The 276509-nt window shown below is 55.0% G+C and overlaps 10 protein-coding genes across 24 annotated transcripts; 5 read left to right on the top strand and 5 right to left on the bottom strand.

The window, feature by feature from the left end:
• The first annotated feature begins 42909 nt into the window (after positions 1-42909).
• On the top strand, positions 42910-79567 carry ADGRB2 (adhesion G protein-coupled receptor B2). 7 transcript variants are annotated; one of them, XM_054292508.1, is made up of 32 exons: positions 47577-47728; positions 49903-50701; positions 57190-57273; positions 58730-58894; positions 60182-60346; positions 62424-62591; positions 64690-64854; positions 64930-65031; positions 65419-65525; positions 66262-66456; positions 66563-66631; positions 66743-66851; positions 67869-68015; positions 68789-68864; positions 68935-69037; positions 70222-70265; positions 71897-72023; positions 72639-72742; positions 73221-73323; positions 73533-73683; positions 74731-74800; positions 74936-75002; positions 75103-75188; positions 75771-75869; positions 76686-76857; positions 76930-77025; positions 77163-77202; positions 77330-77988; positions 78246-78281; positions 78550-78654; positions 78794-78847; positions 78938-79567. In XM_054292508.1, the coding sequence occupies exons 2-32, from the start codon at positions 49918-49920 to the stop codon at positions 79130-79132; spliced, it is 4647 nt and encodes a 1548-aa protein (XP_054148483.1). In that variant the 5' UTR covers positions 47577-47728; positions 49903-49917; the 3' UTR covers positions 79133-79567. The 7 variants fall into 7 exon arrangements, with proteins under 7 accessions (XP_054148478.1, XP_054148476.1, XP_054148482.1 ...); XM_054292503.1 differs by lacking the exons at positions 47577-47728; positions 60182-60346 and adding an exon at positions 42910-42989 and having other exon boundaries at positions 64693-64854; positions 78938-79566; XM_054292501.1 differs by lacking the exons at positions 47577-47728; positions 60182-60346 and adding an exon at positions 42910-42989 and having other exon boundaries at positions 78938-79566.
• Positions 79568-83930: 4363 nt separating this feature from the next.
• On the top strand, positions 83931-113181 carry COL16A1 (collagen type XVI alpha 1 chain). Its single transcript, XM_054292509.1, has 71 exons — positions 83931-83979; positions 84754-84866; positions 86685-86747; positions 86863-86980; positions 89335-89458; positions 89546-89821; positions 90511-90591; positions 90790-90921; positions 91601-91654; positions 93053-93088; positions 93430-93456; positions 94054-94116; positions 94245-94286; positions 94380-94424; positions 94798-94833; positions 94952-95014; positions 95103-95147; positions 95227-95322; positions 95442-95480; positions 96190-96234; positions 96993-97028; positions 97344-97454; positions 97535-97570; positions 97654-97689; positions 97766-97840; positions 97930-97977; positions 98132-98167; positions 98270-98323; positions 98602-98718; positions 98795-98830; positions 98916-99023; positions 99104-99238; positions 99317-99370; positions 100138-100179; positions 100269-100304; positions 100451-100504; positions 100572-100649; positions 100743-100787; positions 101840-101866; positions 101946-102011; positions 102097-102150; positions 102224-102277; positions 102353-102406; positions 102506-102550; positions 102635-102733; positions 103356-103391; positions 103543-103608; positions 105089-105133; positions 105417-105461; positions 106725-106778; positions 106883-106936; positions 107550-107603; positions 107730-107774; positions 107864-107917; positions 108009-108044; positions 108655-108717; positions 108859-108930; positions 109129-109182; positions 109276-109320; positions 109504-109548; positions 109627-109680; positions 109764-109817; positions 109925-109975; positions 110142-110231; positions 110326-110361; positions 110465-110509; positions 110590-110778; positions 111226-111292; positions 111403-111579; positions 112788-112865; positions 112966-113181. The coding sequence occupies exons 2-71, from the start codon at positions 84791-84793 to the stop codon at positions 113166-113168; spliced, it is 4809 nt and encodes a 1602-aa protein (XP_054148484.1). The 5' UTR covers positions 83931-83979; positions 84754-84790; the 3' UTR covers positions 113169-113181.
• Positions 113182-114194: 1013 nt separating this feature from the next.
• Positions 114195-117544, top strand: PEF1 (penta-EF-hand domain containing 1). Its single transcript, XM_054292533.1, has 5 exons — positions 114195-114251; positions 114779-114998; positions 115548-115703; positions 116157-116300; positions 116755-117544. The coding sequence occupies exons 1-5, from the start codon at positions 114234-114236 to the stop codon at positions 116982-116984; spliced, it is 768 nt and encodes a 255-aa protein (XP_054148508.1). The 5' UTR covers positions 114195-114233; the 3' UTR covers positions 116985-117544.
• Positions 117545-120764: 3220 nt separating this feature from the next.
• On the bottom strand, positions 120765-128361 carry TINAGL1 (tubulointerstitial nephritis antigen like 1). The gene is made up of 11 exons (XM_054292516.1): positions 128061-128361; positions 127427-127490; positions 125497-125589; positions 125300-125414; positions 123796-123919; positions 123497-123647; positions 122493-122676; positions 122202-122247; positions 121663-121786; positions 121035-121080; positions 120765-120914 (listed from the first exon to the last, which is right to left on the bottom strand). Exons 1-11 carry the CDS (start codon positions 128359-128361, stop codon positions 120774-120776), a joined length of 1389 nt encoding a protein of 462 aa, XP_054148491.1. The 3' UTR covers positions 120765-120773.
• Positions 128362-133502: 5141 nt separating this feature from the next.
• KCNQ4 (potassium voltage-gated channel subfamily Q member 4) lies at positions 133503-156686 on the bottom strand. The gene is made up of 13 exons (XM_054292480.1): positions 156154-156686; positions 144980-145070; positions 144224-144350; positions 143147-143322; positions 142025-142150; positions 141818-141955; positions 141613-141708; positions 140625-140713; positions 136026-136255; positions 135032-135134; positions 134809-134940; positions 134571-134709; positions 133503-133734 (listed from the first exon to the last, which is right to left on the bottom strand). Exons 1-13 carry the CDS (start codon positions 156684-156686, stop codon positions 133516-133518), a joined length of 2199 nt encoding a protein of 732 aa, XP_054148455.1. The 3' UTR covers positions 133503-133515.
• A 6624-nt stretch (positions 156687-163310) lies between these two features.
• On the bottom strand, positions 163311-195884 carry NFYC (nuclear transcription factor Y subunit gamma). Of its 3 annotated transcripts, none has more exons than XM_054292525.1 (10): positions 195806-195884; positions 184634-184743; positions 182692-182763; positions 180746-180859; positions 179098-179193; positions 171747-171920; positions 169754-169912; positions 165466-165573; positions 164703-164762; positions 163311-164128 (listed from the first exon to the last, which is right to left on the bottom strand). In XM_054292525.1, exons 2-10 carry the CDS (start codon positions 184733-184735, stop codon positions 164009-164011), a joined length of 1005 nt encoding a protein of 334 aa, XP_054148500.1. In that variant the 5' UTR covers positions 184736-184743; positions 195806-195884; the 3' UTR covers positions 163311-164008. The 3 variants fall into 3 exon arrangements, with proteins under 3 accessions (XP_054148500.1, XP_054148499.1, XP_054148501.1); XM_054292524.1 differs by lacking the exon at positions 195806-195884 and adding an exon at positions 191159-191273; XM_054292526.1 differs by lacking the exons at positions 165466-165573; positions 195806-195884 and adding an exon at positions 191159-191274.
• A 5248-nt stretch (positions 195885-201132) lies between these two features.
• Positions 201133-221879, top strand: RIMS3 (regulating synaptic membrane exocytosis 3). Of its 4 annotated transcripts, none has more exons than XM_054292527.1 (7): positions 201133-202430; positions 215076-215350; positions 218119-218260; positions 218345-218457; positions 220017-220118; positions 220212-220351; positions 221384-221879. In XM_054292527.1, the coding sequence occupies exons 2-7, from the start codon at positions 215125-215127 to the stop codon at positions 221594-221596; spliced, it is 936 nt and encodes a 311-aa protein (XP_054148502.1). In that variant the 5' UTR covers positions 201133-202430; positions 215076-215124; the 3' UTR covers positions 221597-221879. The 4 variants fall into 4 exon arrangements, with proteins under 4 accessions (XP_054148502.1, XP_054148505.1, XP_054148503.1 ...); XM_054292530.1 differs by lacking the exon at positions 201133-202430 and adding an exon at positions 203972-203991; XM_054292528.1 differs by lacking the exon at positions 201133-202430 and adding an exon at positions 211083-211189.
• A 5148-nt stretch (positions 221880-227027) lies between these two features.
• LOC128947976 (uncharacterized) lies at positions 227028-229650 on the bottom strand. Of its 4 annotated transcripts, none has more exons than XM_054292520.1 (3): positions 229468-229650; positions 229312-229424; positions 227028-229182 (listed from the first exon to the last, which is right to left on the bottom strand). In XM_054292520.1, the coding sequence occupies exons 1-3, from the start codon at positions 229591-229593 to the stop codon at positions 228435-228437; spliced, it is 987 nt and encodes a 328-aa protein (XP_054148495.1). In that variant the 5' UTR covers positions 229594-229650; the 3' UTR covers positions 227028-228434. The 4 variants fall into 4 exon arrangements, with proteins under 4 accessions (XP_054148495.1, XP_054148496.1, XP_054148493.1 ...); XM_054292521.1 differs by having other exon boundaries at positions 227028-229113; XM_054292518.1 differs by having other exon boundaries at positions 227028-229268; positions 229312-229650.
• Positions 229651-229915: 265 nt separating this feature from the next.
• On the bottom strand, positions 229916-254222 carry SMAP2 (small ArfGAP2). Its single transcript, XM_054292517.1, has 11 exons — positions 254080-254222; positions 240537-240670; positions 239985-240070; positions 238743-238821; positions 237847-237927; positions 237313-237391; positions 236551-236654; positions 235325-235490; positions 233983-234293; positions 232418-233008; positions 229916-230936 (listed from the first exon to the last, which is right to left on the bottom strand). The coding sequence occupies exons 1-10, from the start codon at positions 254180-254182 to the stop codon at positions 232865-232867; spliced, it is 1287 nt and encodes a 428-aa protein (XP_054148492.1). The 5' UTR covers positions 254183-254222; the 3' UTR covers positions 229916-230936; positions 232418-232864.
• Positions 254223-256756: 2534 nt separating this feature from the next.
• On the top strand, positions 256757-275759 carry COL9A2 (collagen type IX alpha 2 chain). The gene is made up of 32 exons (XM_054292513.1): positions 256757-256865; positions 259531-259605; positions 261128-261163; positions 261258-261320; positions 262819-262872; positions 263854-263889; positions 264036-264059; positions 264184-264237; positions 264651-264704; positions 264857-264904; positions 265001-265057; positions 266143-266196; positions 266928-266981; positions 267539-267592; positions 267744-267797; positions 267878-267931; positions 268070-268123; positions 268303-268356; positions 268457-268510; positions 269064-269108; positions 269228-269281; positions 269519-269572; positions 269643-269696; positions 270918-270989; positions 271071-271106; positions 271625-271669; positions 271802-271834; positions 272657-272803; positions 273210-273264; positions 273958-274146; positions 274271-274348; positions 275011-275759. Exons 1-32 carry the CDS (start codon positions 256791-256793, stop codon positions 275214-275216), a joined length of 2076 nt encoding a protein of 691 aa, XP_054148488.1. The 5' UTR covers positions 256757-256790; the 3' UTR covers positions 275217-275759.
• Positions 275760-276509: the final 750 nt, after the last annotated feature.

The following is a 276509-nucleotide window of genomic DNA, read 5'->3' as shown; positions in this document are numbered from 1 at the left end:
TTCAGATCCTACATTCCCCACATTAACAGTGGGGAAATAGCCAAAAAAAAAGCTGAATTTAGGATTAAATTTTCTCCCCCAGCCGCCTGAGGACTCAAGGGGTAGGACTGGAGGGAGTTTTGGGGTCTGAGGGAGAGGATCAGGTTTGAAATGTTTGAAATCCTGAATTCAATTGGAAACGTTTGAAATCCTGAATTCAATTTGCAATGTTTGAAATCCTGATTTCAATTTGAAGTGTTTGAAATCCTGATTTCAATTGGAAATGTTTGAAATCCTGATTTCAATTCACAATGTTTGAAATCCTGATTTCAATTGGAAATGTTTGAAATCCTGATTTCAATTGGAAATGTCTGAAATCCTGATTTCAATTCCAAACGTTTGAAATCCTGATTTCAATTGCAAATGTTTGAAATCCTGATTTCAATTCGCAATATTTGAAATCCTGATTTCAATTTGAAATGTTTGAAATCCTGATTTCAATTGGAAATGTTCGAAATCCTGATTTCAATTGGAAATGTTTGAAATCCTGATTTCAATGTGAAATGTTTGAAATCCTGATTAAGCACACACATCCGTGAAACCTTCTTGCCAAGCTTCCATCCTTCCCAACAGTTTGAATGGACAATTTCGCTTTTCCTCTCACCGGGAACTTGGGAAACTCCTGAAAACTCAGAATTAGGGCAGGACCGGCTCTGTTCCAGGCGTTTTCCCCGCAATTCCTCCTCTCCCCGCAGGAATTTCGCAGGGGAGAGCACTCAGTGCATTAGCAGCGCTGTAATTAATCATTTATCCAGCTCTGGGACCCCCGGCAGCCAGCGCAGGCTGTAATTAAACCTCTCTGCTCCTCTTCCTCGCCGCCTCGGCCCCGCAGAAGTTTGGACAAGGTGATCAATGAGGGGAGGGAATTGGAGCAGAAAAAGGGGCCTGGAGGAGGCGGCTCGGCCTAATGGAGCAAAAAAGGGAAGAAAAAAGGGAATATAAAAGGATAAAAAATTGAATAAAAGCCCAAACGCGGCCGCTGACCCCTGGCTGAGTGCACCAGAGGGGAGACTGGGACCAGTTCCACCCGTGCTGGGTTTGCTGCTGGCTCCAAAGATGCTCCAGGAATGCACTTCCCTCCTAAATGCAGTTTAGAGCTGGAAATAATGGTGAAACAGCAAAAGAAAAAAAAAAAAAAAAAAAAGCAGAATTTAGGATTAAATTCTCTCCCCCTGCTGCCTGAGGACTGATGGGATGGGGCTGGAGGGAGTTTTGGGGTCTGAGGGAGAGGAGCCACGCAGGTGATCACGTTTGAAATGTTTGAAATCCTCATTTCCAACCCAAAACATCATTAGCTAAAATCCCGTGGAGAGGGATGGAAAGAAAAAAAAAAAAAAATCAATCCTCGGTCCTTAAAAATGCAAATAACATGGGCTGCTGAATGTCCTTGTTTGCGGGTAATTGCAAAATTCTCCGACTCAATCAGCCAAAGATAAACTGTGTTATTTAGGAGCAATTTGAAGGCAGACGGATGGAAAACAATGGGCCGGATTGGGCTCGGGAATGCCGCCAGGATCCCGGCGGGATCAGCTGGGCCCCGCGGGATTCCCGAGCCGCCGATGGAGAGCCTGGAATTGCCAAAGGGGATGCCCCGGTCCATGGGGAGGAGCATCCCGGTGGATATTCCCATTTGGAAGGGACCCACAAGGATCCCGACCCCAAAAATCCCACCCTGAGCTTGTTCCAGTGGATGTTTCTCACAGAATTCCCAAATTTCTTCTTTCCTTCTGCATCCTCTTGGATGGGCCCATCCTGCTGCTGCATCCCTGGAGTTGATTTGATTTTTAGGGAAGAGAAAGCAGAGGGACTCACCTGGCATATCCTGCTCCCACATGCCTGGAGTTTATTTTTTGGGAAAGAGGGAGCAATGAGCAGGAGAAGCATCCAGGGATTTATAAAGGATGATTTTCCTGGTTTCCATAAAAAACTGAGCTGCTGCCAAATGGGATTGGGGGCTCACGTTTCCCTGGATTCTCGTCCTTCCATCACTTCTCATCTTTCCCTGGGTGCTGTCCCTCCTCTCGGTGCTCTATTTCCTGGGAGTTCGCCTTTCCTGGGTGCTCATTTTCCCTGATTTCTCATATTTTCCCTGATTTCTCATCCTTCTCTGGGTGATCTCCTTCCTGGGATTTCACCTTTCCTGGCTATTGTCCCTTTCCTGACCCTCACCTTTCCCTGACCGCTTCCCTTTCCCTGGGTGTTCACATTCCCTGGATTCTCTCTTTTCCCTGGATGTTCCTCCTTCCATGAATGCTTCTCTTCTCCTGGCTGCTGATCTTTTCCAGTCTACTTTCCCTCCCCTGGATGTTCTGTCTTTCCTGGATGTTCTCTTTCCCCTGGATGTTCTCTTTCCCCTGGATGTTCTCACCTTTTCCAGGCCACCTTCCCTTCCTAGGGTGCTCTCCCTTCTCTGGATTTTCTCCCTTCCTTGGATGTTCTTCCTTCCCTGGATTCTCCCTTCCCTTGGTGCCCTCTCTGCCCTGCGTTCTCACTTTCCCTGGATCCCGATCCCTCCATGGATCCCCTCCCTCTCCTGGATTTCCATCCCTCCCTTGATTCTCTCCCTTTCCTGGATCCTCATGCTCCCTGGACCCCCATCTTCTCCTGGATCCCCATCCCTCCCCTGGATCCTCACCTTTCCCTGGATCTTCTCCTCCCCTGCATCCTCTCTCTTCTCTGGACCCTCTCCCTTTTCTGGATCTTCTCCCTCCCCTGGATCCTCTCCATCCCTTGGATCCCCATCCTCCCCTGGATCTCCATCCCTCCCTGGATCCTCACATTTCCCTGGATCTTCTCCATCCCTGGATCCTCTCCCTTCCTGATCCTCATCCTCCCTGGACCCCCATCTTCTCCTGGATCTTCTCTCTCCCCTGGATCCTCTTCTCCCTTGAATCCTCTCCCTTCCCTGGATCCTCACCTTTCCCTGGATCCCCATCCCTCCCTGGATCCTCACATTTCCCTGGATCTTCTCCATCCCTGGATTCTCTCCCTTCCTGATCCTCATCCTCCCTGGACCCCCATCTTCTCCTGGATCCTCATCCCTGGCTTGGATCCTCATCCCTGGATCCTCTCCCTTCCCTGGATCTTCGCCCTCCCCTGGATTCCCATCCTCCCCTGGATCCTCTCCCTCCTTGGATCCTCTCTCTTCTCTGGACCCTCTCCCTTTTCTGTATCTTCTCCCTCCCCTAGATCCTCTCCTTTCCCTGGATCCCCATCCCTCCCTGGATCCTCACATTTCCCTGGATCCTCTCCCTCCCCTGGATCCTCTCCCTTCCCTGGATCCCCATCCTCCCTTGGATCCTCACCCCTGGATCTTCTCCCTCCCTGGACCTTCTCCCCCACACCCCCAAACCCCCGCAATTCCATCCCCAAGCCCTCTCCCACCTCTCCCAGGTGCTCTCCAGGGAAGAGAGCACCAGCAGGAGCCCACAATAAAACACGGTGGTTTGGTTTTTCTTAATTAAAAAAAAACCCTCTGTAATTATTTCCCAGCCATCCCATTCCCTTTTCCGCGCAGACCTACAAGGATGTAAACACGACTCCCTTTAAACACATGCTTCCCAACCATCCATCACCTCATCCAGACTTTATTATGCTCCGCTCTCGACGTTGTAAATTACATTTTAATGATAAATTACGCACTCCCGATGCCAACCGCGGCCTCCCGCAGCCGGCAAAAACAATAATAGATTTGTAGGAAGTGAAAATGGGAAAATGCATATTTATGAGGTCGGACGGTTTGGGGGGGAAAAAAGGCAATTGTGTTCTGAAATATTTGGATTTATGGGTTATTTCCTGTCTTAAAAAGGCCTCTGTGGCTCGAAGTGCCGAGTCATTCCAGGGAAAAAGGGTGGGAATTGCTCCCGGGAGGTGCTTTGGGACATTAATGGGGCTGGGACAAAGCCTTGATGGGCCGAGAAAATTCCAGGGGAGGTTTTGGGATTCCAGGATGGTGGGGCTGGGATGGAGCCCGCAAATTCCTGGGGTGCAGAAAATGTCCAGAATTCAGGGAATGGCAGGGATGGGGTGGGGGAATAATGTGTGGGAATGGGATGAGGGGGATAAAAAGGGAAGATGGGATGGGATGGGATGGGATGGGATGGGATAAAATAGGAGGTAAAAAGGGGGAATGTTATGGGATGGGGATAGGATGGAGGGATCCAAAGGGAGAATACGATGGGGAAATGAGTGTGGGAATGTTATGGGATGGGATGGGATGGGATCCAAGGGATGGGAAGGGATAAAAAAGGGAGATAAAAAGAGGAAATGTTATAGAATGGGGATAGTATGGGGGGATGCAAAGGGGGAATATGATGGGGGGACGAGTGTAGGAATGTTATAGGATGTGATGGGATGGGATCCATGGGATGGGATCCATGGGATGAGATGGGATGGGATCGATGGGATGAGATGGGATCGATGGGATGGGATGGGATCCATGGGACGGGATAAAAAAGGGATGAAAAGGGAGAATGTTATGGGATGGGGATAGGATGGGGGGATGAGTGTGGGAATGTTATGGGATTTGTGGGATGTTATGGGGGAATATTGGGGGATGCCATGAGAGGGATGAGGTGGAGAGTGCAGAGAGGGGATTGGATGAGGGATAGGATGGAGGGATGAGATGGGAGGATGGGGATGTGATGGGGAGGATGTGATGGGGGGGATAAGGTGTGTGAGGATATTGTGGGATGCAATGTAGCATACCCCAGGATTTCACGATTTAGAGCAGAGTGAGCAGCAGGATGCACCCATGGGACACCTGGCCGGGGAGGGGACATTGCTGCCACCTCGGTGCCAGGGAGGGGACACTGCTGCCACCTCGATGCCGCAGGGACAGGGAGGGCTCGGGGCCCCTCCGCCCCCGTGCTGCCGCTTTTGTGTGCACACCATCCATTACCGGAGCAGCTTTTGAGCGGAGCGGGGATCGCCTCCCTGGCCTTCAGCAAATGGCTTTTTCAAGGTGAACATCAGCTTTCTGCCAGAGCCAGGGCTTTTGGGAGCTTTTCAAAGAGCTGCCTTTATTCCGCAGCTGTGCTCCCTCAGCGGGATCGGGGAGAGAAAATCCCCGGCAGGAGGAGGAGAAGGAGGATAAGGGGAAAAAAACAGGCAGGGAATGAGAGGAGATGGAAAAGGGGAAAATTCCAGCCAGGGGAATGAGGGGAGAGGGGCGGGAAGAGGAGGAAAAGGGGGAAAACCCAGGCAGGAGAATGAGAGGGGCAGGAGGACGGGGAAAACAGGAAAAACCCAGGTAGGGGAATGAAAGGAGAGGGAAAAGGGGAAATAATCCAGCCAAGGGAGTGAGAGGAGAGGGGCAGGAGGAGCAGGGGGAAAAGGGGAAAAACCCAGGCAGGGGAATGAGAGGAAGAGGAAGAGGGGAAAATCCCAGCCAGGGAATGAGAGGAGAGGGGAGGAGCAGGGAAGGCCCTGGTGGTGCATCCCTGGGGATGTCCCGTGCTGGGCAGGGAGGTCGCACACGATGCAGGGAAGAGAATTTTGGAGAGAGAGAGGGAAGGAGAGAGTGGAATCACTGCTGGGTAGGGACAAGGACAGAGCCAGTCGGTGGCCCAGAGGCCGCTCCCATTGGGAGCTTTCGGGGTGAGCGAGAGGTGAGAACAAAACGCGGAGATCAAAAGGGCAGCGAGCGCAGGAGGGAGGAAAAAACAGCAGGGAGGAAGAGCTGGGAAAGGAGGAAGAGCTGGGAAGCGAGAAAGGGCTGGGAGGGAGGAAGAGCTGGTAGGGATGAAGGGCTGGCAGGGAGGAAGAGTCAGCAGGGAGGAAGAGTGGGCAGGGAGGAACAGCTGGGAGGGAGGAAGAGCAGCCAGGGATGAAGGGCTGGCTGGGAGAAAGAGCTGGGAAGGGAGGAAGACCCGGCAGGGAGGAAGAGGTGCCAGTGAGGAAAAGCTGGGAAGGGAGGAAGAGCAGCCAGAGAGGAAGAGCTGGGAAGGGAGGAAGAGGTGGCAGGGAGGAAGAGCCGGGAGGGAAGAAGGACTGGTAGGGAGGAAGGACTGGCAGGGAGGAAGAGTGGGCAGGGAGGAACAGCTGGGAGGGAGGAAGAGCTGCCAGGGAGGAAGAGCGGGCAGAGGGGAAAAGCTGGCAGGGATGAAGGGCTCGGAAGGGAGGAAGAGCAGGCAGGGAGGAAGAGGTGGCAGGGATGAAGAGCTGCCCAGGAGGATGAGCAGACAGGGAGGAAGAGCAGATAGGGATGAAGGGCTGGAAGGGAGGAAGAGCTGCCAGGGAGGAAGGGCTGACGCTGGCCGTGCCATCGGTGCCGCCTCCCCGGTGCCCCGCGGGCCGTGCCCATCCCGTGCCCGCTCCCAGCGGAGCCGCCGCCCGCGGGCAGGGGCAGGAGCAGCCCGAGCGTTTCTGCACTTTCTGCATGAGCGGCGCCTCGGCTCACGCACCAGCGCCCGATTATCGCCCGCATGGGCGGCCAAGCGAGCCCAGCCTGCCCCCAGGGTGCCCCACACCCACCCCAGCCCCTGCCGTGCCCCCTGGGGGTGTCGGTGCCAGGGTGGGGCTCGGATCCTGCCCTGGCAGCTTCCGTAGAGGTTTCGCTTCAGGATTTCAGGCCAGAATGAGGAATTTCTGGGTGTTTGGGATGCTGGGGAAGGGAAGGGTTGGTGGGGAGATGGGATTTCTGCAGGAGGTGCAAAACTGGGGTGAGGGAGGTGCCTGGCTGTGACCCCAGGGTGCCACCAGCCCCTCGGCCCTGCTGTCACAGGCAGGGTGGGAGAGGTGACACAGGGACGGGGGTGGGAATGGTGGGGTCAGCATTCCAGCATCACCCCAGTGTGACCCCAGTATGGTCCCAGTATCACCCCAGTATCACCCCAGTATGATCCCAGTATCAAACCACATCAATATGACCCCAGTATCACTCCAGTACGATCTCAGTATCATTCCAGCATCACCCCAGTATCAACCCCGTATGATCCCAGTATCACCCCAGTATCATCCCAGCACCATCCCAACATCATCCCAGTATGATTCCAGCATCACCCCAGCATCACTTCAACATTACCCAGCATCACCCAGCACCAACCAGCATTATCCCAGTATGATTCCAGCACTATCCCAGCCCTACCCCAGCATCCCAGTGCCATCCCAGTATCACCCAGCATCATCCCAGTACGATCCCAGTATCACCCATCATCAGCCCAGTATGATCCCAGCATCCCAGCACCATCCCAGCCCTACCCCAGCATCCCAGTGCCATCCCAGTATCATCCCAGCATCGTCCCAGTATGATTCCAGCATCCCAGCATCATCCCAGCACCATACCAGCATCCCAGTGCCATCCCAGTGCCATCCCAGTGCCATCCCAGTGCCATCCCAGTATCACCCATCCCCATCCCAGCATCCCAGGCCGGACCCCCGTTCCCTGCCGAGCCGGGAGCAGCGGCAGCACCTGGCTGCTCCATTTCGGGCTATATTTAGGAGGAATGTAGGGCAGGCTGGAGCATCCCAGGCCATGCACGGAGCGCGGCATGTGAGGGCTGGGCCGGGCGCAGGGGGGCCCGAGGGGGCCGCTGCCCATCCGTGTGTGCCGGCACGCTCCACTCCCGCTCCAGCTCCGGCCAGCTGGCCCAGGGGTCGGGAGGTTCCTTCCCAAAGATTTCTATCGTGGATGAGCGGTAACAAAGCTGTGAAGCACCCAGAATGAGCCCCAAATCTCCGGGGGTGCGCGGTGCCCCCATCCCTGCTGCTCCTCCTTCCTGCTGCCGCTCCAGGGTTTGTTATTCCAGCTCGGTCACGCTGATCTCCTCTCAGCAGAGGCCTTTGTTCTGCTGCTCCCCAGAGGTTTAATTCCCATTGTTGTCATTAGCATAGGAGGACAATGAAAGGTGAAGGGAGAAAATCGCTCCTGCCCCCCAATTCCCTGGATCTCTGCAGTGGAGAGCAGGAGGGAGGTGCCAGCCCCGGGTCAGGAAGGATTTGGCACTGAGAGGGTGCTGGAAATCCCAGCCGAGCCAGGGGAACAGGAGGTGCCACCCTGACAGCTCCAATCCTGAGTGCTCCACATGGGCACGCTGCCCTCGGCTGGGCATGGTGGGAGCCCTTGGCTGGGCATGGTGGGAGCCCTTGGCTGCATCCCAGCAGCTCCCGGGGCTCTGGGAAGCTGCTCCGGCCTTGTCTGCATCCCTGTGCTCATCCCATTCTTTGTGCTGGTTCTCATCTCTGTGCCCATCCCATCCCCATTACCCATCCCCATTGCCTGTCCTCACCCCATTCCCCGTGCCCATCCCCATCCCTGTGCCCATCCCTGTTTCCTGTGTTCATCCCATTCTTTGTGCTCATTCATCTTATTCTTGTGTCCACCCCATTCCCTGTGTTCATCCGGTTCCTTGTGCTCATTCTTATTCTTGTGCTCATCCCATTCCCTGTGCCCATCCCATTCCCTGTGTCCATCCCATTCTTTGTGCTCATTCTTGTGCTCATCCCATTCCCTCTGCTCATCCCATTCCTGCCCTCACCCCATTCCCTGTGCTCATTCTCATCCCTGTGCCCATGCCATCCCCATTACCCATTACCCATTCCCTGTCCTCACCCCATTCCTTGTGCCCATCCCGATTCCCTGTGTTCATCCCGTTCTTTGTGCTCATTTTTAGCCTTGTGCCCATCCTATTCCCTGTCCTATTCCCTGTGCCCATCCCATTCCGTGTGCCCATCCCATTCCTTGTGCTCATCCCATTCCCTGTCCTCATCCCTGTTCCCTGTGTCCATCCCCATCCCTGCTCTCACCCCATTCCTCATGCCCATTCCCATCCCTGCGCCCATCCCATTCTCTGTCCTCATCCCTGTTCCGTGCCAATCCCCATTCTCTGTGCCCATCCCATTCCTTCTGCCCATCCCATTCCCTGTGCCCATCCCCTGTGCCCATTCCCTGTGCCCATCCCCATTCCCTGTGCCTGTTTCCAGTGCCCATCCCATTCCCTGTGGCCATCCCATTCCCCGTACCCATCCCTGTGCAATCCCCATCCCTGTGCCCATCCCCATCCCTGTGCTCATCCCGATTCCCTGTGCCCATTCCATTCCCTGTGTTCATCCCCATTCCTTGTGCTCATCCCATTCCTTGTGCTCATCCCATTCCTTGCATTCCCTGTGCTCATCCCATTTTTGTGCTCATTCTTATCCCTGTCCTCACCCCATTCCCTGTGTCCATCCCCATCCATGTGTCCATCCCCATTCCCCCTGCCCATCCCTGCCCTCATCCTGTTCCCTGTGCCCATCCCATTCCCTGTGCCCATCCCTGTGCCCATCCCATTCCTTATGCCCATCCCTGTGCCCATCCCTGTTCCCATTCCCATCCCTGTGCCCACACCAGCACCTCCCTCTTTTTCTTTTTTTTTTTTTTTCTTTTTTTTTTTTTTTTTTTTAGCTTCTGGCTGCTTCAACGAGCCCCAGCCTTGAAATCCTGAAATTCCAGCCAGGGATTTCCCCCCTCCCGCCACCCTCCAGCCCCGCGGGCCCGGCCAGGGCAGAGTGGCCGCCGCAGATGGAGCCGATCGGGGCATTAAATTTAAAGAGCTGATTAAGTGCAATGAAAACCGTGTCAGCTCCTTGTCAGGCAGGAGAATGCGCCAGGGCTGCGGATTAGAGGCTGAGTGACGGCCGGGGATTGCAGGGAGACAGGAGATCCACCAGCTGGGAAGATCAGAGGGAAACATTCCCGATCCCGGCATTCCCCATCCTGGCATTGCCATTCCTGGAATTCCCATTCCTCGCATTCCCGATCCTGTCATTCCCATTCCTGGAATTCCCATTCCTGGCATTGCCCATCCTGGCATTCCTCATCCTGGCATTCCCCATCCTGGCATTCCCAATCCTGACATTCCCGATCCTGTCATTCCCATTCCTGGAATTCCCATTCCTGGCATTCCCGATCCTGTCATTCCCATTCCTGGAATTCCCATTCCTGGCATTCCCCATCCTGGCATTCCCAATCCTGGCTTTCCCATTCCTGGCACTCCCCGGTCTCTGTCCCTGCCCTTTGTCACAGGTGTGGTGGCACCAGGCTGAGCTGGCAGCATGGATGGAAAGAGGGAAGAGCCAGAGGTTCTCCAAAGAGTCATTCCTGCTCCTTGCCAAACCCCTGAGCCCAAAAATGCCCCGAAAATGCCCCAAAAATCCCTTTATGGCATTCACTCGCCCATGTTCCCCCAGTCCCTGACCCACAGAGATGAGGGGACAATGTGACAATGGGGACACGTGGGGGTGGTGACAGAGGAAGCCCAGGTGAGGCGGATTCACAACATTTCCACCTCTCCACTTTTCCATCTTTCTCCCCATTTCCATCTCTCCCCATTTCCATCTCTCCACTTTTCCATCTCTCTCCGCATTTCCATCTCTCCACATTTTCACCTCTCCCATTTCCATGTCTACATTTCCATCTCCACTTTTCCACATCTCCACTTTTCCATCTCTCCACATTTCTATCTCTCCCCATTTCCATCTCTCAACATTTCCATCTCCTCATTTCTACCTCTCCACTTTTCCATCTCTCCCCATTTCCTTCCCTCCCCACTTCCACCTCTTCCCGTTTTCACCTCTCCACTTTTCCATTTTCCCTCCTGGCTGCTCCTTCCCCTACCGAATTCATCCCCAAATCCTTCCCCTACCGAATTCACCCCCAAATCTGTCCCAGATTCCCAGGGAAGGCTCCAAGGATGCCCAGCTCGTGCTGCCAACACTCCCCACACCCAAACAGCCGAGCTGGGCTTGGATTTGGTGACAAACCCGTGGGGATCGGCCCACGCCGAGCTCTCCCTCCAATCCAGGGGCTCCTCCAGAGCCTGGCAGCGCTCCTGGATCGTCACCACTTCACACCTCCCTGGAATTCTCAGCTGGGAAAACGGGGATGGGCGCGGGGGCCCTCCCACCCATCCCGTGGAAATGCAGATCCCGGGAAATGCAGCACTTTCCCTGCTCTATTCCACATCTGGAACATCTGGAGAAGCAGAGGTTGGGGTGATGGCTTGGCCCTGGCAGCCTCTGGAGCTGACCTGCTCTGAATCCGGGTATTATTTATATCAGGAATAATAAATAATAAGAAACCAACCTCTCTGTTCTTCTCGGGGGCTCCAGCCCTTTCCCTCTCTTTCCCTCGGTTAATTAATTTAATGGCTTTTTGATTGCAGAGGGATTTAGCTGGGAGCTATAGAATCTATATATAGAGAGATAAAGGGGGCTATAGATAGCACAGCAAAGTGAGAGCAGGCCCCACTCCCCTGGAATTGGGGAGTTTGTGTCAGGAGAATTCACCCACAAACACCAGAGGTTTATGGCCAAAAAGGAGACAGAGGAGTCCTGGAACTTTATTCCAATCAAGGGAGAGGCCATGGGGCATTCCACTGGGATTTCTCACATTTTTGGAGGACGCAGCCTCCTTTATGTCCCAATTTCCCAGCTGCATTTCCCTTCTCTCTTTCCCCATTTCTGAGGTATTTGAGGGGTTCAGACTTCCCAGAACACCTGATCCCAAAGATTCCCCTCTAATGTACAACCCTCCCTTATAATTTTTAATTCCTGAGGATTTTAGGGTTTTTCCCCCTAAAATTTCCCCATTTCTGAGGTACTTGAGGGGTTCAGACTCCCTGATATACACCTGATACCAAAGATTTCCCTCTAATGTATAACCTTCATTTTCAGTTGTTGATTCTTAGGGAATTTAGGGTTTTTTCCCCCATTTCTGAAGTACTTGAGAGGTTCAGACTCCCCAATATGCCTGATCCCAAAGATTCCCCTCTAATGTACAACCATCCCTTTTAATTTCTAAATTCTTACAGAATTTAGAGTTTTTTTCCCCATTTCTGAGGTACTTGAGAGGTTCAGACACCCGATCCCAAAGATTCCCCTCTAATGTATAACCTTCATTTTGAATTTTTAATTCCTATGGAATTTAGGGATTTTTTCCCCATTGGCCGAGGTACAGACTTCCCAATACACCTGATCCCAAAGATTCCCCTGTAATGTATAACCATCATTTTTAATTATTAATTCTTACGGAATTTAGGGATTTCTCTTCCCAACAATTTGCACCCCTGGGGCGGGCGGGAGGTGCGGGGGCCATCCCGGAGCGCTGCCCCTGGATCTCGCTGGGATGCCGCGGTCCCTCCCGGATCTCCGCAGGCAGCGAGGCGCAGATTGGCTTTGACAATCCCGGCCCGGGAGCCGCGTCCTGGCGGATGCAAATTATCCAGCAGCTCCCGGGAAAAACGCGCTGTGACAGCCCGTGCTGGGGGTGGGGAGAGGGGCTGTGACACCCTGTCACATCCCTGTCACATCCCTGTCACAGCCCCTGTCACAGCCCCTGTCACAGCCCCTGTCACAGCCCCTGCCAGCCGCAGCTGTGCTGTCGCCACGTCCCCGGCACAAAGAGAGGGGGGACACGGGCGTGGGGGACCCCAAAGGAGAGGCCGGGAGGTGACAAAAGGGGGTTTGGCCAGAGGATGGAGGTGGCAGCGGATCCAGGGACAGTGAGGGCGGTGAGGAGATTGTGTGCATGGCCGGGCAGGCTGGGAGAGACACAAAGCATTCCAGTGCATCCCAGTGCATCCCAGTCCATCCCAGAGCATCCCAGTGCACCCCAGAGCATCCCAGAACATCCCAGTTCAGCCCAGTTAATTCCAGTACATCCCAGTTCATCCCAGTGCATGCCAGTGCATCCCAGAGCATCCCAGTTCATCGCAGTGCTTCCCAGTGCATCCCAGAGCATCCCAGTTAATTCCAGTACATCCCAGAGCATCCCAGTGCATCCCAGTGCATCCTAGAGCATCCCAGATCTTCCCAGTGCATCCCAGTACATCCCAGTGCGTCCCAGAGCATCCCAGTTCATCCCAGAGCATCCCAGAGCACCCCAGTTCATCCCAGAACATCCCAGTTCATCCTAGTGCATTCCAGTTAATCCCAGTGCATTCCAGTTCATCCCCATCCATCCCAGTGCACCCCATTTCATTCCAGTTCATCCCAGTACACCTCAGAGCATCCCAGAGCATCCAAGTTCATCCCAGTTCATCCCAGAGCATCCCAAAGCATCCCAGAGCATCCAAGTTCATCCCAGTTCATCCCAGTACACCCCAGAGCATCCCAGTTCATCCCAGATCATCCCAGAGCATCCCAGTTCATGCCAGGATTGTGTTTTGCCCCATGAGGCTGGGCTGAGTACAGGAATTAAGCTCAGGGTTGGTTGGGAATTGGCCAGGAGCTGATAACAGAGATAAGGATCTGGAAGGCGTCTCCCGGGATCACTTTCCTGATCTGATTCCCAGGATCACTTGCCTGATCTGATTCCCAGGATCACATTCCTGATCTGATTCCCAGGATCACTTTCCCCATCTGATTCACCAGGTGCCAGGCAGGTGGATCTGGCAGGAAAAAATCTGTTCCCAGCTGAGATTCAATTCACACTCAGAAAATAAATAAATCACTCCTGGCCTCGATCCTCCCCAGGGATGTCCCCGAGGGGTGACAATGGGATCAGACACCTCAGCCTTCCCCAGGCTGTTCTGGACCCAAAAATCTGCTGCTCCCATGAAGAAATTCAGGTTTTGAGGCCACCCCCTGCGCCCTGCCCCATCCCCAGGCTGACACATTTTTCCTGGCCCCACAAATCTGAAGGTTCGGTGAATTCCCAGGCTCAAGGATGCAAATCCTGAGGAGGAGAGCGAGGAGGGGGAGAAGCTGTTCCGAGCCAATCCCTCTCGGAGGTGGCATTTAAGCAGATGGAGGAGTGGAGTGGAGTGGAGTGGAGCTGTCTGAGGAGGATGTGATGGAAATGTGAATATGGAGAGGAGGCTCTGGCTGCCTGCTGGGAGCTGGGATCTCCCTGGAACAACATCCCTCCCCCAGCCAGCTCCTCCTGCCCGCCCTTTGGAAAGGCAGGAGATGATTTTAGGGACTTTAAAGGGGTTTTTTGTGGGGTTCTCTGAGGTATTTTTTGGGGAGGTGAATGGGGCTGGAGCAGCCTTTGGAGAGCAGACAGGGAAGGTGGCACAGGGGTGATGCCAATTCCATGCCAGGGCAGCAGAACCACTCTGATGGCTGCACCACGCTCAGGAGCTGATTTTAGTGAACATTAAAGGGTTTTTGTGGGGTTCTCTTCACTTTTTGGGGGGTGGATGGGGCTGGAGCAGCCTTTGGAATGGCTGCAAGCTGGGATCTCCCTGGAACAACATCCCCCTCCCAGCCAGCTCCTCGTGCCACCTTTTGGAAGGGCAGGAGCTGATTTTAGGAACGATTAAATGTTTTTCGTGGGGTTCTCTTCATTTTTTTGAGAGGTGGAAAGGCTGGTGATCCCTGGGAGCAGACAGGGAGGGTGGCACAGAGGTGATGCCAACTCCATGCCAGGAATTGCCAGGACAACAGAACCACTCTGGTGGCTGCACCATGCTCAGGAGCTGATTTTAGGGAACATTAAAGGGTTTTTGTGGGGTTCTCTTCATTTTTTGGGAGGTGGAAGGGCTGCCCTGGTGATCCCTGGGAGCAGACAGGGAAGGTGGCACAGGGGTGATGCCAATTCCATGCCAGGAATTGCCAGGGCAGCAGAACCACCCTGGTGGCTGCTGCACCACGCTCGGGACGGGCTCCCGTGCCAAACCCTCCACTCTCCAAGCCGGATCCTCATTCCTGAGGGTTTGTAATTAATATTTATCCATCAGCAGCGCTAATTAGGCCTCTCAAGGATGCTCCTGGCCTGCGTTGGAGCCGATGAAATGCGGGTGATGAGCGAGAGGAGCCACGGGCTGGCTCGGGGATGTGCTTCGCCTCCAGATCAATCCCTGGGCTGGGTGAAAATTTTCCATCACGTTTTCCTCACGTTCTGCTTCTCCTGCTGCCCATCTCAGGGAGGGGGACACATAGTGGGAGCTGTGATTTTCCCCTCCAGGTGTTCCCCAATGTTTCTGTGTCCTGGGGATGTGGCAGGGCTGGGGATGAGGCAGGATTCCTCCCGGATCCCTCTCCATGCTGCTTCCCATCTGCTGGATTATTTCAGCATTTAATTATTTACTGCAGGCTGTGTGGGCAGCTGTACAGAGGCAGTTATTGCTTAATTGAGCTACTTGACTCCAGTGCTGCCAAAATAGGAACGGGAACGGCAAAAAGGATCCCCCCTCCTTGTAGGGCAGCAGGGACAGCACAGTGCCCTTGGAAAATCCGGGTTTGTAGGGGAAATTTGGGGTCATGACACCTTCATCCCATTGCACCCCTCACTCCTGACTCCAAACCCGGCCCTGAGGGAGAGGGAGGCCTGGGATGAACTGGGATGCTCTGGGATGAACTGGGATGAACTGGGATGCTCTAGGATGCTCTGGGATGCACTGGGATGCACTGGGATGCTCTAGGATGAACTGGGATGCACTGGAATACTCTGGGATGCTCTGGGATGAAATGGGATGAGATGGGATGCACTGGGAAGCTCTGGGATGCTCTGGGAAGCTCTGGCATGAACTGGGATGCACTGGGATGCTCTGGGACGCACTGGGATGAACTGGGGAGCTCTGGGAATCTCTGGGATACTCTGGGATGCACTGGCATGAACTGGGATGCACTGGGATGCACTGGCATGCACTGGGATGCTCTGGGATGCACTGGGAAGCTCTAGGATGCTCTGGGAAGCTCTGGGGTGCACTGGGATGCACTGGGATGCTCTGGGATGCACTGGGATGTTCTGTGTCCCTCCCCAGCCCGCCTGGCCATGCACGGAGCTCCTCAGCCCCCGGCTGTCCCCGCCCCTCCCAGCTCCGTGCCCTCCCCATCTGTCCCCGAGCCCGGTGTCCCCAGGTCCGCCCCGGCTCCATCCATCTCCATTTCCCCGGGAACGCCGAGCTCCGTGGATGAAAGCTCGGGATAATTGATGTCATTATGGGATGCAGCAGGATGCAGACTGGCACCGAGCAAACATCTGCCTGCTGCTCCTCGGGGAGCCCGGCGGGGCAGGAGGGAGAGGGGATTATCCCGTTTCCCTCTGGAGTGCTGTGGGAACGGGGATGGAGTGGGGAAAACCCCCAGGATAATTTTGGGATGTGATGGGTGCAGCCCCTGGGGTGCGGGATTTGGGGTGGGGTCTGGGGGGTCCTCACACCCCCCTGAGGATGCACAAGGGGTGAGGGACACTGAGCTGCCACCCCCCCTGGGAATTTGGGGTGTCACACAGCCCCATGGTTTGTGTCCCAACCCATCGCCAGGCTCAAATCCACCTCTGGAAAAGGGAATGTCACCGAGCCCGGCTGGCCCTGTCCCCTCCCGCCGGGATGGCATCCAGGGAAGGACAAGGAGGATTTATTGGGATATTGTAGCTTAATTACTCGTTAATTGGGATTTTAGGGATTGGGAGTGGGAAATCAAAGCAGGGAAGGGAAGGGAAGGGAAGGGAAGGGAAGGGAAGGGAAGGGAAGGGAAGGGAAGGGAAGGGAAGGGAAGGGAAGGGAAGGGAAAGGAAGGGAAGGGAAGGGAAGGGAAGGGAAGGGAAGGAAAGGAAAGGAAAGGAAAGGAAAGGAAAGGAAAGGAAAGGAAAGGAAAGGAAAGGAAAGGAAAGGAAAGGAAAGGAAAGGAAAGGAAAGGAGTGAAAGAGAATGGAAGGAATGTGGAAAAAAAAGGAAGGGAAGGAGAAAACAGGAAGGAAAGGGAAAGGGAATGGGTAAGGAATGGGGAAAATGGGAAGGGGTGGGAAATAAAGGAAGGGAAGAGAAAGGGGGAAAAAATAAGGAAAGGGAAAGGAAATGGGCAAGGAATAGGGAAAACAGAAAGGGATGGAAAATAAAGGAAGGAAAGGGAAAAGGGAAAAAAAAAGAAGGGAAAGGAAAAAAAGGAAGAAGGGAAGGGTGTGGTGGAGCAGCTCCAGCGCTGTTCTGGCCCCGGGAGCGCAGCCGGAGTTTCCCAGCCCCGGGATCTCCAAATCCCCATCGGGAGCAGCCATCCCGCCGGGAAGGGACGGCGGGTTTGTGTCGCTGCCAGCTCCTGCTCGGCGCTCCCGAGCGGCAGCTTGTGCTGCTAATTGTCTGTTAATTGTAATGGAGCTGTAGTCGGGGGTGCTTTAATTAGCGCTGTGCCTCATCCGGGGAGCGGCTCAGCGGAGCTCCTGCGGCACTCGGGGATGGAGATGGGGAGGAACTGGCCTGGAAAGTGCAAGGAATTCTCAAGGAAAAGCGTTGGGATGGGCAAGGGCGTTGGATTTTTATGACCTAGAGATGGGGCAACAGGGAGGTGTTTTAAAAACTTTGATTTTTGAAATAAAAAAGGAGCTGGAATGGCTGGATCCATGCGGGAGATTCTCTCCCAGCATCCCCAAAAACAGTTGTCAGGGAAAAATATTGGGATGAGTAAGGGTGGCAGATCAGGCTTTTTTCTGACCTAGGGATGGGACAACCAAGAGGCGTTTTGAAAACTTTGATTTTTGAAATGAAAAAGGAGCTGGGATGGCTGAATCCATGCGGGAGAGTCTCTTCCAACATCCCCAAAAACAGTTACAGGGAAAAGCGTTGGGATGAGCAAGGGTGGTGGATTAGGCCTTTTTCTGACCTAGAGATGGGACAACAGAAAGGCATTTTAAAAACTTTGATTTTTGGAATAAAAAATGACCTGGGATGGCTGAACCTGTGCAGGAGAGCCTCTCCCAGCATCCCCAAAAACAGTTATCAGGGAAAAGCGTTGGGATGAGCAAGGGTGGCGGATTAAGCCTTTCTCTTACCCAGAGATGGGTAAACAGAGAGGCCTTTTAAAAACTTTGATTTTTGAAATGAAAAAGGAGCTAGGATGGCTGAATCCATGCAGGAGAGTCTCTTCCAACATCCCCAAAAACAGTTACAGGGAAAAGTGTTGGGATGAGCAAGGGTGGTGGATCAGGCCTTCTTATGACCTAGGGATGGGGCAACAGAGAGATGTTTTAAAAACTTTGATTTTTGAAATAAAAAAATGACCTGGGATGGCTGGATCTGCACAGGAAAGTCTCTCCCAGCATCCCCAAAAACAACTGTCAGGGAAAAGGTTTGGGATTAACAAGGGTGGCAGATCAGGTGTTTTTATGACCCAGAGATGGGACAACAGAGAGATGTTTTAAAAACTTTGATTTTTGAAATAAAAAATGAGCTGGGATGGCAGGAGAGCCTCTCCCAGCATCCCCAAAACCAGTTGTCAGTGCTGCCTTGTGCTTCCCCTGTATTTTCCCACCCATAAAACTCCCGATAACTGCAATTATCCCGTTTTTTATCTTTACGGCCCTGGGGATATTGGATCCATATCGGAACGCCAGAGGACATGAAAAAAGCTCCTAAAGCTGAGAGGAGATCACTCACGGCGCTTTGATTAAGCATCCTCAGCTAAACCAGGTGGAATTTATGGCCCTTAAAACGTGTTTCACCCAGAGCCAGCAGCGGGATCCTTTGGAGAACGCGGAATTGGAGTAATGGGGAACTGGGACACCCCCAGAGACCCCTCAAAAATCCCCTCAGGATTCGGTTTGGGGAGGGTGGGAAGAGATTTGGTTGTGCTGGGGTGGAGGGAAGTGACAATGAGTGACAGAGGAGGATTGCAGGAGCTGGGATTTAATTCCTGCTGGGGGCAGGATCCGTGAGTGTCCCTTTTCCATTTATCCCAGGGACATTTTATGCTCCTCATCCACTCCCTGTGCTGATCCAGGTGTTTGATTTTTAAAATAAAAAAGGAATTTTTTGGGGCGTTTTTAGGGCTGATGTCCAACCCTTTTCTTTCTGGATTGCTCAGTGTCTCTTTCCCATTTATCCCAGGTATGTTTTATGCGCCTCAACCATTCCCTGTGCTGATCCAAGTGTTTGATTTTTAAAATAAAAAAAGCAATTTTTGGGGTGGTTTTAAGGCTGATGTCCAACCCTTTTCTTGCTGGAACCCTCAGTGTCCCTTTTCCATTTATCCAGGTATGTTCTATGCTCCTCATCCCTTCCCCATGCTAATCCAAGTGTTTGATTTTTAAAATAAAAAAGTCGGTTTTGGGGTGCTTTTAGGGCTGATGGCCAATCCTTTTCTTGCTGTTCCTCCATTTCTGGAACCATCAAAGTCCCTTTTCCATTTATCCTGGGATATTTTATGCTCCTCATCCATTCCCTATGCTGATCCACGTTTTGATTTTTAAAATATAAAAGGTGGTTTTGGGGTGGTTTTGGGGCTGATGTCCAACCCTTTTCTTGCTGGAACCCTCAGTGTCCCTTTTCCATTTATCCAGGGATATTTTATGCTCCTCATCCCTTCCCCGTGCTGATCCAGGTGTTTGTGATCCCTCCAGGGTTATGATGTGTATTAAAATAAAAAAAAAAAAGTCAATAGGAAAGGGCCAGCGGGGATGGCAGCTCCATCCATCACCGTCACCAGGGCCCAGGATTATCCTGGGAAAAGGAGCCTGGAGCTGCTCAGCTCCTCCTGGGAAGGGGGGTTTGGTCACCCCCTGGTCATCCGTCACCTGGAGGGATGGATTTGGGATTTGGGGTTTGTGGGGAGGATGGGACGAGGCCTTGGGAGGGATTTGGGGTTTGTGGGGAGGACAGGATGAGGCCTTGGGAGGGATTTGGGATTTGTGGGGAGGATGGGACGAGGCCTTGGGAGGGATTTGGGATTTGTGATTTGTGGGGAGGATGGGACAAGGCCTTGGGAAGGATTTGGGATTTGTGGGTAGGATGGGATGAGGCCTTGGGAGGGATTTGGGATTTGTGATTTGTGGGGAGGATGGGACAAGACCTTGGGAAGGATTTGGGATTTTTGGGTAGGATGGGACGAGGCCTTGGGAGGGATTTGGGATTTGGGATTTGTGGGGAGGATGGGACAAGGCCTTGGGAAGGATTTGGGATTTTTGGGGAGGATGGGACGAGGCCTTGGGAGGGATTTGGGATTTGTGGGGAGGATGGGACGAGGCCTTGGGAGGGATTTGGGATTTGGGATTTGTGGGGAGGATGGGACGAGGCCTTGGGAGGGATTTGGGATTTGTGATTTTTGGGGAGGATGGGACGAGGCCTTGGGAGGGATTTGGGATTTGTGATTTTTGGGGAGGATGGGACGAGGCCTTGGGAGGGATTTGGGATTTGTGGGGAGGATGGGACGAGGCCTTGGGAGGGATTTGGGATTTGTGAGGATGATGGGATGAGGCCTTGGGAGGGATTTGGGATTTGTGATTTGTGGGGAGGATGGGACAAGACCTTGGGAAGGATTTGGGATTTTTGGGTAGGATGGGACGAGGCCTTGGGAGGGATTTGGGATTTGTGGGGAGGATGGGATGAGGCCTTGGGAGGGATTTGGGATTTGGGATTTGTGGGGAGGATGGGACGAGGCCTTGGGAGGGATTTGGGATTTGGGATTTTTGGGGAGGATGGGACGAGGCCTTGGGAGGGATTTGTGATTTTTGGGGAGGATGGGACGAGGCCTTGGGAGGGATTTGGGATTTGTGAGGATGATGGGATGAGGCCTTGGGGGGGATTTGGGATTTGTGATTTTTGGGGAGGACGGGACGAGGCCTTGGGAGGGATTTGGGATTTGTGGGGAGGATGGGACGAGGCCTTGGGAGGGATTTGGGATTTGGGATTTGTGGGGAGGATGGGACAAGGCCTTGGGAAGGATTTGGGATTTTTGGTGAGGATGGGACGAGGCCTTGGGAGGGATGAGGGGGATTTGGGATCGGGGACAGCTTGGGAGGGGCTCCCACCCCGCTGTGACCCCAATGGTGCTGGCCTGGGAGGGGCTGGGGGACAGTGGGGAGAGTGGGAGTGTGGGGTATTGATGGGTATTGATGGATATTGATGGGTATTGATGGATATTGGTAGGTGTTGGTGGATGTTGATGGGTATTGGTGGGTATTGATGGGTATTGGTGGGTATTGGTGGGTATTGATGGATATTGGTGGGTATTGATGGGTATTGGTGGGTGTTGGTGGATATTGATGAGTATTGGTGGGTACTGGTGGGTATTTATGGGTATTGATGGGTATTGGTGGGTATTGGTGGATATTGATGGATATTGGTAGGTATTGGTGGTTATTGGTAGGTATTGGTGGATGTTGGTGGGTATTGATGGGTACTGATGGATATTGGTGGGTATTGGCGGGTATCGGTGGGTATTGATGGGCATTGATGGGCATTGGTGGGTATTGATGGGTATTGATGGGTATTGGTGGGTATTGGTGGGTATTGGAGGAAGTTGGTGGATATTGGCGGTTATTGATGGATATTGATGGTTATTGATGGATTTCAATGGCTATTGATGGATATCAATGGATATCCAAGGGTATTGATGGTTATTGATGGATATTGGTGAATATCAATGGATATCAATGAATATGGATGGATATCTATATATATTGATGATTATTGATGGATACCCATGGATGCTGATAAATATCAATGGATATCGATGGATATTGATTAATATCAATTTATATCAATGGATACTGATGGATGGAGGCCGCTGGGACTCAGGCCCAGGCCCAGATGAGCCCCCCAGCCCCCGGGTGCTGAGGGTGGGGGGCTGCTGCCTCCATTCCTGCGTGCCCAGGGAGGAGAATTCAGGAATTTTCCTGTTTTATCCAGCAGAAAGGCGGCATTGCCAAAGCTCTGATGCCACTTTTGATATCCCCTAGAGCTTGGTGGCTCTGACTTTGCCACTCCCCGCCCGGTTTTGGGGAATTTTGGGGCTCTTTGCTTTGGTTGCTGCCTCCTTTTAGGATGAGAAGGGAGGGAGGATGAGGAAAATCAGAAAAGGTGATGCCTGGCACCTCTGGTTATCCCAAATCTCACCCCGGAGAGGCTGGAATGAGCTTTCCTGGTGGGGAAAGAGCCACCCCTGCTGCACTCCGGGAGTGGGGACTGTCACTTAACAGCGCTTAATGAGCACTTCCAGCATTATGGAAATTCGCTCTTCACCCCGAGGCATCCGAACAAGAGCGGGCACCTTCCTTTTTTCTTTTTTTTTATATTTCTTTTTTTTTTTTTTTTTTTGTACTTTTTCCCTTTAATCTCACCACTGATCTCTCTTTTCTTTTCTCCTCTCCGCTCCCTTTCATTTAGCAGCAGAGCAGGCGGGAGATCACGATTCCAGTGGGGACCTGCTCATTCCAAAGTCAGGCACCACCCGGATACCTGAGACCTCACACGAGGCCTTTCCCTCTGTCCTGATCCTTCAAATCCCACCCCAACCCCATCAACATCTGGGCACGAACATCAGGAAAGGCTGGAGAAGCTTCTGGACCCTCAGCATCCTCAGCTCCAGGAAAAATCCTGCACGTCCCATCCCTGGAAATGCCCAAGATCTGCTTGGATTGGGCTTGGAGCAACCTGGGATGGTGGAAGGTGAAACCAGACGGGTTTTAAGGCCTCTCCCAACCTAAAATTATCCCTGAAGAGCCCCAAAATCCCATCCATCAGCCCTAAAACCACCCCATTTTGGAGAAATCAGTGGCAATTATTTTTTTTTTTTTCGTAACGAGCCATTTTGGGGTGGTTTTAGGGCTGATGTCCAACCCTTTTCTTGCCAGAACCCTCAGCGTCCCTTTTCCATTTATCCCAAGGATGTTTAATGCTCCTCATCATGCTGGATCAACCCCTTGGAAAAACACTTGGATTTTTGCACATCCTCCTCCTGGAAGTACTTTTAGCTCCTTCCCTTTGTAATTATTGGGATGAGCAGGCAGCTCCAAGACCTGCGAGGAAATGTGTCAGTCACTGAATGATTTCCTTGAGGTTTTTTTAATCTTTTTTTCCCCCCCTTTTCCCCTCCTCCCCTTCAAATGAAAGTTGGCTAATGGCTCGTTATGAAAAAAATAATTGCCACTGATTTCTCCAAATTGCATAAAATGTATTAATGACGCTTTTTTTTTTCTTTCTTTTTTTTTTTTTTTTTTTCCCGAGACAGAAATAACGCAATTTGCATTTAAATGCGGCCGATCTTTGGGTGTTTTCTTACAGCCACACAAAAATAGGGAGCGATTTCAGCGCAGGTGCCGGGGGTGGGGACAGAGGGTGGCATCAGCTCGGGGTGGTGACACTGCCAGCCCCGGTGACACCGGGATTTTGGGATTGCGGCAGGAATTCACCTGGGAATCTCCAAATCTATCTCTGTGCTGCCCGAAGGGAGCTGCTTATCTTCATTAATAACTTCACCCATAATTTTATTGCTGCTTTATTAGCCAGACCCCCCCAGGGAAGGGTAAAACCGCGGATTTATGGAGTGGGACACGAATCCTTTGGGATGGGGAAGCTCCAGGAGCAGCCCCCATAATACAGGGTGAAGATTTTGGGGTTTCTTGGTATCTGTGGGTGAGCAGGTGAGGGGGTTTGGGGTCACCAGGCCCCTTTCCTGCCTTTGTGCCCCACTGGAGGGGTGATGTGGGAGCGTTGCAGGGATTTGGGACCATTCCCTGCATCCCCGTCCGTTCCTCCGCGATTTAATTCCCGATCAGGCAGAAAATCGCTCGGTTTTAGGAGATCAGGACAGGCTCAGAACTGTGGAAATTGGGCTTTTCCCTGGATTTGGCAGGGCTGAGGAGCTGAGGGTGGAATCCCCTCCCCTGGCAGTTCCAGTGGGAAATGAGGAGCCGAGTGATGAGGATGAATCCTCGCCCTAATCTTCCTCTTGTGCCCAGCTGGGCGGGGAAACTGAGGCACGGGCCCTTGGGGAGGATTTGGGGGTTTAAGAGGAGATTTCCCTGCTGTTCAGGCTCTCCCTGTTCCCTGGAATTCCTCCCTCCCACCCCTTCTCGTGGGATAAACGCTTTTATCTGGAAAAGGGAAATATTTGCTTTATCCATGGAAAAAGAATTTGCTTTTCCCCATCGCTGCTTGTGCCCTTTCCTGGGGAATGATTTCCTGAGAATTCCCAGCTCTGCCTTGACAGGAAAAGCAGAAAGGAGAAATTCCAGGAGGGGTTTTCCTGGCTGGGAGTTGGTGACCCCCTTCCCCTTCCATCCAGGGGGGTTCCCATGGATCTGCTCCATCCCAGAGGGAGCAGATTTGGGGTGCAGGATGCTGGGAAGTGCTGGGAATTCTGAGGTGGGGGAGAATTGATTCACCCTGTGGTGTTTGATGTGCAGCTCCATAAAAAGCAAACTGCTGCCCTAAAAGCTGAAAGGAGGAGGAAAAACATTCCCTGCTTCATTCCCTGCCCCTCTCCTGCCTGCATCTTCCCAACAGCTTTTTCTCTTCTCCCTCCTCCTCCTCTTCCTGGGGTTGCAAAATCCATGGAGATTCAAAAAAAAAAAAAAAAAAAGAGACCAAAAATCCCTCTTGGAGTTGGTTTTGGGATCGTCCCTGAGCTTTCCAAGGGGTCAGGGCTCATCCTGGGTGTTCCTGTTTATGGAGAGGAGGATCAGGAGGCTCCAACCCACGAAGTGTTTCCATGGTGTGCACGATATTCCCTGGAAAGAGGACCAAGATGTAATTCCAAAGGTTTTTTTTGGATGTAATTCCAAAGGGTTTTTTTGGATGCAATTCCAAGGGGTTTTTTAATGCAATTCCAAGGTTTTTTTGGAGCCTCCGTGCCCTCGGTGTGTCCCCGTGGCAGGGGGGGACCTCTCCAGCCTCTCTCTGCTTCCGAAGTTCTCCCTCCCTTCTCTCCCCTTGTGTTTTCCTTGCAAACAGCCTCGCCTTTGAAATTCAAATGCTGCCGTGGCCCTTTCCTCACCCTCGGCAGGAATATCTCCCTTTTCATCTGAAAATAATTAACAAATGAACAAAACTCCTGTGTGAAATTAAAATTCATGCCCAGAGGTGACCTTTGAAGCCCAGCACTGCTGCTGGCTTGGGTTGGGTTTTTGTATTTTCCCTTCTCTCTTTTTTTAAATTTTTTTTATTTCTCACGCTCTCTGCAGCTCCAGAGGGCTCCTTTCCACCTCCTTTTTTAAAAATTGCCATCAATTGCATTTCTCCAGGGATTCTCCAGCCATGGATGTCCCCATCAGCTCCAAGATCTGCTCCAGGATGGGGAGCTGCTCCCACAGGGCTCGTGTGGGATTTTTTTGGGATCAATCAATCCTTAAATCCCACACCACGGGGTCGGGGTCAGCTGCCACGGGAGGTTAATTGCTTGTAATTAATTACAGAGAGATTTGCGCTGGAGCCCTGCCCTGAGCAGGGAATGTCCCATGAGGATGGAGATGTCTCATCCCTGTCCTTGGATCCTCAAGGATTTGCTGGGATTCACTTTGGGATCTTCTTGACTGCTGGTATGGAGTTTTCCAGTGTTCCCCATGGAGAATCCAGCCCCAAACTGGTTTCCTCATGGAAAAGGGGGGAATGTTGAGCTGGGAATGGTTCCAGGTGCAGGGGATGGATGGATGGATGGATGGATGGATGGATGGATGGATGGGTGGATGGATGGATGATGGATGGATGGATGGATGGATGGATGGATGGATGATGGATGGGTGGATGATGGATGATGGATGGATGATGGATGGATGGATGGATGGATGGATGGATGGATGGATGATGGATGGATGGATGGATGGATGGATGGATGATGGATGGATGGATGATGGATGGATGGATGGATGGATGGATGGATGGATGATGGATGGATGGATGGATGGATGGATGGATGATGGATGGATGGATGGATGGATGGATGATGGATGGATGGTGGATGGATGGATAAATGGTGGATGGATGGATGGATGGATGGATGGATGGATGGATGGATGGATGGCTCTGGGGAGCAGGGATGGAGCAGGGATGGAGCAGGGAAGGATCAGGGATGGAACAGGAGCAGGGATGGAGCAGGGATGGAGCAGACAAAGAGCAGAGATGGAGCAGACAAGGAGCAGGGATGGAGCAGGGATGGAGCAGGGATGGAGCAGAGAAGGAGCAGGGATGGAGCAGGAATGGAGCAGGAATGGAGCAGGGATGGAGCAGGGATGGAGCAGGAATGGAGCAGACCCCGGCCCCCCCGCGGAGGCACAGCCGCTCTGTAATTAAGCCAAGTGGGAAAGGTTGCCATGGCACCAAGAGCACAGAACCGGAGCTGCACCTTTGTGGCTGCTCGGGAGCCTCGGGGCGTTTCCAGCCCCTCTTCCCGGCGCTCCGGGAGCCCGCGGGGCACAGGGCACCCTGTGCCAGCCCCGGGGCCCTGCCCTGCGCGGGCGGAGGGGCAGAGGCGCTGCCGTGTGCCAGCGGGGCCGTGCTTGGCTGATCCTGCGGGATCTGAGCTTGTCCCGGCGGGTTCCATCCCGCTGTGCCCCGTGCCCGCCTCCCTGCCCGTGCCCGCTGGGTGCAGGTGGCACTTTGGGGGGGTTCTCTGAGACTTGTGGGACTCCCCCAGCACCCCAAACGAGCCGCCTGCTGCGCCCCCCACATCCCAACAGAGCCGGCCCTGCTGGAGGAGGAGGAGGAGGAGGAGGCTCCATCACATCCCGTTGTCCTGGCAACAGGCGAGGATGCTGCGGAGCCGGGCCTGGCCTGTCCCCTCCGGCTCCGGGAATGTCCCCCCAGCTCTGCTTTTCCCAGCCAGGGAAAGCCGGGATGTGCTGATTGTCACCCCCCAAACCGCACACAGGACAGGGGTGTTTGGGGACATTCGTGTCCCCTTGTCCCGCCCAGCTGAGGAGCAAAGCAAAGCCTGTGACAAAGCAGGACAGAGCCATTCCCGTGCCCGGGGTTTATTTTCCTCCCCCTGTCCCACATTCCGAGCCCGTTCCTTGCCCTTTCTCTGGCCTTGCACTCCTGTTGTGTTTCTGCCGCGCCAGAAATAGCCCGGGAGGTGCTAAAATAGAATTAAGGATATGTAAATGCTGTTTGTGCTCGCCCTGTTGCCTCCTTCCCTTCAGCAGCAATGATGATTTTCCTGCCAGCCTCAGCCCGGGGAGGCGTTTGGGATCGAGGAATGCCGGGACACGGAGCTTTGCCCGGGGGTGGGATGGGTTTGTGAACTCCCCTTGGCACCATTGACCCTTTTCCCTGAAGCTGCTCTAAATCTTGGGGTTTTTTTACCCAAATTTGGCCAAGAACCGTCACCAGCTCCCTTTGGTTACCCCGAGGCTGGGGGAGGTTCTGAATTCAGGATCTTCCCAGCAGGAATTTGGGGGGGAATTGGGTTCTGAACTCAGAATCTTCCCGGCAGGAATTTGGGGGGAATCAGGCTCTGAACTCTGGATCTTCCCAGCAGGAATTTGGGGGAATCAGGTTCTGTGCTCAGGATATTCCCAGAAGGAATTTGGGGGGACGTCAGGTTCTGTACTCAGCATCTTCTTAGCAGGAATTTGGGGGGATCAGGCTCTGCACTCGGCATCCTTCCAGCAGGAATTTGGGGCGATCTTCCTGGCAGGAATTTGGGGGGATCAGGCTCTGAACCCACAATCTTCCTGGCAGGAATTTGGGGGAGATCAAGGTCTGCACTCAGGATATTCCCAATAGGAATTTGGGGGTGAATTGGGTTCTGCACTCAGCATCTTTCCAGAAGGAATTTGGAGGGATCTTCCTAGCAGGAATTTGGGGAGAACTTCCCAGCAGGAATTTGAGGGGCAATTGGGTTCTGCACTCAGCATCTTCCCAGCAGGAATTTGGGGGGATCCTCCCAACAGGAATTTGGGAGGGATCAGGCTCTGCACTCAGCATTTTCCTGGCAGGAATTTGGGGGGTTCAGGCTCAGAACTCAGGATCTTCCTGGCAGGAATTTGGGGAAGGATCAAGCTCTTCACTCAGCATCTTCCCAGCAGGAATTTAGAGGTATCTTCCCAGCAGGAATCTGGGGGGATCAGGCTCTGCACTCAGCATCTTCCCAGCAGGAATCTGGGGGGATATTCCCGGCAGGAATTTGTAGGGTTCAGGCTCTGCACTCAGCATTTTCCTGGCAGGAATTTGAGGGGATCAGGCAGGAATTTGGGGAGATCAGGCTCTTAACCCAGAATCTTCCTGGCAGGAATTTGGGGAGGAATCAGGTTCTGCACTCAGGATCTTCCTGGCAGAAATTTGGGGGGCAATTGGGTTCTGCACTCAGCATCTTCCCAGCAGGAATTTGTGGGGGTTCAGGCTCTGCACTCAGCATCTTCCCAGCAGGAATTTGGGGGGATCTTTCCAGCAGGAATTTGGGGGGATCTTCCTGGAAGGAATTTGGGGGGGGGGATCAGGCTCTGAACTCAGCATCTTCCTGGCAGAAATTTGGGAGGGATCAGACTCTGCACTCAGAGTCTTCCCCCCTGACAGGAATTTGTGGGGTTCCGGCTCTGCACACAGCATCTTCTTGGCAGGAATTTGGGGTGGATCAGGCCCTGCCCCGAGGCACGGGCTGGATTTTGGCCGAGGCAGAAGCTCCGCATCTCCCTCGCTGCCTCCTCACGCGGCGAGGCAGGGATAACTCGGGAGCGCTGCCATGAATCTCCGCTGCTCCCGCGGCTGCCGAGGGGAAGGAATTAAGGGGAAGGAATTAAAGCACTTTGAGGAGCTGGCAGAGATCCCTCCGGGAGCCCTGCGGCGGCTTCTTCAAACCCATCCTCCCCTCAGAAGTTACGACGCGCGGCCCCGCTCCTCTCCCATCCCAGGCTCCATGGGGGCGTTATCCCATCCCTGAGACCCTACAGAACCCTAAATTCCTGTCAGAACCTCCTGTCCCCCTCCTCCCGGCCTGCTGGGGAGGCTGGCAGGGCTGGGGGCCGTGGGAGTGAGCTCTGCCAGCCGGAGCAGATGCCGGGTTCGCTCACACGACAGCTCCGCTTTTCCCCTCTCCAGATTTTTGCCCTGGAAAAGTAGGGCACAGGCACGGCTGCCCACGTCCTCCTCGTCCTTCCCCCCCATCCCTGGCATCTGCTGCTCCTCATGCTGGGGATGGGATGGGATTGGTGGGGTTGGATTTGGGATGAGACCCAAAAGTGGCTTCTCCTCATCCTCCCCTGGATCCCTGGCATCTTGTGCTGGGGATGGGATGGGATTTGTGGCATTGGATTTGGGATGAGAACTCAAAGCAACTCCTCCTCATCCCCCTCCCCATCCCTGGCATCTGCTGCTCCTCATGCTGAGGATGGGATTTGGGGCGTTGGATTTGGGATAAGACCCCAAAAGTGGCTTCTCCTCATCCTCCCTCCATCCCTGGCATCTGCTTCTCCTCGTCCTGGGGATGGGATTTGGGGCATTGGATTTGGGGTGAGACCACAAAAGCGGCTCCTCCTCATCCCCCCCTGGATCCCTGACATCTTGTGCTGGGGATGGGATGGGATTTGTGGCGTTGGATTTGGGATGAGACCCCAAAAGTGGCTCCTCCTCATCCTCCCCTGGATCCCTGGCATCTTGTGCTGAGGATGGGATTTGGGGCATTGGATTTGGGATGGGATTTGGGGCGTTGGATTTGGGATGAGACCCCAAAAGTGGCTCCTCCTCATCCTCCCTCCATCCCTGGCATCTGCTGCTCCTCATGCTGGGGATGGGATTTGGGGCGTTGGATTTGGGATGAGATTTGTGGGGTTAGATTTGGGATCAGACCCCAGCAGCAGCTCCCTTGGCGGGCAGGGTGGCGCTCCCTGGCACTGCCACCGCTCCGTGTCACCTCCGAGCTCGGGAAGGAGCATCGGGCACCTCCGGGTGCTCTGTGGGGATAGGACGAGGTCCCAGCACGGCCCCTGCAGCCACCCCCGGGCTCGGCAGCGGGCTGGTGCAGGGAGGCAGCACCATCTGCATGGAAATGGGGATATTTAAAGCCGGAGCCGGGTGGGAAGCGAAGGAATCAATTTCCCAAGTGGGAGGGCGGGCTGTTATTTTTACATCGCGCTGGATCCGCAGCTTAAATCTGGCTCTGGAAGATGATGGAGGGGAAGCGGGGCGGGTGGGGAAGGGAGAATCGTGTCCCTTCAGCAGCGCTGCCATGGCTGCCAGCCCCTCTGGGAGGTGGCAGGAGGGGACAGGGAGCTCTTTTCGCTGTCCCCATTGGGTCTCCGGCTCTTTTCGTGTCACCGCTGGGCACGGCCCGGATCCGTGGGCGTCCTCACGGAGCCGTGGCTGCTCCTCCAGCAGCGCCGCCGGCTTTGGAGGTGGGCAGGGGCTCCTTTTGTGCTCGTGGTTAATTAAGAGGATCATTCAGAGCCACTCGTAGTGTAGTGAGTGTTGTCTTCTAATAGTTGCGATTCTGTCCCTGTGCCAGCTTCCATTAGCAACAAAACCCACTTATCTTGTTCTTCCCTATCTCTTCCCTTTATATTTTTATCCTCCCCTCTCCCTGCAAGTCTCTCCCTCTCTCCCTTTCTCCTCTTTTTTCCCCAGCCCCGGCACCGCAGCAATAATTCCACCAGTCGTCATCTCGCTTGGCAAAACACGGGTGATGTGACAGCTCCGAGCTACGAAATCCCCCTCGCCGCTCGATAATTAATTAATTTGCTAATTGCGTGCTCTGCATGGCCCCGGGGCAGCTGCGAGGGCAGCGGTGCCACCCTGACCCCGCCGTGTCCCCCTGGGGTGTCCCCGTGGGAGGATATGGCTGTCATGGGAATGGGGGATTGGGGTGGAGGGATGGGGTGGGATGCAGGGAAGTGGCACCAGTGCCACCAGTGCCACCCAGTGTCACCCAAAATGGGGAACTGGGATGCAGGGAAGTGTCACCAGTGCCACCAGAGCCACCAAGAATGGAGAATTAGGATGCAGAGAAGTGCCTCCAGTGCCATCAGTGCCACCCGGAGTGGTGAACTGGGGTGGAGGGAAGTGTTCCCAGTGCCACCAGTGCCACCAGTGCCACCAGTGCCATCAAGAAAGGGGAATTGAGGTGGAGCGAAGTATTCCCAGTGCCACCAGTTCCACCAGTACCACCCAGAATGGGGGAATTAGGATGGAGGGACAAGGGTGGGATGCAGGGAAGTGACATCAGTGCCACCAGTGCCACCCAGGGTGGAGAATTGGGACAGAGGGAAGTGTCCCCAGTGCCACCCAGAATGAGGAACTGGGATGGAGGGACAGGGGTGGGATGCAAGGAAGTGGCACCAGTGTCACCAGTGCCACCAGTGCCACATGGAATGGGGAACTGGGATGGAGGAAAGTGTCAGCACCACCCAGAATGGGGGAATTGGGATGGAGGGAAAGGGATGGGATGCAGGGAAGTGGCACCAGTCCCACCAGTGCCATTAAGAATGGAGAACTGGGATGCAGGGAAGTGTCACCAGTGCCACCAGAGACACCCAGAATGGAGGAATCAGGATGGAGGGAAGGGGGTGAGATGAAGGGAAGTGTTCCCAGTACCACCAGTGCCACTAAGAATGGGGAATTGGCATGCAGGGAAGTGTCACCAGTGCCACCAGAGACACTCAGAATGGGGAACTGTGGTGGAGGGATGGCCATGGGATGCAGGGAAGTGCCTCCGGTACCACCCAGAATGGGGGAATTGGGATGGAGGGAAGGGGATGGGATGCAGGGAAGTGACACCAGTGTCCCCAGTGCCACCAGTGCCACGCAGAATGGGGAATTGGGGTGGAGATTTGCATCTAGGGAGACCCCACGAGCCGGGAAGGAAAGGAAAGGAGCTGTAAGGAAAGGGAAACTGAGGCACGGCCAGTGGAAATCGATGTCCCGGCCCCGCTGTGCCAAGTGTCACCGTCACGGCCACTCGATGGGGGTTAAGCGCCCTGTCCCCGGTGCCAGCAGCACTCCAGGGCCGCCAGCTCGGTGAATGAATAAATAACAGCGTCGCCTCCACCGCCGCGGGGCCGCAGGAGCCGTAATTGCTTTTCGGGAGCCGCAATTACCGGGCAATGTTGCGGAACGTGTCAGAGCCCGCGGGACCGGAGCGCGCTCCCGCCGGGATCTGAGCCTGGCACAGCCCTGGTGGCAGCTGTGACACCCCCGAGGGCACAGAGGGCACCGGGATCTGAGCCTGGCCCAGCCATGGTGACAGCCCAGAGGGCACCAAGGGCACGGCTGAGCTGTGGGTGCTGCTTGGTGGCATTGCCCTGCTCTGAGCTGGGCATCACAATCCTCACTCCAGGTAGATTTTCCCCCCAGAAGAAGAGGGAAGGCACCTGGGAGGAAATGGGGACTGTGCTTGTGGGCATCCCAATCCTCTCCTTGTGGGCTTTGACCTCCTGAAGATATGGGAAGGGATCTGGGAGAAGATGGGCACAGGGATTCTGAGCATCCTGATCATCCCAATCCTCTCCTTGTAGGCCTTGACCCACTGCAGATGTGGGAAGAGATTTGGGAGAAGATGGGGACCGTGATCCTGAGCATCCCAATCCTCTCCTGACCTCAGCCTGGATGGGCTTTGCCCCACTCAAAATGGGAAGGGAGATGGGGACCATGGTGTTGAGGGTTCTGAGCATCCCAATCCTCTCCTGACCCCATTCCAGATGGGCTTTGCGCCATAAGAGGAGGGAAGGGAGCTGGGAGGAGATGGGGACTCTGATCCTGAACATCCCAATCCTCTCCTTATGGGCCTTGACCCCCTTCAGGTGTGGGAAGGGATTTGGGAGAGGATGGGGACTGTGATCCTGAGCATCCCAATCCTCTCCTGACCTCACTGCAGGTGGATTTTCCCCCATTAGAGAAGGGAAGGGACCCAGGAGAAGATGGGCACCGTGATCCTGAGCACCCCAATCCCCTCCTGGTCTCACCTCAGACGGGCTTTGCCCCTCTCAGAAATGAGCAGGGAGCTGGGAGCAGATGAGGACCCTGATGTTGAGAGCTCAGATCATCCCAATCCTCTCCTGCTTTCCCAAAAACCGCTTCCTCCACGGCCCGAGTGGGATCTGGGAGAGCTCAGGCAAAAACCAGAATCCCAAAACCCAGAATCCCAAAACTCAGAATCCCATTACCGACGATAAACTCGGAGCGGAGGGGAAGTGAGTGACAAACGACAACCGGGCCGTTTTTGATGTCCTGACAAAAGCCCCGGCTGTGAGCGGGGCTGTGCATGAGCAATTCCATCCATTTTTAATGGCAGGCCCTGGGGGAAAATCCATCACAACATCGAGTTTCCCTCATGCCAGGGAGCACAAAGGGATTGGGGTAGAGCAGGCAGCGCTCCAGAGGCGCCTCTTCCCCCGTTTCCCTGAGGGGGAAGGAATTTGGGAAAGGATGGGGACTCTGATTCTGAGCACCCCAATCATCTCCTTGTGGGCTTTGACCCCCTGAAGATATGGGAAGGGGTTTGGGAGAAGATGGGGACCGTGATCCTGAGCACCCTGAGCATCCCAATCCTCTCCTTGTAGGCCTTGACCCACTGCAGATGTGGGAAGAGATTTGGGAGAAGATGGGGGCCGTGATCCTGAGCATCCCAATCCTCTCCTGACCTCAGCCTGGATGCGCTTTGCCCCACACAAAATGGGAAGGGAGGAGATGGGGACCATGGTGTTGAAGGTTCTGAGCATCCCAATCCTCTCCTGACCCCATTCCAGATGGGCTTTGCCCCATAAGAGGAGGGAAGGGAGCTGGGAGGAGATGGGGACTCTGATCCTGCGCATCCCAATCTTCTGCTTGTGGGATTTGACCTCCTGAGGATGTGGGAAGGGATCTGGGAGAAGATGGGCACCGTGATCCTGAGCATCCTGAGCACCCCAATCCTCTCCTGACCTCGCTCCTGGTGGATTTTCCCTCTCCCAAATCCCTTCCCACATCTTCAGGGGGTCAAAGCCCACAAGGAGAAGATTGGGATGCCCAGGAGCAGAATCCCCATTTCCTCCCAGGTCCCTTCCCTCTTCTTCTGGGGGGAAAATCTGCCAGGAGTGAGGAGGGGTTTTTTTTTGGGTAAAAATGGCCCTATTTTTATTCCTGATCACCCTAGTTTTTGGAAGCATCCAGTGCGACTCTCCTCAAGATTCCAAAAGAATCCAGCCCAGCCGGGGAGAGGGAGAGTGACAGATCCTGCAGGGAATGTTGGTTTTTTTTTTTTTTTTGAGGGGGAAAATATTCCTCAAATATTTTTAAAATTTTTAATATTTTTAATTTTTAAATTTTTTATATTTTAATATTTTTATATTTTAATATTTTAATAGTTTTAATATTTTCCATTATTTTAATTGTAATTAAAATATTGAAATAAATAATTAAATTAAAATAATATAAATATTCTACTATTTTGAATATTTTTCAATATTTTTATTTTTAATATTTATTATTTATTTTTAATGTTAATAGTATTAATTATTTAATGTATTATTATTATTATTATTATTATTATTATTATTATTATTATTATTATTATTATATTAATATTATTTTTATTTATTTTTAATGAAAATAGTGAAATAAACAATAAAACTAAAATAATAATTTTATTTTGGGATGGAGCTGTGTCCCAGGGGCTCTGGGGAGCAGCTCCAACCTGTTCCAGGGACACGGAACACCTCATTTACCGGGATATTTCTTCTGCTGGAACGGGAGGAAGCAGCTGCTATCTGTACAAACAAAATTAGGCCAAAGGAGATGCAGGGGGAGATGGAGAGGAGACAGATGAATAAACACAATCTACATAGGAACTGATAAAAATTCAATTTCTGCTCACACACGTCCCGGTCTCACTCACACCCTTCCTCTCCTCCTCTCCACGCGCTCCCCGGCGTTGTCTGCATCCATCTGGGATGTGGGAGGCAAACACAATGATCCTCTTCTGGCTTCAGCGTGCTGGAAAATTTTTTCCCTTTAATTATGGTGCTTCAATTCCCCATCCAGCTCCAGCTTTTATCCCGCTTTATTTGCCCTGCTGAGCAGGGACAGCCTGGGAGAGGGGATGGACCTGGGATGGGGGGTCCTGTGGGGGTGACCCCATTCCCACTGGGATCCCAGTATGGGGGTAGCCCTGGTGCTGTGGGGGTGACCCCATTCCCATTGGGATCCCAGGATGGGTATTGGGATTGGGGATGAGAGAATTGGAAGAAATTGGAGATTACTGGGAGTTTTCTCGCTGTGGATTCCTGGAGCTGCAGGAGCACAAAGGTGAGGTCAGGAGAGGATTGGGATGCTCAGGATGCTCAGGATCACGGTCCCCATCTTCTCCCAGATCCCTTTCCACATCTCCCAGATCCCAGGATGGGGATAGTTCTGGTCCTGTGAGTGTGACCCCATTCCCACTGGGATCCCAGTATGGATCCTGTGGATCCCAGTATGTATCCCAGCCCTGGTGCTGTGGGGGTGACCCCATTCCCACTGGGATCCCAGTATGGGGGTAGCCCTGGTGCTGTGGGGGTGACCCCATTCCCATTGGGATCCCAGGATGGGGATCTGGGACTGGGGATGGGAGGGTTGAAAGGAATTGGGGTTTCCTGGGAGTTTTCTCGCTGTGGATTCCTGGAGCTGCAGGAGCACAAAGGTGAGGTCAGGAGAGGATTGGGATGCTCAGGGTGCTCAGGATCACGGTCCCCATCTTCTCCCAGATCCCTTTCCACATCTTCAGGGGGTCAAAGCCCACAAGGAGAAGATTGGGATGCTCAGGAGCAGAATCCCCATTTCCTCCCAGCTCCCTTCCCTCTTCTTCGGGGGGGGGGGGGGGGAAACCCACCAGGAGTGAGGTCAGGAGAGGATGGGTTTTTAGGACATTTTGATGTGGTTTGTACAAAAAACAACACTTCCAAAACCTTCATGGGGTCAGTTGTGCCCCATGGCTTGTATGGAAGGTGGGATGGTGTGCTCAGAGAAGGAATGATGTTCTTTTGGCCAGGCTGATGGTTGGTGGCACCTTTTGGCCAGGCTGGTGGTGGTGACACCTCTGCCCATCCCAAACCCAGGGCTGGAAGAGCAGGAGGCTCTTCCAAAAGGGTTTGGAGCTGTCCCAGGGCTGTGCAGGGCTGACCCTTCTCCCTTTTCTCCTCACCCCTCTCCCACCTTCCTCTCTTCCCTTTTCCCACCATCCTGGCACCCCAAGGTGTTGCAGAGCCGCTCCTGGCACCGGGCATGTGCCCACGGGGGTGTCCTGTGCCAGCTGGCGACAATGGGCAGCGCAGTGCCTGTGCCCAGGGAGCAGTGCTGGCTCTGTCCTCAGGGGATGATCGATGGCAACAAAGAGGAGGCACTTCCCGATCTGTTCCAGGACAATGGAGCGTGAAAAGGGCCCTGCCCGAGGGTCCAGCCCAGCCCCAGCCCCCTCCTGCCTCTCTCCCACCCCAGGAAGGGCGGGACAGGCTCTGAGAGGCACCGGAGCATCCTCAGGGATGCATTGGCCGCAGGGATCCCTGCTCAGGGGACACCCGGGAGTGGGGACGCTGCTCCAATCCCTTCCCGGGGGGTTTGGGAGGCTCCAGAGAGAGCTGGGAGAGGACACAGAGGGAGCAGGGCACCCACATCCCTCCCTGTGCACACCCATGGCCCCTCCCTGCACACCCACATTTCCTTTGCACACCAGAGCATCCTCAGGGATGCAGGACCTGCATCGTCCCCAACGATTCCTGCTCAGGGGACACACAGGAGTGGGGACTCTGCTCCAATCCCTTCTTGAGGGGTTCAGGAGGCTCCAAGGAGAGCTGGGAGAGGAGACAGAGGGTGCAGGGCACCCACATCCCCCCCTGCTCGCCCACATTTCCTTTGCACACCGGAGCATCCTCAGGGATGCAGGACCTGCATCGTCCCCAAGGATTCCTGCTCAAGGGACACCCAGGAGTGGGGACTCTGCTGCAGTCACTTTCTGGGGCGGTTGGGAGGATCCAGAGAGAGCTGGGAGGGGGTGCAGGGCACCCACATCCCCCCCTGCACACCCACATTTCCTTTGCACACCCACATTTCCCCTTCACACCCCCGTGCGCGGGGGCTGAGCCGAGCTGCAGCCCCGTTTCCCTAGGAAACCGAGCAGAGCCCAAAATCCCTCAGGGAAGCGCTGGAGGGGCTCCAGGAGGAGGCTGGGAGAGCTCTGCCCCTCGCTGTCCCAGCGCTGCTGCGGGGACACCGCGACAGTGACAGCGCGGTGGCACTCGGGGGGGGGGTGTGGGAATCCTGTGGTGCCACTCGGGGATGTGCCAGTGGCACATTGTGGGAGTTGGAAAGGGGCATTTGGGTGGTTGGAAAGGGGCATTAGGGGCCGTCCCCACCCTCGATCACCCAGAGGATCCCCTCCTGAGGCACAAGGATTTTGGGGGCTGTCCCTGTGACCCCCAAGCCTGAATTCCTGCTCCCATTTTCCTGGGAATGCCCTTGGATGAGAAGGAGGACGGAGAGCCTTGTTCTGGGATTGAACCCTGGGAAACAGAGAGGGAAGAGCCTCTCGAGGGTGGCAGGGTCACACCTTCACCCTCTGTGCTGCCTCCTCCTCTTCCTCCTCCTCCTCCCTCCTCCTCCTCCTCCCCGGGCCATTCGCACGCTGCCAAGCGAGGATGCATTTACCGGGGCTTGCACGCTCCGAAAGTTGCTCCTCTCCCCCTCCAGGCAATTAAAGGCAAGCTATTTCTCCTCAATCAGGGCGTATTTGAATATGGAAATGATTTTTAATTACTCAGAGTCAATATCATTTTATCACCCAAATGTGTTTGAACGAGGCCCGCCCGTATTTGCAGGGTGTCTAATAAGCGGAATGCAAATTCCCCTTTGCTCCTCGTGTTCTCTCTGAGCCTCACCGAGGTGCCGCCCTTTGGAAATTCATCCCCAGGCTCCTGACGGGCCAGGCAATCCCGGTTAACCCCTGCCCCGATGGGAAAATCCAAGGGAAGGGACACGGGGACATCAAATCGTGGCCATCGCCCCGAACATGGCCGGGGTCAGCTCCGTGCGGAGCCGGTGACAGCTCGGCAGCCTCAGATCCCCGGCCATTGTCTGCTGATTAATTTGCTAATTATGTTCTGCTTTAATCCCAGGGCCTGGCGGCGGTGTGGAAATGTCAGGCACTTGTTTGTGCCCCGGGTTGCTGGCGGAGTGACAAAGGCGGCGTGCCGCAGGTGTCGCCGCGCGTCACCTGGCTCCGAGCGCTGCCTCTGCCATCTCCCGCTGCTCCTCTGCCTCAGTTTCCTCCACAGGAACTGGGAATACCTGGGTCCATCCCCCTGGAGTAAGGAGTGCTGGCACCACAGCCTCAGTGCCAGCTGTCACCAGCACTGTCACCGGTGCTGGGCACATCCCTGTCCCCACTGCCATGGCTTTGTGCAGGATTGTCACCGCTCAAAGCTGGCCCTGAATGTCCTCCCTGGTGCCATGGGCGGTTTGGGGCTATTCCAGATCCACATCCAAAGGGGATTTGGCCTGCCTGTTGTCCCTGTGCCACTGTGGGGTTGTCACCAGCACTGTGGGCCTGTCACCAGTGCTGTCCCTGTCCCCATTGCCATGGCTTTGTGCAGGATTGGCCCTGCTCAAAGCTGGCCCTGAATGTTCCCTCTGGGGCTATTCCAGACCCACACCCAAAGGGGATTTGGCCTGGCTGCTGTCTCTGTGGGGTTGTCACAAAGGTGACCAGGACACCTTCCCTTGCCTCCCAGTGTCCCCATTTAGGTTCTACCCATCTCCAGCCCCCTCGGGAGATGCCACCTCCTCGCTAACAAGGTGACAAAGGACATGGCTGAGCGCCTTCCCAACATCCAACCTCTGGGTTTCTCCCTGCTGTGCAAAAACCCATCAGGTGTCGGGGGTTGAGCTCCTTGCTGGCAGGCTGAGCAGCCGCTGCAGCCGGGCTTTCTGCAGCCCTCATGTTTATTAATCGCCATGAATATTTATGCAAAGTTCCTCCAGCTTCTGCTGCTCGAATGCAGGCGTGATCGGGCTGGGCAGTGAGATGGCTCCGCTGCAAAAGGGGCTGAGGGTGGCATTGCTCCTTGCCAGGCTGCTCTGGACCAGGAAGCAGCTGGAGGTGAAAATCCCACTGGTGTTGTGCTCATCTCTCAGTCCTACAGGCCCAGCAGGGAGGTCAGCGCCTTATCCGGCAGAAATTCCTCCAATTTTCCCCCAAAATTCTCCCCAACGTGCCCAGCCTGGCACCTCAGGCTTTCCTGGTGCCCATCTGTGCCACGGCATCACCTGGCACAGATGGGCAAGGACCAGCCCTGATCCATCCCTGACTACAAAAAGAGCCTGGAATACCAAGATGGGGATGCTGAGCTGAAATCCATCAAACTGGGCACAACAACTCATCCAGAGGCCCAGGAGCCACTTGGGAAAGGATTTTTGGCTGTGCCCACAGTCTGGAACAGCCACAAAGTGAAATTTACTCCGCGGCTTGTCCTTTGTTTCCCATCACCTCGCTCGTATTTCCTGGGCTTTTCTCCCTCGACACCAGCTGGAGAAAACTCCTCGTGAAGGTCCCTGGGCAGGGCAGGTCCCTCCATCGCCGTCAGGGCTCCCATCAGAGCAGATTAAATTATCCTGCAGCCCCAAACTCGCCTGTTTACGGCTGGTTTTGTTTTCCCGCTGGAGCAATTCGCCCGCCGAGTTTACGGGAAGCGATTCCGACAAGCGCCTGTCGTTACCGGCTGCTCGGGGGCCGCATCCCCTCCCTCCTCACCCCCGTTTTGGAGACGAGGTGTTCCTGATGAACCTTTCTGAACATCCACAAGCTCAGGGGAGACAATCCCTGGGGATGGAGCCCGGAGAGAGCGGGATGAGCATCCCCAGGAGCGCTCAACTCTTCCCCGAATCCTCACCGGGCACAGAGCAGCTGCCACCTCGGTGGCTCTGCCTGGCCCTGATTTCTGTGCCAAATGAAGGGGAAACGAGAGCTCTGCGCTGGAAGCAGCAGCAGCTCCGGGTGCCTGGGGAGGCCCTGCCCTGCTCGGCTGTCCCGGTGTGCCCGGTCCCCGCTAATGACAGCGGTGGCACCGGGGCACCTCGTGTCACAGCCTGGCGGGGTTGTTGTGGCCTTAATGGACGGCTGTGATTGCCAGCCAGCCGGAAAGGCCCGGTGTCACCACCTCAGTGCTGCTCTAATTGCACCCTGCGAGGAGCTCTGCTCAGCCCAGCCCCTCAATCCCAATCCTTCAGGCCCCAGTCGCTGTTTTCCCACATCCCAGCAGCTCAGTGATGAGGAGGAGGATGAAGGCTCGCACCCCTCACCCTGGGGGTGCTTTTCCAAGCTGTTCCTGGGGGCTGGGAGGGATGAGCACCACCCTGATGGGGATTTGGTGGCAGCGGCGGTGCCGGGGGAGGTTTGCAGGGATGCAGCAGCAGCAGCAGCACAAGCAGCTCCCGAGAGCAGCACCCAGTTGTCCTGGTAACAGTGGGTGCCTCCCGCTCCCACAGCTCGGCCCCCCCAGAGATGGAGCCCCCCAAGCTCCTCTTTGCCCTGCTGGGGCTGAGAGGGCTTGGCAGGGAGGGGATGGGAGGATGGGAGTGATGCCCGGGCTGGACAGGGGATGGTGGCCTTGTGGGACAGGGTGACAACAGCCAGGATGTGCCACAGCTTTGGGGGAGTCCCCATGGGCATCGCATCCATCCTGCACCACAACCTGCGTTGCACCCACTGTTGCATCCATTATTGCATCCTGCATCCCGTATTGCATCCTGTGGTGCATTCTGCAGCGCATTCCATGCTGCATCCTGCACCCCATATCAATCTCACATTGCATCCTGCATCCCACAGCAATCCCACATTAAATCCTGCATCCTCATCAATCCCACAGCAATCCCACATTGCATCCTGCATCCTCATCAATCCCACACCAATCCCACATTGCATCCTTCATCCCACACCAATCCCACACAAATCCCACATTGCATCCTTCATCCCACACTAATCCCACCTTGCATCCTGCATTCCCCATCAATCCCACATTAAATACTGCATTCCCCGTCAATCCCACATTGCATCCTTCATCCCACACCAATCCCACACTCATCCCACAATGCATCCTGCATTGCATCCCACACAAATCCCACATTGCATCCTGCATTCCCCATCAATCCCACATTAAATCCTGCATCCCACACTGCATTTCATGTTGCATCCTGCAGTGCATTCCATGTTGCATCCTGCATTCCCCATCAATCCCACATTAAATCCTGCATCCCCCATCAATCCCACCTTGCATCCTGCACCCCACACCAATCCCACACCGTGTTCTGCACTCCTCACAGGGCAGTGGCAGCCAGTCCAGGAGACCCCTTTGGACATCCCCAATTCCCTCAGCCATGCTGGGCTGCTTGGCTGAGGCAGCAAACACCTCATGGGAAGCTGGGAATGGCCCGGGGAGCTGTGGGTTTTGGGGTTGTTCATCCACAGAGCTGTGCTGAGCTGTATTTACAGATCCAGGGCTGGGAATATCCTGCAGCTCCAGCAAAGCTAATGCTGCTTTTCTCCTCGGGATAAAGACCAGCCTGAAAAGCTGGTTTGCTTTCCCCCAGCCTTGACCTGCAGGGCACGAGTGTCTTTCTGGGGACGTTGGGTCAGGCACCCAGGGACTGCAGGGAAGCGCTGGGAATAGGGAAAGCCAGGAAGGGAAGGAGCTGAGCTGTGTGGAGCTCTGGGGTGGATGAGATCCTGCACTTCCAGCAGCATTGGGCTGGATTAGAGCTGGTGCTGAGCAGTTGTCCTAGAGCTGCATCCTGGCCTGTCCATCCATGGTGTCCAGCCTGGATAGAGGGGACAGGGGACAGCTGTGAGCTGAGACAGCTGAGAGCAGCACTGGCACAGAAATGCCAGGAAGGGAAGGAGCTGAGCTGCGTGAAGCTCTAGGGTGGATCCTGCACTTCCAACAGCACTGAGCTGGATCAGAGCTGGTGCTGATCCCCAGGGTGCTGCATGATTGTCCTAGAGCTGCATCCTGAACTTTCTACCCATGGTGTCCAGCGTGGATGGAGGGGGGACAGGGGACAGCTGTGAGCTGAGACAGCTGAGAGCAGCGCTGGGCTGAGAGCAGCGCTGGCAGCAGCAGCGCCGGGCAGGATGTGTCCGGCAGAGGTGGACAGGCAGCAGAGGGAATGTGCTGCATTTCCAGCTGCGCTGCTCCCGCAGCAGCGTGGCAGCCAGGCCCTGCTGCGTCCTGCTGAGCTCCTCCTGCACGTCCAGGGCTCCGGGGCCCTGACACCCCATTCTCTGCCAGCCAGAGCAGGATCCCAGCTGCAGTGGAGTGGCTCAGTCGCCCATGGATCACCAAATCCTCAAGTTTATCCTGCCTGTGCTTCCTCTCTGGGTGTGAAACCGCAGCTCTGCAGCCCCCCGAGGTCCTGGGGGTCCGGCAGGCTGCGTGTCACCCCCACACGAGCCACATTTGTGGTTGTGACAGCGCCGTTTGTCAGCATCCCTGTGCTCCACACACTCCTGCAGAACTCGCCGAGGCCTGCACAAGTGTGGGGACACACATGGGACACACACACACACACACACACACACACTCACACAGAGCCCTGTGTGCTTTGCACACGCGTGTGCAAGGCAGAGCGTTCACACCCCCCCAGCTGTGCACACTCAGCCACAACCCCCCCGTGCCCGTGTGCCACTCCACGCGTGTGACACGGCTGGGGTGGGGGGCTTGGGGACACGCCACCCGCTCCCCACCCCGTGTGCGTGTGCACCGCTCACCCCCGCCCCCCCAGCGCTGCACCAGCAACAGCGGCAGAACCCGGGGGTCACCTCCCCCTGCACACGCACGGCGGGGGCGGCGGAGCGGGGACGGTGAGGGAGCAGAGGGGGTCCCCGCCGTGCCCGCTGCTGTCACACACCCGGTGCCAGCTGCTGTCACACCCGGTGCCCGCTGCTGTCACACACACAGTGCCCGGTGCTGTCACAGGCCGTGCCCGCTGCTGGCACACACCCGGTGCCCGGTGTGTCACACACACGGTGCTGTCACACACCCGGTGCCCGGTGTGTCACACACCGCCCCGCTCCCGGCGCATGCAGCAAGTGCCCGAGCGGCGCGCGCCGCCGCCGCCCCCGCGCCCCCCGCTCCCCCAGCCCCCCCCTCTCCCTTCCCCTCCCCACCGCATCCGCCGCCGCCGCCGCCGCCGCCACCGGGGCCCGGCGCGCTGCGCGCCCGCTCCCGGCCCCGCTCCCGGCCCCGCGCGCTGCCGCCGCCGCCGCCGCCGCGCTCCCCCGGGCGCGCCCGGGCACCGGCTGCCACCGCCACCGCCACCGCCGCTCGGGGATGGCCAGCCCGCTGCTCGCCGCGCCGCGCCGGGGCTACACGCGCTGCTAACGGAGCGCAGGTAAGGCGGCCACAATCTGATATCTCCCCCCTCTCCGGTGCACCGGCACCCCCCCGTTATCGGTGAACCCCCCCCCGCTCCTCCATCTCTTCCCCGGTGCGGCGGCTCCGCTCCCCCCCGGCGCGGCGCAGCGGGGGCGGCAGCTCGCCGGCGATGCGGGCTGCGGCGGCCGGTGCTGCCGCTTGGCAGAGCCCCGGTTGCACCGGGGGGACCCCCGCGGCTCCCACCCCAACTTTGCTGCCCCGGCGGCCGCGGGGCTGCGGGAACGGGAGTTGCGGCCGCGCGGGTGCCCCGTGCCCGGTGCTCGGCGCGGGCAGCGGCGTCCCCGAGGCGGCCCCGGCCCTGCCGGGAAGTTGCGCGGGGATGCGGCGGCGCGGAGGGCTCGGCAGCGGGGCTGGCGGAGAGTTGCGGCGTGCCCGGGGCTGCCGCTCCTTCCCCCGGTACTGCCGGTCCTTCCCCGGGGCTGCCGCTCCCCCGGTTCTCCCGGGCTGCCGGTGCTTCCCCCGGGGCTGCCGCTCCTTCCCTCGGTACTGCCGCTCCCCCGTTCTCCCGGGGCTCCCGATCTCCTCCTCCCGCTCTGCCGCTCCCCCCTCCCCGCTGGTTGCCGCTTCTCCGGTTCTCCCCTCGGCTTTGCCTTTTCCCCGGTGCCCCTCAGGACCCCCGTGCCCCCCTCGAGGCGCCGTTCCCTCCCTCCCGTTAAACCGTGCCCGGCTCCGGCCGCCCCACGGCGGAGGGGCTGCACGCGTGTCCGCGGGCACATGTGTGTTCGCTGGCACACGTGTGGCACGGCGGCGCGTGTCGCACAGCAAGGCCACGCGTGGGTGCGGGGCTCCCTGCTGGCATTCCCGCTGCGGGCACACGCGTGGATTGTGCCAGCCTGGCCAGCGTGGGTGCCCGGCGGCGTTTGTCACCCCTCGGTCAGGGCCCCGGGGGCTGCGTGGGTGAAGCCTCGGTCGTGGGTGGGTTCGTGGGTGGGTGGGTTCGTGGGTGGGTTCTCAGCCCTCCCCTGCGCGCCGGGGCTTTGTTCGGTGCCAGCGTGGGGTGCCACGGGGCCCGTGGGTGTGCGGGAGGGCACACGTGGGCACCGCGGGCACGTGCGGCGCGCAGGTGGCAGCTTGGGGGGACCCGCAGCTCTTTCCGGGGGGACCTGCGAGCCCTGGCAGCGGTGGCACGGAGCGGTGCCAGGTGCGCCTCCCGCGCGTGTCACTTGTTGAGGACGGGGGCGGTTTTTGCGCAGCCGGCGCTGGGGGGGCACTGGCGGCAGCGCGGCGTGTGAACAACCCTTCCCTTTTCTAGGTCATGGCACCGCTGGCTGTGCCGGCCGCCGCCTGGCAGCCGGGGCCGCCGGTGGCGCGGGGAGGTGGCCCCGGGGTGGCCGGGCCGGGGGTTCAGTGCGGGGCGCACGTGGAGCGGGTGGCACGGGGCTGGCTCTGAGCTGTGCCACCGGCGTTGTCCCCAGGGCTTGGGGACAGCGTTGTCCCTGCTTTGAAGGCCGTGCTGAGCTGAGGGGGGTCGTGGGGAGGCTCCGTGGGCTCGCATGGGGAGGAGCGGGGTGGCGCAGCTGTTGTCACTGTCACCGTCACTGTCACCTGGCAGGGAGGGTCCACTCCCTGCTCCCAGCAGGGCTCCTTGGTGATGGCACGGTGGCACTGGATGTGGGGCTGGCCGTGTGGCAGTGCCAGCCCTGCTGTGCCAGAGCACGGAGCCTGGCAGCCGCTCCTCTGCCAGGCCTGTCAAGCCTTGTCACCGGCCCCAGCTCTGATCCAAGGAGCCATGATCCTACAAATTCGGGCTGTGCTGGAGAGAAAGCGGGCACGGAGCGGGCACAGCGGGATCTCACCATCCAGCTGGGAGCCGAGTGGCAGAGGGGCTCCAGAGCCGTCTGGGACACGCTGCCAGCTCTTCCCAGCTCCTTCTGCTTCTTCTCAACACCTCCAAGGACCTTTGGCCGTGGAATTTTCAGCCTGGAGTTGCTCCCTGCCATGCTGGAGATGGCACTGGGGATGCTCGGCTCTCCCCGCTGGTGCAGAGCTCTGCCCTGGCACCCATCTCACCGCTGCGGGATCAGATGGGATTTCCACCAGCCAGCGTGTCCCCATTGTTGCCACATCCCCTCATCCCAAGGGGATTTTCAGATGGGATGGGAGCTGCAGGATGGATTCCCCATTCCCTGGAGGAAGATGATGCTCCAGCCCTGCGCTGCTGTGGTGCCTCCACATGGATGCTTCTCCATGGGATTGAGGAACTTGGATTGAGGCCCTGCAAACTCATTTCCTACCACGGGTCCATCCTCTAATGGGGACAAGGCTGGCTTGGGGCCACCTGGCTCAGTTGCTAAATGTCAGAAGCTCTTCAGCTCCTCGCTGCTCACGAGGGCCACCGTGTCCCCCCTGTGCTGCTCCTGTCTGTTCCTTCTTGATGTCCTCCAAGAGCAGGATGGAGCCAGGCCCCTTCTCTCCCTGGAGCACCTCAGAAGATCATGGTGGGGCTGGATCTGGATGAGATAATGGGTACAAAAAAAATCCCTTTTTGGGGTGAGAACAGAACCCCTCTTTGGAGCCTTCCTGGGTCTCCCAGCCTTCCAGAATGGAGCTGATGGAAAAGAGCGACTCACATCCCAAAGATGTGGAAGAAACTCCTTGGAAGAGGCTGTGGGAGCACCGTGGCTGCTGCAGCCCCTGAAGCTGAGGGGGTTTTGCCTCCAGGGAACCCTCCCAGCTGTGCACGTCCAAGGGGGAGGCAGCACCCACCATTCCCTGGCACAGCAAATCCCCAATCCCGGCGGAGATTTCTCTGTGCTGTCTCCCGGCCTTGCTTTTTGGAGTGGAGTTTCACCAACAGCAGTTAAGGAAAATAAATAAAGAGGCCTGTGCCTGCCAGTGCTCGCGAGGCCGCGCCAGGGATTGGCAGAGCGGCACCATTAATTACAGCCCGGCACCGCTGCCAGCCTGCCGGCTCCAGGAGGGGCCGTGGCATCACGCCGGGGAGCCAGAGGGACAAGGGAGATGTGGAATTGTGGAAGGGAGGGGAAACGTGCTCCTGGATGCTGAGGGAATTGTGCCAGGGTGGGTGGAAGCAGCTGGGAGAGCGCTGTGCCTGCTGTGTGTGCACATGCTTGCACACGCGTGTGCTGAGCAGCGATACGTGTTTTCGGGGGGATTGCAGAGGGGTTTTACCCAGGAGTGGTGCTGATGTGTTGGTGGAAGGGCTGGGAACGCTCAGGAGGTGCTTTGGGGCAGCTTTGGATTCCCTGGATGCCTTTGAATCCCGGGGGTTGGAGGGCAGTGGGAATTTGTGGCGCTGCCTTTGTCACTGTCACCTCTGGGAGGGCACAGATGGCATCCCATGGGATGGACCCCACTGCCAGAGCGGGTGGAAGCAGCTGGGAGATCGCTGTGCCCGCTGGGTGTCTGTGTGTGCACACGCGTGTGCAAGCGTGTGCCGAGCAGGGATCCGTTTTTTTGGGGGGATTGCAGAAGATTTTTTCCCATAAGTGGTGCTGATGTGTTGGTGGAGGGGCTGGGAAGGCTCAGGACACCCCATGGAGGAGCTTTGGGGCAGCTTTGGAGTTCTCAAATGCCTTTGAATGGACAGGGAAGATCCCAAGGTTTGGAGGGTGGTGGGAATTGCTCGTTGTGGCGCTGTCTTTGTCACTGTCGCCTCTGGGTGGGCAGGGATGGCATCCCATGGGATGGAGCCCCATGGCTTTGCCGTTCCTGTTCCTTTTGGCAAGGAAATGAGGCTGTTCCATGCCGGATCAACCACCCAGGATGCCCCAGCCCTTCCTCACTTTTTATTCCTTTATCCTAAGCCATGCTCATGTCAGGAATTTTCCTGGATCGGATATTTCCCCCCCCCCCCATGGATTTTGTATTTTTTACAGCCAAAATCCAGGCAAAACATCCTCGGGGAAACAACCTGTTTGTGCACGGGGAGCAGTGCCGTGCCGTGGCCGGGTAAAGCCGTGCCACGCTCTGATCCTGCTTTTCCAGCAGCGAAATTCCAGCAGGGATGCGAGGCAGGGATGGAGAGAGAGCGGCGAGCCCGAGCTGTCGCTTCCGCCCGCCCGGCCGCTTTGCCAGAGCTCTGTGATGGCTCTTTAAAAGCTTTAATTAAAGCTCTAAACCCACCCCCTTCCCTGCGCCCGGGCGGCAACAAAGGCAGATGGAAGGGGCTGCAGCGTGCCAGGCTGTGCCCGCCGCGCTCCGGGTGGCACGGCTGTGCCCGCCGTGCTCCGGGTGGCATCGCTGTGCCCGCCGTGCTCCGGGTGGCATCGCTGCCCCCAGGGAGCACCGGCGGGGCGCCGGGGGGGTCCCTGGGTGGTTCAGGGGGTTCATCCCGCATGGACCGAGGAGATTTGGGGGGCAGCGGGGGTGATGCCGGCGCGGCCGTGCCCTGGCACCGCGGCCGGGCCGGGCTGCCCCGAGCCGGGCAGCGCAGACGGTGACGCCGCAGGGCTCCGTGTCCCCGCCGCGCTGATGGCTGGGGGTGATGGTGACCCCTGGGCAGCTCCAGCCGGGTGACTCGGTGGCACAGATGTTAAAAATCTCCTCGGCCCCTTCGCAGATCGGTGAAATATTTTCACTGCAGCAGCTGCAGGGAGCGGGGCTGGTGCCGAGCGAGCTCCGGTGCAGCCCCGGCCGTGGCTCCGCTCGGGCAGCCGCAACCAGGAGGAGGTTTTGGGGCTGGGACGAAGCTCCGCATATCCCAGAACAGCTGGATCATGCGTGCCTGGAGAGGTGAGGAGCGGGCTGTGCGCATCCCCGAGGATGGATGGATGGATGGATGGATGGATGGATGGATGGATGGATGGATGGAGGGAGGGATGGTGCTGCCGGAGCGTCCTCCCTGCTCGCTGCTGCTGCTGGGCGAGGGAAGCAAGCACCATCTTGTGTCCCTGCCAGGCTGCGGGAGCCCCGGGAGCTCGCTGCAGAGCGGCAGCGTGTCCCTGCCTGACCTCCTCCTCCTCTCCCTCCTCCTCCTCCTCTCCCTCCTCCTCCTCCTCCTCTCCCGGCTCTCCGAGGGGGCTGCGACTCTCGGGGGGGACCCCAGGTTCTCCAGCAGCACCGGTGGGGGATGCCCCGCTCCGGCTGCACTTGGAATTCGCCGCTTTTGGGTCTCTCCTGTTGCATTTCTCTGGCTGGAGACCGGATGAACCGGAGGGTTTTAATCCGGGAAAATGGAGTTTTCTTTCAGCCCTGCTTGCATCGGGGAGATCCAGCCGGCTCTGCTCCATCCCAGCCCCTCTCCCCGTGCCGTGGAGGGGGGAACGCCAGCGCCGAGCCCTCCCCTCCGTGCTGCCGGAGCCAGCGCCAGCCTGTTGCATGAGAATCGGGATATTTTTAGCTCTTTAATGTCCCCGGAGTGGCTCCAGCTGCAGGCTCGGCCAAGTGTCCCTCCCGATGAGCCGGGGATGCCCCAGCACCAGCACCTCGGGCAGGGATGGCTCGGGAGCAGGATTTGGTGTTTAAGGGCGATTTGGGAGCAGGATCTGGTGTTTGAGGGTGGTTTGGGAGCAGGATTTGCTGTTTGAAGGTGTTTAAGGAGCAGAATTTGGTGTTTGAGGGCAGTTTGGGAGCAGGATTTGGTGTTTGAGGATGTTTGGGGAGCAGAATTTGGTGTTTGAGGGCAGTTTTGGGAGGAGGATTTGGTGTTTGAGGGCGGTTTTAGAGCAGGATTTGGTGTTTGAGGGTGTTTAGGGAGCAGATTGGTGTTTGAGGGCATTTTGGAGCAGGATTTGGTGTTTGAGGGTGGTTTTGGAGCAGGATTTGCTGTTTAAGGGAGCAGGATTTGGTGTTCGAGGGCAGTTTTGGAGCAGGATTTGCTGTTTGAGTATATTTTGGAACAGGATTTGGTGTTTGAGAGTGGTTTTGGAGCAGCATTTGCTGTTTGAGAGCAGGATTTGGTGTTTGAGGGCAGTTTTGAAGCAGGATTGGTGTTTGAGGGTGGTTTTGGAGCAGAATTCGCTGTTTCAGGGTGAGCAAGAGCATCCCTCGTGCCGTGCCAAGCGCTCGGCATCCCCAGCACACGGCTGGGCGGAGACCTCAGCGATTTTGGAATCAACCTCAGCCATGGCATCTGGCCCTGTGGCCACCTCCCGGATGTCCCCTGATGTCCCCAGGGCTGTCCCTTTGCCCCGGGCACGGGCTGAGTGATGCTGCCACGTGCGCGGCGGCCTCGGCCTCTGTAGAGCCGCGCTCCGGGCTCGCTTAATAAGGCCGCGGCGTGCATTATTTTATTAATGAGGTATTAAAAAGCTGTTCATGGCCATGCTCTGCGCTCCCAGAGAGGCATCCAAGAAATCTGCGCTGAGCAGTGACTGCTCACCCAGTGCTTGGTTCTTAGGATAGCTATGGGGACACCACGCTGCTGCGGCGTCACCGTGCACCCCCAGAACGTCACCCCGCGCTGCCAGCCTGTCCCCACCCTGCTCCAGGGCACCAGGATGAACTCCAAGGGTTTTTCTAGCTCTGTCTGAAGTTGTTTGGTGGCTCCATGTCCAGGCTGTGCTTGGCCAGGGGTGGGCCAAGGGTGGGGGTGTCATTGCAGTGGGGACCTGTGGGGCTGGCACGCTGCTGTGGTGGTTTTGGGGTGAATTGCTCGCTCTGTGCTGCACTGTCCCCAACCTGGGCACTCATTGGCACTGCAAGGAGTCCCCTGTAACGCTGCAAGGTGTCAGATGGGGACAAGGACCATGTGGGGACAGGGACCAGATGGGGACATGGACCAGGAGGGGACATGGGGTGACTGGTATGCTCCTCGCACACAGCATCCCAGTTACCCCATGTCACCTCCCGGTTCATGTCCCCACTTGTCCCCAGGCTCAGGGCAGGGTGCTGACCCCCAGCCCAGCTCCCCAGCGCCCAAACCTCCAGGTAAGCCTCTGTCCATATGTCCATCTGTCTGTCCGCAGGGCAAATGCCATAGGATGACCGCTGCTGGTCCCCTCTTACTGGCTGTGATTTCGTCTGTCCTGTGGCTCACGCGGGGCTTCGACCCGGCTCCCAGCGCCTGCTCCGCCCTGGCCTCCGGCGTCCTCTACGGCTCCTTCTCCCTCAAGGACCTGTTCCCCACCATCTCCTCGGGCTGCTCCTGGACCCTGGAGAACCCCGACCCCACCAAGTACTCGCTCTACCTCCGCTTCAACCGGGAGGAGCAGGTGTGCACCCACTTCTCGCCCATGGTGCTGCCGCTCGACCACTACCTGGCCAACTACACCTGCGACCCCCGGGGCGAGGCCAGCCCTGCGCCCACCTCCCAGCACCCAGAGCAGCAGCAGGAGGAGGAGGAGGACGAGGAAGCCGAGCTGGAGCTGTGTGAGGGCACAGGACCCTTCACCTTCCTGCACTTTGACAAGAACTTCGTGCAGCTGTGCCTGGCGGCCGAGCCCGAGGCGGCCCCGCGGCTGCTGGAGCCGCAGGCGCTGGAGTTCCGCTTCGTGGAGGTGCTGCTCATCAACAACAACAACTCCAGCCAGTTCACCTGCAGCGTGCTGTGCCGCTGGCTCGAGGAGTGCCTGCAGGCTCCCGGTGCCCGCCGCTGCGGCTTCACCCACGCCGGCTGCAGCTGCCAGGCTGAGAGCGCCCCGGCGCCCCGGCGCAACGGCACCCGGCCCCCCACGCCCACCCCGGTGCCCGCCGCGCCCGACTGCTGCCCCACGGAGCTGCATCCCGCCAATGCCAACGAGCTCGAGCTGCCCGAGGTGCCACACGGTGAGTGGGGAGCGGGGATGGGCGCCCTGTGTGGTGGTGGGGGTCTCTGGGTGATGCCAGTGCTGGTGGAATGGGTGGGTTGTGCCTGTGTGGGGTACACGGGGAGTGGGGAGGGTGGGAATGGGGCAGGGGGTGGGTCCTGATTGTGTGAGATCTGTGGGGCTGGAATGTGCCAGGTGGGCAGTGGGTATGGGGCAGGGAATGGTGAAATTGATGGATCCTGGGGCTGGAAGTGCCAGTGGGGCAGGGAATGGGGAAATGGATGGATCCTGGGGCTGGAGGTGCCAGTGGGACACTGGGAATGGGGTAGGGCATGGTGGAATGATGGATCCTGGGGGCACTGGGAATAGGGTAGGGAATGGTGGAATGGATGGATCCTGGGGCTGGAGGTGCCAGTGGGGCACTGGGCATGGAGCAGGGAATCCATGGGGTGGATGAATCTTCTTCGAGCCCACTCCCAGGGCAGGATGGTGCCAACTGGGCACTGGGTATGGAGCAGGGAATCCATGGAATGGATCAATCCTGCCTAAGCACACTCCTTAGGGCAGGAGGGACCTGTGTATGGAGCAAGAAATCCATGGGATGGACGAATCTTCTCCGAGCCTACTCCCAGGGCAGGGTGGTGCCAATTGCAGGGAATCCATGCGATGGATGAATCCTGCCTGATCACACTCCTCAGGGCAGAAGGGAGCTGTGCATGGAACAAGAAGTCCATGGGATGGATGAGTCCTGCCTGAGCATGCTTCCTTAGGGCTGGAACTTTCCAGTGGGATATTGAACATGGAGCAGGGAATCCATATGAGTTCAAATCCATGGAGCTGCATCTTGCTCTGCCCTTGCCACGGCCCAGCCATCCCTGGGAACACCACGGTGGCCCCACCATGCCAGGGCTGATGCCAGGGCTCCTCTGGCACATCCCTCATGGCTCCCTGGCATCACTCACCGCCTCCCTGGCGCGGGGCAGGAGCAGGAGCCAACTCGCTCTGCCCCGCTGGAGACGCGGAAAACAATTTGCAGGTAAAATGACCCTTTGCCGTGGCAAATTACCCTTGACTGCTGCAGCCCGGGCGCTTGTTATTCCAGGCAGGATGTCACGGCCGGGCTATTAACCAGGCGGAATGAGGCCGTTTGCTCGTTCCGGGATTGTGGGAACGGCTGAGGATAAAGGAGCTCCGGCCCCAGGATCCGCCTTGCCCTGGGGTGTGACGGTGTTCACAGGGGTCTCAGGTTGAGGGAAGAAATGAGGATTTGATTCCATATTTCACAAGGCTTGATTTATTTATTATTTTATAATATATATTACATTGAAACTATACTAAAAGAATAGAAGAAAAGATTTCTTCAGAAACCGGCTAAGAATAGAATAAGAAAGAATGATAGCAAAAATTCTGTCTTGGACTCTCGGTCTGAGCCAGCTGGGCTGTGATTGGCCATTAATTAGAAACATCTAACATGGTGTTAGTGTTCAGAAGCACATAATCATGAGAATGATTATATGCAGGTGCTTTTATTGAAGAGCTCTGGGTGTCAGGGGTACAAACCCAAATCTGACCTCGACATTTTATATTCTATCATTATATAACTTTCATGTTAATTATTTAACTTATATTGTTCTATTGTATACATAGATTTCATCCAAGCATGGGCTCCTCGTGGTCCCCCTCAAACTTCTAACAGAGTTTCTCATGATTCTTCTTACCATTAAACAATAATTATATTTAATTATTAAACAATAATAACATCTAACAATTATATCATTTATCATATGCTGCTTACGCAGGTGCAATTTCACACGATCTGGCAAACACAAAGCCTTACATTTTCAGAGTCTATTTTTAACATTTTTCCGGGGTCCCACTAAGTCTAGTTTCTCCCGATTTTTGTAATTTTAAAACCTTTTACTATCAATGGGCCAATCACAGATGCACCTGTTGCATTCCACAGCAGCAGATAATCAATATTTACACTTTGTTCCTGAGGCCTCTCAGCTTCTCAGGAGGAAAAATCCTAAAAAAAAAAAAAAAGATTTTTCATAAAAGATGTCTGCGACACCGCGGTGCTGCCCATGCCTGCGGTGCCAAGCCCAGCGAGGTGACGAGGGGATTTTGGGTCACATCTGGCCAGATGTTTTCCCTTCGGCAGCCTCAGGGTGATGTGTGGGCAGGAGAAATCCCCGACAGGGCTGTGTGGGGTTTTTATCCGGCAGATTAGGTGGCGGGGCCTGGACGGGGGTGGGTGTAGAGATAATTTCATTGGGCTTTAGCATTTATTTCAGGAGCTAAATGTCATTACGGGCAGATCCCCCAGTAAATCCCCAGTCCCTTACAGCTGCAGGGCTCTAAATCGCCTCATCCCGAGGGGAGCTGCTTGAGCTGATTGCATTTTATGGGTTTTTTCCCATTTTGGTTTATTTTCCCCCCCATAAAAGCCACTCCCCGTGGGTGATTAAGAGCTCAGGGCCAGGGTCAGGTGCCAGCCCCAAGGTCAGCCTGGCTGACCCTGTGCCCCAGGGGTGACACCTGTGGTGGCTGGGGCTGGCTGGGGAGGAGGGAGATCCATGGTTGGATGGAGAAGGAGATCCAGGATGGAATTGGGAATTGGGATCCATGATGGAGAATGGGGATCCAGGATGAGATTGGGAATTGGGATCCACAATGGGATTGGGAACTGGGATCCAGGATGGAGAAGGGGGATCCACGATGCGATGGAGAATTGGGATCCAGGATGGAGAAGGCAGATCCATGATGGGATTGGGAACTGGGATCCACTATGGAGAAGGGGGATCCAGGATGGGATGGAGAATTGGGATCCATCACATAGAAGGGAGATCCAGGATGGGATTGGGAATTGGGATCGACCATGGAGACTGAGAATTGGGATCCATGATGGAGAAGGGAGAATCCGTGATGGGATTGAGATTTGGGATCCATGATGGGATTGAGAATTAGGATCCAGGATGGTGGGATCCAGGATGGGATTGGGAACTGGGATCCAGGATGGAGAAGGGGGATCCAGGATGGGATGGAAAATTGGGATTCAGGATGGTGGGATCCAGGATGGGATTGGGAATTGGGGTGCAGGATGGGATGGAGAAGGGGGATCCAGGATGAGATTGGGAATTGGGATCCGCGATGGAGAAGGGGCAATCCATGATGGGATTGAGAATTGGGATTCAGGATGGGATTGAGAATTAGGATGCAGGATGGGATGGAGAATTGGGATCCACGATGGAGAATTGGGATGCAGGATGGGATTGAGAATTGTGATCCAGGATGGGATGGAGAATTGGGATGCAGGATGGGATGGAGATGGGGGATGCAGAACAGGATGGAAAAGTTGGATTCAGGATGGGATTGAGAATTGTGATCCAGTATAGGATGGAGAAAGGGGATCCAGGATGGGATGGAGAATTGTGATTTAGGATAGGATGGAGAAGCGGGATCCTCCTCCAGGGGCCCCAGCACATCCCCAGGGGTGGCTCAGCGGGGTTACTCCCCCCGAGCCGGGCACAGGGCGCTGGCCTGGGGTGTCCCTGCAGAGCTGGCAGGGCTCAGTGCCACATTCCGCCTCTCGGGCTGCCACGGCCGCAAACTCCGGCTCCTTCTCCAAATTACATTTGACATTCAATTAAAGGCTGGAGCGCCCGGGGGCTCAGTGTTATTGCAGTGCCAGAGCCACGGGGGTGACGCGCTGCCACGGCCACCCCTGGTGCCACACCGCTGATGGTGTCACCGCACCGAGCCGCGGGCCAGCATCACAGAGCGCCCTTCATGCAGCTGGGGGGAGGTCCCAGCTCCCACCTGGCCTCCCCTCAGCCCCCCGGGGTGGAGAATGGTCCCCTTTGAGGGGGATGGATGGTGGCACGCAGGGCCGGGGGCTGAATGGCGCCTGTGAGCCGAGGCTTGGCGGGCGCCCAGCGCTGATCTCAGCGGCTCCTGCGCCGCAGCGACGCGGGGCTGGCGCCCGCCCAGAGCCTGCCCACAGCCCTGACCCCGGGGTGCCCGGTGCCCACGTCATACCCGCTCTGCCAGGGGGGGTTCAGGGATGAGGTAGGAGCCACATGGGTGGGTCATCCCCACTGCCAGGGGGAGTCAGGAATGAGGTTGGAACCACGTGGGAGTTTTGTGGGGTGACTTTGGGTGTGTTCAACACCCTGACCCCAGTGCCTGGTGCCCACGTCATGCCCGCTCCCCCAGGGGGAGTCAGGGATGAGGTTGGAACCACGTGGGAGTTTTGTGGGTGAATTTGGGTGTGTTTCATGCCCTGACTCCGGGGTCCCCGGTGCCCACATCATCCCTGTTTTGTCAGGGCATTCAGAGATGAGGTTGGAGTTTTGTGGGGTGACTTTTGGGTGTGTTTCATGCCCTGACCCTGGGGTGCCCGGCGCCCACGTCCTCCCCGCTCTGCCCGGGGAGTCAGGGATGAGGTTGGAGTCATTGTGGGTGGGTTGGAGGTTTGTGGGGTGACTTTGAACACCTGACCCTGGGGTCCCCAGTGCCCGCGTCATCCTCGCTCCCCCAGGGGGTTCAGGGATGAGGTTGGAACCACGTGGGAGTTTTGTGGGGTGACTTTGGATGTGTTTCATGCTCTGTCCCCAGTGCCCACGTCATCCCCGCTCCCCCAGGGGGGTTCAGGGATGAGGTTGGAGCCGTGTGGGTGAGCTGGAGGTTTGTGGGGTGACTTTGGGTGTGTTCGATGCCCTGAACCCAGTGCCCGTGTCATCCCCGCTCCCCAGGGGGATTTGGGGATGAAATTGGAGCCATTTGGGTGGGCTGGAGGTTTGGGGGTGACTTTGGGTGTGTTCAATGCCCTGTCCCCAGTGCCTGGTGCCCCATATCATCCTTGCTCTGCCAGGGGATTCAGGGATGAGGTTGGAGCCACGTGGGTGGGCTGGAGGTTTGAGGGTGACTTTGGGTGCATTCAACACCCTGACCCCGGGGTCCCCAGTGCCAATGTCATCCCCGCTCTGCCAGGGGGATTCAGGGATGAGGTTGGAGGTTTGTGGGGTGACTTTGGGTGTGTTCGACCCTGCTGCTCCACAATCCAGGTGGTGTGACCCCTCTAAAGACCCCCAAAGCTCTAACCCCCTCTTTTTGCTGTCTCGAGGTCAAGCAGCTCCAATTTTGGGTTTTCCTCACCCCAAATCCATCCCTACTCAGAAACCAACCCCCAGAGAGGTGCTGCTGGGACAAGGACACAACCAGCCTTGGGGTTCACCTTGATGTCCCCAAAAAACACCCCTGGATGTCCCCAAAATCTCCTCCCATGCTTGTCCCCACCAAGGGAACCTGGGGGACCCCTGGGCAGGCTGGAGTGCTGTGCTGGGGTTGGCTGCAGCCTCCTGGTGGTGACAGGCGAGGATTTAGTGCTCTCCGAAGGAAATTGAATTTGGTGTCTCTGTCGAACACAGCCAGGGAGAACGCCCTCGTATATCCTCGGGATTTATGGCTTTCCCCGGGCTCTTGCCGCGCTGTGTGTAATTCTGCTGCTCCCAGAAGTGGTCAGCCCTATGGGGAATTCAGGCCCACAGATCCCCCTGGGCATCCCCTCAGTGTCCCTGTGTGTCTCCCATTCCCCTGGGAATTCTGGAGTGGGATGTCCAAGGATCTGAGGGTGCCAGCGGGGAGCCCTGAAGGGTTACCCCAATTTAAGGCAAAACATGATAAATTTGGGGCTTTTTGCCAGCACAAGCAGTGCCAGAGCAGGGTGTGCTCCTTGCCTGGTGTCCCTGCTCTGTGTCCCAGTGGGTGCCACCGTGTGCCCAAAGCGCGCTGGCAGTGCCAGGTGTCCCCATGCCACCTCCCCTCCATCCCTTGGGGACATGGCTGTGTTTGGCTGGCAGTGTTTGTGCCATCCCTGCCTACTCTCCTGGCTTTCACAGCAGCGCAGTAACCACAGCATTTTTGGGGGTGACATCCCTGGGGCGGCACCGATGGCGCTGTCCCTCTGTCCCCATGGCATATCCAGCTGGGATGAATCCGTGTGAGCTCAGATTTGGGGACAGGAGTCCCTCTGGAGGACAGGGAGGTGTCCCAGGGGTGTGGGGGAGGCCGAGGGAGGTGTCCCCCTGTGCCTGCAGCCGCGTCCCCCGCCCGGCCCCGCACACGCCAGTTAATTTCACGCCAAGTGCCCTTGATGGATCACTTGTTATTTTTGGTGAGCCGAGTCATAAATTTGTGCCACCTCACTGCAGCGAGCTGATAAGTGGGGACAGGAGAGCACCTCTGCCTGGCACTGTGGGGACATGGGCACCCTGCCTGCACCAGGGACGTGGCATCCTGGGCTGGGGTCCAGCTGGGACATTTTGGGGTGGCTGTGACACATTTGGGGTGCTGGGGGTGTGATCAGTGATGCTCCACCAGGTTTTGCTCTCAGGCGTGTCAGCATAGGGCCAGGCACCCCTGAAATGTCCTGCACTGGCCTGTCCTCATCCCTGTCCCCATCCCTGTCCCCTGCCCACTCTCATTTTGGCCATTTCTCTCTCCTAGGCAATGCAGTCGAGGAGAACCAGAAGGTGAAGACCCAGTGGCCACGCTCAGCGGATGAACCCGGGGTCTACATGGCCCAGACAGGTACCAGGGACAGGCAGGGGGACACTGATGACACCAGGATCGCGCACCTGGCCAGGGGTGACAGAGACGGAGCAACTCCCTTTGGCTGCCTGCCCACGGACTGCCTTAATTCGCTCCATTTATATATTTTTTCCTCTGCACTTTCCTCCGAGGGTTGTAAAGCAAAAGCAGGGGGAAAAAAAAAAATCTATTAATTGTTTCGTTCAAATGTATTTATTTGGCAAATCCATCTGGGTAATTTGAACGTGCTGCTCCCCCCTCTCCCCAGCCTCCCTGATTTATGGTCGGAGGGCTCGGAGGCGAGCGGGGAGATGGATGAGCCCCAGCTCTGCTCCACATGCAGAATTCCCACCACACTCGGCTGCTCACGGGGTTCCTGCCCCTCTGGGAGCTCCTGGGTGACCCCAGTGGTGGCCCTGTCCTGCTCCTGTGACACGGAGCAGCCCCAGCATGTTGTCACCACCACGGGTGACGCGGAGCCCACGTTGTGCTTGTCTGCAGGACAAACGGTCCCCTCTGGAGCCCTCCCCCATCCATCCCTGTTTAATTTAAACGGATGGGCTCTGCTGCTGGGCTGTCCAAGAGCCTCAGAGACATCATCAACCTTAATAAGAGCCGGTTGTTGTAAATGTCAGCGTGTGACAGGGTGGGGAGAGGGGGCGGTGGAGGGCTGCCCGTGCTGCCCAGGCTGTCCACTTTGTTTGTGCTGCCCACTGCCCACCCTGCCCAGCCTGTCTGTGCTGCCCGTGCTGCCCACTGCCCACCCTGTCCATGCTGTCCATGCTGCCCAACCTGCCCACCCTGTCTGCGCTGCCTGTGCTGCCCACCCTGTACACCCTGCCCACCCTGCCCGTGCTGCCCACCCTGCTCACCCTGTCCATGCTGCCCATTGACCACCCTGCCCACCCTGCCCACCCTGTCCGTGCTGCCCACCGTGGCTGTCCACTGACCACCCTGCCCTGTCCATGCTGCCCACTGCTCACCCTGTCTGTGCTGCCCACCCTGCCCATCCTATGCTACCCATATTGCCCACTGACCACCCTACTCACCCTATCTGTTCTGTCCGTGATGCCCACTGCCCACCCTGCCCACCTCACTCACTCTGCCCATTCTGCCCTTGCTGCCCACCCTGCCCACCCCACTCACCTTGCCCACTCAGCTCACCCTGTTTGTGCTGGCCCTGATGCCCACTGCCCACCCTGCCCACCCTACCTGTGCTGCCATCCCCTCCCAGCTCAGACCCTGTCCCTCACACCAGCTGCCATCCGTGCCCCAATCCCTTCCCCACCTCCATCTGCAGCCTCACCTCAGTGCCACCCTCAATGTCACCCCTGTCACCCGCACCCCCTCATCCTCCCTGCTGCTCTCACTGGTGCCACCTCCCTGTCCGTGTCCCTGCTGGCGTGTCCCCTGTCCCCTGTCCCCCGCGGGCTCTCAGGCTCGCTGTCTCCCGCAGGGGACCCGGCGGCGGAGGAGTGGTCGCAGTGGAGCGTGTGCTCGCTGACGTGCGGCCAGGGCTCCCAGGTGCGGACGCGCTCCTGCGTCTCCTCTCCCTACGGGACGCTGTGCAGCGGGCTGCTCCGGGAGACGCGCACCTGCAACAACACCGCCACCTGCCCAGGTACGGGGGACACCGGGGACAGCGGGGACAGGGCGGGGACATCGCGGGGACAGAGAGAACGCGTTTCTGAGACGTCCTCTGGGGTCTCCTCGGGGTGCCGTGGATGTTGCTGGGATGTTTCTGGGGTGTCCTCGGGGTGCTGTGGTGGATGAGAAGGGTGGCCTGGCGTGGTTGTGGATGCTCTCAGTGCTGTTGGCATCCCTCCATCCTCTCTTGGAATGGGTACCCTGCACCCCTGTGCCCTGTCAGGGATGTTGCTGCCAGGGATTGCTTCGGGAATTCCTTTCCATCCTCTCTCCTGGTGATGTGTGGGCTCCTCTTGGGTGTCCCTGAGGTTTTGTGCTGGAGCCTGGGGGATTTGGAGCCTGGGGGATTTGGAGCCTGGCATTCCAAGGGGTTCCCCCTGATGTGGGGCAGGAGGGGGCTGAGCTGCTCGGTGACTCGAGGCGGGTGACAGCAGGATGTCCTTTCCATCCTCTCTCCTGGTGGGCTCCTCCTGGATGTCCCCGAGGTTTTGTGATGGAGCCTGGGGGATTTGGAGCCTGGCATTCCCAGGGGCTCCCCCTGAGCTGCTTGATGACTCCAGCAGGATGCTGAGGATCTCCTGTCTGTCCATGGTGGTGTCCGTGTGTCTCATGTGGGACACAGGAGGGATCTCAGGGTGCCACAGTGGCAGCCACACTGCCCTGTCCTAATCTGGGGTGTTTTGAGTGATTTTCACCCCCAGGACATCAGTGTCTTTACCAGGGAGTGCTACCCTGTCCTGGCATTCTGAGGACATCAGAGCTTGAGGAGGAGCATCCTTTAGGATGGTCCCTGATCCTTTCCTGTGGATGTGAGGGGCAGATTGTGCTGGGTGTGCTGACAGGGATCAGGGTGACCTGTGTGTTGCTTTGAGGGGACGTGCGCCGCCAGTGCCAGCACCCCAAAAGGGAGGCTGCAGCAGCGCTGCCAGCTCAGGGATTTGGGATAAGAAATTCGGAAACTGTGCCCGGCTGAGCCCTGGGCAGGGTACAAGGGGTCTGCCGTGCCAGGACCCCTCAGAGGCTGGAGGGGCTGTGGTGGCAAAGGGACAGCCCTGGGGACATCAGGGACATTCAGGAGGTGGCCACAGGGCCAGATGCCATGGCTGAGGTTGATTCCATAATCGCTGAGGTCTCCACTCAAATCCTGCTCCCGAGCTACCCTCAAACATCAAATCCTGCTCCCTAGACACCCTCAAACACCAAATCCTGCTCCCTAGACACCCTCAAACAGCAAACCCCCCCGGGCTGTGCTGTGTTGCAGCTGCTGGCGCGTGGGAGCCGTGGTCCCCGTGGAGCCTGTGCTCGGTGACGTGCGGGCGAGGCGCCAGGACCAGGACGCGGCACTGCGCGGCCCCGCGGCGCCCGGGGAAGGGCTGCGAGGGCCCCCAGCTGCAGGCCAAGCCCTGCAATATCCAGACCTGCCCCGGTCAGTACCTCCCTCCTCTCCCCATGATCCTTTTTCCCGCTGGGAATGCCAGGAGATGGTGCCAGCTGAGTGCCAGTGTGCTGGCATGGATGGGTGGCACCGCCACCGGTGCTGTGACACTCGGTGCACTGTCCTGTCCCTGCTGGAGATCCAAGAGGAAATTTGGTGCTGTTGGCTGTGCCAGGGTCTCACGACCCTATCATGGGCAGAGGAACAGAGAGGAGGTGGCTCCTTCCCTGCCCCTTTCCTGTGCCTGGCACTGGGGTGGCACAGGGACGTTGTGGGGTACAGGGAGGTGACAAAGGGGGTTGGCTGCAGGGTCTGAGTGCACACAGGTGGCAGTGGCACAGGTGGCTGAGCTCCCGTGTCCATGAGGTCCATGCCAGGAGTGGCTGTGGTGGTGGCTGTGGGGTTTCTGTGGTGACAGGCACTGGGGTGGCACAGGGACGTTGTGGGGTACAAAGAGGTGACAAAGGGGGTTGGCTGCAGGGTCTGAGTGCATACAGGTGGCAGTGGCACAGCTGTCCCTTCATCCTGTGTGCCAGGAATGGCTGTGGTGGTGGCTGTGGGGTTTGTGTGGTGACGGGCAGGGATGCCATGTCTCAGATGTTGTCCCTGTGGGGACACCATGTGTGACAGCTGGAGCAGGAGGGAGCGCAGGAGCTGCTCCTGCAGCGGCTCTGACAGGGACGTGGCACCCATGGCACACAGCTTTGGCCATGGATGTCCTGTGGAGATGCTGCTGGAGTCTTGAGCTTGGCAGGGAACAATGCCAGGGCTGCTGGGTTTGGCGGGACTGATGATAAGTATGCTGGATTTGGTAAAAAGCAATGCCAGGGCTGCTGGATTTGGTCAGAAGTGATGCCAGGGACTCTGGGTGTGGTTAGAAGTGATGCCAAGGATGCTGAATTTGGAAGGACTGATGACAAGGATGCTGAATTTGGTTGGAAGCAACGCCAGGGATGCTGCATTTGGTAAAACGTAATGCCAAGGATGCTGGATTTGGCCAGAAGCAATGCCAGGGACTCTGGGTGTGGTTGGAAGTGATGCCAGGGCTGCTGGATTTGGTGGAAAGCAATGCCAAGGATGCTGGATTTGGCAGGACTGATGCCAGAGACGTTGGGTTTGGTTGGAAGCAATACCAAGGCTGCCAGAAATGCTACGTTCAGTGTGAGCAACACCAAGGTCCCCAGCCTGAGCGTGTCCCTTGCGTCCCAGCCAGTGGAAGGGTCAGTCCCAGTGACAATCCCCGCTGCCAGTACTGCCTGTCCAGGTTGAGCTGGCACATCCATGGGTTGGACCCGTTGCCTGGTGAGCCCAAGTGTGCAGTGGGAGCTGACACCTATCAGAAATTAGGGCAGGAAATGATGGATCTGACTCCACTGATATCAGAAGGCTAATTAATTGCTTTATTATGCTATGTTATTCTATTATATAATACATTGTATTACACTGAATCTGCCAAGCATTCAGCTCCACTCGACTGCCCAAAATCTCGTGATTGTCTGTGACCGTGTTCACAGGGGTCTGAGGATGAGGGAAGAGGTGAGGATCTGACTCCATGTTTCAGAAGGCTGATTTATTATTTTATGATATGTATTACATTAAAACTATACTAAAAGAATAGAAGAAAGGATTTTTTCAGAAGGCTGGCTAAGAATGGAATAGAAAGGGATGATAACAAAGGTTAGTGGCTTGGACAGAGAGTCCGAGACAGTTGGGCTGTGATTGATCATTAATTATAAACATCTAACATGGGCCAATCACAGATGCGCCTGTTGCATTCCACAGCAGCAGATACCCATTGTTTACATTTTGTTCCTGAGGCCTCTCAGCTTCTCAGGAGCAAAAATCCTAAGGAAAGGATTTTTCATGAAAAGATGTATGCGACAAATGTGAATCCCTTGCTTTTCTCTGTGAGGGGAAAGTGAACCCCAAAAACCATCTCGGGGAAGTTGTGCCTTGCTTTTCTCTGTGAGGGGAAAGTGAACCCCAAAATCATCCCGGGGAAGTTGTGCGCTGCTTTTCTCTGCGAAGAGAACTGCGGCTACAGACGCCGCTCTCCTTGTCCCCGCAGTGGAAGGGCAGTGGCTGCCGTGGGGCGCCTGGAGCCGCTGCTCCGTCACCTGCGCCAACGGCACCCAGCAGCGGACGCGCAGGTGCAGCGTGGCGGCCCCCCAGGGCTGGGCCGAGTGCCGGGGGGCCCACGCCGACGCCCGGGAGTGCTCCAACCCCACCTGTCCCAGTAAGGCCCCGCGCGCCGGGGGGGAACGGGGGGACGGCACCGCGCACCCGGCACGGGACACGGACAGGGGACAGGGACACGGACGGGGACAGGGATATGGACGGGGACAGGGACACGGAGAGGAGGACACGGACAGGGGAACAGGGACACAGACAGGGCAACAGGGCTATGGACAGGGACAGGGACACGGAGAGGAGCACACGGACAGGGGAACAGGGACACGGACAGGGGAACAGGGACACGGACAGGGGAACAGGGCTATGGATGGGGACAGGGACACAGAGAGGAGGACACGGACAGGGGAACAGGGACACGGACAGGGGAACAGGGCTATGGATGGGGACAGGGACACGGAGAGGAGCACACGGACAGGGGAACAGGGACACGGACAGGGGAACAGGGACACGGACAGGGGAACAGGGCTATGGATGAGGACAGGGACATGGAGAGGAGCACACGGACAGGGGAACAGGGACACGGACGGGGACAGGGACACGGAGAGGAGGATAGGGGGACAGCAATGCCACCACCTCCAGGACCGTGATGGGGACAGGGACAGGGGGACAGCAATGCCACCTCCAGGATGCAATGTCACCACGGGACATGGAGAGGAGGACAGGAACAGGGGAACAGGGACACGGATGGGGACAGGAACAGGGGAACAGGGACACGGACAGGGACAGGGGACGGCAACACGGACAGGGACAGGAGGACAGCAATGCCACCTCTGGGACCGTGATGGGGATAGGAACAGGGGGATAGCAGTGTCACCTCCAGGATCGTGATGGGGACAGGGACAGGGGGACAGGTGCCACGTCCAGGACAGGGACAGCGACACAGGGACAGAGACAAGGGGACAGCAGTGCCACCTCCAGGACCGGGACAGCGACAAGGGGACAGGGACAGAGGGACACCCTCAGGAGTGAGGACGGGAGGATGGCAGTGCCATCCCCAGGAGGGGGACATGGGAACAAGGACAGGAACTGGGACAGGAGGGTCCCAGTGCCACCCCCAGGACGGGGACAGGGACCCCACCGCGGTGTCCTCGTCCCTCCCAGCACTACCAGCTCGAGGCCGGTCCCCACCCCCGGGAATTCCTTGGGAATTTTTTGGGAATTGGGGGTGTCCCGGCTGGGCCTTGGGGTGTCCCGCGGTGTCCCCGTGGTGTCCCCACAGTGTCCTCATGGTGTCGCGGCTCAATAAAGGTCCCTGTGCCTCCTGAACTGGGAATACTGGGAATTCCGGGAATGCTGGGAATGTCGGTGATGCCAGGGATCACTGGGCACATCCAGCTGGAGGAGGTTGGCACTGTCCTCGCCATGGGTCGCGTTGGGGACCCGTCGGTGCCAGGTGGTGGTGGCGGGTCCCGCCGTGCTTTGGGCGTACAAGCACGAGGGAGATCTCACTGCGCACGTGGGGCTGGGGACGGCTCTGGGCGTGGGGACACCGGGCACAGGATGGACCACGAGGTCCCCATCCTGTCCTTCGAGCAGCTCCTTGTTTGTGGGAGAAGCGGTGGCACCGGTGGCAGCCACAGAGGGAGGTGGTGGCTGTGTGAGGTGGCTTTTTCTACACTTCCCACAAATTTCTCCCGAAGAAGTCCACAATGTTCAATTTGGGGACAAAGCAGGGCATGAATTGATAACTTTGGGAAAGTCTGGGAATGAGTCTTCAGCTAAATTCTGGAGTTTATAAGTTTGAGTGGCCTTGCTCAAACAAAGGGAAATGGAGAAAAAGCCAAATAACAAGGAAGGTACCTCTAATCTTCCCGTGGATGGTGGCAGGGAATGAGGGGCATCTGCAGCAGGATGGGCATCATCTGCAGCAGGATGGGCATCATCTGCAGCAGGATGGCATCTGCAGCAGGATGGGCACCATCTGCAGCAGGATGGGCATCATCTGCAGCAGGATGGGCATCTGCAGCAGGATGCCAGCCTGCTCTAAAAGAGATTTCAATCACTGACCCACGCATTTCACACTCCGCGGGTTTTCGACTCACAGCACGTGGGGCATCACCGATGGTGTCCCATCCCCGTCCCCGCGGGTGTCACTCTCCGTGAGCTGAACCAGGTGTCCCACAGTGTCCCCATCCCCACAGCAGACAGCAAGTGGGGTCCCTGGAACCACTGGAGCCTCTGCTCCAAGACCTGCGACACCGGCTGGCAGCGGCGCTTCCGCATGTGCGAGGGCACGGGCATGCAGGGCTACCCCTGCGAGGGCACCGGCGAGGAGGTGAAGACCTGCAACGAGAAGAAATGCCCAGGTACGGGGTACCCCCCACCCCACAGTGCCCCTCACCCCACATCTGGGCCGTGCTGATCCCCCCTTTCCCCCCCAGCCTACCACGAGATGTGCAAGGACGAGTACGTGATGCTGATGACCTGGAAGAAGACGGCTGCCGGGGAGATCATCTACAACAAATGTCCCCCCAACGCCACAGGTGAGCCCAGATGTCCCCAGGGCTGGCACAGGGCAGGATATGGTGGGGGGTTGAGCACCCCAAACCCCAAGAGAAGTGGGTGGCATGAGGGACAAGTGGCCCAAACCCCTCTGAGTTGGAGCAGAGGGTGTGGGTGGCATTTGGGTTGAGCAACTCCAAACCCATGGGCAGGGGGTGGCATTTGGGTCAGGCCCCTGGAGCCGGGCAGGGGGTGGTGGGTGACAATGGGGTCAAGTGCCCCTAAATCCCCTGGAATTTCACAGGGAGCTGTGGGTGACACTGGGGTCAAGCACCCCTAAATCCCCTGGCCCTGGAGCTGCACAGGGTGGCATGGGGGTGCCAGGAAGGGATGACAGTGCCAGCCCCAACCCCAAATCTCCGTCACAGGGACTGCCAGCCGCCGGTGCCTGCTGAGCCCCCATGGGGTCGCCTATTGGGGCGTGCCCAGCTTCGCCCGCTGCGTGTCCCACGAGTACAGATACTTGCATCTCTCAGTAGGTGCCCGCTCTGGCACGGCCCCTTCTGTCCCCTGGCCCTGTCCCTGGGGCTCTGTCCCATCCCTGGTGCTCCAAGAGCTTCTGTAGCATGGGGAAACTGAGGCACGGCTCTGTGGGTGGGCTGGGAAAGGGAGAAATGTTCTTGGGATGGGAAGGCTCCCCCAGATTCCCATGGAATCCCCTGTGGGGTGGGAAGAGGGATCCCATCCCAGAGCTGGAGGAGGGTTCTGGTTGGGGTTGTGTTCCTGTGTGTTTGGGAAAAGGCTTTTGGGATGGACAGGATGCCCCCTGCCCCCCATGGATGTCCCCAGACCTCCCTGGATGTCCCCAAACCCCTTTGAATGTCCCCAAACCCCTTTGAATGTCCCCAGACCAACCTGGATGTCCCCAAACCTTGGTGAATGTCCCCAGACCATCTGCACGTCCCCAAACCACTGTGAATGTCTCCAGACCAACCTGGATGTCCCCAGACCACCATGGATGTCCCCAAACCCCTCTGAATGTCCCCAGACCACCCTAGATGTCCCCAGACCAACCTGGATGTCCCCAAACCCCTGTGAATATCCCCAGACCACCCTGGATGTCCCCAAACCCCTGCGGACTCCCTCAACCTGCTCATCCTGCCCTAATTAACTCCGCAGTGTCCCTGGGGCGCTGGGGACACTAAGGCACACTCAGCACCGCTGTGGGGTGGTGCCAGCTAGGTGACACGGCTGTCCCCTCCCCGTGGCAGCTGCGGGAGCACCTGGCCAAGGGCCAGCGGGTGCTGGCAGGGGAGGGCATGTCGCAGGTGGTGCGGAGCCTGCTGGAGCTCATGGCCCGCAAGAGCTACTACAGCGGGGACCTGCTCTTCTCCGTGGACATCCTGCGCAACGTCACCGACACCTTCAAGAGGGCCACCTACATCCCGTCCTCCGAGGACGTGCAGGTAGCGGCTGGGGGGACGGAGAGGGTCCCCCGATCCCTGGGGAGGTGGCGGGCGGTCGGTCTGTCCGTCGGTCTGTCCCCAGCCCCGCTGAGCCCCGTCCCTGCAGCGCTTCTTCCAGGTGGTGAGCTACATGGTGGACGCGGAGAACCGGGAGAAGTGGGAGGATGCCCAGCAGGTGAGTGGCACAGGGGTGGTGGTGGTGGCGGCTGGGATGTCCCCACCACGGGAGTGTCCCTATCGTGGTGACAAATCCCAGTGGTTCTGGAGCTTTTCTCGTCTCCTGCAGGTCTCTCCTGGCTCCGTGCACCTGATGAAGGTGGTGGAGGACTTCATCCACCTGGTGGGGAACGCGCTGAAGGCTTTCCAGAGCTCCCTCATTGTCACTGACAACCTGGGTGAGCGGCAGGGTGGGACGGTGGTCACAGGGGTCTGAGGATGAGGGAAGAGATGAGGATCTGACTCCCAGTTTCAGAAGGCTTGATTTATTATTTTATGATATATATTATATTAAAACTATACTTCTCAGAAAATATCGCTGTTCCACACTCCCTCTGCTGCCACAGACATCTTTTATGAAAAATCCTTCCCTTAGGATTTTTCCTCCTGAGAAGCTGAGAGGCCTCAGGAACAAAATGTAAACAATGATTATCTGCTGCTGTGAAATGCAACCAGTGCATCTGGGATTGGCCCATGTTGGTTGTTTCTAATTAATGGCCAATCACAGTCCAGCTGTCCGGACTGTCTGGTCAGTCACAAGACTTCATTATCATTCTTTTCTGTTCTTAGCCAGCCTTCTGAAGAAATCCTTTCTTCTATTTTTTTAGTATAGTTTTAATGTAATATATATAATAAAATAATAAACATATATTTATATAATATTTATCATATATTTATATAAAATTATATATATTTATATATTATATATAATATATATTTGATTAATAGATATTAAAATCCAATATATATAATGTAATATAATATATAATATGTTATATATAAATATATAAAATATATATAAATATATAAATACATATAATAAGATAATGAATATATATTGATATAATATTGATATAATTTTATATATTGATATATGTTTATGTAATAAATATATATAATATATATTATATATTATATAGATTTGATTTATAGATATTCAAATCCAATATATATAATATAATATATATTATATATAGAATATATAAATATATAAAAATATAAATAAATAAATACATACATACATACATACATACATACATATATAATATAAACCATAAAATAATAAATCAAGTTCAACCTGAAACATGGAGCCACCATTCTCATCTCTTCCTTCATCCTGTGAACACCACCACACGAGTGTGGGGGGACCTGAGGGGACCCAGGCGCGGGGAGGTGACATCGCTGTCCCCTGACAGTGACCAGCATCCAGCGGGAGCCCGTGTCCGCTGTGTCCAGCGACATCAACTTCCCCATGAGGGGCCGGCGGGGGATGAAGGACTGGGCGCGCAGCTCCGAGGACAAGCTCTTCATCCCCAGGGAGGTGCTGAGCCTCGCCTCGGCAGGTGAGCGGGGAGGGCCCAGCTGTGGGCACATCTGGCGGGGTGGGCACAGCTGGAGGTGGGCGTGCGTCGGCCTGAGTGTCCCTGCATGTCTGGGACAGCACAGGTGTGTGCTTGCACATCTGAAGATCATTGAGTGTGCATATCTGGGAGTGTGCAGGTGTGCGCACAGGTGTGAAGGTGAGCATCTGGATGTGCACAGGTTTGTGAGCCTGCACATCTGGAATTGTGAATGCTGGGAGTGTGCACATGTGGGAGCATGCAGGTGGGCACAGAGGTGTGAATGTGGACATCTGGATGTGCCCATGTGTGTGAGCGTGCACATCTGGAGGCGTGCATGTTGGGAGTGTTCAGGTGTGCACACAGGTGTGAACACGGACATGTGAGTGCACATGTGGACGTGCGCACATGTGTGAGCCTGCACATCTGGAGGTGTGCATGCTGGGAGTGTGCACATCTGGGACCGCGCAGGTGTGCACAGGTGTGAACGTGAACATCCGGATGCGCACACGTGTGTGAGCCTGCACATCTGGGCGTGTGTAGGTGTGCACACACATGAGCCTGCACATCTGGAGGTGCCCATGAGTGCACACCTGCTGCAGATGTGGGCTCACATCTGGCTCCCATTCACACACACCTGAGCTGCACCCCCGGGCATGTGCAGGTGACCATGTGTGCCCTCGAGCCATGTGCCCCACACATCTGGGCGCACATCTGGCATGCCCTGAGTGTCCCCTCTCCCGTGTCACCCACCCTGTGCCTCTCTCTCTCTGCAGAAGCCGAGGAATCGTCGCACTTTGTCATCGGGGCGGTGCTGTACCGCACACTGGGGCTCATCCTGCCCCCGCCCAGGTGAGTGGCGCCGCCCCGCCGTGTCCCCCGCTGTCCCCCGGCCTGTCACAGCCCGTGTCCCTTCCCGCAGGAGCCCCCTGGCCGTCACCTCCAAGGTGCTGACGGTGACGGTGCGCCCGCCCACCCGGCCCGCGGAGCCGCTCGTGCTGGTGGAGCTGTCCCACATCATCAACGTGAGTGACCCCTCCCCTGGCACCTGGAATGTCCCGTCCCATGGTCATCAACATGAGTGTCCCTTCCCATGTCACCAGGATTGTCCCTTCCCATGTAATCAATCTGAGTGTCCCCTCCTGTCCCACATCATCAACGTGAGTGTCCCCTCCTCTGGCATCAATGTGAATGTCCCCTCCCATGTCACCATGAATGTCCCTTCCCATGAAATCAACGTGAGTGTCCCCTCCCCTGGCACTGGGGATGTCCCTTCCCACATCATCAATGTGAATGTCCCCTCTCATGTCACCATGAACGTCCCTTCCCACATTATCAATGTGAGTGTCCCCTCCCCTGAATGTCCCCTCCCTTGAGTTTCCCCTCCCATGTCTCCATGAATGTCCCTTCCCATGTCACCATGTCCCTCTTCCCACGTCACCAGTGTGTGTCCCTCTCCCACGCCACCATGAATGTCCCTCCCCACGTCACCAATGTGTCTCCTCCCACGACATCAACCTAAGTGTCCCCCTCCAATGTCATCAACGTGTCCCCTCCCCGTGTCATCAGCCTGTGTCCTCCCTGCCATGTCTATGTGACTGTTCGTGTCCCTCATCATCACTGAGTGTCCCCTCCCACGTCATTGTGAGCGTCCCCCTCTGTGTCATCCCCACAAGTGTCCCTTGTCCCATATTGCCATCGTGGCTGTCCCCTCCCGTGGTGTTGCCCTTCCTCATCAATGCTCCTGTGTCACCGATGAGCTCCTTCATCACCACCATGAGTGTCCCCTTCTGTGCCATCCCCACATCCACCACCCCGGCCCTGTGCCAGCCCTGGGGACATCCACACATGTCCCCCTCTGTGACATCCTTGTCCCATATTGCCATCGCGACTGTCCCCTCCTGTGGCATTGCCCTTCCTCATCATCAACCCCCCTGTGTCATCAATGAGTTCCTTCATCACCACCATGAGTGTCCCCTCCCACGCCATCCATGTGTCACCCTGCTGTCCCATCACCGTGTCCCCTCCCAGTCCCATGTGTGTCCCTGTCACCTGCAGGGACTGAACAGCAGTTCCCAATTTGTGTCATGGTCCCTGTTCCCACCATGGGGACGTGCCACCCCTGGGACACCCGGGGAATGTCCCCAAGGGGTGGCATGTCCCTGGTGGGGTGGGGACAGGCAGCTCTGACCTGTCCCTGTGTCCGCAGGGCACGTCCCACCCGCAGTGTGTCACCTGGGACTACTCGAGGACGTGAGTGAGGGACACGGGGACACTCTGGGGACAGGGCGGGGCTGGCAGTGCCAGGGGGCTGCTGGGAGGGAGGGGAGCAGGGATGGGAACAGGGATGGGGACAGGGATGGGGACAGGGATGGGGTCAGGGACAAGGAACATGGATGTGGGAACAGGGATGGGGGAACAGGGATGGGGGAATGGGGATGGGGACAGGGACAGGGACAGGGAACAGGGATGGGGGAACTGGAATGGAAACAGGGACAGGGAAGAAGGATGGGGAGCAGGGATAGGAATAGGGATAGGGAACAGGGATGGGGACAGGGACAAGGAACAGGGATGGGGGAACAGGGATGGGGACAGAGAACAGGGATGGAAACAGGGACGGGGAACAGGGACAGAAAGGAGGGATGGGAACAGGGACGGGAGAGCTGGGATGGGAAGAGGGATGTGGAACAGGGATGAGAACAGGGACAGGGTAACAGGGATATGGGAACAGGGATGGGAGGGCAGGGATGGGAGCAGGAATGGAAACAGGGTCAAGGAACCAGGACCATCGCTTCCCTCACCCCAGCCCCACTGGCACGGGTGAATTGAGCTCCCACGGGATCGATGTGGCCCCGGAGCCGCTGCCAGGCTGCCAGATGTGATTTGTTAGCGCTGGCAGGAATGAGGGAAAGTAGGGCAGGAAGGGGGGTGGGCAGCGCAGCGGGCTGGGGGAGGGCACTGCCAGCCCCCCTGCCCAGGTAGCCACGGGAACCCCACGGTTTGGGGTCACTGGTTCCATTCATCCCCCAAACCAGTGGGGAGGTGTTGGCTGTGATGAGCGTGGCAGGTCCCAGCCCTGCCCCAGGGACATCCCCACCAGCTGTCCCACAGACCCAGTTCCTGCTTTTCCTGACCTGCTGGGAGCTGTGGTTGCTCTTCCTGGGTGTGGGAGTGCCACCCCACTCTCTGCCCCCTCACTGGGGGCATCCCATGGCAGGAGGGGTCCCTGTGGCAGGAAGGGTCCTCAGGGTGGAGAAATCCCTTTAATATGAAGGGTCCCCATGGCAGGAGGGTCCCCAAAGGGTTGGGTCCCCATAAAAAGAGGGGTCCCCATAAAAGGGGCGTCCCCATGGGGGAGAGATCCTTCTAATAGGACAGCCCCCATGACAGAAGGGTCCTCAAGGGTGGGAGGGGTCCCCAAGGCCAGGAGGGATCCCAAAGACAGAGGGGTCCCCATAATGAGGGGTCCCAAAGACAGAGGGGTCCCCATAATTAGGGACAGAGGGGTCCCCATAATGAGGACCCCATGGAGGGAGGGGTCCCCATGGAGAGAGGGAATCATTGCACCCCCCTGGGAGGGGACACAGGTGCCAGGGGGGCTCTTGGGGCTGTTCCTGCCTGTCCTGGCACTGCCCTGCCCCTCTCTGAGATGTTTCTTCCCTCTCAAATCTCTGTGGGACGATTAAACCCAAAGCCTTCCAGGGCAGGGATGGTTTCACCCCCTCCCCAAGCTTGGGGGGTCCCTGGCAGCGCCCCCTCTGTGCCTCCCCCTGGGAGGGGAGGGCAAGGCCAGGAAGGGGTTAACCCCGGAGAGGCGTGAGGGGCTGCCGCGTGTTTGATCATTTCAAATTGCTCTCCCTCTGCTCTCTCCTGCCATTAATCAGCGATGCTGGCCTGGGAAACTGGGACACGGAGAGCTGCCAAACCCTGGAGACCCTCCCGGCGCACACCAAGTGCCAGTGCCGCCAGCTCGCCACCTTCGCCGTGCTCGCCCAGCTGCCCAGGGACCTGGTAGGGGACAGGGACAGGCTGGGGACAGGCTGGGGACACGGGATGTGGCTGGGGAGTGACCCCTGGGCTGGGCAGGGGCGGTCCTGAGGGAGGGTGGGGATGAGCACGGAGCATTTCTAGGATGAGGTGGGCACTGGAAGGTGGGGATGGGCACAGAACATTTCTAGGATGAGGTGGGCACTGGAAGGTGGGGATGGGCACAGAACATTTCTAGGATGAGGTGGGCACTGGAGGGTGGGAATGGGTAACGGGCATTTCTAGGATGAGGTGGGCACTGGAGGGTGGGGATGGGCATGGAGCATTTCTAGGACGAGGTGGGTGTTGGAGGATTGGGGTGTCCCCAGCAGCCGGGGACCCCCAGCACCCCCAGCACCCCCAGCACCTCCAGCACCCCCAGCAGGGTGGGATTGTGTGGGCAGGGGCTGCCATGGTCCCCAGAGCTCCATACCGGGCCCTGCAGTGTGCCAGGAGGGGAGGGGGCACCCCATTGCTATTCCCTGTTGGCACAGAGTCCCCTTTGGCAGTGCCACCACTGCCACCAACCCCTTCTGGCACCAGAGGGGCTGGCAGGGAGCAGTGGGGAGGGGGCTGGGCTCAGCCTATGTGTCCCCCCAGGCCATGGACCCCTCGGGGACGCCGTCGGTGCCGCTGATGATCGGCTGCGCCGTGTCCTGCATGGCCCTGCTGACCCTGCTGGTGATCTACGCCGCCTTCTGGAGGTGACCCGAGGGGACATGGGGACATGGGGGGCTCCTGGGGCGTGGGGCTGTGTGGGGAGGGGGTGACAAATGGGGACAGGGCACTGGGGAAGGGTCAGCATCAATGGGATTAATGGGAATGGAAAACTTGGGTGGGAGAAGATGCCTGGGACTGTCCCCATCACAGGAGAGTGCCCACCCTGTGACAGCATGGGACAAGGGATGGGGACAGGGACAAGGACAAGGAACAGGGACAGGGGACAGGGACAGGGACAAGAGACAGGGACAGGGGACAGGGGACAGGGGACAGGGACAAGGACAGGGACAAGGACAAGGGACAGGGACATGAGACAGGGACATGGGACAGGGACAGGGACAGGGACATGGGACGACGGACAAGTGACAGGGGACAAGGGACAAGGAACAGGGACAAGGGACAGAGACATGGGACAAGGGGCAAGGCCAGGGACAGGCTGGCCCCACGCCGCTCCTGCCGCAGGTTCATCAAGTCGGAGCGCTCCATCATCCTGCTCAACTTCTGCGTCTCCATCCTGGCTTCCAACATCCTCATCCTCGTGGGCCAGTCCCAGATGCTCAGCAAGGTGGGTGCCACCACCTTGCCACCACCCTGCCACCCTCGGCCACTCGCCTGGTCCCCTGCTGGCTCCCAGCTGCAGATTGGATTTGGATTAACTCGATCCCGGGATTAAATCCCCCGTGCTTTGACACAAACCTCGCCGGGGCATGGGCGTTTAACCACCGCGGTGCCAGACACTGATGTCCCCGTGATGTCCCCGTGTCCCCCCTGCAGGGCGTGTGCACCATGACCGCCGCCTTCCTCCACTTCTTCTTCCTCTCGTCCTTCTGCTGGGTGCTGACCGAGGCCTGGCAGTCCTACCTGGCGGTGATCGGCCGGATCCGGACACGCCTGGTCAGGAAACGCTTCCTGTGCTTGGGATGGGGTAAGAGCCCGGCCTGGCTGTGCAAATCTTTATTTCTGAATAAAGAATCTTCATTATTTACAAATCTCCCAGCCTGGCTGGGAGGGGGGCACCCCTTGCCCGTCCCTGGCACACCCCAGGCTCAGTGTGATGGCGCTCACAGGGGTCTGAGGATGAGGGAAGAGATGAGGATCTGACTCTATGTTTCAGAAGACTTGTTCTATATTAATATTATTAATTATTAATATATATTTATTATTATCTGCATATTTTAATATATAATAAAATATTAACATTAAATTATTAAATTATTAAATTATTAAAATAGGATATTATAAATATTATATTAAATAAAAAGGATATATAAATAAAGATATAAAAATATAAAAATATATAAAGATATAAATATATAAATACATAATAAAATATTATATTAAAATATTATAAAATATTCTATTAAAATATTATAAATATTATACATATTAAAAATAAAATATTATAAGGAAACATTAATTAAATACCATGATTTTATGACATTTATATATTATTATTTATTATATATATTATTATTTTTCATTTTATATTCATATTATTTTATTGTATATATTACATTTAAACTATACTAAAAGAATAGAAGAAAGGATTTCATCAGAAGGCTGGTTAAGAGTAGAATAGGAAAGACTGATAGCAAAGGCTTGTGGCTCAGGCTCTCTCCGAGCCAGCTGACTGTGATTGGCCATTAATTAGAAACAACCACATCAGCCCGATCCCAGATGCGCCTGTTGCATCCCACAGCAGCAGATAACCATTGTTTACATTTTGTTCCTGAGGCCTCCCAGCTTCTCAGGAGGAAAAATCCTAAGGAAAGGATTTTCCATAAAAGATGTCTGCGACACATCAGAGGGGAAACTGAGGCACAGCAGAGGAAAGCAGACCTGGGTGTCTCAGTGGTGGCACCCTCAGGAGCTGTCAGAGGAGCTCCATCGCTGTCCCCACCCCTGGAGCTGGCATGGGGTGGGGACAGTGCCACCTTTCTCCATCTCCTCCATCCCCGTGTCCCCTCTCCAGGGTTGCCAGCCCTCGTGGTCGCCGTCTCTGTTGGATTCACGCGGACCAAAGGCTACGGGACAGCGAGCTAGTATGTGGGGACAGGGGACACGGGGTGGTGGAGACAGGGGACAATGGGGCAGGGCATGGTGGCTGCTGAGGGTTCGCTGGGAGCAGGGCACAACCACAGGGCTGTCCCTGACCCGCCACCCTGTGTCCCCTGCAGCTGCTGGCTCTCGCTGGAGGGCGGTTTGCTCTACGCCTTTGTAGGACCCGCTGCTGTCATCGTGCTGGTGAGCCCTGGGCCCCCCAAACCCCACCCTGGGGAGGCTGGTGGCAGCTGCTGGCGCGGGCAGGGGTCTCCATGCCAGCCCTGAGCCCCCCCTCCCGCAGGTGAACATGCTGGTGGGCATCATCGTCTTCAACAAGCTCATGTCCCGCGACGGCATTTCAGATAAGTCCAAAAAGCAGCGAGCTGGGTAAGTGTGTGCCCTGTGCCCCACGAGAGGGGGTCCCAGGGGTGCCCCCAGACCCCCACACCCTGCCGGGGGCTGGGCATGGGGTGCCCAAGCAGCGGGCACGGGATGGGGCAGAATTCATTACATCAACAGGCGGTGGGGGCCAAGCCCAGGGTGAGCACAGCCCCTCCTCGTTGGGGGCTGCTGGAGGGGCAGAATTTGGGGGGCAGCCCCCCGGGGAAGGGGGGGGGTCCGCAGGCTGCAGCCCCCCCTCCGTGCCCGCCCCCTCCCCTGCCGCTTGGCCACCCCCCTTCGCCATTAACAGCTGCCACCCTCGACTAACCCGACGCTCTCTCTCTTTCTCTCTCTCTCTTTCTTCTCCTCCTCCCATTTGCTTCTTGCCTGTGTGTCCGTCCATCCATCCATCCATCCCTCCATCCATCTGTCCGTCCATCTGTCCATCCTTCCCGCCCTCTCCCTGCCGTCCTGCCTTGCTCCCTCCCCTCTCCCCATGCCTGCATCCCTCCTCCTCCTCCTCCTCCTCCTCGTCCCCGCGTGGCCCGGTCCTGGCCGCGGGGCGCCGGGGGGGCGCTGGGCCCGTAGCTCCAAGCCCCCCCCGTGCGGCAGCCTGCTGCTGAAATGCACCAAGTGCGGCGTGGTGTCCAGCGCGGCCATGACCTCCGCCACCGCCAGCAGTGCCATGTTAGTGCCCGTCCCGCGCCCCCCGCCCCGAGCACAGCGCGGGGAGGGGGCTCTGGGCATCTCTGGGGGCGGGTTGGGGGTCCCCGAGGGGATGGAAGGAAGGAAGGAAGGAAGCAAGGAAGGGTGACGCTGTGTGCTCGGGGCGGGGTGTCCCATCACGTCTGCATGGCATGGCTTCCCATGGCAGGTCACCTCATTGCTGGGGTTGGGGGGGCTCATCTGGCCTGGGGTGGGGGACCCTCGGGATGTCCCTCCTCATGGAGTGTGGCTGCCAAAGTACCCACTCATGGGGGTTTGGTCACAATAGAGGCAGCCCCAAAATTCGCTGCTAAAAAAGAGAAAAAATCCCCCAAATCCTCTCTCTGCTGTTCTGTTGGCCGTGGGAGGGTGGAGGTGGCCCCGTGTCCCCCCAGCATGCTGTGGCTGTGTGGGGACAGGGACACACAGGGGTTTGGTCACAACAGAGACAGCCCCAAAATTTGCTGCTAAAAAAAGATAAAAAACCCAAAAAATCCCCTCTCTGCTGTTCTGGTGGCCGTGGGAGGGTGGCAGTGTCTCCGTGTCCCCCCAGTACGCTGTGGCTGTGTGGGGACAGGTACACACCTGAGGGGTTGAAGCCCACAGGTCCCCTCAACCCTCAGTCCCCAGCCAGCGCTGGCTTGGGGACACTGAGGACGAGGGGACAGCTGTGTCACACAGCCCCGGCCATGCTTGTGGAGTTTGGGGGCTGCTGTGGGGAGGGGGTGATGCTCGGGGGGCTCTCCCAGGGCATCCCCACCCTTCAGGCTCACCCCGGCCCCTCTCTCCCTGCGCCAGGGCATCGCTGTGGAGCTCCTGCGTGGTCCTGCCTCTGCTGGCGCTGACCTGGATGTCGGCCGTGCTCGCCATGACCGACCGGCGCTCCATCCTCTTCCAGGTCCTCTTCGCCGTCTTCAACTCCGTCCAGGGCTTCGTCATCATCACCGTGCACGGCTTCCTGCGCCGAGAGGTGGGGGCGGCGCCGGAGGGGCGCCGGGGGACAGCCCTGGCCGCGGGGCCGTGACCGGCTCTGTCCCCGCAGGTCCAGGACGTGGTCAAGTGTCAGATGGGGGGGTGCAGGAGCGAGGAGAATGAGAACTCGCCCGACTCCTGCAAGAACGGGCAGGTGCAGATCCTGGTGAGTGGGTCCCCCCCTGGAGACCCCCGCCGCCGCTGCTGCCCGTGCCTGGCCATGCTGCTTCATTTCCCCGTGTCTCTCCCTTCTCTTTCTCTCCTCTCTGTCTCGCTCTCTCCCTTCTTTCTGGATTTTTATAGACAGATTTTGAAAAGGACGTTGACCTGGCGTGTCAGACAGGTGAGCTCACCTCTGTTGGCCACACCTGGGAGGGACAGGCAGCACAAGCCAGGGGAGGGTCTCTCCTGTGCCCCCTACCCTCCGTGGCACCCTCCGGGCCGGCTCTGACCCCATTCCCTTCTCACAGTGCTGTTCAAAGAGGTGAACACCTGCAACCCCGCCACCATCACGGGCACCTTGTCGCGCATCTCCCTGGATGGAGACGAAGACCCCAAGCTCAACACCACCTCGGAGGGCGGCCTGGGCTTCTCCAGCCTGCCCGGCAACATCCCCCCCGCCAGCATCCTGGTGCAGGTGCCCAAGATGACGCCCAACGTGGTGGCGGGTCTGACCGAGCTGGGCGAGCCGCCAGCACAGCAGCTCAGCCTGGAGGCGCCGGGTCCCGTTTACCTGTGCACCGAGAGCAGCCTGAGGCCCCTGGAATACGGCTGGATCCGGGCTCCTGAGCCGCCACGGGAGAGCGATTACATGATGCTGCCCCGGCGCACCAGCAGCCTCAAGCGCTTCCCGCGGGAGGAAGGAACGCTCGGTGCCGGAGCGGAGGAAGCGGTGCCCGGAGGGACGGGACGCCCAGCGGCAGAAGGGGACGCCTATCCCGGCTTTGTGGCCGTGGATCACGTCAACGTGAACCTCAACCAGCCCTACGCCACGGTGAAGGCGCCCTACGGCCTGCAGTTCAAGCAGCACCCCACGGTGAGGCAGATCCTGGCCTCGGAGCTGTCAGAGCGCAGCCGCACCATGCCCCGCACCGTGCCCGGCTCTGCCATGAAAGTGGGGTCCCTGGAGGTGAGCGGGGGGCTGGTACCCATGTGCACACTTGTGGGGAGGGATCTGTGTGCCCAGGACACAAATGCACGTGTAGGGTTGCATGAATTCCCCCCGTGCCATCCCAGCCTTGGCGGGATGAGCTCCGTGTCCCCAGCTGGGCATGGATAGGGGCTGGCATGAGCCCCTAAACCCTGTTCCCCCTCATCCTGGCCCTGCAAAGACCTTTCCCTTTTCTTCTCCATCTCCTCCCCTGCTCCTGCCTGTCCCCCTGCCAGAGGAAGAGGTTGCGGTACTCTGACCTGGACTTTGAGGTAAGTCCTGCCATGGAGGTGGCACCGGTGCCATCGTGGGGGACTGATCCAGGCTGTCCCCACTCCTTTTGCCCCACCAGCAGCTCCTGAGCTCTGAGGGGTTTAGACCAGGCAGTACCAAGCGTTGGCTCTGGATTAAAACACCGATGATGAGCGTGGAGTGCTGGTCTGGGATGCCAGGGATTGGGACAGGGATGGGGACAGTGCCAAGGGACAGGGGACACAGCCGGCAGAGTCGATGGCCACAGGCCCTGCTCTGCCCCCGCAGAAGGTGATGCACACACGGAAACGCCATTCGGAGCTCTACCACGAGCTCAACCAGAAATTCCACACGCTGGACCGGTACCGGGCTCCGTCCACCGGCTCCTCCAAGGTGAGGACCTGGAGGCCCTGTCCTGCCCTGGCGTGTGCCCTGCCAGCCTTTCCCTCCTCCCGCATGGACTGTGGCACCCCGGGGACACTCAGGGCACCCAGGGGCGCCGCCGGGGCTGAGCGCTGGCGTTTTTCCACAGCGAGAAAAGCGGTGGAGCGTCTCTTCGGGCGGCGGGGACAAGAGCACGGCCAACGTAAGTCCTGACTCCTCCTGGGGGTGTTGTGGAGAGGGCAGGAGGTGGCTGCCGCACAGAGCTTGCCCACAGCTGCCCCTCACCCTGCAGGATGTGACCAGCCCCGAGGAGCAGCGGCCGAAGGCTCCGGCAGCGCCGCCCAAGCCATGGAGCACGTTCAAGGCCATGACACTGGGCTCGCTGCCCAGCGCCCAGCGGGACCGGCTGGAGCTGTGCAGGGCAGACTGGGACAGCCACTGCGCTGGCCTGGATGCAGCCGACGGCGATTTCCAGACGGAGGTGTGAGCCCCGGAGGTGCTGCCGCCGCCGCCGCCGCCCCGCGCGCGGCCCCACTGGGTTTGCTCCGAACCCCGGGGCAGCCGGGGGGTCCCTGCCCCTCGGGAGGGCCGCCTCCCACCCGTCCTCATGCGGTTCCTCCTCCTCCCGCCACCCCCAGGACGCGGGTGTGGAGGGGACCCGCGCCCTCTCCCCCCACCCATCCCCAAAATGCTCCCCCACGCTCACGCCTGCACCCCAACCCCCGGGGCAGGACCGGCCCGTGGAGGCCCTCAGACCTTTGTTCTTTTCTACCGGGATGTTTCTTCTTCTTCTTCTTCTTCTTCACGCCGTGCACCGTGTGCACGCCAGCGGCCGCCCCCCGGGACCCCCCCCAAAAAGCGCCGGGAGCCCCACGGCCGCCCCCTCCCAGCCCTCCCCACCGTCCCCCACCCCACGGGGCAGGTGCTGTTGTTGTTGGAAATAAAATTCACTCTCTGTGGTGCCGTGGGGCCGTGGGCGCTGCCTCGTGCTTGGCCTGGGGGTGGCTGTCACCCAGTGTCACCCAGTGTCACCCAATGTCACAGCCTGCACCCCCCTGCCCAAAAATCCCACCCTGAGCAAGGCTGATCCTGCACCCACGTGCTGCAAATGAGCGTCTGATCATGGGAGCTGGGAAAGTAATTATAGAGAAATTAATCTGGGAGTAAATTAGGAATCTTGGAGGTCATCACCACGTGGAGTCGCTCCAGGTGGGCTGCCCAGCGCTGCGGGAGCATCCCAGCATCCAGAGATGGGGATGTGGCCTCTGGAGATGGAGGTGGGAGCTCCAGCAGGAGCAGCAGGTGTGGGTGGGAATGCTCAGAGCAGGACACTGGTGCTGGAGGAGAGGACATCTCTGCTGGTGCCTCCTGGCACATCTGGGATGAGAGATTTGGATCCATGGTGGGATCACGGCGCCAAAACCCTTCCAGCTCCTCCATGGCTGTGCCATGGTGGGAGTAGATCCTGGTCCCAGCCCTTTTCCCTCTGGGAAAAGCCTCCTGAGCTTCCTGAGGGCTTCCCTTGGACAGGACAGGCTTGGGAAGACCAAAGGACACTGCCCAGTTTGGGCTGGTGGCCACGGACCATGGGACAGCACAGGGCAGCTCCCATCCCCAGCACTGGGACACTGGGACAGGATGTGACCCTTGGAGTGGGGTTGAAAGTCCCAATTTCATAACCCAGTTCATCCCAGCAGTTCCCAGTTCAGGTTTTTGGCTCTGGGAGAAGCCATTTGTGTCCCAACGTGGTGATGGGAGTGACGAGGAGGGCATGGAAGGAGCCAAATTATCCCATGCCACCTCCTAAGGGGGATCCAGCTGCATGGGGAGGGGGCTGAGATGAACACAAGGGTTTTGGCTGCCCGTGCCAGGGGTCAGAATCGTGGGTGACAGATCCTGGGGCTGCCGTGGGGCTCCCAGCCCCATGGAGGGGGTGGGTCAGGAGCAACATCTCCTCCTTGGAGCGTCCCTCTGCTGGTCCATAATTCTGCTGGAAAATTCTGCTGGAAAATTCTGCTGGAGAATTCTGCTGGAAATTCTGCCGGAAAATTCTGCTGGAAATTCTGCTGGAAATTCTGCTGGAAAATTCTGCTGGAAATCCTGCTGGAATTCTGCAGCCACATCCTCCAGCTCCGCTTTCTCAGAGCTGCCACGCACTGGAATCCCCCTCCCTGCTTCGGGGGGATCCGGGGCCTGCTCCAGCTCCCCTCCTCTCCTTCCCCAGCCAAACACAGCCGCGAGAGGCAGCGTCAGGGTTTCCTGGGGCATCTGTTGGCAATTAGCGGCTTTTATTACTCATGGAGACGCCAGATGGGGCGAGGGAACGGAGCCCGGGCCAGAGGCACAGGCTCGTGGTGTGTCCCAGCATAAGGGGACAAGGGACAGCCAGACAGGGGGTACAGGGTGGGTCAGAGCAAATCCCAGAGCTCTGGAGCTGTTTTCCATTTTCAGCTCCCATCGGAGCCGGGCTGAGTCCCCCCAGTGCCAAAAATGTGAATTTTGGGGGGCGGAAATGATGGAGAAGCGGCTCTGAGGCTGCTCGGGTGACGAGGAGCTGGCGGAGCTTTACCCTCCGCTCCCCAGGAAAGAAACTTCACCAAAAAGAGGCAAAAAGTGCTGTTCTAGCACCGCGGCTACAAACGGCCCTGGGAAGCTGGAAAGAATTCCTGCAGCGCTTTCCTTCCTGGCTGGAATTGTGCCTGGATCGGAGCAGAAATTAATGCTGAGCCTCTGAAGCCCTCAGTCCTGCCAGACAGGGGGTACGGGGTGGGTCAGAGCAGATCTCAGAGCTCTGGAGCTGTTTTCCATTTTCAGCTCCCATCGGAGCCGGGCTGAGTCCCCCCAGTGCCAAAAATGTGAATTTTGAGGGGCGGAAATGATGGAGAAGCGGCTCTGAGACTTCTCCCTCCGCTCCCCGCGAAAGCAACTTCACCAAAAAAGAGGCAAAAAGTGCTGTTCTAGCACCGCGGCTACAAACGGCCCTGGGAAGCTGGAGAGAATTCCTGGCTGGAATTAGGCAGGGAGGAGGGGGAATTGTGCCTGGATCGGAGCAGAAATTAATGCTGAGCTTCTGAAGCCCTCAGTCCTGCCAGACAGGGGGTACGGGGTGGATCAGAGCAGATCCCAGAGCTCGGGAGCCGTTTTCCATCAGTCGGACTGAGTCCCCCCAGTGCCAAAAATGTGAATTTTGAGGGGCGGAAATGATGGAGAAGCGGCTCTGAGGCTTCTCCCTCCGCTCCCCGCGAAAGAAACTTCACCAAAAAGAGGCAAAAAGTGCTGTTCTAGCACCGCGGCTACAAACGGCCCTGGGAAGCTGGAAAGAATTCCTGCAGCGCTTTCCTTCCTGGCTGGAATTAGGCGGGGAGAGGAGGGGGGGAATTGTGCCTGGATCGGAGCAGAAATTAATGCTGAGCCTCTGAAATCCTCACCGCAGGAATTCCCTCCTGCGCCTTGTCCAGCTGCCTCTGAGCCAGCGTGGTCCGGCCGGCGTCATCCCAACCCTCATTCCTTGGATTTGGGGAGCTTTTTGGGGGGGGTGGATGAGACGTGGGGAGCCCCAGGGTAACAAAATCTCCGCGTTGCTCGGAGGTAAAATTGTCTCCAGCCCCAAAATTATCGGGCTCTGCTCCGGCTCGCGTTTCTTGGCAGGCGGCGCGGCAGTTTCTTGGAAGCACAGCGTGCCTCTGCTTTTTTCCATGATGGGATGGATGGAGGGTGGGCTGCAGGATCCTGCTTTCCATCCCCCCGCTGGGCGCCGCTCCAAGGCAGAGCTCTGGGCAGGCGGGATCCGGCTTCTTCCTCCCTCTGGAAATGCCGATCCCGTGCTCTGGAGCAGCAAAGGAGCGGGGTTTTCCACGCCGCTGCCACATTTGTGGATGTCGGGGTCGCTTTGTGTCGCTGGGCTGGGGACAACGAACCCAAGGGAGCACCCTGGGAAGTGAGGGAAACTCAACTGTAAACCCTCTGAAGTGTTTTGCAGATTAATTGAGGATCCTGGGAATTGCAGAGGATGGGATGAGGCTGCTCTGCTCTGGGGTTGGGATGGGATGTGGGGCCGGTTTTGGGGCCCACTGGACGCACAAACCCACGTTCATCGCTGCTGCGTGGCCCCAAACAAAGAACAATCATCCCAAACGAGAGAACAGAGGAAAATTCGCTGTGTTTTCGTTCCCACTTGCTTTAATTACCCTTAATTACCTCAGCAGGCACCTCGCGGGAGCGTTGTCGCCGGGACTGGCTGGGGTTGCCCACGACAGCTCATTTACTGCCTCTGCACGAGCAGCCGTTCTTAATTAGCCACTTTATTGAGATCCACGCGTCCCTCACGCGTCTCTAAAGCTGCAGCCTGAACAGATCCATCACAATTTGGGAGAAAACGCAGCTGGGCCATCCTGAGGGTCCCTGTGCCACGGTGACACAGCCATGGCGATGCCAGAGGATGCTTTGCACCCTCCAGACCTAAAATTACATGAGCTGGGCTCGTTCTCTGCCTGGTTTTGGGGGGTCAGGGTGGCCTGGCACGCATGGGAATGGGACGATGGGGCAGCCAGGCCGCGGGGCAGCATTGCAGGGTGGCACATCCCGGGGCAGCATTGCAGGCTGGCACATCCCGAGATCCCAGGGCTTGGCAGGGCTCTGGGAAATCAGCAGGACGCGGTGCCAGCAGCAGGGATGGTGGCAACAGCCATCCCGTCTCATCGCTCTGACCCCGGGGCACCTGGCCCTGAGCCAGAGTGTCCCCAAGGCACCCCCGAGGCGCAGGGAGGGGACAGCAGCTCCGTGTCACACAGCGGGCTGGCAGCCCTCGGGGTTTGCCCGGAGCTGCTCCTGGGGCTGTGCCCGCGGAGGAGCATCCTTGAGGGACACCCTCCTTCCTTGGGGACACATTCTGGCCAGCGGTGCCACCAGCGGCGCCACCAGTGTGTGCCCTCAGCTCCGTGTGGGGAGGAAGAGCCGCTCCACAAGGATGGCAGACAGGGAATGGGATACACCCCATCCCAATTCCCGGGATTGGGGTTCCCCTCGTCTGGGCCGGAGAGGGGAAGGAGGGTGGGGAGGGAGCGGAGGCGCTGCCGGGGGAGGCGCCCGGAGGAGGAGGAGGAGGAGGAGGAGGAGGAGGAGGAGGAGGGCGGGGATGCCAAGGCGGCTCCCCCGGGTTGGGGAAGGGGGGGTTGGGGGGCGTCTCGGGCTCCCCCCGGAGGGAGGCGGGGAAGGCGGCGGGGGCGGCTCCCGGTGTCCGGTGTCCCGCTCTCCAGCGGAGTTCCCGGTGTCCCGCGGTGGAATTCCCGGTGTCCCGGTGTCCCGCGGCCCCTGTCCCCGCCGAGCCCCGCGCAGGTGAGCCCCGGGAGCGCGGAGCAGCCCGGCCCTGCGGCGGGACGGGACGAGGGGGATTCCCCGTTAATCCCCGGCGTTAATCCCGCCCCGGGGCCGCGGGGACCCGCCGGTGCGGAGGGTGCGGCGCGGGGAAGGCGAGGAACGGAGCGGAGGTGGCACAAGGGGTGGCACGGGCCAGAGGAGCCGGGTGGCAGCACAGGGGACAAGCGGTGAAGGGGCTGTGGGGGGACAGGGGGGCTGGGAAGATCTGGGGGTGCCAGAGAGCCCCGAGCAGGCGGGGCAGGGGGGGAAGGACGGGGATGTCCCGCTCTGGCAGCAGCCCCGGAGCCGGCGGTGTCCGTCTGTCCGTCTGTCCCGGCTCCGGGCCCTGCCGGCAGCCCCGGCTTGCCTCGTGGCAGGAAGCAGGAGAGGGGCCAGGTCGGGGTGACCTGCAGGGATACCCCGACCTGATTTCATCTCCGTGGATCCACGCGGGGCCGGGAGATGGAACGGGAGGTGCTGAGACCTTCCCGGGTGGGTGCACCCGGTTCCACTCCGGGAAAAACTTCAATCATTGCATTTCTGAATGTTTGGAGTAAATTTGAGTGCTGGCCTTTGACACCCAGGGGTGTTGGGATGCTGTGGCTTGGGCTGGGTGTAGAGCAGATGGATAGGTGCCACTCTGACCCCCCAAAACATCACCGAGCGATGGGCAGGAGGGTCAGTGCCACTCCATGCTGGTGGCTTTACTGGTGTGGGCAACCAGGTGCCCATCTCAGGGTCTGTCCCTTGCAGGTGGCCCTGAGGGCCCTGAGCCTCTGCCAGGGGCACCATGAGGGGTCTCTGGGCCCTGGTGCTCGCCGGGCTCATCAGCGCCTGCCAGGGGAAGGAGCCGCTGCCAGCGGAAGGTAAGGAACACCGGGAGAAGGTCTTGGGAGCCACATCCCTCCTCCTCTGTCCCTGTCCCAGCTGGGTCAGCCCAGGGGTGCCAGAGCAGAGGTGACCACAGACACTGTGACCTGTGCCAGGTCCCCACATGCCAGGACCAGAATGGTGGCTCCAGAGTGAGCTCTGGGGCTTTGCTCAGCATCCCCTGTGGGTAGGGGGCCAGGGAGGGAGGACCTGAGCCAGCCCGACTGTGGAGAGCCAGCCTGGGACACCCCAACACTGCCCCCAGTGCCCTGGCATGGGGACAGATGGGGTTTGGTGACACTCGGTGACAGCCAGGGCAGGTGAACCAGGACAGGGCAGGTGAGCCAGGACAGGGCAGGGTGAGGATGCACGGAGCTCCCGAGGGAGGTTTGGCCTCCAACTGCGAGTCCTGAAGAGGTTTGGCCATGATCCACACGGTGGTGCAGGGCTGGGGGTGTCCAGGTGCAGCTGGGGACAGGGGGACAATGCCTGAGGATGGGGAACAGGGATGGGAGCAGGGATAGGGAACAGGGATGGGGGGAACAGGGATGGGGGAATGAGGATGGGAAAAGGGATGGGTGAACAGGGATGGAAACAGGCATGGTGAGCAGGGATGGGAACAGGGAACAGGAAAGGGATGGGGGAACAGAGATAGAAATAGGGATAGGGAACAGGGATGGGGACAGGGACAAGGAACAGGGATGGAAAAAGGGACAGGGATGGGTCCCGGTGTGGGATGAGCCCCGGGCTCCGGAGGAGGAGCTGCTGGAAGCGACACCGGGGTTGCATCAGGCGGGAGGGGACATTGCCACTGTCACTGTCACTGTCATCCGCTCCTGCTGCCTGGCACGGCCTTTCCTGAGAGACAGAGGCAAGATTTTCCCTTCCCAGAGCTCCAGAGGGGTGGCACTGGGGTGATTTACGCTCCTTGGTGTCCCCTGCCCTGCTGAGGTTGAGAGAGGGGGACTCTACCCTGGCTGTGACATTCACTGCTGTGACATTGGCCCAGGCATGTCCCCACACCACTGCTGGCCCCTGGTCAGCCTGGGCCACAAACACGGTGCTGCCAAACTCTTGACAGAGGTGGGGAGGGTCTGGGGGGGGCTCAGAGACCCTCAGGAACATCCTAGGAAGGGGTGGGAGAGTCTTTGGTGCCCATCCTGCTCCAGGGCCGCTTTGCACGGAGACAAAACAAATCCTTCCCTTCTCCCCTTGTTTACTCCTTTATCTCGCACCTCCCAACATCTGGCGCATCTGGAGGTGGCTCGGCGCTGCCGGGGCCGTGATTTATCCCTGCAAGCAGCAGCAGCACCCCCGTGACCGCCCCTGACACGGCATTTCCTGCTCCTCGGCCTCGGGCTGGACCCTCGCGCCTGTCCCCGAGGGCCACCGGCTCTGAGCTGTCACCAGGAAGGGACAGCTGTCGATGGCGCTGTGGGTGTCCCTGGCAGCCGGCCCAGCCTCCTGATGCTGATCGCAGCCGCGGGGCTGTCTGCGGGCAAAACAGAGCTGGGAAAGCGCTTCACCTGTGGGAGGCAGCAGCGCCAGCTCTGTCCCCTCCCAAGCTCTGTCCCCTCTCAATCTCTGTCTCTCCCAATCTCTGTCCCCTCCCAATTCTGTCCCTTCCCAATCTCTGTCCCCTCCCAATCTCTGTCCCCTCTGAAGCAGGGTTTATTTGCTCTGCACTGCCTCAGGGGGCTGGGGCCGGCTCCTGGCAGCACCCCCAGACCCTCCTGGCCTTGTGGAGCTCTGTGTGGTGCCACCCTGCTTGCCTGGGGACACACAGTGACAGTGACAGCTGGTTTGCCCCACAGGGGAGCTGTGCCCGCAGCTCTGGGACGAGGATCTGCTTGGGGACAAGTACGAGAATGTCACCGGTAAGGAAAGACCCTCTCAGGGATCCCCTGGCACCCCAGGATGGGCTCTGTGACCTGCCTGGGGACTGTCACCTGCCCCAGGGCCGGGTTTCATGTCCCCTGCTCTGTCCTGCAGGGTTTAACCTGGTTAAAAGGTTCGACCTGCTCAAGATCTCATCCATCAAGAAGATCCGCAGCGCCCGGGGGCCGGCGGTGCTGCGCCTGGGCACCGTGCCCCTGGTCCAGCCCACGCAGTGAGTGGCACTGGGTGACATATAAAATGGCCTTGGGTGACCTCTGAGGTGGCCCTGAGTGACCCTCAGGTGGCCCAAAGCTCCTCCAGGTGTACATTTGGGGTCTGGATGCGCCTGGGTGGGCTTTGCCCTTAGCTCATGCCAGGGATGCCAGGCAGCTCCGTGTCCAGCCCACGCAGTGAGTGGCTTTGCATGACCCTTGAAGTGGCCTTGGGTGACCTCTGGGGTGGCCCTGAGTGACCCTCAGGTGACCCAGAGCTCCTCCAGGTGTAAATTTGGGGTCTGGGTGCAGCTGGGTTGTGACGGTGTTCACGGGGGGCTGAGGATGAGGGAAGAGACGAGGATCTGACTCCATGTTTCAGAAGGCTGATTTATTATTTTATGATATATATTATAATATAATATATTAATATATAATATTACATATTATACAATACATTATATAATATATAATATATTACATATAATATATATAGTATATAATATATAATATATAATATATAATATATAATATATAATATAGTATATAGTATATAGTATATAGTATATACTATATACTATATACTATATACTATATACTATATATAATATAGTATATACTATATACTATATATAATATATGTAATATATAATATATAATATAGTATATAGTATATAGTATATTAATATATGATAATATATTATATTAAAACTGTACTAAAAGAATAGAAGAAAGGATTTCATCAGAAGGCTGGCTAAGAATAGCAAAAGAAGGAATGATAACAAAAGCTTCTGTGTCAGAGAGTCGGAGCCAGCTGACTGTGATTGGCCATTAATTAGAAACAATTAACATGAGACCAATCCCAGATGCCCCTGTTGCATTCCACAGCAGCAGATAATCATTGTTTACATTTTGTTCCTGAGGCTTCTCAGCTTCTCAGGAGGAAAAATCCTAAGGAAAGGATTTTTCATAAAATGTGTCTGTGACACTGGGTGGGCCTTGCCCCTAGCTGGTGCCAGGGTTGCCAGGCAGCTCTGTGTCACCTGTGGGGACACTGGGGACCCCGAGGCTGCCCCAACACTTTTCTCCTCGAAAGTAAACCCCAGGCTGCCACTGCTCTGCTGGCTGCTGGCCAAACCTTGCGCAAGCAGGGTTCTGTGACTGCTCTGTGGCTGCTCCTGGCAGAGCCTGCGGGGTCCAGACGAGCTCCAGAGGCTCTGAGCAGGCACTGCTGGGTGTGTGTGGGGCTGTTGGGAGGCACAGGGTGACTGGCCTTTGTCCCCTCAGTGCCCACGGTGCCAGGGCTGGCAGGGACGCTGCAGCGTGGCAAGGTGGGAGCAGATCCACGTCCTGCAGGAAATGGCTGTGGCGTGTCCCCACATTGCCCCGGGGCTGGCTCGGAGCTGTGCTGGGCATGGGGCTCTCCAGAGGGCCAGCAGATCCAGCCTGGGCAGCCAAACCCTTGGATGGATGGTGGAGAATCCAGGCTGGTGTTGTTCTTGGCTTGGGGCACAGCAAATTCAGCTTTGGGGAGTCTGGAGATGGGCACAGAGATCCTGTGAGATCCTACGGGTGCCCACCCACCTCAGCGCCCTGTCAGGGTGTCCCTGTGCCCCATGGAGAGCAGAGGGCACTGCTGGCCTGGTCCCAGTGCCCATCCCTTGGTCCAGATCCAGAGCAGTGGCTTGGAAAGCTGAGGGTGTGCAGCCAAATCTGGGAGCGGAGCAGAGCCCGGAGCAAATATTTCCAGTGGCTGAATGGGCTGGGAAAGGCTGCCAGGGCCTCCCTGGGGATGATGGATGCATTTCCTGCCTGGCCTGGGACAAAATTTTGGGATAAGAGCTGCAGCCATGCCAGCAGGGGTGGCAGTGTGGGGCAGAACCCACTGTGATGCCATCTGGGGTGCCACCAATGGAGACAGACCACGGCAGGACCCACTGGGGGTTGTTGGGTGGTGTTGGCACCTTGAAAGTGTCATATGGGTGCCACCAGTGGGGACAGCTCATGGCAGGACACACAGGGGGTTGTTGGGGTGCTGCTGCCACCTGAAATTGCCCTAAAATGGGTGCCACAAGTGGGGACACCTCATGGCAGGACCCACTGGTGTTTATTGGGTGATGCTGCCACCTGAAAGTGCCCGAAAATGGGTGCCACCAGTGGGGACAGCTCATGGCAGGACCCACAAGTGGTTGTTGGGGTGATGCTGCCACCTGAAATTGTCCTATGGATGGGTGCCACCAGTGGGGACAGATCAGGGCAGGACCCACTGGGGGTTGTTGGGGTGGTGCTGCCACCTGAAAATGCCCTGTGGATGGGTGCCACCCTCCTTGGTGCCATCTCCAGCCCCAGAGCACCCCAAGAGCTGTCCCCACAGGCAGGTGTTCCCCCGGGGGCTGCCCCCCACCTTCACCCTGGTCCTCACCTTGCTGCTGAAGAAGAACAGCACCGGGGAGCACTGGTACCTCTTCCAGGTCACCGACCGCCAGGGATACCCCCAGGTACACCCCGGGGGGACGTGGTGGGGACACCCCAGGAATGACCAGGAGCTGTTTCTGAGCGTGCCACTGTCCCCTCTGTGTGCCCAGCTCTCCCTGTCCGTGCACGGCCCTGAGAGGAGCCTGGAGTTCCAGGCGCGGGCACCGGGTGCCACCTTTGTGAGCGCCACATTCGCGGGCAAGGCGGTGGCGTCACTGTTCGACGGGCGTTGGCACAAGGTGGTGCTGGCCGTGCAGAGCCAGGCCGTGTCCGTGCACCTGGACTGCGCCTCCATCTCCTCCAAGCCACTGGCGCCAAGGAGAGCGCTGGCACCCGAGGGCAACGCCTTCCTGGGGCTGGACGCCGTGCGTGGCACCCCGGTCAGGGTGAGTCACAGGGGTCGGTGCCAATGAGAGCCAATGGGTGGCAATGAATGCCACTGAGTGCCAATGAGTGCCCTGGGGTCAGTGCCCCAGAGTGCCACTGAGTGTCAGTGAGTGCCAATGAGTGCCCCTGAGTGCCAGTGAGTGCCCTGGGTCAGTGCCCCTGAGTGCCAATGAGTGCCCCAGGGTCAGTGCCCCTGAGTGCCAATGAGTGTCAATGAGTGCCAGTGAGTACCCCGGGGTTGGTGCCCCTGAGTGCCACTGAGTGCCCTGGGGTCAGTGCCCCTGAGTGCCAATGAGTGTCAATGAGTGCCAATGAGTGCCAATGAGTGCCACTGAGTGCCCTGGGGTCAGTGCCCCTGAGTGCCAATGAGTGTCAATGAGTGCCAATGAGTGCCAATGAGTGCCAATGAGTGCTCCAGGGTCAGTGCCCCTGAGTGCCAATGAGTGTCAATGAGTGCCAATGAGTGCCAATGAGTGCCAATGAGTGCTCCAGCGTCAGTGCCCCTGAGTGCCAATGAGTGCCCCTGAGTGCCAATGAATGCCCTGGCGTCAGTGCTCCGAGTGCCAATGAGTGCCCCTGTGTGCCAATGAGTGCCCCAGGGTTGGTGCTCCTGAGTGCCAATGGGTGCCCCTGGCACTGTCTGTGGTGTCAGGGCTACCCCTGACCTGTCACCCATGTCCTGCTGCAGTTTGACCTCCAGCAAGCTCAGATCTACTGCGACGCCGAGCTGGCCAGGCAGGAAGGGTGCTGCGAGATCTCGGCCAGCGGGGTGAGTGACCCTGGTGCCCCTGAGTGCCACTGAGTGCCCCTGAGTGCCCCCACCCCAACCCTGGACCCTGGAGCTGCCCTGTGCAGGCTCAGGGTTTAACCCACAGGGGAAACTGAGGCGCAGTGTCTGTCCCCTTTGTGTCACCGCCTCATGCTGCCCGTCCCCACGCCTCTCTCTGACCCTGCTGTGTCCCTGCAGTGCCAGACGGAAACGCCCAAGACCCGCCGGCAAGCGGAGCTGATGCAGAGCAGCAACCTGATCGAGATGGTGCCGCAGCCCGAGGGCAGGGTGTTCACCCGCTGCTTCTGCCTGGAGGAGCCGCTGGGCACTGTGAGCTCTGGCAGTGCCACCCCGTGCCCATCCTGGTCCCATCCCAGTCCCCATTCCAGTCCCTGTTCCCATCTCCATCCCCATCCTGGGTCCCCATCCTGTCTCTGTCCCTGGGGATGGAGATGATAAGCCCATCTTCATCTCCATCCCCATTCTCATCCCAGTCCCCATCCCCGTTCCCATCCCCATCCCAGTCCCATCCCAGTCCCTATTTCTGTCCCCATCCCTGTCCCCGTTCCATTCCATCCCATTCCCATCCCAGTCCCCATCCCCATCCTGGGTCCCCTGTCCCCGTTCCCATCCCCGTTCCCATCCCTGTTCCCATCCCCCTCCCAGTCCCATCCCAGTCCCTATTTCTGTCCCCATCCCTGTCCCCATCCCATCCCATCCCATCCCATCCCAGCCCATCCCATCCCATCCCCATCCCCATCCCCGTTCCCATCCTGTTGCTCCAGCCCCTGGAAAATCCCTTCCTCACTTTTTCCACCCAGTATGAGGTTCAGGAGGGAGGGAGGGAGGTGTCTGTGACCCGAGGGGATGATGAGGGACAGGAAGGTCCCACCGCTGCCTCCTCCTCCTCCCTGGATGCCCAAGCAGGACAAACCCAGGATTCATGGACAGGGAGCACCCAGGGCTGGGATGCTCCAGGTTCTTCCCACCAGCTCTTCCCTCCCTGCAGGAGCCAGGCAGAGCCTCGGGAAGGACCAACCTGAGGGACAATCCCAAGGACAAGGTGAGCGTGTGCCAGCCCTGCTCCCCTCCCAGTGCCACCCACGGTGCCACCACTGTCCCACAGCCCGGCTGGCTCTGTCCCTGCCAATTTGGGCTCTCCCAGCGCTGCAGGGACGCCGTGAGGAGCGGCTGCTCTGCTCCCCCGAGCAGGGACTGAGGCCCCACTGGCTCCGTGCTGCTGCTGGAGCCAGCCCAGCTCTGGCCAAGGGCCTCTTTGTTCCCTCCGAGCGTCTGCCAGAGCTGGGAAACGTCTCCAGAGCTCCTGTTCCTCATCCCTGAATGTCTCTGGGATCTGTTCCTCATCCTTGAATGTCTCTGGGATCTGTTCCTCATCCATGAACATCTCTGGGATCTGTTTCTCATCCCTGAACATCTCTGGGATGCCTGATCCCACCACAGGGATGTCCCAGGGTGCAGATTGGGGTGGGTGCAGATCTCCAGTGCTCCTGTTCCTCATCCCTGAATGTCTCTGGGATCTGTTCCTCATCCCTGAACATCTCTGGGATCCCTCATGCCATCACGGGGATGTCCCAGCGTGCAGATCAGGGTGGAGGGTGATAAATGGTCTCATAAGCTCTTGGAGATCTATTTCACACCCAACATAGCTCAGCTAAATTAGAAGGTATAAAATCAGCAGGATGGCTTCTGTGGGAGTGGTGGAAACAAAAAAGTTTTAGTAAAAGGCAAAATAACAAAATTCTTTACAGAGAAAAACCGAGCCAGGTGCAAAAGGTTCTTGGGTGCTCTGGGGTTTTAAGTGCTCTGGGGTCTGTGGGTGTTGTGAGGTTTAGGGGTGCTGTGGGGTTTGGGGTTCTGTGGGGATTTGGGAGTGCTATGGGGTTCTGGGGTGCTGTGGGGTTTGGGAGTGCTGTGGGGTTTGGGGTGATCTGGCATTTGGGGTGTTCTGGGGTTTGGGAGTACTCTGGGGTTTGGGGGTGCTGTGGGGTTTGGGGTTGCTGTGGAGTTTGAGGGTGCTGTGGGGTTTTGGGGTCCTGTAAGGTTTTGAGGGTGCTGTGGGTTTGGAATGCTGTGGCATTTTGGGGGTGCTCTGGGATTTGGGAGTGTTGTGGGGTTTGGGATACTCTGGCATTTGGGGTGCTCTGGGTTTTGGGTGCTCTGGTGTTTGAGGTGCTCTGGGTTTGGGGTGCTCTGTGTTTGGGGTTCTGTGGGTTTTTGGGTGCTCTGGTGTTTGGGGTGCTCTGGGTTTGGGGTTCTGTGGGTTTTTGGGTGCTCTGGTGTTTGGGGTGCTCTGGGTTTGGGGTTCTGTGGGTTTTTGGGTGCTCTGGTGTTTGGGGTGCTCTGGGTTTGGGGTGCTCTGGGTTTTTGGGTGCCCTGGTGTTTGGGGTGCCACGGGCAGTGCGTGCAGCCGCTCCAATCTCCCACCCCCCGTCTCTTGCAGTGCCCTCCCTGCTCGCCCCAGATGGCACCAGGAAATGTGAGTGTGGCACCGGGCATGGGGACCCCGGGCTGGCCGGGCTGGGCTGTGACCTGGGGGTGACAAAAGCCATTGAGCCACTGTCCCCAGCCCCCCACGATGCTACAGCTCCTCCTGCCCCTGGAACATCTGAAAGGGCCCTGATCCTTTCCAGATGTGGCCCCATTCCTACAACAACAGCTGGCTGGGGTGTGGGGGGGATGGCGGGGGGGTGGCAGCCATTGGGACACCTCGTGCCCCATGGTGGCACTTGGGGACAGAATGCTGGGACACTGGGGACTGTGCTGGGCTCAGGGCTCTGCTGCTGCCACCTTGGAGACACCTTTGTCCTGTGTCCACAGGTCACCCTCGGTCCGCCAGGTCCCAAGGTTGGTTTGTCACCTGCCCAGGACACCCAGAGCTGCAGCAGGAATGTGGGGATGCTGTGCCAGGAGCTGTGGGCACACATGGGGACGTGGGGACACCCTGTGTCTGTCACCCTCCCTGTGCCCATTTGTCACCCACTCTGTGCCCATTTTACACCCACTTTGTGCCAGTTTTTCATCAATCCTGTACCTGTTTGTCCCCCATCCTTTGCCCATTTGTCACCCATCCTGTGCCCATTTTTAACCCACCCCGTGCCCGTTTTTCACCACCCTGTGTCTGTCACCCACCCTGTGCCCATTTGTCCCCTTCCCTGTGCCCACTTGTCCCCCATCCTGTGCCCATTTGTCCCCTTCCCTGTGCCCACTTGTCCCTTTCCCTGTGCCCATTTGTCACCCATTCTGTGTCTGTTTGTCCCCTTCCCTGTGCCCATTTTTCACTCACCCTGTGCCCATTTTTCACCCACCCTGTGCCCATTTCTCCCCTTCCCTGTGCCCACTTGTCACCCACCCTGTGCCCCTTTATCCCCCTCCCTGTGTCCCCTTCCCTGTGCCCACTTGTCCCCCTCCCTGTGCCCATTTTTCACCCTCCGTCTCTTGCAGGGCACCAAGGGCGAGCGGGGCCTCCCTGGCACGGCGGGTGGCAAAGGGGAGAAGGGTGACCGTGTGAGTGTCCCTGGTGTCCCTGTCCCTTGTGTCCCCTCCTGCTGCCTCCCTGGCACACGGGGATGCCCTGGGGGTGCCCCTGTGCCCCCAAATCCACCCCGTCCCTGAGCCACCTCCCCTCTCCGCAGGGCATGGACTGTGTGCGCACCCACCCCGACGGCCCCGTGCAGGTGAGACCCCCCAGACCCTCCCCAAATCCCCCTCCCCAAATCCCTGCCTCCCCTCTCACCTCCTCCTCCTCCTCCTCCTCTTCCTCCTCCCAGTGTGCCGAGGGGCCGCGGGGTGAGAAGGGGCAGCGTGGGCAGGTGGTAAGTGACACTGCGGGGACAAATTTGGGACACTTTGGGGACAAATTTGGGACACTGGGGGGGTCTCCCTGCCCTGGGATGGGGTGGGGGGTCCAGCTCTGCGGGTCCAGCTCTCTGTGGGCATGAAAGGAGCAGGAGGTGACCCTGAACAAGCCCACCTGGGCACCTTCCCAAGCTCATCTGCTCACCCACCTGGGCACCCTGCACGAGCCCACCTGGGCACCCACCCACGCCCACCTGGGCACCCTGCATGAGCCCACCTGGGCAGCCTCACGAACCCACCTGGGCACCCACCCAAGCCCTCTTTGTCCCCTTTTTGTCCCCCTCTTTGTCCCCTTTTTGTCCCCCTCTTTGCCCCCTTTTTCCCATGCAGGGACTCCCGGGCCCAGCTGGCGCTGAGGGGCAGAAGGTGAGTCCAGCCCACCTGGCATGGCAGCAGGGACACCTGGCATGGTGGCAGAGGTGCCAGCACCAACCTTGGGTGACACCACGGGTGACACCACAGGTGACATCTGTCTGTCCTGCAGGGCCAGAAGGGTGAGAAGGGCGATGGGGGACTGCAGGGCAAGCCGGGGCGCCCTGGCCGTGATGTGAGTAGTGCTGGGCACCCTCTGGGCACCCCTGGGCACCCCTGGGCACCCCCACAGGAGCCCTCACACCCCCCTCCCCTCCTGGCAGGGCCGGCCTGGAGAGATCTGCGTGGTGGGACCCAAGGGACAGAAGGTACCAGGGGGGTTTGGGGGTGACAGATGGCACCTGGTGGCACTGCCAGCACTGCCACCCTCCCCTCATTGTCCCCCAGGGTGACCCCGGCCTCGTGGGACCGGAGGGCTTGGCCGGTGAACCAGGACCCCCGGGCGTGCCAGGCTCCCCAGGGGTTGGCATGCCAGGGAAGCCGGTGAGGAGCCCTGTGCCACGGCGGTGTCCCCACGGTGGGCATGGCCATGGCAGGGGCAAGGTGCCACCCCACAGCCAGGGCACCCCGGCAGGGCTAACAGCGCCCTTTGTCCCTTTCAGGGTGACCCTGGTGGCCCCCCAGGTGCGAAGGGAGAGAAGGTGAGTGCGGGGAAGGGGTCCCAGGTGCCCCCCAGGGATGGGAACCCCATCCAGAGCTGGATCCACCAGGGCTGAGCAGCCTCAACCGCTCTGGGTGGCCCAAGGAGATGGCTTGGGGGGCAGGACACCCCTGGGGGGACAGGAGTGTCACCCAGGGCAGTGGTGTCACCCTTGGGGGGACAGGGGTGTCACCCAGGGCTGTGGTGTCACCCCCAGAGGGACAGGGATGTCACCCAGGGCTGTGGTGTCACCCTTGGGGGGACAGGGGTGTCACCCCCAGGGTTGTGATGTCAGCCTGAGGGGACAGGGGTGTCACACCCAGGGGGACAGGAGTGCCACACCCAGGCCTGTGGTGACAGTGACACCCTCGGGGGGACAAGGGCGTCACACTCAGGGGGACAGGGGTGTCACACCCAGGGCTGTGGTGACAATGACATCCCCAGGGATACGGGGGTGTCACACAGAGCTGTGGTGTCACTCTGGGGGGACAGGGGTGTCACCCAGGGCTGTGATGTCACCCTGAGGGCACAGGGGTGTCACACCCAGGGCTGTGGTGACAGTGACACCCTCGGGGGGACAGGGGTGTCAGACCCAGGGGGACAGGGGTGTCACACCCAGGGCTGTGGTGCCACTCTGGGGGCACAGGGCTGTCACCCAGGGCTGTGCTGTCCCCCTGGCCGAGCTCAGCCTTTCCCATCTCTGGCTCCAGGGCAGCCCGGGAGCTCCTGGCCCCGGAGGATCGCCTGGGACAGCCGTGAGTAGCAGAGCCAGGAGCCAAGGCCGGGGTCAGGGCCGGGTCTTTGGCTCGGGGTCGGGGCTGCTTGGCCGGAGAGGGGCCGGGATCTGAGCCCGGGAGCTGAGAGGGATTTGGGAAAAGCAGGAGATGAGAGAGATTTGGGAAAAGGGGGAGCCAAGAGGGCTTTGGGAAAAGCACGAGCTGAGAGGGCTTTGGGAAACTGGGAGCTGAGAGAGATTTGGGCAATGAGGGAGCCAAGAGGGCTTTGGGAAAAGCGGGAACTGAAAGGGATTTGGAAAGCCAGGAGCTGGGAGGGATTTGGGAAAAGCAGGAACTGAGGCAGATTTGGGAAAAGCAGATGAGAGGGCTTTGGGAAACTGGGAGACAAGAGGGCTTAGGGAAAACTGGGAGCTGAGAGGGGTTTGGGGAAAACAGGAGCTGAGAGGGCTTTGGGAAATGAGGGAGATGAGAGAGTTTTGGGAAAAGCAGGAGCTGGGAGAGATTTGGGAAGCTGGGAGCTGAGAGGACTTTGGGAAAAGCGGGAGCCAAGATGGAACTGAGAGGGCTTTGAAAAACTGGGAGCCAAGAGGGTTTTGGGAAAAGCAGGAGATGAGAGGGCTTTGGGAAAACCAGGAGCTTTGGGAGAAGCGGGAGCATCGCTCCAGGCCAGGATCACCCTGTGATGGGGCTGGTGGCCAGCTGAGGGTGCTGGGTGGCACTGCTGGGGCACAGCGTGGCCTCCCTGAAGCAGCCCCGTCCCCAATTTGCTCCTGCAGGGTCCCCCTGGAGCGCTGGGGCCGAAAGGAGACAAGGTGGGTATGGTGACATGGTGGGTGAGGTGACACGGTGTGTGCAGTGACACGGTGGGTATGGTGACACTGGTGGGGTGACACGGTGGGTGCAGTGACACGGTGGGTGCAGTGACAGGGGTGACACTGTGGGTGCAGTGACACACAGTGACACAGTGGGTACGGTGACACTGGTGGGGTGACACGGTGGGTGCAGTGACACAGTGGATGAGGTGACACGGTGGCCACGGTCACATCCCCCGGTCCTGCGGCTGCCCTGGACATCCCGGGGGCCACCGCACCGACCCCAGGCTCTGTGTCACTGCTGTCACCGTGCAGGGCGAGCCGTGCCAGCCGTGTCCCACCGCGGGGACGCTCGGTGCCATCGGAATTCCCGGCCAGCCGGGGCCGCGGGGGGAGCCCGGAGCGCCCGGCAGGGACGGGATCTCGGTGAGTCTGAGCCCGGGGATGGGGGACAGAGCGGTGTCACCTCAGCATCCCTGATGTTCCCTCTGTTTCCCCCTCCCCAGGACATCCCCGGCCCCGCAGGACCCAAAGGGGACAGGGTAGGTGACACGGGCAGGGCTGGGTGTCCCCATCTCCACCTGGGGGACACCGAGCAGCGCCCACCTCCTGCTTTCCCTCCCAGGGCGATCCCGGCATCCAGGGCATGAAAGGCGACAAGGTGAGTGTGTGACCCTCCATGCCACCCCTTGCTCGGTCCCTGCAGCCCCTGAGCTGTCCCCTGCTGTCCCCACCAGGGGGACTCGTGCCAGCCCTGCGATCACCTCCGTGTCCTCGCTGCGCTGCGCCTCGAGGGGCAGCCGGGGCTGCCGGTGAGTAACGGGACGGGACCCCCAGTCCCGGGCTGGGACCCCCTTGTCCCAGGGCTGGGTGACACCCTGGGGTCCACACGTGTGTCCAGCAGGGCCAGGAGGGGCTGTCCGAGCTGGCCGGGATCAAGGGTGACAAGGTGAGTGACCCCTCTGTCCCCTCTGGACATCCCTGGAATGGCTGGATGGTCCCATGGGTGTGGGACAGGCTTGGCTAATGCCGAGCCTAATTCTGATCCCGAGCCTAATTCTGATCCCGACCCTAATTCTGTTCCTGGCTCTGCTCCGTTTCAGGGGGACATTGGCCATGTGGGACCCACGGGCAGACCGGTGAGTGGGGACATTTTTGGGGGGGCGGTCTGGGGGCTCAGGGGGGTCAGAGATGAGTTTTGGGGACCGTGGTGTCCCCTGTGCTGTGGATTCTCCGTGCAGGGAGCGCCGGGAGAGAAGGGAGACCCAGGTGTGAGGGGGCTCAAGGGAGACAAGGTGGGTGCACCACTGCGGACACTCCTGTCCCTGCTGTGTCCCCGCTGTGTCCCTGTCCCTGCTCTGTCCCTGTCCTGTCCCTGCCCTGTCCCTGCTGAGATCTGGGGTGGGGAGGTCAGGGGACCCCCCCAAATCCTCCCCAGGACCCCCCAACCCCCCCCAAACCCCCTCAGGGACCCCCAAATTCCCTCTGGAACTCCCCAAACCCCCCCCCCCCCAAATACCCCCAGCACCCCCAAATCCCACCCAGGATCCCCCAACCCCCTCTAATCCCACAGGGTGACCAATGCGGGCAGTGCCCTCCCACCCCTCAAGCCCTGCAAGGGACAGCGACAGTGGTGGCAGTGCCAGGGCCACCGGGTGAGAGGGGCCCTGCTGGCCCCCCGGGCAGAGCGGTGAGTGCCCCCCGTGCCCCCCGTGCCCGTTTTTGGGGGGCATGCCCCACCCTGACCCATTGCTGCGTTTCCCCAGGGCAGACCGGGCGAGGCTGGTGACAAGGGACAGAAGGTGAGCAGAGGGGCTCGGGGTGGCTCAGCGGTGACAGAGGGCTCTGTGACCTCTGTGTGCCACCTTTGTCCCCTCTCTTTGCCAGGGCGACGCTGGCAGCCTGGGTGACCCGGGCACGCCGGGCATGGCCGGTGTGCCAGGGCTGGCGGGTGAGCCTGGCATCAGGGGACCAGCTGGCCCTAAAGGTGACAAGGTGAGGACGCAGCTCCAATTCTGGCCAGCTGTGCCCTGTCCCTGCAGTGTCACCATCCCTGTCCTGTCCCCTCCCTGCAGGGAGAGCCGTGTGAACTTCCCCCTGCCATGCTCGGGCACCTCCCGGACACCGAGGGCATCCCGGGAAAAGCCGTGGGCATCCCGGGGCCCAAAGGGGAGCAGGGCCCGCCGGGCATCGGGCAGCCTGGCAGAGCTGTGAGTGTCCCCTCCCTCCCTCCCCATGGGACAGAGCCCCTGGCACCGTGCCCTCGGGGTGACCCTGCTGTGTTTTAGGGCAAGCCAGGACTGCCAGGTGTGAGGGGTCCTGCGGGGCCCAAGGGGCTGCAGGTGAGTGGGGTGCAGGGGGTGGGGTGTTGGGGACAGGTCAGTGCCCCTCTGTGTCCTCAGTGGGGCCCTGGTGTGCCCCTTTGTGTCCCCAGAGGGGTCCTGGGGACACCTCTGGGCCCCCAGTGGGGTTGTGGGGGCACCTCAATGCTCCCTCTGTGTCCCCAGTGGGATTCTGGGGATACCTCAGTGCCCCTCTGTGTCCCCAGTGGGGTTTTTGGGACACCTCAGTGCCACTCTGTGTCCTCAGTGGGGTCCTGGGGTGCCCCTCTGTGTCCCCTATGGGATCCTGGGGACACCTCAGTGCCCCCTCTGTGTCCCCAGTGGGGTGCAGGGGCTGGGTGTGGGGTCCTTGGGACACCTCAGTGCCCCTCTGTGTTCCCAGTTGGGTCCTTGGGACACCTCAGTGTCCCCTCTGTGCCCCCAATGGGGTCCTGGGGTGCCCCTCTGTGTCCCCAGTGGGGTCCTGGGACATTTCAGTGCCCCTCTGTGTCCTCAGTGGAGTCCTGGGGTGCCCCTCTGTGTCCCCAGTGGGGTTCTGGGGACACTTCCCTGCCCCTTTGTGTCCCCAGTGGGGTCCTTGGGACACCTCAGTGCCCCTCTCTGTATCCCCAGTGGGGTTCTAGAGACACCTCGGTGTCCCTTTGTGTCCCCAGTGGGGTTCTGGGACACCTCAGTGCCCCTCAGTGCCCCCAGTGGGGTCCTGGAGTGTCCCTTCTGTGCCCCCAGAGGGGTTCTGGGGACACCTCCCTGCCCCTCTCTGTCCATAGGGTGAACCAGGACCGCGGGGGATCGGCCAGCCAGGACCACAGGTGGGTTTTGGCTTGTCCCCTGCTGTGTTGTCCCCTGCTGTCCCCTGCCGGGTGGCTCTGGTGCCTTTCACACCCTCTGCTTTCTGCAGGGAGACCCCGGGAGCCCCGGACCCCCCGGACCCCCCGTGAGTAGGGTTTGGGGTGTTGGGGTGGGCTTTTGGGGTGCCCAGCCTTGGCTGATGGGGTCACACCCCTGCCAGCCCTCTGTGGTGGCTCTGGGGACGGCATTGTCCCCTCCATGGGGGGAACCAACAGCCTGTCCTGTCCCCAGGGCCCCCCAGGACCGCAGGGACCCCCGGGGATGGCAGCAGAGAAAGGTGCCAAGGTAAGGGAGCGTCCCCCAGCCCTCGGGGTGCCCCGTGCTCCCCATTCCTGCTGTCCTTCCTCTGCAGGGCTCTGCGGGCCCCAAAGGTGCCACAGGACCCCCCGGGCCACCAGGGCCACCAGGGAGCAGCGTCACAGGGCCACCGGTAGGTCCTGCCCTGGGGGAGGGCAGTGCCACCCTGCTGGCACCGTGATCCTGGTGCAGCCAGGCGCTTCCCTCACCCTCCTCTTCCTCACAGGGCCCCGAGGGGCAGCGGGGGCTCCCTGGCTCCAGCGGGCAGCCGGTAGGTGAGGGGCCGCCAGGGGGGGTGCCAGGGGGGTGGGGGGCACTCAGTGGGTGGGGGGTGTGATGGAGTTCACAGGGGTCTGAGGATGAGGGAAGAGACGAGGATCTGACTCCATGTTTCAGAAGGCTTGATTTATTATTTTATGATATATATTACATGAAATATATACATATATTAAAATATAATTTATTCTATATATTATATAAATATATATAATATATATGTATATTTATAGATATAATACATAATATATTCTATTATATATACTATATTATATATATACAATATATTAAAGATATATTATAATATAATATAATATAATATAATATAATATAATATAATATAATATATTTATATTATGTTATTAATATAAATATATTATATATGATGATATAATAAATATTATATAGTACACAATATATACTATAATATATTGTATTAAATGTATAATATATAATATATATTATATATTATATATTATAATATGTACAATATCTAATTATTATATAATTATATATAATTATATAATAATTATATATAATATATAATATATAATATATAATATATAATATATAATATATAATTTATATTTATAATATATATTTAATATAATGTATTAAATATATATTGTATTATAAGTAATATATTATGATATATAAAAATTATATATATAATATATAAGATATTATATTAAAGCTATACTAAAAGAAGCGAAAAGCTATACTAAAAGAATAGAAGAAAGGATTTCATCAGAAGGCTGGCTAAGAATAGAAAAGGAATGGAATGATAACAAAAGCTGTTGTCTTGGACAGAGAGTCCAAGAACAGTTGGGCTGTGATTGGCCTTTAATTAGAAACAACCACATGAGCCAAATCACAGATGCACCTGTTGCATTCCACAGCAGCAGATAATCATTGTTTACATTTTGTTCCTGAGGCTTCTCAGCTTCTCAGGAGGAAAAATCCTAAGGAAAGGGTTTTCCATAAAAGATGTCTGTGACAGGGGGTACCAGGGCTGCCCTAACCCCCATCTCTGTTTTCCTCCGGCAGGGCGAGAAGGGTGTCCAGGGAGAGAAGGTGAGTGGGGGTCTCTGGGTGGAGCCGTGCCCCCCGTGCCACCCCAAACCCGCCCTGCCCTCACCCCCTGTGCCCACAGGGAGACCCTGGCGAGTGCTCCTGCCCCTCCAGCCCCCGCCAGGACCCCAGCTACAATGGGATGCCGGTGAGTGTCACCGCCCTGGCACTGTGCCACCCTCAGGGGGCACATCCCAGCCCCGTTTCACCCTCTGGGATTCTATCACCCCCAGGGAGCGCCGGGATTATGGACTGGGATGTCCTGGCAGCCCCAGCCTGGCCCCCAGGTCAGTTCCACCCCTGTCACCCCCTCATCCCTCACCCCTCACTCCTCTCTGATTGTTTCTTGGGGTCTTTCAGGGTCCCCCTGGAGCTCCTGGTCCCCCTGGGCCGCCCGGTGCCCCCGGTCGCCAGGTGAGCGATGGGAGAGGGGAGTGGGGCCCATCCTGAGCTTTCAGGGCAAGGTTTGAACATTCCCCTGGGATTTAGGGAATGCCAGGACACAACGGCCTGCCTGGACTGCCTGGACCAGCTGGAGACCTGGTAAGTGGTGACAATTCCCATGGCAATGTCCCCTGTCCCCATGGAGGGGACAATCCCTCCCTCCATCCATCCATCCCTCCATCCCTCCCTCTCTTCCAGGGACCCCTGGCCGTCGTGGCTGAGAGGAACATCGAGGTGCTGAAGGTGAGAGGGTGGGGATGGGGTCACCCTCCTGCCCTGGGAACCCCTCGGGGCACCCCTGACTCCCCTTTTCCCCCCCTTTTCCAGACTCTCTGCGGGGACTGTGCCCAGCTGCAGGCAGCCCTGGAGGGGGAGAAGGCAGATGGGGGCATGCCAGGTGCCCCTGGCACGGAGGACTGTGCCAGGGTGAGTTTCTGAGTGGGGATGTGGGTGCCTGACACCTCCTGGACATGCAGGGATGGGGCTGGAGAGATGCTCCTGAGCAGAGAATTGGATTTGGTGGAAGCTGGGATGCAGGGGGAGAAGGGAGATGGGGATGAGGGAAGAGACCAGGATCTGACTCCATGTTTCAGAAGGCTGATTTATTATTTTATGATATATATTATATTGAAACTGTACTGAAAGAATAGAAGAAAGGATTTCATCAGGAGGCTCAAAAGGAAAAGAATAGAATGATAATAAAATCTTGTGACTGACCAGAGTCTGAGACAGCTGACTGTGATTGGCCATTAATTAAAAACAACTACATGACACTAATCAAAGATGCACCTGTTGCATTCCACAGCAGCAGATAATCATTTTGTTCCTGAAGCCTCTCAGCTTCTCAGGAGGAAAAATCCCGGCAAAAAGATTTTTCATAAAACATGTGCGACACCGGGGAATTGGATTTGGTGGGATTTGGGGGAAGTGCCACCCTCTGGGGACACTGGCCCGTCTGGGAATGCGGGCACAGCCCCAGTGAGGATCCCTGGGATGAGGGACAGGCTGCTCCTTTGTCACACTGGGTGACTCCAGGGTTCTTTTCCAGTGCCTTGCGCAGCTCCCGCGAGCGGAGGAGGCTCGGGTGAGTGACAGAGTGACACACTGTCCTGGTGCCACCCCAGGGATGGCTCCTGCTGGGCACCAGCACTGCGGGGGCTTTGGGGAGGCTTGGCATGGCTCAGCATGGCTGGCAGTGCCACCTCGGTGTCCTGATGTGTCCCCATCCCCTGCAGGGTGACAGCCCTGACTGCGCCGGTCACCCTGGGCTGCCGGGAGCGCCAGGGATGCCAGGAGAGCAGGTGGGTGACCCCAACCCACCCACCCAACCCACCCAGCCAATCCACCCAACCCACCCAACCCATCCAACCCACCCAAGCCACCCAACCCATCCAAGCCATCCAAGCCACCCAACCCACCCAACCCACCCAACCCATCCAACCCATCCAACCCACCCAACCCATCCAACCCATCCAACCCACCCATCCAACCCACCCAACCCACCCAACCCATCCAACCCACCCAACCCATCCAACCCATCCAACCCACCCATCCAAGCCACCCAACCCATCCAAGCCATCCAACCCATCCAAGCCATCCAACCCACCCAACCCACCCAACCCATCCAACCCATCCAACCCACCCATCCAACCCACCCAACCCACCCAACCCATCCAACCCATCCAACCCACCCATCCAAGCCACCCAACCCATCCAAGCCATCCAACCCATCCAAGCCATCCAACCCACCCAACCCACCCAACCCATCCAACCCATCCAACCCACCCATCCAAGCCACCCAACCCACCCAACCCATCCAACCCACCCAAGCCACCCAACCCATCCAAGCCACCCACCCAAGCCACCCAACCCATCCAAGCCACCCAACCCATCCAAGCCATCCAAGCCATCCAAGCCATCCAACCCACCCAACCCACCCAACCCATCCAACCCATCCAACCCATCCATCCAACCCACCCAACCCATCCAACCCATCCAACCCATCCAACCCACCCATCCAACCCATCCAACCCACCCAACCCACCCAACCCATCCAACCCATCCAACCCACCCATCCAACCCATCCAACCCACCCAACCCATCCAACCCATCCAACCCATCCAACGCATCCAATCCACCCAAGCCACCCAACCCACCCAACCCATCCAACCCCCCCAACCCACCCAACCCACCCACCCAACCCATCCAACCCACCCATCCAACCCACCCAACCCACCCAACCCATCCAACCCTGCCCATCCTGGACACTGTGCCATGTCCCGTGGTGCTGTCCCCACCTCTGTGGTCACACCTGGTGATAGTAAAAGGTTTTAAAATCCTAAAATTGGGGGGGAAGCTAGACTTAGTGGGGCCCTGGAAAAATGTTAAAAATACTCTGAAAATGTTAGGCTTTGTGTTTGCCAGATCGTGTGAAATTGCACCTGCATAAGCAGTATATGATAAATGATATAATTGTTAGATGTGACGATTGTTTAGTAATTAAATACAATTATTGTTTAATCGTAAGAAGAATCATGAGAAACTATGTTAGAAGTGTGAGGGGGGACCACAAGGAGCCCATGCTTGGATGAAATCTATGTATGCAATGGAACAACATAAGTTTAATAATTAACATGAAAGTTATATAACGATAAAATATAAAATGTCGGGGTCAGATTTGGGTTTGACACCCAGAGCTCTTCAATAAAACCACGTGAATAGAATAATTCTCATGATTATGTGGTTCTGAACGCTAACACTGGCACCTCCATCGCCCTCCAGGGCTCCCCAGGACTGCGAGGACCCCCAGGACCACCCGGACCCATCGTGAGTACCCCTGCCCGGGCTGGGGGGTCTGGGGGCTCTCAGCACCTCAAAGCAGGTTGGCAAAGGGGCTTGGCACCCTGCCCTGAGGCAGAGGGCCATGGCACGGTGAGGTGTGACATGGCACGGCACGGATGTCCCCACGGATGTCCCCATGGAGGCTGGACATGGAGGTGACGCTGCTGCCAGCCCGGAGGTGGAGCAGGAGCTCTGTGGCACCCCCAGGGCTCAGGCCAGGCTCCCCAGTGCCTTTTCCAAGCTGTGACCTCCCTGTTTCTCCCCTCAGGGCCCCCCGGGCTTCCCTGGAACGCCGGGCGCCCCCGGACTGCCCGTAAGAACGCAGCACGGCTCCGCTCTGTGCCCCTTGTGTCGCTGCCGCTTGGTTTGGCTGTGTCCCCTGTCCCTGTCCCTGCTGGGGACAGCCCAGCACAGCTGCCCAACCCTTCCATTCCATCTCCATCACACCATTCTCGCTCCTCCATCCCAAAGCAGGGGGTCTCAGCGGACCCAGATTTGGTGATTTGGGGATGATCTTCCTCAGCTCAGGGACCTGGTGGCGGCACTCGCCACCTGCTGGGTCCCCTCGGCACCACGGGAGCTGGCACAGGTCCAGGGAGGTGCCACCTGGGCCAGGTGACCGTCACAGCTCCTCTGAGGGCCACCAGGGACACCAGGAGGATCCTGTTTGTGGCCTGGGCTCATCCTCCTCCTCACTCCTGTGTGGTCACTCAGGCTCCATCTTCATCTCCTTCTTCATCGTCACCTCCACCTCCATCTTCATCTCTATCCTCATCCTCACCTCCACCAACACCTCCATCTTCATCTCCGTCTTCATCCTCACCAGAACTTCCATCTCCACCTTCATCTCCATCTTCATCCTCACCTCCACCTCCATCTCCATCTTCATCCTCACCTCCATCTCCATCTCCATCCTCATCCTCACCTCCAGCACCATCTCCATCTCCATCTCCATCTCCACCTCCACCTCCATCTCCATCTCCACCTCCACCTCCACCTCCATCTCCATCCTCATCCTCACCTTCATCTCCATCTTCATCCTCACCCTCACCTCCATCCCCACTCTCCTGCTGCCCCTGCTCGCTCCCCACAGGAGCTGGTGGTGGGGCTGTGCCCGCGGCTCCTGGAGGATCTCGCACTCCTGCTCGTGTCCCCTCATCCACTAATGTCACCGTCACCCCAGGGCCTCCCTGGGGCTCTCTGTGGGCCGTGCTCTGCGGTGTGCCAGCGTGTCCTGTCCTTCTGTGTCACCTCGGTGCCACGTCACCCCACTAACCCACCCCGGAGGTCCCCGTGTCACCCTGGGAGGACGGGGGGCACCAGGCTGGAGCTGAGGGCTGCACCCAGACCTGGGCACCCCATGAGCCCCCCAGGGCTGGCATTTCTGTGGCACCAGGGATTGAGCATCCCCACCACACCTGGGCACTGCCCCGGTGCCTGCAGGGGTGAAGGGAGCCCAGGCAGGTGCCAGCAGGCTGGCAGAGGGCACAGAGCCCAGGGGCTGTGCCCAGCTCCTGCTGCCAGGCGGGCACAGCCCCAGAGACCCCCCTGCATCTCCTCTCTTCTCCCCACCAAGGGTCTGCAAGGGGAGCGTGGCCCTGCAGGGCTGGCCGGAGCCAAGGGGGAGCCGGTGAGTGCTGTGGGACCAGGGGACAGGGGGACACTGGTGGCCTGAGGGGGTGGCACCTGGCTGGGGTGCTGCAGGTGGTTCAATGTCATCATCGTCACTCACAGGGACCTCCAGGACAACCTGGATACCCCGGGGCCACGGGGCCACCCGGCCTTCCTGTGAGTACTGGGGGGAACAGGCAAGCCCGGGCAGCCCTTGTGCCCCAAACCTGTCTCAAATCCCATTCCTGCCCCACATTCCAGCCCTGTGCCATGTCTTATCCATGCCCCAAATCCCACCCCTGTGCCAAGTCCTATCCATGCTCCATGTCCCATCCATGCCCCAAATCCCATCCGTACCCCAAATCCTATCTGTGTCCCATATCCAACTTTTACCCCATATCCCACCTGTACTTTGTATCCCACTTGCACCCCAAATCCCATCCCTGTGCCCCAAATCTCAGTCATACCCCAAATTTCATCCAACGCCCCAAATTCCATCCAATGCCCCATATCCCATCCAATGCCCCATATCCCATCCATGCCCCAAATCCCACCTATCCCCCAAATCCCATACCTGCTCCAAATCCCATTCCTGTGCCATGTCCTATCCATGCCCCATGTCCCACCCATGCCCTATATCTCATCCATACCCCAAATCCCACCTGTGCCCCATATCCTACCCACACCATAAATCCCACCTGTACCCCAAATCCCACCTATGCCCCAAATCCCACCTGTGCCCCAAATCCCACCCGTGCCCCACATCCCCACCCTGTCCCTCCCTTCCCAGGGCATCAAAGGCGAGCGAGGCTACGTGGGTCCCCCCGGCGAGAAAGGCGAGCTGGTGAGTCCCTCAGGGCCCCTCTCCGTGGGCACTGGGGCCGGGGGGTCCCCCAGGTGCCCCCTTTCCATGGGCACCAGGGCTGGCACCTCCCACTCACCTCCACTGATCCTGTTCCATCCTTCCCAGGGTCCCCCCGGCGTGGACGGGCTGCCCGGCCCCGTGGGGCCAGCGGTAGGTGCCCACCTTGGGGGCAATGGGGAGGGATGGGGTGGCTGGGGGGGTTTGGGGTGCTCCCACCACCCCATCCCATCTCTCCGCAGGGTCCCAGGGGTGAGCGTGGGCTGCCGGGAAGCGCCGGAGAGAAGGGGGACCAGGTGAGTGTCCCCAAAGGGGACAGGACCCCCAGGTTCCCCCCCCCCCCCACCATGGGTTGCGGGGTCCAGCTCAGCTCCTGTCTCTCCTCAGGGCTTCCAGGGCCAGCCTGGCTTCCCGGGACCACCGGTGAGTAAATCCCGCTGGGAATTCTGAGTCAATCCCACCAGGAATAGTGAGTAAATGCCACCAGGAATTCTGAGTAAATCCCACCGGGAATTCTGAGTAAATCCCATTGGGAATTCTGAGTAAATTCCACCAGGAATTCTGAGTAAAACTCACCGGGAATTCCAAGTAAATTCCACTGGGAATTCCAAGTAAATCCCATCAGGAATTCTGAGTGAACCCCACTGGGAATTCTGAGTAAATCCCACCAGGAATTCTGAATAAATCCCACTGGGAATTGTAAGTAAATCCCAACAGGAATTCTGAATAAATCCCACTGGGAATTCTGAGTACAACTCACCAGGAATTCTGAGTAAATCCTGCTGGGAATTCTGAGTACATCCCACTGGGAATTCCAGCACCCCGGCAGATGGGCAGCGTGTCCATCCCTGGCTGCGTGTCCATCCCTGGCTCTGTGTCCCCGTGTCCCCACAGGACAGGGGTTCCACAATGGGGACACGAGTGGGGTGAGGAGCAGGGAGCACCCCCAGGTCAATCCCATTAAATCAAGCCGGGAAAGAGTGGGATTTATGGGCTGGGATCCCCCCTCACTCAGCACCCCTCTCCTCTTTAGGGCCCTCCAGGTTTCCCAGGAAAGGTTGGTCCAGCCGGGCCACCAGGGCCAGTGGCAGAGAAGGTGAGTGCCACCCTCAGAGAAGGTGAGTGCCACAGGTGCCAGCGGGCAGTGGCTCCGTGCTGTCCCCGCCTGTCCCTGGGCTGTGGCCGGGTCTGGTGGCCCTGCCTGTGACCTGCCTGTCACCTCCTGTGGCTCTTGCAGGGCAGCGAGGGCATGCGGGGCCCCACGGGGATGCCGGGGCCCCCCGGGCCCCCTGGACCCCCCGGAATCCAGGTATGACCCCCCATGTGTCACCCTCGGGTGCTCCTGGGAGCAACACTGGCTGTTCCCAACCCCAGGGACCTGTTCCCACTTCCAGGGCTCTGTTCCCATTCCCTGGGATCTGTTCCCATGGCCGGGGGTGCCCTGAGCAAGTCCCCCAGAGCTCCCCAGTGCCACCCTCCCTCTGTCACTGTCACCTTGTCCCCACAGGGCCCTGCTGGCTTGGAAGGCCTGGATGGCAAGGACGGCAAGCCAGGGCTGAGGGTGAGGCTGGGTTTGGGTGGGGGGCAGCCACCCTGCACCCCCCAGGACACCCCCAACCTCTGTCTGTCTGTCTGTCTGTCTGTCTGTCCCCAGGGTGACCCCGGTCCCCCCGGGCCACCAGGGATGATGGGTCCTCCGGTGAGTGACACCCTCCTTGTCACCTCTCCCTGGCAGCCAAGCCGGGCTCTCCTGAGCCAGGACTGTCCCCTCACGTGTTCCTGGTGACACCGAGCTGAGGGTGGTGGCCCTGGACCAGCACTGCAGGGTCAGGGTCACCTGGCATCACCCTGGCACCCCCACCCAGCTCTTTTCTCCCTCCAGGGCTTCAAGGGCAAGACAGGACACCCAGGGCTGCCAGGACCGAAGGTGAGCCGTGGTGACACTGCCTGGTGACGTCCCCAAGGCATGGCCAGGACTCCACTCAGTGTCCCTTCCTACTTTCAGGGTGACTGTGGCAAACCCGGCCCCCCGGGCAGCACGGGCCGACCAGGAGCTGAGGTGAGTGAGGGCTGGGTGACCCTTGTCACCCCCTTGTCACCACCCTGCCTTCCTCATCCTCCTCCTCACCTTGCCTTCCTCAGGGTGACCCCGGACCCATGGGACCCCAAGGCCGGCAGGGACCCCCAGGGCTCATCGTAAGTTGGTGCCCCCACAATGGGGGGATCCTAGAGGGGATCCCTTTGGTGACAGGGAGTGGGGACACCACCCGTGACCCCCAGCTGACCGCCCTGTCTGTCCCCAGGGTCCCCCTGGCAGCCCAGGACAGCCGGGACCCGCTGGCCTGGCTGGGGTGGTGAGTAGTGCCAGGAGTGGGGATTTGGGGTGGGGATTTGGGGGTTTGGGATCCCCTGATCCCAATGCTCCCAGTGCTCCCATTCCCTCCTCCCCGCAGGGGATTTGGGGGTTTGGGATCCCCTGATCCCGATGCTCCCGGTGTTCCCGTTCCCTCCTCTCCATAGGGACTGAAGGGCGAGCGTGGCTCCGTGGGCGAGCGGGGTCTGCCGGGGATGCCAGGACAGCCGGGACCCCCAGGACACCCAGGACCACCGGTGAGCACAGCAGGACCCTGCACCCCAGAGCATGGGGACCTTGGGGTGGCCCTGTGGTGTCACCACCTCACGCTGCCCCTCTTTGTCCCCGCAGGGAGAGCAGGGAGCGGATGGACCCGTTGGGAAGGAGGTGAGCAGGGTTCTCTGGAACTTTCTGCCCAGCTGGACACAGATTTTGTCACCCCCCGGCATTGCTGGGGTGACATCCCTGTCATGCTGCACCTCTTTTTTAGGGACCACCAGGCAAACCAGGCATTGCGGGCCCAGCTGGACAGAAGGTGAGGCTGTGCCAGCTGGCAGTGCCACCACGGTCACTGCGCTGTCCTGGCACACCAGGACTGACCTTTCCCCTCCGCAGGGTGACGCTGGAGCCCCCGGCGAGCGCGGCTACCCCGGCGAGAAGGGCAGAGCCGGGATGCCAGGGGGCCCGGGCAAAAGCGGCTCCATGGGGCTGGTGGGGCCGCGGGGCCCCGCGGGGGAGAGGGGACCCCCGGGCTCGCCGGGCCCCGCGGGCAGCCCCGGCCTGCCAGGACCCCCGGGCATGATGGTAAAGACGGGGGGTGGCTGTGTTGGGGGGCAGGACGATGTCCCTCTGGTGGCTGTGTCCCCTCCTGTGTCCCCTCGTGCGTCACCTTGCGAGTCCCCTCCTGTGTCCTCTCGTTTGTCCTCTCCTGTGTCCCCTCACATGTCCCCTGTGTCCCCTCCTGTGTCCTCTGGTGTCTCCTCGTGTGTCTCCTCACGTGTCCCCTCGTTTGTCCCTTCGTGTGTCCCCTCATGTCCCCTCGCGTGTGCCCTCACGTGTCCCCTCCTGCGTCCCCTCACATGTCCCCTTGTGTCCCCTCATGTGTCCCCTTGTCTGTCCCTTCGCATTTCCCCTCCTGTGTCCCCTCATGTCCCCTCCTGTGTCCCGTCGTATGTCCCCTCGTGTGTCCCCTCATGTGTCCCCTTGTGTCCCCCTCCTGTGTCCCCTCCTGTGTCCCCTCTGTCCCCACAGGGAGATGTGGTGAATTACGACGAGGTCAAGCGCTTCATCCGCCAGGAGCTGAACAAGATGTTTGACGGTAACGGGGGGACGGTGACCCTCCCTGTGTCCCCACCCTGTCCCTGCCCTGTACCCGCCGGCTGAGCTCGGGTTTTGTCCCCGTTTTTGTCCCCATTTGTGTCCCCGCAGAGCGGATGGCCTATTACACCTCCCGGCTGCACTTCCCGGTGGAGATGGTGGCGTCCCCGGGCAGGCCCGGTCCCCCCGGCAAGGACGGGCTGCCCGGCCGCCCGGGACCCCCCGGCTCCCCGGGCATGCCGGGGCAGATCGGCCGAGAGGGGCGGCAGGGCGTGCCAGGCATGCGGGGTACGTGCTGCTCCCCGGGCCGTCACCGGTGTCACTGCGGTGTTCCCGGTGTCCCCATCATGTTCTCGGTGTCCCTGGGGTGTTCCCGGTGTCCCCAGGATGTTCCCGGTGTCCCTGAGATGTTCCTGTTGTCTCTGTAGTGTCCCCAATGTCCCTGGGGTGTTCCTGGTGCCCCTGGGTTGTTCCCCAGCATCTCCATCATGTTGTCGATGTCCCTATGGTGTTCCCGGTGTCCCCAGAATGTTCCCGGTGTCCCTGGGGCATTCCCAGTGTCTCTGGGGTGTTCCTGGTGTCCCTGGAGTGCTCTCGGTGTCCCCAAGATGTTCTCAATATCCCTGTGGTGTTCCCAGTGTCCCCAGGACGTTCCTGGTGTCTCTGGGGCATTCCCAGTGTCCCTACAGTGTTCCTGGTCCCCGCGACGTCCCAGTGCCTCTCGGTTGTTCCCCAGTGTCCCCATCATGTTCTCGATGTCCCTGGGGTGTTCCCAGTGTCTGCAGCACCTTCCCAGTGTCCCTGGGTTGTTCCTATTATCCCCATCAAGTTCCTGGTGTCCCTGGAGTGTTCCAAGTGCCTCTGGGTGCTCCCAGTGTCCCCAGCATGTTCCCAGTGTTCCCATCATGTTCTCGATGTCCCTGGAGTGTTCCCAGTGTCCCCAGTTCATTACCAGTGTCCCCAGAACATTCCCAGTGTGCCTGGGCTCTTCCCAGTGTCCCCAGTTCATTCCCAGTGTCCCCAGAACATTCCCAGTTTCCCCAGTTCATTCCCAGTGTCTCTGGGCTGTTCCCAGTGTTCCCAGGACATTTGCAGTGTCACCAGTTCATTCCCAGTGTTCCCAGTTTATTCCCAGTGTCCCCTGGACTGTTCCCAGTGCCCCCAGTTCATTCCCAGTGTCCCTGGGCTGTTCCCAGTATCCCCAGGACATTTGCAGTGTCCTCAGTTCATTCCCAGTGTCCCTGGGCTGTTCCCAGTATCCCCAGGACATTTGCAGTGTCCTCAGTTCATTCCCAGTGTCCCTGGACTGTTCCTAGTGCCCCCACTTCAATTCCAGTGTCCCCAGTTCATCCCCAGTGTCCCCAGTTAATTCCCAGTGTCCCTGGGCTGTTCCCAGTTCATTCCCAGTGTCCCCAGCTCATTCCCAGTGTCCCTGGCACTGGGACGCTGTGCCTGTGCCAGGTTCTCACCCTCCTCTCCCTCCACTTCTCCCCCAGGTGAGCCGGGTGCCAAAGGAGAGAAAGGCGAGAAAGGCGTGGGGCTGATGGGGGACAGCGGCCCCCCGGGACCCCCAGGTGAGCCCCCAACCTCTGCCTGGCCCCCAGCCCCACCCTGGGCTTTGCTGCCTCCCCCTCACCATGCCACCCCACTTTTCCTTCACTCCTTCTCTTCCAGGTCCCCAAGGGCCACCAGGCTACGGCAAGATGGGTCCCCCGGGCCCCGTGGGGCAGCAGGGCATCCCTGGCATCCCCGGCCCTCCCGGTGCCACGGGGCAGCCGGGCAAAACGGGGCACTGCAACCCTGCCGACTGCCTGGGGGCTCTGCCCGTGGAGCAGCCGCTCTTCCAGCCCAAGAATGTCAAGGGGCCCTTTGGCTGAGCCCCCCGTGCCCCCCGAGCCCCCCCAGATTTGCTGTTAATATTGTTCGTGTTTCACCCCGCTGTGCCGGGGCCGTGCCCGTGCTGGGGGGCTCAGGGGGGCTTGTACAGGCAATGGTGGGGGCAGGTGGATCCTGCCCCAAAAATACACCTGTGAGTGGATGTGGGTGGCTCTGCGCCTTGTCCCCAGCCCTGTCCCCAGCCTGTCCCCAGCCCTGTCCCCATGGCAGGGGGCTTGGGGCTTGTACAGCTCCATGGCAATGGTGGGAGCAGGTGGATCCTGCCCCAAAAATACACCTGTGAGTGGACACGGGTGGCTCTGTGCCTTGTCCCCTGCCTGTCCCCAGCCCTGTCACCAAGGGATGCTGCTCCAGCCGGTTCTGAGCCCACTCTGGTTGGGGACACGGTGATGCTGAGCTCCCTGGGATGGATGAGGGAGTGCCAGTCCTGCTGCCAGCGGATCCTGGTGCTGTCTCAGGGCAATCCCAGCCCTGATTTGGGGGTGTCCCAGCGCCATTCCTGGGGAGATCCCGCTCTCATCTCAGCACATCCCAGCCCTGGTTTCAGGAGATCTGGGATGGCGTGAGGTCCCAGCTTTGCCTCTGGAGGAGTCCCAAACTAATTCCTGTGGTTTTATGGGGATTCCAGCCCTACTCTCAGGCTGACCCCAGCCCTGCTTTTGCATCATGCCCGGAATTCCTGGGAATCCCAGACCGCCATCCCAGCCCTGCTCCTAGAGGGATCTCGGTCCTGCTGCCAGGGGAGTCCCAGCCCTCATTTTGTGGGGTCGCCAGCCCCATTCCCGGGCAGATTCCGGTTGATCTCCCGGGGAATTCCAGCCCCATTCCCGGGCTGATGCCGGCCGCACTCCCGGACTGATCCCGGCGCTATCCCCTCTCCTAGCGGGCCCCACCCCGCCCAGGCGCCGTTGCCGCTTTAAGGCCTCCCGCGCGTCACGGCTCAGCCTCCGCCCCGCCCAATAGGCGTGGTCAGTGCCCATCGTAGCCAATGGGTGCAGGTCGTTTCGGTGACGTCATCAGGGCGTGGCCGGGGCGGAAGACCCGCTATGGCGTACCCGGGGCAGGTGCAGGACCGGGACCGGGACCGGGACCGGGATCGGGATCGGGATCGGGATCGGGATCGGGATCGGGATCGGGATCGGGATGAGATGAGAACCAGGACCGGGACCAGGAGCGGCGGCGGGGAACTGGGACTGGAACCGGGACCGGGAACGGGACCGGAGGAGTGGGAGGGGCGGCAGGGAGCCCGACCGGGACCGGAGGGCAGGGAATGGGGACCGGGGAGCGGGACCGGAGAGGCAGCGGAGAGTGGGACCAGGGAGCGGGACCGGAACCCGGAGAGACGCTGAGGACCAGGTACCGGGATCGGGACCGTGACCGGGATCGGGACTGTGACCGGGATCCGGACCGTGATTGGGAACGGGAGCCGGACTGTGACCGGGGCGGGGGTCGGACCGGGCGCTGGTCCGGGGGTCGGGACCACGGGAGGCGCGCAGGGTCTCCAGGGTGAACGGCACCAGCTCCGTCCCCGTGCCCATCCCGGTGCCCGGTGCCCGGTGCCCGCCTCACACCGGCTCTTTCCCCTCCCCAGGGCTACCCCGGCGCAGGACAGCCCCCCTCGGTCGGGCCGTACCCCGGGGCTCCCTACGGCGGGGGGCCACCACTGGGACCCTACGGGCATCCCCCACCCGGGGCTCCCTACGGCGGGGGGCCACCCCCGGGACCCTACGGGCATCCCCCACCCGGGGGTCCCTACGGCGGCCCCTATGGCAGCCCCCAGCCCGGACCCTACGGCGGGCCGGCCTCGGGAGGTGAGTCCGGGGTCTCCCTGCGGCGGTACCGGGACAAGGCGGGGAGCGATGGGGTGCCCAGCCCGGTGCGGGGTCGAGGGCATGGGCAGTCCCCACCCCGAGGGGGGTTGAGGGGGTCCCCAGCTCAGCAGAAGCCACCACGAGGATGAAATGGGGTGTCCCGGTTTATTATTTTGAAATCCTGGAGGAGGAGGAGGAGGAGAAGGAAGAGGAGGAGGGAAAGGAGAAAGAGGAGGAGGAAAAAGAGAAAAGGGAGGAAGAGGAAGGGCCAGGCAGCCCTAAAACTTTCACCCCACACCAATCTCCCGGTGCTGCCGGATTTTTGGGGCAGCACCGTGGCTCCTCTCCACCCCAGGCTCCGGTTCCCAGCCCATTCCCGGCTCCAGCCGCTCCGTGCCCATCCCAGCCCGGTTCTCCCGGGATTTACCGGGCTGTAATTCCCGTGGGAGGAGAAGCTCTGCCCGGCCCTGGGAGCCACCCCCGGGGCCAGCCCAGCCCCTGGCCTGTCCGAGGGGAAGGTGACAGCTCCGATGGCCTCTCCCCGAGCAGGGAATGCCCCCCCAGGGGTGGATCCCGAGGCGTTTTCCTGGTTCCAGACGGTGGATACGGATCACAGCGGGTTCATCTCCGTCAAGGAGCTGAAGCAGGCTCTGGTCAACAACAACTGGTCCTCGTTCAACGATGAGACCTGTCTGCTCATGATCAGTGAGTTTGGGATCTCTTTCCCCTCCTTCTAATCTGGTTTGGTTGGATTTGGGGTGAATTCCCCTTTTCCCTGGGTATAGCTCCTGCTTGGAGCTGGGCAAACCAAGCAGCTCCCAGTGGTTCAGGACACGGGTGAAGGGCTCAAAATCCTGCTTGGGAAAGGAAATCCCAGCTCTGCACAAGCCCCACATCCCAGTAAAACAGGGAGGAAAGTGAGGAAAGCCCAAAAAATGCAGAGATTCACCCAAAGCTTGCCCCACCCTCAGCTTTTGGTGTCGTTTCTTACCAGCCTTGAGGCTTGAACGGTCCCAGTGGATCGCAGTCCTGGCGAGGGGGATTTTTGGGATCAGAGCAGGACTCCAGGGAGCCATGACATGAATCCTGAGCTCCCCGGAAGTTTCTGCAGCTTTTCCACTCCTCCTCCCTGCCCTGTTGCTGCTCCTCCCTGCCCAGACATGTTCGACAAGACGCGGTCGGGGCGCATCGACGTCTACGGCTTCTCCGCCCTGCTGCGCTTCATCCAGCAGTGGAGGAGCCTCTTCCAGCAGTATGACCGGGACCAGTCCGGCTCCATCAGCTTCAGCGAGCTCCAGCAAGGTGGGTGAGGGCCACAACCACCAGCCTGGCCCATCCTGACCCTCCCCATAACCATTGCCAGGCTCTGCTCCCAGCTGGAAACTGGAATTCCTGCTGGAGTGGCTCTGAGCTTGTGGGATGCTCCTTTGGGAATTATCCATGGGATAAACCAGGAGGTTCTCAGGGGAGGAGCTGCAGCAGGGGTGGGGCACAAAGTTCCTTCAGGAAGCTCAGAATTCCCCCTCAACGATGAGTGGCTGGAGCCTGGTTTTTGGGGAGGAGCTCTTGGGTGTGCGTGAAAGGGAAAAATGCCCGGAATTTGTGGTTTGGTTCCTCTGAAGAGCCCTGCCCGTGCACACCCTGAGTGGGAAGGGTGGTGGGAGTGGGAGATGGGGTGTGTGGGGCATGGGGGAGCAGGACACAGCCGCTCCCTCTCCATTTGGGAAGGTTCAATCCGAGTTTTTCCTGCTCCCAGCTTTCTCCCAGATGGGTTACAACCTGAGCCCCCAGTTCAGCCAGCTGCTGCTGGCCCGGTACGCCCAGCGTTCCCCCAATCCCAGTATCCAACTGGACCGGTTCATCCACATCTGCATGCAGCTGCAGAGCCTCACCGACGCCTTCAGGGAGAAGGACACGGCCATGGTGGGGAATGTCCGCCTCAGCTACGAGGATTTCCTCACCATGGTGGTGACACGGATGCTCTGACATCCCCACTCCAAAGGCTGGGAATTCTGGAGCTCTCCAGAACCTTCAGCCATCCTCATCTTCTCTGTTGGATGATGCTGAGCCCATCTGAGAGTTCCCCCCGGGGCCAAATTTCCAGCTTGATCCACCCCAAATCCTGCTGGGGTTTTCCTGGCTTGGATTCCTCGTGTCCATTTTGTGAAACCCACGCCAAACTGGGGCAGCCAAAGCAGCTTAGATCCCGTGCCAGCCCCAGATTCCAGCTCCATCCCGAGGTGCCTGCAGCAGAACATCCTCGTTTTGGGGAGGAAAAGCTGAACCTTGGGTTTGGAAGAAGCAGGAAAGGGGAAAAATGAGGACAAAGCTCCTTCCTTCCCTCCCTGAGTGCCCTGGGAGCGCATCCCACCCTGGGAATGCTTTCCTGGGGGTCTCATCCCTGTTTTCCATGGAGCTGCTGGAATGGGATGTCCTGCTGCAGCCCCATGGGATCGTCCCCTCGCTGTTGCCAATCCTGAAGCCAAACCCAGACAAAGTTCAGAGCTCAGGTTTTCCAGCTTTGGAATAAAACGTGTTCTGCTCCAGCTGCTCCGTGGTCTCTGTGTCCGGGGGGGGCTCCAGGGGACGTCAGGTGCCTCCTGTCCCCTGTGGTGGCACCAGGGGACACGTCCCAGGGCTGGACACCATTCCCTAAAATGAATTCTTACAAGTTTCATGTCCAAATATAGAAAATAAAGAATTTGGGGGAGGCTCCTGAGGCACAGAAAAATCCCATCAATGCCGGAGTTTTCTTCTCGAGTGATGAGCCTGGAATTCACCCTGAGGAATCTCCAAGAGATTTGGAGGAATTCTTAAGGAATAAAAGGTTCAAAGGTCTGAGATGAGCAGGAGGAGCCAGGCTCGGTGTTTTCTGTGTGACCTCGGTGTTTTCCAGCCCCGGGCAGGACTGGCTGTTCCCAACCATCCCCGAGCATTCCAAGGATGTTTTCCCCTGAGCATTTCCAATATTTTTGTTGAGTCAGAGCTCAGCCCTGCTTGGGCTTGAGGCAGAGGGGTTGTAAATACATATAAATATATTTATATGTATATAAAAAATAGAAATATATATTTTATAGATTTTTAAAATACATTTTATATGTGCATGTATGTATTTTTAATATATTTTATATGCTATATATATATAAAATACATATATGTAAAAATATATAAAATACATATAAATATATTTAAAATACATACCTGCATGATATATATTTATATATATTTATAGCTGTATAGGTACATATATATATATACATACTGGTGTACATATATATTTATATAGGTGTGTATACATGCATGTTTTTGTATATAAATACATGTAGAGGCATTTATATATATATACATACATGTACATTTATATAGATACACATAAATATATAAAATTTTTGTATGTTATATATATAGATATGTAAATGTTATTTTTATGTTATTATATAGATATGTAAATATATATAAATGCATGAGTTTATATACATACACGTATATATGCAAATACATAGACACATACATGTTTTATACAATATATAATATAAATTATATATAATGCATATTATCTTTTATATCTTATACATTTTATATTTTATAAGTTATTTTGCATATTTTTCGATTATATTATTTATATATAATTTTTATAATTTATATATATTGTATATATAATTTATATTATATGATATATAATACAAATTATATATAATGTATATTATCTTTTATATCTTATACATTTTATCTTTTCTATTTTATTTTATATGTTATATTTTTCTATTATATTATTTATATTATATATTATATATAATACATGGGTGTGGTTACATGCACATATATACACATATAGAAATATATACAGGATATTTTTATATATATGTGTGTAAAAAATAGATATAAAAATATATATATTTTTGCACACACACACATATATATGCACACATTGAGAGATTTATACTGAGATATATATGGGGAGCTGAACACAAACAGCCACCTGTATGTATGTGTGTATATATATACACAGACATATCTATACACATCTGTATCTCTCTATACATAATAGAAATGTTTTTACATATTTTTAAATTACATAAATATATTCGCACCCATCCTGCAGTTACAGGAAGCCACCACCAGGTGGCACCGCCCTCCACCCTGTGAGTGTCCCCTGCGGGGGGACCCGGGGGTGACAGAAGGAGGGGACACGGACAGGGCCCGCCACCAACGCAGGCCTTTGGGAAAGGCGACAACAGCCCCAACGCCACCCCACGGAGGGCACGGGGGCTGTGGGGACACCGTGGATGTGGTGGCACATCTCATTTTTGTGGCACTTGGGGTGGCACATCTCACTGTGGTGGCACTGGCAGCTGGCATTTGGCCGCCCAGCTGCACGGTGGCTGTGGTGGCAATACCTGGCCGTGGTGGCACAGCCGGGTGCGGTGGCACAGCTGTCCGCGGTGACCCCCTGGCCGTGGTGACATGGGTGGCCGTGGTGGCCCGAGTGGCTGCGCGTGCCCGCGGCGTGGCCAGCGCTGGCCGCGGGGACCGGAGCGGCGGGGCCGGAAGGTGGACAATGAGCGGGGCCTTATCTCACCCCCCCAGCCCTTCCCGAGACCGCGCTGGGCCCCCCAAACGGGGGTGACAGGGGCCACGCGTCCCCCTCGGAGCACTGAGCGCACCCTCCGGGCTCTGAGGCTTCCATAACTTTATTTACAAACAATAAAAAGCAAAATAAATACAAAAAAAATGTCTTAAAAGTACAGCCCTTGGGTTGTGGGGGAGAGAGGGGAGGTCCTGGGCTGTCCTGGCTGCGTGGACCCCACTTGTGCCCCCCCAGGACATGGGGACACCAAGGGGCTGAGCCCTCCCTTGTCCCTGCTGTCCCCCAGGGGGGTGGCAGGGCCATAGCACCATAGGGACGGGCTGGGGGGGACGGTGGGGACCCCATCCTGGCACCACCCAGCCCTGGGGGCTCAGGGGACCCCCTTGTTGGGTTATTTCACCCCCAAACTCCAGCGCTGCCCTGCTGGGGGGGGGAGCTGCTGGGGCCAGGACGGGAGGGACAGGAATTTCCATTGGGAAAAGGAGGAGAAATCCCACAGCCGGGATTTTGGGGGGGGTGCAGCTGCCTTTGAAGAGCCCCCCGGCGCCACCGCAGCCCAGCCGAGCCCCGGGGCAGGGGGGATTAGCGGGTAAATCCCATGGGAGACGGGAGCAGCCCCCGGAGCATCCCCCTAGCACGCCCCACTGCCCCCAGCCGCTGTGTCAGCACGGCGGGGACACGCAGCCCCCTCCAGGGGACACGGGGACAGCGCCAGCCCCTTCCATGGGACACAGGGACAGCGCCAGCCCCCTCCAGGGGACAATGCCAGCCCCCTCCAGGGGACACAGGGGACAATGCCAGCCCCCTTCAGGGGACAGGGGACAGCGCCAGCCCCCTCCAGGGGACACAGGGGACAATGCCAGCCCCCTCCAGGACACAGGGGACAGCGCCAGCCCCCTCCAGGGGACACAGGGGACAGCGCCAGTCCCCTGCCCAGTGTGCTGTGAGCTGGGTGGGACCGCGCTGGGGACATTGGGGACATCGGGGGGCTCACTTGTGGGGCATGTCCTCCATGCTGTCCTCCAGGGGACACGGGGGACAGCGCCAGCCCCCTCCAGGGGACAGAGGGGACACGGGGGACAGCGCCAGCCCCCTGCCACTGGACACAGGGGACAGCACCTTGCCCACCGTGCTGTGAGCTGGGCAGGGCCGCGCTGGGGACAGGGACATCGGGGACATCGCGGGGCTCACTTGTGGGGCATGTCCTCCATGCTGACGCGGCCCCAAACCCCCACCACGAAGGTCTCCACCTCGCACTCGTTGACGCCGCGGGCGATGCGAAAGTGGCCGCCCTCGCCCCACGCCGTGCCCCATGAGTTGGCCGCCGTCTGCAGAGGGGACAGGGGACACGCTCAGGGCGGTGACACCCCCAAAAAAGCCAAGCTGGACCCCACATGGGTGCGGGGAATGGCAACACCCCATGGCTCAGTCCCCCACCCCAAACTCACCCAGTATTTTTGGGTCTGGCCATCAGGCAGCTGCTCCTCTCCCCACCTGCAGAGGGACAGGACAGTGAGGGGGGGTCCCCAAGCACGTCCAGACTTTGGGGTCCCCAACCACCCCCAGACTTTGATGTCCCCAAGCTCTCTGAGACTGTGGTGTCCCCAAGCACCTCCAGAATGTGGGGTTCCCCCAAGCTCCCCCAGACTTTGGGGTCCCCAAGCCCCCTCAGACCATGGGGTCCCCCCACCCAGCCCCTTGGTGGGATTGGGGCACGGGGGGGGCTGACTCTGCTCATTTCCTGCCCCCGGCACCTCCCCAGGACCATCCGAGGTTGGGACGTCCGCTCCAGGAATAGGGGCAGGAATATTTAGCCACGGCAGGAGGAAGGAAACACGGACACAGAGCAGATCCATCCATGGGGTGGAACACCATGGGATGGGAATCAATAGGATGGGATGGGGTGGGATGGGACAGGATGGAATAGGGTAGGGTGTTTTGGGACAAGATGAAATGGGAATGGAAGAGAATTGGATGGGGTGCAACACGAAGGAGGGGGGATGGGATGGGATGGGATGGGATGGGATGGGATGGCTCACCCCTCTGTGAGCCCCCCCAGGCCACCCCCAGACGTACCCCGTGATTTTCACCGAGTGGGTCCCGTGCCTCTGGTGCTTGGCCCCCTTCTCCTTGGCCACGGGTGTGTGCCGATAGATCCCGCTCTTGTACATGAAGAAATCCTCGTGCACCTCCAGGATGGCTGTGGGGATGGCCAGAGGGTTTGGGGACGCTGCCACTGTCCCGAGGGAAGGGATGTGTCTCCCCATGGGTGGGAATATGGGCACAGAAGGGTACAGGGCATGGAATTCCAAACAGCAGCTGGAGCCTCCCCGGGGCAATGCAACAACACTCCCAGGAGGTTTCAAAAAGCGCAAATAAAGTTAAACAAACGCAGCTGCCAAGGCGGTGATTAAATCTCAGGAGTTAATGAGCAACCCGGTGCCCGCTGGGGTGGGCAGCGTGACGGGCACTGGGGCAGCACTGCCTGGGCACGCAGGAGGAGAAACTGAGGGAGTTCTGGCTGCCACCACAGCTCCCACAGCATGGACAGAGAGGTTTCCTCCCCTATTTTGTTCCCCCAACCTTTTGGGGTGCACAGAGGGCCAGCTCCATACCTTGCACGGGGCCGTTCTCCATGAGCTCCTTCATGATCTCCTTCTCCTGCAAGCACAGAACAGGGTGGCACAGGCTGGCACAGGGTGGCAGCAAGGCCAGGACCCCCAGCCCTGCCCTCCCACCCCGGGGATGCAGCAGAGCAGCTCCAGCACCCACGGGCGGCCGCTGCGGAGGAGCCGCTCCCCAGTGGGGTTTTCCCAGCCGCATTCCCAAGCTCGGTTTTCCCAGGTGAAGCAGCCCCGGCCAAGCCCGTTCCCGCTCCCCGCTCCGCCCGCGGGCCCGGCGCTCACGCTGGAGGAGAGGCGGTAGGCGGGCGTGGACTGGTAGATGTCGTTGGCGTGGCTCCGGGGGTTGGGGCAGCGCGCTGTCGCCTGTCGCTTGCCCCGGCCCGTGGAGCGGCTGTGCATCATGCAGGGCGGCGCCGCGGGCTGGCTCTGCTGGCTCGTGAACGGGTAGCACTCGTCTGTCACCACGCTGGGATGCGGGAGGGGAAGGAATGGCTCCATTCTCATCCCAAATCCCACTGCCATCCCCATCCCAAATGGAACTTCCTGCTCCATCTCAATCCCATCCTTGTAGTGAACCTACTCTCCATCCTCGCACCAAATCCCTCTTCCATTCCCATCCCAAAACCCACTCATCCTCATCCCAATCCCCACTTCCATCTACACCCCAAACACCACTCCCATCTCCACTCTGATCCCATTCCCATCCCAATCCCAAACCCCATTGTCCATCCCTGTCCCAAACACCAATTTCCATCCTGATCCCAAACCCCAATGTCCATTCTGCCCTCATTCCCCAGCTGTCCAAGGCACAGGTCAACACAGGGATCTCCTGGGCTCTCCCCAGGTGACCAGAGCCCCAAACCTCCTTTATCCCAGAGCAGGCCCTGTCCTCCATCCCATCCCATCCCATCCCATCCCATCCCATCCCATCCCATCCCATCCCATCGTGTTCCATTCCCATTTCATCTTGTCCCATATTGTCCTGTCCCATCCTACTCCCTTCCCATCTCATCCCACATTTTTTTTATCCCATCCTATCCCATTCCATCCTGTTTGATGCCATCCCCTCCTGTCCCATCCCATTCCCCTCCCATCCTGTACCATCCCCTCTTATTCTCTCCTATTGCCATCTTATCCCATCCTATCCCATTCCAATTCCATCATGTTCCACCCCATCCAGTTCTCTTCCATTCCCATTTCATCTTGTCCCATATCGTCCTGTCCCATCCCACCTGTCCCTGTCCCATTCCCATCCCATTATCCCATTACCCCACTGTCCCACTCACCCCCTCCTGCGCAGGTACCACCAGGCTCCGTCCAGGCGCCCCCCGCTGCAGCCACGCTGGTTTCGGGTGTCACAGGACAGGAGGTTTTGGGGCGACAGCGCGGGGGTCATGTGGCCCATGGAGTGGATGGAGATGCGGTCCGAGGCCACGGCTGGGGACGAGCGGCGGGTCAGGGGGAGGCGGTCCTGTCCCTGTCCCCGCTGTCCCCACAGGTCATGGGGACGTGGCTCCGTCCCTGTCCCCGCAGGTCAAGGGGAGGTGGCTCCGTCCCCGTTGTCCCCGCTGTCCCCACCCCTCACCAGCCGTGGAGAAGGCCCAGGAGCCGGCGCAGTTCCCCTGGTCCAGGGGCTCGTGGATCATCCCGGGCCACTTCTCGGCGGCATCGAAGTGGCGCGGCAGCACCTCGTTGGAGTCCATGTTCATCTGCGGGGCAGAGATGGGGGGGCTCAGCCCAGCGGGACCCCCACAGCTCCTCCTGCCACCCTAACCATCCTCTGAGATGGTCCCCAGTGAGCTCGAGTGTCCCCAGCCCCACTATGGGACCCCCATAGCTCCCCCTGCCATCCTAGCCATCCTTTGAGGATCCTCAGTGAGCTTTAGTGTCCCCAGCCTCACTATGGGACTCTCAGAGCTCTTCCTGCAATCCCAACCATCCTTTGCAATGGTCCCCAGTGAGCTTTAGTGTCCCCAGCCCCACTATGGGACCCCCATAGCTCTTTCTGCCATCCCAACCATCCTTTGAAGGTCCTCAGTGAGCTTTAGTGTCCCCAGCCCCACTGTGGGACCCCTCAGGTCAGGGACATCACCCTGAGAGACAAAGATTTGGTTTCCCCTTTATCCCAGAAATGCCAAACCCCTCAGTTTCCCCTAAATTTGGGCTCCACAGCCCCAGCACCTCCTTAGAGCACACCAGCACTGAGTGTCCCATCTCAGAGCCCAGCAAGGCTCTTGGTGGCGCCCCGAGGGGACAGCCCAGGGTGACACAGCCCCTCAGGGTGGCCTCTGGCCCTGCCTTTCCTCCCTGGAGCAGGACAGTGTCCCCGCCCTGGCCTTCCTGGGGAGGACATGGCCACAATCGCCCGCAGGAAACGCCTCTAAAATTAAACCTGGGGCTGGGGGGTGCACCAAGCGCTGCTGTCGCAGACATCTTTTCATGAAAAATCCTTTCCTGGGGATTTTTTTCCTCCTGAGAAGCTGAGAGGCCTCGGGGACAAACAGCAAACATTGATTATCTGCTGCTGTGGAATGCAACAGGTGCATCTGTGATTGTTCTCATGTGGTTGTTTCTAATTAATGGCCAATCACAGCACAAACTGTCCGGCCCGCAAACCTTTGTTATTCATTCTTTTCTATTCTATTCTTAGCCAGCCTTCTGAGACGAAACCTTTTCTTCTATTCTTTTAGTATAGATTTAATGTAATATATATCATGAAATAATAAATCAAGGCTTCTGAAACACGGAGTCAAATCCTCATCTCTTCCCTCACCCAAAGACCCCTGTGACCACCGTCACACCCTGCCAGCCCCTCAGGGACCCCCGGGGGGTGCCCAAGCCCGGGTTTGGGTGCAGGGAGAAGCAAAGAGAGGCAGCTCTGCTGAGTCAGCAGCGTCGGGCTCTGCGTTCCGATGGGAAACCAGCGCGGAGGAGAGGGGGAAAAAACAACACTGGCAGCGCGCGGATTGTCCGGGGGAATTTGCTGAGCCGCTGTCTCCAAACACGAGGGCTGCCCTGCCTGCCCCCTGCTCTGGGAGCCCCTTCCCAGCCATGGCCGTGCCTCAGTTTCCCTCCCCGCGGGCACTCACGTGCATCTCGTTCATGTTCATGACGGTGGCAGAGGGACGGAAGGTGCCCAGGCGGTGCCGGATCCCGTCCTCCAGGGTCATCCCCCAGAACTGGCTGTAGTTGGTGGCTCTCCAGCTGCGTGGGGAGAGGGGGGCACGGCTCAGGGGTCACCCCGAAAAGCAGCGAGGGGTGCAGCATCCCTGTGCCCGGTCCTTACCCGTAATTGCCCCTGTTGATGGCATCGATGAGCTCCCCATCCATCAGGCAGGCGTGGTCCTCGCACTGCCACTGCCCGCCGGGCCCGCAGGTGCTGCAGGGGGGACAACAGGTGAGAAACGATGTCCCCAGGGTGACCAGGGGGGCACTGAGTGGGTGCTGCCACTCCCAAACTGGCGACTTTTGTTAGGTGTCACCAGAGCTTGGCACCTTGCAGTGGGGTGAATCCATGGGCAGCCCTCTGGGTGACCCCGAGTGGCCTCTGGGTGACCCTGGGAGTTGTCCCCCCCCTGCCCCAGCCCCCACAAAAGCCCCGAGGGCAGCCAGGCCATGGGACAGAAAATCATCTGAAAAGCTGCCAGGGCTGCAGACATCAGAGAGGGGCTTGGACAGCAGCCCGGGGCTGGGGGTCAGGGCTGGGTGTCCCCACGGGTGACCCACAAGTGACCAGGGCACTCCATGGGGACAGCTGGGCCAAGGGGGGGGTTCTGGGGGTGTGGTGGGTCCCCTGGGGAGCCCCGGGCTGTGCTCCCCCCGTGCAGTGAGCAATGCTTGGCATGCTCAGATCCCGGCACATTTCCCTTTTATGGAGCTGAGCGAGGCTGTGGCCGTGTCCTGCCAGACACCCCCATCCCGATCCTGGCCGGCAGCACCTGGATTCCAGCCTCGCCCCATCCATCCCTGAGCGATCCTGGAGCTCTGTGTGACACCTGGGGGCTTGGGAGCACCTCAGAGTGCCACACACACCTTGTGTCACCCCGCCGTGGGTTTTGTCCCCTGGTACTCCCCCAGCAGGACCCCAACAGGGACAGGGGTGGAAGTGACACTGCAGAAATTCCTTTTCTCTAGGGACTAAGTGTGGGGCAGGAGGGTTTGGAAGGGAAGAGACGGGTCAGAGATGCTCGCCCACAGTAGAGAGGTGACATCCACCTGTGTGGCTTGGGGACATTGACATTCCCAGGGGAACGGGGACACCCTCCATCCCTGATTGCTCCGTGCCACGATCCTGGATAAACTTCCCAGAGCTGTGGGGAGGCTCGGGCTGGCTTTTCACCTGCAGCCCTGGTGCTCTGTGTGACACCTGGGGACTTGGGAGCACCTCAGGGTGCCGCCAGATGGGTGCCCCATACACCCTGTGTCACCCCGCCATGGGTTTTGTCCCCTGGTACCCCACAATGGGACTACACCAGGGGCAGGGGTGGAAGTGACACTGCAGAAATTTCTGTTCTCTAGGGAGCAAGTGTGGGGGAGAGGGTTTGGAAGGGTTTGGAAGGGTTTGGAAGGGAAGAGATGGGTCAGAGATGCTCCCCCAGCAGCAGAGAGGTGACATCCACCTGCGTGGCTTGGGGACATTGACATTCCCAGGGGAACGGGGACAACCTCCATCCCTGAGTGCTCCGTGCCACCATCCTGGATAAACTCCCCAGAGCTGTGGGGAGGCTCGCGCTGGCTTTTCACCTGCAGCCCCGGCGCTCACACATGTTCCCACACGTGCCCCTGCCCTGCACACGCCCCAGACGCTGCCTTTGATTTCCCCTTATCTGCAGCATCGCCCCTCGGGCGGGCTGCAATCCTCGTCTCCAATCCCCCACCTCCGCATGCCAGCAATACCAGTACAGAACACCAGTACTCCCAGTTAACCCCGAGCTCCGGGAGTGCCCAGCAGCACAGAACCCCCATCAGGCTTGGGCAAGCTGGGCTGGGACCAGCGTGGCCAAAACGCCCCTGGGCAGCGCCGGCTCCCACACAGGCACGAACTGAAACTTGGGAGAGGCTCAAGGCCCTTTTTGGCTCCGGATTTTTGTTGGAGCAAAGGCATTTTGGCAGCAGCTCCCACCACCCAGCTCGGGCCTCGCTCTCTGAGGTTTACAGGAGCGTGACACCTTCCTCTGGTGACATGCTGGTGACATGCCACAGGTGCCCACACTCACCACAGGTTGCAGTTCTCCCGGTACGTGGCTCCTGTGGGGTAATTGTGTCCAGCACGGGCACAGCCTGTATGGGAAAGGGAGAGCTCCTGGTGAATATTTGGGGTCCCACCAGGCCCCCAAATTCCCGGGGGGGGGGGCGCAAACCAAAGGGAAAATCAACACTGTTCTTAAATCCAGGCTGCACGTGGGGGTCAGTGGGTGCAGGGTGGGAGCCTGGCTCGGCGCAGGGAGGGTTAAATGTGCTCAGCCTGGCGGGACAGGGATAAAGGGGCCGGTTGTGCCCGGGAGCTGGCTCTGCTCCGCTGCTGGGACTTGTGAGAGAGCCTTGTGCTGGGAGCTGGGGGCTGCCCGCAGGGTTAAACCAGGGCCAGCATCTGCCTGCCCCAGACGTGACCGGGCAAGCTGGGATGGCGTCCCCTCATGTCCCCTCGCGTCCCTGCTCTTCCTGCAGGCGCTGATGGGAACGGGCTCTGGGGTCATGGGCTGCTCCCACACCTCTTTTTTGAGGAAATCCATCCCCATCCTGGACATTCTGTAGCAATTCCTAAAATTTTGAGGAGTCTGAGCAGCTCTGCAGTGAGGGCAGCACCACATCCATCACCCCAGGGCTGAACCCCAGCACCCGCAGCCTCACCTGGGGCTTTGGGGAAGGGCGCCGGGATTCCCAGGCAGTATTCCCAGAAGTCGGGGCAGCAGTCGGACACGGTGCGGTTGCAGAAGAGGTCGCAGTAGCACAGCGTGTCGTGGTAGGGCACGGTGCAGCCGTCGTCGCGGCCGTGGCAGCACACGTCCCCTCGCTGGCAGTAGGAGCCGCCCGCGTCGTAGACGCCGTGCTGGTACAGACCGGGGCCCAGCTCCCGGCGGGTGCGGACCCGCGAGGACACGGCCACCCGCGCCACCAGGGCCACCAGCCAGAGGCACAGCACGGCCCGCATGTCCCCGGCCATGCCCCCGCACCTGCGGAGGGACGGCGGTGAGGGCACGGCGGGGTGGGCGCTGCTCCCACTGAGGGCACCGCGGGGTGGGCGCTGCTCCCACCCTGCCCTCTCCAGGTTCTGCTCCCACCCCAGGCTCCGCTCCCACCCTGCTTTCCCCAAGTTCTGCTCTCACCCTGCCCTCTGAGGGTTCTGTTCCCACTCTGCCCTCCCCAAGCTCTGCTCTCACCCTGCCCTCCCCAGATTCTGCTCCCACCCTGCCCTCCCCGGGCTCCTCAGTGCATTCCGGTTTTGTAACTCCCCTTGTGACCGCGCAGCTCAAGCTTCAAAACATCATTTTCCCCCCGGCTCCGCACATCCTGGCCTCGGAGGGGCCCCGTGGCCCTTCACCCCTTCACCACCGGCTCCAAAACCAAACCCTCAGGAGAAAGGGCTCCCCGGGACACTCGGGGGCTGCTCGGAGTCCATTCCCAACGCCACCCGCAGTCCCCACCGCGGGCAGTGCCAGGAGCTGCCAGGCTCAGCCCGCTGGGTTTGGGAGGTGATGGGGACCCCAAAAGGAGCAGGTGGGGACAATCCGGGGGCACACGGGGAGGGGTCCCCTCCTGCCGCCTCCCTCCCGCGGTCATGCGGCGAGGAGACCCCCGGGACCCCCATAAAGCGGGGAGGGTGACCCAAAAACCACGGGGACCCCAAGGGTGGGACCCTTCCCCATTCCTGGCCGTACCTGCTGCGCAGAAACCCCGCGAAAGGAGCGGACGGTCCGGTGCTGGGATCCCTCACGGAACTCATGGGGCGGGACCCCCTTCTCTCCCCCTGCCTGGCACCCCCCCAGCCCCACCCGCTCCCCCCGGAGCCCGTTCCGTACCTGCCGCTCCCGCCGCTCCGCCGCCCCGCGCCCGCCGCCGGCCCCGCCGCTCCCTTATAGCCGCGCCCCGGCCGGGGGGGCGCGGGGAGGCGCCGACACAGCCGCGACCGGCCCGGGGCGGAGCGCGGCGGGGCGGGGGTCGGGCCTGGGGCTGCAGAGAGGAGCCCCCAGCTTGTGGCCCGCTCTGTCCCCTCGGTATCCCCGGCTCCTGATCCCTTCCTGGGGTCCCTCTGCGCTGCCCTCGCCAAATGGGGGGTCCCGGCTATGGGGGCAGCACCCTCTGCCCCATGTACATCCTGGGGGGCTTCCCCATTGCCCAGGTGTGCGGAGAGGAGGGGAGGGGGCTGCATTCCTGCCCATTCCAGGGGTCCAGATGAGACAGGGACACCCCAGAGCACGGAGCTGGTGTCTCTTGGATCCAGCCCGGCTGTCAGCGCCCAGCCTCTCCCTCAGGGACCACAACAGGGGGGTCTTGGCCGCCCCCCAGGCTCCAGCACCTGCTGCGGGAGCTCGGCCGCCCACGCGGGGCTCCCGCTGTCCCCGCCCGGCCGGGAGCATCTCCAAAGGATTCCTCGAGGGTGGCTCACGGCAGCCAGCACGGGAGCACCGCGGGGTTCCCTGGGCGGCCACGGGATCCTGGCTGAGCCCACGGGGGGAATGCCGCGGCCAGGGTGGGCTTCATGCCGGGGAAACGGGGAACACCAAATCCCGCCGGGCACGGGGGCTGCCGGCACCCAAGGGTGCTCTGGGCGCCTGAACCAGGGTCCTGTGCAGCCCCCCGGGCAGGGAGCCCCTGCTTCAAGCGCTCTTGGAAGGGCCTTTCCTGTGAGCGCGTCCTTGGGCAGCGCAGGCAACGCGGAGCTGGAGCGTCGCAGGAAGGAACTGAGTCCAGCCCAGTCCGTCTCCAGCATGACTGGACTCGCAGAAATCCGCAGTGAGTCACGAATTCCCCCAAGACCCCCGGAGAACAAAGCAAAGCCACTGGCACAAAGGACATCCCCGGCCTCTGCTCTGTGTCCTTGTGCCCCCGCCAGCTCCCTGACAGCTCAGAGACGCCGCGGGAGCAGCTGAGCGTTCCCGTAAACAGCGCTGTCCCCCTGCCAGCTGATAAGAAAGCGGCGCAGCGCGGAGGCGGCAGCGGCCACAGGCCAAGTGTTGAAGCATCCCCTCACCCCGTTCCTGCGGCTCCGGCGGGACGCGGCCGGCGGGCCCTGCCAGCTCACAGCTCCGTCTCTGTGTCCCTCTGCGTGCGTGTGTCCCCTCGGCGGGGAGTGGCAGCCTGGGCACACGTGGGGTAACCAAGGTGGAGGGGGACAAAGTCCTGCCAGGGCACTTTGTGTGCCCGTGTGAGGGCGGGAGGCAGAGCCCAGGGCTGGCACACGGCCCCTGCCCTGCCTGTGCCACCGGGGGAGGGACAAGTGCCAGCACCCTGTCCCCACTGCCCAGAGACACGGGGAGACCTCAACCCACGGCTGGGTTGGCCCTGGATGCCCCTTGAACACAGCCGGGTTCTGTCGAGCTGAGTGAGGGGTGAAGATCCCACACTGCAGGGATGAATCCCTCCAAACCCACCCAGGAAAGCCGCCCACCCCTCTGATGCGTGGTCCAGTGCCCCCCAAAGCCAGCCCCCCACTGATCGCACCCCTCACATTGCGCACTGAGCAGAACTGGGGTGCTGGAGCCCCCCCGAGCCCCCATCCCCAGCTCTGGGGGCGCCGCCCCAGCAGGGCTCGGCCCCGAGGCGATCCTGGAGAGAATTTCTTGGCAGGAGCCGGCCAGGAAAGGCAGGGACGGAGCCGCGGCCGGCCCCGGTTTCCTCTCCGGCCAGCGGCACGGGAAGGAGCCGCCTTAGCCCCGGCATCGCTGCAGGACGCGCTGTCCCCCGGGGGTGACAGCTCACTGCCAGGGGTGAAGCTTTGCTGTCCCCACAGGGGTCTGGGGGCTCCTGGGGAAGGGGGGCGCACCTTCGCCTCATTGGGATGGCATTGGGGACATCGCCATTTGGGAGGGGACACATCAAACAGGCAGGGGGGGCACAGCCCTTCCCAGGGCAGCGACACATCACTGTAAGGTGACAAAAATCAGAGCATGGGTCCTTCTGCAGTGACACCAACCCTGCACCCCTGCACGGACAGGAGGGAGATGGAGCTGAGCTCTCAGTCCCATCTCGGTGGCTTTCTGCAGCTCAAGGGGTCAGGGAGGTGTCCGGAAATTTGTGTCCCCTGCCGGTCATTTGTGTCCCCTGCCAGTCATTTGTGTCCCCTGCTGGACATTTATGTCCCCTGCTGGACATTTTTGTCCCTGACAGACATTTGTGTCCCCTGGTGGACATTCGTGTTCCCTGCTGGACATTTGTGTTGTGTCCCCGTCCGGACATTTGTGTCCCCTACTGGTCATTCGTGTCCCCTGCTGGACATTCATGTCCCCTGCTGGACATTTGTGTCCCCTACTGGTCATTCGTATCCCCTGCTGGTCATTTGTGTCCCCGTCAGGTCATTTGTGTCCCCTCCCGGTCATTTGTGTCCCTGGCCGGACATTTGTGTCCCCGTCAGGTCATTTGTGTCATGTCCCCACCCGGTCATTTGTGTCCCCTGTCCGCAGCTCGGTGGCAGGGCCGCAGTGCCACCTCTTGGGAGACAGACAGCAGCAGGCGGGCAGCCTCTACTCCAAATTTTAATGAAACAAATAAATTAATAAGTTAATCAAGTGAGGTAACTACCGCTGGCTCTGGGGGGCTCTGCGGGGACCAGCCAGCCCGGGCAGGGGGGTTCTAAAGGGTTAAAATTCCTGCAATTCCTGCAAAGCTGTCACATGCACCTCGCCCAGCGCTGTGCCCCGGTGTGGCACCGCCCGGGCACCCCCGGGATTTGGGGGTTCGAGCAGCCCTGGCACGGCCTGCGCTGGCCACATGCACTGATGGGAGAGGGGACGAGCAGGGTCGGGGGTCCCCAGTGCCCGGAGCAGAGAACCTGGAGCGAACCCCACTGTGCCAAACCAGAGAGGGGGAGCGGTGGGAGCAGCCCAGGGCAGATCCTGGCACTGTGGGGTGACCACCGAGCCCTCCTGGTGGCGCTTTGGCACAGCCCCAGCGTTGGGACTGGGACAGCGCGGGGCTGTGGTGGCTCTGCTGTAGGTGACATGCAAGGACACCACCCTGTGGCAGGTCCCCTCCAGGCCCGGCCCGTGCTGCCCAGACAGGGACAGGGACAAACTGAGCACCGCGGGACCCAGCCGGGAGGGAATCCGCTAAGCAGGAGCAGGGGCTGGGACACTCCTTGGGGACAGCGCTGTCCCCTGCTCAGCTTCCTGGCTCCAGGGCTACCCTGGGGTGGAGATTTCCCCCTTCCCTGAGCTCTCAGGGCCTCCAGGGCAGCACAGTCCAGCCCTGGGAGCTGGCAGGGGGTTGTTGCTTATTGCCTATGGCCCCTCGGGTTGCTCTTCCCAGGGGTGTTGCATATTAAGACATTATTGCATAAATATAAATATATATATATATAATCTATATATATATTGCCCTGGGAGCATGCACGGGCAGGCAGAAGGCTCTGCTGTGCTTCTGGAGAGGTGCAGCCTGGGCAGGGGGGGACAGTCCCCTGCTCCCCACACTGGGGACCCCCAGTGACACGGGTAAAACCACCCTGGGTCGTGCCCCCACACCCCTGCACTGGCGGCAAGAGGGAGATGGGGCCTTGCATAGCTGGTGGTGGCCCCGGCTCAGCTCTGGGGGACCAGGCAGGACCTGTCCTGAGGGCTGGGGATGGGCTTCAAACCAAACCCCAGGGGATGGGGCCAGCCCTGAGCATCCCCACCATGGCTGGGGAGGGCCCAGGACCCCAGATCTGGGTGGGGGGTGTCATCCTACAGGAAGCCAGGAACATCCCAGAAGCATCCCAGGAACATCCCAGGAGCAACCCAGGAACATCCCCAGGAATGTCCCCAGGAATGTCCCAGGAATGTCCCAGGAACGTCCCCAGGAATGTCCCAGGAGCATCCCCAGGAGCATCCCAGGAATGTCCCAGGAACATCCCAGAAACATTTCAGAAACATCCCCAGAAACATCCCCAGGAGCACCTCAGGAATATCCCCAGGAGAACCCCAGGAACATCTCAAGAACGTCCCAGGAGCCTGGGCTGGCCATGCCCCAGCGCCACAGGCACCCTGCTGCAGCCGTGTCCCCGCAGAGGAAGACTCGGTTCAAGTAACACCGCGAGGGGACAGCGAGGGGACAGCGAGGTGACAACACCTCGCCGTCCTCATCACCCCAGGTCCGTCCCGCCGTCTCCTGCTCAGTCCATGTTGGCGCTGGCCGACCTGGAGCTGCTGAGGGTCTGCGCGGACGCCGAGATGTCCTCGTGCTCCGCGGGGCTGTGATAGTCCGAGGTGACGTCGGGCTCGCCGGGAGGCGCCCGCACCGCGGCCAGGCTGAAGGAGTTGCTGGAGCCCTTGCGCAGGCACTGCGAGTAGAGGCCGAGCAGCAGGTCCAGCTTGTGCTCGATGGATTGCACCTGCAGGGATGAGGATGGAGGCAGTTATGGCTAGGATGCCTCCTGGTTCATTTGGAATTGTTACCTTGGTTTTTTAAGATTTTCTAAGCCTCGTGATGTTGACATTCTTGGAGTGGATTTTCTCACACACTTTCTGTGAATAACTCTTTGTTTTGCATTGCTTTATAGAGGAGGAGAAAGTTGATGGGCTGTTGGTTTGTCCAGTGTCATTGGAGAGGTGGCGCTGTCACCCTCCAATCCACTGTCACTATAAATGTTGGAGTCAGAAAATAAACTTCCCTCCTTCTTCACCTTGAGAACAGCGGTGTGAGCTCGTGTTCTTTCATGTCCTTTAGCGACAGGAAAGGATTGAAGGATGGCAAATAGGAAGAATCATTCAGTTTGATGTGTGGAGGAGTGACTAATGGGTTAGGTGGTGTTAAAGTTTTCTGGGTCACCCAAGAGGTTGGGGGAGAATAGGGCTGGGGAGACAAGTAGGGAGAGTATCAATACGAACCCTAGGATGTCTTTAATGGTGTAGTATGGGTGGAAGAGGATTTTGTCGCAGTCTGAGGGGGTTATTTGAGCCTGTTTCGTGGAGGAAGGTGAGATGGACGAGTGTGAGGCCTACGATGATGAATGGGAGGAGGGAATGAAGGGCAAAGAATCGAGTTAGTGTAGGGTTGTCGACAGAGAACCCACCTCAGGCTCATTCGACTAGTGTTTGTCCAATGTAAGGGATGGCTGAGAATTACAGCAGCCCCTCAGTAACCCCCAGCTCAGCCGGGCCCACCCCCACGGGAGGCTCAGCTCTCCCTCCCAAGGGACGGTGACACTGCTGGGTGTCCCCTCCTGACCTGCCGCTCCACTTTGACCACGCGCCCCATCATGCTGAGCTCGTCCACCAGCTCCGCCTCCAGCGCCGGCTTCTCGCCCTTCTCCCGAACCTTCTTGTCTGCCGGGAGTGCCCGGTCCCTGCCCACGATCTGGTCCACGCTGGCAGGGAGGGAAGGAAGAGGCAGAGCGCATCCATCACTCCCGAGGGCTCAGGACTCCACCAGGGAATGCCCCAAGGTCACCTGCAGGGCCCCTCACCGCGTCTGCAGGCTCTTGATCCTGCCCAGCATGTCCAGGTGTCCGGCCGAGTACTGCTCGATGACGTCCTTGACATCGTAGGGACGCAAGGTCTCCTTGAACTTCCTCTTGGCCACCAGGAACTTCAGGATCCTGCAGGGACAGCGGGGCTGGAGGCACGGACAGGGTGCCCAGGTTGGGGGGCTCTGTGCACAATGGGGGACATGGGAGGGGACAGCCTCACCTGACAGCCCGGATCAGGGTCTTCACTGCCGGCATGATGTCCTCGAAGGTCAGCTCGCAGGGGGAGCTCCTCTCCTCACCACTGTCCTCTGGTGGGCAGTCGGCTGTGGGTGACAAGAGGGGGTGGATGGCAGAGCCCCAGGGCTGTCCCCAACCCTGCAGCCCCCCAGTGTCCCCCAGGGGCCCACTGTTGAAGATTGCAATGCAAGATGTTTTCTATTACCATCTGTATGGCAGATGACCTTTGTCAAGTGGGCAGTTTGCTTTCTCTCTCTCTTTGAGTGACCACAATCACTCCTCCCTGGGAGGGGACATCTGCTGATAACAGCTATTGAATGTCCCTGCATGGCTGATAAGAACTGCAGCATCCCATTGGGAGATGCTCCGCCCAGAGGGTGGAGCCAAGAATTCCTACCTGGATATAATCTGAGATTTCAAACATTCCTTCCTGGATAAAATCTGGAGATTTCAAACATTTCCACCCAGATATAATCTGGAGATTTCAAACATTCCCACCTGGATATAATCTGGAGATTACAAACATTCCTACCCGGATATAATCTGGAGATTCTGGAACACCAGCACGGCTTCTGCACTGGATTGCCCAGAGGAACAGCAGCTGCCTCTGCCCCTGGATCTTCAGAGGCAGAGACTGCACCTTTCTCCAGGATCCCTGCTCCAGCAGAACCAGCCCTGACACTGCAGGAGGGCTGAGCCACAACTCCAATGGGACTGCTGCCAACAGCCTGACCCACAGGGTGTCAGGTTGGGTTCTGACTCTGTCAGTGTTGTTCTACTGTACTGCATTGTTTATTTTATCCTTTTATTATTTTCTTTTCCCTATTAAAGAACTGTTATTTCCTGCTCCCATATACTTTTTGCCTGAGAGCCCCTTAATTTAAAATTTATAGCAATTGGGAGGGTTTACATTCTCCATTTCAGGGGAGGCTCCTGCCTTCCTTAGCAGCCTCCTTTTCCCAAACCAAGACACTCACCCTCAGTGGGTGTCCGCGGTTTGAGCCTCAGCGATGCTCGGAACCTCGTGCGGTCATTGAAGCTCCAGCTTTTCTGCACCTTGCTGGGGCTGGAGGCTTCGGCCACGTCCTCGGGGCTGGGGGAGCGGTGCAGGGGCGGCCCCAGGTGCTGCTGCTGCTGCTGGCGGCCGCGGCTGCCCTGGCGCTGAGAGCTGCTCAGCCGCATCCGCTCCTTGATGCCCATCCTATTGCTGCGTGGGGACAGCGGCGTCAGGGCCATGGGGACGGGGACAGGGACCCTGTTTGAGGTGGGGGTGGCCGTGCTGAGCTCACAGAGAGCCCCTGAAAGGTGATGGGCATGAACCAGGCCAGGTTCCTGCTGGGCAGGTCTGGGGTTTTTTCTTTAAATCCCATTTTTTTGGTCCCAAGAGCAGAGAAAAGAGGTGACAGACAGGGGGAGAGGGGACAGATGGATGTGGCAGCAGGGGACACGCGGCAGAGCCACCACTGAGCTGAGCAGAGCTCTGCTCCTGCTCCATCCCTCCAAACCCAGCCAAGCTGCTTCATCCTCCTCCTCCTCCTCCAGGCTCTGCTCCTGCCCTACCGTGAGCTCTGCTCCCAAACCCAGCTGCAGTTTTGGGCTGGGGGGAAACACCAGGCAATGTTTATGCAGGACCTACTCAAACCCCCAGATTTAACATGATGAGAGACCCCAAACGCAGCTCAAGGGGATGCACGGGGAAGGACCCTAAAGGTGGGGAGGGTACAATCCCACACCCTCTGTAGGACAGGATCCATGAAACCAAGAGGTTTGGGGATGGTCCTGGCAGTGATACAGGCAGGGTCCTGGCAGGGATCTAGGCAAGGTCCTGGCAGGGAAACATGCAGGGAAACATGCAGGGACAGAGGCAGGGATAGAGGCAGAGATACAGGCAGAGATACAGGCAGGGTCCTGGCAGGGATACAGGCAGGGTCCTGGCAGGGACACAAGCAGAGAACAGGCAGGGATACAAGCAGGGTCATGGCAGGGATACAGGCAAGGTCCTGGCAGGGCACAGGGCTCCCAGCCCTTCCCCGTGCTGGCAGGTGGGGCTGCCACACATTCCCAGGCTGGGAAGGGGTGTGTCCCAGCGATCAGGCTGCAGCACACAGCTGGGGTTTATGGGATTTACCCAAGATATGGTTGCCACCATCCCGTTCTCATCCACATTACAACGGGTAAACTGAGGCAGTGAGGGACAGCGGGACAGCTCAGCCCAGGCCATGCACAGACTCCCTGCCCTCAGAGGGACCCCCAGTTCTGCCTCCACCCCCTGTCACGGTCCCAGCTTCATCCATGCCGCAGGCACGAAGGCAGGGCTGCATCCATGCATCCCAAGGGTGCATCCATGCATCCCGAGGCTCTCAGCAGCACACGGTACCTCCTTCTCCACGTGCCCCACGTCTGCAAGAGCCTCCTCTTACCACTAAAGATGGGGCTGGAGGGGCAGGGCAGAGACACAGGAGAAAAGAGAATCAGCCCCTGGGCCTCCGCCCACCTGTCCCCATAGTGCCACCGCCCCGAGGGCAGGATGCTCGTGTAGGTCCTGCATAAACACCTGGGCGCCGTCAGAAGGATTTGGGGACAGTCCCCGAGCAGAGGGACCGCGGTGGGGGCTCCCGAGCGTTACCTGAGGCGTAAACACCTGTGGGGCTGCGCGTCCTCCTCATTCCAGCTTGGGGGGGGATGAAGGGATGGAGAGGAGGAAGAGGAGGAGGAAGGTGAGCGGGAGAGGGAGGAGAGAGAGAAGATGAGATGTTATGAGAGGTGGTGGAGATGGGTGGGCTCAGACCCCTGAGGGGGATTCGGTGCTTCCCCTGCCAGGTCCTGGTTGGTTACAGAGCCCAGGGAGGAGCCCCCCAAGCCCCGAACTCACCTGGGGGAGCAGGTGCTGGTGCAGAGGGTTACTGGGGTTAAGAGTATGAATGTGTTTAGGACTAGTGAGAGGTCCATTGCTTTCACTTGGATTTGCACCAAGATGAGCGGCTCCTAAGACCATTGGATTATGGACCAGGTGCTGCTGATCCCCAGCAGGTGCAGGCGCTGCTCATCTCCACACCTGCACACTAAGCCCTGTTGGTGTGGCATCATGGGGGAAACTGAGGCACGAGGCCTCTCCCCACCTAACCCTGGCAGTGTCCTGGGGGGTGGCACACTGGGATCTCCTCTTCAGGCAGAGAGGACAACTGTGCAGAGCAGCCACCAGCAGCAGCAGGGCATCCTTGAGCCCTCCTTTCTCTCCTCATGGGGTCCAGGAGCCCTTCCCAGCCCCAGGCTCTGGGATTTGCTCCTTCCCAGGGTCTGGAATGTGGCTCTATCCTGCCAGGATGGCACCACTGCCCTTGCCAAGGGATTTCCTGCCACTCTCAGTTGCCCTGTGCCACATGAAGAGGGCAGCAAGGTGACCTCACAAAGGTAAAACAGCCCAGAGCATCCCCTGGGATCAAATCTGCTCCTTCTGGAGCTGGAATGGAGCTGAGTGTCAGAACTCAATGCATCCCTCTGGGTGTCCAGAGTTGCCAAGGACCCCATCAGGGCACTTGGAGACCCTGGCACACAGCCCAGAGCACCTGGGGATTTGATTTTCACCCCTGGAGCAAGTTACCAGCTTTGTATGAGAACCTGGAAGTCACAGAGTTTTGAATAGTATAATAATTAAATTATCACAGGGTGAAAATATAGATTTTAGGATTTTTGCTATGGGGGTTATGGGACAAGATGGAGGAACTTGGGCGTGTCCAGCCTTTCTCCTTCTTCTTCTTGCTCTTCATTTTCTGCAGTGGTGTTGGCACTTTGGGATTGGTTTAGAGTAGAGGTGCACTGTCTAACATAGGTGATAGGTATTGGGAATTAAGTGTAAATACGTTATATTATATATATATAAATAGTATAAATATATCTTTATATATGTACTATATATATATTTATATATATATAAATAGATATATATTTATATAAATATATTTTAAATATATATATTTTATAGATATAAAAAAATATATATAAATATATATTATTATATATATTATAAATAGCATAAAAAGACAGCACCACCTCGGGGGTGGTTAGAGTGCCTGTGGCTGCCCTGCTGAGCAGATCTCAGCTGGGCAGAAAAAAATCAATAATTTAATAATAAATAATTAATAAATTAAAAATTAATAATTTAATTAATTATTTCAGGTAAATTAATAATTAAATTAATTCTTTCTATTTTTAATACTATATATATATATATATATATATATATAAATAATAATTTCATTAATAAACAACTTCAAGACCGAAAAGTGAAGAGTCAAGACTTGTTCTTGCCTGGCAGTGACAGTGACATCTCAGGAGGGCACAGAGGAGCAGAGCAGACAGAGCAGAGAGGAGGGAGAACACGGGGGCTGCCCCCTCCTACCTTTCCCCTGCACACACGGCCAGGCTGAAGCTTTTCTGGGCGGGGGTGAAGCAGTGATAGGGTGGTGGGGCTCTCTCAGGCCATTTTTTCACCTCTGAGTTCCTAAATCCTCCGTTGCGGACCCGGTGCAAATGCTCAAATATAAGGACCAGCTCTCTGAGGTCGGGGTGGAATAAAAAACGGGGAGAAATTAAAATTTTCAAAGCAAACGAAACCGGCAAAGCGAGGCTGAGCAGCTCTGGGTCCTCCTGAGCTCAAACCAAAGCAAAACTGGAGCAAAACAAAAGAAAAAAAGCAGCATTTTTGTTCAAAAGATGGTTTCGTAACTGGGGAAGGGTCCTGGGAAGGGATTGAACAGAAGGAAGGGTTGGACGTGCTGAGGGGGATGGATTAGGGAAGGACAAATTGGGGACAGGGTGGGGACATGGGGACCTGTCACCATCAGATCCTGGGCTCCAGCCAGAAGGGGAAAGCTCAGACCTAGCAGGGATGGAATCTGGCTCTGTGTGAATTCCACTGCTCCTGGCACTGCAGGAGGGGCAGCAGAGCCCCCAGAGATCCCCAGGATCCGAGGTGATGCTCGGGAAGCTGGGTGTCATCTCAAACCATGACACTGGGACTCAGGGCTGTGAATATTGTAAGCTCTGCCTTTGGAAAAACTGAGAATGGGACTGAGGGATGGATTTGTCACACGGCCAGAGCAGGGCAGGCAGGAGGGCAGGGATGCTCGCAGGGATGTGGGAAACCCTCAGGATCTGAAAAAAACCTTTGGGAAGCCTTTGATCCATCCACAGTGCAAAATCCCAGGGATCACAGGAGGGATACGCTGCAGGGACGGGACATGGGGCTCCCACAGGATCCCCCGTGCCCACACATGGATCCAGCTCCTGTCCTGCTGCAGCTCCACCACCACAACCGTGGGGTCCCCAAGGCGCCTCCCTATTCCCTGTGCTGCTGGAGGAAGGCTATGGATGGAGTGAGAGGGGATGGGATGGGCGCTGTGAGGATGATGAGGATGAAGGAGGCTCCTTCAGCAGACTCCCATCCTGGGAAGGTGTCGGCGCTGCTCGACCCCACCGAGCTCCTGGGGGTTCCACAAGGTCCCTCCTGGTTTCCCAGGCTGTTCATCCCCACGGGGACCCCCGGGAGCCCCCAGCCCTCACCCCCTCCCGCCTACCTGAAGGCGGGCAGGAGGCTGTCGTAGTAACACCAGGTGGCCGTCAGGTACCCCCGGCTGGCATCGGTGGAGTACAGGCGCCAGGCAGCCTGCAGGGAGCGACATTCCCGGGAATTGGGGTTAATCGGGATGAGAACCCTCCCGGACCCTTCCACCCATCCTGACCAACCCGCAGAATGTCGGTGCTGTGTCACAGACATGTTTTCTGAAAAATCCTTTCCTTAGGGTTTTTCCTCCTGAGAAGCTGAAAGGCCTCAGGAACAAAATGCAAACAATGGTTATCTGCTGCTGTGGGATGCAACAGGTGCATCTGTGATTGGTCTCATGGGGTTGTTTCTAATTAATGGCCAATCACAGTCAGCTGGCTCGGACTGTCTGTCCAAGACACAAGCTTTTGTTATCATTCCTTCTTTTTCTATTCTTAGCCAGCCTTCTGATGAAATCCTTTCTTCTATTCTTTTAGTATAGTTTTAATATAATATATATATATAAAAATGATATATAAAAATATAAATAATGTATATAATATAATATAAATATAATTATAAATATAAAATAATTTATACATTATTTTATTATAAAATAATAAATCCCTAAATAAAAACCAAACAAAATAAATAATAAAATAATTAAAAATAAAGAAATAATAAAATAAGAAATAAATAGTGAAATAAATAATAAAAGAATTGAAAATAATTAATAATAAAATAATAAAATACATAATAAAATAATTTTAAAAATAAATAAATAATAAAATATTTTAAAATAAAAGAAATTTTATAATAAAATATAAAATATAAAATAATAAATAATAAAAGCCCTCTGACACATGGAGTCAGATCCTCATCACTTCCCTCATCCTCGGACCTCTGTGATCACTGTCACAGTGCTGGGTATGGGGCTGGCAGTTTGGATGGGTAGAGCAGAGGAAGGTACAGCAGAGCATTCCCGGGAAGAGCTGGGGTGGGACAGGCCAGCCCTGCCTCACCTGGATCAGGTTGGCAGCTGGAGTCCTCCTCTTCTCAAAGTGCTTCTGCCGATGCTGCTCCTGCACCTTGAGGGCGAATCCGGAGCCCAGGATCCCCTGGGGACAGGAGGGGACAGAGCCATGAGTGCCACCACAGCCTGGACCCCACACAGAGGGTGCTGTACCCCTTTTCCCCCCTGTTTTGAGCTCTCCCAGCCCTACTCACAGCGGGCAGGGCGAAGAAGGAGATGCCGAGCAGGGCGAATCCGGCTGCCAGCATCCGGCCCAGCCACGTCTGCGGCGCTTTGTCCCCGTAGCCAATGGTGGTCAGGGTGACCTGCCCAGGGGCACAGCAGCGGGGGGCCTGCAGGGCGCTCCCCCAGCACGGCCCCGTCCCCTCCTGTCCCCGGGGAGCCACGGGGGCCGAGCTTACCGTGCCCCACCACAGGGAATCGGCGTAGGTGGCGAACTGCACGTTGGCGTCCTTCTCGGCCAGGTAGACGAGGAAGGAGGCGAAGATGAGCACCAGGAAGCCGATGTACCAGGCGGTGATGAGCTCCTGCGGGGCATGGTGAGGCTCAGGGGGTGTTCCTGGGTGGTTTTTTGCTGTATTGTGCTAAATTGTTCTTTAGTTGTTTGTTTTGTGCTGGGCAGATCGGAGATTTGTGCAGAGTGGTCTTTATATTGCACTGAATTTTATGTTATGTTTGTAAGTTTATGTTATATCACAGGTGTGGCAGTCACCTCTCCTTTCCCCTCCCAGCACTGCCTGTCAGTCCTGGAATTCCAGTGATTGAAAGATTCGAAGGATGCCCTCTACCCCTGGGGGCATTGGGCCATCCAGGTGTCCTTGTCCCTTTGTCCCTCCCCTCCTGTCCCTGCTCGGTGGCTCCCTGCCCCTTCCCTGCCCCTCTCCCCGGGGTTCAAAGGAGCAGCAACCACGGGCTCAGGGAGTTCTGTTGGAGCTGCTGCTGCATTCAGAGGCCTGTGGGCCAGAATAAAGCTCTGGATCCAAACCCTCCATCAGAACCGACTCCTTTCCTTCACCATCGCCTCAAAGCTTCTCTGCCAGAGGGAAACCTGAGGAGCAGCCCCTGTTATGGGGGGAAGCTCCATCCCAGCACCACCAGAGCTCCTGCAGGCCTGGACTTGTCTGCATGGGCCCAGCTGCAGCACCCAGCCAGCCCAAAGTGTCTGTGGGGTGAAACACCACACAACCAGCCAGCCCAAAGTGTCTGTGGGGTGAAACAACACGCACCCAGCCAGCCCAAAGTGTCTGTGGGGTGAAACACCACATCGAACCACCCAAAAGTGTCTGTGGGGTGAAACACCACATCGAACCACCCAAGAGTGTCTGAGGGGTGAAGCACCACATTGAATCAGCCAAAAGTGTCTGTGGGGTGAAACACCACACACCCAGCCAGCCTAAAGCGTCTGAGGGGTGAAACACCACACACCCGGGCAGCCCAAAATGTCTGTGGGGTGAAACACCATACACCCAGCCAGCCGAAAGTCCGCAATATTGGTAACAAAAATATTTTACAGTTGTTCTCACCTTGCTGTGGGCGTAGACGACGGAGCCCAGCAGCTTCCAGGTGCCACCACGGCGGTCCATGCGCACCATGCGCAGGATCTGCAGGAAGCGCATGCTGCGCAGCGCCGACGTGGCAAAGATGTTGCCCTGCGTGCCCGCGGCGATGACGGCCACCGAGGCGATGAAGACGATGAAATCTGAGGGGACAAAGAGGCTCAGGGGACGCTGGGGGTTGTCCTGAATTTGGCTCATAAAAATCAAAGCTGTCATGTTGTAGTAATGTGTTGTATCGTTGATTTATTATTGTGAAGTTGTCGTGTTTCCCATGGAAAATGGCCTCCGTTCGCGTTTGCGACCACTGGTCCTCACTGACAGGGTGGTGCCAAGCTAGAAATTTGCAAACTTTTCTGGATTTCTCCAAAACTAAAGCTGCCAGCAGCCAGGACCCAGCAAGTCCTTAGAGCCCCAAACATCACCTTTAATCTGGTACCCTGATTGTGGGGTAATGACTCTTTTTCCCATGGAAAATGGCCTCTGTTTGTGGCCACTCGCCCTGGCGGACAGGGTGGTGCCAAGCTAGAAATTTGCAAACTTTTCTGGATTCCTCTAAAACTAAAGCTGCCAGCAACTAGGACCCTGAAAGTCCTTACAGCCCCAACCACCTTCAATCTGAGACCCAGACCCTGAGGAAATTATTTTTTTTTCCCATGGAAAATGGTCTCCATTTGCAACCACTTGTCCTCGCAGACAGGGCGGTGCCAAGCTTTGGTGCCAAAAAGGTTGCAAACTTTCCTGAATTTCTCCAAAACTAAAGCTGCCAGCAACTAGGACCCACCAAGTCCTTACAGCCCCAAACACCGCCTTTCATCTGATACCCAGACCCTGGGGAAATTACTTCTTTTCCCCATGGAAAATTGCCTCTGTTTGTGGTCACTCCCATTGGCAGACCGCGTGGTGCCAAGCTCGAAATTGGCAAACTTTGCTGGATTTCTCTAAAACTAAAGCTACCAGCAGCTAGGACCCTGAAAGTCCTTACAGCCCCAAATTCCACCTTTAATATGACACCCAAACCCAATGGAAATGATTTTTTTTTGGTACCTATCACGCAGAAGGGTTTCCTGGCGAAGCGGAAGCGCCCGCGCCAGCCGCGGTAGCGGCAGCAGCAGCCAGCGGCCCACACGCGGATGATGTACTCCATGCCGAACACCACGATCATCACAAACTCCTGTTGGGGGAAAAAAGGTGAAAAAAGGGGGAAAAAGGGGAAAAAAGGGGAAAAAAGGGGGTAGGGAGAGTGGAGGGCTCAGATTTGATGGGGAAAAGTGGATCGGGCTGAGCGCAGCGCGGGGTGGCCGCAGTAAGGCCGGCGGAGCTGCCCCAAGGGATGAGGGTGATGAGACGGAGCTGCCGGGGCTCTGAGGGAATTGCTGCTCTCCTCCTCACCCCGAGCTGGGTCCTTTTCCTCCTCTGTCAGCATTGTCCTCCTACCTCTCGCACAAACAAGCCCCCGTTCTGCTTACTCGCAGGAAAAGTCACAAGGACCTTCCCAATTTAGTCTCCGTCACTTGGGAGAAGTCCCTGCGTCAGCTCTTTGTGACAGTTTGGGGGAAAGTTGCCTTTTTTAACCCCTCGTGCCCTGCCTGTTCCAGCGGTTTTCGCACAGATTGGGACAATGGTGGGATGGAGAGACAATGGTGGGATGGGCCCTGGTGACACCCATGGCCAGGCCACTCCCGCAGTGCCATCGGGCCATCAGCGACTTCACGGGCTCTGCCCGCGATTTTACCCAATTATTTTAAGGTATAAAGTGGGGAAAAGAAATCCGAGCAGTAGCCCTGCTCCTGCATCACTCACCAGGATGAAGAGGCACTCGTTGGCCAATTTCTGGTGCTCCTGGATGGTGGAGAAGACCGACAGCACCAGGCAGCTGAAGACGAGGAGGAATCTGGAAGCACAAAGTGTCAGTGGGGGCACAGGGACAGCCAAGAGACCCCACCCCACAGTGCTACCCCCCTCTCACAGCCTGAACCCCCCAATCAAGACCTCCCCAGGTCGTGGCAGAGCCACTGGGGACACGTTTTGCCTCTAGATGGTGGCATGGAGCCTTTGGGGAGCCCGGGAACTGCCGTGGGGCTTGGTGCCAGCTCTGGCGCAGCCCTGCAGCTTCTTAATTAAAGGCAGGGAGGGACACGGGGGTCCGGCATTGTGCAGGGTTCTGGTGCTGCAGGAAGGGCACCAGAGCTGCTCAGGACTGTCCCCAGCATCACTGCCACCATGGGGACATGCCAGCTACACCTGGGAAGTGTCAACCCAGGGGAAAATTCCCCAGGAGCAGCTCTGAGGCTGCTCCTCCCCGAGCGCTCAGGCACGAGGGGCTTTGGCCCATTTAAAGTAAGGAGGGGAATTAAAATTAAAAAAAAAAAGAAAAAAAAAAGAAAAGGAAAAAAAGAAAGTCGACTCTGAAGCTGGAGCAAATGAAACCTCCAAAAATACATTTTTTTCCCCTGATCCAGCGATTCTAAAAAAGGAAAGCGGAGGGCTTGTGCCACCGGCCCACGTGACACAAAGGGCCACTCGCTGCTCCGTCACCACTGCTCTGGGATGGCACCAGGGACCATGGGCACACCGCAATGGGTGGCACCAGGAACCATGGGCGCACCTCAATGGGTGGCACCGGGGAACATGGGCACACCATGCTGGGTGGCATCAGAGACCATGGGCACCTTGCTCTGGGTGGCACTGGGGACCGTGGGCACACCAGGGACCACAGGCACACCAGGGACCATGGTCACACCACCATGGATGGCACCAGGGACCATGGGCACACCGCCCTGGGTGGCACAGCCTGGCTTAGCCCTGGTGGCCCTGGCACCTTGGTGGCACCCATCTCAGCCCCATGGCTGTGTCCTCATGGTGACAATGCCCTTGGGCCACCAGGGGTGGATGAACCATCCCCAAAACAACAATGAAAACCCAATGGGGAAGGAGAAATCTCCTCAATTCATCCAGGGGCTGTGAGGGTCTCATTTCCCCCTCAGAAGGACGTTCCCACCTCTTTGTGTTGTTGATGTTGATGGGATTTTTTGGCCAGAACCAGGGTGAATCCTGTCCCAGCTGTCCCAGTGTCACCAGGGGGACACAGCAGAGAGGGGACAATGCTCTGTGTCCCTCAGTGGGACCATCCAGGACCCCTCCTCACTGACCCCACAGCCCCGTGTGGGGCTGGGGGCTCCCAAACCCAGCCCTGCCATGAGAGGCATGAGGGTGGCACAGCATAAATGGGACCTTTTCAGGGTCCTTTTCCCCAAAATGCTGCTGGAGGTGTGACTGACAGCCAAAAAACCCTCAGGAATGGGAGAAGGGCTGGATGCAGAGCAGGGAGGAGGCAGAGCTGGAGCCAGGGGTGTCACAGCCGTGTCACCACCCTGTCCTCCCCGCACTGCTGCTCTCCCAGGCAAGGCAGAAGGTTGGAGCCAGCTTCTTCTCCCTCTGAATTATTAATTGGGGTTATTTTCCTCCAGCACAGCAGTTCTGGAGTGAAACCCCACAGGGAACAGCAGCACCCCCGTGGCACGGGCAGGAGGTGCCAGGAGGAGCAAAACACGGCTCAGAGCTCAGAGCTTGGTGCATCATCAGCAAGAAAAGATTATCCAGGCAGGATTTAGCAGGCAATTACACGGGCAGCCAAGCACAAAGCAGAGGAGAAGGCAGAAATCTCGCGGGCTGCAAAAGATTTGTGCCCCTTGTGCAAAGAAAGATTTGTGCCCCTTCTGCAAAGATTTGTGCCCGTTGTGCAAAAATTTGTGCCCCTTTTACAAAGATTTGTGCTCCTTTTTCAAAGATTTGTGTCCCTTTTGCAAAGATTTGTGCCCCTTCTGCAAAGCAAGATTTGTGCCCCTTGCCTCATGCACACGTGGGGACTTTGCTGTGGGTGGCTCTGGCTCTGGAGCACCACCGGGATGGGATGGGGAAACCTCTCAGCCGCATCCTGTGGGATTTGGGGAAGGATCCAGGCAGGAGAGGCCTCACGGGGCTGGCTGGGAAAGGAACTTTCTGGGAACGCATCACCTGCTAGGAATTAACTCGCAAAGCCCAGGCAAACGCCCCGTCCCGGCTGCCGGCGGCGCTTAAGCGGCTTAGGGAAGGGTCAGATGGCTGAAGGCAGCGAGGGGAGCCAGGAACCAGCATCCCCCATCCCTGCCGGGCAGGAATTCCGCTGTACCAAACACCCAGAGGGGTTTTACACCCTCAGCCCTGCACTGACACTGGCAGGGCTGTCCTGGTCCCCACTTTCCCAAATCCCTGGGGGTGACACCAGCCCTGGCAGGGTGATCTTGATCCCTGCTTTCCCAAACCCCTGGGGTTGGCATGATGGTGACACCAACCCCATCAGGGCAGTCCTAGTCCCAATTTGCTCTCAACCCAGGATTGGCATGGGGATGGCACCAGCCCTGGCAGGGCTGTCCCAGTCTCACTTTGCCCTCAAGCTGTGATTGGCACGAGGGTGGCACCAACTCCTCGCAGGGCTGTCCCTGTCCCTGCTCTGCCCTTGCCATGGGACTGGCATGGGGATGACACTGGCCTTGGCAGGGCTGTCCTGGTCCCCAGTTTCCCAAACCGCCGGGGTTGGCATGAGGGTGACAACAACCCCATCAGGACTGTCCTGGTCCCCATTTTCCCAAACCCCCCTGGGGACCAGCTCCCATCCCAGCTCGCTGCTCTTCCCACCCTCCAAGAGAAGCTGGAAAAGTCAGGAATGCTGGCAGGGGAATGGGGATGGGGCAAAAAGAGAGGGACAGGAGTTCCAGAGCGTCCCCAGAGCAGAGGCTGAGCTGGTTCTTCACCTGTCCTGAATAAAATTCCCACCTCCAGCCCCCTCCCTGCAGGATCCCCTCCCTTTCCCAGCATGGGCACAGGGACAGGACCCAGCAGGAGCAGTGAAACCTCCCCAAAACAATAATGAAAACCCGGCGGGGAAGGTGAAATCTCCTCAATTAATCTTCATTAGGGTGGGCTCTGCCATCTGCTGCCTCCCGAGCCGGCCCAGGAACAGGTGAGCAGGGAAAGCTGCTGAGCTCAGGGATAGCAGGGCCAAGTTGGGCTCCCTGCATGGGCAGGCGGGCACCACTTGGCTCCCAGTGCCCCCAAAACACGGCTGGGCAAAGGGGCTGCACCCCAAAACAGCCTGGGATGAGACAAAGGAGCAGGATCCTTGGAGTTTGTGGGGTGGGATGGGGATGGGACAGCCCAGCATCCTGGCAGGATTCATCCCCAAATCCCTGGGGTTGGCACAGGGGTGACACCAGCCCTGGCAGAGCTGTCCTGGTCCTGCTTTGTCTTTGCCCCAGGATTGGCATGGGGGTGACACCAACCCCATCAGGGCTGTCCCAGTCCCACTTTTCCCACTTTGCCATCAACCCGGGATTGGCACGGGGGTGACATGGACACTGGCAGGGCTGTCCCTGTCCCCACTTTCCCAAATCCCTGGGGTTGGCATGGGGATGGCACCAACCCCGTCAGGCACAGATCCTGGTCCCTGCTTTGCCCAAACCTCCAAGACTGGCACGGGGATGACACTGACAGGGCTGTCTCAGTCCCTGCTTTCCCAAATCCTCAGGGTTGGCACAGAAGTGACACCAGCACTGGCAGAGCTGTCCTGGTCCCTATTTTCCCAAAGCACCGGCCCTGGCATGTCGGTCCTGGTCCCTGCTTTGCCCAAACCCCTAAGACTGGCACGGGGGTTACACCAGCACTGGCAGGGCTTTCCTGGTCCCTTTGCCCTCACCCCAGGGTTGGCACGGGAATGGCACTGACCCTGGCAAGGCTGTCCTGGTCCCTGCTTTCCCAAATCTCTGGAATTGGCACTGGGGTGACACCAGCCCTGTCCTGGTCCTGCTTTGCCCTTGCCCCAGGGTTGGCACAGGGCTGGCACCAGCACTGACAGTGCTATCCTGGTCCCTGCTCTGCCCAAACCCCCGGGGCTGGCACGGAGGTGGCACCAACCCTGGCAGGGCTGTTCTGGTCCTGCTTTGCCTTGCCCCTGGAACTGGCATGGGGGTGGCACCAGCCCTATCCCGGCCCCGCTTTGCCCTCGGCCCGCGGGGATGCCCCGGGCAGGGGCGCAGGCAGCGATAACAGCCCAAGGCAAACACCATCCCGAACAGCTCCGCCGCGGGATGAGCGATCAAAGCGGCCCCAGAAAGGCACAGATCCCTTCCCTGGCACCATCACAGCGCCTAAACCCTACCCTCCAGCTGTGCCACCGCTGGAAATTCGGGATTTCAACCAAAACTGCCCGCGCACAGCTCCAGCAGGGATGGCGACGGCGTTTCACCCTCCCGGCTCCCCAGGCCGCCAGGTTCAGCTCGGTCTGCAGCTGTATAAACAGCACAAGGCATAAATCCCCGTCTCTCGGCCCCGCAGCCCTGCAGGAGAGGTGGAGCGGGCGGATATAAATAACCGGGCTGTGGCGGCCCTGTTTGCGCCCGTAACCATGGCACGGAGCGGCCCACGCCGCCCAGAAGAGAAGCAGAAAAGCTCCGGGAGTGTTTCCCCACGGGGAGAGGCGCAGCAGAGCCCGGCACACGCTCAGAGCGCGGCCCCTAGGCGTTATCAGAGTTGTTATCAAGAGGGTGATGCTCACAGAACCCCAGGGAAGAGGCAGCACGGGAGGTACCCCGAGATGTTATCAGAGCTGTTATCAGGAGGGTGATGCTCACAAAGCCCCAGGGATGTCCCCCAAGGCGATTATCAGGAGGGTGCTGCTCTCAGAGCCCCTCAGTCCCAGTGGAGAGATAGCACGGGATGTTCCCCGAGATGTTATCAGAGCTGTTATCAGGAAAGCGATGCACCCAGATCCTAGGGAAAAGGCAGCACTGGATGTCCCCTGTCCCCTGAGATGTTATCAGAGCTGTTATCAAGAGGATGATGCTCCCAGATCCCAGGGAAAAGGCAGCACTGGATGTTATCAGAGCTTTTATCAGGAGGATGCTGCTCTCAGAATCCCTTAGCCCTAGTGGAGAGGCAGACCAGGATGTCCCCCCAGATGTTATCAGAGTTGTTATCAGGAGGGTGATGCTCCCAGAGCCCCTCAGCCACTGGGAAGAGGCAACATGGGATGTTATCAGAGCTGTTATCAGGAGGGTGCTGCTCTCAGAGCCCCGTAGCCCCAGCACAGAGGCAGCAGGGGATGCCCCCCGAGATGTTATCAGAGCTGTTATCAAGAGGGTGCTGCTCCCAGAGCCCCTCAGCCCAGTGGAGAGGCAGCACGGGATGTCCCCACAGCCTAGGGAACGCTGGAAGCAAAGCCAGGACACAAATCCTCTCCCGCACCCCACGGCAGCACCCACAGAGCACTCCAGCCCTAAAATCTCGGTGTTTTTTGGGAGGAGAACCTCGCTGGTGGCACCCCCCGTGCCCGCGGGGAGGTCACAAGGCTCCCGCGGCCGTGCCAAGGCGCTCACACGGAGCAGCCGGGATAGTTTTGCTCTTGGATCATCTGGCAAGGAGCGGGCTGGAGCGGGGGGAAGGAGGCAGAGAGTTTTCTGAGGCAACCAGCAGAGAGAGAGAGATCGGGGCTGTCACCCTCTGCCAGCACCTGGGGGTCTGCAGGACACTGGGGACATTTGAGTGACCCCAAAGTTGGGACCCTCAAAGAGTGGAGGGGAGGTTTGGGATCAAATGAGGGGGACAAAGAAGCAAAACCTCTCCAGCATCACCCACTGGGGTGCCAAACTGGCACCTCCTGTGCCAACATGGGGGGTCTGGCGGGAGCAGGAAGAGGGAAAAGGAAAAAAAAAACCAGAAGGAAAAATCAATGCACCGTTTCATGTTGCGCCGAAGTCGCTTAATTTTATGCCCTGGTGTCACCACATGGGGCTGGGGAAAGTGCTGTGCCGGCTTCTCCTGTGCTGGCACTGCCCCTGGAGCAGCTCCCGTTTCAGCCCCGGGCTGAAGGTGGCCCTGGGGGCACAGCCTGAGCCCCTCTGGGGTGGCCGTGCCACCACCCAGCTGGGGGACAGCGAGTTAAAAACCTCCAATGAGCTAAATTCAAAGAGGTGGAAGGGTTGAGAGTTAAACTCAAGAGTTTAAGAGAGGCTGAAGAGTTAAATTCAAGAGTTTTGGAGAGGCTGAAGAGTGAAATTCAAGAGTTTTGGAGAGGTTGAAGAGTTAAATTCAAGAGTTCTAGAGAGGCTGGAGAGTTAAATTCAAGAGGTTAAAAACCTTCAACGAGCTAAATTTAAATAGGCAGAATAGTTGAAAGTTAAACTCAAAGTTTAAGAGAGGTTGTAGAGTTAAATTCAGGAGTTTAAGAGAGGTTGAAGAGTTAAACTCGAGAGTTTAAGAGAGGCTGAAGAGTTAAATTCAAGAGTTTTAGAGAAGATGAAGAGTTAAATTCAAGAGTTTAAGAGAGGTTGAAGAGTTAAATTCAAGAGGTTAAAAACCTCCAATGAGCTGAATTCAAAGAGGTGGAAGGGTTGAGAGTTAAACTCAAGAGTTTAAGAGAGGCTGAAGAGTTAAATTCAAGAGTTTAAGAGAGGCTGAAAAGTTAAATTCAAGTGTTTTAGGGAGGCTGAAGAGTTAAATTCAAGAGGTTAAAAATCTTTAACGAGGTAAATTTAAAGAGGCGGAATGGTTGAGTGTTAAATTCAAGAGTTTAAGAGAGGCTGAAGAGTTAAATTCAGGAGTTTTAGAGAGGTTGAAGAGTTAAATTCAGGAGGTTAAAACCCTTCAACGAGCTAAATTCAAAGAGGTGGAAGGGTTGAGAGTTATATTCAAGGGTTGAAGAGTTAAATTCAAGAGGTTTTTCCAAGCAGGCGGTGGGGACTCAGCACTGAGCGAGGATGGAAGGATTTCCCTGCAATCCATGCCAGGCTCCAGGCTTAGGAATTGCCCTGGGGGTGTTGGCAAGGGCCGGGCACTGGCTGTGGTGGCACTGCCAGCATGGCAGGGGGGTTTTCTGGTTCTCCAACAGGGCTGGAAGAACCAGGGAAATTCCTCTTCCAGGTGGGATATAAACCCCAACAACCAGGGAAATTCCTCTCCCAGGTGGGAAATAAAGCCCAAAAAACCAGGGAAATTCTTCTCCCAGGTGGGAAATAAACCCCAAGAACCAGGGAAATTCCTCTCCCAGTTGGGAAATAAACCCTAACAGCAGTGCAGGGAGCTGGGCCTGGCACAGGGGATGCTGCACCAGGCGGGGGATTGCGGCTGTTCCCGGTGCTTGCTGCTGGCTCAGGCTTCCCTAATTTGCTCCAGGTGAAGCTGTTCTGCATGGAAATGCTCCTGCAGGAGCAGCAAAAGCGCTGAGCCCAGCTGCTGGTGCCGTTTCATAACCATGGGCACCAGCAGACCCCAGGAATTTGGGGGGCTGGCGGGTGGGCAGGGACAAACCACAATGGGAATAAATAGAATTGGGCACCTGGAAAAATTCATGGAGCAGCTCCAGGGTGCAGAAACCCCCTGGCAGGGCAGCCCCTGCCCACGGGCACGCAGCTGTGCCCATGCCAAGCTTTGCCGGGAGCAGGAAAGCGCCTGCTAACGAGGAGGAGATTGGAAAAGGGAAGTTCTTATTTTGCCTCCTGGCTCTAAAGCCTCTGGTTAATGCTCTGGGCTCCCTCCCGGATTTGCTCCGTAAGCTCCAGGGCTGCGAGTTCTCATTCCAGGCTGCGAGTTCTCATTCCAGGCTCGGCTTGGTGAGGCCGGGCTGAGCCTCCCTGCATGGTCTGGAGGGGCTGAGGGCACCTCAGAACTCAGATTTCCACCTGCACAGGCCCCCATGTCCTCACCACCCCATTCCCGGAGCATGGGGGACATTGGGGACACCCACCAGATCCCAAAAGTGGCTCAAATCCCTCCAAACCCCCCCAGGGCAGAGCTGCTGCAGGAATGATTCAATCACCAAACCACGGAGCCCAGAGCAGGTGCTGGGAGAAGATTTGGGATCAATTCGCCGAGACAGAAAGAGGCTGGAGCGGGTCAATAAACGCGATGGGCTGGGCCACGCTGCGGGGAGGGACGCGCGTCACTTCTCAGCGGGGATTTCCATTTTAGCAGCTCCCAGCCCTGTCCCAGAGCCAGCCCGCCCTGGGGAGGCAGCGCTGGGCTCGGTTTGTGCCGCTGGGGCTCCGTTTGTGCCCCCAGAGCTGGGGACAGGCTTGGTTTGTGCCACCAACACAGGGGACCGCTTTGTGCCACCATCACTGGGGCTCGGTTTGTGCCACCAGAGCTGGGGCTCAGTTTGTGTCACCATCACTGGGGACCGGTTTGTGTCACCATCACTGGGGCTCGGTTTGGGCCACCATCACTGGGGCTCGGTTTGTGCCACCATCACTGGGGCTCGGTTTGTGCCACCAGAGCTGGGGACCCGGTTGTGCCACCAGTGTCGGGCTCGGTTTGTGCCACCAGCACTGCGGATGGGGTCGGTTTGTGCCAGCAGCTCTGGGGCTCGGTTTGTGCCACTAGCTATGGGGACCGCTTTGTGTCACTAGCGCTGGGGACTGGTTTGTGCCACTGGGGCTCAGTTTGTGCCACCATCATTGGGGACCGGTTTGTGCCACCAGCACTGGGGCTCCGTTTGTGCCACTGGGGCTCGGTTTGTGCCACCAGCACTGGGGCTCCGTTTGTGCCACTGGGGCTCGGTTTGTGCCACCAGCACTGGGGACCGGTTTGTGCCACCAGCACTGGGGACCGGTTTGTGCCACTGGGGCTCCATTTGTGCCATCAGCATTTGGGACCGGTTTGTGCCACCAGCGCTGCCCCAACTCAGGCTGGGGGCTCCATCCCCTCCCGTGCCGCAAGGGAGGAAGAGGAGAGGGTAACACCTTCCTCCTCTTTTGTTAAAACCCAGCGATTGCGGCACACAAATCATCGCCGACAACTTCAGAGCCGCTGCAACAGCTTCGCAGCTCCCATCTGCTGCGAGAAAGAGAGAGAGAAAAAAAAAAACCCAACAAAAAAAAAACTTGGAAGGAGCCAGAAATGAGCAGCATTACGGGAGAGGCTTCGCAGAACAGATGTCTGCACCTTGCACCCACCGTGGCGTCTTCCCACAGGATTCGGGGGGTCCCTGGCAGGACTCTGCCCTGCAGCTGCCTAAAATTGAGCGAGCGAGTGAACAAAAACCTCCTCAGCAAAGGCTGGAGACGTTTGGCTGCTGCTGCTGCACATCTTGTGGAACAGAGCCCAGAGCCCGGGAGCCGGGGCCAGGCACGCTGGGGTGGCAGGGGAGGGACTGGGGGGGCTCTGAAAATGGGGCCGCTTGTGCCACGTTGTTATTTTTGGGGTAAAAAAGGCTCAGACTGGTGGAGGATGCTCAGGGGTGGATGAGCAGGGGGCACAGCTCTTCCACATCCCATGGGTTGTGTGCCATCCATCCCCACTGCCCGCCCTGCCAGGGGAGGCTCTGCAAATGGGGCCGCTTGTGCCAGGTGGGTTTTTTTGAGGTAAAACAGGCTCAAAGTGGTGGAGGACGCTCAGGGATGGATATCCCAGCTGGGAGATGAGCAGGGCACAGCTCTTCCACATCCCATGGGTCGTGTGCCATCCATGCCCACTGCCCGCCCTGCCAGGGGAGGGACTGGGGCTCTGCACATGGGGCCGCTTGTGCCATGTTGGTGTTTTTGGGGTAAAAAAGGCTCAAACTGGTGGAGGATGCTCGAGGTGAATATCCCAGCTGGGAGATGAGCAGGGCACAGCTCTTTCACATCCCATGGGTGTGTTTGTGCCATCCATCCCCCCTGCCCGCCCTGCCAGGGGCTTTGGCTGCCTTTCCCTGCTGGAAAAGCTTTTCCCAAGGTGGGATTTTCCACGCAGGGATTCTGGCTGTGGGAGCCCGCTCTGGAGGTAGGTGTGGTTTCCAAATGGGCCCCGGGCTGGTGTCCCGGCTCCCTGGGGAGCTCCAGGTGCCCTTTCCTCCAGTGACAAATCCCCGCTGCCAGCTCGATGTGCTAACTTAGGCAAGACCCATTTTCCTGCCTCTTAACGAGCTCCGGCTCCCGCAGCACCCCAGGAGCGGCGCAGCCCCGCGGCACCGCTCCAGGTGAGAGGGAAAGAGGCAAAATTTTGTCCGTGCCCACACCTGGAACACGCCAGGCAAGGAGGGAAACACTGCCTGCCCCACGGCTGTGATGTCCCAGCGTGTCCCCAGCTCCTGGTTTGGGACAATCCCAATATTGGAGCCCCCTCTGTCCCTGCAGCCTCCAGGTGTGTTGGGGCTGCTGTCACAGCCCCCCGAGGCAACAAACGCGAGGGGGTGAAGCTGTTCTGAGCCCTGAGCTGAGCCAGGAGCCGTGGGATGCTCGGATTCAGCCAGGAAAGCTGGGCCAGAGCTCAGGAAAACACCCGGAGCAGGGAAAGGAGCAGGTGCGCTCCTGGGAACATCCCCGTGGCCATGGAGAGGGATTTCCAGGGCTGGGGATCCACGGTGAGCCGGGAATGGGCGCAGCTCTGGGGGTACAGCGGGGACAGGATCCCCGGACACGGCTCTGGGGTGGCACTTGTGCCTTGTCCCAGCAGCGCTACAGGTACGGGACAGCAGAGTGTGACACCGGGAAGGGACTCGGGGCCACCCCGGAGGGTGAGTCCCATCCTTGGGGACGCGCTCAGCTCCTCGCCCGGGACCCTCCGCCAGCGGCCCGGCACCGGCTCCGGGGCAGAACCGGCTCCGGGGCGCCACGGACCCACCCCGGGTGGCGGATCCCGGGACCGTGTTCGGGGCAGAACCGGCTCCGGGGCGCCACGGACCCACCCCGGGTGGCGGATCCCGGGACCGTGTTCGGGGCAGAACTGGCTCCGGGGCGCCACGGACCCACCCCGGGTGGCGGATCCCGGGACCGTGTTCGGGGCAGAACTGGCTCCGGGGCGCCACGGACCCACCCCGGGTGGCGGATCCCGGGACCGGCTCCGGGGGCGCCGGAGAAACTTCCCGGTGGAGCCGGGGGCGCTCTCCGGGTACAGCCGGTGCTCGTTCCCCGCGCAGCCCCGGGTGTTCGCCTCCCCGTGCCCCGCTCCCGGTGCCCGGTACTCACATGAAGACGTGGTAGATGAACGCCCAGCCGCGGGGCCGCTCCAGCACGTTGTACAGGCAGTTCTGCAGGCGGCGGCGGCAGCAGCGCGGGGCCCCGGCGGGGCGGGGGGCGGCCCCGAGCCCCCGGCGGCGGGGAGGGGGCGGCGGCGGCGGCGGCAGGGGGGGGAGGGTCCCGCTGCCCGCCCCGGGGGTCCCCCCCGAGCCCTCGGTCCGCACCGCCGTCAGCGCCGCCCGCCGCTCCCCGCCCGCCGCCGCCGCCCCGGCCATGGCCGCCCCGCTCAGGCCGCCGCCCCTCGCATGGCCCCGGCCGCCGCGGGACCCCCGAGCCAGCCCGGGGCGGCTCTCGGGGCCAGCACCTGCCTTTAGCTGCCCGCCGCCGCCCGCGGGCCCTCCCCCGGCCGGCCGGCCCGCCCCGCCGTACCTGGCCCCCGCCCCCGGGGCTCCGCCGGACGGGGCGGGCGGGGAAAGCGCCGGGGATGGGGCGGGGGTGGGGACGGGACGGTGCTGGGCACGGGGAGGGTCCTGGGGCGTCATCATGGAGCACCGCATCCCGACCCGCATCGCACGGCTCGTCCCAAACTGCGCCCTGCACCGAAACACATCCCAAACCCCATCCCGAACCGAGCCACATCCCGAACCGCATCCCGAACCGAGCCACATCCCAAACCCCATCCCAGCTTCATCCCAAACCCCATCCCGAACCGAGCCACATCCCAAACCCCATCCCAGCTTCATCCCAAACCCCATCCCGAACCGAGTCACATCCCAAACCCCATCCCAGCTTCATCCCAAACCCCATCCCGAACCGAGTCACATCCCAAACCCCATCCCAGCTTCATCCCAAACCCCATCCCAAACCGAGTCGCATCTCAAACCCCATCCCAGTTTCGCCCCGCACCGCATCCCAAGTGGAATCACGTCCCAAAGCACGTCACTGCCTCCTAAACTGCATCCCAAATTGCATCCCGAACTGGATCCCGCAGCACACCCCAAACAGAGGGTGTGGAGCATCCCTGGAGGAGATGGAGCATCCTTGGAGGAGATGAAGCATTCCTACAGGAGATAGAGCATCCCTGGAGTAAATGGAGCATCCCTGGAGGAGATGGAGCATCCCTGGAGGGCATGGAGCATCCCTGGAGGAGATGGAGCATCCCTGCAGGGAATGGAGCATCCCTGGAGGAGATGGAGCATCCCTGGAGGAGATTGAACATCCCACCCCTCCCATCCTCTGCAGACAGCCTCGAGGGGGGCTCCAAGTGTTCCCCAAGTTCAGCCCTTTGCTTTTCCACCTCAACCTCTCCCCAACACAGCGGGAAACTGAGGCAGGGACTGGGAATTCCCTTTCCAAGCTGGATCCCAGCTGGATCCTTGTTCTCCTGCGCCTTTGGGGAACCCAAGTGCCCCCACCCCACCCCTCCATCTCCTCCTGGAGCAGAGCTGGAGTTCAGGGCTTTGGGCAGTGAATTATTTAGTGGCAGCCAGAGATCCTGGCACAGCGCAGGGCCCTCGTGAGCACTGCGGGATTTGGGAGGTCTGGGCAATCACAAACAATAAATAGACAATTTTTTTTACTTGGAGGAAATGGTGCTGTTAAACCCACAATTCCCCCCAAGGATGCCGCAAAAACTCACACACAGATGGTTTAAGAGTGAAATGCTGGAAATCCAAAGGAAATTCTCCCCTCCATCAATCCCTAAATCCTGCATCACCCCAAAAATTGCTTCCCAGAGCATCCCCCCAAAAATTGCTTCCCAGAGCATCCCTAGCTGGTCTGGCCCTGCTCCAGCAGGAGCACCCTGACCTTCATCCCGCTGCCTTTGGAGCAGCACATCCTCCTCGCTGGAGGTTTAGGTTTCACCTGGGATTGATTCAAACCTCGGGGCTGCAGAGGGGACAGGGTTGAGGTGACCTGGAAAGGACTTGGTTGTTCCAGGGCCAGGTGGGAATTGGGTTATTCCTGGAGCTCGGGGTCACCACACGCGGTGGGCAGGTGCCATTCCCACCTTGTCACCTGCACAGAGCCTGGGAATCTCCACGGATCTGGGAGCTGGGAGGTTTTGGGATGGAGCCAGGCAGTCTGAATCAACATGGCACCGACCCATCCCTCAGATGGGTGGAGATTTTGGGAAGCCATCCCAGGATTTGCTGATTTTACCCCACACCTGCCCAGCTTTAGGGGTCCCACAGAGCCACTGGTGTCCCCAGCCCTGAGGAGACTTTAAAGAGCATTCCAGAGGCCGGGAATGGCGAGGGGGAGGCCTCGCTGTGCTTGGAGCCTGCTGCCCTCTCGGGATTGCAGCTCGAGTTCCTGGCACGGAGCAGCAGCCAGGATTTGCATCCACAGGATTTCCAGTAAGTTTTGCAGCCTTGGAATGCAGCTGGCAGGGCTGCGGGGCTGGGGACAGGGGCTGTGGCACCAGGGACAGCCGGGACCCCTAAGCGGGACACGGGGACAGGGACAAAGCCCCAGTTTGGCTCCTTGGGTTGGGGATATGGGGGGGACACCGTGGAGGGGAGGATTTATCCATTGTGAGCAGGGGGGCTGAATGGGATGGGCAGAGTGGGGACAACGGGCTTCGGGGTGGCATTGTCGCGGTGTGGGGAGTGCTGTGACAGGGGTGACAGCGGTGACAACAGCGAGGGTTGTGCAGCGCCTGCTCCAAGCAGAGGCTTGGCCTCATCCCAGGGTAATTAACTCCTGGCACGGCTCGCTGGGACAAAGCAGCGCCTGGGACAGCCCGGGATGGGGAATCCTGAGCAGGGAGCTGGGGCTGCTCTGTCCCAAAGCCACCCTGAGCTGGGACAATTCCAGCGGTGCCACCCAGAGCTCAGGCACGGCCGAGGAGGAACAGGGAGGGGACAGGGCAGGGCTCGGAGGTGAGGAAGGAAGGATGGATGAGGGCTCGCCAGAGCTGGGACAATTCCCGGCCAAACCCCTCAGTTCGTGCCAGGTGATGGAGCAGAGCGGAGAAGAGGCAGAGCCGATCCCCCAGGGAAGGGGACTTTGGTGGCACTGGCTGCAGGTGGTGACTCCAGAACCTCCACCAGGAGCTCCATGCCCTGCTCCAGGGTCCCTCGGGGGTCCTGCACACACAGGACCTCCATGGCAGGGGGGTTTCCTTGGAAAAGGGTGGCCGGAGGGGGCAGATTTGCGGGGGACAGCAGCCATGGAGGGGACAGCAGCCATGGAGGGGACAGCAGCTTTGGGAGGGGGACAGAAGCCCTGGAGGGGACAGCAGCCATGGAGGGGACAGCAGGCCTGGAGGGGACAGCAGCTCTGGAGGGGACAACAGCTTTGGGAAGGGACAGCAGCTCTGGAGGGGGACAGCAGCTTTGGGAGGGGGACAGAAGCCCAGGAGGGGACAGCAGCCCTGTAAGGGACAGCTGTCAGCAGCCAAACCCGCAGCAAACCGAGCGTGGCAGTGCCCGGTGCTGAGCTCATCACCCTGAGGAGAAACGGGATCTCCGTTTGGCAGGGAAGCGCTGCCTCCTCCTCCTCCTCTTCCTCCTCCTCAGCTTCATCCCGGGTCCCTGCGGGTGTCGCACTTGCCCTGCAGAGCTGGCACTCGCTGTGTCACACACAGAAGGGCCGGTGTCCCCTCTGTGGGTGCCATCCCTCTCTGGAAGGACGCGTGTTGGCCTCTGTGTCACCCCAGGGTGCCCCACTTGTCACCGCTGTCCCCTCGGCGGATCAAAGGCAGCCCTGAGTCCTTGCAGGGAAGGTCTGGCTCCTGTCAATGCCCCGGGTTCCAATCCCTGTGACAAACCATGCTGGCTGTCCCCATAGCACCCATCGTGTCCCAGTGTCCTCTGTGAGGGCAGGAAAAGCTTTACCTCTGTTATCACCTAAATAAAAAAATAACTTTTGCCCCATTAAGGTTTATTTCAACATTAAAATCCACATCTTGTATATCCTAATGAGGTTAATTAAATACACACTCTCACCATGTTTATTACTCAGCTCTCTGCCCAGATCTGCGTCCGAGGAGAAAATTCCATTCTGAAACTCTTTCTGTGCCTTCAACAAACCCTATTTTTGTGTATCTGATGGTGAAGGTTTTTATTGACCATGACCACATTTTTCCTGCCCAATTCCACACAATCAGGAATTAAAATAATCATCCCGGCCACCCCCAGCCCCTCTGATCCCTCAGAACTCAACAGGGTTTATTTTTTTATTTCCAGCCGAATTTCATTCACTTCATGCAACAGCTGGAAACTCCCTTGAGGAGCAGCATCTCCCTCCCGTTTTCTGTTCTTTAAGGGATTTATTTGCATTCAAATTTAACCAATTTCCAGCAAACCCAGTAAAGAGCTTTTCCTCAGCAGCCTGAGGGGGCTGATAAAGGCGAGCAGGGCCCGTTCCCCTCTCCAGCTCTGCCTCCCGGCTCTCTCTCTATCCCCACAAAGCGGATTCCCAGCTCTCCAAACCCAAGGGAGGCTTTTCCAGCGGGGTTTGGGGGGGCACAGGAGGTCACTCATCTCCTCTGGTGGTGGGGCAGCCCCCGATGGGTGGGATCAGAGATCCAAAACCCCATCCTGGCTCTTCCATCCCGCTCCTGCCCGGAGCAGAGACAGGGATGCAGATACCGGGAGAAGGGACCTCCGACCCCCAAATCCAGGGAAAGGAACTCCGAGCCCCAGATTCCAGGGAAAGGGACCTCCAAAACCCCACCCTGGCTCTCCCATCCCGCTTCAGCCCGGAGCAGACACAGGGATGCAAATGTTGGGAGAAGGGACCCCCGAGCCCCCAAATCCAGGAAAAGGGATTTCCAAGCTCACAATTTCAGGGAGAGGACCTCAGAGCCCCAGATTCCAGGGAAAGGGACCTCCAAAACCCCATCCTGGCTCTCCCATCCCATTCCAACCCTTCCCGCAGCAGCCTGGAGCAGAGACAGGGATGCAGATACCGGGAGAAGGGACCCCCGAGCCCCCAAATCCAGGGAAAGGGACCTCCAAAACCCCATCCCGGCACTTCTATCCCGTTCCAGCCTGGAGCAGAGACAGGGATGCAGATTACCGGGAGAAAGGATCCTCAAGCCCCCAAATCCAGGAAAAGGGACTTCCGAGATCACAATTTCAGGGAAAGGACCTCCTAGCCTCAAATTCGAGGGAAAGGGACTTCCAAAACTCCATCCCGGCACTCCCATCCCGCTCCTGCCCTTCCCGCGGCAGCCCGGAGCAGACACAGGGATGCAGATACCGGGAGAAGGGACCCCCGAGCCCCCAAATCCAGGGAAAGGGACCTTCAAATCCCATCCCGGCACTTCTATCCCGTTCCAGCCCGGAGCAGAGACAGGGATGCAGATATCGGGAAAAGGGACCTCCGAGCACCCAAATTTCAGGAAAGGGACTTGTGAGCCTCCAATTCCAGGGAAAGGGACTCGCAAGTTCCAAGGAAAGGAGGGACCTCTGAGCGGCCAGTTCCAGGGAAGGCAGCTCCAAGCTCCCATCCCGCCTGTCCCATCCCGCCTGTCCCATCCCCACTGTCCCATCCCCGCTGTCCCATCCCCATTGTCCCATCCCCGCTGTCCCATCCCACTGTCCCATCCCTGTCCCGTCCCGCTCCAGCCCTTCCCACGGGAGCCCTCTCGTGGCCGATCCCACTCTCGGAGCTTTCCCGAAAAGTTCTTTTTCCACCCCAAATCCATCTTTTCCCAGCCCAGGGGATGCTGCTCCAGCCTGGCACATCCCGGCTCTGCCGATGCTCCGAGAGCTGCAGATTTTCCTTTCCTTTCCTTTTCCTTTCCTCTCCTTTCCTTTCCTTTCCTTTCCTTTCCTTTCCTTTCCTTTCCTTTCCTTTCCTTTCCTTTCCTTTCCTTTCCTTCCCTTCCCTTCCCTTCCCTTCCCTCTTCCCTCTTCCCTCTTCCCTCTTCCCTCTTCCCTCTTCCCTTTTCCCTTTTCCCTTTTCCCTTCCCTTCCCTTCCCGGAATCTTGAAAAATTCGGGAAAAAACCCTTCAGGAATCAGGAAAAGGGACATTTACAAATATTTACAGATATTTACAAATATCCCCAGGAGAGCCAAAGGCTGAGGCTTTGCTTCCCTTCCCTCTTCAGCCTGGCAAGGGGCACCTGTGCCAGGGTAAGGGGACATCTGTGATGGAATAAGGGGGACACCTGGGCCAGGTAAAGGGGGAAAACTGTGGCACAAGGTGGCACCTGAGCCAGGTAAAGAGGGCACCTGTGCTGGGACAACTGTGCCAGGAAAATGGGGTTAATTGTGCCAGGGACACCTGTGCCAGGTAAAGGGGGCATCTCTGCCCAGGCTGGGGGACACCTGAGCTGGGACAAGGGGGACAGGGATTCAGGGTGTAACAATCCCAGAGATTCAAGGTGTAACAATCCCAGGGATTTAAGGTGTGACAATTCCAGGGATTCAAGGTGTAACAATCCCAGGGATTCAAGGTGTAACAATCCCAGGGATTCGAGGTGTAACAATCCCAGGGATTCAAGGTGTAACAATCCCAGGGATTCGAGGTGTGACAACTCCAGGGATTTGAGGTGTGACAATCCCAGAGATTCAAGGTGTAACCATCCCAGGGATTCAAGGTGTGACAATCCCAGGGATTCAAGGTGTAACAATCCCAGGGATTCAAGGTGTAACAATCCTAAGGATTTGAGGTGTAACAATCCCAGGGATTGAAGGTGTAACAATCCCAGAGATTTGAGGTGTGACAATCCCAGGGATTCAAGGTGTGACAATCCCAGGGATTTGAGGTGTAACAATCTCAGGGATTGAAGGTGTGACAATCCCAGAGATTTGAGGTGTGACAATCCCAGGGATTCAAGGTGTGACAATCCCAGGGATTTGAGGTGTAACAATCTCAGGGATTGAAGGTGTGACAATTCCAAGGATTTGAGGTGTAACAATCCCAGGGATTCGAGGTGTGACAATCCCAAGGCTTGAAGGTGTAACAATCCCAGGGATTTGAGGTGTAACAATCCCAGGGATTGAAGGTGTAACAATCCCAGGGATTCAAGGTGTAACAATCCCAGGGATTCAAGGTGTAACAATCCCAGGGATTCGAGGTGTGACAATCCCAGAGATTTGAGGTGTGACAATCCCAGGGATTCAAGGTGTAACAATCCCAGGGATTGAAGGTGTAACAATCCCAGGGATTCAGGCCCTGCAGCTCAAGCACAGCACACACAGGATCTGACAAAAGCAAATTTATTTCATGAAGCTTATATTACATGCATGGACCAAAGCCAGGACAACAGGTAACAGCAGGGTTGGGGTTTTGTCCAGATTCCATCAGTTCTTCTGGTATCCAGAGGCCAAATTCAAGGATTTTTTTGCTCTTAAAAAATACAATCATAATACAAGGAATGTTGTTTTTTTTTTTTATTTTGTTTCACTTCAATTCCTCCTCCTCCTCCTATTCCCTGCATACAGCAAATGCTCCAAAAAAGGAGGCAGGAGAGAAAAATCTAAACCACACACACTCCCCCCACTAAAAATTCCCTAAAACCCACTGAGATGGGAGGACCAAACCTAGAGAAAAAAAAAATACAAAGAGAACAGCAGGAATAGAGCTCTGACAGGAGCAGTACCCTCAGGATTTTCCTAGAAATAAAAACATTTCCCACGTTTGTTCAATGAGATGCTCCAAATCCCTTCGGATGGCTTCTCCCAGGGCTTGGAAAAGCAGCTGGATACACAAAGATTGGTTTGGAAAATAAAAATATTGCATTCTTGGCAGAGTCTGCTGGATATCCTGGATATTCTGGATATTCTCAAGGCCAGCAGAGCGAGGTGGAGGTGGCAGAGGCTGCCACGGGCTCAGTCCCAGGGGTGTTGCTGGGTCTGGCAGAGGTTCAGGGCTGGATTTGGGGACTGTCCCCAGGTCCCTGCTCAGTCCCCTGTCACCTGTGTGGCCTGGGTGTCCGAGCTCTGGTTGGTGGACTGGATGAACATGGGCTGGGTGATGTCCTGGCCCGCTGGCATTGTCACCTGCTGGATCTGGTACAGCTGCTGCAGGCACAGAAGGTGACACAGGAACCTCTGTCAGTGCTCAGCACACCCAAACCCCCCAGATTTGGTCCTCAAAACCCCAAACCCACCATGAGCTGCCACCAAACCTGCTGCTAATTCCCACCAAAGTCCTTCTGGGAATTCCTGATGCCCAGGCTCCCATCAGGGCCCCTCTGGATTTCCCACGGAAGCTGTGGCTGTCCCAGGATCTCTTGGAAGTGTCCAAGGCCAGGCTGGACAGGGCTTGGGGCACCCTGGGACAGTGGAAGGTGTCCCCCACATGGCTGGAGCTTTAAGGTGCTTCCAACCCAAACCATTCCATGATTTATGATACTTATAAAACATCCAGATGTTAAAACCTTTATTCCTGAATTAGGAATTTAGGATTTCACCCAGAGTGCCAGGGATTGGATGAATTCAGAGCAAAGGCAGCAGAACTTTAAAAATCCACCTGGATTGTGGATTTGTGCCACCTGGCACAAGATTCCCTCACCCTGCTGCTGGCCAGCAGTGTTTTATGAGGAGGAAAATGAGGATTTAGGACCTGGAGCCCCTTGTGCCCCCCAGCTCTTACCTGTCCATCCGTGAACTGGCTGAACTGCTGCTGCCCCTGCTGCACCTCCGTCTGCGTTATCTACAGAGATAAGAGCACCTGATCACTGCCAGCCCTTCCCAGAGGCTCACAACCCCACCAACACCATCCTGCTGCTGCCTGGGGAGAGGTTTTTAACCTCAGCCAACTTTTCCAGCACCCCAACCAAGAGAGAACGGCAGCCACGACACCTCCAGACCAAACACCACCTTCCAGACCAACACCAGGTCCTTCCAGACCCTAAATCAGGTCCTTTTAGGCCCCAAATCAGGTCCTTTTAGACCCCAAAACCACGTCCTCTCTGCTCCCCCCAAGGAGAAGGTGGCCTCCAGATTTTTATTTATTTTTTTTCCTCTAGCAGGTGTGGTATTTTCCAGCTGGGAAGGATCCCTCAGCCTCAACGCCGCTCCCGATGTTTCTGCCTCTCCTGCACGGCTCCTCCCTCACCCAGACAAGAAGGAGAAGGAAAGAAAAGGTTGAGAAGCCCAAAATGTTACCTGCAAGCAGCTCAAAAGCAGCAGGAGCTTCACCCAGAGCCACACACACACACACACACACAGACAAGCTCTGCATGCACCTCTCACGGACACCTAAAGGAGGTTTCCGCTACGCTCCTTCATTTTTAAATAATCTTTAAAAAAATAAACTCTGACAAAAACAAGAAAAGAAAGTAGGAATCCCTAACCCAAGAGGTGTTTCAGGAGCTGGGGAAGAAGCCTTGGAGGCAGCTCTGTGGAGTGCATACCTGCTGTGCATTGGTTGCAAGCGTCTGGATCTGCCCCTGGACTACCTGGGTGCCTGACACGGGTTGGGCTAAGCGGATATACTGCAGCTGGCCAGCATTCAACTGCACCTGGAGACAGGTGGAGGGGGCAGGGAAAGAAAATGAAACAGGTCACTCTGCACCCTCAACACACAGCAAAATTCCCTGCTCGATTCCACCACGGGAGCTGGAGTTACGGGGGAGCTTTGCCCTGGAGCTCCACGGAATTCTGAATCAAAGGTAAAACCCCAGGGCACAGAGCTCCTGGACAGCCCTGAGGCACCACACTCCTCCTTGTTTTCCAGCCTGGGAAGGGTCAGTTAGTAGCTAAAGCATATTAATGGCTCAGTTTCTCAAGGATTTGGAAGCAGTTTTGGTTACAAGGATTAAGTTTTACTCCTTTGAGGCAGCGTTTCACATCAAGTGTTAGGAGCTGAAAACACCAAATCATATCCTGAACCTCTATCAAATCCTGCACCCCTATCAAATCCTGCACTCCTATCTTATTTTGCACCCCAATCAATCATATCCTGCCAAAAATGAAGGAATAAACAGGAATTTTCCCCACAGAGATTGCAAAAACCAAAAATATTTTTGGAGGCTTTGAAGGCCTATCAGATCCTGCACCCCTATCAAATCCTGCATCCCTATCAGATCCTGCATCCCTATCAAGTCCTGCACCCCTTATCAAATCCTGCACTCCTATCTTATTTTGCACCCCAGTCAATCATATCCTGCCAAAAATGAAGGAATAAACAGGAATTTTCCCCACAGAGATTGCAAAAAAACCAAAAGTATTTTTGGAGGCTTTGAAGGCCTAACATATCCTGCACCCCTCTCAAATCCTGCACCCCTTATCAAATCCTGCACTCCTTATCAAATCCTGCATCCCTATCAGATCCTGCACCCCAATCAATCATATCCTGCCAAAAATTAAGGAATAAACAGGAATTTTCCCCACAGAGATTGCAAAAACCAAAAATATTTTTGGAGGCCTTGAAGGCCTATGAGATCCTGCACCCCTATCAAATCCTGCATCCCTATCAGATCCTGCACCCCTATAAAATCCTACATCCCTATCAAATCCTGCACCCCTATCAAATCCTGCACTCCTATCTTATTTTGCACCCCAATCAATCATATCCTGCCAAAAATGAAGGAATAAACAGGAATTTTCCCCACAGAGATTGCAAAAACCAAAAATATTTTTGGAGCCTTTGAAGGCCTAACATATCCTGCACTCCTCTCAAATCCTGCACTCCTTATCAAATCCTGCACCCCAATCAATCATATCCTGCCAAAAATTAAAAAATAAACAGGAATTTTCCCCACAAACAAAGCCAGCACAGATGGCAAACCCCAAAGATATTTTTGGAGGCTTTGAAGGCCTATCATATCCTGTTATCCCTATCAAATCTTGAACCCCTATCAAATCCTGCACCCCTTATCAAATCCTGCACCCCAAACAATCATATCCTGCCAAAAATTAGGAATAAACAGGATTTTCCCTACAAAGCCAGCAGAGATTTCAAACCCCAAAGATATTTTTGGAGCCTTTGCAGGCAGCTCTCTGCTCACACCTGTCAAGTCCCACCTGGCACAAGTTTCAGCTTTTTGGTGTCTGTGATTTGTGTGAGAGATTCAATCCCAAATTTATTCCCTAAATCACCTAAATTTGGATGCTTGGGAATGTAGAACATGAAGAAAATAGAGTTAATACGCACCTGAGAGCAATAAAAATGTCACAGATACCACTGCTGGATTTTCCTTCTGTTATTTAACTTTACAACATTGAAATTCAGCTTTAAGGGTAATTTCATACCAAAAAAAAGAGTTGTTTTTTTTTTCTTTTTAAGAGAAAGAACACACAGAATACTCTAAAAAACTGCTGACTGATAAAGAAGTGCCTGGCACATGGTGCTGGCACCAACTCCGTCATTTGTGTCTGAAAGCCCCAAAATTATTTCAAGAGCAAATAAAACTCCCCCTGAGCAATAAAATTCAATAAAAATTTTGTTTCTGCCTTGAGAACTGCAGGGAGATCAAGTTTTCCATGCTGGGGGAATTAGGTTTTAATGACATCATTAAATGATGGAAGAGATTTGGGAAAAGTTCTTTCAGCAAGGAGAGGAAACTCTAAAGAACCTGCCTAAAATGAGGGCTGGGTGAGACAAAGATCAAATTTAACATAAAATTCATATGGCCAAACAATTATCACTTCATTGATGGATTCACTTCCAGTTTTTCTCTGTTAAAAATTCACTTTTCCACTTTATTTCTGGAATAAAGAGCAGCAGGGAGTGTGCACAGCACCAGGAACATGTGGAAAATCAGGAGTAAGATGCTCCCAACATTCCAGAGGCAATTCCAGTTTCAGGAGAGTTTCCAACTCTGTTTGGGTGATCCAAGATTCATTCTGAGCCCTCAGAGCGCACAGAGCTGACAGAAGATGGCTCTGACTGTGCCAAAAGAGAAAGGAAATAAAAGGAAAAAAATAAAAGGAAAAAAATAAAAGCAAAGCAGGAAGAGCAGAACAGATCAAGGACTGGAATTCTGTGGAGCCAAATCCAAGTTCTTCTCCAAGTTTTATTTTATTTCACTTGCTGGAAGCTCCTTCAACACCAACTGTGGTTCTTCAAAAGAAGAATCCTCGTGGTTGCAGGCAAATAGGATCTCTGCTGGATGAGGGGCTGGAAATTTGGATTATTCCATCCCTAATTCAGTCTTGGAGCTGTCAGAGATCCAGGTATTCCCAAAAAGATTCCACACTCCAAACCCTCCCACAATGCCAGGAAAGAGGGAGAAAAAAGCAAATTCTTGGTCAAAACCAGACCCTAAAACGCTTCCAGTGCTTCCAGTCTGTCCAAAACCACAGGATCACTTCCAAAAGGATCCCCCTGGATTTTCTTCAGGAGGTTTTGGCTCCTTTGTAAGGAATTCTTGCTCCAAAGAGATGTCCAAGCCCCTTTCTGGAGTTCCTGGAGACAAAGCTGAGCTGTTCTTTTCTTGCTGAGGCTCCGCTGGAGATTTTCCATAATTCTTTGAGGAACAAAGCTCTCAAAGAAAAGAAGAGAAAAAAGAAAAGGAAAAGGAAGAAAAGGACAAGAAAATGAAGAGAAGAAAAAGGATTTCTCGTAGTAAAAAAGACAATTTGGGAATTTCTTCCTTCCTGATCAACACCTCAAGGCAACAGGAATCAGCTGGAAAAATCTGGCACTGCCCCAATCCAAACCCTTTCCAAGAGAGAGATTTTCATAAGGAAGAGAAAAAAAGAAAAGAAGGGAAAAAAAAGAAGAAATGGATAAGAAAATGAAGAGAAGAAAAAGGATTCCTTGTAGTAAAAAAGACATTTTGGGAATTTCTTCCTTCCTGATCAACACCTCAAGGCAGCAGGAATCAGCTGAAGAGTCAAGAGATGAAAAGAGCTGGAAAAATCTGGCACTGCCCCAATCCAAACCCTTTCCAAGATTCTCTGACCACAGAGGGAAGCTCAGCAAGGCTGGAAAGGCAAAACCTCTGTGAAAGCTCCAATTTCACAGCAAAACTGAAATCCAAGTGCAAAGCCTGGCCCTGGGCGACCTTTGGAACACAGATCTGGCTGATTTTTATTTATTTTTTCCTCTAACAGGTGTGATATTTTCCAGCTGGGAATCAAAAGCCACAGCTTTGTTGTAATTCTAAGTTAATGTGGATTTTTTTACTTCTGTGTTTACTTAGGACACATTTCAGAAAGTTTGGGTTATATTGGGAACCCAAAATCTCATTTTTAAGGCTGATGTAAAAGTGAGGAACCAGAAAAAATCTCCTGGTTCTGCAAAGCCATTTCTCCAACCAGCTCCAAATATTTTGGAGAAATATTTCTTTTAACATCAAAGTTTATTAATAACTCCCAGATGGCAACTTTCCCACTCGGCCTGCCAGGTCATGATTTCAGATTGCAGAGGCACAACCAAGTAAAGGCAAAAGAAATGAATTCTCATTTATTCAAAGCAGGCTGTGGTGAAGAACTGAGGTTTTAGCCAGGAGATATTTGATTTATTGCTTCCTAATCCCAACTATTTCCCTCAGGGGAAGGTGTTTGGGGTGGGCAACGAGTCTGGATTAAATGAGTGAAGATTTATTTGCCCCTTGGTTGGTTTTCCTAAGTGCAGGAACCACACCACTCAATCCAAACTTCCTCTGCCAGTTAACAAAGCAAACAGAAACAAGCCTCATGCTCACAAATTTGCTCAGGGAGACTTTTCCACCTTTATTCCTGGCCAAATCTTACCGGGATTTGTTGGATTTCTCCCGTGTTGGTGATGATTTGCTGCATCACTTGCATGGTTTGTCCTGTGCCGCTCTGAGCCTGCTGGCTCTGGCCCTGGGGCTGGGCCTGCACGATCTGCACCTGCTGCCCCTCTCCCACCTGCATGGTCACAGGGGTGGTCTGCACAAAAAATAAACAAAGATGAGGATCAGGAGGTGGGAAATCTGTGATATGTCAGGATTGGGGCAGGCTGAGCCTGTCCTACACCCACTGATGCTGCTGGGTTGGGGAAAGTCTGTCCTACACCCATAAATTGTGGGGATTAAAACACCACAGATGGAGCTCAGAGTTTGGTGAGGCACTTTCCTAGAAGATCTGACCCAGGAACAGGACCAGGAATCCCATTTGGCCCTGAAAAGCTGAGGTTGTCCCACAGAAATGACCAAGGTAAGGCAGGATTGGAACAACTTGGGATGGCCCTAGAACAAACACCCTGGAAGGCCCCTGATCATGGAACAGGTGAGATTTCAGTTCCTTCCCTCCCAACCCATGGATTTAACCCATGATTTCCATACTGTCACTGATGTTCCTGAGCAATCCTGAGGACTCCCCTGGCTCAGCTGGGCCTGCTCATTGCTGGGGTTGGGGCAGGCCTGTCCTACACCCACTGATGCTGCTGGGTTGGGGCAGGCCTGTCCTACACCCATAAATTGTGGGGATTAAAACACCACAGATGGAGCTCAGAGCCTGGTGAGGCACTGTCCTGGAGGATCTCACCCAGGAACAGGACCAGGAACCACATCTGGCCCAGAAGAGCTGAGGTTGTCCCACAGAAACGTCCAAGTTAAGGCAGGACAAGGATTGAAACAACTTGGGACAGCGGAAGGTCCTGATCATGGACCAGATGAGATTTCAGTTCCTTCCCTCCCAACTTATCCCAGGGGTTAAAACCATGATTTCCACACTGTCACTGATGTTCCTGAGCAATCCATCCCCAAGGATTTCCCTCAGCCCCTCAGGCCTGGCTCGCTTGGCCCTGCTCATTGCTGGGGTTAGGGCAGGCCTGTCCTAGACCCAGATTAAACCACCACAGATGGAGCTCAGAGCCTGGGTGAGGCACTGTTCTGGAGGATCTCACCCAGGAACAGGAACCACATTTGGCCCTGAAAAGCTGAGGTTGTCCCACAGAAATGTCCAAGGTAAGGCAGGACAAGGATTGGAACAACTTGGGACAGTCCCTGGAACTCCTTGGAGGGAACATCATGGAACAGGGTGCGAATTCAGTTCCTTCTTTCCCTTCCAACTCATCCCATGGTTAAACCCATAATTTCCATGGAGGATCTCACCCAGCAACAGGATCAGGAACCACATTTGGCCCTGAAAAGCTGAGGCTGTCCCACAGAAACGTCCAAGGTAAGATTTCAGTTCCTTCCCTCCAAACCCATGGATTAAACCCATAATTTCCATGCTGTCACTGATGTTCCTGAGCAATCCATCCCTGAGGACTCTGTCCTGGAGGATCTGACCCAGGAACAGGACCAGGAATCCCATTTGGCCTAGGAGAGCTGAGGTTGTCCCACAGAAGTGTCCAAGGTAAGGCAGGACAAGGATTGGAAGAACTTGGGACAGCAGAAGGTCCCTGGAACACCTTGGAAGGTCCCTGATCATGGAACAGGGTGAGATTTCAGTTCCTTCCCTCCTGGAAAGATTAAACCCATAATTTCCATGCTGTCACTGATGTTCCTGAGCAATCCACCCCTGAGGACTCTGTCCCGGAGGATCTGACCCAGGAACCACATTTGGCCCTGAAAAGCTGAGGTTGTCCCACAGAAATGTCCAAGATAAGGCAGGACAAGGACTGGAATAACTTGGGTCCCTGATCTTGGAACAGGGTGAGATTTCAGTTCCTTCCCTCCCAACCCAACCCAACCCAAGGATTAAACCCATGATTTCCATGATGCCATTGATGTTCCGGACCAATCCATCCCCAATGATTCCCCCAGGCCTGGCTCACCTGGCCCTGCTGGGGCTGGGCAATGATGATCTGGCCGGGTTGGATGGTGGTGGTGGCCGTGGTGGTCTGCTGGCCCTGCTGCTGACCCTGCACCTGCACTGCTGCTGGCTGCTGGGCCAGGGTGAAGTAATACTGCACGGGCTCGGCCGGGGTGACGGCCTGGCGCACCTCCTCCTGCAGGGAAACAGGGAATGGGAACATGGCCACACATCCCCCCAGACACATCCCCTGGCAAAGGAGCAGCTTCAACATCTCCCTCAGAACACTTCAAACAAGTCAGGGTGAGCTGGTAAAAGTTTGGTTGTTGAGCTCTGTGGAAATCACGTGCCCTGGTGCACCTCCTCCTGCAGGGAAACATGGCATGGGAACATGGCCAAACATCCCCCCAGACACATCCCCTGGCAAAGGAGCTTCAACACCTCCCTCAGAACACTTCAACACAATCAGGGTGAGCTCCATTGTTCAGCTCTGTAGAAATCAGGTGCCTGGTGCACCTCCTCCTTCAGGGAAACAGGGAACGGGAACATGGCCACACATCCCCCCAGACACATCCCTTGGCAAAGGAGCAGCTTCAACATCTCCCTCAGAACACTTCAACACAATCAGAGCTCCAGTGTTCAGCTCTGTGGAAATCAGGTGCCTGGTGCACCTACTCCTGCAGGGAAACACCAGGAATGGAGATGGGAACATGGCATCCATGGCCAAACATCCCCCCAGACACATCCCCTGGCAAAGGAGCAGCTTCAACACCTCCCTCAGAACACTTCAACCCAGTCAAGGTGAGCTGGTAAAAGCTCCATTGTTCAGCTCTGTGGAAATCAGGTGTCTGGTGCAAGTCCTCCTGCAGGGAAACACCAGGATTGGAGATAGGAACATGGATCCCACCTGCCCCATGGCCAAACATCTCCCCAGACACAACACCTGGCAAAGGAGCTTCAACATCTCCCTCAGAATGCTTCAACCCAGTTAGGGTGAGCTCCATTGTTCAGCTCTGTGGAAATCAGGTGCCTGGTGCACCTGCAGGGAAACAGGGCATGGCAACATGGCCCCCATGGCCATATATCCTCCCCAAACACATCCCTGGGCAAAGGAGCTTCAACATCTCCCTCAGAACACTTCAACCCAGTCAGGGTGAGCTGGTAAAAGCTCCATTGTTCAGCTCTGTGGAAATCAGGTGTCTGGTGCAAGTCCTCCTGCAGGGAAACACCAGGAATGGAGATGGGAACATGGATCCCACCTGCCCCATGGCCAAACATCTCCCCAGACACAACACCTGGCAAAGGAGCTTCAACATCTCCCTCAGAACACTTCAACCCCGTCAGGGTGAGCTGGTAAAAGCTCCATTGTTCAGCTCTGTGGAAATCAGGTGTCTGGTGCACCTCCTCCTGCAGGGAAACACCAGGAACAGGGATGGGAACATGGATCCCACCTGCCCCAGAGCCAAACACCACCCCCAAACACATCCTTGGGCAAAGGAGCTTCAAAATCTCTCTCAGAACACTGCAACCCAGTTAGGGTGAGCTCCATTGTTCAGCTCTGTGGAAATCAGGTGTCTGGTGCACCTCCTCCTGCAGGGAAACACCAGGAACAGGGATGGGAACATGGATCCCACCTGCCCCATGGCCAAACATCTCCCCAGACACAACACCTGGCAAAGGAGCTTCAACATCTCCCTCAGAACACTCCAACAGTCAGGGTGAGCTGGTAAAAGCTCCATTGTTCTGTGGAAATCAGGAGTGTTCCCAGTAAAGTGTGGATAATGAGCCTTAAAACCCTCAGCACCTCACTGCTGAGGTGGAGGAGGTAATGAATCAAACCACCAGAGCTGAAAGCCATGGAACTTCCTCATGGGTGAATTCCATGCAAACACCCCAGGAAAACTGACAGAGCCACCCAACCCCTCATCCTGAGCTCATTCCCCACCTTTCACAGAGCTCTGGTGTCAATAAAATCATGATTTGATGCTCACTGTTGTGCCTGGAGTTATTTATTTAAACCCAGCTTTTCCAGGCTGACAAACATTCCCTGCTGTGGGAAGAACCAGAAGCTCTGCTCTGCCTCCCTTCCTCTGCTTTCTTTCACCTCAGCAGAGACAAACCCCTCATGATCACTGAAATTCCAGGATTTTCAGAGATTTTGGGATGCAAACACTCCAGGATCAGAATTGCTGAGCTCCCCAGAGCAGTTGGATGAGGGCAGATGCAGCTCCCAGACGTTCACTCCATGGCAGAAGGCGTAAACAATCCTCTCCCAGCCACCTCGAGTTCACAGCTGAGAGTGTAGGATGTTTACACGTGCTACAACATGGGACATTCCCACTCCAGCAGCCTGCTGGAATCCCTGAATTTCTCATGGATTCTCCTCCAGTTGATCCAGCTGGGCAGGAAAAGGAAAATTCACATTAAACTGGGTGAGCAGCGGGCTGGAGTGAGGAGTTTGTTGGCTCAGAAGTTGTTTTTTGGAGAGCAGAACGACTCTGGAGGTTTCCCAGAGGAAGAATCCCAAAAATTCAACAGATCCCAGCTGGTTGTACAAGAAGACCAATTCTGAGCCTGGCTCTGAGGGCAAACATCATCACAAGCACCACCAAACACAACAATTCCTACTCAGGAGTTACTCCTAGGAGGTTTCCCAGAGAAAGAATTCAACTGATTCCAGCTGGTTGTACAAAAAGACCAACTTTGAGCCTGGCTCTGAGGGCAAACTCATCACAAGCACCACCAAACACAACAATTCCTACTCCTGCAGCTCCCTGTTATTCCCATTCCTCTGAAGGAAGGAGTAATAATATTCAATATATTCAAATATATGAGAGTGTAGGATGTTTACACGTGCTACAACATGGGACATTCCCACTCCAGCAGCCTGCTGGAATCCCTGAATTTCTCATGGATTCTCCTCCAGTTGATCCAGCTGGGCAGGAAAAGGAAAATTCACATTAAACTGGGTGAGCAGCGGGCTGGAGTGAGGAGTTGGTTGGCTCAGAAGTTGTTTTTTGGAGAGCAGAACGACTCTGGAGGTTTCCCAGAGGAAGAATCCCAAAAATTCAACAGATCCCAGCTGGTTGTACAAGAAGACCAATTTTGAGCCTGGCTCTGAGGGCAAACATCATCACAAGCACCACCAAACACAACAATTCCTACTCAGGAGTTACTCCTAGGAGGTTTCCCAGAGAAAGAATTCAACTGATTCCAGCTGGTTGTACAAAAAGACCAACTTTGAGCCTGGCTCTGAGGGCAAACTCATCACAAGCACCACCAAACACAACAATTCCTACTCCTGCAGCTCCCTGTTATTCCCATTCCCCTCAAGGAAGGAATAATAATAATAATAATAATAATAATAATAATAATAATAATAATAATAATAATAATATTGAATTTATTCTAATATATTTGCACCAGGCAGGTGTGCAGTGAAGCAGAGCTGGGGCAGCTCTCAGTCCAGTCCTTGGGTTATTTCTGGAGTGCTCCAATCCCCAATTCCAGCTGAATCCTGGAATAATGAAGGCCACTGAGACTCCCCTGAGTATTTATTGAGTATTTATTGCAGGATGCTCAATGCTGTTTGCAGGAATGGCTTTAAATCCAAATTTGCTTCCACTCCTCCTATCTCAGCATTTGCCATCTTTTATTTCCAAGCTGGAGCTCCCAGAGCAACACAAGATCAGGGTTTTATTCCCAGCTCCTCCAAAAACCAACACTGCTTTGTCAAAGAAGAGATAAATACAGATTGTAACACCAGGAAAAATTAAAAAAAAAAAATTAAAAATAAATCCAGCTTTTCCACAGGATTTTCCTTGTAAATTCTTAATCTGCATTTTTACATTCTCCATTTAACTTTTGCCGCTGGAAAACGCATTCCTGGTGATCACAGATGGCTGAGGAACATCTCCCCAACCTCATTTCTCATTTCCACCCAAAATTCCCCAGGATTTCCTGGCTGGGATGGATCAGAAATTATCCCAGATGCTGGAAAACACTCCTCAAGTGCTCCAGGAAAATTCCAGGAAAATTCCTTGGATTCCTGAGCTTGGATGTTGTGTAATCACAAGGTCCTGATGGGAATCAGGCAAGGAGAAAACACAGGGAATGCTCTCCCTGCTAAAAATAGAAAAGTGCAGGAATGAGGCACCTCAAGGATAATAAAAAAAAGAATAAAGTGGATTTCCAATGCCAGAATGGAAATTTCAATGATTCCAACTGTAAAAGAAGTTTTTGCCTTTTAATTAACACCAAATTAATGAGTTTGGGAGGAATCATGAGGATTTATGTTGATATTTCTATTTTATGTTGAGTTCCCAGCACACCTGGCATGCTGATTTTAACCCCAGGAGCAGCAGGATGGATTCTCACATATTTTGGCACATGGAAAAGTGTTTTCATTATTTTTTCGACCTTCTGGAAATCAGGATGGGGAGTTCAAGCCAGCTCAGGGCAGCAGCCCAAAGGAAGAGGTGTGGATTTTATTCCTTCCCATCACTGTCACTCCAGGAGCAGCACCAGGACACAAAATCCAGGCACAAAATCCAATTTTAACCCCAGGAGGAGCAGGATGGATTCTCCAAGATTTTGGGACGTGGAAAAGTGTTTTCATTATTTTCTGGACCTTCTAGAAATCAGGATGGGAATTTAAAGCCAGCTCAGGGCAGCATCCCAAAGGAAGAGATGTGGATTTTATTCCCTCCCTTTATTGTCACTCAGAAGCAGCACCAGGACACTTCTAAGCACAAAATCCAGGCACAAAATCTGATTTTAACCCCAGGAGCAGCAGGTTGGACTTTCCTACATTTTGGCACATGGAAAAGTGTTTTCATTATTTTCTAGACCTTCTGGAAAAGAGGATGGGAAGTTAAAGCCAGCTCAGGGCAGCAGCCCAAAGGAAGAGGTGTGGATTTTATTCCCTCCCTTCATTGTCAGTCCAGGAGCAGCACCAGGACACAAAATCCAGGCACAAAATCCAATTTTAACCCCAGGAGGAGCAGGATGGATTCTCCAAGATTTTGGGACATGGAAAAGTGTTTTCATTATTTTTTGGACCTTCTAAAAATCAGGATGGGAATTTAAAGCCAGCTCAGGGCAGCATCCCAAAGGAAGAGGTTTGGATTTTATTCCCTTCCCTCATTTTCACTCAGAAGCAGCACCAGGACATTCCAGGCACAAAATCCAATTTTAACCCCAGGAGCAGCAGGATGGATTTTCCCAGGTTTTGGGACATGTTTTCATTATTTTCTGGACTTTCTGGAAACGAGGATGAGAAGTTAAAGCTCAGGGCAGCATCCCAAAGAAGAGGTGTGGATTTTATTCTCTCCCTTCACTGTCACTCCAGCAGCAGCACCAGGACACAAAATCCAGCAGCAGCAAACTCCAAAATCCAGCTCCAAATGGGAATGCTGCTCTGAACACTCACAGCAGACAGAATTTTCCATGCTAGCCAGGATTTAGAGTGGAAAAGGGGAAAAAAAATTTCAATTTTAGAAACAAACTTCCAAGCCAAGCTGTTCCACAAGGTCCCAACTCCCTCAGTTTTTTTTGGGACAACTTCAATTTTTCCACACTGCAAACCTTCAGAAGCAGCAGAAAGGAGTTGTTTAAACAATAAATTTTTTTTTTAATTATTGAAGGAGCAGAATTATCCAAACCTTGAGGGGATCCCAGAGGTTTTATCCAGCAGGGAAATGTGCAGGAAGGGGGTGAGGAATCCCTGCAGAGAGCAGCAGCCTGCTGCTGTAAACATCCGACTGAAAGCTCCTTCCAGAACCTTCCAGCTTCCAGTCAAGGATGTTTACAGAGGCACTGACTGCCCCGAAGGATGCAGGAAAGGCATTTTCAACCCAAAATGTACAAAAATCAATTTTTTTCCCCAATAAAATTCTTCCCACTGGCTCCATCTGGGATCAGAACTGCGCAGGAGTGGGTTTGGTTCGTTGGTCAGACTGGTGGGATCTCCATTAAATCTTGATTTCCATAAAAACCCAGTGGGTTTGAGTTGTATTTATCAATTTTTATTGAAGAATTTTATTTTTATTTAAGAACTTAAGAACTTGAAATTTAAGAATTTAAGAACCTGAAATTTAAAAATTTCAAAACTTGAAACAAAAGCATTTAAACATTTGAAATTAAAGAACTTAAGAACCTTCTTTAAATTAAAGAATTTAAAAGCATGACGTTAAAGAATTTAAGAACAAATAATAATTTGTTCTTAATTTAAAACAATGAAATTTAAGAATTTAAGAACCTGAAATTTAAAAATTTAAAAACTTGAAAGAATTTAAACATTTGAAATTAAAGAACTTAAGAACCTTCTTTAAACTAAAGAATTTAAAAGCATGACGTTAAAGAATTTAAGAACATGAACTTAAATAATTTAAAACCATAACATTTATGAACCTGAAATTTAAAAATTTAAGAACTTGAAACAAAAGAATTTAAACATTTGAAATTAAAGAACTTAAGAACCTTCTTTAAATTAAAGAATTTAAAAGCATGACATTAAAGAATTTAAGAACTTGAAATTAAACAATTTAAGAACTTGAAAGAATTTAAAAACCTGTAATTAAAGTACTTAAACCATAATATTAAAGAATTTAAACCCTTGAAATTAAAGAATTTAAAAGCATGAATTAAAGAATTTAATGCATGAAATTAAAGAATTTGAAAACGTGAAATAAAGAATTTCAAACCATGAAATTAAAGAATTCAAGAACCTGAAATTTAAAAATTTAAGAACTTGAAATGAAAGAATTTAGACATTTGAAATTAAAGAACTTAAGAACCTTCTTTAAAGAATTTAAAAACTTGAAATTTAAGAATTTAAAAACTTGAAATTAAAGAATTTAAGAACCTGAAATTAAAGTATTTAAAACCATGATATGAAAGAATTCAAAACCATGAAATTAAAGAATTGAAGAACTTGAAATTTAAGAATTTTAAATCATGAAATGAAGAATTTAAAATCATGAAATTAAAGAATTTAAAACCATGAATTAAAGAATTTAAAACCATGATATTAAAGAATTTAAGAACTTGAAATTAACGAATTTAAAAGCTTGAAATTTAAGAATTTAAAACCATGAAAGAATTTAAAATCATGAAATTAAAGAATTTCAAATAATGAAATTTTAGAATTTAAACCTTGAAATTCAAGATTAAAAGCATGAAATTTTAGACTTTAAAACCTTGACATTGAAGAATTTAAAGACATTAAATTAAAGAATTTAAGAACCTGAAAACCAGAGGAAATAAAACAGAGAAGAACAAACCTCATGTTTAAATCTGTGTTGTTTGATCACCTCAGAAGTTGAAACCAGGCTGAGAAAAGGATAAAAAATTGCAGAATTTTTGTTTCTCACCTGCCTTTTTGGAGGCTTCAGCTCATCCCTGGGGACAATATCGATCAGGAAATCAAACTGATCAAATTTGGTGATTGCCATGGCAATGTCATTCCTCTGCAACAACAAAAGGAAAAATTTTCCTCAGCTCCTGCAGGAATTCAGGGTTTGGCACTGGAGAAATGGAATTAGAGGTGTTTAAAGCTGAGGGGAAAAAGGGGGGGAACGTCTCCTGCAGGTCCCAGCTGGTGGAAATTCAGTTTTGTGCTGAGCAAAGCCACTCAAATGTGCAATAAAAAAGGATTTTAGCAAGTTTAGCCCAGTTTAATGGATCCCGGTCATGGGTGCCTGCCTCTAAATCAGCAATTCCTGCCCAGGGACAGAAGAGCTGATGTGGGCCTGAATATCCAAATTTTTCCCTGAATTAATGGTTGTTACATTTTCCAGTAATTCTGCTTAATATGGAAGACTAAAAGTGTAAAAGCTCCTCTTTTTTCTCCATAAAATGACCTTAATAGTTATATTTTACTCTTTACTTAAGAGTTATATTTTACCATTCAACCATTTTAAAAAATGAGTATTGTTGAGGAAATGGATTCTTGCAACACCCAATGGATATCATTGAGGAAATGGATTCTCTCCAAGACCCAATAATTTCTATTTTGTTTTATTTTTATTTTCACCTCCACATTTCCATCACCACAAAGCAAACCTCTACAGATTTAGCTCACAACTAACAACAAAAATCAACCAGAAATTCAACAGCTGCAGCTGTTCCAGCAGGTCACAATCAGCTGAGAGATGGAGATTTGTGTTTGGGCAGGTTTATTTTAATTCAATTAACAAAAAAAGCCTTTTAGCTGGGCAGTTCTGTGTACAAAACATGGAAACAAGGAGTGGGGAAGGGATTTAGGAGCTCCTTTACCTGCAGGGTCTGCAGTTGTTCCAGCAGGTCACAATCAGCTGAGAGATGGAGATTTGTGTTTGGGCGGGTTTATTTTAATTCAATTAACAAAAAAACTCTTCCAACTGGGCAGTTCTGTGTGCAAAACATGGAAACAAGGAGTGGGGAAGGGATTTAGGAGCTCCTTTACCTGCAGGGATTTAGGAGCTCCTTTACCTGCAGGGTCTGCAGCTGCTCCAGTGGGTTCAGCATCAGCTGAGAGAGGGAGATTTGTGTTTGGGCGGGTTTATTTTAATTCAATTAACAAAAAACCCTCTTTCAGCTGGGCATTTCTGAGTAAAAACATGGAAATAAGGAGTGGGGAAGGGATTTAGGAGCTCCTTTACCTGCAGGGATTTAGGAGCTCCGTCTGCAGCTGCTCCAGCAGGTTCAGCATCAGCTGAGAGATGGAGATTTGTGTTTGGGCGGGTTTATTTTAATTAAATTAACAAAAAAAACCTTTTAGCTGGGCAGTTGTGTGTACAAAACATGGAAACAAGGAGTGGGGAAGGGATTTAGGAGCTCCTTTACCTGCAGGGATTTAGGAGCTCCTTTACCTGCAGGGTCTGCAGTTGTTCCAGCAGGTCACAATCAGCTGAGAGATGGAGATTTGTGTTTGGGCGGGTTTATTTTAATTCAATTAACAAAAAACCCTCTTTCAGCTGGGCATTTCTGAGTAAAAACATGGAAATAAGGAGTGGGGAAGGGATTTAGGAGCTCCTTTACCTGCAGGGTCCTGCGTTTGTTGTCCTCTGTGTGGATCCAGGCTCGCAGGGTGAGCTCGGTGATGAAAATCTGAGCAGCTTTTGCAAACAGCACAGGGGCTTCTGCACTGATCATCTGCCAGAAAATCAAATTATTGTCAATTTTACCACTCAATTCTAATGGTAAAAAGAGGAATTGCATTGCCTGAGTGGAAATTGGGTGGTTAAATGGGAATTTGGGGGAATTTTTACCTCAGGATTTCCACGGGTGTGACTGAGTTAAGATCATGAAAGAAGAGTTTTGGGTATCTAAAATATTCTCTAAAAGACATGTTTGTATTTTTTTCACCAAATTTCCTTTTCTTAAAAAATATCTGGCTCCAGTTTATTCTCTGGGTATCTAAAATATTCTCTAAAAGAATTGTCTTTTTTTTCACCAAATTTCCTTTTTTAAAAAAATATCTGGCTCCAATTTAACTCAAATGAAGGGGGAATTTTCACCTCAGGATTTCCTCAGTGTGACTGAGTTAAGATTATGAAAAAAGAGTTTTCAGTATCTAAAATATTCTCTAAAGAGAATTGTTTGTATTTTTTTCACCAAATTTCCTTTTTTAAAAAAATATCTGGCTCCAATTTAATTCAAATGAAAGGAGAGATTTTACCTCAGGATTTCCTCAGGTGTGACTGAGTTAAGAAGAGTTGGGTATCTAAAATATTCTCTGGGTATCTAAAATATTCTCTAAAATAATTGTTTGTATTTTTTTTCACCAAATTTCCTTTTCTTTAAAAAATAATAATCTGGCTCCAATTTAACTCAAATGAAGGGGGAGTTTTCCCCTCAGGATTTCCTCAGGTGTGACTGAGTTAAGATCATGAAAGAAGAGTTTTGAGTATCTAAAATATTCTCTAAAGAGAATTGTTTGTATTTTTTTTCATCAAATTTCCTTTTCTTAAAAAATATCTGGCTCCAGTTTAACTCAAATGAAGCAGTTTGGTTATCTTTGGCATTAATGATTATTAATTAATCTTTAAATAGGAATATTCCAGACAGGCCAGAGACTTTCCCTGCTCTCCACTCTGCCTTAAAATCTCATTTTCCCCTTTTATCATCACAAATTTGGCTTTTTTTTTGGTTCAGACACTGAGTTGGGCCCTCAGAAGTCTGGGATCCTTTTTCAGGGAGTTTGAATAGAGAATTTTCAGGAGCTCATTTAAATTAAGGGATGTCCTGACACGAGGATGGTGTCACACTGAGGGGGAAAAAATAAAGAAAAAAAGGCAAAAAATTCTCTTTTCCCTCAGGAATTAAGTGAGAGTTTTCCAAATAAAAACCAGGAATGAGTGGAGCAGCACAAAATCAAAAACTTCAGGTTTTCCTTTTTCCTTTTTTCTGTGTCAGAGAGTTTTCATCAGTTTGTGTGTCCTTGTCATCAAAATCCCAAATACTGGGATCAAACCCAGGTTATCCACCTGAATTTCTGCTTAATTTTCCATAAAAAAAATAAAATAAATGGCACAAATTTAAGTGGTGTCAATCTATCAGGATCAAACCCATGTTATCCAGCTGAATTATTATTCTTTTTCCATAAAAATGGAATTAGGTGGCACAAAAATCATTCTAAATCTTTGTGAGAGAGGAGAAAAACAAAGAAGGAACTTGAGAGGAGACAGTTAAGCATTAGGGAAAACAGGAAATAACCAGAATTATTTTAATATTTATTATACCCTTCAAGTGGTATTTATCACAAGAAAACAAAACTGCAAAATCAAAACCAAAATCTCAAATATTTCTGCTTTCCCAGCTCAGTTTAATACACAAGGCCAATGGAATTTTGCTAAAAAATGATTTAAAAATAATAATAATGAGAAGAATAATGAATTTGAAGGGACAAGGGGTAAAATATCCAGGCAAAGGATCATAAATCCTTTTTTAGGATCATAAATTCCAGGTAAAAACCCTGAATATACCTTCACATCTTCATCCAGCTTCATGATCTTCTTAATCCGAGCCAAGGGCAGCTCCTGAACCCTGAAATCTTTCTGCAGAGAGATTGGAGAGACTTTTTAATGATATTTAATTAAAAATAAAGGTAAAAAAAAACGTTAAAACAATTAATGTTTTCTAGAATTGATGATTCCAGCGTTGGGATAATTTCCTTTTATCCCTTTTCCTTTCTTGCCCTCAATCCTCAAAAATCAGGGACCAACACAGTTAATTTTAATTTTAAAATTTTAATAATAAACAGAAGAAATTTCAGGATTTGATTCCACAATACTGGGATGATTTCCTATTATCCCTTTTCCTTTCTTGCCTTTAATCCTCAAAAATCAGGGACCAACACAGGACCAATTTTAATAATAAACAGAATCAATTTCAGTAGATTTCAATAAATTGATGATCCCACAGTGCTGGGATCTTTTCCTGTTTTCCCTTTTCCTTCCCTCAGTTCCCAAAAATCAGGGGAACATCCACAGGAGCAATTTCAATAATAAACAGAATAAATTTCAGTAAATTTCAATACATTGATGATCCCACAGCATTGGGATAATTTCCTTTTATCCCTTTTCCTTTCTTGCCCTCAATCCTCAAAAATCAGGGACCAACACAGTTAATTTTAATTTTAAAATTTTAATAATAAACAGAAATTTCAGGATTTGATTCTACAACATTGGGATGTTTTCCTGTTTTCCCTTTTCCTTCCCTCCCTTCAGTCCCCAAAAATCAGGGACCAACACAGTTAATTTTAATTTTAAAATTTTAATAATAAACAGAAGAAATTTCAGGATTTGATGATTCCAAAGCATTGGAATAATTTCCTGTTATCCCTTTTCCTTTCTTGCCCTTAATCCTCAAAAATCAGGGACCAACACAGGAGCAATTTTAATAATAAAAAGAATAAATTTCAGTAAATTTCAATAAATTGATGATCCCACAGTGCTGGGATCTTTTCCTGTTTTCCCTTTTCCTTCCCTCAGTTCCCAAAAATCAGGGGAACATCCACAGGAGCAATTTCAATAATAAACAGAATAAATTTCAGTAAATTTCAATACATTGATGATCCCACAGCATTGGGATAATTTCCTTTTATCCCTTTTCCTTTCTTGCCCTCAGTCCCCAAAAATCAGGGACCAACACAGTTAATTTTAATTTTAAAATTTTAAAAATAAACAGAAATTTCAGGATTTGATTCTACAACATTGGGATGTTTTCCTGTTTTCCCTTTTCCTTCCCTCCCTTCAGTCCCCAAAAATCAGGGACCAACACAGTTAATTTTAATTTTAAAATTTTAATAATAAACAGAAGAAATTTCAGGATTTGATGATTCCAAAGCATTGGAATAATTTCCTATTATCCCTTTTCCTTTCTTGCCCTTAATCCTCAAAAATCAGGGACCAACACAGGAGCAATTTTAATAATAAAAAGAATAAATTTCAGTAAATTTCAATAAATTGATGATCCCACCGTGCTGGAATCTTTTCCTGTTTTCCTTTTTCCTTCTCTGCCTCCATTTTTTGGGGTTTTTTTGAGATTCCTGGCTGAGGGATTATTCCTCACTTCCTAAACTCCCTTATCCCATAAAACTCCCAATTTCCCAGATCCCAGAGCAGGAAGCTGAGATTTTTCCCATTTTTTCTGGGAATATCCCAGCCCTGGGGATGCTCCTGGTTCTATTTTAATTCCCACGGAACAGGGAAATTCCTGAAAATCTTCCCCAAGCTAAACCATTCATGATTTTATGACTCTGCTACAATTCCATCTCCATTTTTTGGGGTTTTTTTTGAGATTCCTGGCTGAGGGATTATTCCTCACTTCCTAAACCCACAGAAACTCCCAATTTCCCAGATCCCAGAGCAGGAAGATGGGAATTTTCCCATTTTTTCTGGGAATATCCCAGCCCCGGGCGCTCACCACGGTGAGGTTGCGGATCTCCTCCATCACCCGTGGCCAGAAGCTCTGCAGGCTCTGCTGGGCATCGCTGTTCCCCGTGCCAAAGCCACCATCCGTGGACATCCTGGCACCTGGAGAGGGAAAAAACAGGAAAAAAACCATAAAAACCAGGAAAGAAACAGCCAGGAGTGGTTTCAAATCAATGGGTTTAGGTTAAAGATTGGAAGGAATTCCTTCCTGTAAAGGGTTGGGATGGATTTCCCACACAAGTTGTGGCTGCCTCATCCATGGAAGTGTCCATGGCCAGGTTGGAGTCATGGAGCCGTGGATCCATCCATGGATCTGTCCATCCATCCATGGGTCTGTCCATCCCTTCAGGGACTCATCCATTCCTTCATCCATCCATCTTTTCATCCATGGATCCTTGCATGGATTGAGCTATGGATACATCCATCTCTTCCATCCCTTTGTCCATCCATCCATCCATGGATCCCTCCATGGATTTATCCATCCCTTTGTCCATCCATCCATGGATTTATCCATCCCTTTGTCCATCCATCCATCCATGGATCTGTCCATCCATCCATGGATCCCTCCATGGATTTATCCATCCCTTTGTCCATCCATCCATCCATGGATCCCTCCATGGATTTATCCATCCCTTTGTCCATCCATCCATTCATGGATCTGTCCATCTCTCCATGGATTTATCCATTCCTTCATCCCTTCATCCATCCATGGATCTCTATGGATTCATCCACTCCTTTGTCCCTCCATCCATAGATCCATCCACCTTTCCATGGATTCATCCATTTCTTCATCCATCCATGGATCTGTCCATCCATCCATGGATTTATCCATCGCTTTGTCCATCCATCCATCTGTCCATCTCTCCATGGATTCATCCATTCCTTCATCCATCCAAGGATCTCTCCAGGGATCCATCCATTCCTTTGCCCATCCATCCATAGATCCATCCACCTTTCCATGGATTCATCCATTTCTTCATCCATCCATGGATCTGTCCATCCATCCATGGATTTATCCATCGCTTTGTCCATCCATCCATCTGTCCATCTCTCCAGGGATCCATCCATTCCTTTGTCCATCCATCCATGGATCCATCCATCTTTCCAGGGATCCATCCATTCCTTTGTCCATCCATCTGTTCATCCATCTATGGATCCATCCATCTTTCCTTCTATCTCTTCATCCATCCATGGATCTGTCCATCCATCCATGGATCCCTCCATGGATTTATCCATCCCTTTGTCCATCCATCCATCCATGCATCTGTCCATCTCTCCATGGATTTATCCATTCCTTCATCCCTTCATCCATCCATGGATCTCTATGGATTCATCCACTCCTTTGTCCCTCCATCCATAGATCCATCCATCTTTCCATGGATTCATCCATTCCCTCATCCATCCATGGATCTGTCCATCTCTCCAAGGATCCATTCATCCCTTTGTCCATCCATCCATCTGTCCATCTCTCCATGGATTCATCCATTCCTTCATCCATCCAAGGATCTCTCCAGGGATCCATCCATTCCTTTGTCCATCCATCCATGGATCCATCCATCTTTCCATGGATCCATCCATTCCTTCATCCATCCATCTATTCATCCATCTATGGATCCATCCATCTTTCCTTCTATCTCTTCATCCATCCATGGATCTGTCCATCCATCCATGGATCCCTCCATGGATTTATCCATCCCTTTGTCCATCCATCCATGGATCTGTCCATCTTTCCATGGATCCATCCATTCCTTCATCCCTTAATCCATCCATGGATCCCTCCAAGGATCCATCCATCCCTTTGTCCATCCATCCATCCATGGATCCCTCCATGGATTTGTCCATTCCTTTGTCAATCCGTGGATCCATCCATCCATCCATCCATCCATCCATCCATCCATCCATCCAATCTGTCCATCTCTCCATGGATTCATCCATTCCTTCATCCATCCATGGATCTCCTCACTGGGATTCTCCCAGCCTGGATTTGGGTGGTTCAGCCAAGCTGGAATATCCTGGGAGGGTCCTCAAGGATCATCCAGAGCCTGGGCACCCCCAAAAGTGGTGCCCAACCCTTCCTGGAGCTCTGGCAGCTTTGGGAATGTTCCCATTCCCTTGGAAAGCTTTTCCCTCATTCCCTGCTGGTTTTTTGGGAAGTTTTTTATTTCCTTCAGAGCTGTGTCCATGGATCTCCTCATTGGGATTCTCCCAGCCTGGATTTTGGATTTTGGGTGGTTCAGCCCATCCCATCACATCTGGAACATCCTGGAAGGGTCCTCAAGGATCATCCAGACCCTGGACATCCTTGGCAATGGTGTCCAGACCTTCCTGGAGCTCTGAGAACCTTGGGAATGTTCCCATTCCCTTGGAAAGCTTTTCCATCATTCCCTGCTGGTTTTTTAGGAAGTTTTTTTTTCCTTCAGAGCTGTGTCCATGGATCTCCTCATCGGGATTCTCCCAGCCTGGATTTGGGTGGTTCAGCACAGCTGGAATATCCTGGGAGGGTCCTCAAGGATCATCCAGACCCTGGACATCCCCAGAGTGGTGCCCAACCCTTCCTGGAGCTCTGGCAGCTTTGGGAATGTTCCCATTCCCTTGGAAAGCTTTTCCCTCATTCCCTGCTGGTTTTTTGGGAAGTTTTTTATTTCCTTCAGAGCTGTGTCCATGGATCTCCTCATTGGGATTCTCCCAGCCTGGATTTTGGATTTTGGGTGGTTCAGCCCATCCCATCACATCTGGAACATCCTGGAAGGGTCCTCAAGGATCATCCAGACCCTGGACATCCTTGGCAATGGTGTCCAGACCTTCCTGGAGCTCTGAGAACCTTGGGAATGTTCCCATTCCCTTGGAAAGCTTTTCCATCATTCCCTGCTGGTTTTTTAGGAAGTTTTTTTTTCCTTCAGAGCTGTGTCCCAGGATCTCCTCATCGGGATTCTCCCAGCCTGGATTTGGGTGGTTCAGCTCAGCTGGAATATCCTGGGAGGGTCCTCAAGGATCATCCAGATCCAGGCTGGGAGAATCCCAATGAGGAGCTCCATGGACACAACTCTGAAGGAAAAGAAAATCTTCCCAAAAATCCAGCAGGGAATGATGGAAAAGCTCTCCCACAGAAGCTGTGGCTGCCCTGGATCCCTGGAAATGTCCCAGGCCAGGCTTGGAGCACCCTGGGACAGGAGAAGATGGAATTCCCTTCAACCCAAACCACCCCGGGATTCAGGAAAACCAGGATTCACCTCCAACCCATCCTCTCCAGGCAGGAAATCATTTTATTTTTTTGAGGGAAAAAAGAAAAGCTGAAGCTTTGCTGATCCCAGGAACATCCCAACAGCTGCTGCACATTTGCCACCCACCAGAGCACGACACCTCTGGCAAACATCAAAATTCCCAAATCCTGACAAAACCCGCCAGGGTTTCGCTTCGTGGAGAGCAAAGGAAGCGTGAAGGAGCCTCTGGTTGGGATTTTTTTGGGGTTATTTTTTGCTTTTTCTGCTTTTTTTGGATGCCCTGGGAAGGGGGAGCAGCCAAACGGAGCTGCTTGGAAAATCTGTCACAACCCAAGGGGAAAAATCCCAAATAAAATCCCAAAATCTCCGAGCTTGCAATTCCAACCTGAGTTATTTCCTTGGAAAACCACCAGATCCCACGTGAGGTGGGATGGAGAAAATGGCTCCAGTCCATGAGGGCAGTGCCATAAATTTTGAATTTAATTTAACTTTAAATGTGATTTTAAATTTTTACCAAGTTCACCCTGTGTAAGAAGCAAAGCAAATCCTAAATTTCAAATATTTGGAAAATTATCCAAATATTTAAAAGGATTTGGAAACAGGGAATGTCACTGGCCATTCAGTGAGGGCAGTGGCACAAATTTTAAATTTAATTTAATTTTCAATGTGATTTTAAATTTTTACCAAGTTCCCCCTGTGTAAGGAGCAAAGCAAATCCTAAATTTCAAATATTTGGAAAATTATCCAAATATTTAAAAGGATTTGCAGACAGGGAATGTCACTGCCCATCCAGTGAGGACATTAAAAAAAATTATCAAAAATTAAAAAATAATTATTAAATTTTTTTAAATTTAATTCAATTTTAAACGTGATTTTAAATTTTTGTCACGTTCCCCCTGTGTAAGAAGCCAACAAATCCAAAATTTCCAATATTTGGAATTTTTTCCAAATATTCCAAAGGATTTGCAGACAGGGAATGTCACTGCCCATCGAGGGCAGTGGCACAAATTTTAGTTTTTTAAACTCTAATTTAATTTTAAATGTGATTTTAAATTTTTACCAAGTTTCCTATGTGTAAGAAGTCAAGCAAATCCTAAATTCCCAATATTTAGAAATTTATCCTGCTCTGATTTTAGAAAAAAAAGAAAATCCAAGAAAATCCCTTCAACTTTTGGGAATAACTCCTAAAAAATCTCATTTTTTAACTCTCAGGATGCTTTGAGATGTCCTGAAATTTGTTCTTGTTGTGGTTTTTAACCCTTTGAAATAAAAATTAAATTATTCTTGATCAGAATTAAAAAGTTCCAGGTTAAAATTTGGGGAGGAATTAAAAATTGAAATTTATAGGTAAAGCAAATTGCTGGGAAATGAAGGTGGAGAATTAAATTTATAGAGAGAATAAAACTTAAAAATCAAATTTATATAGGAAATAAAGGTTAAAAATATCAAACTTGTAGAGAATTAAATTTAAAATTAAACTTCTGGAGAATAAAGGTAAAAAAATCCAAATTATAGGGGATAAAATCCAAATTATAGGGGATATAAAATTTAAAAAATCAAATTATAGGGAATAAAGCTAAAAATCTAATTCATGGGGAATAAAACTAAAATAAAATCAAACCCACAGAGAATAAAATTTAAAAACCAAACTTATGGAGAATAAAGTTAATAAATCCAGATTACAGGGGATAAAATTAAAAAATCAAACTCATATAGAGAATAAAGTTAAAAATCCAATTTATAGGGCAAATTTTATTACAAAACTAAAGAAATCAAACTCTATATAGAGAATGAAACTAAAAAATCCAAACTCACTCCTTAAATTGGGCCCTTCCTACCCCTCCAAAACTGGAAAAAAAATCCAAAAAAACTGGAATAATAATAAATAATAATTAAAAAGAAATAATTTATTTGTAATTAAATCCATTTCCAGATTTCTTGCTGCTCTTGACCTAAAAAGATCGAGCAAAACTGATTATTCCTGAAATATAAAAGCAGTAAAATATTCCAAATTTTGGGTGGAATTAAGATTTTAATTTGAATTTTTTATTCCGTAGGTTGCTGAATACAACTGCCAACACTTAAAAAACTGGATAAATCCTAATTTCTAGGGAAATTAATTATTCTAGAGGGAAAAAGAAATTCTTTTTAAGGAAATAAATTGAAATTTCTTTTTGCTTCAAGATGCTGACAGTGACCTTCATGCTCACAGGGAATTCTCCAATCCCGGCCCACAGGCGGCTCCAGAAGTTCCTCCAACATTCCCTAAATTATTAAAATCTGATTTTTGGGGATATTTCTGCTCTTATTCATTTTTTTATTGAAATTGTGATAATGTTAAGGAATAAAATAACCCCAGGATGAGGCGCTGGCAGCGCTAATTTGGAATTAAACCCCAAACTCAAAGCTCAGCAAAGCCTGACAGGAGGCAAAGCTCAGCCTCAAGGCCCTGCACCCTCACCCTAAAACCCTTCCATTAATTTTTACCAATTAATTATTATTAATTACAAAAAGCAACGCTTTTAACCTCAAGAAAGAGAGGGAAAATTGTGATTTTTCAGATTTTTCACCTTAGGAGAAGCAGCAACACCCACAGAGCGCGCCCAAACCCAACTTTAATCCAAGCCGGGACTATCCCCATGTCCTTGATGCCCTCGGCTCCGTTTTTTTCCCTTCTTCTTTTATTTATTTTTTTTAATTTTTTTTTTTTTTTCGGTCCAAAGTGCCGCAAACAAACTTTGTCCTTCAGAGTGCCGGCTCGCAGCGCTGGCATTTCAAGGTCACTCGTGCAGGCCCCGCTCCAAGTTGGGGCTGAGCCGGGGCCGGCAGCGGAGCGCGCCCAGCCCGGGGCTCACCGGGACCACGGAACCCCTCAGATCCTCCAAGCCCCGCTCTCCCCGTGACCTTCGGTACCGATTTCCCCACTAAAACGACAACAAAGAGCCGCCAGCGCCGCTGAGGGGTTCGGGGGTGCCGCGGCTCCGCTGTCGCCCCCCGGCCCCGCGGGGTGATGGCGGCCGGGCCAAGGGCACCGCGGAGCCCCCGCCGCGCTCGGGGCACCCCCGCTGCTTTGTCCGCCCCCTCCTCAGCGCTGCCCTCACGGCGTTACCGGCGATGCGGGAGGCTCGGTGCGGAGCGCTGTGGGTTGAACCGCTGAGGGTTTAACCACGTCCCGCCGCGCCCCCCCCCCCCATCCCGCACCGGCACGCACGAGCATCCCCCGCCGCCGCGGCCTGGCCCCGGCGCACGGGCCGCCCTCCCCCGCCGCCACCGTAGTGGCGGCGCCCAGGACTCACCGCCGGCCGTGCCCGCGGCCGGGGGTTCCCCGCCATGGCTTTGTCTTTGAGTGACCCCGGGAGCCGCCGGGGCCCCCCCGGGCCGGGCCGTGCCCGCGGCCCCTTTAACGGCGGCGGCCCCGCGCGCCCCGCTGCGCGCGCCCGGCCCGCCCCGCGCCCGCGCTCATTGGCTGCGCGCCCCGCGCTAGAGCTCTCTCATTGGCTGCGCGCCCCGCGCTCAAGCTCCCCCATTGGTCGGCGCCGCGGCGCAGCCTCGCCGGCCGCTTCCTGCTTTAAAGTTACCTTGAGCGGCGGCCGCAGGGGTCAGGCACGCCCCGCCCCTCAGCCCCGCCCCGATGGCCGCCTCGCCTCCTATTCAAACGCCTGAGGAGGCTGGAACGGACAGCCGCTGATTGGTCCGCACGCCTGTCAATCACGGCGGTTCCCGCCACACCTTCCCGGCGGGGCGCGGGTCCGCACGTGCTCCGAGCCCCGAATTCCTGAAATTTTGGGAATTTTGGAGACGAACCAGCCCCAAAACCCCTCCCAAGGGGGAGCAGGTGACACTGGGACAGCTCCAGGTGGCCTTGGGATGTCCCCAGAGGGAGCTCTGCCACCCCCGTGGGTTGTTGTTCTTCCTCGGGGTGAGGAGGAACACGCTGTGGTTTATTATGAATTAATGTGTGGGTTATTGTGTTAATTTATGGATTTATGGCCGCTGTTCCTCGGCCTGACCCTGACCAGAGCCTGGCTCCATCCTCTGCCACCCTTTGGCAGATATATATATTATATTATACTATATTATATTATATTATACACATATAATATATGTATATATTATATGTAATATATATATACATATAATCTATATTATATACATATTATTATATTATATTATATTATATTACATTGCATTACATTATATTACATTACATTATAGTGTATTTATCCCCTGATATTATATATATTATAATATTATATATTACTTAATATTATATTAATTATACTATAACATACTATATTCATTATAATATATTATATATTATTATATTATTATTTTTATATATTCCCTGATATATTCTATTCTATTATGTCTCCCCTGATATTATATATTATATATTATATATTATATATTATATATTATATATTATATATTATATATTATATATTATATATTATGGGATACCTCTAAATGCAGAAATCTCACTTTTATCAACACCACTACCACGGATTTCCAGCTCTAATTCCAAACTATAATTCTATAATTTCCTGCTGACAGGATTATCCAAGGAGAAAAATACTGGGGAGCACAGCCAAGCCCTGCAGATTAAATCACTCTGAATCTGATAACGAGGAGAGATTAATTTAAAAATAAATCTTCCTGATGATTTGAGGGAATAGAATTGGTTAAAACACAGCCTTAAAAATAAAATAAATACACTGTGTTCTCTTCCTGTGGCATTCCTGAGATAAAAACAGCCTGGAAGCTGTGGAATTCTGACTATTGGAGTTATGTGAGGTACTTTGGGTGGAATGAAAAACAAATGCAGCACCTTTCCTGCAGAACAGGGGAATGTCTGGCTAAAATTGTGGAATTCTGACTGCCCAAACGCATTTCTCTGTGCTTTAGCACATCCCAAGGGTCCTAAAGATGCTCTAGGGTGTTTAATAATTCCTTGTGGCAATAAAAACCCCAAATTCATTTTGGGAAGCTGTACAATAAAGGGTTTATTTGTGGGGGGCATAAAAACTCCAAATTAATTATGGGAAGTTCTGCAGTAAAGGGTTTATTTGTGGGGGATAAAAACCCCAAATTCATTTTGAGAAGTTCTACAATAAAAGGTTTATTTGTGGGGGGAAAAAAACCCAAATTAATTATGGGAAGTTCTGCAGTAAAGGGTTTATTTGTGGGGGGAAAAAAAACAGGAAAGGGTTTATTTTATGGGGAAGATAAAAACCCTAAATGAATTTTGGGAGGTCATACAGTAATGGATTTATTTGTGGGGAGATAAAAAACCCAAATTAATTATGCAGTAATGGGTTTAGTTGTAGGGGGATAAAACCCCCAAATTAATTATGGAAGTTTTGCAGTAAAGGGTTTATTTGTAGAGGGATAAAAACCCCAAATTCATTTTGGGAAGTTCTACAATAAAGGGTTTATTTGTGGGGGGAAAAAAACAGGAAAGGGTTTATTTATGGAGGAAATAAAAACCCCAAATAAATTTTGGGAACCCTACAGTAACAGGTTTATTTGTGGTGGATAAAACCCCAAAATTATTATGCAGTAATCGGTCTATTTGTAGGGGGATAAAAACCCCAAATAAATTTTGGGAACCCTACAGTAACAGATTTATTTGTGGGGGATAAAAACCCCAAATGAATTTTGGGAAGACCTACAGTAACAGGTTTATTTGTGAGGGGGGAAAAACCCAAATTAATTATAGGAAGTTCTGCACTAATGGGTTTATTTGTAGGGGGATAAAAACCCCAAATTAATTTTGGGAGTCCCTACACTAAAGGGTCTATTTGTGCAGGGTAAAAATCCCAAATTAATTTTGGAAGCCTACAGTAACAGATTTATTTTTGGGGGACAAAAACCCCAAATAAATTTTGGGAGGCCCTACACTAAAAGGTCTATTTGTGCAGGGTAAAAACCCCAAATTAATTTTGGAATCCCTACAGTAACAGGTTTATTTGGGGGGGATAAAAACCCCAAATTAATTTTGGGAATCCCTACAGTAACAGGTTTATTTGTGGGGGATAAACTCCCCAAATTAATTTTGGGAGGCCCTACACTAAAAGGTTTATTTGAAGAAAAAAAACCCCACTAAATTAATTTGGGAAGGCCTAAAGGGTTTATTTCAATCATTGCAGCTGTTGTTGCTGTGAAATCACACAGGGTTCAGATTAAATTTGGGAATGAATTTTTTCCTGGGAGGGGCTGGGATGGAATTCCCAGAGAAATTGGGGTGCCCTTGGATCCCTGGCAGTGCCCAAGGCCAGGCTGGCACAACCTGGGACAGTGAAAGGTCCCTCCCAACTCCAACTATTCCATGAATTACAGAAAAAATTTCTGGAAAAAAAAGGGGAGAAAGGAATGTTCAGCCTCCTGGAGCTCTCTGAGGCACTTCCAGGAATTCCTGGGATCCTGTCCCTGCTGTGACACTGCTGTCACCACAATGCCCAGGTGAGCTGAGGCTGTCACAGAGCACGAGGACAAACAGACCCAGCAGGAACAGCCCAGTCCAAAACCAAAATCTCATTTTAGGAAAATCCTAAGGAAAAGCCCTGGATGTTGCCAAGGAAGTTTGATGGTTTGGTTTGTAGGGCTGGAGGAAAAGCCACGAGCTCATGGGATTTGAATTGTCCATGCTCAGCAATGGAGACAGGGAGGATTTATTCCCAAATCCATGGAAAATATTCCACTCACTAAAAAATCACTCAGAAAAATCACCGAGTGCCACCCCTGCCATGGACAGTGACACCTTCCATTGTCCCAGGGTGCTCCAACCTGGCCTTGGGCACTTCCAGGGATGCAGGGGCAGCCACAGCTGCTCTGGGAAATCCATTCCAGCCCCTCACCACCCTCACAGCCAAGAATTTATTCCTAAAATCAAATCTAAACGTGAACATCCGAGCTCCTCTCTACCTCAGCCGGGTCAGGATCCCAACCTGCCTTGGAACCACAGAACCAGGAACGCTTTGGGTGAAAGAGACCTTAAACCTCATCAGCTTTAAAGTTAAAGGCTCAAGGCTTTATCCACCTTGGTTTGGGCCCTTCTAGGGAGCACATCCCGTGTGGCGGCCCGGTAAATCCCACCGGGAAAACACCGGGAGGCCTCCGCGCTCTGTTCTGCCCGCCGGCCGTGAGGCAGCGCGTTCCTCGGGCACTGCCGGCCCCAAATCCCGGCTCTCAAACCGGGGAATCCCGGGCACCGCCAGCCCCGGATCTCGGTTCTCAGGCCGGGGATCCCGGGCTCTGCGAGCCCCGAATCCCGGTTCTCAAACCGAGGGGTTCCGGGAGCTGCCAGCCCCGAATCTCAGCTCTAAGGCCGGGGGGTTCCCGGGCACTGCCAGCCCTGGATCTCGGCTCTAAGGCCGGGAGTGCCGGGCACTGTCAGCCCCGAATCTCGGCTCTCAGATCGGGGGTCCCGGGCACTGCCACCCCTGAATCTCGGCCCTCAAGCCGGGGTTCCCGGGCACTGCCAGTCCCGAATCTCGGCTCTCCGGCCTGGGGGTTCCCGGGCACTGCCAGCCCCGAATTTCAGCTTACGGCCCGGGGGTCCCGGGCGCTGCCAGCCCTGAATCTCGGCCCTCAAGCCGAGGGGTCCTGGGCGCTTCCAGGCCCGAATCCCGATTCACCAGCCCTGAGCCCGCCCGGGCCTGGCCTGGCCCGGCCCCGCCGCCCCCCCCACCCCGCGCCCGCGCGGGACAACGGTCCGCTCGCTGTCCTCTCCCCGGTCCGCGCCCCGCCAGCCAATCAGCGCCCACCTCCCCGCGCCCGCCTCCCCCTCGCGGGCCAATCAGCGCCCGCGCCGCGGCCCAGCCAATCGCAGCGCGGCCGTTGTTGAGGGGGGGCCGCAAGGACCCCTCGGGCCGCCCCCGCCCCGCGCCCCCTCACGGGCCGCCGCCGCCGCCTCCCCCCCGCCGCGCTCCCCGCGTACTCACCGGGGTGGCCGGCGCCGCGACCTCCGCCTGCTCCGCCCGCTGCCCGCGCTGCCTCCGGCGCGGCCGGCGGGAGGCGGGGGGGGGAAAAGGGGGGGCGGCCGGAGCGGAGTGAGCGCCGAGCGGCCGAGAAACAAGATGGCGGCGGGGCCGTGAGGCGGCGGGGCGGAGGCTCCGCCCTTTTTTGTCGTTCCCCCCCCCCCCGTCCCTTCCCCTCCCCGGGCTGGGCCGCGGCGGCGCGCGCGGGCGCGTGACCCGGTGGGGATCTCGCGAGATTTGCGGTTTTGGGCAGGAGTGGGCGGGGGGACCGTGAGGGACGGGGACGAACGTGAGGGATCGTGAGGGACCGGGGCAAACCGGGAGGGACTGGGACAGAAACAGGGACAAACTGAGGGACGGGGATAAACCTGAGGGACCGTGAGAGACAGGGACAGATCTGAGGGACCATGAGGGAGGGGGACAGACCTGAGGGACCGGGACAGGAACAGGGACAAACCTGAGGGACCGGGGCAAACCGTGAGGAAGAGCGACAAACCTGAGGGATCGTGAGGGACAGGGGCGAACCTGAGGGACCGGAATAGGAACAGGGACAAACTGAGGGACGGGGCAAACCTGAGGGACCGTGAAGGACCAGGACAAACCGTGAGGGACCAGGACAAACCGTGAATGACCGGGATAAACCGTAAGGGACCAGGACAAACCCTGAGGGACCGGGACAAACGTGGAGGCATCTCAGGAGCGACAGTGCCTTGAGGGGCAGCCAAACTCTTGTTCTGTCAAAGATCAGCCCTGTCCTAAATCCCCACCTGTCCAGCTTTAAGCCTCATATTTCGTCTTCTAGTGTTTTTCCTGCTTTATTTTAAAAAAAGCAGGAATGCTGCGATGTTTTCCAAGCTTCTTTGCTTCTCTGTCAAGTATCCTCGTAATAAATTGCGTGGTAAATAAACTTGTTAAAGATGTTGTATATAAATGCTTTCTGTGTGTGAGTTGCAATGAACTTTTTTTGACACCAGGATTTGGCATTTTATGGGATTTTTTTTTTTTTTAATAGGAGTTAGTTTGAAATGGAATTTAAATATATCCAGTGTTCCTGAGTTGACTCACTCTCAGAGTCCCATTATGTAGCTTAAGTATATCTGCCCACAAAAGAAGAAAAAGAACTGGTTTACATATCTGGGAGACCACAGAGTTCTGATTGTTCACACTGTGGGAGAAAAATATTCCCGAAATCGACTTAAATAGATAAAGGAATTAGAGGTGCTTTTTTTATCTAAGTGGAGACTCGAGGAATCTGATAATCAGGAAAAAAACCCAAAAGCAGCACCAAAGGGAGGGGAAGAAAAGGCTGCCTTGATGTTCCCCTGAAATTCTTTAGTTCTGGAATGAGATCCAATGGGATAATGTGGAAAATTAGTGAGGGGATTGATATTTTCATGAGGAAAATGAGGGGATTTATATTTTCCTTTTAAACTTTTCCTCAAAGCCACAGAGGGCTGCAGCTGCTGCCTCATTCCCAGCTCCTCATTTGGGATTTGCCTTCTCCTTTCCTGCAGGGATCCCATCCCAAAGATCCTGCAGGATCCCTTTCCCTGGGGCAGTTTCATCCTGTGGATCCTCACAATTCCAGGGAGGAACCCAAGGAATTTATTCCTATATATATATATATATATATATATATGGAATACATATATATGGAATATATATATGGAATATATATATATATATATATATATGTGTGTAGTCTCTGGAATTCTGCTTTAATGGATTAATTATGCCAATTAATAGACCAATAAAGTAATTTTTTTGCATTTCCAACAGAATTTTTTTGCATTTCTGCACATCCATTTAGCAGCAACTCCACCAGGGTATCCCTGGCAGTGCAATGCCAGGGATCATCCAGGGACATTCCAGTGAATCCAGATTTTCTCCTGCCATCCTGGAGCTGCTTCAAGCCAAAGTCTGTGCCCTGCTCCTGCCAGCTCTCCCAATTCCCAGATTTCCTGGCTCCAGGATACACTCAGAGGTGATTCATGCTTGCCTCAGGATTTTCCCCATTAAAAAAATCCACTTTTCTTTAGGAGTGACTCCATCTTTTTTGCCTCCTCATTGTCCTTCTGGTGGCCCAATTTGCAGCCTGGCCAAGTTTCTTTTTTTAAATAGCGTTTTTAATATCATTGTTCAGGTTATAAAAATAAAATCCCTTTGAAATATTGGTTGGGATGAGAAAGGAAAGTCAGATCCCACGGGGCTGCTGCACTTCCAGTCACCCTTCCCAAAATTGCTGGCTGGGTCTGCCCTGCTAAAGGACAAAATCCCATTCCCTGCAAGCACAGGGATTTGGGATTTGTGGGTTTTGGGGAAGAAATGGAGGAAATGGGACAAATTTCTGTGTCCTCTGTGGGCTGGGAGCTCTGTGCTGGCACTGGAGTGGGAAATGTCTCACAGCGAAATTCCTGCAGTTTTATTGGAGCTCTTGAGCCTGAGGGCACTTGCAAGGCAGCCAAGAGAAATAAAAGTCGGGATCATGGAGTGGTTTGGGTTGGAAGGACATTCAGGATCATCCAATCCCACCTCCTTCCCACTATCCCAGCTTGCTCCAGCCTGGAATTGAACCTTTCCCAGGATGGGGCAGCTTTCATGAAAATCCTTAAATCTGCTCCACTTTGGGGTTGTTTTGTTTTTGAATTCCCGAATTTCTGAGCCATTTCCTTCTGATCCATCCCCACAATTCCCTGGGAAAAGCCTCATTTATTAATTAATTACCCAGCCCTGCTGCTGCTGCCAGGCCCAGCTGTCAGAGCACCCAGCTCGCATCCAGCCCCTCTCCAGGGATTTCTGGACAATCCCCCCTTGCTCCTCCTTCTCCTCCTCTTCCTCCTCCTCCTCCTCTTTGTGCGGCTCCGTTTCCTCCCCACCTGCTCCCTTTCCCAGCAGCAATGGATCCATTGTCTGGAGCTGCTCTGCTTTTCCCGCAGGGATTGCAGCTCCACAGAGCTCCCTGTCAGCCTGCCCGGAACGTGCAGCAGCCAAGGAAAACAAGAAACAAGGAGGGGAAAAAATAAAGGAGAAAGTGATTTTGCAGGAATTTGCTGGCGCTTTGATGAGTTTGGACCCATCCAGCACCTTCCACCTGCTCATCCCATCCCTCCAACACTTCCCACTGCACCCCAGAGTGGATTTGGGAGCTGTGGGGTTTGTTTGGGATGGAGGAAAATCAGCTGAGAGCAGCAAGGACCGGGCTGGCCCTTCCCAGCTCAGCCCCCGCCATCCCCCGGGATTCCCGTTCCAGCAGCACTCTGGATTTATCCCAAACAAGCACAAATCCACAGGCACGGGAAAACCGGGAGAGAAATTCTTCCTGGGCATGGGCACGCTGCTTTATGGATCTGCAGGAAAAAAGGGGACATTTAGGGCCAGGTTTTGGGGCCTGGTCCTTTGTGTCACCTCCCACCTGGTGTCTGTCCTAGCTGGGATGATCCATATAATATTTAAGGATATTTAAGGATATTTAGGAATATATTTGTGCCTGGACTCTGATTTTTTAACCCTTCTGCTTTGAAATGAAACCCCTGGGAAGATAATTTGAGCTATGGGTGTTGCCAGAGGATCCCTTGGGAGCCCAAAATTCCTGAGGGATGATCCAGGGTCCAGATCCCTTTTGTGCTCAGGTTTGAATCTGTGTCCTGGGAAATTTTACCTTTATTGCTCCAGATGGAAATTCCCAAAGGAATCCTGCTCTCCCTCATTCTCCCAGCCCTCATTTCCTAAGGAAGAGCCAACAGGAATCAGGAAAATCCCCCAAAACTTTGGGATCAGCACTGGGAGCTGAGATACTCATCCTGGTGCTGACTGGGAGGCCTCATTCCCAATATTCCCCCTTTGCTGGGGACAGGATTTCCCAGGAGAGCACCCAGTTCAACCCCCTGGCTGTCCCAGTATCCAACTGGTGAGCACTGGTGACCTGATTGCTCCTGCCAGGAGATTTTCCAGGTCTCCACACAGCTCCTGCTCCTGCCAGAAGTGGGACACGGCCTGCAGCAGGGAAGGAGCTGACCCAGCTGCAGAACTCATCCCACTGGGCACTTCCAGAGGGGCCAGGGCTCATCCCACAGCCAGGGCAGGGACTGGCACCATCCCAGGGCAGGGTTATTCCCCCTTGGGATTCCAAATCCTGCCCTAAACCACCCCCTTTCCATAACCCTTCTCCAGGTGCAGCTCCTCCTTCTCTAAATGCAGCTGCAGGACCTTCAAAGCATCCTCAGAGCCTCCAGAGCAGCTCCAGGATCCTTTTGGGAAATCTCAGTCCTCTGGAGAGCTCCAGGAACCTCCTGGGAAGCCCCAAAATCTCCCGGGGAGCCCCAGAACAGCTCCAGAACCCTTCTGGGAAATCTCGGTTTTCTGGAAAACTCCAGGAACATCCTGGGAAGTCCCAAAATCTCCTGGGGAGCCCCAGGATGCCCCAGAAGAGCTCCAGAACCTTTCTGGGAAGGCTCAGTTTTCTGGAAAGCTCCAGGACAGTCTTGGGAATCCCCAGCACTCTCCTGGCAAACCCCAGGATGCCCCAGGAGAGATCCAGGATCCTTTTGGGAAATCTGAGTCCTCTGGAAAGCTCCAGGACCCTCCTGGGAAGACCCAGGATACCCCAGGACAGCTCCAAGACTCTCCAGAGCAGCTCCAGGACCCTTCTGGGCAGCTCCAGAATTCCCTGGGCAGCCCCAGGATCCTTTTGGGAAATCTGAATCCTCTGGAAAGCTCCAGGACCCTCCTGGGCAGCCCAAGGATATCCCTGGGAAGCTCCAGGATGCTCCAGAGCAGCTCCAGGACCCTCCTGGGCAGCCTCAGCCCTCTGGAAAGCTTCAGGACCTCCCTGGGATGTCCTAAACCTGGAAAGCACCAACACCTTCCTGGGCAACTCCAGGACTCTCCTGGGAGGCCTCAGGACCTCCCTGGGCAGCTTCAGGACATTCCTGGGAAGCTCCAGGATGCTCCAGAGCAGCTCCAGGAGCCTCCTGGGAAGCCTCAGCCCTCTGGAAAGCTTCAGAACCTCCCTGAGAAGTCCCAAAACCCTCCTGAGAACCCCCTCACCTCCCTGGGTAGGGACATCCTAGGGAAGCTGTCAGGACATCCTAGGGAAGATCCAGAACCCCCAGAGTAGCTCCAGGAGCCTCCTGGGAAGCCTCAGTCCTCTGGAAAGCTTCAGGACCTCCCTGAGAAGTCCCAAAACCTCCTGGGAAGCCCCAAGACTTCCCAGAGCAGCCCCAGGATTCTTTTGGAAAATCTGAGTCCTCTGGAAAGTTCCAGTACCCTCCTCGGCAGCTTCAGGACCCTCCTGGGAAGCCTCAGCCCTCTGGAAAGCTTCAGGACCTCCCTGAGAAGTCCCAAAACCTCCTGGGAAGCCCCAGGACTCCCCAGAGCCCCGACATTCCCACCCTTTCCCTGTGTCTCCATCTCCCCTCTCTCCAGGATCCATCCATGAGCATTTCCCACCCTGTCCCAAGGAATGGCAGCTCGTGGCACCCACGGGGGCTGCAGATCCCGGGGTCACCCTCGCAGGCTCCCCCACCTCCATGCAGCAGGATCATCCCTGTCCCCACCCTGAGCCGAGGCTGGAATCCTCTTAGGGCCGTTGTAGCGGGATAATCGCGTTAAGCCGCCCCGTGGCGCCGGCACAAACCCAAAAGGGAAAGCAGGAGGTGATGAGGAGCCGGCAAAGCCGAGCTCCTTAAGGAATTAAGAGACATTGGAGATGGGAGAGCTCTGATGGGATCTCAGGGTAAAGCTGAGCTTTGGGGTTTGTCCATCCAGGGAAGAAATTCCCAGGAAATCGGTGCCACACAGCCTGGAATCTGCAGTGCCAAAGCCTTCCCAGTGTGAGGCTGGTGATGCCAGAAAAACCAAAGGGAGCAAAAAGCTTCCAATGGAACGGAGACCTCCACTCCTATCATCAAAAAGCAGCTGGGAAAAAAAAATCCCACAGAGAATCTTTTAGGGCTGTTGTTTCCATTATCTCTTCCCCCCCGACAATGTGTTCCCAGGGGTGGCACTTCCTCCACAAAGCTGGAAATTTCACGGAATAGCCTTCCCTGCTGAGAGGATTCCAGCTGGTTCTCCAAACTCTTCCTCACCAAGGCCCCTCTGGACAACCTCCCTCCTCCCTGAGTTTGTTTATATGCTTTGAATCCCGTTAGGAAACCATCTCCCTCCTTCAGCGCTGCTTTATCCAAGTTTCCATATTTAGTTCTTTCAGCTATTCCTGTTCCTGAAGCAGCTTTCCTGCTGCATCCCTCCAGCACACGAGGGAATTATCCCAATCCTCCCTGCACTGATGGATGCTTGCACTCACTGAGCCACCCCAATCCCAAATCTCTGCCCAGCCAGGCCCTAATCCCAGCATTGGGAATGCCCCGTGCAGCCCGAGGTGCTGCCCATGGGATGGGGAGCTGGGAATTGTAGGATTTTAGGGAGGGACAGAGTTAAAGGCGGTGAAGGAAGCTTTGCTCCTGGCACGTGGCTCCATGTCAGCCGGCAGAGGCAACGCAGGGAGAGCAGGAATTCACCCCGCAGGAATTCACCGGGAGCAGGGGACGCTGCCTAGAGGGAAATCGGTGTTTGGATCCCGGCAGCCAAGGTGAGTCCAAGGGCAGCGCTGGAACCGCCACCTCTGCGCCCAAACCTCCTCCCTCGACAGCATCCAGGGCAGCCCAGTGTCCCCACAGTGTCCCCACGGTGTCCCCATGGTGTCCCCATGGCTGCCCCAGTGGCATTCCCAAAGCCCAGCTGAGCAGGATCAGCTGGAGGCTCCAGCTCTGAGGTCCCAGGGGTCTGGCTGGTGACTCTTGGGGTCCAGGGGACAGCAGGGGGGTGTTGGTGTTGCTCTTGGGGTCCAGCTGGGACAGAAGGGACAGGTGGCAGCTCCAGAGTCCAACTGGTGGCTGGAGGGTCCAGCTGGAGGGGTTTGAGCTCCATCTGGGGGGGTCTGGGGTCTGGCTGGGGGCTTTGGGGTTGGTTTGATGGGTGTAGGGTTCAATTGTTTGGTGTAAGGTCCAACTGGAGGCTCTTGGGGTCCAATTAATGGGTGTAGGGTCTGGCTGGGGCTCTTGGGGTCCCTTTGATGGGTGTAGGGTCTGGCTGGGGGTCTTGGGGTCCCATTGATGGGTGTAGGGTTTGGCTGGGGCTCTTGGGGTCCAATTAATGGGTGTAGGGTCTGGCTGGGGGCTCTTGGGGTCCAATTAATGGGTGTAGGGTCTGGCTGGGGGTCTTGGGGTCCAATTAATGGGTGTAGGGTCTGGCTGGGGGCCCTTGGGGTCCAATTAATGGGTGTAGGGTCTGGCTGGGGGCCCTTGGGGTCCAGCTGATGGGTGTAGGGTCTGGCTGGGGGTCTTGGGGTCCAGCTGATGGGTGTAGGGTCCAACTGGAGGCTCTTGGGGTTTGGTTAATGGGTGTAGGGTCCCATTGATGGGTATAGGGTGCAGCTGGAGGCTCTTGGGGTTCAGCTGATGGCTGTAGGGTCTCATTGAAGGGTGCAGGCTCCATTTGGTACCCCTTGGGGTTCAATTGCTGGGTGTAGGATCCAGGTGGTGGCTCTTGGGGTCCCATTGATGGGTGTAGGGTCTCATTGAAGGGTGCAAGCTTCATCTGGTACCCCTTGGGGTTCAATTGCTCAGTGCAGGGTCCATCTGGTGCCTCTTGGGGTTCAGTTGCTGGGTGTAGGGTCCATCTGGTACCCCTTGGGGTTGAATCGCTGGGTTTAGGGTCCAGCTGGTGCCTCCTGGGGTTCCAGTGCTGGGTTTAGGATCCCTCTGGTGGCTCCCAAGCTCTGGTTATTGAGTCCAGACTCCAGCTGAAGACTGTAGGGTCCAACTGGAGATTTTTGGGTCCAGCTGGAGATTTTTGGGCTCCAGCTCCCGCCTGTACGATCCCCTTGAAGGCTGTAGCGTCCATCTGGAAGCTCCTGGGCACCCACCGCTCCTTCCACCACCCCTTAGGACCCACCTGACGGCTGCACGCTGCTGCCGCTGCCGTTCGGGCTCCGGCCGCCGGTTCCCCCGGGGAGCCGCCGGTTCCTCCCCGCTCCGCCCGGACCGTCGGGGCCGGGCCCGGGGCTCCCCCGCCCGCCGCTCCCAGCAGCCCGCCGGGGCCGGGGGAGGAGCGGGCACGGGCGGCGGCGGCGGCGGCGGCGGCAGCGGTGGGTGAGTGCCCGCGGGGTGCGGAGCTCCGGGGCAGCGGCCACAGCCCCGCGGGCACCGGGCCGAGCGGGGCCGCACCTGCCCCGGAGCATCCCCGGGGACGGGGAATTCATTTGGGGATGGGGAATTTGGGGACGGGCAATTCATTTGGGGATGGGGAATTTGATTTGGGGATAGGGAATTTGGGGATGCCCGGTACCGGCGAGCAGCGGGATGCGCGCTCCGGGAGGAGGGATGGAGGGAAGGAAACGAGGGGTTTTGATCCGCGTGGGGACAACACCGGGATCCCCCCGTACCCCACGGCACCCCTAAATCATGAGCCGCGATGCGAACCCCCCAAAATCATCGCTGCGGCCGCGCTTTCCCCCCGTTCCCGAGGGCTCCCCGGGCCGGTTCCCCGGAGCCTTTCCCGGTGCGGGGCGGGCAGCGCTTCCCGGCCGGCGGCTCGGCACCGGGAGCGCCTTCCCGTGCCATCCATCATCCCGCTGAAAGCCCCGTTGACGTCAAGCCCGTCCCGTGCACGGCGGTGCCAGCGCCGGGAAAACCGGGATGGGGACCGGGAGAAGCGGGGAGGGTTTGCCCCGGGGCATCGCAGCGGGCTCAGCTCGTCCCGGGGCTTCCCGGCTGCTCCAGGCTGGGATTTGTGCGTGGATTTGTCTCTTCCTCCATCCAGAGCTTCCTCTGCCTTCCGTGGGGTTTGGGGCAGGTGCTGGGGTGGGTTCTGGAGGGAAAATTGTTCGGGAAGGGGTGAGGAGGAGTGAGACCATGCCCTGGGATGGGCAGAGCTCCTGTGCTGCTCCCCGGTGCCACAACCAGGGGCACAACAAGTGGGGACAGCCCGTGGGCATCACCCTGGCACCCCGAAGGGCTCAGGCCTGGCTGGCCACAGGGTCCCCTCTGTGCCCCGAAATGGTCCCCAGGGCCACTGTGTGGGAGGTGGCATTGAGGGTGGCCCCATGGGGAGGTGGTGGCCGTGAGGGGCTCTGTGGTGGGCAGTGCCCATTCCCGGGGGTCTGAGGGGCTCTGTGATGGTCAGTGCCCACCCTCAGGGGTTTGATGGGGTTCTGTGATGGGCAGTGCCCACTCTCGAGGGTTTGATGAGCTCTGTGGTGGGCAGTGCCCACCTTCAGGGGTCTGATGGGCTCTGTGGTGGGCAGTGCCCACCCTCAGGGGTCTGGGACCCACGGGAAAGGGGCTCCCGAGGCTGAACCCCATCCCTGGGTGCCCAGGGAACATCCCAGGCTGCGCTGCTTGTTTCCATTGTGAGCTGGGGGTGGGAGGCTGCGGATGCTCCGGGAGCACGGGATGGGCTTTGCTGTCAGGCACGGGAGCCTGGGGGTGTTCTTCTAGCACAGGATGAGGGAGCACCTGCCCAAACCAGCCCTGGCTGCTCCCAAACCATCCCTGCCTGATCTCCTGGCTGTTCCCAAACCATCCCTGCCTGACCCCCGGCCATTCCCAAATTATCCCTGTTTTCATCCCCTGGCTGTTCCTAAACCATCGCTGGCTGATCCCCTCCATTCCTGCCTCATCACCCTTTGCCATTTCCAAACCATCCCTGTTTTCATCCCCAGCCGTTCCCAAACCATCGCTGGCTTCATCCCCTGGCTGCTCCCAAACTGTCCCTATTTTCATTCCGTGGCCATTCCAAAACTGTCCCTGCTTTCCTCCCCCAGCCATTCCCAAACCATCCCTGGTTTCATCTCCTGGCTGCTCCCAAACTATCCCTGCTTTCTCCCCCAGCCATTCCCAAACCATCCCTTGTTTCATTCCCAAGTCATCCCTGGTTTCATCCTCTGGCTGCTCCCAAACCATCCCTGTGTTCATCCCCTGCCATTTCCAAACCATCCCTGCTTTCATCCCCTGGCTGCTCCCAAACCATCCCTATTTTCATTCTCTGGCCATTCCCAAACCATCCCTTGTTTCATCCCCCAGCCATTCCCAAACTATCCCTGTTTTCACTCCCAAACCATCCCTGCTTTCATCCCCTGGCTGCTCCCAAACCATCCCTATTTTCATTCCCAGGCCATTCCCAAGCCATCCCTGTGTTCATCCCTAGCCATTCCCAAACCATCCCTGTTTTTGTTCCCCAGCCATTCCCAAACCATCCCTGCTTTCGTCCCCTGGCTGCTCCCAAACCATCCTATTTTCATTCCCTGACCATTCCCAAACCATCCCTGGTTTCATTCCCAAACCATCCCTGTGTTCATCCCCAGCCATTCCCAAACCATCCCTGTTTTTGTCCCCCAGCTGCTCCCAAACTATCCCTGTTTTCACCCCCAAACCACCCCTGCTTTTGTCCCCCAGCCATTCCCAAACCACCTCTGGTTTCATCTCCTGGCTGCTCCCAAGCCACCTCTGTGTTCATCCCCCAGCTGCTCCCAAACCATCCCTGGTTTTGTCCCCCAGCTGCTCCCAAACCATCCCTGTGTTCATCCCCAGCCATTCTGAAACCATCCCTGGTTTCATTCCCAAACCATTCCTGGTTTCATCCCCTGGCTGCTCCCAAACCATCCCTATTTTTATTCCCTGGTCATTCCCAAACCATCCCTATTTTCATTCCCTATTTTCATTCCCAAACCATCTCTGTTCATCCCCTGGCTGCTCCCAAACCACCCCTGTGTTCATCCCTAGCCATTCCCAAACCATTCCTGGTTTCATTCCCAAACCATCCCTATTTTCATTCCCTGTTTTCACTCCCAAACCACCCCTGTGTTCATCCCCTGGCTGCTCCCAGCTCCCCTCTCCATCCCAGTTCTCCTGTGCTGTTTCCTCCCGCTCCGACACCTCCCCAAGGCCGCTCCCGCTGTGCTCACACCTCTCTCCCTCTGTTCCATCTTCCATCCCTTTGTGAGGCCAAACTCCTGCCACCTCCCACGCTCCAGCCTCTCGCTGTGTCCCCGTTCCAGCCTTTGTGGCACAGGGACAGAGGGTGACATTGCGGCAGCTTGGCCCCAAATCCGGGGGTGAATCCCCCCCTTTTCCATCCTCCCCGAGCTGCTGCCATCCCCGGAGCTCAGCTCTCCGTGGGCTCCCACTGCAGCGCAGCCCTTTGCGAAGCCTCACACGGCTGCAAAATGCAGTTTAAGGTGATGAAAATCCCTAATTTCACTGCTGATTAAAACCGGAGCTGTGTGACAGCAGCTCTTGGCGTCCCTGTCAAGGCACTTCAAATGTTTTGTCACCACATCTCCAACGAGCAGGGAGAGAGCCTCAGTTAGGAATTATTGGGAAGGGATTGACAGCCCCGCTCCTCCTGCTGCCTGTCAGGATCAGGAGCTTCTTCCTCACCCTGGGATGCTCTACTCAGGCTCCTCATCCTTTCCACAGACAAAAAGACTCCTGGAGATGGAAGTTTTGCTCTAGAAATTGGGAACTGTGCAGATTTTAGATGTTGGGTGGTGAAGCAACAACAGAGCTTTTGGCCTTATCTTCTCACAAGTGCTCTGGGGAGCAGCACCTTGCTGGGACCATCCCGTGTCCCTCATCCCATCCCAGGAGCTCTTCCAGGGATGCAGGAGCTGCTGGCACCCCCAGAAAGCCACCAAAGCTCCCCGTGCCATGCTGAGGGGTGTTTGCCGCAGGCTCTGCCCTCTCCTGGCACCTCTCCGGCTCCCAAAACTCTTCCCAAGTTTTCTGCTGATCCCTGAAGAAGCTCGGGAATAATTGTGCAGCCTTAGCAGTTAAAAAAGCAACTTTTTCTGCAAACAAAGCTGCTCACCCCCAGCTCCTGCTGGGCTCGGGAGCCAGCTGGGATCTGTGAGATGGATGGGGCAGGGAATATCAGATCCAGCCAGGCTGTTGGCACATCCCGCTGCTGGATGAGGATTTGGGGATGTGGCTGGGTTCTGTGACCCATCCTAGAGCTGGTGGCTCATCCCTGGAGACCCCAGGAGCACTGGGCAGGTGCCAAGAGTGGAACTTGAGGGATTTTAGGATCCAGAGCTCCTGGAAGGTGCAGGGATATTTGCCAATGTGGAATGGGGAGGACCAGGGCGATGTGCTGGGTGCTGCTGGAAGGAGATCAGATGTTCCCTGCTGGTAGGAGCAGCAGAAAGCCGGAGCTGAGAGCAGCCCTTCCCCTGGAGGAAGCAGCTCCATGAAATATTGATGGGATTCACACACAGCAGCCGAGCCGTGCGAGCTGCATTGCAGAGCTCGGAGCCGGAAAGGCAGCGGCAGCCGGAACGGGAAAAGCTCCTCTCCGCCTTCCCTCTGTGCCAGGCACATCAGGGACGTCACCCCCAGCCCTGCCAGCCCTCAGTGCCACCAGGACAAGGCTCAGGATCTGAGTGGGGCCATCCCATCCCAAACCCATCCCAGGTTTCTTGCATCCCCATGGAGCTGCCCCATTTTTGGGGCCACGCGGCTGCAGTGTCCCCACTGCCCACAGTGCCAGCTCCTGTGCGTCCCCAGCTCTGTCCCCAGCTGCCCGTGGTGGCCACAGCCAGCACCGAGGTGCCACCAGAGCAGATTATCCACGCTCTGGATTATCTCCAGGATGGGTTGGGCCGTCGGGAATGGCCGGTGCTTGCCGCAGTGTCCCCGTGGCTCTGGTGGCCAGTTGGGCTCGGTGGGCGCTGGCTGTCCCCCAGCCTGGCCCTGCTGGGTGGCTTTTGCTCCTCGGATTCCTTGATGTTGCCAAGGAAACGCTGGGATTCAGCACAGATCTGATTTACCCGGGCGCAGACGTCACGCAGGGACACGGGGGACAGGGACAGCGTGGCCAGGGCGCAGCCTCTGCTGTTCTGCAGCCCCTTCCCCACCAGGAAGGGCTCCAGCATGGATGGGCTGGAATTCCACACCTGTCCCGCCTTCCCAAGATGGGCACAAAGTGGCTGCAGGATTCTGTGTCCCGCTGGTTCCCCATGGAAGATCCCACTGGATCCTCCTGAAGCTGTGTCATCCAGAGGTGGCCCCATCCTCTGGGAAGGGGCATGGAAAGGGAATTGCCATGAGCAAGGTGTGGTTGGACACAGCAGGGCTCAGGAAGATTCCCAGGGGACATTTCTCCTGTGTCGCTGCTGTCTGGAGACCCCATGATGGGCTGTGGCTCCCAGTCTGGATCCCGGCTCCCAGTTTGGGTCCCACTGGTTCTCCCAGACTGGATCCCACTGGTTCTCTCAGCCTGGGTCCCACTGGTGCTCCCAGTATGGATCCCATTCGTCCTCCCAGTTTGGATACCCCTGGTGCTCCCACTCTGGATCCCACTGGTGCTCCCACTCTGGATCCCATTCGTCCTCCCAGTTTGGATACCCCTGGTGCTCCCACTTTGGATACCCCTGGTGCTCCCAATGTGGATCCCACTGGTGCTCCCAGTACGGATTCTACTGGTGCTCCCAGCATGGATCCCACTGGTGCTCCCAGTATGGATCTCATTGGTCCTCCTGTCTGGATTCCACTGGTGCTCCCACTCTGGATTCCACTGGTGCTCCCAGTCTGGATCCCACGGGTGCTCCCAGTACAGATCCCACCGGTGGTCCCAATGTGGATCCCACTGGTGCTCCCAGTCTCATCCTCCCAGTTTGGATCCCACTGGTGCTCCCAATGTGGATCCCACTCTGGATCCCAGTCTGGATCCCACTGGTGCTCCCAGCCTGGATCCCACTGGTCCTCCCAGTCTGGGTCCCAGGGGTGCTCCCAGTACAGATCCCACTGGTCCTCCCAGTTTGGATCCCACTGCTACTCCCAGCATGGATCCCCCTGGTGCTCCCATTACAGATCCCGCTGGTGCTCCCAGTCTGGATCCCACTGGTCCTCCTGTCTATATTCCAGTGGTGTTCCCAGTCTGGATCCCACTGTTCCTCCCAGTAAAGATCCCACTGGTGCTCCCAATCTGGATCCCACTCTGGATCCCACTGGTGCTCCCACTCTGGATCCCACTCTGGATCCCACTGGTGCTCCCAGTCTGGGTTCCTTTGGTGCTCCCACTCTGGATCCCACTGGTGCTCTCAGTACAGATCCCACCCCACTGGTGCTCCCAGTGCACAGCCCCATCCAAACTTCCCAACTTTCCCAAGGAACGGAGCGCATTTGGACCCATCCTTTAATTTTAAGCTGATGCAGCAGCAGCAATAACGCTGCACCTGCAGCAAATTCCAGCCAGGACAGAACTTTGCTAACCTGCCAGAGCCAGGAGAAGCTGAATTCCAGGACCTGGAGTTCTTCCCAAATTCCCAGCTCACGTGCACCCAATTATAGCCCTTGTTGGGCAATTAAAATTATACAAGCAGCTGCCTATCAAAGCTGAAGCAATTAATTAGAATGAAATACTTTTAGGGGAAATAAGCCTTGCCTTATTCCCAAATTCCTGTAGGAGCAGGTGTGTGGGAACTGGGATGGTGCAGCTTGTCCTGGTGTGCTGTTGCCTAGACAAGGCCTTGGGGTGGCAGCTCTGGCAATATTTTATTCCCAAAAAAAGCTGATTTTAGGATTTACCTGCTCCAGACATGCACAGTTTTCAGTGCTCTCCCTCCAGGCTCGAGGCAGCCCCAGCCTCACAAGGACAGGAAGAATTTCCTGCCCCACTGCCAGGGTTTCCAGCCCCGTTTTTCCCTTGATGGCTTTGAGAGAGCAAACAGCTCCCAAAATCCCTCTGCCTCCTTTCCCTGGCAAGGCAGCATTCCCAGCCACCCCCACCGTGCTCATTTAGCACCTTCCTCCTCCTCCTCCTCCTTTCTCACCTGTGTGGGGGCACCTGCAGGGCTGTTCCCTCCTTCTCCAGAGATTTTCTCATTTTTCCCATCAATATTTTGCCCCTCATTCCCGTTTCTGTGCCATATTTGGGGCCATCGCTGCCTCCCAGCCCCAGGTTGTCCCTTCCCACACCTGCAGCCCCCCTGGCACTGCCCGGTCACCTGTGACCCCCTGTCCTACCTCGAGCCCCACTTTTCCCATCCCTACAGCATCCGTAGGGATCCAGGGGTGTCATCAGCTCCCTGAATCCCAGCCCAGGGATGCTCCCAGCCCATCCCACCCCGCTGGACCACTGTGGTCCTGCTCGGGGCTGGGAGGAGAACTGGGTCAGCCGTGTAACCATGGAGATGCTGAGGGAGATGCTGAAGCAGCGCCAGCACAGCTCCGGCTCTCCAGAACCCTGGAAAGCTTCACCCGCCCTGGCACCCTCCGGATCCGGCCGGGATGGGGCTGGGAAGCTGAGCCGAGCCTCCTCCTCCTCTTCCTCCTCCCCGGCGCAGGGCCGGTAAGACGCCTCCATCTCTTATTTTATTTTAATATTTTTTGGGGTGCCACCAGCGGGGAAGGGCAGAGCTCGGCCCCCGCCATCCACACGCAACAGGGATCCCGATTTTCCTGCCGCTTGCGCTCATCCACCGGGGATGCTCCAGCCATGACACGGCTGCCGGTGCATCCCTCGGGCTCCGTGCGTCCCTCGGGCTCGCCGGGGAGCTCCCGGGGGCTGCCGGTGCTCGGTGTTTCCCGCAAGGAGGGAGCGTGGTGGCGGTGAGCGCTGCGGGGGCTGCGGCGCTGCCCCGGGAGCTCGGGACGCGGTTCCCGTGGCGGGGATGGATGCGGCGTCACGGCGGATGGCTCCGAGCATCGCTGGCTCGGGATCCGGGGATGAACACACGGAGGGGAACGGGAAATGGGTGTTTGAGGGGAAAGATCTGCGGCTCCCTGACTCCCCCCGCGCTGCCGGGAAGGGGCAGGGGCAGAGCGGGGCTGGGGGTTCAGCAGCGGGGCTGAGGGGGCTGTGGTGGCATCGAGGGTGGTGTGGTGACATCAGGGGTGCCGTGGCCATGCCAGAGATGCTGTGGCCATGCTGAAGGCGCTGTGGTGACACCAGGGATGCTGTGATTGTACCAAGGATGCTGTGACTGTGTTGAGGGTGCTGTGGTGGCATCGGGGGTGCCGTGGCCATGCTGAGGATGCTGTGGTGGTGCTGAGGATGCTGTGGTGGTACCAAGGATGCTGTGACCATACTGAGGATGCTGTGGCCATGCCGAGGATGCTGTGGCCGTGCCAAGGATGCTGTGGCCATGCTGAGGGCACTGTGGTGGTGCTGAGGGTGCTGTGGTGATGCTGAGGATGCCATGGCCATACCGAGGGTGCTGTGGTGGCACCAAAGATGCTGCGGCTGTGCCAAGGATTTTGTGGTGGCATCAGTGATGCTGTGACCATGCTGAGGGCATTGTGGTGGTGCTGAGGGCACTGTGGCCGTACTGAGGATGCTGTGGTGACACTGAGGATGCTGTGACCATACTGAGGTTGCTGTGGCCATGCTGAGGGCACTGTGGTGGTGCTCAGGATGCTGTGGCCATGCCAAGGATGTTGTGGTGGTGCTGAGGATTCTGTGGCCATACTGAGGATTCTGTGGCCATGCCAAGGATGCTGTGGTGATACTGAGGGCACTGTGGCCGTGCTGAGGGCACTGTGGTGATACTGAGGATGCTGTGGTGATTCTGAGGATGTTGTGGCCATGCCAAGGATGCTGTGGCCATACTGAGGATGCTGTGGCCATGCTGAGGATGCTGTGGCCATGCCAAGGATGCTGTGGCCATGCTGAGGGCACTGTGGTAGTGCTGGGGATGCTGTGGCCGTGCCAAGGATGCTGTGGTGATACTGAGGATGCTGTGGCCGTGCCAAGGATGCTGTGGCCGTGCCAAGGCCGGCTCAGCCGTGACAGCCGCACTCTCCAGCACTCAAACCCAGTCTCCAGCCCAGCTCAGCATCAGGCACCCCTGAACCCCCCACCCAGCACCCACTCTGGGCAGAAACAGATTGTGCAGGGAGATACGGGGTAAAACCACGGGCAGGGGGAAGCAAATCCTCCCTTCGGGCTGAGGAGCCGCTCGGCTTCCTTTGCAGTGGATTATCCCTGTGTGTGTTGCGTTGGAAATGATCCCATTAGCGCTCTGCTCTCCTGATCTAATTTGCTCCCAACAGAGCCTGGTGCTCTCTGGGCGGCTGGAGCAGCAACAGGAGCCCTGTGTGCTCTCCTGGCCCTGCAGGGCTGGGTTCTCACAGGGATTTCTCACCTGGAGCGTGGAGGGGCCTGGGCTGGGCCTGGCTGAGCCCTGGTGCAGAGGGATCTGTGTTTGTTCAGGCACAGCCTAAGCCGGGGTTGCTGGTGGGGAAACTGAGGCACGGGGAGGTGTTTGGGATGCATTCCCTGTGTCGAGTGCATCCTAAGGGAAAACTCAGGGGTTGCAGCAGGTTTGGAGCCTGAGAGCTGCGGGTGGCATTGGGAAGTGTCACCCTAAAGGTCCCCAAGGCAGCAGATCAGCCCTGACCCCTCCTTGAGGAGGTGCTGGGCATCAACACAGGGCTGTGATGGGGCAGATTCAGAGCTGGGAATGTCAGTGGCTCCATCCCTCTGGAGCTGGGATACATCGCACAACAACAGCTTTATCCAAGGGCTCCATCCCTCTGAAGCTGGGATACATCCCACAATAACAGCTTTATCCTTGGGATCCATCTTTCTGAACTGGGATACATCCCACACCGATGGCTTTATCTCAGGGTTCCATCCCTCTGGAGCTGGGGGTCAGTGCTGAGCCCCTCCCTGGACACCAGGCCGTGGGTCAATGCCTGGCCAGAGCCAGGAGGGAAAACCCCAGCCATTAATTAATGATATTAATGACCAATCGCCCACTCAGCCCTGCCATTGATAAATCCACAAGTTCAGCGGTGCTGGAGCTGATCCCACAGCTCCTGCCAGGCCTCATCCATGATTCCCATCAGGTCTCATCCCAGCTGAGCCCCCACCCTGCCCCACTCCCCATCCCTCTCTCCTGAAAGGGAAACATTTTTCCAGGCGCTGCCTCCATCCATTATCACAAAGTGGCTTCTCTTGGCCTGCAGTTAATAATTCACCTTTCCCTGGAAGATGGATGCTCCATCCTGCTGGAGTTTTAAATATTCATGGCCAAGGGAAGGCAGCGGGGCCGTGTGGGAGCTCTGCCATCCACCCCTGGTGCTCCCATCCAGGGATTCCCATCCCATCACCTGCAGGTGTGCAGATGTGGAATGTTTGGAGAAGGGGATGTGCAGGGAAAACTTGGCTGGATGGGATTTTGGGTGTCCTCAGGGACGGATGGGGCTGTACCCAAGGGACCCCTCACCCCTGGCTGGGCAGGCTGGTGGCACTCAGAGCCTTCTGCCCATCCAGGTGTCTCCTGGATGTTGGGAGTGTCTGGGTCCTGCAGGGAGCTGAGGCAGGGCTGGATGTTCATCCCAGGGTTCCTCACCCCTTCCTGCTGCTCCTACGGGTGGGGGAAAAATCTTGGAATATACTGAGATGAAAGGAATCTACAAGAATAATTCAGTCCAATCCCTGGCCCTGCACAGCCACCCCAAAATCCCATCCCTGGGCATCCCTGGAGCTCTGGCAGCCTCAGGAATGCTCCTGAGGGAGCCTGAGAAATTCCCTTCCTTCTGCTCCCATGAATGGGGGAAAAATCTTGGAATACACTGAGATTAAAGGAACCCACAAGGATCACCCAGTCCAACCCCTGATTCTGCACAGACACCCCAAAATCCCTTCCCTGGGAGTGGTGTTCAAGCAATCCTAGAGCTCTGGCAGCCTCGGGAATGCTCCTGAGGGAGCATGGGGAGTTCCCTTTGTTCTGCTTCCATGGGTGGGGGGAAAATCTTGAAATATGTTGAGATTAAAGAAACCCCCAAAGATCATCCAATCCAACACAGATTGTGTCCTGCACAGACACCCCAAAATCCCAACCCTGGGCATCCCTGGAGCTCTGGCAGCCTTGGGAATGCTCCTGAGGGAGCCTTGGGAGTTCCTTCCTGCTGCTCCCATGGGTGGGGGAAAAATCTTGGAATACACTGAGATTAAAGGAACCCACAAGGATCACCCAGTCCCACACCTGGCCCTGCACAGACACCCCAAAACCCACCCTGGGCATCCCTGGGAGCGGTGTCCAAACACTCCTGGAGCTCGGGCAGCCTCGAGAATGCTCCTGAGCGAGCCTGGAGAGTTCCCAGTGGGAAAAACCCTTCCCTAATTTCCACCCCTCAGTGGGTCATGCCCACCTGAATTTCCTGGATTTTTTAACCCTTCCGTGGCACCGATGCCACAACCCCTGAACGTCCCCAACTTGTCCCCTCAGCTGATCCCGGGCAGCAGAGCCGGTGCCGGTGCCGGCGGGCGCGCTGACCATGTTCAACGGGGATGCCAGCTCCTCGTCTGCCCGGAATGTGGTGCGCAGCTCCAGCATCAGCGGCGAGATGTACAGCCTGGAGAAGAGCGCGCGCGGCAGCGCCGACTCCGTCTCCGTCACCGTCACCGCCAGCAAGAAGCGGCGCTCCAGCCTGGGCGCCAAGATGGTGGCCATCGTGGGGCTGTCCCAGTGGAGCAAGAGCACCCTGCAGCTCAACCAGACCGGTGAGAGGCCGCCCTGATCCCGTTCTTGGGGTTTGAGGTGGCCACCAGGCATGGTTTCGTTGCCCGCATGTCATGGTGGCGTTGAAAAATGGTGCCTGAGAAATGGCGACTGAAAATGGCGCCCAAAAAACTACACCTAAAAAATGGCATCCAAAAATGACACCCCAAAAATGGTGCCTAAAACTATACCCAAAAATGACACCTGAAAAATGGCGCCTGAAAATGACACCCAAAAAACCTACACCCAAAAAATAACACCCCCAAAAATGGCACCTAAAAAGCCTACAACTGAAAGTGACACCCAAAAAAAACTACACCCAAAAAATGACCCTGCAGCTCAACCAGACCGGTGAGAGGCCGCCCTGATCCCGTTCTTGGGGTTTGAGGTGGCCACCAGGCATGGTTTCGTTGCCCGCATGTCATGGTGGTGTTGAAAAATGGTGCCTGAGAAATGGCGCCTGAAAATGGCGCCCAAAAAACTACACCTAAAAAAAGACATCCAAAAATGACACTCCAAAAACGGTGCCTAAAAATGATACTCAAATAAAAACACACCCAAAAAATGACCCTGCAGCTCAACCACACCAGTGAGAGGCCACCATGATCCCCCACCAGGCATGATTTGGTTGCTCGCGTGTGATGGAGGCGTCTAAAAAGTGGCGCCTGGGAAATGGTGCCTGAAAATGACACCCAAAAAACTACACCCAAAAATGTCGCCCCAAAAATGGCATCTAAAAATTACATCCAAAAATGACACCTCAAAAATGACACCCAAAAAAACTATGCCCAAAATGTCGCCAGAAAAATTGTGCCCAAAAATGACACCCAAAAAAACGACGCCCAAAAATGGCACCCAACAAAAAATGACCCTGCAGCTCAACCAGACTGGTGAGAGGTCTCTCTGATCCTCTTCTTGGGGTTTGAGGTGGCCACCAGACAGGATTTGGTTGCTCGCGTGTGATGGAGGCGTCTAAAAAATGGCGCCTGGGAGATGGCACCTGAAAATGACACTCCAAAAATGGCACCCCAAAAATGGTGCCTAAAAATGACACCCAAAAAATGACCCTACAGCTCAACCAGACTGGTGAGAGGTCTCCCTGATCCTCTTCTTGGGGTTTGAGGTGGCCACCAGGCAGGATTTGGTTGCTCACGGGTGATGGTGGCATCTACAAATGGCGCCTGAGAAACGGCGCCTGAGAAATGGTGCCTAAAAATGACACTCAAAAAAACTACACCTAAAAATGACAACCCAAAAATGGCACCTGAAAATGACACGCCAAAAAAGACAACAAAATACTTTATATTATAATAAGGTATAATATATAATATATAATATATAATATATATTTCATCTATAGAATACATATTATATAATATATGTATATAATATACTGTATATAATATTCTATATGTATAATATATTATAAATATATATAATATATATATAAGGCATATATGACAATATTATATCACAATATAATTATAATTATATACATTATATAATTCTAAGACCTTCAATCCCTCCCCAGTTAATTTTTCCCTACATTTTAAGGCAGTTCCAGGGAGCTGCCAGGACCAGGCAAACCCTTGCGTGGGGACAGCCCTGAACGAGCAGGACAAAGCTGGCAATGCCACCACTCACACATGGTCACACAGCAGGGCCTGGGGACAGTGCCAGGGGTGGCCACTTGTGCCACCCTCCTCCTCCTCCTGCTGCCATCTGCCACCACCAGGGACACGTGGCGGGGAGGGGGCTGGAGGAAAGGGGACATCAGGTGGCGCTGGGGCTGTGCCCACACCTGTGGCACTGCAGATTGTCCCCTCTGGCATGGGGACAGGGATTTTGGAAGCCATTAGTGTGACAAAAGGGCACATCAGGAGTGTCGGGGCTCTGGCACTGCAGGCTGTCCCCTCTGGTATGGGGACAGGGATTTTGGAGGACAAGGGGATGGAGAAATGGGACATCAGGAGGCTCTGACATCGTGGATTGCTGTCCCCTCTGGCATGGGGACAGGGGAGTTTTGGAGGCCAAGGGAACATCAGGTGGTGTTGGGGCTGTCCCCACAAGGTGGCATTTTGCGTTGTCCCCTCTGGTATGGGGACAGGGACATGGTGATTTTGGAGGTCAAGGGGACATCAGGCAGCTTTGGGGTTGTGCCCACACCTGCAGGTTGCTGTCCCTTCTGGTATGGGGACAGGGGCACAGGGAGGGTGGAGAAAGGGACATCAGGAGCATTGGTGCTGTGGCATTGCAGGTTGTCCCCTCTGGTATGGGGACAAGGATTTTGGAGGACAAGGGGATGGAGAAAGGGGACATCAGGAGTAGTGGGGCTGTGGCATGGTGGCTTCCTCTCCCCTCTGGCATGGGGACAGGGGCACAGGGGGATTCTGGAGGCCAAGGGGACATCAGGAGCACTGGGGCTGTGGCACTGTGGGTTCCTGTCCCCTCTGGCACGGGGACTTTGGAGGCCAATGGACGGTGCCAGCTGTTGTGGGGTGAGTGGGGCAGGTCTCAGTTGCAGAGAGGACCCTCAGCCATCCAAAATTGGGACAGAGTGATGCTGTGGCAGATGGAATGGGGACACGGGGACACGGGGACATGGAGCCAGCCCCTGGCTCTCCTCTCCTGCCGCACCGGGCTGCGTCTGTGCAGGATCCCATGGGAATTCACCCAGGGAACGATGCACAACTCCCTGGAACGATGGAAACCAGGAAGGCAGGGAAGGGCTGGGGGCAGGAGCTGCAGCTGACCCCGTCTCCAATTGCAGAGGGCGGCCCCAAAAAGCTGCGCAGCACCATCCGCAGGAGCACCGAGACCGGCATCGCCGTGGAGATGAGGACCAGGGTGACCCGGCAGGGCAGCCGGGAGTCCACGGACGGCAGCACCAACAGCAACAGCTCCGACGGCACGTAAGGAACGGGGCGGGGATGGGGAGAGGGCGCCGGGAGCCCTCCCGGCACAGGGATGCTCCACTCCATGAAAATCCTTTGCAGGTTCATCTTCCCCACCACGCGGCTGGGAGCCGAGAGCCAGTTCAGCGATTTCCTCGACGGGCTGGGGCCGGGGCAGCTCGTGGGGCGGCAAACCCTGGCGACCCCCCCGATGGGTGAGCAGGGGAGGCTCCCGAGGGAGGGAACGGGGGAAGAGACCTCGTGTTTATTCCAAAAGGCCGCGTGTTTATTCCCAAGGCTCCATCCCAGCACATCCCGGGGTGTTTGGGATTGCTCTGCCCCATGGATGGGGTGTGATGGGGTTCACAGGGGTTTTCGGATTGGGGAAGAGATGAGGATCTGACTCCATGTTTCAGAAGGCTTGATTTATTATTTTATATATTATATATAAATATATAATATATATTTTATCTATATATGTGTATATATATATAAAATATATATTTTGATATATATTATATTAAAACTATACTAAAAGAATAGAAGAAAAGGTTTCATCAGAAGGCTGGCTAAGAATAGAAAAAGAAGGAATGATAACAAAGCTTGTCTTAGACAGAGAGTCCGAGCCAGCTGACTGTTATTGGCCATTAATTAGAAACAACCCCATGAGAACAATCACAGATGCACCGGTTGCATTCCACAGCAGCAGATAATCATTGTTTACATTTTGTTCCCGAGGCCTTTCAGCTTCTCAGGAGGAAAAAATCCTAAGGAAAGGATTTTTCATAAAAGTTGTCTGCGACACAGGGGAGCAGAGCTGAGGGCAGGGCACCCCTGAGAAGCAGCGGCTCTGCCTTTTCCCAAGGCTTCCTCATCCCTGGGCTTCCTTTTCGAGCATCCTGGAGCCAAACCCTCACCTTCTGTGCCTCTTTTCCGTTTGAAATCCCAAATGGGGATCAAAAGTTGCGCCCCAAGTGTGAATTCCCAGCCAGCAGCAGCAGCTGGGGACACATCCCAAGGTGGATCCTGATCCTGCTGGGCTGGAGATGCTGGGAATGGGAAGAGCTGCTTGGTGTCCCCTGTCCTGTCCCCCTGTCCCTGTGGTACTGGGAGCTGGGCCTGAATAAATCCCAGAAGGAGGGAAATTCAGGGAAGGGGAAAGGGGAAATGGAAATGGGAAAGGGGAAAGGGAAAAGGAAAGGGGAAAGGAGAAAGGGAAAAGGGGAACGGGAAAGGGGGAAAGGGGAAGGGGAAAGGGAAAAGGGGAAGGAAAAAGGGGAAGGGGAAAGGAGAAGGGGAAAGGGAAAGGGAAAGGGAAAGAGAAGGGGAAAAGGAAAGGGGAAAAGGGAAGGGGAAAGGGAAATAGAAGGGGAAAAGGAAAGGGGAAAAGGGAAGGGGAAAGGGAAAAGGGAAAAGGGAAAAGGGGAAAGGGGAAAGGCGTGGTTGGACCCCTGAGAGTTCCTGGCCCTTGATCCCTCCTGTCCCAACCTCTCCTTTTCGTGGGAATCACCCAGCCTGGGTAAATCCCAGCCCTATTCCCACCATGAGGGATAAAATCCCAGTGACAAGGATGGAACCAATGGGCTGGAGGAGCTCCCACCCAGATCTCTCCAAGCTCCTTCCCAGCCCCCAATTCCCAACAAACCAGGCATCCAGTGGGACTCTGGGTGTGAGGGTGCCCAGATCCCACTGGTGGTGGGGACACGGGGCTGTGGCCGTCCCCAGGAGGAGGTGACCATCAGGCAGGGCCCTGAAGGCGTGTCCCCCCTTGCAGGAGATGTCCACGTGGGCATGGCTGACCGCAACGGGCAGCTCGAGGTGGACGTGATCCAGGCCAGGGGGCTCATCCCAAAGATGGGCTCCAAGTGCATCCCTGGTAGGTGGCTGTGGAGGGACAGGGTGGGTGCCATGGTGGGATCACCCCAGGATCCTGCTCCACGTCCCTGCTTGTCCCTGTTTCCCACGGCAGCCACCTATGTGAAGGTTTACCTGCTGGAGAATGGCGTCTGCCTGGCCAAGAAGAAGACCAAGGTGGTGAAGAAAACCTGCGACCCCTCGTACCAGCAGCCCCTGCTCTTCGAGGAGAGTCCCCAGGGCAAAGTCCTGCAGGTGGGCAGGGGCACCTTCTCCTGTCCCAGGTGGCTCTGAGCCCCATCCAGCCTTTCCTGGGACACTGCCAGGGATGGGACAGCCACAGCTTCTGTGGGCTGGGATGTCCTCCTTGGAGATGGGATGTTCTCTTTGAGGTTTGGGTGCCCTCCTTGGGGTCTGGAATGCCTTGGGGCGTTGGGATGTTCTCCTCAAGGTCTGGGATGTTCTCCTTGAGGTCTGGGTGCCCTCCTTGGGGTCTGGAATGCCCTGCTTGGGGCTGGGATGTTCTCTACGGGAATGTTCTCCTCAAAGTCTGGAATGGTTTGCTTAGATTTGGGATGCTCTCCTTGGGGTTGGGATGTTCTCCTTGAGGTCCAGGACATTTTCCTGGAGGTCTGGGATGCCCTGCTTGGGGTTGGGATACTCTCCTTGGGGTTGGGACGGTTTTCTCAAGTTTGGGATGCTCTCCATGGGGTTGGGATGGCCTCTTTGGGATCTGCAAGGCCCTCCTTGAGGTCTGGGATGTTCTCCTCAAGGTCTGGGATGCCCTGCTTAGGGTTGGGATGCCCTGCTTGGGGTTGGGATGTTCTCCTTGAGGTCCAGGATGTTTTCCTGGAGGTCTGGAATGCCCTACTTGGGGTTGGGATGCTCTCCACAAGGCTGGGATGCTCTTGAGATTGGAATGGCTTCTTTGGGATCTGAAATGTTCTCCTTGAGGTCTGGGATGTTCTCGTCAAGGTCTGGGATGCCCTGCTTGCAGTTGGGATGCTCTCCTTGGGGTTGGGATGGTTTCTTCAAGTTTGGGATGTTCTCCTCGGGGTTGAGATGCTCTCCTCAAGTTTGGGATGGTCTCCTTGAGGTTGGGATGGGCTTTTTGGGATGTGGAATGCCCCGTACCAGCACCTCCCCACCTTCACAGGGTGAGAGGAGCAATTCCAGGGATCCCCAGAGCCCTTCCTGCCGCCCCTCAGACCTTCCCCAGCAGGGTTTTTCCACCTGGGCAGGATTTCCCCACAGCTCCCATCTCCATCACCCGTTCCCTGCCCGCAGGTGATCGTCTGGGGCGATTACGGGCGCATGGACCACAAGTGCTTCATGGGGATGGCCCAGATCATCCTGGAGGAGCTGGATCTCTCCAGCACCGTCTCGGGCTGGTACAAACTCTTCCCAACCTCCTCCCTGGCCGACTCCAGCATCGGACCCCTGACCCGGCGCCTCTCCCAGTCCTCCCTGGAGAGCTCCACCAGCCCCTCCTGCCCGTAGAGAGGCTGGGATGGGCCAGGAGACATCCAAGCAAACCTTGCAGAACTGGTCGTGGAGAGCTGTAAATATCCTTCTCTTTTTTTGTTGTTTTTTTTCCTTTTTTTTTTTTTTTAATTTTCAATCTCCTTCCCCCACCGGATGCCCTCCCTGGGAAGGGAGAGGGAGCAAGGACTGGGTGTGAGGCAGGGGGGAAGGAGAGGTGAAAATTCCTCCCTGAGGGCTGCGACTGCCAACAACCCCAAGACTGTTCCCAAACCTCATCCTGGGAGCTCCCAGCTCTCTCCCAACCCGGCTGGGAGCAGCCCAGAGCCTGGCTGAGGACGAGGTTCCTTTCTCCTGCCTCGGCGTTGAGATGGTTTCCTCAAGTTTGGGATGCTCTCCTCGAGGTTGGGATGGCCTCTTTGGGACCTGGAATGCTCTCCTTGAGGTTGGGATGGCCTCCTTGGGACCTGGAATGCTCTCCTCGAGGTCTGGGATGGCCTCTTTGGGATCTGGAATGCCCTCCTTGAGGTTGGGATGGCCTCTTTGGGACATGGAATGCCCTCCTTGAGGTTGGGATGGCCTCTTTGGGATCTGGAATGCCCTCCTTGAGGTCTCTTTTCCCTGCCTCCCAGGAAGAGGTGGCTTTCCAAGGGGAAAACCCCACCGGACTCAGAGCAGATCCAACTCAGCACTGTTTTTTTGTTTTCCCAGGAATGTAGCATCTTCTCTTATGTAGCTTTGCCACGTGCTAACAACACATTCACTGCAATACCCAAGAGAACTCCGGGTGGACCGGGAACATCTGCCAGTCTCATCCCGTTTGGTCGCTTTCCCAGCACTTTTGGTGGCCATTTCCCTGCCTTTTTTTAATGTTTTTTTTTCCCCCCAATTTTTTGGGTTTTTTGGGGTTTTCCCGGGAGCATGTAGCCTGTGACCATTGCCAAAGCAAGAGGGGACAGGGAAAGGGGCGCTGGCCTCCCCTCGGTGTCCACTGGGCTTCTCCTCGTGTGCGGCCAAAACCAGACCCAAAGGACAAACTCTGGGAATGCCTCGTGGGAGGAGGAGGGAGAAGGCGACACAACGGAGCAGGAGCACCAGGATCCTGGTGGATTGGCTGCCTCTCAGCTCCTTCCTTCCCAGCTGGAGGGCTGGGATGCTCTCCTCAAGGTCTAGAATGCTCTCCTTGGAGCTGGGATGTTCTTCTCGAGGTCTGGAACACTCTTCTTGGAGCTGAGTTATCCTCCTTGGAGCAGAGATGTTCTCCTTGAGGTCTAGAATGCTCTCCTTGGAGCTGGGATGTTCTCCTTGGAGCAGAGATGTTCTCTTCGAGGTCTGGAATGCTCTCCTTGGAGCTGACATCTTCTTGGAGCTGAGATGTTCTCCTTGAGGTCTGGAATGTTCTCCTCGGAGCTGAGATGTCCTCCTTGGAACTGAGATGTTCTCCATGGAGCTGGAATGCTCTCCTCAGATCTTGGATGTCCTCCTTGAGGTCTGGCTGTCCCTCCTTGGGGTCTGGGAAGTCCCTGCTGGGGTTGGGATGTTCCCCTCGAGGTCTGGAATGCTCTCCTCGAGCTTGGGATTCCTTCCCTGAGGGCTGGGATGACCTCCCCAAGATCTTGGATCCCCTCCTGGAGATGCCCTCCTTGGAGCTGGGATCTCCTCCTCCTCCAGACCAAGCTGTCCTCCTCAAGCTGTGGGATTCCCTTCCCAAACTCTGGGATTCCCTTCCTGGATTCTGGGATTCCCTTCCCAGCCTCCATCACGCTCCCCTTGAGGTCTGGGACATCCTTGGGCTTGGGACACCCTTCTGGAGATCTGGGATTCCCTCCTGGATGTTTGAATTCCAAGCAGGGGCAGAATCCAACCCTGGTTCTCCCCAGGGGGACACCTCAAGAGCAGCTCTGGGATTCGGGGGGCAGACAGAGGAGTTCCTTAGCGGGGTGAGCGGTTTTGGGGTTTTTTTTGTTCGTTTTGTTTGTTTTTCCCAAGCAGCATTTTGGTTCCCTCCGATGGGATCCAGTTCTTGTAGCAAACCCGGGAATTTACGGAAGCTTTTTTTGAAGGTGCCTATTGAAATTTGCTGAAATTACTCAGGGGAGACACCACTAGAAACTCTTGGTTTCTTCATCAAATATTTCCTAAATCCAATGACTGTCCTGAAGGATCAGTTCCCAAGAGAGAAGGAACAAAATCCCGACAACACCAAAAGATGAGGAGACTGGAAGAGGACAAGAGGTTCATGGGGAATTTCATGGGGCTGGCTCTGACCTTCAGTCTTCACCACAAAGCACCCCACAGCGCAGTGTGGGGGTTTTTATAGGATTATTTCTTGGCAAAACACGGAATTCCACGATGTACAGAGCACAACAAACCCACCCGGGCTTCTCCTGGTGGCGCCGGGAATGAAGAACCAGCTCAGCCACAGCAGAACAAACCCAAACCCGAAGGAAAAGACTCTTGGGATGAAGCTGTTCCCTCCACAAACCCAACCCCAAAACCCTGGGGTTCCATAAAAACCAAACCTGGGAGTCCTCAACTCCAAATCTGGGGCTCCATAAAAACCCAAACTTGGGAGTCTTCAACCCCAAGTCCGGGGTCCACAGATCCAAATCTGGGGGAGGAATCATAAATCCAGTCCCAGGGGTCCACAAACCCAAACCTGAGGGTTCACAAATCCAAACCTTGAGGTCCACGACCCCAATTCTGGGGTTGCATAACTCCAAATTTGGGGGCTCAAAACCCCAAACTTGGTGTTCCATAACCTCAAATCTGGGGTTCCACCAACCCAAACCTGGGGTTCCATAACCCCAAAGTTCCACAGTCCCAAATCTTGGGGTCCACAAGCCCAAACCAGGGGTTCCACCAACCCAAACCTGAGGTTCCATAACCCCAAAGTTCCACAACCCCAAACTTGGGGGTTCACAAATCCAGATCTGGGCAATCATAAATCCAAACCTGAGGGTTCACAAATCCAAACCTTGGGGTCCAGAAGTCCAAAACTGGGGTTCCACCAACCCAAATCTAGGGTTCCACCAACCCAAACCTGGGGTTCCATAACCCCAAAGTTCCACAACCCCAAATCTTGGGGTCCACAAATCCCCAAACTTGGGAGCCTACCAACCAGATCTGCAGGTCTACAAACCCCAACTTTGGGGTCTACAAATTCCAACTTTGGGGTCTCCAGACTCCAGCTTTGAGGTCTCCAAAGCCACACTTGGGGTTCCACAGCCCCAGAACCGTGGCCAGCAGGACTCTGTGCTGTGGCCAATCCACCTGGCACTGCCACAACTTTGGTGCCATCGTGACGGGGACTTGGAGCTGCTGCTGGGACTTTGCCATCTCCAAACCACCCAGATGGGAACTGGCTGGATCCTGGGATGGGGAAAAATTCATCCCTTCCCCTGTGAAGGATGAAGGATGAAATCAGAGGAGGGTGGGCTGCAATTCCTGGATGGAGATCTCTGGGAATATGGGATGTCCTGAATCTCTGGTGGTTTGGGGAACAAACTCAGTGCCCTGAGTGCTGAGACACGAACAAACAACAGCCTGGACTCGATGTTCCCTCCCGAGCACGGAGCAATTCCACGAGGCCAACACGGAATCACAGCAAACAGAATTCCAAGAGGCTCAACCTGCGCCAGATTTTCGACTCTCCACGAGGGAAAGCACCCCAAAAGGAAAAGCTTCCTGCTCCTCCGAGCTGCTGCTCTTCCCTCTGGCTTCACCAACTCGGTTCTGATGGGAAAACTCCATCTCTGAGCGGTGGGATGATCCCAGGCACGGAGCAGGAGCGTGGGCAGAGCAGGGAGCTGAGCAGGGACCTTGTGCTGCTGGCGTGGGCACAGCCTCCCACATTCCCTGCATTCCCTGCTCCGTCCTGGCTGCCAGGAACATCCCAGGAACATCCCACGGCCGCGCCTGACGGGAGCAGGGGCAGGGGAATCAGCAGTGCGGCCACCACGGCCAGCACGAGCTTGGTTTTGTGGTTTTCTTGGTTTCTTGGTTTCCTGCTGGAAAAATCCCGGTGAAATTCCACCTGGGAACGAGGAAAACACAAAGATTTTTGCGAGGATTTTTTGTGAGATTTTAGTGAAATTCCACCTGGGAACGAGGAAAACACAAAGATTTTTGCGAGGATTTTTGGTGAGATTTTAGTGAAATTCCACCTGGGAACGAGGAAAACACAAAGATTTTTGCGAGGATTTTTAGCGAGATTTTAGTGAAATTCCACCTAGGAACGAGGAAAAAACAAAGATTTTTGCGAGGATTTTTTGTGAGATTTTAGTGAAATTCCACCTGGGAATGAGGAAAACACAAAGATTTTGGTTCACAAGGATGAACTGGGGGAGCCACCAGGCACTCCCCAGGGTCAGCACAAGCATCTCTGGCTTTGGAAAAATCACAGCGAAATTCCACCTGGGAATGAGGAAAACCCAAAGATTTTTGTGAGGATGAGTTGAGGATGATCGCCACGCACTCCCTAGGGTCAGCACAAGCATCCCTGATTTTTGGTGGAAAAAATCCCAATGAAATTCCACCTGAGAATGAGGAAAACCCAAAGATTTTGGTTCACAAGGATGAATTGTGAGAGCCACCACACGCTCTTCAAGGCCAGCACAAGCATCGCTGTCTTTTTGCTGGAAAAATCCTGGTGAAAATCCACATGGGAATGAGGAAAATCCAAAGATTTTTGTGAGGATTTTTTGTGAGATTTTAGTGAAATTCCACCTGGGAATGAGGAAAACCCAAAGGTTTTGGCTCACAAGGATGGGTTGGGGGAGCCGCCATGCATTCCCCAGGGCCAGCACAAGCTTCCCTGGCTTTTTGCTGGAAAAATCCCAGTGAAATTCCACTTGGGAATGAGGAAACCCAAAGATTTCGTTTCATGAGGATGAGCTGGGGGAGCCACCATGTGCTCCCCACAACCATCCCTGGTTTTTCTGCTGGAAAAATCCCAGTGAAAATCCACATGAGAATGAGGAAAACCCAAAGATTTTTGTGAGGATTTTTTGTGAGATTTTAGTGAAATTCCACCCGGGAACGAGGAAACCCCAAAGATTTTGGCTTTTGTGAGTTGGGGGTGACAAGGACAAAGTGCAGCCCTCCATGGGAGAGGTGAACACCATGGAGTGACACCAAAATCCAGGAAAACATTCCCTCCTTCCCTCCCAGTGCCCCAGGAGCTGCCAGCAGGAATGACCCAACCTCAAACTGGTGTGGGAAACCCAAACTGGGGGAGAAACCAGGATTGTGCCACGTTTGGGGTTGCAACATCAACTTCTCATTTCTCAACCCCTCAGGAGCTCGTGTCAGATGTTTTCCTTCCTCAAACAAGGAGAAAAACAAAGCCAAGACACCCAAAAATCCCAAACTGAGCCCTGTGCCAGCTCCTGAGGAAGGGAATTCCATCCCAGGATAAATTCCTGCACTCCAAAGTCGGATTTTTTGTTGTTTTTCTAGGGAATGTTTTCTCACAAAGGGCATTTTTTTTTGATGTGCAATTCGATTTTGCAAAATTCCCTGGAAGGAATTTAGAGCTCGATGGTTTTCTCTATTTCCTATCGAGAAAAGGAATCCAAATCACTGGATTTGCCAGAGATTTTTTTTTTTTTTTCTAGAAAGAGGAATAAATATGGAATTACATCAGTTTTGCAGCACATTTCACACCCAGCCCCCAGCAGAGAGGAGCAGCCCCCACCTGACACTGCCAGCACTGAAATCCAAGCCCCCAGCTGGAATCACGAGGATGAATCCGATAAAAAAAAATAAAATTCTTGGGATGATGCTGGAACATCCTCTGAAAGCTGACAAAAATCACACAAAGCACAGAGAACACTCCAAAATTCCAGGCTTGAGTTATGCCTGGTTTGGAATGGACCAGATTTGCCAAAATCCAGGGAAAATTTACAAGAATTTGGGATGCAGCTGCTCTTCCATCACCACCAGGGCACGCTGAGAAACCTGGGAGAGGAGGTTTGGGTGGAGAATTCCCAAAATCCAATGGAATTCAGAGGCAAATCCCTGAATCTACTGCCACAGAGCACCAGAGAGGGGAGGAAAAAATCCCCAAAAATCCCCTCCACCTTTCCCAGCTCTGAATTCCACCCAGAGCAGGAATTCCTCAGGAATGGGATCAGGATTCCCTTGGGCTGACAGGGAATCTCTTCTGTTCACTGCCTGACACCACAATTTAGGAAATCCAGCCTGGATTCCACCATTCCCACCTGGATTTACAAATCCCAGGAAGGATTTTTTCCTCACAGAAAAAAACAGGTGGAAAATACTTTTTCCAGTTAAATCAGAGGTTTCTTTCTGGATGGATGGATGGGAAATGCCTGGATGTGGGAACCTCTGGATTGGTTTGGAAAATACCAGAATTAAGGAACTGAATCCAAACTGAATTTGTTTTCCCTCATGGATGGGAAGATCTCTCCCTGCTTTCCCTGGGGATTCCACGGCTGCAGATGGATCTGGAGAATTCTGGAGAATTCCCAGCAGGGTTTTCCAAGGGCAGCAAGGCCTTTCCCAATGTTCCAACTGGAAGTTTTCCCTCTGCTCCACAAACCCCAAGCTGGTTTGGGTGGGAAAGACAAAAATCCATCAAATTCCAGCCCCTCAGAGGCTGCTCCAAGCCCCATCCTGGGACACTTCCATGGACAGGCCAGGATTTGTCTTTTTCATGGAGAAACCCCCTCCCAATCCTTGGCTGGTTGGTTAAAGGAGTGAAAATCACTTTTAGGAGTTGAAAAGCTGCAGGAAAGACTTTTTAGGGAAATAAAAAAAAAAAAAAAAAAAAAAAAGCATCCGAAATAACAGGGTTGGAATTTTGGGGGTCACTCTGAGGGGACAATCCCGCTCACCTGAGGAAGATTTTGGGGTTAAAAAAGACACAGAAAAGTGTCCAAGTGTTGGTCTGGGTGGCTGAGGAACCTCCACGTGGTGGGACCCCCGAGCATCCCTCAGGAACACCGGGACGGACTCCAGGAGAATCCAGGAGAATCCAGGAGATCCCAGTGCTGCCCCAGGGCCTGGAGCTCCGCTTGTTGCTATACCTCATCCTTCCCTTTTCCTTGGATCCCTCCCTTTTCCTTGGATCCTTCCCTTTCCCCACTTTTTCCATTCCTTTAGGACCCAGAGCTTGTGCACTCGGCCACATCCAGGTTTTGTTTTTGGGTTTTTTTTGTTGTTTTTGTTTTTCCCTGTGGAATGAAAAGCAATCCATGATTGGGGTGGGCAGCTCCCAACCCTGCTCCCTTTGGGATTTGAGCCCGAGGGAAGGGAATCCTGGGGCGGGAGGGATGATCCAGAGGGATCCTGGGGTGGGAGGGATGATCCAGAGGGATCCCTGTGCCGCTTTTCCACCTTCCCTGTCTCCAGGGCTGCCCTGAGCACCCCAAAACCTTCCCAGGGGTGGGCGAGGGGCTCGAGTCCGAAATCCAGCGCTGCTCCCACCCTTGGGAGAGCACAAATGCCTTGGAGGGGCACAAATCCCTCTCCAAAGCCCTTGGAAAGGGTAGAAATCCTTTTCCAAAGCCCTTGGAAGGGCACAAAGCCCTTGGAGGGGCACAAATCCTTTTCCAAATCCCTTGGAAGGGCAGAAATCCCTTTCCAAATCCCTCTCCAAAGCCCCTGGGGGGGCACAATTCCCTCTCCAAAGCCCTTGGATGGGAACAAATTCTTTTCCAAAGCCCTTGGAGGGGCACAAATCCCTTTCCAAATCCCTGTCCAAAGACATTGGAGGGGCAGAAATTCTTTTCCAATGCCCTTGGAAGGGCACAAAGCCCTTGGAGGGGCAAAAATCCTTTTCCAAATGCCTTGGAAGGGGCACAATTCCCTTTCCAAAGCCCTTGGAGGGGCAGAAATCCTTTTCCAAATCCCTCTCCAAAGACATTGGAGGGGCACAAATCTTTTTCCAATGCCCTTGAGAGGGCACAAATCCCTTGGAAGGGCACAAATCCCTTTCCAATGCGCTTGGAGGGACACAAATCCCTCTCTAAATTCCTCTCCAAAGGCATTGGATGGGCACAAACTATTTTCCAAAGCCCTTGGAGGGGCAGAAATCCCTTTCCAAATCCCTTTCCAAAGCCCTTTGAAGGGCACAAATCCCTTTCCAAAGCCCTTGGAGGGGCACAAATCCCTCGGAAGGGCACAAATCCCACCCCAGGGAATATCCCAAAGGAATTCCCGACCCCAAGGGGGAGCCCCTGAATGTTCAGAGCACTTTGAAGTCGGTGGCCTTGTTTTCTTAAAGGGCTTTGATCTTTTCATGAAAGGAGAGAATCTTCCCCATCCCATCATCATCGTCACCATCATCATCCTCCTCCCCAGCTCGGAATTCAATCCTGGAATGTTCAGGATGATCCAGGACTCTGGAATCTGTCATTAATCCCTCAAGTTTTACACCTAAAAAGGGGAAAAGAAAGTTGGGAATTTCTCCTGGAATTCAGGTTGGCAGCAGCACCAGGGAAATAAAAAGGGGGAAAAACTCTGGTGGATTTTTAGGAGTGGGCAAAGGAAAGTTTGGGAGTGTTTATTCCATCCAAAAATTCTGGATTTCCATTCCAAATGGAAGGGATTTTATCCAGAATTAGAAATCTTTCAACCCAGATTCCTCCTAAAAAGTTTGTGGGGGAATAAAATTGTGGAATTTCAGACTGGTTTGGGTCCATTGAAAATAAAATAAAAGGGAAGAAAAGGGTGGGAATGATGAGGGATTAAAGGCAAGGGCAGCTCTGACAGAAATTCCAAACCCGTGGAATATTGCAGAAATTCCAAACCCTTGGAAGCTGAGGCTGAAAGGAGGGACGGGGGATGAGAATGCAAAACCCCACAAGGATTTGAAAATCCTTCACATTTCAGCCTCAAATCCCCCAAAATTTGCACGAAAGGAGAGGAGGGGGGAAACGTCAGAGCTTAATTAACCACGAGTTAATTAGCACTGATTGAGAAGGTGGAAGGGAGAGGCAGGGGAAGATTTTCCTTGGATATTTCGGGGTTTCTGGGAGCAGATTTTAGGATTTCTGGGAGCATCATTGAACAACTGACGCTCAGCTGGGTTTAATGACAGATTCCTCCCATTCCACAACTCCACCCTCCCCAAAAATCACCGGCCAGGGGGGACCTGGAGCATCCTTGGAGCCCCTCCAAGAGCAGGGGATGGGTTTGGGATGGCGACAGAAAAGTGGGAATATTTCAAAAAAAACGAGCAAATGGGATTTTCTACCTGTGTCCTGTCCTGTTTTCTATGTGTGTGTAGTCCTTTCTTAAATGTCAAACTCTTGTATTTTTGTGGTTTCTATCTGCGGGACTGACGGCTCTGAGGGCGCACGTTGTTTTGTAAAATATTCCTGATATTTTCCTCCCCCCCAAACAAAACAACAAAACAAAGGGAGGAAAAGCTGAATTATTCACCTTTTAATTGGCTTTGCATGTACAGTATTGGGGCAGCAAGTGGAGATGATTAAAGCCAGCTTGAAAACTTTTTGCTTGTGCTTGAGTTGAGTTTTTCCCCCCAAAAAATTTTAAAAAATTATCCCAAAACTCCTCATAGATACTCTGGGAAAGAGTGGAATGGAATAAATATATATATATATTTTTTTTTTTTTCATGATATAGCAGGTTTGAATTGAGGAAAGAAATCCCATAACGAATAAAAGACCCCAAAACCTCCCTGGTTCCCAAATCCCCTCCAGCTTCCCAAGAAAAATGGGGAGGGACAGGAAAAATGGGAATGGGGAGGGTTGGGAGGGATTTTGGGGTGAAATTCCTTCCTTTGAGGGTTGGGAGGGATTTTGGGGTGAAATTCCCAGGGAAGCTGTGGCTGCTCCACCAAAGGAAAAATCTGGGATGGGGAAAGGAGCAGGGGGTGAATGGAATGGGACCCAAACCCTCCTGCAATTCCACAATTCCCTGATTTTCCCTGTTCCTTCACATTTTTCGACGAGGTTTTGTTAAACCCGAGTTTAAAATGGTTGGAATGATGGAATTAAAGCTGGAATGGAATCACTTCATCCCAGCAGCTGCAGGAATTCTGCTCCACCTTCCCCCCCATCCCAAAGCTGAGGGGTTTGTATATAAAAGCGTCAACTTTGGATTCTTCCAGGCCTGGCTGTGCTCCCTCAGCTCCCTGGCATTTGGGACAGAGCCCAAAAGCAGAGGGAATCTGGGCTGAGTTTTGGGATGAAATCCCCTAAATCCCCACACCTGGAGTGACCACCAGCACCAGAGGAGTCCACTGCAATATTTTATTTGGGAATTTACATATCCACAGGAGAGAGCAGACCACAAGTCCGACTTCTTGCTGACTTTTGAAGCAGTTTTGGGTTCTACTGGAGATGAGAAAAGAAAAATCTGCCTAAGATTAAAATGTCCCAAGCGAGCCAGGAAAGGGAGGAACCAGGATTTTACACAGGAACGACGACAACGAGAACGAAACAAAACCAGAAAAAAAACAATATGAAAAAAGTATAAATTAGGATGTCAGAATCATTTTTAAAAGTGTAAGAAAACTTGCACAGGGGCTCTGGGCCCCCCCCGGAGAATTAACTCTGGTTAAGATCGTTAAAATGGTGAAATTCCATCGAATCTTAACAGCAGGCAGAAAATTCCCTCCGGAGTGCAAGTTTGTCACATTCCATCGGCTTTGCCCCCACTCTGGGCGAGATTCCTGCTTGCTCAGGGTGGGTGGGTGGGCGGCAGAGGGGCTTTTTCCCAAGGACTTTGGTTCCAAGGAGGGTGGGAGCAGGGAGAGCTCCCCTCGAGGGAGGAGGTAGCAAGGCTTGCTTGCCCCTGGGCTCGGCTTCAATCCAGTTCCTCAGCACCAAATCAGTTCCCCCACACCCCCCCCCCAAAAAAAAACCAAAAAAAACCCCCCAAAAAAATAAAATAAATCTAACACTGCAAGTTGAAGTGAGAAATCCCAGCTTTCTGGGCAGGATTCAGTCCACATTTCCCAGTCCCACCTGTGCCCAAGTGCCCAGCAGGGCATCAAGTGCTACCCAGGAGCTCTGGTGGAGCTTTGTGCAGGGAGGTTTCCCCTCCCCTGTGTGCATTGACTGTGCTGAGGACGGGGCTGAGCTCGTGGTGGCATTGCCACCCAGCTGTCCCCGTGGCTGTGACAGTGGAAAGGCAGAGATGGAGCTCAGGGATGGAAAAAAAACCCACAAAATATTCAGGTTGGGCTGGGTCCCCCCCCCAAAACCTGAAAGCAAAAAAACCCCTGAATGTCTCATGGAGCAGGTTTGGAGAACAGAACAAAGGCAGAAATGGTCACGTGCGAGCGAGGGCTCATTTCCACAGCGGGGAGCTCAGGGAGGGGTTGCTGCCCTGGGCTCCTCCTCCTCCTCCTCCTCCTCCTCCTCCCATGGACTGTCCATAGCCCATCATTCCGTTGGCTCCATAGAAGTTCATGCCAGCCATCTGCTGGGTCATCTGCAAATGGGACAGGAGAGAGGTCAGGGATGGGCCTGGACAGCGCCCACGGCTCCCAAAAACAGCAGAGCCCTAAGGGGAGCAGGGGGTGGCTCCCCAACATGGGGGGACTGCAGGATATCAGCAGGAATTTCCCCATGGAAAGGGTGAGCAGGCCTTGGAATTGCCCAGGGAATTCTGAAGTCCCCAGGTATGGGAGGATTTCAGGATCCTCAAGATATCAGCAGGAATTTCCCCATGGAAAGAGTGGTCAAGCCTTGGAATTGCTCAAGGAGGTTTGGAGTCCCCAGGTATGGGAGGATTTCAGGATCCTCAGGATAACAGCAGGAATTTCTCCACAGAAGGAGTGAGCAGGTCTTGGAATTGCCCAGGGAATTTTGGAGTCCCCAGGTATGGGAGGATTTCAGGGCAGGAATTTCCTCATGGAAAGGGTGGTCAGGCCTTGGAATTTTTCCAAGAAGGTTTGGAGTTTCCAGCTATGGGAGGACTTCAGGACAGGATGGACATCAGCAGGAATTTCTTCACGAAAAGGTGATGAGGCCTTGGAATTGCCCGGGGAATTTTGGAGTCCCCAGGTACAGGAGGATTTCAGGGCAGGAATTTCCCCATGGAAAGGGTGAGCAGGACCAGGAATTGCCCAGGGAGGTTTGGAGTCCCCAGGTATGGGAGGACTTCAGGGCAGGAATTTCTCCATGGAAAGGGTGGTCAGGCCTTGGAATTGCCCAGGGAATTGTGGAGTCCTCACCCCTGGAGGTGTCCATGGGAGATGAGGCTGGGATTGGACTCACCCTCTGGAATTCTTTCCCACCCTGACCCATCCTGGAATCCTCAGGCTCTCCCATTTCCCCATCCCCAACCCAACCCGATTCACCCGATCCCACCCCAACCTCAAACCCTTGGATACCCCCTCGTTCCTCCCCTTCCCAACTCCCAGAAAAACCCCTGGAAAACCCCTCCAGGAGCCTCCCCCTCACCTGGGCGAGGTTCCACTGCAGCTGCTGCGTCGGCTGCACCCCGTACACGGCCTGGGGCACCGCGGCCACCCCGGCCACGTACCCGGGCTGCTGCGTGCCCATCATCCCGTTGGGAACGCCCAGCACGTTGCCCACGTAGCCTGCGGGGATGGCCACGGGTGCCACCATGCCAGCAGCTCCAGGCTGGGCCAGCATGCCCACGGAGGGCGCCATCAAGCCCCCCATCATGCTGCTGGAAGCAGGCACCCCCGGGAAGGCGGCGTAGGGAGCGGCGGGATAGCCCAGCTGAGCCGGCGCCATGAACATGGCTCCTGGGAGAAGGGAGGGAGCGGGGAAAGATGGGTCAGTGCAGGGGATGGGACGGCACAATCCCAGCCACAGCCTGGTGGGGATGGCCAGGCTGAGCTGCTCCTTGTGCTGGTCACAGTTCTCAGTGAAGATGGAGAGGGAATTTGGGCAGCGGCGTGCAGGAATGGGTGCCCAGTGCCAGAGGGTTGGGTTGGATATTGGGAGGGAATTCCTCCCTCATTCCCAGAGCTAAAAGGCAGGTTTGGATTTTGGGGCAGAATTCTTCCCTGATTCCCAGTGCTAAAGGGCAGATTTCAGTTGGATATTGGGAGGGAATTCCTCCCTGATCCCAGTGCCAGAGGGTTGGGTTGGATATTGGGATGGAATTCCTCCTTGATTCCCAGTGCCAGAGAACAGGGTTGGGTTGGATATTGGGATGGAATTCCTCCCTCATTCCCAGTGCTAAAGGGCAGATTTGGGTTGGATACTGGGAAGGGATCCCCAGTGCCAGAGGGTTGGGTTGGATATTGGGAAGGGATTCCTCTCTGATTCCCAGTGCTAAAGTGTAGATTTGGGTTGAATATTGGAATTCCTCCCTGATCCCCAGTGCCAGAGAGTTGGTTTGGATATTGGGATGGAATTCCTCCTTGATTCCCAGTGCCAGAGAACAGGGTTGGATATTGGGATGGAATTCCTCCCTAATTTCCCATGCTAAAGGGCTGGTTTGGGTTGGATATTGGGAAGGGGTTCCTCCCTGATTCTCCATGTTAAGGGGCAGGGTTGGATATTGGGATGGAATTCCTCCCCGTGAGAGACTACAATGGATTTCCCAGAGAAGCTGTGGTTGCCCCATCCCTGGAAATGCCCAAGGCCAGGTTGGAGCACCCTGAGATCGTGGAAAGTGCATGGCTGGAACGGGATGAGCTCCACGTTCCCTTCCCACCCACCCCATTCCGGATTCTCAGGGATCACCCACATTCCCATTTCTCCTGGAGTTTGTCACCCCCAGGACACCCCAGCAGCCTCCCCTGGTCCCAGCTCACGCCAGGGTTACCTTGTGCTGGCACCTGGGACGTCTGGGAGCCGTACAGGGACAGGATGGAGTCTTTGGAGAGCTGCTTCTTCCCCACCTCCTCCCCTTTGCCTCCGGGCTCCGGGAACAGATTCAGATTTTCGGGAACGGAGCCGGCGCTTCCAGAGGTTGGCATGGAACCAACAACCTGGGACAGACAGACAGACAGACAGGATCATGGCTAGACCCAGCATGGGGGAAAGGGGAATATCCATCCACACACAAGATCATGGGGTCACGGAAGAGGGACATTCTTCAAGGTGGAAGAGGGAGATTTCAGGATTTAATGAAGGGAAATTTAGATGAAGCAAGGTTTAGGGGAATGGAAGAGGGAGATGTGGGAATGGAAGAAGGAGATTCCTCATTTTTCCAAGTGGAAGAGGGAGATTTCAGGATTAAATGAAGAAATTTAGATGAAGCAAGGTTTAGGGCAGACAGTTGTGAGTGGTGAAACAGTGGCACAGCATTCCCCAATGCAGGAATGGAAGAGGGAGACTTCAGGATTTAATTAAGAGAAATTAGATGAAGCAAGGTTTAGAGGAATGGAAGAGGGAGATTCCTCATTTTTCAACACTGAAGAGGGAGATTTCAAGATTTAATTAAGGGAAATTAAGATGAAGGAACATTTAGGGCAGATGGTTGACGTGTGTTTGATGGTAAAACAGCGGCACAGCATTCCCAGATGTGGGAATGGAAGAGGGAGATTCTTCATTCTTCAGTGTGGAAGAGGGAGATTTCAGGATTTAACGAAGGGAAATTTAGATGAAGCAAGGTTTAGGGGAATGGAAGAGGGAGATGTGGGAATGGAAGAGGGAGATTTTTCATTCTTCAACATGGAGGAGGGAGATTTCAGGATTTAATTAAGGGACATTTAGATGAAGGAACATTCAGGACAGTTGATGTGTGTGGTGAAAACAGTGGCACAGCTGTGGGAATGGAAGAGGGAGACTCCTCATTCTTCAGCATGGAAGAGGGAGACCAGGATTTAATTAAGGGACATTTAGATGAAGGAACATTCAGGGCAAACAGCTGATGTGTGTGGTTAAGCACTGCATTCCCAGATGGATTCCCCATCCCTGCAAGGCCAGCTTGGAGCACCCTGGCACAGCGCAAGACGTCCCTGCCCTTTAATGTCCCTTCCGTGCCAAATGGCCCCGTGGTTCTACGACCCAACCAGGCTTTTCCAATCCCCAGCACTCCCAGCTCACCTTCCTGGAGGAGTCTGAGCTGGATCCCACGGATGCAAAGAGGTCCAGGTCCTTCTCCAGGCTGCTGGGCCGGCCGTTGGTGACGGGCGTTGTCACCGGGGCGTCTGCGGGGACAGAGATGTCCTGGGGGTGTCCCCAGCCTGGGGACACCTCTGTGCCATCCTACCCACACCTGATCCCAACCTCCCTCATCCCTCTGGAGCTGGGGAGGGCCTGGAGCAGGATTTGGAAGTTCCCCTGGGTTCTGTTTGTCCCATAAAGCTCCAGGTGCTCCTGGACACCACAGGCTCCAGGAGAAAGAGAAACACGTGGAAAACTCTTCCCAAGATGAATATTCCTGCAGGATTCCTGGAACTGTTCACCTGAAGGGAAAATTAGGCCTGAAACCCCTCAAATTCCCACAAAACCCCACAATTCCCATAAAGCTCCAGCTGCTCCTGACACCACAGGCTCCAGGAAAGAGGGAAACACATGGAAAACTCTTCCCAGGCTGAATATTCCTGCAGGGTTCCTGGAATTGTTTATCTGACAGGGAAAATCAGCACTGGAACTCCTCAAATTCCTGTAATTTCTACAATTATGTAGAAATTGTGGGAATTTGAGGAGCTCCAGCTGCTCCTGGAAAACCACAGGCTCCAGGAAAAAGGGAAACACGTGGAAAACTCTTCCCAAGCTGAATATTCCTGGAATTGTTCACCTGACAGGGAAAATTAGGACTGAATCTCCTCAAATTCCCACAATTTCCAGACCAATTTCTCTTACCCAGGCCCAGCAAGTCCATGACTGGCTCAGATTTGGGGGAACTTTTCCTGGATTGCTGCGTTTCGTCTTTCTTTTGAGGCTGGGGGAAAAGAAACAACACAAACCTCGTGCAGCTTTTGGGATCACTCTGAAATGGTTTTACAAGATTTATAATGGTTTTTAACAAATTAACCCTTAAAATCCCCTTTTTTCCCCAGTGGATTTAAGTCAAAAATAAATTAAAATTCTCTTTGCTCTCCCAAAATGAGAATTTCAGAGCGAATAATTCCCGGTTTTTTGTTGTCCCAATTGTCAAATCCAAGCAGGCTCTAAACCAGGGAGAAGCAGCTGCTGGAGGTGGAAAAAGCAGCAGGGAAGAGCTGGATTCCAACCTGCACATCTGCTCAGTGTCTGGGGAGCAGAGCAAAACAAACTCCCACCAGTGACTCAAAGCACCCAGGCTGTGACTGAGGCCAGAAAAATGCTCCCAGGGGAGGCTGGAATCCCTCTGCTCTGCCTCAGGGGTGTCTCCGTGGTTTTTCTTCCTGATCTTACCATTTTCACCTTCTCAAAGATGATGGGTTCCAGTTTTCTTTCCGACTCGTTGGTCCTTTTCCATTTGTCGTCCTTTTCTTTCTGTGAGGGAAAAAACCACAGACATGAGGGAAAAATTTCCTGATTTCACCAAGAAAAATCTCAAATCTGGTGCTGTTACTTATCTAAAACCCCTCAGATGCAAAATCCCTCAGAAAAAGCTGAATTTGAGGTAAAATTTTGCATTTTTCCTGCTCTGAGCAAGGATTGGACAAGGCCCTTCCAAGATCTCCTCCAATGATTATTCTGGATTTATTTCCTCCCTCTTCTATCCACACAAACCAAACAGCTCCAAGAGGGAAAAAAATCAAGAATTTAAAAAGTTTTGTTGTCCTTTTATTTCTGTGAGGGAAATAATCACAGACATGAGGGAAAAAATTCATGATTTCCCCAAGAAAAAGCTCAAACCTGGTGCTGTTACTTATCTAAAACCCCTCAGATGCAAAATCCCTCAGAAAAAGCTGAATTTGAGGTGAATTTTTGCATTTTTCCTGCTGTGAGGAAGGAATTGGATAAAATCCTTTCCAAGGCCTCCTCCAATGTGAGGCATCCATCCACACAAACCAATCAGTGAGATGAAGAAGAGGGAAGAAAACAGGAATTTAAACCACCCAAAAACTCCAACCCCCTGAGCTCTGCCATGTCTGCGATCCTGCTTTTTTCCCTGGAATACTCCCTGAATATTCCAGAATATTCCCTACAACAAAACCCACTCAGCACCTTCAAATCTCCTCAGCAATTCACTCCATGAAGTTCAAGCAGCTCTGGAGAAGGGATTTCTCCTGGCACAGGAGAATATTTCAATATTTATATTTCAATATTTTGTTTTAATCACAATTTTAGGCCTCCAGACTCACCCTGAAGGCGTTGATGTCAATGCTTCTGTCCATGTATTTCTTTTTCTCATATTTATCCCGGATAAAACTCTCCACAGCTCTACAGGAGCTGGTTAAGGACAAAGGATTCCAGAATAGAAGCCTTATTTGACAGGGAGGAACAAGGTACAGGCTGTAACTAAATTAAATCATTGTTTAAAGAGCATTTCCAGCAGTAACTTTCTTAAAATAATTTATTGCTGGATCCCAACTCAGTTTTTGCCCCTGGGTTATTTCAGGTTATTTCAGTGCTATAAAAAGGGAATTAAATCAGGATTTAAGCTCTTGTTGTGTTTTCTCCACTGGTTCTTTTGTTTGTCCCAAGCATCCCCTCAGCACATTCAGATCACAGTGGTCACAACAGGATCCTGCACCTCAAAAAACACCTCAGGTACCAAATTAACTCAAAAAAATGATGGTGGAAAGGTGTTTTTGTGGGATTTTTTTTAGGTTCACATCATTCTATCCCTGCTTACTCAGCATTCCTGCAAGGTGGGAGTTACAGCTGAAGCATTAAAAATTCCATCAGAGAATTCCCAGCCTGGTTTGGATTGGGACCTTAAATCCCATGGGCAGGGGCACCTTACACTATCCCAAGCTCCATCCAGCCTGGGGAACACTTGCAGGGATAGGGCAGCCACAATTTTTTTTGGGAAATCCATTCCAGCCTCTTCTCACCCTCACAGGGAGGAATTCCTTCCCAAAATCCCACCTCTACCAAAAACCACCTCCTCTATCCTTTGCAAATCATCTCTCTTGCAGCTCCTTCAGGTCCTGGAAGGTCACAATTAGGTCTCCATGGAGCCTTTGGAATATTCACTCTCATTCCCTCCAAAACCTGCAGCTTTTGGGCTCACTCTGAAATGTCAGAGATCCGAACGAGATAAATCCCACTGGAAAAAAGGGATTTTAAGGGTTATTTTCCATCCCAGTGCATATTTTTTCCCCATTTAAGCCAAAAATAAAAGCAAAATTCTCTTTGCTCTTCCAAACTGAGAATTTCAGAGTGAATATTTCCCAGTTTTTAATATTAATCCAAGCAGGCTCTAAACTAAGGAGAAGCCTCCTGTGGTCACTTGGTGTCCCAGTTCTTCACCCCAATCCCTTCATTCCCATTTCCTCCCCAAGGGAACAACTTCTCCTTCAGGAAGGTTTAACCACACAGCTCCAGGATGGAAATTTCCATGGAATTTCCACGTTTTTTCAGGAATTAAAAAAGGATGCTGGTCTGTCTGGGGCCTCCGGAAGTTCTCGGGCAGGTAGGCTTCGTAGAGACGATTGGCTTTGCCATTCCCCATCTCCTGCACGCACTGAAATCCAAAAAAAACCTCCTTCAAATTCTCCTTTCCCAAACCTTAAAGCTCTCCCACAGCACCCCAGGCTGCCAGGGAAGAGAAATCTGGGGGAGATCCTCCTCAAAGCCACTTTTCACCCCCCAGGGGATGCTGAGGCAGCTGCTCCAATCCCCTCCCACCCCATTTGCCAATTCTAAGCAATTTTTAATCCGAGGCAGGATAAATATCCTGTTAGCAACCCAAAATCCCTCTGGAAGGAGAGGTGGGAAGCAAGAATTGGTAATTTAACAGAGATTTGCAGCTCCTTAAGCTTTACTCTCTGCTGTTTGTCCAGCTTGGAATGAGGAAATTTTATTGCTCTTTTCCCTCCCAACCTACCCCAGCTGGAATTCTTCTTCCTCCTCCACTTTCCCAATTTTTTTTGAGCTATTCTGGCTTGGTTTATTTTAAAAAACCCTCAGTGTTTTATCCCAGCCCTCACCTGGATCTGTTCCTGTGTCCACTGGTCGAGGTTGACAGATTTGACCCTGGATATGTGAACTCCCAGGTTCCTGTGGATCCCAGCACAGCGGATGCAGATGAACACCCCAATATTCCAGGATGCCCATCGTGGCCCTGGGAAAAGACAAGAAAGTGTTTCTCACCAATCCAACCCTTCTTTATTTTTGTTTTTGCCTGGAGGAACTGGAAAATGCACCAAGTGAACTGGGATTGAAGCCTTTGGATTCTCATCCAGGCTGGAAACTGGAATTTCACATCAGGAGGATGTTCCCAGTCCTTATCCTTGGGGATTTATTGCCTCCCTCTTCCACATAAATCAAACAGCTCCAAGAGGGAAAAAAATCAAGAATTTACAGTTCTGTTGACCTTCTTTTTCTGTGAGGGAAAAATCACTGACATGAGGGGAAAATTTCCTGATTTCTCCAAGAAAAATCTCACACCTGGTGCTGTTACCGATCTAAAACCCCTCAGATCCAAAATCCCTCAGAAAAAGCTGAATTTGAGGTAAATTTTTGCATTTTTCTTGCTCTGAGCAAGCAACTGGACAAGGCCCTTCTAAGATCTCCTCCAGTCATTATCCCTGATTTATTTCCTCCCTCTTCCATCTACACAAACCAAACAGTTCCAAGAGGAAGAGGAAAGAAATCAGAAATTTAAACAATTTTGTTGTCCTTTACTTTCTGTGAGGGGAAAAAAACCACAGACATGAGGGAAAAAGTTCCTGATTTCCCCAAGAAAAAGCTCAAACCTGGTGCTGTTACTGATCTAAAACCCCTCAGATATGAAATCCCTCAGAAAAAGCTCAACTGAGGTAAATTTTGCATTTTTCCTGCTCTGAGGAAGGAATTGGATAAAATCCTTCCAAGATCTCCACCAATCATTATCCCTGATTTATTGCCTCTCTCTTCCATCTACACAAACCAAACAGCTCCAAGAGGGAAAAAATCAAGAATTTAAACAGTTTTGTCCTTTTCTTTATGTGAGGGAAAAAATAATCACTGACATGAGGGAAAAAATTCCTGATTTCACCAATAAAAGATCACACCTTGATCTAAAACCCCTCAGATGTAAAATCCCTCAGAAAAAGCTGAATTTGAGGTAAATTTTTGCGTTTTTCCTGCTCTGAGGAAGGAATTGGATAAAATCCTTCTAAGATCTTCAATCATTATCCCTGATTTATTGCCTCCCTCTTCCATCCACACAAGAAGAGGGAAGAAAAGAGGAATTTAAACCACCTAAAAAACTCCAACCCCCTGAGCTCTGCCATGTCTGTGATCCTGCTTTTTTTCCTGAATAACTCAGCTCCAGAATATTTTGAGCAGCAAAAAAACCCAAAAAACCAAAAAATAAACCACTCAGCATCTTCAAATCTCCTCAGTGCTGGGCAGGAATTCCCAGCTGAGCCAGGACCAAGCACTGAGCCCAGGATTTGGCCCCAAAACCAATCCCAGCCCAAGGAATGATCAGTTCACTCCAGTTTCCACAGATCTGATGGACATTATTTGCTTTTCCTGGGTCAAAATAAAATAAAATCAAGGCATTGATTAAGGTCAGACATTCCTGGTTTTCATGCAGGACAGCTCCAAGGTGTGGATGGGAGATCATGCTAGGGATAAAAAACATCCAGAAGGGAAAAGATTAAGGAGCTCAGATGCACCCAGGAATCCCAGGAGGGCATACAGAGATCCACAGGCATTCCCATCCCTCTCCCAGACCCTCAATCCTGAATATTTTAGGAATATTTTAAAATTAAACCCTTTTCTCCCAGCACAAACTGGTGTCCCAGTGCATGAGAAACTGGGAAAACACAGAATCAGCGATCAAACATCCTCCACCAGCTCTTTTTTCCACACATTCTTCTGGATGATGAAGAGTTATCCTGCTTTTCTTGCCACAGCTAAAATAGCAGAGCCTCGAGTTAATGAGAGGGAGGTGGGAGGGGGAGGAGGGGGAAAGTGTAATTTCAGAGCCCTAAAAAAGCAGTGCTGTATTGGAGATGCTGTTAACAGTTTAATTCCTGTTCTTGAGGAAATCCTGAGGGATTTGGAGCTGATAATGCACTCAGAGACCCTTCCAGAGCACAGGTATCCAACCTCCAACAGGTAACTCCAGCACTTCTTCCAGGGAATTCACTTAAAAATGCCTTTATTAAATTTTCTGGCCTTTCCTGCCATTATTTGCTGCTTTTTCCCTCTCCAGGAGTGGCCTTTGGGAATGATATCAATTTAATGGAGCTGAGAAATTCACTTTTTGCCTACACCTCAGTCCCTTTATTACCTCCTTTATTATCAAAGCAAAACCCACAACTTCAGCACCACCTGAGCAAGCCCAAAAAATGGGAATAAAACCCTTAACCAGGATCATTCTTGTGATTTCTGCATGGAATTCTCTACCAGGGCTCTCTAACGTGAGACTGCTGGCAGGATTATCATGAGATTCAAGGTTAGATTTAAAACTCCAGATAAATTTAGCCTTGATAGGACTAAAAGGATTAATGGGCAGCTCCTGGAGTAATCAGCTCACTGGGTTTGTCACATGGACCAGCTCAGGCCACCACAACCTCCCACTAAAACATGACTCAGGGTTAATGTCACGTCCTCCTGCTGCTCCAGTGTCCCCTCAGGGGTCTGGGACAACAGGGGAACCACATCTGGAATGTGCTGCAACTCCTAAATCCAAATTCTGGGAGAGCTGAGATGGAGCAGCTTGGTTATATTTAAATTAAAATGAATATTTAGGGAGTTTTTGAACCCCTCCCAGCAATAAACTCATTACACAACCAGGGGTGAGCTGTTCCCTGGGGAGATTCCAGCTGGGATTTGGGTGTCCTTGCACAGCCAGAAGGTGCTGCAGGAAAGGTTTCAAACCTAAAGGGAATAGAGGATCTGGGAGATGTGGGGTTGGTTTTCACAGACTGGGAGGAAATCTGAATTTTCCCAAAAATCTCCCTAATCCTGCAGCCGCAGCAAACCCTGCTGGGGTCAGGTTGGATCCAATATCCCCTTACCAGACACCCAGCTTAACCAAACCAACATTTTAACCTTCAAATGCCTTCTAAAAAATATTCTTTTAAAATGTCTCCTAAAGCCCTGAGGTTGTGGGAGGGGGGAAGGGTTTGGTGCAGATGTAAACAACCTCCCACTTCCCTCTTTGGAGCAGCTCACACTGGAACATCTCCCACTAAAAAAAAATCTCCCTGCAAGTGCCCAGCGAGTCAGATTTTGCTTTTTAGGGCTTTTTGCAGGCATTTCCCCAGGGTTTCACAGCTCTTTTCAAGGTAACTAGACTGGAAAAAGCTCCAGGTGGCATCTCCAGATGTGACTTTCACTTCCTCAAAACCCAAGCCCAGCTCAGACTCTGCAGCAGCTTCAGTGATAAAGGGGGAAAAATGCCTGGGTTGGAGCTTAGGGGATCATTTTTCTGAGAAAAATGGGTTTATATCAATAAATAACAACAGGGCAGCTTTAATCAGCACTGCAGAGCTGCCTGGGGGAATTATCACCCCTCACAAAAAGTGGGCACACCCTGACACTCACCAGGACAGGGGCACCTCACCCTCCTGGCACAGGGAATTATGGATTTATTTATCTCCAGAGGGTTGAGGACAAGGCAACAGAAACATTCAGCTCCTTAAACCACTAAAAAAATTTGTTTCTTGCATGAATCCTCGGGTTGATCTAGAATCAGTTCTCCTGAGGCTGAGGGCCCTCAGAGTCACCAGGCCAAGATGGAAACCCCATTCCCACATGGAAAATTGGGAGTTTGCTCCAGTGCCAGCTTTGCCTGGTGCTGCCACCACTTCTGTCTCAGCTTTATGATGATTTTATGTCTGATTTTATGCTGCCAGCGGTGATTTTAATACCAATAGAAAGCAAAATCACCTGGCAGCAACCAATCCTACTCTGCTCAAGCTCGTGGAGCTTCACCTCAGACCTCAACCTCCTGGCTCAGGGAATTATGGATTTATTTATCTCCCAGAAGGCTGAGGACAAGGCAACAGAAACATTCAGCTCCTTAAACCACTAAAAAAATTTGTTTCTTGCATGAATCCTTGGGTTGGTGTGCTAAAATCAATTCCCCTGAGGCTGAGGGCCCTCAGAGCCACCAGGCCAAAATGGAAACCCCATTCCCACATGGAAAATTGGGAGTTTGCTCCAGTGCCAGCCTTGCCTCCACTTTTGTCTCAGCTTCATGATGATTTTATGTCTGATTTTATGATGCCAGGGGTGATTTTAATATCCATGGAAAGCAAAGTCACCTGGCAGCAACCCTGCTCTGAAGAAGTTCGTGGACTTCACCTCAGACTTCACCCTCCTGGCTCAGGGAATTATGGATTTATTTATCTCCCAGAAGGCTGAGGACAAGGCAACAAAAACATTCAGCTTCTTAAACCACTAAAAAAATTTGTTTCTTGCATGAATCCTCGGGTTGGTGTGCTAAAATCAATTCCCCTGAGGCTGAGGGCCCTCAGAGCCACCAGGCCAAAATGGAAACCCCATTCCCACATGGAAAATTGGGAGTTTGCTGCAGTGCCAGCCTTGCCACTTTTGACTCAGCTTTATGATGATTTTATGTCTGATTTTATGATGCTAGGGGTGATTTTAACATCCATGGAAAGCAAAATCACCTGGCACCAACCCTGCTCTGCTCAAAGTTTGTGGAGCTTCACCTCAGGCCTGCACAAATCCCTCCTGGATTGAAGGAAACATCAATTTGGAGTGAGAAACCCAACATTTTTCAGAGCCTGGCCTGGCAGGAGGATCACAAACCCCCAAGCATCCCTTGCTGAGTGAATTTTCATTCCCAATTTTCCTGAACATTCCCAAGGGAGGAGGATCCAGCAGGGATTCAGTGCCCAGCTCCAGGAGACAATTCCAGAGCCTGTTTCACATCCCAGCCTGTCAAAACAAACTCCACATACCAAGCTGCTCGTGCCAGCTCCAGTCCCCATCTAATGCTGCTCATTAATGCTCCAAGGGCTGCTGAATAATCTGAATGACTGAAAAGGATCCTAATTCCCTTTAAAACCCCCAGCCTAATTCCCTTTTCAACTCCCAGCCTGAGAAGCCTGCTCCAAATGAGTCTTTTGCTCCAAGTTCACACCCTGGAGTGGTTTTAATTGAGAAATCCTGAGGGGATTCACTCCTCACCCTTCACTCAGGCATCAAATTCTGGCCCAAGTTCCTGAGGCAACTTTTTTTTTGCTGTAATAACTCTGCAGAAAGCATTTAAAAAATAAACCAGGAGCTGGCTGCAAAACCACAGCTCCTTGGAAAAGGAAAAGCAGGAAAAAAAGGAGCTGCTTCCATTGGGCAGGATTGAGGGCCTGGTGAAATATTCCCAGTGGAACTGAGCAGCTTCTTCCATGGATCCCAAAAAGTGCTCCATGCCTGGCTGTGGAATCATCCAGCTGAAGAAAAGGGATGTGGGGAATTCTCCCTGGAACAAGAAAATCCCTGCCAGGATTTCCCTCAGCTTTTCAGCAGGGACAAATTTCCTCAAGTCCAAGCTGAATAATCCTCATTTTTTTTGCAGAGTCAAAGGAGGAAAGAACGTCCAAGAGGTTTCTCTGCTTTGTGGTTTCCTTGTTCTGGAAAGAAATTGCTCAAGGATTTTCTGCCATTCATGCTGCTCAGAGCCTCCCTTGCAAAACAACTTCCTCTGCTCTTTGCTGGAAATGTTTGTTCTGCACTTCCAGGAGTTGGGAGAACTTAAGGAAACTCTAAAAATCCACAAGGAAAAGGGATGTGGGGAATTCTCCCTGGAACAAGAAAATCCGGCCTGCCAGGGGTTATCCACACCCTCAGCTTTTCAGCAGGGACAAATTTCCTCAAGTCCAAGCTGAATAATCCTCATTTTTTTTGCAGAGTCAAAGGAGGAAAGAACGTCCAAGAGGTTTCTCTGCTTTGTGGTTTCCTTGTTCTGGAAAGAAATTGCTCAAGGATTTTCTGCCATTCATGCTGCTCAGAGCCTCCCTTGCAAAACAACTTCCTCTGCTCTTTGCTGGAAATGTCTGTTCTGCACTTGGGGGAACCAAAGGAAACCCCAAATATCCACTTAAATGATGTTATTTGGTTATTAACACTATGAATAACTGGTCCTGCTGCAGGGATCAGGGATCCACCTCGGATTTGGGATTAATCCCTGCTGCACTCACAGATTTAGGCCCAGACCGAGGGATTTGTGCAGCTCTCAGGGGATGCTGAAGCCAAACCCTCATTTTAACATCCACAAAAGGTGTTTGATAAAAATCTACACCTGACCAAGCAGTTTAATCACCCAAAAATTCAGTTTTATACCATCCTTTGAAAGAAGAAAGGGCTGTTTAGGGGTTTTATTTTCTTTTTTTTTTTTCCCCCACACAGTAATTACAGGCCTCAACCACATTTTGCAAGAAAAACAAAGGTGCTGGCTCTGATTTCTGTCAGAAAATCTTCCAGTTTAGCAAAAAATATCCAATATTTGAAGGCCCTGAGGCCTTGAAGCCCAAGATTTGTGTGTTTTTGAGTAAAGATGAGCAGTTTTATCACTGCTACCATCGTCTTCCTTGAAGTGCAGGTGGAGGAAATGAGAATTTCTGCGAACAGCAGGGTGGGGCTTTCCTGCTGCTGCAGAAAGGGTTGGATGTTCCTCCAGTCAATAAAAAAAGGTGACAGGGACAATTTCAAGCAGTTTTATCACCAGGATCCATGAAAAACAACTGGGTGACATCATCAACGCTGATGGTGACACAGCTTAAAAATATAAATATACATCAAAAACAAAATAAAAATCAGTCAGTTCCACAAGCCATGGACTTCCTGTGGCTTCATTTTTGGAGCAAAACCAAACATCAGCCAATCCTAGAAACTGCAGATTCCAAGGAGGTCTGAATTTCCATGAAATGCAAATAATTTGGGTGATAGGTGCACCTGCAAACAGAGCAGCAGGGTGGAAGTTCTGCCATCACTAAAAGACTTTTGATGCTGTAAACAGAATTTTGGTGCTTTTAAAGATGTTTTTAGTTTGGTGTTGAAAATATTTAGACTCTGTTTTCTAATTTAATTTGGATTTGGGATGTTTTAGAAGCCATCAAGTTCTTAACAGAGCTCTGAGCAGAGGAAGGTCCTGGGTCAGGTTTTGATGGATTGAGAATTTCTGCAGTATCTAGAGCTAAACATGATAATCATAATAATATTAATTAATATCTTGATTATAATAATAGTGACTTTCATGAGGTAAAGATGCCTTGAAATTCCTTGGGAAAGGCGCAGGAAGGAATGGCATATATTACCAAAAATAGAGAAAAATCAATTTATTAAGGTCTAAGTAAACCCAGCCTTGCACTCAGTGCTCCAAGTTCAAGCCAGCTCCTCCTAAAAGCTCCAATTTTGTCCCAGATTTCCTGGGACACAGGGAACAATCACTACCAGGGACCAACCTGGAGGAGCCCTGAGCTATTCCTGACTTTTTGCTGGGTTTCAAGACCTACTTTGCATTTTGGAGCACGAGCTCCCCTTGCACTGCAGCTGCCATTTCCTTACATAACTCCTGGCGGTTTCTATAGGAACAAACTTTACTCCAGCTGGGAATCATCATGTGGAGTTTTATTTTTCTTTTTTTTTGGGAGGGGGGGGGAAATTTTCTTTTCCCACCTCCATCCCCAGGTGGGTCAGCACACAGAGCCCAGGTGCTGCTGCTGCTCTGAGGATTATCTCCCTATTTCTGGCAGATGCAGGGCCAAGTGTGACTCAGAGCTCTGCTTAAAAGGGATCTTCCTACAACTAATTCCACACTAAACCCCTGTTGGGGAGCACTGATGCTTTTTTCCCCTCGCTTGAGTGGGAAGTTGCAGCTCCAGGCAGGACAGAGCTGTGTCCTCTCCCGGTTTTACCCTGCTGAGGTGAAGATTCCAGAGGGATAAAGTGAATTTTGAAGCATTTCCACTCCCTCTGTGGAGTCTGAATTGGGAAGAGCAGAAAAGCGGAATAATAAACACACAACCCACATGGATCCCTCTGGCAAAGATTCCCTTGTCTAAAGCTGAGCTTTCTGCTCATCCCAGATTTCCTAAGCTGAGCTGTGCAGTTCCAGCCCCTCCATTTGGGGTTTTTTCAGGCACAGGCTGCATCACTCCCAATCCATCAGCATTGCCATCCTCATCCTCCTCCAGCTCCAGGCAGGACAGAGCTGTGTCCTCTCTCAGTTTTGCCCTGCTGAGGTGAAGATTCCAGAGGGATAAAGTGAATTTTGGAGTGTTTCCACTCCCTTTATGCACCCAAAAGCAGAATAATGCAAGATCCCAGAATATTGTGGCTGCAGCTGAGGATTCAAACACACACAAAACCCACATGGACCCCTCGGACAAAGATTCCCTTGCCTAAAGCTGAGCTTTCTCCTCATCCCAGATTTCCTAAGCTGAGCTGAGCAGTTCCAGCCCCTCCAGTTTGGGTTTTTGAAGGCACAGGCTGCATCACTGCCCTTCCATCCTCATCCTCCTCCCTCCCATGCAGCTGTTCCAGCAGCAGCTATTTTAAAAAGTTCCTCTTGGAATTGCTCTGCCTGCAGAGGGAATTCAGCTGCAGCTCAAGAGGCTGCTGGAGGAGGAGGAGGAGTTGAGTCACGCAGATTTTCAGGGAATATTTGGTTGGGATTAACCGGAGTTAGGCTGGACTAAAGCAGCTCCCCCATAAAATAATAATAATAAGAAGTCAACCTCCTTATACCACCTACTGCACCCCAAGCTTTTCCCCATTCCCATCCCAGATTTACCCACCTCTGGGCAGGGATTTCCCCAATCCTACTCCATTTTTTTTCCTTTTTTTGCTGAAGAATTAAACCTTAATTTAAGCGTTCAGCAGCACTTCTCACAGCTAACCCCTCAGGATACAAGGGATGGATTTAGGCCTGGAACCCGTGGATCTCACAGGACAAAGGGATGAAGGGAAGAGCCACACAGACCAGGGTGGGAGCACAGGGGCAACCTGAAATTCCTAGAGATTTTAACATCCACAGAAAGCAAAATCACCTGGCACCAACCCTGCTCTGATGAAGTTTGTGGAGCTTCACCTCAGGCCTGCTGCATTGAAGGAAACACCAATTTGCAGTGAGAATGTCACATTTTTTCAGAGCCTGCAACCCATGGATGTCACAAGACAAAGGGGATGAAGAGCCAGACAGGGCAGGGGGGAGCACAGGGGCAACCTGAACCTCTGGGGAACTCCTGCTCCAAGGGATCCACAGAGCCTGCTGGATGCATGGATGGGGCTGGAGAGCAGAGGGAACAATTTGGGAGAAGGAGAGAACCAAACACAATTAGCTGTAGGAGCAGCAATGAATCCGCTCCGTGTCGATTTTCCAAATCCCAATGAAAATTTCACCTCATCCCTCCCTTCCCTCAGCCATCCCAGCTCCAGGATCTCACATTCCAAGCAGGGAATGTGCTGCTGGATGCTCACCACCCTTGGAATGGCACCAGCAGCACAAATCCCACCTGCCCTCCAAGTGCTGCTCTCTCCAGGTGTTTTTCCAAGTGATTCCCACAGCAAAAACCTCCAAGGAGAGGATTTAGAACCCACCCTGCCCTGGCTCTGCTCTCCCAGTTCCCCCAAACACGAGGTTGGCAACAAAAAGAGGAAGAGAGTGAAGAGACTTCACCCAATTTCCTGCAAAACAACAACTCTGAGCAGTTCTTGCAGCAGCAAAACCCCCCTGGGATTTCACAGAATCTCACGCTGGCTGGGGTGGGAGGGACCTTAATAAAGCTCATTTAATTCACATTTCCCACTGTCCCAGTTTGCTCCAGTCCCTGCCCAGCTTTGCTTCCAGACACCCCTGGAAGTGCTGAGGGCCCTAAAGGGGCTCCTTTCCATGGGCAGAGTGGGATGTTGAAGTTATTCCATGAGGAACATCAGGAGTTCTTTGGATCGGAGCTGGGGGAGCTCCATGTTCACCAAAAGTACCAAAACTGCTCCAAAACTGCAGCAATTCCTTGGAGCTCCATGCAGAGACAGCTCCATTTACTAAAAGTACCAAAAATTCCCCAAAACTGCTGGAATTCCTTGGAGCTCTGGGCAGAGACAGCTCCATTCACCAAAACTGCCCCAAAACTTCAGGAATTCCTTGGAGCTCCATGCAGTGACAGCTCCTGTGGCACCACATTGATCAAAAGTACCAAAACTGCCCCAAAACTGCTGCAAATCCTTGGAACTCTGGACAGGGACAGCTCCATTCACCAAAAGTACCAAAACTGCCCCCAAACTGCCCCCAAAATGCACAATTCTCCCTAGAACTCTTGGCAGAGACAGCTCCATTCACCAAAAGCACCAAAACTGCCCCAAAACTGCAGCAAATCCCTGGAACTGTGGGCAGAGGCAGCTCCCACGTGCCCTGGAGGAGCAGATTTCCCTCTTCCAGGAATCTCATTAGTGCAGGGGGTAATTAGTGGATCAGGTAGCTGGGGACAGCCCCAGGCTGCTCTCCAGGATTGCTGCAATCCCAGCCAGGAGCTGGAAAGGCTCAAATCCCCCCCAGAGCTTCATTAAAATGATAATAATTAATTAATTGGAATCCTGAGCAGGAGAAGCTCCATCACCCTGGGATGTGGGGTTGAATTTTTTTTTTCCCATTTTGGTGGAATTTGCCCTCTCCCAAGCTTGGGAGCTGAGATAAAGGAGCTATTTCTGCCCTCCAGGAGATAAAGGATTGGCACAGGGGAGGAACATCCTGATCTCCACCACCACCAGGTGTGCTCCAAGCAGGTGGGGTGAAAATAAATAGTAATTATCTAATTTTGAAGGTTGTTCAAGGGGGCTGTGCAGTTTTGGAGGTCACACTCAGGTGACCAAGCCCTTTGTTTACTGATGGATTTGGCCAATCCCTCCTCCAAGTTCGATTCCAGCAGCTCTTGGGAAACAGAGGCTCAAGTCCAGATCTCCAAGAGATTATGGCAGCTCATTAAAACAGGATTTTGGGGCAACTTTAACTCTTTTGCTGCAGGGAAAACAAAGCAGCAACCACAGGGCGACAAGGAACAGTTTTATTCCTTTGGTTTATCCTTTGGAATTCAAACATTTCCTCTCTCAGATAGCCCAGGGTCATAACACACCTTGGAATGAGAAAAACATGGAATGGTTTGGGTTGGGAGGGACCTGAAAGCTCCTCCACTATCCCAGGCTGACCTTGAAGAATTCCAGGAATGGGGAAGCCACAGATTCCTGTGACAGATTCACCCTCACAGGGAAAATCCAGGTGGGAAAAGAGGACAAAAATGAGAAAATATGGAATGGTTTGGGCTGGGAAGGACCTTAAAGCTCCTCCTGTCCCTTTCTTGAACAATTCCAGGGATGGGGAAGCCACAAATTCCTGTGCCAGGGCCTCATCACCCTCACAGGGAAAATCCAGGTGGGAAAAGAGGACAAAAATGAGAAAATATGGAATGGTTTGGGTTGGGAGGGACATTAAAGCTCCTCCTGTCCTTTCCACTATCCCAGGCTGGCCTTGAACAATTCCAGGGATGGGGAAGCCACTGATTCCTGTGACAGAGGCCTCACCACCCTCACAGGGAAAATCCAGGTGGGAAAGGAGGACAGAAATCTGAATTCCATCAGTGGTCCATGATCCCAAGGTGAGGTCACAGCTCCCTCCCTGTGCTCACAGCATTCCAGCCCCAGGTGACAGGATGTGACTCCCCAGCTGGAATTCCCTCAATTGCACAGCCCCGGCTTTTCCCGGTCCTTCTTCTTCTTCTTCCCCCTTTCAGGAGAGGCTCCCACCCACTCTGGGCTGGTTCCCGGGATTCCCACAATTCCCAATTTCCAGATTTGGGGCCGCTCCCTCCCCATCTCCCCTTGGGAACAGCAGCTCCTCCCGCTGAGACTCGCACCAAACCCAGCGGGGCTGTGGCCAAAAATCTGAGGGTTTTCTACCCAAAACCACCGTGTTCTCTCCCCCAAAACCACCCTGTTGTGCCCCCAAAACCACCGTGTTCTCTCCCCCCAAACCACCCTGTTATGGCCCTAAAACCACGGAGTTCTTTCCCCCCAAACCACCGTGTCCTTTGCCCCAAAACCACCTTGTTCTCTCCCCCAAACACAGCCTGTTCTCCTTCCCAAAGCACGAAGTTCTTCCCCCTAAAACCACTGGGTTCTTTCCCCCAAAACAACCCTGTTGTGCCCCCAAAACCATCCCATTCTCCCACCCAAAACCACCGGGTTCTTTCCCCCAAACCCATCCTATTCTCCCTCTCAAACCACGGAGTTCTTTCCCCTAAAGCCACCGGGTTCTTTCTGTCAAAACCACCGGGTTATTGTCCCAAAACTCACCCTGTTCTCCCTCTCAAACCACGGAGTTCTTTCCTCTAAAACCACCGGGTTCTTTCCACTAAAATCATCCTATTCTTGCCCCCAAAGCCACTCTCTTCTCTGCCCCAAACCCACCCCATTCTACCCAAAACCAGCGTGTTCTTCCTCCCAAAACCATCCTATTCTCCCTCTCAAACCTCGGAGTTCTTTCCCCTAAATCCACCCTATTCTCGCCCCAAAAACCACCCTGTTCTCTGCCCCAAACCCACCCGGTTCTCTGCCCCCAGACCCATCCAATTCTTTTCCTCAAAATCACCCCATTCTCCCAGCCAAAACCAGTGTGCTCCTTCTCCCAAAACCATCCTATTCTCCCTCTCAAACCACGGAGTTCTTTCCCCTAAAACCACCGGGTTCTTTCCCCTAAATCCACCCTATTCTCGCCCCTAAAACCACCCGGTTCTCTGCCCCAAACCCACCCCGCTCTTGCCCCCAAACCCACTCTGCTCTTGCCCCCAGACCCCTCTATTCTCTGCCCCAAACCCACCCCATTCTACCCAAAACCAGCGTGTTCTTCCTCCCAAAACCATCCTATTCTCCCTCTCAAACCTCGGAGTTCTTTCCCCTAAATCCACCCTATTCTCGCCCCAAAAACCACCCTGTTCTCTGCCCCAAACCCACCCCGCTCTTGCCCCCAAACCCATCCGGTTCCTGCCCCAAACCCACCCCATTTATGCCCCAAACCCACTCCGTTCTTGCCCCCAGACCCACCCCGCTCTTGCCCCCAAACCCACCCCGCTCTTGCCCCCAGACCCCTCTATTCTCTGCCCCAAACCCACCCCATTCTTGCCCCCAGACCCACCCCGTTCTTGCCCCCAGACCCACCCCATTTATGCCCCAAACCCATCCCGTTCTTGCCCCCAAACCCACCCCGCTCTTGCCCCCAGACCCCTCCGCTCTCTCCCCCGATCCCCCCGGGCTGCCTCAGCCTCTTCCCCCGCACAATCCCCGTGACCGCCTGGCCAGCACCGTTGTCTCCCGCCACCACCGGAGCGCTCCCTTCTGCCGCCAACACCGCGGGACCCATCCCCACCATCCCCACCAGACCGCCCAATCCTCAGCGGAGCGGCCGCACCGGGGAGCACCGAGCGGCGAAGCCGGTGCGGTTGGATGGAGGGGGGGGGGGGGGGGGGGTGCATCCGGTGCGGCGCGGGCTCCGCAGGCCCCGGCGCCCATCCGCGCTACCTTTGGCCTGGCAGTCGGCGCAGAACTTGTTCTCGTCCTCGGCCAGCAGCCCGGCCAGCACCGCCTGGTAGCGCTCCACGTCCCGCACCGATTTTCCCGTCATGGCGCGGCCGGCGCTGCCCGCCCGCGGGTCACGGCCGGCCCGCCCGCTTCCTGCTTCCGCTATGGGCGGGGCTACGCCCGGGGGAGGAGCCAATCAGCGCCGGCCCCGCACGGCGACGCCCCCTCCGCGCGCAGCCGGTGCTGGGCGGTGATTGGTTGCGGTGCGCGGGAGGAAGCCAATAGGGAGAGAAGGGGCGGGGCTAGCAAGGGTATGAATGGGGAGGGTCACGTGATGAGAGTGGGGGGATAATAGGGGGGGCAGACAGGGGAAGGGGGGATTTTGGGGATCTCAGAAGGGCTGGATAGGGGATTTTGGGGGTCTGGAGGGGCTGGGTGGGGGATTTGGGGGCTTTGGGAAGGTTAGGGGTGCTGTATGTGGGATTTTGGGGGGCTCAGAGGAGCTGGGTGTGGGATTTTGGGGGTCTCGGGTGCTGGATGGGGGATTTTGGGGGACTCAGGGGTGCTCAGGGAGTTTTCTGCTGAAAAAGGGGGTACAGAGATGCTGTATGTGGGGTTTTGGGGGGCTCAGGGGTGCTGGGTGGAAGATTTTGGGGGCTCAGGGGTGCTGGGATGCTGGGTGGGGGTCCAGGAATTTGGGGTTTTGGAGGCTCTGATGTGCTGGATATGGGACTGGGAAGGACTCAGGGGTACAGAGATGCTGTGTGTGGGGTTTGGGGGGCTCAGGGGTGCTGGGTGAGGATTTTGGGGGACCCTGGGGTGCTGTCCCTTGGCCTGGAGAGGGGCCTGGCAGTGCAGGAGAGAATTTCAGGACGGGCAGTAGCAGAAAAGCCGCGATAAAACCAGCAATGGCACCGACAGGAGACAGAAATCTGTCACTGAAGCACTCTCAGAAAACAGCCAGAATTACATAATCCTGCCAAAAGTGACGCTGGTGTCCCAGAAAGGGACAGCGCTGGGACACACGGGGGCACAGCAGGAGCATCCCAGCAGCGATCCTAAAGGAGATGCTCCCAAATGCTCCTTTTCTGCCCCAAACCCCTCAGGTTTTGATGGAATCGCTTCCCTGTGAGGAAGAACGATCCAGGAGGGATCGCGGAGCATCCCCGGTGCCAACCGGGCCGTGCTGGGATGGCCCCGTGCCCGGCGGGGAGGGCGCCCGGCCCCTGTGCCAGCCCAGAGCGCTGCCAGCATCCCCCAGAGGCGATGGATGAATCAGCGGCGCTCCGTGCATGAGAGGAGGAGGAGGAGGAGGGGGAAAGGGTCAAATGAATCATCCCGTGTTCTCTGGGAATGGGGGGTGGCTGCTGGCGAAGGCGGGAACTGGGAATGGGGATGGGAAATGGGGATGGGGATGTGAGTGGGACATCCATCCCCCCACGGAACTGCCACTGTGACTTCCCTTCCCTTCCCTTCCCTTCCCTTCCCTTCCCTTCCCTTCCCTTCCCTTCCCTTCCCTTCCCTTCCCTTCCCTGGGGACATCCCGAGGGTGACAATTGGGGCAGGAATCCCCCTGTGGTGGCAGGAGCTGTCCCAGTGCTGTCCCCATGTCACCTGCAGCCACCACGCCCGGTGGCGCTGGGATGGTGCCGTGATGGGGACACCACGGGGACATCCTGGGACAGCCTGGCCGGGCTGTCCCTGGCAGCAGCTCCTGAGTTCATCCCCGTCCTGTCCCTACCCCTTGTCTGTGCCAAAGTCTGTCCCCATCCTGCCAAATTATGTCATCATCGTGCCAAACTTTGTCACCATTGTACCAAATTCTGCCACCATTGGGCCAAATTCTGGCTCCATAGTGCCAAATGCTGTCCCCACCTTGCCAAACTCTGTCCCTATCGTGCCAAATCCCATCCCCATCGTGCCAAATCTTGTCCCCATTGTGCCAAACTGTCACCACCATGCCAAACTCTGTCCCCATCGTGCCAAACTCTGTCACCACCGTGCCAAATCCCGTCCCCATCCTGCCAAATTCTGTCCCCATTTTGCCAATCCCTGTCCCCATCGTGCCAAATCTTGTCCCCATCATGCCAAATTGTCATCATCGTGCCAAAATCTGACCCCATTTTGCCAATTCCTGTCCCCATCATGTCAAACTCTGTCACCACCGTGCCAAAACCTGTTCCTATCGTGCCAATTCCTGTTCCCATTTTGCCAATCCCTGTCCCCATCATGCCAAATTCTGTCCCCATCGTGCCAAATTCTGTCACCACCATGCCAAACTCTGTTACCACCATGCCAAACTGTCCCCATCGTGCCAAACTCTGTCCCCATTTTGCCAATTCCTGTCCCTATTGTGCCAAACCCTGTCCCTATCGTGCCAAACTCTGTCCCCAGCGTGCCAATTCCTGTCCTCATCATGCCAAATCCTGTCACCATCGTGCCAAACTCTGTCCCCATCCTGCCAAATCCTGTCCCAACTATGCCAAACTCTGTCACCACCGTCCCAAATCCTGTCCCCATCCAGCCCAGAATCGCCACGGGCTCACCTGAGAGGGGCGGGACCTGCCCTCATCCCGCTGCTCCATATTCATGAGCTCCTTCCTCCTCCTCCTCCTCCTCCTCCTCCTCCTCCTCGCCCGGCCCTCCCGGTGTCCCGGAGCGCTGCGAGCCGGCGCTCGGTGCCCGCCGCGCTCGGTGCCAGCCCCGCTGCCATGGCCCGTGCCACCACGCTGGTGTCGCAGCTCTGGCTCCTGCTCCAAGCCTCCTGCCTCTGCCTGGCCCAGCTCGTAAGTGCCGCGCTCCATTCCCGGGCTGGAGATGGGATGGAGATGGGATGGAGAAGAGGATGAAGAAGGGGATGGAGAAGGGGATGGAGAAGGGGATGAAGATGAGATTGCAGGGGGGACATTCCCCATCTCCGCTCCCTCGCAGTGCTGAGCCCTTTGGGTTTATTCCCCCAGCGCTTTTCCCTTGTTTTTCTCAGCAATGCCCTCCTGTGAAGGTAGAAAGAGCCACAGCCCCGGAGATCTCTCCGTGCAGACTTTAAATTAACTTTGCTAAACCATTTTAGTTTGATTTTCCCCCCTGGAGCAGCAGTGGGGGGCTCTGTCTTCCCTACTGGTTATTTTTTCTGCTCCTGCTTTCCTGGGATGTGCTGCAAATCCGTTCTGAGCAGGGCTGGGGGGTCTCTGACACTCTTGGGGTGGTCTCAGGGCTCCATGGGGATGTTGGGGGTCCCATGGACTCTCCAGGCTCACCCAAGGGCAGGAGAAAATGGATCTGGAAAAAGGGAAGGCGAGCCCTGCAGAGGGGCAGGGAGTGGGATTTCACCTAGCAAAACTCTCCTTGTCTTATAGCTGCAAAAAAATCAGATTTTAGAGGTTTTGGGGAATTTTTCCATGTGGTTCCTTGTGTTATAGCTGCAAAAAATTATCAGATTTTAGAGGTTTTGGGGGATTTTTCCATGTGGTTCCTTGTGTTATAGCTGCAAAAAATTATCAGATTTTAGAGGTTTTGGGGGATTTTTCCATGTGGTTCCTTGTCTTATAGCTGCAAAAAAAAAAAAAAAAATCAGATTTTAGAGGTTTTGGGGAATTTTTCCATGTGGTTCCTGAGCTGCCTGTTGCAAATTGGGGGACAACTCCTTCCTAAACCCCCCTGGGGTCCCCATGGGTTTGTGAGGGCAGGGGAGCGGAGCAGGGGGGATGTGGGAATTTTGGGAACAAGGAACCCTTTGGAATTCATTCCTTGGGCAGCACAAAGGTGCCATTCAGGGGAGATCCCAGGAATGGGCTCAGGGATTGATCCAAGGTGGAGCTGGGGCTCTCCTTTCTGTACAAAAACCAACAGCACCTCTCACCCCTATAGATTTACGTTGATTCCTTATATTTATATTAATTCCTACATTTATTCCTTACATTTATATTAATTTTTTTAATTAATTTGAGCTGCAGGAGTGCAGCCCAGCCACCATTTACTCCCCATTTCCAGGCACACCAAGGCTTCAGTGTTCAGCTCTGGAATCTCTTCCCCCTGTTAGGATAACAGAGGTTTCTTTGCAGAGTCCTGTGCAAACCTGAAAGGCATTTACATTGATTCCTTATATTGATATTAATTCCTGCATTTATTCCTTACATTTATATTAATTTTTTTAATTAATTGGAGCTGCAGGAGTGCAGCCCAGCCACCATTTACTCCCCATTTCCAGGCACACCAAGGCTTCAGTGTTCAGCTCTGGAATCTCTTCCCCCTGTTAGGATAACAGAGGTTTCTTTGCAGAGTCCTGTGCAAACCTCAAAGGCAGGAGCAGCCTCTGGGAGCTTCCCTGAATGGAGCTTTTGTCTGGAGCCTGGGAGCAGAGCCAGCCTGGCCCAGGGAGAGCTCACACACAGGGGCTGGGGGTCCCCACCTCGTCCTGGGGGTGAATCCTGACAGGGCTCCCAGAAATCCCAATCTGAGATAAAAAGGGGTCTTGGAAATGCTGCTGTCACCCCATGGATGCCCTGATCTGTTGGGGAAGGAGCTCTGGGAGTGGCAGGGAAAGGGGGGCAGAGATGGGGTAGAAATGCTTGGAGATTCTGCTCCATTCAGGCAGGAGCAGCGGGGAAAGAGGGAGCAGAGATGGGGTAAAAATTTCATCCCATGGAGTTCCTGCTATATCAGGGCAGGAGGTCCTCGGGAAAGAGGGAGCAGAAATGCGGTAAAAATTTCATCCCATGGAGATCCCAATCCATGGGGGCAGGAGATCTTTGGATACCAGGGAAAGAGGGAGCAGAGATGGGGTAAAAATTTCATCCCATGGAGATCCTGCTCCATCAGGGCAGGAGATCCTTGGACAGCAGGGAACAAGAGAGCAGAAATGGGGTAAAAATTTCATCCCATGGAGATCCCACTCCATGGAGACAGGAGATTTTGGATATCAGGGAAAGAGGGAGCAGAAATGGGGTAAAAATGTCATCTCGTGGAGATCCTGCTCTGTTGGGGCAGGAGATCCTTGGATACCAGGGAAAGAGAGAACAGAGATGGGGTAAAAGTTTCATCCCATGGAGATCCCTCCTCCTTTGGGGCAGGAGATCTTTGGATATCAGGGAAAGATGGAGCAGAGATGGGGTAAAAATTTCATCCCATGGAGATCCTGCTCCTTTGGGGCAGGAGATCTTGGGCACCAGGGACAGAGGAAGGAGGGGTAAAAATGCTGCCACCACCCCATGGAGACCCCACTCTGTTCCCCATGGACACCATAACAGGAGAGGGGAGAAATGGGGTAGAAACTGGGCAGGGAGTGAGGAGCTGGAGGTGCCAGGGGGAGAAATCCTGCATTTCCCCATCCGTGCGCCCAGGAGGGGCAGAGCTCTGATCCCTCGGGGTGTCTCCATCCCATCTCCCTGCAATTGGATTCCCAGCACATCTCGGGGTCTTTCCTGACGCGGATCCCATCCCTTTTCCCCACAGCGAGGGCCACCAGGAGAGCCTGGCCCACGAGGGCCCCCTGGTCCCCCAGGAGTGCCAGGAGCTGATGGCATCGACGTGAGTGAGCAGGAACCTGTGGGAGGGAGGGAGGGAGGGGACACGGAGCACAAAAAGGACATTGTGAGTGGCACAGGGCCGGGGGTGCCTCTCTGTGCTGTTCCCACTCCTGATTTAGGGCACACGGAGCAGCCCCAGCTCGGTTTGGTGCTGCACCCCAAATCCAGCTGCATCCAGAGCTGGGGAATTGGGGGTGGGGTTGGTTTTTGGGGTGTAGTGAGGGGTGGTTGGGGCAGGGAGCACCCCAGAGGTGCCCCCTGAGCTCCAAAAGGAATTTTGGGTGGGATTGGTTTTTGGGGTGCAATGGGGGAGGACTGGGAACACCCCAGAGGTGAAGGGGGCACCTGGGGGGATACAGGGATATCCCAGTGGGGTTCTGTAGAGGGATTTGGGGGGGAATTGGGGCTCTGGATCCTCCACGGGTTGTGGGATGGGGGCGCAAACAGAGGGGAGCCCTGTGAGGCAGCAGAAAGTGCCCTTTCTCCAGGATGTGGTGTTATTTTAGTGTTATTTATACCCAGAGCAGCCACAGCGCTTCAGAAATGCCAGAACAACCCTCAAAAAACCCCAGAACAACCCTCACAAAAACCCCAGCAAAACCCTCACAAAATCCCACTTCACAAACGGCATCAAACCCCTCACAAAACCCCAGCAGAACCCTCGCAAAATCCCACTGGAAACCCCACAAAAGCCCCCTCAGAAACCCCATCAAACCCTCACAAAACCCCAGCAGAACCCTCGCAAAATCCCACTGGAAACCCCACAAAAGCCCCCTCAGAAACCCCATCAAACCCTCACAAAACCCCAATAAAACCCTCACAAACCCCCCAAAAAACCCTCACAAAACCCTAGTACAACCTTCACCAATTCCCCCTCACAAAACCCCCAAAAACCCTCCCAAACCCAAATAAAACCCTCACAAACCCCAAAATACCCTCCCAAACCCCACCTCAATCCTCCCAAAACCCCAAAAATCCCTCCCAAACTCTAATAAAACCCTTACAAAACCCTAGTACAACCTTCACCAATTCTCCCTCACAAAACCCACAAAAACCTTCCCAAACCCCAATAACACCCTCCCAAACCCCAATAAAACCCTCATAAACCCCAAAATACCCTCCCAAAACCTAGCACAACCCTCACTAAAACCCCACTTCACAAACCCCTAAAAAACCCTCACAAACCCCAATAAAACCCTGGCAAAACCCTAGGACAACCTTCACCAAGTCCCCCTCACAAAACCCCAGCTCAACCCTCAAAAACCACAAAAAACCCTCCCAAACCCCACTAAACACTTGAAAAGCCCCAAAAACCTTCACAAACCCCTAAAAAAACCCCACAAACCCCACTAAAACACTGACAACTCCCCAAAAACCGAATCCTTCCCAACCCCGGCCCCATCCTGCCCTGCCTGTGGGATCCAGCAGCTCCCCGCTGTCCCAGGAGCAGGGCAGGGATTGGGGTCCCCAGGTTGGGCTCTTTGGGGTTCCCCATCCCTTTCCCACCTCTCCCCTTTCCCCAGGGTGACAAAGGCCCTGTAGGATCTGCCGGCTCCCCGGTGAGTGCCCACCCCACCCCTCAGCAGGATCCTGCTCCTTCCACGGGGCTTTCTTCCCACCTGATCCCAAATTTTCATTTTTTCATTTTTTCAGGGTGTCAAGGGTGACCCTGGAGCCCCTGGCCCGGATGGACCCCCAGGAAAGCCTGGAATTGATGTGAGAACTGTCCCCTGTCCCCTCCTGTCTGTGGGGTCACAGCAAGCTGCTCCTGTCCCCAGGGTCTGCCCCACATGTAAACGTGCCCAAATCCCTTTGGGCAGGAGCTGGAAGCACTTTGGGAATCCCAAATGAGCTCGGGAAGAGCTTTTGACATCCTTTTCCACCTTTAGGATCACGGCAGGGCTCAGGAAGAGCTTCTGGCACTGCTGCCCACCTTGGGGATCCTAAAAGAGATTGGGAATTGCTTGTTCCATCCCCTCCCACCTTGGGGACCCCAAAAGAGATTGGGAATCCCAAAAGAGCTTGGGAATTGCTTCTGCCATCCCCTTTTCACCTTGGGGATCCCAAAGGAGCTTCTGCCATCCCCTCCCAAACTGGGAATCCCAAAAGAGCTTCTGTCACCCCATCCCAAATTGGGATTCCAAAAGAACTTGGGAATCCCAGAAGAGCTTGGGAATTGCTTCTTCCACCCCCTCCCACCTTGGGGATCCCAAAAGAGCTTCTGCCACTCCTGCCCACCTTGGGGATCCCAAAAGAGATTGGGAATTGCTTCTTCTACTCCCTCTCCCATTGGGAATCCCAAAGGAGCTTCTGCCACTCCTTTCCACATTGGGAATCCTAAAAGAGCTTCTGCCATCCCTTCCCACCTTGGGAATCCCAAAAAAAAAACTTGGGAATTGTTTCTGCCATCCCCTCTCACCTTGGGGATCCCAAAAGAGCTTCTGGCACTCCTTCCCACCTTGGAAATCCCAAAGGAGTTTCTGTCACTCCTTCCCACATTGGGAATCCCAAAAGAGTTTCTGCCCCTCCTTCCCACCTTGGAAATCCCAAAGGAGCTTCTGGCATTCCTGCCCACCTTAGGAATCCCAAAAGAGCTTCTTCTGCTCCCTCCTAAACTGGGAATCCCAAAAGAGCTTCTGCCACTCCTGCCCACCTTGGGAATCCCAAAAGATCTTGGGAATTGCTTCTTCCACCCTGTCCCACACTGGGGATCCCAAAAGAGCTTCTGCCACTCCTCCCCACACTGGGAACCCCAAAAGAGCTTGGGAGTTGCTTTTCCACCCCTTCCCACCTTTGGAATCCCAGCGGAGCTCCTCTTGTTTCCTCCAGGATAAATCTTAAGTGTCCCCCACTGTCCCCCCTTCCTGGGCACCCATGAGGTGGCACTTTGCCGCTGTCCCCTCCTTGGCACAGCCTGGCAGAGGTGGTGGGAGGAAGGGGACGGAGCTGCCACCCCACCCTGGCTGTCCCCAGGTCCCCTGGGGGTGTGATGGGTGCCTGGGGGGGTTTGGGTGGGTTCCTGCCCCATCCCAGGGGTAAAACCGGGATCAGGGCTGGGTGGAGCTGCCCGCGTGTCCCTGCCGGGGCTGGGTGTGCCCAGGGGGTGTGTGGGGGTCCCTGCGCCGTGAAATTCCTGATGGATCCAACCCAGCAAGAATCCCTGGCTGGAGGGGAGGAGGAGTGGGAATAACTCGCGGGGTCTCTTCCCTTGCAGGGCCTGACGGGAGCCAAAGGGGAGCCAGGACCCGCTGGCAGGCCGGGAACCAAAGTGAGTGAGGGGCAGCCCCGGGCTCCTCATCCCAGGATCCCTCATTCCCAAATTCCAACGTTTCCAAATTCCCACCTTCCCAAATTCCCACCTCTCCAAGGATCCCACCTTCCCAACTTCCAACCTTCCCAAATTTCCACTTTCCCAATTTTCCACCTTTCCAAATTCCCACCTTTCAAAATCTCCACCTTCCAGAATTTCTACCTTCCCATGCTCTCTCATTCCCAGCCTCTCACCTTCCCAGGCTCCCACCTTCCCAAATTCCAACGTTTCCAAATTCCCACCTTCCCAAATTCCCAAGCTCCCACCTTGCCAGGATCCCACTTTCTCAAATTCCCATCTTCCCAATTTTCCACCTTTCCAAGGATCACACCTTCCAAATTTCCAACCTTCCCAAATTCCCACCTTCCCAAGCTCCCTCATTCCCAGGCTCCCACCTTCCCAAATTTCCAACTTTTCAAAGATCCCACCTTCCCAAATTTCTAACATTCCCAAATTTCCACCTTCCCAAATTTCCATCTTACCAATTTCACACCTTTTCAAATTCCCACCCTCCCAAGCTCCCTCATTCCCAGGCTCCCACCTTCCCAAATTTCCATTTTTTCAAGGATTCCACCTTCCCAAATTTCCAACCTTCCCAAATTTCCACCTTCCAAACTTCCAACCTTCCCAATTTCCCCCTTCCCGAATTCCCATTTTTCAAGGATTCCACCTTCCCAAATTTCCACCTTCCAAACTTCCAACCTTCCCAATTTCCTACCTTCCCAAATTTCCACCTTCCCAATTTCCCACCTTTCCAAGGATCCCACCTTCCCCCCCAGCCCCATCCTGGGCCCATCCCCACCACTCTGGAAGGGATCCATGGGTGCAGGAGCTCCCTGATGGAATTTCTGAGGCTGCACCCAGGGAGGGGGAATTGGAGCAGCTGCCAGAGCAGATCCTCCTTTTCCAGCTCCTGACTCTCCTCTTGTGTCCTGGCAGGGCCAGCCCGGACTCCCAGGGCCACCAGGGCTCCCTGTGAGTATCTGCTGCTCCCATGGGTGGGGTGGGCACCCCCCAAGTCCCATCCTTGGTGGTGGGGTGGGAATTGCTCTCCTTGGGGCAGGAATTCTGGAGGATTTGGGGAATTTGAACCAATTGTAATTTTGGTTTTTTTGTCGCAGGGTCCTTCACTGCCAGGACCTCCTGTAAGTGCCACATGGGGCTGGGATGGGTGGCCTTGGAATTGGGCAGGAGGAGCTCAAAGCTCAGAGGGCAGGAATCAGGATGGGACCCCTCTCATTCCATGAATTTCTCTCCCTTCTCCCTAAGGGGCTTCCAGGCCAGGTTGGACTTCCTGGGGAGATCGGAGTGCTGGGACCCAAGGTGAGGAGCCAGGAGGGGACAGGGAAGAAGAACCTCCCCACCTTGGAACCTCCCCTCCTTCCACCAGGAGCTGCTTCTGTGTCCTCCAGGGCTCCTGGGATGATCCTGAAACGTGGGAATGGACATTCCCTTGGTGCCATCACCCTGGGCTGTGCCCATTCCTGTGCCCTCCAGGGCTCCAGGGATGATCCTGAAACATGGGAATGGAGGTTCCCTGGGTGCCATCACCATGGGATGTCCCCATTCCTGTGCCCTTCAGGGCTCCTGGGATGACCAGGGATGATCCTAAAACGTGGGAATGGAGGTTCCCTGGGTGCCATCATCCTGGGCATGTCCCCATTCCTGCTGGGACATCCTGGCTCTCCACCTCCCCTCCTCATCCCAAATTCTCCTTTCCCGGCTTTCCTTCCTAGGGTGACCCTGGACCCGATGGCCCGAGGGGTCCCCCAGGCCCTCCAGGGAAACCTGTGAGTATCCCCAGGAGGGAGAAGCTTCCCCAGGCTCATCCTGGGGATTGGGGCTGGAATTTGGGCTCTGGCTCTCCCCTCCCACCCCACTCCTTGTTTCCTGCTCCTGATGTAAAATCCTGGAAGAATTCTGATGGTTTCCTTCCCTGCAGGGACTCCCGGGACACCTCCAAGGCGTGGAAGGCAGCGCTGATTTCCTGGTGAGAGCTGCCATCACCTTGTCCCCCACTGTGTCCCCTCTTCCTGGCCTTCTCCAGGTCATTCCCAACTCATCCTTGTCCTTCCTCTCCTCCCAGTGTCCCACCAGCTGCCCCCCAGGTCCCAAAGGCCCCCAGGGACTGCAGGGACTGAAGGTAAGGAAGTCCTGGAGAGGCCATGGGAGGGAAAAATGGGAATTGTCACCTCCAGGATGTGGTGGAGTGAAGGATCCTTCTCTGGGATCTCTGGATCTCCACGGAGGCCTGGAGGGAAGGTCCCTGTGGGTCCTCCAGCCCCTTCCTGGGGGTGGCATCCTGTGCCAAAGCCCCAGCCCCAGCTCAGGATGTCACCTGTGGGATTCTGAATGTCCCCGGTGGGATTTTGAACCCATTCCACGTCACCTGTGGGATTCTGAACCTCCCCAATGTCCCCAGTGGGATTTTGAGCCCATTCCATGTCACCTGTGGGATTCTGAGCCCCAACAAAATGTCCCCAGTGTGATGTCCCCACTCATCAGTGTCACCAGTAGAATTCTGAGCTCCCCATTGTTACCTGTGGGATTCTGAAGTCCCCTCGATGTCTCTATTGGGATTTTGAGCCCCTCAATGTCCCCAGTGGGATTCTGAACCTGTTCCATGTCCCCATTGGGATTCTGAGCCCCTCAATGTCCCCATTGGGATTCTGAACCTGTTCCATGTCCCCAGTGGGATTCTGAGCTCCCCAATGTCACCTATGGGATTCTGAAACCCCCCTAAATGTTCCTATTGGAATTCTGAGTCCCTCAATGTTCCTATTGGGATTTTGAGTCCCCCAATATCCCCAGTGGGATTCTGAAACCTGTTCCATGTCCCCAGTGGGATTCTGAGCCCCCCCAATGTCACCTATGGGATTCTGAAGCCCCTCAATGTCACCACTGGGATTCTGAGTCCCACAATGTCCCTATTGGGATTCTGAGCCCCTCAATGTCACCAGTGGGATTTTGAATCCCCCAATGTCACTGATGGGATTCTGAGCCCCCCAATGTCACCACTGGGATTCTGAGCCCCTCAATGCCCCATTGGGATTTTGAGTCCCCCAATGTCCCCAGTGGGATTCTGAGCCCCACCACGTCCCCAGCGGGCACCCCAGGGTGGGATGTAGTGACAGTGGGGGCTCTGTGGGACGTGGCCACCAGGATGGTGCCACCACCCTGCAGCTGTGCCAGGGATTTTCCTCACAGATTTCCTCTCTTCCCACTCAGGGACACAGAGGCCGCCCTGGCGCCCTCGGAGAGCCTGGAAAGCAGGGAGAGCCGGTGAGTGCTCCAGCAGATCCCAGCAGGATCCCAGCTGGATCTCAAAAGGATTTCAGCCAAATCTCAGCCAGATTCCAGCAGGATCTCAGCAGGATCCCAGCAGGATTTCAGCAGGGTCTCAGCAGATCCCAGATGGATTTCAACAGGATTTCAGCCAAATCCCAGCCAGATCCCAGCAGGATCCCAGCAGGATCCCAGCAGGATTTCAGCAGGGTCTCAGCAGATCCCAGATGGATCTCAGCAGGATCTCAGTAGGATTTCAGCAGGATCACAGCCAAATCCCAGCAGGATCCCAGGAGGATCCCAGCAGGATTTCAGCAGGATCTCAGCCAAATCCTACCCTGATCACAACCGGATCCCCACCAGATCTCAGCAGGACCCCAGCAGAATCCCCACCAGATCCCAGCCAGATCCCTGCAGGATCCACACCAGATCACAGCAGGATCCCAGCAGGATCCTGGGAGGATCTCAGCAGATCCCAGCAGGATCCAAGTGTGGTGGTCCCTGTGGGACTGGTCCCAGGGAAAGGGTTTGGGAAGGGAAATGAAGAAGGGAGGAAAGAGGAGAATGGAAAACGTGGGAATGGGAGACCAGGGTGGCCTTCCCAGGGTGGTTCCTGGGCAGGGCCACCTGTCCCCATCCCCTGCCGGGTGCCAGGTGGGTGCTGTGGTGTCCCCAAGGTGCTTTGTGTCCCCTCTCCCTCCAACATTCCCTTTTCTCTCCACTCCCAGGGCCCCAAGGGGGACGTTGGTGCCTCTGGAGAACAAGGAGTCCCAGGCCCTCCGGTAAATCCTTCATTCCTCTTTTCCTCTGTCCCCCAAGTGCTGCAGGAACTGGGGGTGGCCTCTTTGTCCTTGTCCCCAGACACCAGGGAGGTGACACCAGCCTGTCCCTGCTGAAGCAAAGCCTCCATCCCATCCCTGTCCCAGCCATGGATGCCACCAGCTCTCCTTCTGCAGAGCTCCATGGGCACCTGGGCTGTTCCCAGGGATAATTTGGGATAAATCCCTGCTGTCCTCTGAGTCCCCCTTGCCCCGGGGGGAATTAAAGCCACAGGAATTCTCAGAGCACTTTGAAGATGAAAAACAATTACTGGGCTGAGCCCTGCAGGCCAGGAAAGGGCAAAACTGCTTTGAAGCCAAGAGCTGTGGCCCGGAGAAGCGGCTGCAGTTTGGAGTTATGGAATTGACAGCTGGAAAAGCACCTGCTGGGGGCTCTGGAATTAGGAGGGACTGGAATTCCTCGTGTTTGGATTCCCGGTGTTGAGTTTTGCTGTAATTGCTGCTTCCCCCTGGGTTGGTTTTTTTTCCCGGCTGAATTTGCTTTGTTTCCTTCCCTGCAGGGACCTCAGGGCCTCAGGGGGTACCCTGGCATGGCAGGACCCAAAGGGGAGACGGTGAGTGCGAGTGGCATCCCCTGGCTCAGATGCCACTGAGATCATTCCCAGCATCATCATCATCATCATCATCATCCCTCCATGCTGGGCCATCTCAGGGGTGCAGGGATGGGTTGGGATGGGAATTGACCTTTCCTTGCTCTCTTTCCAGGGTCCTGCTGGATACAAGGGCATGGTTGGGAGCATTGGAGCCGCTGGGAGGCCGGTGGGTGTCCCCTCCTCGGCCCTGCCTGCTCTGGGGTCCCACTTTGCCGTGCTCAATCCTTGTGTTCCTCTCTCCTCCAGGGCAGGGAAGGCCCCAAGGGACCGCCTGGGAGCCCTGGTGACAAGGGAGAGCTGGTAGGTGACACCCCCAGTGGCAGTGTCCCCTTTTCCCCAGCTTGGCACTGTTCCTTCGGTGCCCTCGAGGGCATCTCCAGCTCCCAGCTCTGTCCCCTGCACCAGCAGGACACTGACACTTGTCCCCTCCTGCTCTAGGGTGGCCGTGGCATCAGGGGACCCCAGGGTGACATCGGCCCCAAGGGGGAGAATGTGAGTACAGCTGGTGGCACCTGTGCCCTGCCCGTCCCTGGCTGTGCCATCGTGTGTCCTTGTCCCCTCCAGCACACACACCTGGAATGTTCCTTTCCCTCCTCACGTTTTTTTTGTCCCCACCGTGAGCCTTTGAGTCCCTTTGAGGTGTCCCACGTGTGGCTCTTGTCCCTTTTCAGGGCCTCCCTGGCATCGATGGCAAGGATGGCACCCCAGGGATCCCAGGAGTGAAGGTGAGGGAATGCCACCCACTGGGAATGACAGGAATGGCAAAGGGAACATTGTCCCTTGTGGGCACCCCAATCCCGGTGACACCCCCTCTGTCCCTCGCAGGGTGGCACAGGACAGGCCGGACGGCCGGGAACGCCGGGACACCGGGGACAAGCTGTGAGTGAGGGACCCGCCAGGCTGTGCCCTGAGGGGTGACAGCCCTCTGCCAGGGGTGCCAGGGCCAGCACGCCATGGGGACACTGAGCTGTGCCAGGGGTGACACCCTGCGGGGACACTGAGCTGTGCCCAGGGGTGACACCCTGAGGGGACACTGAGCTGTGCCCAGGGGTGACACCCTGAGGGGACACTGAGCTGTGCCAGGGGTGACACCCTGAGGGGACACTGAGCTGTGCCCAGGGGTGACACCCTGAGGGGACACTGAGCTGTGCCAGGGGTGACTCCCTGAGGGGACACTGAGCTGTGCCCAGGGGTGACACCCTGAGGGGACACTGAGCTGTGCCCAGGGGTGACTCCCTGAGGGGACACTGAGCTGTGCCCAGGGGTGACACCCTGAGGGGACACTGAGCTGTGCCAGGGGTGACTCCCTGAGGGGACAATGAGCTGTGCCTAGGGGTGACACCCTGAGGGGACACTGAGCTGTGCCCAGGGGTGACAGCCCGAGGGGACACTGAGCTGTGCCCAGGGGTTGATCCCAGATTTGTTCCCTTAGGGATTGCCAGGCCAGCCAGGAAGCAAAGGTGGCCCAGGTGACAAGGTAGGTGACACCTCTGAGCATCCACCCCGCGGCTCTTGTCCCCTCCCTGTCCCCGCTGTCCCTGCTGTTCCCACTGTCCCCCCCTGTCCCCTCTGACCCCCGTCGCTCTCCCTTCACAGGGTGAATCGGGTCCTCGGGGCCACCCCGGTGCCACCGGTGCCCCAGGGCAGCTTGTAAGTACCGAGATGTCGCCGTGTCCCTCCCGGGGACAGCCTCGGGGCTGAGCTCTCTCTTTTTCCCTTTTTTCCTCGTTTCCTGCGAGCTCAAAGCGGAATCGGGCACTTCATTGCCACCCTGCTCCTGTCACCACCCTGGTGACGAGGACAGGGCCACCCCTGCCTGGGGGAAGGACAAGGAGCACACCACGCCCGTCAATCCCATTTCTGTGGGATTTTCTCTCCCGTTTTTAGGGCGAGCCCGGACCTCGGGGTGAGCAGGGCCCGCAGGGTGTCCCCGGGCCGAAGGTGAGTTGGGGACACCGCGGGGGTGTGGCAGTGCCAGGAGGGGTGGCCCTGACTCCGCTCCTTCCCGCAGGGTGACAGGGGCGAGCGTGGCCTCGTGGGACCTCCGGGAGAGCAGGGCAGAGCGGTGAGTTGTCCCCAAAGCCGGTGAGTTGTCCCCAAAGCTGGGCTGGGACACAGGGAATGCTCTGAGCTGTCCTCAAAGCCGGTAAATTGTCCCCAAAGCTGGGCTGAGACACGGGAGACGCTCTGAGTTGTCCCCAAAGCCAGTGAGTTGTCCCCAAAGTTGGGCTGGGACATGGGGGATGCTCTGAATTGTCCCAAAAGCCGGTGAATTGTCCCCAAAGCAAGGCTGGGACATGGGAGATGCTCTGAGATGTCCCTGTGGAGGAGCTGGAGTTGTGGGACAGGCTCTGAGTTGTCCCCAAAGCCACTCTGGGACACGAGGGATGCTCTGAGTTGTCCCCAAATCCAGTGAATTGTCCCCAAAGCCAATCTGGGACATGGGAGATGCTCTGAATTTTTCCCAAAGCCACTCTGGGACACAGGGAATGCTCTGAGATGTCCCCAGAGAGGGGCTGGGACATGGGACAGGCTCTCAGTTGTCCCCAAAGCCACTCTGGGACATGGGGAATGCTCTGAATTGTCCCCAAAGCTGAGCTGGGACACAGGGAATGCTCTAAATTGTCCCCAAAGCCACTCTTGGACACGAGGGATGCTCTGAGATGTCCCCAGAGAGGGGCTGGGACATGGGATAGGCTCTCAGTTGTCCCCAAAGCCACTCTGGGACAGAGGGAATGCTCTGAATTGTCCTCAAATCCACTCTGGGACACGAGGGAATGCTCTGAGTTGTCCCCAAATCCAGGTTGGCACACGGGGACACTCAGCCTGGGATGTGGGATTCCAAGCCTGGCTTTGGGATCAGTGGGACACAGCCAGACCTCCCCCTTTGATCTGGGGTCAGTCCCATGCCTGCCCTGCTGCTGGGGGATTAGGGAATAGCTCAGGGATTAATGGCACCCCAGCTGGGACAGGAATTTCCTCCCATCCCAGGAGAGCCCACCCCTCTCCAGAGCTTTCCTGCACTGGAACAACAGCCAAAAATCTGATTTTTGGTGCTTTTCCTGTGGACAGGAATCCATCCATGGAAAAATCACTGCTCTGGGCATGGATTCTCCATGGTTTTGTGCCCTGTGTCCCCTCAGAGCTGGGATTTAGGGAAGGTTGGGAGGCTGGGATCAGCTGGGGGATGGGGAGCTGCACCTCAATGCCTTGGGGATGATTCCCTGATAGGTAAGCTTTCAATTTTCTCCTCTCAATCATTTTCCCATATTCCTTGGATTTCCAGGGCCCAAAGGGTGAGCAGGGCCCACCTGGCATCCCAGGACCACAAGGCTTGCCTGGAGTCAAAGGAGACAAGGTGACAGCTCTGGGGACAGCAGGGTGGCTTTGAGGGGACACTGCTCTGAGCTGGGCTGATCCCACTTTTTCCTTTTCCCAGGGCTCTCCAGGGAAAACCGGCCCCAAAGGCAGCACTGTGAGTTCATCCCAGGCTGGGATTAACAGAGCTGGGTTTAGCAGAGCTGGGATTGACAGAGCTGGGATTGACAGAGCTGGGATTGACAGAGCTGGGATTGACAGAGCTGGGATTAACAGAGCTGGGATTGACAGAGCTGGGATTAACAGAGCTGGGATTAACAGAGCTGGGATTGACAGAACTGGGATTGACAGAGCTGGGATTAACAGAGCTGGGATTAACAGAGCTGGGATTAACAGAGCTGGGATTGACAGAGCTGGGATTAACAGAGCTGGGATTAACAGAGCTGGGATTGACAGAGCTGGGTTAACAGAGCTGGGTTTAACAGAGCTGGGATTGACAGAACTGGGATTAACAGAGCTGGTTTGAACAGAGCTGGGATTAACAGAGCTGGGTTTAACAGAGCTGGGTTTAACAGAACTGGGTTTAACACTGGCTCCAAGCACTTTCTCCATGAATTTCCCCTTTGGGAATGTTTTCTTTGGGAATGTTCCCTTCTCTCCTTGCCTTTCCTTTAGGGAGATCCAGGTGTCCACGGCCTGGCAGGGCTCAAGGGAGAGAAGGTGAGTGCTTCCAGAAGATTCTTGGAATGCTGGGGGATCCCTTGCCATGCTGGGGGATCCTGCCTGGCATTAAATCCCAACCCTAAATCCCTGCTGTCTCCTCATCGCCTTTTCTGTGTCCTCTGTCCCCAGGGGGAGTCAGGAGAGCCAGGACCCAAGGGACAGGTGAGTGATGGGGATTTGGGACCGAGGGGACCCCAAAACTTGGGTGGATTTGTGGGATCCTCAGCTGGATCTTCCCTGCTGAGGTGCTGGGGGAATATTTTCCCTGGAGATGGGGGCCAGTGACCATGATCAGCCCTGGATTCAGGCTCAGCTCCTCCTTGGGGTTAAACCCTGGATTCAGGCTCGGTTCTGGGCTCAGCACCAGGTTCAGGCTCAGCCCTGTTTTGGGATCCAGTGCTGGATTCAGCCTCAGCTCCATTTTGGGATCCAGCCCTAGATTCAACTTCAGCCCCAAATTTTTGGGATCCAACCCTGGATTCAGCCCCAGCCCCAGTTTCTGGGATCCAGGCCTTGATTCAGCCCCAGCCCCATATGGAATCCAGCCCCAATTTTTGGGATCCAGCCCCACTTTTTGGGATCCAATGCTGGATTCAGCCCCAGCCCCAATTTTTGAGATCCAGCCCTAGGTTCAGCCCTAGCCCAAATTTTTGGGATCCAACCCTGGATTCAGCTCCAGCCCCATTTGGGATCCAGCCCCAATTTTTGGGATCCAGCCTGTTTTTGGGATCCAGCCCTGGATTCAGTTCCAGCCCCATTTGGGATCCAGCCCCAGTTTTTGAGATTCAGCCCTGGGTTCAGCCCCAGACCCAATTTTTGGGATCCAGCCCCAATTTTTGGGACCCAGCCCTGGGTTCACCCCCAGCCTGGTTTGGGACCCAGCCCTGCCCATGTTTTTTGGGATATTTTGGGCTCTCGGGGTGCAGCCCCCATGCTCAGCACAGCCTGAACCCCTCATGCCCCTCTCTCTCCATCCCTCCTCAGCAAGGCATCCAGGGAGAGCTCGGCTTTCCCGGCCCCTCGGGGGATGCAGGAGCGCCGGGAATTCGGGGCTATCCCGGCCCGCCCGGCCCGCGGGGGCTGGTGGGGGAGCGCGGAGTGCCGGGAATGCCGGGCCCGAGGGGCACAGCCGTGAGTACCCCGATCCTACAAACCTCCTCATCCTCCCTGCTCCGCAGGAATTGCCTCTGCTTCCCACCCAGCTCCTCTGGGAACACGCTGCTGTTCCACTCAGGAGCTGGGATCCTGCTTTCCTGGGGAGGAATTCTGTCTTTCCCACTATGTATGGCATCCAAAAACTGTCCCTGTATAAACCAGCCAGCAGCAGGGATTTAAAGGGTTGGGATTTTTCCCTAAAATCCTCATTTTGGACTCTAATGCCATGAGCACAGAGCAAGCTGAGCACTTGCCCTGGGACAGAACAGGGAAGAGCAGGGTGGGAAGGTGACCTGGGATGCAGGGAGGGGATGGAGATTGGAATTTGGGCTGGGAAGGGCTCTGGGAGGGGACAAAAGGAGTGAAATTCCCTTCCTGGCAGGGCCGGGACGCTGGGGACCAGCACATCGTGGACGTGGTGCTGAAGATGCTGCAAGGTGAGGGCGGAGCGGGGCCACCACATCCCACGGATCCCATGGATCTCTTCCCATGGATCCCACCTCATGGATCCAGTGGATCCCATGTGGATCTCTTCCTATAGATCCCACCCTATGGATCCCATTGTTCCCATCCCATGGATCTCTTCCTATGGATCCCATCCCATGGATCCCACCCCATGGATCCTGTGGAATCCCCTCCCCATGGATCTCACCCTATGGATCCCATCCCATGGATCCCATGAATCCCATGGGTCCTGTCCCATGGATCTCTTCCTATGGATCCCATCCCATGGACACCACCCCATGGATCCCATCCCATGGATCTCTTCCTATGGATCCCATCCCATGGTTCCCACTCCATGGATCCCACCCAGTGGATCCCATCCCATGGATCCTGTGGATCCTACCCCATGGTTCCCATCCTGTGGATCCCATCCCATGAATCCCATCCCATGGATTCCATGGATCCCACCCAGTGGATCCCATCCCATGGATCCTGTGGATCCTACCCCATGGTTCCCATCCTGTGGATCCCATCCCATGAATCCCATCCCATGGATTCCATGGATCCCACCCCATGAATCCCACCCCATGAATCCCACCCCATGGATCCCACCCCATGGATCCCATGGTTCCCACCCCATGGATCCCACCCCGTGGATCCCATCCCGGCCCCTCTCTGCCCCACAGAGCAGCTGGCAGAGGTGGCCGTGAGCGCCAAGAGAGCTGCCCTGGGTGGGGTCGGGGCCATGGGACCTCCCGGTCCCCCCGGCCCCCCAGGGCCACCCGGTGATCAGGGACCCCACGGCCCCATGGGACCCCGAGGTGTCCCCGGAATCCTGGGAGCTGCCGGGCAGATCGGCAATGTTGGACCCAAAGGTGGGTGGTGGTGACATGGTGCCAGGTGCAAACCCTCCTGGGGTGGCACTGCCATGTTTGTCCCCATCCCTGATCACCCATCCACGGTTGCCATGGAGTCCTTCCCTCCTTTTTGTACCCACAGGGAAGAGAGGAGAGAAGGGCGAGCGGGGAGAGGTTGGCCGTGGCCACCCGGGAATGCCAGGTCCTCCAGGGATCCCAGGTGAGACCAGGTGTCCCCAGGTGGCCTTTGTCACCTTGGGGTGATGAGCCCAGCGGTGGCCGGGGACCTTCTGATCCATCCCACAAAACCAGCCCAGGCTCATCCTGTAAATCTGCTCAGGTTTATTCCACAAAAATTGCCCAGGTTCATCCCACAAAACCTTCTCAGGTTTATCCCACAAAATTTACACAGGTTCATCCCACAAAAACTGCCTAGGCTCATCCTGTAAATCTGCTCAAGTTTATTCCATAAAACCTGCCTGGGATCCTCCCACAAAATGGGCCCAAGTTCATCCCATAAAACCTGCACAAGCTCATCCCACAAAACCTCAATTCATCCCTATGTCTGAGAAAAATCTCTATTATTTCTGAGGAGAAAAATCTCTATTTTTCAGGGGAAAATCCCTATATCTGAGGGAAAAACCCTATTTCTGAGGGAAAAATCCCTATTATTTCTCAGGAAAAAAAAATCCCTATTATTTCTGAGGGGAAATCCATGATTCTGAGGGAAAAAAAATCCCTATTATTTCTCAGAGGAAAATCCCTATTATTTCTGAGGGAAAAACTCCTATTTCTGAGGGGAAAACCCCTATTTCTCAGATAAAACCCATCTCTCAGCTTGATTCTCAGCACCCCACCCATCCCACCCCGTTGCCTTTCCAGGTCTCCCGGGCATCCCCGGCCACGCTGTGGACGGCAAGGCGGGCGAGCGGGGCCTGCCGGGCTCCCCGGGCGAGGCGGGCCGGCCGGGGCTGCCGGGGCCCGCGGGCCTGCCCGGCTTCTGCGAGCCCGCCGCCTGCCTGGCAGCCTCGGCCTACGCGGCCGCCCGCCTCACGGAGCCGGGCAGCGTCAAGGGCCCCTCGTTCTGAGCGATTCCCCGTGAAAATCCCTTCCCAAAGTGACCACAACACTGCAATCCCACAGGGAGAAGTTTCCGCGCTTTCCCGCTTCTGGTGTGAGGGTGGAGGCGGGGGAAAACGCAGCCTTAAATTGTTAATTTTGGGACCTGATTTTCTTTTACACAGTTCTGGCAGCATAAAAAAATCTTAGAGTGGGTATAAATTTTATTTAAATACGCTTTAGGGTTGCTCCGTTCTGAGCAATTTCCTAAGGAAAATCCCTTCCCAAAGTGACCACAACACTGCAATCCCACAAGGAGAAGCTGCCGCACTTTCCCGGTTCTGGTGTGAGGGTGGACAGCAGGGAAAACACAGTCTTAAACTGTTAATTTTGGGACTTGATTTTTTTTTACTCAGTTCTGGCAGCATAAATTCTATTTAACTATACTTTAGGGTTCCTCTGTGCTGCCCCTCATTCTGAGTAATTCCCTCATGAAAATCCCTTCCAAAAGTGACCAGAACACTGCAAGAAGTGGCCTCGCATTCCCGGTTCTGGCGTGAGGGTGGACAGAGGGAAAACACAGCCCTAAAATGTTAATTTTGGGAATAACCCCAAATTTGGGACCTAATTTTCTTTTACAGAGGTCTGGCAGCATAAAAAAATCTTAGAGTGGGCATAAATTTTAGTTCATGGAGAGAAGCTTCCGCGCTTTCCCAGGAGAAGCGGCCGCACTTTCCTGGTTCCTGTGGTGAGGGTGGACGCAGGGAAAACACAGCCCTAAAATGTTAATTTTGGGACCTGTTTTTTTTTTTTTTTTTTTTTTTTTTACAGAGTTTTGGCAGCATACATTTTACTTAAATATACTTTAGGGTTCCTCTGTGCTGCCAGAATCTGTAAAGAGATCTTTATGTGAACCAGAATCAGGGCCTCTAATCCTGTTTCCATCCATGGGGTTTCAAATCTGCTCCCTGCAGCCTTTCCCCCCACCGCCAAAAAAAAAAAAGGAATAAATTTTATAATTCCCTGTGATGTTTGAAGGAGCTGATAAAAATTCCCTTTTTAGCCTTCTCTTTTCTTTTTTAAATTGGAATTTTTCAAGCCCCACCCCCAAAACCAAAATCATGGTTTGATTATTTAAGAGAATTCCCAGCTCCAACTTGGTCACTCCCAGAGCTGTAAATCTTTGTAAAATAGGGATATTTTATAATTGTGATGAGGATAACACTAACTTTTGGAAAAATGGACAATAAAACCAAGCTGGATTCTTAATAAGTGGAATGATTTGTGGATTTCTTTGGATTTAAGCAAGGCCGTGGTGCGGT

This window comes from Melozone crissalis, unplaced genomic scaffold (assembly GCF_028551555.1).
Source record: "Melozone crissalis strain CALT ecotype California unplaced genomic scaffold, PUWL_Pcris_2 ptg000111l_1, whole genome shotgun sequence".
NCBI lineage: Eukaryota > Metazoa > Chordata > Aves > Passeriformes > Passerellidae > Melozone > Melozone crissalis.
This window is presented reverse-complemented; position numbering and strand designations above follow the sequence as displayed.

What these genes read in the sequence shown, in the direction of transcription:
- ADGRB2 (XM_054292508.1), top strand. Translation starts at nt 49,918, where the DNA reads ATGACCGCTGCTGGTCCCCTCTTACTGGCTGTGATTTCGTCTGTCCTG. An exon ending in ACGGGCAGGTGCAGATCCTG is followed by an intron (nt 77,026 to 77,162) that starts GTGAGTGGGTCC and finishes GGATTTTTATAG; the next exon opens with ACAGATTTTGAAAAGGACGT. An exon ending in TGAAAGTGGGGTCCCTGGAG is followed by an intron (nt 77,989 to 78,245) that starts GTGAGCGGGGGG and finishes TCCCCCTGCCAG; the next exon opens with AGGAAGAGGTTGCGGTACTC.
- COL16A1 (XM_054292509.1), top strand. Translation starts at nt 84,791, where the DNA reads ATGAGGGGTCTCTGGGCCCTGGTGCTCGCCGGGCTCATCAGCGCCTGC. An exon ending in TGCGTGGCACCCCGGTCAGG is followed by an intron (nt 89,822 to 90,510) that starts GTGAGTCACAGG and finishes GTCCTGCTGCAG; the next exon opens with TTTGACCTCCAGCAAGCTCA. An exon ending in CTGGCTCCAGCGGGCAGCCG is followed by an intron (nt 100,788 to 101,839) that starts GTAGGTGAGGGG and finishes TTCCTCCGGCAG; the next exon opens with GGCGAGAAGGGTGTCCAGGG.
- PEF1 (XM_054292533.1), top strand. An exon ending in CGGCGGGCCGGCCTCGGGAG is followed by an intron (nt 114,999 to 115,547) that starts GTGAGTCCGGGG and finishes CTCCCCGAGCAG; the next exon opens with GGAATGCCCCCCCAGGGGTG. An exon ending in CTTCAGCGAGCTCCAGCAAG is followed by an intron (nt 116,301 to 116,754) that starts GTGGGTGAGGGC and finishes TCCTGCTCCCAG; the next exon opens with CTTTCTCCCAGATGGGTTAC.
- TINAGL1 (XM_054292516.1), bottom strand. Translation starts at nt 128,361, where the DNA reads ATGCGGGCCGTGCTGTGCCTCTGGCTGGTGGCCCTGGTGGCGCGGGTG. An exon ending in CACTCGGTGAAAATCACGGG is followed by an intron (nt 121,081 to 121,662) that starts GTACGTCTGGGG and finishes GTCCCTCTGCAG; the next exon opens with GTGGGGAGAGGAGCAGCTGC. An exon ending in GCCAGACCCAAAAATACTGG is followed by an intron (nt 120,915 to 121,034) that starts GTGAGTTTGGGG and finishes TCCCCTCTGCAG; the next exon opens with ACGGCGGCCAACTCATGGGG.
- KCNQ4 (XM_054292480.1), bottom strand. Translation starts at nt 156,686, where the DNA reads ATGACGCCCCAGGACCCTCCCCGTGCCCAGCACCGTCCCGTCCCCACC. An exon ending in TTCATCTACCACGTCTTCAT is followed by an intron (nt 145,071 to 156,153) that starts GTGAGTACCGGG and finishes TTGTGCTTCCAG; the next exon opens with ATTCCTCCTCGTCTTCAGCT. An exon ending in ACGAGTGCCTCTTCATCCTG is followed by an intron (nt 144,351 to 144,979) that starts GTGAGTGATGCA and finishes TTCCCCCAACAG; the next exon opens with GAGTTTGTGATGATCGTGGT.
- NFYC (XM_054292525.1), bottom strand. Translation starts at nt 184,735, where the DNA reads ATGTCCACGGATGGTGGCTTTGGCACGGGGAACAGCGATGCCCAGCAG. An exon ending in CCCAGCCCCAGCAGGGCCAG is followed by an intron (nt 169,913 to 171,746) that starts GTGAGCCAGGCC and finishes TTTTTTGTGCAG; the next exon opens with ACCACCCCTGTGACCATGCA. An exon ending in GCCAGTTCACGGATGGACAG is followed by an intron (nt 164,129 to 164,702) that starts GTAAGAGCTGGG and finishes CTGTGCCTGCAG; the next exon opens with CAGCTGTACCAGATCCAGCA.
- RIMS3 (XM_054292527.1), top strand. Translation starts at nt 215,125, where the DNA reads ATGTTCAACGGGGATGCCAGCTCCTCGTCTGCCCGGAATGTGGTGCGC. An exon ending in CCTGGCGACCCCCCCGATGG is followed by an intron (nt 218,458 to 220,016) that starts GTGAGCAGGGGA and finishes CCCCCCTTGCAG; the next exon opens with GAGATGTCCACGTGGGCATG. An exon ending in GGGCTCCAAGTGCATCCCTG is followed by an intron (nt 220,119 to 220,211) that starts GTAGGTGGCTGT and finishes TTCCCACGGCAG; the next exon opens with CCACCTATGTGAAGGTTTAC.
- LOC128947976 (XM_054292518.1), bottom strand. Translation starts at nt 229,593, where the DNA reads ATGCCTTTGGAGAGGAATTTAGAGAGGGATTTGTGTCCCTCCAAGCGC. An exon ending in AGAATTTCTGCCCCTCCAAT is followed by an intron (nt 229,269 to 229,311) that starts GTCTTTGGACAG and finishes TGCCCCTCCAAG; the next exon opens with GGCTTTGGAAAAGAATTTGT.
- SMAP2 (XM_054292517.1), bottom strand. Translation starts at nt 254,182, where the DNA reads ATGACGGGAAAATCGGTGCGGGACGTGGAGCGCTACCAGGCGGTGCTG. An exon ending in CATGGACTTGCTGGGCCTGG is followed by an intron (nt 236,655 to 237,312) that starts GTAAGAGAAATT and finishes CTGTCCCCGCAG; the next exon opens with ACGCCCCGGTGACAACGCCC. An exon ending in GTCCCAGGTGCCAGCACAAG is followed by an intron (nt 234,294 to 235,324) that starts GTAACCCTGGCG and finishes CCCTTCTCCCAG; the next exon opens with GAGCCATGTTCATGGCGCCG.
- COL9A2 (XM_054292513.1), top strand. Translation starts at nt 256,791, where the DNA reads ATGGCCCGTGCCACCACGCTGGTGTCGCAGCTCTGGCTCCTGCTCCAA. An exon ending in CCGGCCCCAAAGGCAGCACT is followed by an intron (nt 271,107 to 271,624) that starts GTGAGTTCATCC and finishes CCTTTCCTTTAG; the next exon opens with GGAGATCCAGGTGTCCACGG. An exon ending in CGGCAATGTTGGACCCAAAG is followed by an intron (nt 274,147 to 274,270) that starts GTGGGTGGTGGT and finishes TTGTACCCACAG; the next exon opens with GGAAGAGAGGAGAGAAGGGC.